The sequence below is a fragment of the Haemaphysalis longicornis genome, unplaced genomic scaffold (assembly GCF_048455015.1).
Source record: "Haemaphysalis longicornis isolate Haplotype H1 unplaced genomic scaffold, Haemaphysalis longicornis Haplotype H1 scaffold_3, whole genome shotgun sequence".
NCBI classification, from domain to species: Eukaryota; Metazoa; Arthropoda; class Arachnida; order Ixodida; family Ixodidae; genus Haemaphysalis; species Haemaphysalis longicornis.
In genome coordinates this window covers 28,531,864-28,816,115 of record NW_027526335.1, presented here as the reverse complement: position 1 = coordinate 28,816,115, position 284,252 = coordinate 28,531,864, and the positions used below count along the sequence as shown (strand labels likewise).

At 49.0% G+C, this 284,252-nt stretch overlaps 12 protein-coding genes across 15 annotated transcripts in view; 7 read left to right on the top strand and 5 right to left on the bottom strand.

Annotated features, from left to right (window-relative positions):
• Mtmr6 (Myotubularin related protein 6) overlaps positions 1-1,647 on the bottom strand; it is a 16,546-nt gene extending 14,899 nt beyond the window's left edge. Inside the window, exons 1-4 of one of the 2 annotated variants that reach the window (XM_077702753.1) lie at positions 1,478-1,647; positions 975-1,091; positions 724-886; positions 417-574 (exon numbers count right to left, since the gene is read on the bottom strand). In XM_077702753.1, coding sequence (XP_077558879.1) covers positions 417-574; positions 724-886; positions 975-1,091; positions 1,478-1,501 — 462 coding nt within the window. In that variant the 5' untranslated portion in view covers positions 1,502-1,647. The remainder of the gene's footprint in view (positions 1-416; positions 575-723; positions 887-974; positions 1,092-1,477) is intronic. The other variant, XM_077702752.1, reaches the window with a different exon arrangement.
• A 4,720-nt stretch (positions 1,648-6,367) lies between these two features.
• On the bottom strand, positions 6,368-16,735 carry LOC144173205 (proton channel OtopLc-like). Its single transcript, XM_077701712.1, has 7 exons — positions 16,653-16,735; positions 14,017-14,342; positions 12,852-12,960; positions 11,764-12,010; positions 9,049-9,215; positions 8,810-8,948; positions 6,368-7,781 (listed from the first exon to the last, which is right to left on the bottom strand). Exons 1-7 carry the CDS (start codon positions 16,668-16,670, stop codon positions 6,862-6,864), a joined length of 1,926 nt encoding a protein of 641 aa, XP_077557838.1. The 5' UTR covers positions 16,671-16,735; the 3' UTR covers positions 6,368-6,861.
• Positions 16,736-35,612: 18,877 nt separating this feature from the next.
• Unc50 (Unc50 RNA binding protein) lies at positions 35,613-46,535 on the top strand. Its single transcript, XM_077702749.1, has 8 exons — positions 35,613-35,767; positions 36,576-36,790; positions 38,146-38,171; positions 38,243-38,308; positions 39,771-39,891; positions 42,807-42,946; positions 43,836-43,928; positions 46,198-46,535. The coding sequence occupies exons 1-8, from the start codon at positions 35,765-35,767 to the stop codon at positions 46,332-46,334; spliced, it is 801 nt and encodes a 266-aa protein (XP_077558875.1). The 5' UTR covers positions 35,613-35,764; the 3' UTR covers positions 46,335-46,535.
• A 5,222-nt stretch (positions 46,536-51,757) lies between these two features.
• LOC144174209 (ER degradation-enhancing alpha-mannosidase-like protein 1) lies at positions 51,758-54,330 on the top strand. The gene has a single exon (XM_077702748.1). The coding sequence runs from the start codon at positions 52,096-52,098 to the stop codon at positions 53,839-53,841; it is 1,746 nt and encodes a 581-aa protein (XP_077558874.1). The 5' UTR covers positions 51,758-52,095; the 3' UTR covers positions 53,842-54,330.
• A 2,229-nt stretch (positions 54,331-56,559) lies between these two features.
• Positions 56,560-81,922, top strand: LOC144174208 (ubiquitin carboxyl-terminal hydrolase 35-like). Of its 2 annotated transcripts, XM_077702747.1 has the most exons (16): positions 56,560-56,797; positions 56,883-57,095; positions 58,901-59,007; positions 61,367-61,544; positions 61,916-62,041; positions 63,003-63,113; positions 65,731-65,958; positions 67,287-67,388; positions 68,213-68,362; positions 70,434-70,642; positions 71,515-71,608; positions 74,750-75,001; positions 75,982-76,214; positions 79,086-79,380; positions 80,182-80,451; positions 81,389-81,922. In XM_077702747.1, exons 2-16 carry the CDS (start codon positions 56,904-56,906, stop codon positions 81,536-81,538), a joined length of 2,697 nt encoding a protein of 898 aa, XP_077558873.1. In that variant the 5' UTR covers positions 56,560-56,797; positions 56,883-56,903; the 3' UTR covers positions 81,539-81,922. The 2 variants fall into 2 exon arrangements, with proteins under 2 accessions (XP_077558873.1, XP_077558872.1); XM_077702746.1 differs by having other exon boundaries at positions 56,560-57,095.
• Positions 81,923-83,210: 1,288 nt separating this feature from the next.
• LOC144174205 (uncharacterized) lies at positions 83,211-194,442 on the top strand. 2 transcript variants are annotated; one of them, XM_077702744.1, is made up of 13 exons: positions 83,211-83,331; positions 143,528-144,194; positions 144,311-144,547; positions 164,847-165,125; positions 166,296-166,619; positions 168,431-168,591; positions 172,214-172,497; positions 173,445-173,566; positions 175,193-175,631; positions 175,845-176,064; positions 180,163-180,430; positions 183,882-184,208; positions 192,089-194,442. In XM_077702744.1, the coding sequence occupies exons 2-13, from the start codon at positions 143,643-143,645 to the stop codon at positions 192,857-192,859; spliced, it is 3,984 nt and encodes a 1,327-aa protein (XP_077558870.1). In that variant the 5' UTR covers positions 83,211-83,331; positions 143,528-143,642; the 3' UTR covers positions 192,860-194,442. The 2 variants fall into 2 exon arrangements, with proteins under 2 accessions (XP_077558870.1, XP_077558869.1); XM_077702743.1 differs by lacking the exon at positions 83,211-83,331 and adding an exon at positions 83,338-83,622.
• Positions 111,811-114,636, top strand: LOC144174204 (uncharacterized). Its single transcript, XM_077702742.1, has 3 exons — positions 111,811-112,473; positions 113,364-113,502; positions 114,220-114,636. Exons 1-3 carry the CDS (start codon positions 112,199-112,201, stop codon positions 114,634-114,636), a joined length of 831 nt encoding a protein of 276 aa, XP_077558868.1. The 5' UTR covers positions 111,811-112,198.
• LOC144174203 (uncharacterized) lies at positions 114,643-116,573 on the bottom strand. Its single transcript, XM_077702741.1, has 2 exons — positions 115,437-116,573; positions 114,643-115,225 (listed from the first exon to the last, which is right to left on the bottom strand). The coding sequence occupies exons 1-2, from the start codon at positions 116,108-116,110 to the stop codon at positions 114,646-114,648; spliced, it is 1,254 nt and encodes a 417-aa protein (XP_077558867.1). The 5' UTR covers positions 116,111-116,573; the 3' UTR covers positions 114,643-114,645.
• Positions 194,443-199,383: 4,941 nt separating the features above from the next.
• Positions 199,384-200,691, bottom strand: Roc1a (Regulator of cullins 1a). The gene is made up of 6 exons (XM_077702745.1): positions 200,425-200,691; positions 200,308-200,335; positions 200,178-200,228; positions 200,016-200,086; positions 199,841-199,926; positions 199,384-199,503 (listed from the first exon to the last, which is right to left on the bottom strand). Exons 1-6 carry the CDS (start codon positions 200,524-200,526, stop codon positions 199,491-199,493), a joined length of 351 nt encoding a protein of 116 aa, XP_077558871.1. The 5' UTR covers positions 200,527-200,691; the 3' UTR covers positions 199,384-199,490.
• A 30,508-nt stretch (positions 200,692-231,199) lies between these two features.
• On the top strand, positions 231,200-248,329 carry LOC144175181 (uncharacterized). Its single transcript, XM_077704286.1, has 8 exons — positions 231,200-231,208; positions 232,326-232,487; positions 238,333-238,442; positions 239,823-240,081; positions 241,161-241,343; positions 243,568-243,802; positions 244,986-245,140; positions 248,213-248,329. Exons 1-8 carry the CDS (start codon positions 231,200-231,202, stop codon positions 248,315-248,317), a joined length of 1,218 nt encoding a protein of 405 aa, XP_077560412.1. The 3' UTR covers positions 248,318-248,329.
• A 1,949-nt stretch (positions 248,330-250,278) lies between these two features.
• Positions 250,279-267,238, top strand: Beag (IC cytokine homolog beag). Its single transcript, XM_077702739.1, has 17 exons — positions 250,279-250,450; positions 250,667-250,727; positions 250,820-250,918; positions 251,640-251,693; positions 251,775-251,844; positions 252,821-252,918; positions 253,013-253,127; positions 253,281-253,348; positions 253,441-253,487; positions 254,062-254,225; positions 257,832-257,986; positions 262,073-262,423; positions 262,630-262,696; positions 262,841-262,929; positions 264,038-264,152; positions 264,228-264,271; positions 266,942-267,238. Exons 1-17 carry the CDS (start codon positions 250,435-250,437, stop codon positions 266,973-266,975), a joined length of 1,647 nt encoding a protein of 548 aa, XP_077558865.1. The 5' UTR covers positions 250,279-250,434; the 3' UTR covers positions 266,976-267,238.
• A 1,572-nt stretch (positions 267,239-268,810) lies between these two features.
• LOC144174202 (uncharacterized) lies at positions 268,811-283,371 on the bottom strand. The gene is made up of 8 exons (XM_077702740.1): positions 283,136-283,371; positions 278,186-278,286; positions 276,955-276,993; positions 273,255-273,278; positions 273,135-273,167; positions 272,263-272,550; positions 271,337-271,378; positions 268,811-269,026 (listed from the first exon to the last, which is right to left on the bottom strand). The coding sequence occupies exons 4-8, from the start codon at positions 273,256-273,258 to the stop codon at positions 268,929-268,931; spliced, it is 465 nt and encodes a 154-aa protein (XP_077558866.1). The 5' UTR covers positions 273,259-273,278; positions 276,955-276,993; positions 278,186-278,286; positions 283,136-283,371; the 3' UTR covers positions 268,811-268,928.
• Between the last annotated feature and the right edge of the window lie 881 nt (positions 283,372-284,252).

Below are 284,252 nucleotides of genomic sequence, written 5' to 3'. Positions count from 1 at the left end.
TAGCAAGTATACCCTAGTTTACGCCTTAACAAGTACCCCAGGGTGTTCTAGGGGGCCTGTGGAGGAGAGAGGAGTGGACAGATGTACAGATTAGATTTTTCTTTACATATTATTATAAAGCATATTCAATTAAGTGACAGAAATAAAGGTTTAGAATGCTACTTGCTCAAAGAAAAAAAAGTACGGCTAGAGCATCAAGTCTAGATTACACAAACATTCTTATGCCTTATTTCGATACGAGATGCATCCAAGACTAAAAAGTTTGATGCGACAGCTTACCTAAAGCAGGAAAATGTACTACAAATTGTTCTATCATAATTTATTTGGTTCCACCACTAAACCCAATGAAGCCTCACACGAGTACAGAGACACACATTTTGACAGCTCGCTCTCATCTACTAAAATACAATGCACACCTCATAATCCTTGTTGATGATTGTTGCAGACCAGTACGTATTCGGGACGCCCATCCGCACATACTCTGCTTGAAAGTCGAACTTGTTCCAACCTGACGATTTTGTTAGGTCCTCGTTGGATGCAGTATAATGGAAGCAGTACAGGTCGTTTATGTGCACTGGAAGATCAATGCAAGACGTTTATCAAAATTCGCAACTTCGCGCAATTGTCATGCCCCGAGACCGAAGACCGCTTTCCACGATATCATGCACATGCAAGAATCCCAAAAGTGAAACGTTTGGAACGATGTGGTCGGTAGGCACTCACAAGGTTGGGAAAGTTGTTGCAGAGAGATAAAGATGTCATGGCAGTCCCTCTCCTTGGGTATCAAAAAGGTAACACACAGAAAGTTCTTGCACCTGATTTGAAGTGGCGTGCCGTTTGCCGATATGGGAAGTTTTGCTATTGATGCAATGTGCATGTGGAGAATCTAAAAAAAAAAAGAAATCGCCATTGATATTTACGCGACAGAAATCACACAGCGACGTAGGAGCAGAATTCACAGCAAAATACGTTACCCATGTTTCCTTTTTGCGGTCTGGGTCGAAAAAAATCAGGTGTGTTGCCGTCAGGTAAAGGGATCCGGTTGAAGATTTGCGGTTGTTGAATCGATCCAGCATGCGGACATTTTCAACCTGCCGGGACACAGAGCGTTCAGTAAGCGATAGCGCCAGCCAAGCGAAACTTCGCGACGCTGCAGAATCCCAGCATGCAAAGATCTGAGCCCATTTCTGTTCCGATTTGCGCTTCCCACAGTTTTCAAGCGCATGCCAACAGCGAAAGTTTATGGAAACGCCTTTAACAGCACAGTACACGCATACTATACTACACGGGGCTACTGCCCCAGCTGCGCTGGTGTGACATTTAAACAGATGTTCCCTGAAGTAACCCGTGCAGTGATGCGACAGCACGGAATTTGAGACGGCGAGAAAAAACCAGCCCACACCGCCGGCCTGGTACCAGATTGCACGCAATCGAAGGGGCTGGGCACGCCAGCAAGCGCGCAGGGCGAGGCACTCACTTTCGGGGTCCGAATTACTTCCATAATATCCAATCAAGACGAAAATAAACTATAAACACATGAGGAACTGCCTCCCCCAAGTACAGAGGAGGGATAAGAGTTTTGTTTACGTCCCCCCTAAAGCCGCACGCAGGCTTGCCAGTTGGCTACATCTCTCTCATTTGTACTTTTGTCGCTGCGTTCTGTCTGGCATAAAATCGGCGACCGCAGCGCCGACAGGCACTGCCGTCGAGCAGAAACGCGCGCATTTCAAATGACACCAGCACTTGCTCTGCTCCAGGTAAGTTTATTCTCTCTCTCTTGCTGAAAGCAGTGCTGAATGATCTGCTTCTCGAATCAAGCAGGTCTGGGAAAGGGGGATCGTGGAGCATGGGGGCTCCCTGGGGAGTTCAAGTTATATTGCACAGTTCGTAGCATGTCGGTCGTGCCTGGATAAGCGTCCGTAGGCAGCCGCAGCGTTCCCGGTGTACACTGAACGCATGGATCGAGCAAACACGACGCTGAGCCTTGTTGACACAGGGGACTTGCTGCTTTTGACGCGCAAGCTGAACGGAAAACCTCGTGCATTTTCTGAATTCTTAAGAATCCCTGGTGGTTTTAAATGATTCCGTAGCCCCCCTCCCACCTACGGCACGTCTCATAGCCCACGCTAAACCGCATATAGTAGCACAATTTTTGTAGGGCCAGATTATACCACTTTCTGAACTTCTGTGCGCAACTTCCATCACGAGATTTGAATCATTCGTCGTCTATAAAAAAAAGGACGCTGAAATTTCCCATAGGTTGGGACTCAGTATTGTCGAGCTTGCCTTCTGGCCGCAAATCAAATCTAACAAGATCAGATCGAAGTTATTTTATTTCATTTGAAAGCTGAAACAACTGTTTTTCCTTCAATACTAAGCACTGTGCGAGCCCCCCCCCCTCTCCCGTTGAATAAAAAAAGGTTCGGTTTTCCTGTATATATATCGCCTGAGTTTGTAACATTATAGCGAGGAAGGCAGCAACGCTTCGTGCGCAGTTACGAAAACCACTGATCACGGATAACAATGATGTTGTGTTGAATAAGCTGTCAGAAATATGTGTTAATGCGACTGTTCAGTGCAAATTGTGCCAACCTATACGAACAGATTTCATTCACTTGCAGATAGATCGAATGTGAATAAACTTTCACATTCAGACGTTTTTTAAGTTTGGGCCCTGTCTTTGTTCCTCAAAACTGGCTTCGCCATGTAAACCGTATTTTGGAGTTGGTAGACAGGCGAACAGCCTTTTTTTAGTATCTGGTATAGAAGCGAACAGTTTTTGCGCAGCCCTCGTTGCATTTGCTGTCTTTCCGTGTTGTTTAGAACTACTTCGGGCGTCAAGGCCCCCTTTTTACTAAGAAATGCATGTAGCCTGTGTTTGCACGCCGACTGACCGGAGACGCGGCTATTACGGGATGAGGAGATCGTCCTGGTCGAGTGTCGCAGGGGATCGGGTATCCGCGTTGTAGAAGATTCCGCACTCCCTGTGGTGTTCGCTCCGGGCTCCGAGCCCTCTCTCTACTTCCAACGGTCGTTCATCATCATCACTGATAGAAGCTGACCCCTCTCTCAGAAAAAGCCTGCATCCGCACCTGTATCCGCGTTGTAGAAGATTCCGCACTCCCTGTGTTCGCTCCGGGCTCCGAGCCCTCTCTCTACTTCCAACGGCCGTTCCGGTTCTTTCTACTCTTTGCTTCCCTGTTTTGTCTCAACTATTTTGTCTACGTCAATAATTCTTTTGCTGGAGAGCGCGTTTTCGGGTTCAAACTTTCTGTCTGTTAGTGTTGGGTTCCTTTGTTGTTGGCGGGACCATGGTTGATTGACTGCGGAAAATGTGCCCAGAATGCGCTTTTCTTTTCAATGACCCGGTCGAAACAAATCAAAGCCCTGTCCGCCGGGTTCACTGGGAGCAGCTGCCGGCGCCGGGGTCTCACTTAACAAACGCTGCCGCCTGTCGTTGGTCCACACCCTCACCATCAGCTATGCTCCGTTTGGTACTTTTGCTCTTGTCGCGAAGCCCCCGTTCAATTTGCTTTTTTCTTCTTTCAACTACTTCTTCGGCCGCCAAGGCCCAGGTTTTCTAAGAAATGCATGCGGAGTGTGTCTTTGCGCGCCGACCGACTGGAAGAAGTGGCTGTTACGGGGAGCATTCGGCCCAGCTTGGGTTACAGCACGGCAGCGGCGTTCCACACCCCCCCGTGGCGTCGGCACTGGCCGGTTTCGGGCTCCGGGCACTCGGTCTTGTTCAAACGACCTTGCTGACTTTTCCACTGTTTACTTTGGTGTGCTTTGTCTGAACTACATTCTTTGCGTCAATAATTCTGCAAGTGCGCGTTTTCCAGTGCAAACTTCATGTCTGCGTGTCATTGGTCCTTTTCTCTTTGGCGGGAACATGGCTATTGGTGTCCATAAGCGTCTCCCGGATTAGCTGCAGAAAGTGGGGCCAGAATTCGCTTTTCTTCCACGGGTCCACTTGAAGTAACTGTAAACACCCGCTCCGCCGGCTGCAAGGGGGCCCTGCACCAGGAAATCATTCGAGAAACGCTTCCGCCCGCCGTCCGGCCCTTTCGCCAGGAGACCGCGGTCCAGTCAGCCATGCCCCGTTAAGTACTCTTGCTCTCTTTAAATAATTGTATTGTTTCAAATTTGTATGTGTTCAAGATCAGACAAGGTCATCAGTAAATTAGATCAGTAAATTAGCGTCTCGACTGCTTCACCGCTCGGCCAACATTGCTGCCGTAGCGGCAGTTATTGGCCAAATTTTGTTTCTACGTGCACTCTCTTGACGATTTTCTCGTTTCATGTAAGTGTATTGTTTGAAATTTGTATGTGTTAATGATCTGCCAATGTTATTAGTATATTGAACCAGTTAACTTAAAAATACTGAAACTTCTCGACTGCTTCCCTGCCGATCACCGTGCTACGGTAGCGGCAGAGAAGGGACAATATTCGTCGTTACATAATAGTCAACTGTACTGCGAAGTTTTTCTCTCTGCATTTTTGTAAAAATAAATGTCACGAGGAGGCTGCACGAGCTTTACTTTTGGCTTTACTTCATCAGTGAAGAAGGCATTCAGGAATGCTTTAATTCTATTTCCTCCACAACCTGATCTCCCATCATTCCTTCCTTCCAATTCTACTTCCAAACCTGGGTCCGGGGCGTCGGGCAACGGCAAAAGGCTTCGCGTATCTTCTTTTTTTATGTGAAGGTGCATCTATTAAATATATTACTCCTGTATAGGTTATGGCGGCTTATTTAATGCTTAATTTTTTCGCGTAAAATAATAAAAACTCGCCTACTCATTATAGTTTTATATATTTTCTGCTTTATGGTTATTTATTTCTATATATTTGTATTACTTACATTTGTCTTTGTATTTGTTCTTTTATATTTTTACATTTATATATTTGTATATTTTATATTTGTTGTCGAAATTTCAACCCCCCCCCCAGACAAAAATCTTGGGTGCGCTAATGGCTGCTGATGAATGGCGAGGTCAGAGCTGACCAGTAAGGTCTCCCATCGCTCGAGCGGGTTGGGGTTAGGGGAGGGGGGAAAGGTGTAGGGGGGTGTCTTGAGTTTTGGGCCCTCCCCAATTATGCGCGAGAGTACCGTCTCCCTTGCAGGACGGACATGCGTTCTCATGTTTTGCCGTGTACATTTTGTGCAGAAGAGCTGGGTGTGCTGGCGACCCTGCCTGTAAACGGCGCAGTATCGTCTCCTGCCGTCTGCTTAGTTGCTTGTGCGGCTTCGGAAGCTTCGTTCTACTTTCTTTGCATAGGCGGACGATCTCCGTATAACTCGTGACGGGGTGCGGTTGCTCTTCCTCGGCCCGGATGGCTAGTTCTCGGGCAAGTGAGCCGGGACCCACACGAGCTCAGTGACTCGTCCCAGTGTTGGGGGATGTTTCTTGAGTATAGTTGCTGCCGCGGAGGACACGACCCCCTTCCGATAGCTTGCGTACGCTTTCTTGGAGTCGGTAACCACCATGCTGACCTCCGGCATGGCTAGGGCCATTGCTATGGCTACCCTCTTCTGCCACGGTCGGGTCCGACAAACATGCGCACCGACACACACTCACTCGGCTACACTTACTTCACCGCGTCCAGGCATCCCTCTCCCACTTTGTCCCCACTGCCTTTTCTCTTCTGCACAGGACCCCCTTTTATGGGACTGCATGCCCCCACCCCCTTCAAATCCTCCACAACTACACATTTACTCCAGAGAGTGGCTGACTGTTGCGACAAGCTCCCAAAAGCATCTGGAACTGCCGAGCCACATCACATCGAGGGCCCTCGTTGCCTGCCTGGACCAAGGCAGCCCGTGCGACACTGCCGTTTCTAAGGCCTTCCGAACTTCGAAGGCCTTCGAACCAGTTGTCTGTCGAGTGCCCTATTGTAAATACGTAGGGCGAACTTTTAAGGGAGCGTTTAACACTGTCAATCGAAAGTTAACGTGCAGCAAAGGCATTACACGCATGCCTCCCATCCGGTGTTCAATTAAGTCCGCTTCCGTCCGTCCGTACGCATCACATACATGCATCACACACATCCCTTTTGTAATTGCTTGTATACAAAAAAATGTTTTTATGGGCTTTTTGTTCAGTACTATCGAACTGAGCTTGTTCTCCCCTCCCTGTGTACAGTTGACTTGTTGACAATATAACGCATCATAATGAATGCTGCACGCACGAGCCCTGCATGCGGTCTTGGGGAAGAAATGCCATGAATAAAGCAAAAGAGAGAGGGCAGAGCGAGCTCCTTGCCGAACTCAATAATATCCCAGTGAACTCCCTTTCCTTTTCATTTCCCTCGAACCATAACTACAACTGATAAAGAAAAAGAGAGGCAGAAAACAAGCCAGAATAGCGAGACACATGCTCGTCAAGTATTCCGTGTTCTTGTTGATGGGTTTTATTAAACGTGCCGCCGAAAGTAACCCGAGCACACAATCTCGAAAGACCTTGTACAAACTGTCTTTGTTTATCGCATGCCGTACGGCACTAGATGCTCAAGGACTTAACAAAGTCAAAACTCATTCGCTATGAAGTTTATTTACTCACTCATGCACTATGACGTCTCCAAAGGAACAACAATAATAGCACAGCTGCTAACAAAATTGCAGACATGAGATAAAAAAAAAAGAAAACGCGACTGTGTGCTCATGTGCAGATATCCCATCACAACGCTCACTCTGCACATGAAATACCTTAGCTCGACTAGTTGACGCCAGCACAGACCGGTGGCATGCAGTAAGCGGTAACTAACATTTGTCCCGGTAACTACGACGTCCCGCTCTGGTCTCATCGGCGGGGCCACCAGCAAAGTTTAGTACACAGCACACGCACAGCTCTCGATGTTTCAGTCTCCACTCTCGTAGGCCGATTTCCAAATGTCCGCCAGGCACACGGAGGCGTGGAAGCGGTAGAAGAGCATCAGGGGAAACGTGGCGTGCTTGACCATGACCCAGGCGTCGTCTCCGAAGCAGAGGCGCACGTACTGGTTCAGGTGGTACTTCTCCATGTTGAACGTGTTGGTGACCCAGATGGTGACGTTGCAGATGACGAGGAAGGTGACCATCTCCCTGCCGGGCTTGGTGAAGCGGTGCCGCCGCGAGTTGCTGCAGCGCCGCAGGCCGTCGCTCAGGAAGAGCGTCTGCACCACCACCTGGGCCACGCTGAGCAGGTGGCTCACGACGCTCGTGAAGTTCCAGTGCCACACGTCCGCCGTGATGGACATGATGTAGTAGACGAAGTAGAAGGGCAGCGGCACGTACAGCAGCACGTCGTCCAGCAGCGTGATGGGGTGCACGTTGAAGTCCAGCTTGGAGATCTCCACGTAGCCCCACACTACGGCCAGCAGGGACACGACCACGAGCACGGTGTCCTGGACGAGGAAGATGATGCTCTCGACGCCGTGGTAGGCCGGCATGCTCAGGGCCACGTGGCCGATGACCAGCGACACGATGGCCGTGAGGAGCAGGAAGATGCCCGCGAAGAGGCCTTTGTTGGCGGCGTGGCAGTCGGCGCTCACCACCAGGTTGCTGTGGTAGCTGGCGTCCTGCTGCTGCTGCTCGGCGACCGACTCGCGGCGTGCCAGCTGCTTTCTCGGCTCGCTGCCCACGTTCTGCCACACGATGAACCACACGCCGGCCAGGATGATGTTGTACTCGATGGTGAACGGGTGCAGGTAGGGCGTGATGGCGATCGTGTCGAACATTGGGCTTGCGCTAACCCTCGACCCGTTACCGTGAAACGCGTACACGGTCTCGTTGTCTATGTCTGTTCGAAGAATAAAAGAAGAGAGACAACGGCTTTATTGGCATGCTAGACATGTTCTTTTGAGGGCGAAACCTCTTTATGGCACTCCACGCAGCTTTCACTGAGCATGCGAAAAACTTTGACGGGGTCCAAAAATAGCACGGCGCGATTTTGGCCGTCCACAGCCCTTCTAAGCAGTATCCCGGGGCCTTTGCTGTTTTGTATAAATGCATCCTATGCTGTAGCGTAGAGATTGTTTTGCGTCACATTTGGAGCGCCTCATTTGCCATCTTATGAGCATAAAACCACATTAAAAATGCCTATTTCTACACGACAAACACATCACTGCGCTAAAGCCTTGCACAATAGACTCATCAGCAGCACTATAGAGTATTTTCCGGAACGGTTCCAAGCAGGCGGCACTGCCCATCCCTCTACCCCGCAGGTTGGGCTTTCTAGTGGGCGAATCGAAGAAGCACCTCACATGCCCTGGGAGAAGCTGACAGGCCAGCCAAGGGCAGCAATAACAACAAGATTTAGGCGCACTCATTTTATTGAGACATGAATGCCTAGCGAAGCTGAGAATTTAATGGATATGATTTCCAATTTTTTATGATATAATCGGTAAGTAATCTGAGAATTATCTGTTGGAACCACAGATTTCTACTCTCTCTCTCTCTCTCTCTCTCTCTCTCTCTCTCTCTCTCTCTCTCTCTCTCTCTCTCTCTCTCTCTCTCTCTCTCTCTCTCTCTTAGTTTATGTGCTAAATTTCCTGGCCGCTGTCCAGTTCTGATGGTTTAAAACGAGTATGGGAAACTAACTTACGATCGTTTTCAGTTTTTGCTGTGGCATACTTCTGATTGAATTACCTTAATTAAATTTGGGAATACACCTTTATACTGGTGAAAAAACGCGGGGCTGTTACAACCCACTTCAGAATACCCTTTCTTGTTCTTATGTGTGTGCTTTTTCTGCGCTGTAGTCTGAGTCATGCTAAACCAACTCGCCCACACTTCAACCTGCAGCTTCACAGCTGGAAGCAAACGTACCTATGCGACCAAGGTCGTCGCTTTGATGGACATTGTGGCGGTACTCCTGGACAATGCTGCTGAACCAAAAGTAGAGACAGGTGCCGATCATGTGCATTAGCCCGAACCTGGCTAGGCCGGTCGAATGGTTTATCACAATCTGAAAAGAAAGATACCGAAATATAGCGACTATTGTTCAGTGTACGCGCATGTATTCGCTGCACAATTAACTGTAGGCGAGGTGTATATGGAACACTTACGTTTGAGTACTTAAAGGCCATGAACAATTGGTAGAAGGAATACGTCGGCCTTTGTATGTGGAAGATAATGTTGAGGATGTCCTTGGTGTTGCATCCGCGCCACAGCAGGGCCTGAATGCTTCTCTGCAGCAGAAGACCCTCGTTCACCAGATGGCAGAAGCAGAAAACTGGGGGGGGGGGGGGGGGGGGAAATAATAATAAAGCATGCAAGAGCGCCTTTTTTCAAACACTTTAGGCCCGCAAGGCAACACAAGCTGTGGCAGTGCTCGGAGCTCGCGGCGGAGAGAAGAACTCATCTTCCGCCGGGCATCAAGGCCTTGGAGGAGTGGGCATCGGTTCCTCTGGGCCAGGTGCTCCCAAAAGAGACTGTCATGTCCCTGTGGACTTATGCAGGTACCACGGGGATACACAAGGAAATGTACACGCCCTCACCCCCTTTATAGCCTTTCCCAGCCCTGACTAGACCGTGAGTCCATGGTGGCGTGGGGGGAGGGTGGGGGGGCGCTTAAAAGAGGCAGGGGGAGGTAGGAATTAAAACAAGGGTTCTTGTGCGTTGTTTTTTCAAGCGAAGCTTGACATAACTAACTACAATGTGCGATCTGTTTATGCTAAACTCTAACAGTAAAGCACACGTTAAGGAGATTAGATGATGATGATGACGATTACCTGAATTCAAGTTCGCAGGTCTATGGGTAGGCATGAGTACCCCGACGTTCGTCAGGTGGAAGTGGACGCCAACAAGAGACGAAGACCTCAGTTACCGTTAGATTCGCGTGTTTTACGTTTTCCTTCAGGAAGGGGGCGAATAATTTTCCATACAGTTATTAAGTATAGCAGAGTACGACTAGAACGTCATCGCGCGGGCATCGAACGGTCAAGAGTGCCAGGGGCTTAGGGGTTCGTGCCTAGGGGTTCGTTTCGGAACCCTTACAATCAAGGTTGCGCACTCTTCTCTCCATTGTTGGCTGTTCCATGCTACAATAACACTCCCGATGACCAACTAACCACCCTTTCTGCTTTGATTAAGCTTTACACTTGTTGTGATCAAATACAAGCTTGGTTGCCTATTATCGGGGCTAACGATAGCGGAATTGGAAGGGAAGATCTGCTAAAGCTGGTGTTTTGTTTGTTTCATGCGAACGAGTTGCGCCCCCGCGATAACCTTCAAATCGCACTCGGCTGTACTTGCGGCATATCCCTATTATACGGGAGTGAAACATGCGAACGTGCGTCTTTGTCCTTAAGTAATCGCCTTTTTTATTTTTCTGTGCTCGCAACGTTACTAAGGGGTACACTCAACGGAGCACATTATTGCACTACTGTTTAGTGCTGACGTTGTTGCACGTTCCTTAAACTTCATTCTAATTCCAGCTGCTTAGTCATGGTTTCAGTAAAACTGCGGTTAGGCAGATACACAATGCTGAATATAACCAAGAGGGTGGCCCAGGTCTCAATGCAATAGGGAAAAAAAAAAAAAAAAAAAGACAAAGCTCCGCAATAAAGATAATTGTACAGTTTGGTTGATATCGAGGCAATAAAAGATGGGCAGAAAGCAATGCTCTCAAAGCAATGCTCTCATACAGCAAACTGCAGTAGTCAGTAGCCGGTAGGCTAATAAACATATCAAGGTTTGGTAGTTGACTGAACAAAATACCATGACATGTTCTGTCATCTTATTACAATTTGTACTATAGTAAAGACAATAAATGACAAAATATAAGACTTAAGTCCAGACCACATGTAAGTATGTCCACATGAAGCTTTTCCTCCTGTTCCGTCGCTTCGCGGCCCTGCTGTTCCGTTAGCGAAACCGCACGGCCGCCTCGATCGGTTCGCAGCGTGTTTCCGGCGCAGCTCAGCGCATTGGGTGCGAAATGCAGCAGGAGTTACTCGGAGCCCGGCCTGGCCCGGCGGTATATGTTTACATGTGCAGCATTTGGAGCGCCCACAGGGATCAGACATTGTCTAAGTCTTAGTTTTACATGAACGAGCATGCATGCAGGTTCCGCTCCTGCAGGCGAGCTTAGGGGGTTCTTTCGGGGCTTCAAACGTGACATAAAAAATTGCGGGCCGAAGGGGGATCGAGGGGGGGGGGGGGGGGAGGGGGCACGTGCACGGTGTCTCCTCTTCCTCCAGTTCCGTTGTGTAGTAATCGCTTGAAAGCTATGGCGTGCAATCACCGATAACTCGGTTTTTAGTATTTCCCCAACTGAGTGACTGCTCACATCCTGTAGCGCGAAATTAAAATAACAAAAAAATATTTTGTATGTTCCTTTTACGAAAAAAAAGTATTTGTGGGCTGCAGTAATTGAGTTAAGCGAGTTACCGAAGGCCAATTATTTCAAATTAAGCAAAGTAGTTGCTTTTTTTAATCTTTATGACCCTTTTTAATTTTACAGGCCAACCTGTACGCGTGTACATGTTTTCCTCCTACCATCTGACCGACACGGCTTCGTCCTCTCCCAATGAAACAGCCCGTACGCCGCGCGTGCGTGTGACCAAATCATGTGGATGCGCTAGCACAAGTATAAAGCAAACCCTTGTTGTAACGAAATCGTTTAATTCAGAAGGTCACCTTATTCAACGTGTTCCACGTAGTTCCCGCTGTAGTGCATAAACAGCACATAATACCCGCCTACAATGAAGTATCGCTTATAACGAAGCTAATTTCCCGTCCCGAGGCCTTCGATGGCGGGATTCTTAGCCAGCACTCACCGACCATGCCGCCCTTGAGGTAGAAGCTGCCGCTGTGTCGGCCGCTGAGGAACCACATGGGCGGCGCGGGCATTCTCCTGGCGCACGTGCTGAACACGCTGGCGGCGCTGTGCACGTACAGGCCGCTCTGCGAAGGACGCACCTTGGAGCGCACCTGGCGGCTGGCCGAGTGCTTGTACCACAGAATGTCCACGTGCAGCAGCGACAGCCAGCCCATGCCCACGGAGCCGATCACGATGCTGAAGATCTGCGCCAGGGAGGCGGAGTCGCCCCGAATGAGGAGGACCAGAGCCGAAGAGGTCAGCGTGTAATTCCCATATCTCTGTGTGCGCGCGGGGCTGCCGTGCGTGTGAGTTTACGTGTGTCTCTGTGCCCGTGTGCGTGTTCCGCGTATAAAAACGCGTAACTATTAAGCCTCAATCATTCAATTCAGTTGTACAACTATATATTCCCGCACAAAATAATAGACAAGCAAAGCATGAATTACGTTTTTTTTTTTTTTCAATAAGTGCTATAGCTGAAAGCACCGAAACATTCATTCATTCATTCATTTAAAATCTCACTGAATTTCAGAGCGCGAACGGCATACCAGAGTATACACGTGGGCTGGATTGAATACGCGCTCGGGATGACGACGGGTTAACATCAGCGTGGGGAAATATACCACCTGAAATTGTGAGAATGGCAATACCTTTGCAGACCAGACAACTTTGCTACTGATCGGTTCAGTTTATTCAGTCAAGTATAGTCGCGCGACTGTGCTTTGCCACAACAAACCTCAATGACCAGTCACTGCCGTGTCCGAAGGAGCGAATTGGACAAGTAACAATGTCCAGTGTACAGTTTGACTCACGAACGTGCCACTGTCATGGTCGCGCAGCGTATGATGCGGCTACCAATTTCTCGAATCGAATCGTGTGTACTGAGACACGTCATTCTCCGACATTGCTCCTTTAGTCGCTGCGACCATATTATTAGAGTGAATTGTGCACGCGGCGAAGAAGATTTACGGTAATGCCTGAGAGCTTATACTACAAGGCAGAACATGCGACGAGCTATGGTGGTGAAAAAGAAGATAGAATTCTTACCTCGGGAGCATGAAACTCGTCTAGAACTCGGTCGGCAACGCAGAAGGTCGATCCCATCGTGAAGACAAATACTCCGTATATGCAGCTAAGCACGAGACTGTTGAATGCTCTGCGAGAAAGAGAAATAAAAAACTAAACATTTTCGCGTTTTTTTTTTTGTGCGCGTGTGTGTGTGTGTGCAGCGGTATATATGAGCAGCACCATCGTTAAACGCTTCAGCTGGTCCTATTTGGTTGAGCGCCTAGCGGTTTTGCATGAAACCATGGGGCGTATTTTTCTTATTTCCCCGTTATTTGCATCAATAAATTGATGAACGTTGAGGAGATTTGATGCCAAGAAATAGAAGGCTTGGTCTGAGACTTAACGCGCTGTTATACTGCTCAAACTTCGGAATTTAAATATCAGGTTTAACCATTCTGAGGCTATCCGCATGCCATAAAGCACGCTGTATACAGTGAAGGGCGGACTAATGTATACCATTAACATGCGCCGAAATTTTGTATACCCGAGCGGCGGGTCGACGGACACTTGCATCAGCGCAAAAAGGCGCACGCAGCAAAATAAAATTAAAAAAAAGTTCGATAGCGTCCAGACCACGCGCCCGGATTTAGATTTTATTTTACATTCATCCCTAAATCAAAATGGAGGAGAATGCAGCTGGAAAAACGCAGCAGGTGCTTTGGAAACACGAGGTTTGACAAAAATTTATGCCACTTCGAAATTGTAGTCATATTTAATAATTAAGTTCTATTTATTTAGCTAAAGGCTATGCCCCCCCCCCCCTTCCCCACTTTCCCCTCCTTGACTCCTGTCCTGCGGTCGTCATGTTGTTACGCCCGACGTGAGACCACAAGGTGTCCCTCCAGGCAGTGGCGCAGCCAGAAATAGCTTTCTTAGGGTGTTTTATACCGCTGCTAAAAACATAAAAAGGAAGAAATTATCCTGCGCCCAAATAGTGCCTTAGTCATTCTTGTTTTCACCATAGCCACCTTAATCTTCGTTCTTTCATTTTGATATATCGATGTGGTGTGTAAATCGCATGTACGAAAAAAAAAAAGTCGAAAGAGGGGAGGTGGGAAAGGAGAGCTGAGAAAATTTCCTGAGGTGTCCTCAAGCCGACTTCTTCCTCTTCCCTGGCTACGCCCCTGCCTCCAGGTATACAAACCTTGGCCTCGCGACGTCCTCTTCTTTCGGACCCCTGGGTGTGGTCTTAACGGCGTGCTCGACCACGCACTCGTCCCACGTGACGCCGGGGGACTTGGGGCTTCGCAGCGGGCTGCCGTTCGCTGTTCGGCAGAACGACCTCTCCTGGCCCTTCGCGAAGCCATGACCGCATTTCCGTTGAGGTTCGGCCTGGATCGACGCCATCGCGACGGACAGCGCCCCGTCGGCCAGGACACCGGCGCTTTTCGACAGCAGGTGACTCTCGTTCTTCGAGTTGTTGTGGCACTCATCGGACTCCACTGCCCGCCCATGAAGTGCCGCGATTCGCTGTAACGCGATCGAAAAACTTTACCATTCCTTCCCGAAGAAAGTTGACAGAAGCGCGAAAGCTTCCTAGCATCAAAAGTGCGTCGAAAGTGCGTCGAAACCTTCAAGTGCGTCCAACCTTGCGTCCAATCGATCGTCAAACGAAAAACGAACCCATAAGACGATTTTTCGCGCACGAAGTAAACGCATCTACAGGCGAACGAGCTAAATGTGTACCGATACGGGGTTTATGAAATATAGGTACACTATTGTACTTCTTATTTGTGATCGATGCGTGTGTTGTGTTAGTATTTAGAACCGTTCCTTCTCGCGATTTTCAAGTATGGAAGCCCGGTTTCATCCACGCACCGTATGTGCAGAGATCTTGTCTGAGCTTTTCGGTCGACCAACGGGTCTATGGGAAAATTCATGAGTTCATTTATTTTGACAGGACGCCATCGGTCCCACTAATAAAGCTTTCGCTTTAAAATGTGGAGGCAAATTAGGCTTCGAGTACGCTGTGATGAAATTCTGGCGGCAACTTGAAATGTGCTGTTGAGAGGGCAGAATTAACGGTTAGGTCGTGCAATAAAGTTGTTCTCAAGGGAGATATCATAAGAGATAAGTTGGGTAACACGTTGGGTAAAAGGTTGGGTAACACGTAGCCATTCTGATTCATCGTCGCCTTATCATTTCTTGGAATCGCAATTCAAATGGAGCTCCTTTGCCTTGCTGGCAGCCCGGAAAGGCGCATTGTGCTACCTGACGTCTTTATAGCGCTTTGTAAATATCAAGTGGTCGGCTGCATTTAAACGCTGCAGGACGTTGAGGCCCGAGAAGACCAGAATCGAGTGTCCGAAATGGTCTCATTAACTGACCACTTTATCGACTAAACCAACAACACGCAGTTTATTATTACACGGTGATAAGGGACGCAGGCGCAAAAATTCGACGCTTTCAGATTTGATTCGATAGGCAAACTCAATACTCGGACATCTTTTCTTATTTTTTTGCTGGGTGTAGCGGGAACATGAGGCAATATCAAGAAACAGCTTTAGGCTACTATATGTGGGATCCCCAAAGAGAGCCGCATAAGTCATCCTGCGCACCCTCGCATATATTCTTAGTAACCAATATTTGGTATTGAACAGCTCTGGCTCTGCGTAGCTTGGCTCTAGGACACGCCGGGAGTCGCTTTCAAAATTGCGGCACGGTGATAAAACATGCAATGCAAAAACAACAGCAATTAGAAAACTAAACATGCTTTTTAAAATCCGAGAGCTCAAAACTGCTTCTTCAGAATGAGCAGCCGGAAGCCCAGGGAATACGCCTATCTTGTGTGAAACATTGCAAGACAACGACAAAACACATACAAGTATGACAAAGAAGCGGCCATTTTTTGCCTTCTGAGGCTTTTCCCAAAACACTGGCCTAATGTTTTGTATTTCGGAGTCAAATACAAAAAAAAAAAAAACCTCTTACGTACCATGTGCTATGTCTCTAGATAAATCACGCTAGTTATTTCCAATTGTCTCCTTTATGTTTAGATTCTAGCAAGTCTGATTAAGTGTTAGAGAAAAACCAAAAACCATTTTCCCTCAAATTTTTCAACACACGAGTCGTACTTTTACTGACAGCGACGTCAACCATTTATTTTCAATAAAGAAAGAAAGACTGCTTCCTTTTTTTTCTTTAACCTAAGCAAAAGCAAGCTTCCAAAGACTTTGTACCCTTAGCGCAGACTCCCCCTCCCTTCCCCCCCTGGCCTTGGGAAGACGGCTACACCACCGTGTTCAGCAGCTCTGCGGAGGAGCTACTGCTTATGTACAGCTAAAGGTTTAAGGAAAGAACCTCCGAGCAGAACCGCTTAAACCATAACAAATTTAGGATGAGAGTGCCTGCCCTAGGCTACCTATTATTTTACTTATTTTAAAGGGCACCAAAGTACATAATAAAACTTTCATTCGGGCATTCGGCCTCATTCGTACTCTTCAGTGTATCTGTGACTAGTCGACTCGGCTTTTAGATACACCCTTTCAAGTTCTTCCTACTGAAGGTAGTGGGCCATACTACTATAATTGGATAACGTCATTTCTCCGCTCCCCATTCCCCTCCTCGCCAAAAGTTTGCATTAAGTACAGATACTTGCGACGCTTCAAATTGGCTCAATGGCTAAGGCACTGGGCTGCTGAGCACAGTGTCGCCGTTCAAATTAGGGGCCACAGACGAGGGACTTCCTAGTGTAAATTGTACACAAATGACGTCAAAAGGGAAGGCGTGAAAATGCTTTCGTCTAAGCAAACCATTAATCTTCCACTGCATGCAATTTACCTCTGGCAGCGAGTCCATAAGTCTGCTGCGCGCTCTCTCTGAGCATGCACCTCGGGAGGTACACCACCGATCAGTCGGCAGGCAGACACGTCTCTGGGCTCCCAGAGGCGCCGGGGCGCCCCTACGCTGCCTGCTGATCGAGCCGGATGGGGAAAGGAGAGCGCATTGCGTCACCGCCTGCGCTGTGACTCGGCCAATGTGCGCCGCGAAGGTTGGCGCCCGTCGTCCCGTCTTCTTCGGAGCTTTCCCATGCGGGAGCATGATCTCACGAACAGGTGTAAACCCAGCTCCGTGCCGGGTACACGCGCAAGACCGTATCACGCGGTCGCATGGTTGTCCGTCAGTCTGGCACGAACGCGTAATTGAATGCCTAATGAATGCGCCACTATGCCGCGTATACCCGTGCCTCGGAGCCCGATGTAGGCATAGACCAACTCCGGTTTCGGCACGATGGAACGCGGAGCAGATACCTGGAAAAACAGAATTAGCCGGGAAAAACAACGTAATGAAAGCTGCGGAAGCCTTGACGTTCTGGACGTGCGCATGAGACCTTGAAGATCTGACAGAGATATCTGACTTTAGCCGGCTTCGAGAATGATGATTGCGCGCTATACGGCTTGCGGTCCATTGTTTGGTAGAGCCGAGGAGCTCATTTCAGCGCGTTTATTTTTTTCCCTCTGTCTGTTTATCGGCACCCCAGCTCTTGCCGAATAGCATTATGCTGCTCCTCCTACATGAACAAAGCGAATAATACAGATTGGTCAGTAGGTGGACGTGGGAATAAGCAAAACAAAACAAAGCAATCTAGACAGACAGACAGACAGACAGACAGACAGACAGACAGACAGACAGACAGACAGACAGACAGACAGAAAAAAGTAGTTAAACCGGCAGCGGAACGTCATGTGGCCAGCAAGTTTATAATCGTTTTCAAGCTTCTTCATGACACAACATTATAAATGTGCGAATTGCTCTCCCTATCTACTTGCAAGCCTTCGTTATTCCCTTTTGCCCAATGCGTGTGCTACCGTGAAAAAAAACTTACGAGACGCAGTATCAGCTATCCATAGCGCCTTTTTCTGGAAGAAAGGTGGTTGAAACGCGAAGCTTTCCCCGATACAAATGCAAAGTCCACAATCCAATCATTAGAAGTCCAAACACCTTCGACAACGCTGAACTGGCCGAATGTCTTTGCATGACTTAGTACCTCTTAGTTAGTGATTGGGCCATCTGAATGGGCTGGTTCGGTTAGCTCAGTGTTGTCGTCGATTTGGGCTTCCCATTGGTTAATTAAGCGTGTTGCATGAGCAACGTGCCATCTGTGGGCCTGTTAGAGAATGCTTTCTTCTTCATCATCATCATCATCATCATCATCATCATCATCATCATCATCATCTCTCAACCGTGTGAGGCTAGACTGCATTCGTCTACCATAAGGGAATCGAATCGCTTATTAAGAGGTGCGCGATTGATGTGCCCTTTGTAGAAGCACAATGTGTAAAGTTGGCTTTCCTGCAGTGCGTATTTTCAGACACCGGCACAAGTAAGACATAACAAGCTTCGCTTTAAAACGGAAGTAGTTTGCGGGAATCGTTGATGGTTCGGCGTGCGTTCTGCGGGTGTGCCTCGTCAATTTTGGGAAGGGTGACCTACACAGAAGACACCGCCGGCATCTTGTCGCCGGTCTCAAAGAAATCGATTTCAATTGCTGATACCACGCCCAGTAAACTATCGTTGCCAACAGTATACATGCTGTTTTCTGGGTCCCTTGAGAATGCATTCCTTCCAAATACCTAGCAACAACCTCTCCGATAACACACGTAGCAGCTGGTTAGAACGAATAAACTTGCGCACTGGCTGGCTTTAGTTGGCCTTTGGCAAGCCTTGAGACGGTAAGAACTGCGAGTAGCAGGAATAAGTCTCTGATCAGGCACCCTTCGTCGTCCGTACCACACACCTACGTGACGCCCGTACGCACGCACGGATAATTTTGTTTCACGGATAATCTAATCTCAGGCACTCGAACCCCTATGCATTCACCGGTCAAACCACGCACAATGCGCCAAGACGCGTCCCGTATATATGTGTTATACGAGTTATTCACACGCGCAATCCGCTCGTCAAGCAGCTTTTGAAATCGATCGGCGTCAACAGTGCCCCAATGTTTTTCGTTCTTTTCTTGCGCGTGGCCCTCCTCCTCACTTCAGCACACTCTCACCCTTTTGACACCTGTTCACCTCCGGCGCTTCCTATTTCAACGTAAGACGACGGATATTTCTCCAGTAAAAATACCTTCCCAGCTACGCGTTTGTGTTTACAAGTTAAGCCGACTTTAGGAAGATAGGTGTAAGCTGCTGATGATGATGTTTGCTAATAGTATCCCCTTTGTAACGGGGAAATTACGTGCCATCTTACCAAAAAAAATTGGCAGTACGTGGCTTAGCTCGGCTATGCCAGGATATACGTAGCGTGAGCTAAGGTTCAGCTGATTATTCTTAGCTTTCCTTGTTGTCCAGGATTGGCTTGATTATCATGCTTACTGCTGCTTCAATGACACACACACACGGTATGCGCATTATGTGACGCGTGTATATTTATCAAACGGCTCCGGCGCAGCGTCACCGATCGCCCCAGAGCTAAGCTGGTTCCACAGACGCACGCCGGTGTTGCTGCGACGCACGATCCATCGGTTCCACACCCGGCCACCCCTCGCATGATCATCAAGGGGACCGGGCCGCCACGTGCGGAACGGAGGTCAGCGATGAAGCCGGGCGCGTGGGGTGTCTGCGAGACGCCGGGCAGCGAGCAACGTTCTGTGCGCCATGCGACGGCACTGCTCCTCGCGCATGCGCAGCACGACTCTCCAAGAGGCACGCGAAACTGCTCAACCTTGGCCAGTGTAGCCCACACTACAAAACCAATAAATCTATGTTTTAATGCATTGGCGGGAAGCGCAAACGAACAGGGGGCATGAGAAGAAAACAAAAACATGCCAATGCGATGTATTACCAACTCGCCCAAGTTTCCACTCTTGCTACGTTTTATACTCTTCGTTTAATTCTAGCACTGTTCTTAGGGCAGGCTCAAAATAGTTTCTTTCTGTCACAGGTGGTAGCTGTGACAGAATATTCCCCTCCCTGCTTCGCCTACCAGTATTTTAATCTTCTCTGTGTCGCCTCGACAGCCTTGAAGTTAGCTCCCTCTGTGCTACCCTTAAATCCTAGAGCTTTGCAAGCTGGCTTTCCCACATTTGGTGTTGCACAGTGAAGCCTACTTAAAAAAGAACAAAAAAATAATCAGCCGTGGCGATCAAGCAGCGGACTCACACCAAGTGTATAAGTGCGATGCCCGTCGGGACCCCGAATTCCGCGGGCGGAAAGCGCAAGGCGTCGGCGTGGCTTCAATCCCGCTGGACGCTCCCCCGGCGCGCTTTGAGCGGGAATTTGTGGCCAACCAGCCACCCACAAACAGCTCCGCTGGTCAGCCGCCTTCACAGAGTGAATTTGTTAAGCGAGTGTTTCTCGATGAGGCTTTCGCAGTAAGTTCCTTGAACCAACAAGCTTCGCTAACCAAAAGTGACTGCATTACTTGGGGCAGGCCGCGAGTTTAACCCGCGCGCAAACTGGAAATTCCTCATAACTTCTGAGCCTCCATACACTCGGAAGTTAAATGGGCGAAATTTTCGAATCGAATTGAACATTAAGAAAAAAACTGTGGTCATCTGTCATAGGAATCGGTAAAACACAAAAGTGAAATGTGCAGCGAAATCTGCAGCTGAGCATGATTGCGGTACGGCGGCTGTCTTGTGCTGTCGGTTGTCGGTGTGCTAGGCGAGCGACGTCCTGCTGGCGGGTCGCTTCAGCAAAGGTGTACTGGCGTCATTTCCTCGACGGATATGACGTCAGTGAAATTTTGGTGTATCCCGGTAAAAAACACTTTCGTGTTAAAATATAAAACTCGAAAACGAACAACCCTACGTATAGCGTCCTCTTTAGTACTAAAGGTTGCTTCCCCGCAAAAAGATCCTGTATGCAGGGGTGCACCCTTTACAGGCCGCTTGCTTCGTCGTACTGGCGTCATTTCCTCGACGGATATGACGTCATTGAAATTTGTGTATCCCGGAATAAAACATTTTCGTGCTAAAAAATGGCGCTGCTTGCGCTATAGTGGAACAAGGCTGGAGAAATGGCAGTGCCGGCGGGAGAGACGCTTTTCTTTTGTCGCCCCATCTGTCCGCTCGTCGGAGACCCGGCTGTTGCAACTCAGATGGACTTCCGAACTTGCCGCTGAAAGTTCTCCATGGCTGGTGGGCCCGGGTCATTTTGCCCTCAGGCTTTCACGCCTCTCCCAAAGTGGCCCGTGTCAGCACGCGTTAGAACCGGCGGCAACTGGCTTCGCGAATTCGGTCTCTGTAGCGCGAGCTGTTCTGTGCTTCCCACTTCAGGAGAACACGCGAGAGATAACGTCATGAACACCGGGCAAAGCGTTCCTGAAGGTCGCAAGACTTGGCTCTACCTCACAGGTCGTGCCGGGCGCAAGAATTTCTTTCTTTGTATTCTTTGTGTGAACGCCAACGGACCAAGCTAAAGCTTAAACGGGTTTGTCGTTAAAACTGAGGTTCGAATATTGAATTGAATAACGAATATTTTAATCCATTCTATTACCTTACTTTTCAAAACACAAAACGCCACTTCCAAGTGTTACTCGGAGTCACAACGAATTCGAACGGGATGATGATGATGATGAACAAACGTTTATTATAGAGCAAAGGGTTGGGGGAAGGGGGTGTGGTCAGCCTCCTACGTCCAGGAGGCCGCGAGAGGACGCCGCCGTCACCGCCCGGCCGACCAGCATAGCTTGACAACAAATTCGAACGAAAAAAAACAAAAACAAACTAGAACGTGTGTTTACATTTCCCAATGGAGGACACTTCGAGAGCGTCATGCACCTCGGGCGATACAAGCTTAAATATTTGTAATACGCCCGATTATTAAGCCGAAATTGAATAGGCGAAGGTATTGAACATCGAGTGCCAGTCGATTAATAAGAACTATTTGATCTGTATTCGACACCCTAAAAATTAATCTTCTACTGATTCAGTAATAATTACATAGAGAAAAGTTCGTGTATTTTTTATTTCTATGCGAAGTTGTACCTTTGTAACTAATGTTTCTCACATCAGCTATTAAAAAAGTACTGCAGGCTTGCATGTTTTACTAGCTATCACTTTCGAGTGGGACATCACTTAAACCGAACTTTATTTGATAAGGTATACTATAACAAAACCTGTTGTTTGGCAAGCTGGATCACGCACTGGTTTAAACATGTGCTACGTAAAATGTAAAAGTGGGACAACAGAAGCGACTAGACGGGCGTATTCTGCCGTCTATTTTATTTCGGTTTAATGAAGTGCATTTAAAAACCATGAGTGCATTTGAAAACCATAACGTGTATCGCGTCCACCGTGTAAAGTCGTCCTCGCCGGGATGAAAACGAAACTTTGTGTGTCCAAAGGAAATTCAAAACAACTAGCTATACCTTCTCGGTTCCGGACACCGGCCTGAGCTTTTTCTCGCTGAAACCCCACTTTGCACAACGTATACGGCGTGTCTTTACAGTTTCTGAACTGAAAAACGCTCAACCGTGCGCGCGAATCCCACATACGTGCGCAAACTAAGCAACAAAAAAGGTAGGGTACTGTGCATACGTCTCTTAGGGATCAGAGGGCTCTTATGATCCGACTTGGCTGCAGTTTAATTACTAGAAGGGCCGTACAAACGCGTCCTCACCGCAGCGCGCGCGAGCAAAATTCCCCGTGGGGGCTTCCCTGTGCGGCTTGGATGTATACACCGCTGGTATCAGGCATCGTTGCGTCGTGGAAAAAAACTCGGAAACATCGCCGTTCTTTTCCACGGAAAAGGGCGGGAACGGCGAACAAGAAAACTATCAACGCAAAATAAAGCGATATGGTAACCGGGCGCGCCCCATCACGGCCAACAACAGACATATCCGTACGGGAGAACAACGCACAAAAGACAAAGCAGCCGGGGCGCACCAGCGGCATGAAGATGAAGTCGTCGCGCGAAGCCCGAGCTGCCAGCGGTCGTGCTGGCGCATAAGTCACGACACGCCGTCGCGGCGACCAGACGGACCCCCAGGACGCCGTTCGCATCGTCACACGGCGAAACAGCTGTGTGTGAATGAACAGCACCGGATTTCATGGACAGAATGTCGTGGAGGTGCAAGTCATCTGCGAAACGGTAGCCCCAGTTTCTGCCGCCTCCTTACGTATGCCACTTCGTCGCCAGATTTGGAAGCCTACGGCATTCTTTTTCAGATGCGAATCAGACGGTTTGTTTGTTTGTTTTGCCTGCTAACGGTGTTAGGGTTGGTTAGGGGAAGCAGGTCGAGTGATTCTTTTGGGCAACAGCTGACAGCCGCTGGGGAAACCGAACAGGGTATCAAGCATGCTGGGGACACGTCTGAACGACATAGATGTTACTTATCAGTGGCGCACATACGAAGGGCTTACACTCCTACTCTGACGTCCGAGAGAGAGAGAGAGAGAGAGAGAGAGAGAGAGAGAGAGAGAGAGAGAGAGAGAGAGAGAGAGAGAGAGAGAAAATTGAAAATTGATTGAAAGGGGAAAATGCTGAAAAGTAGTGGGCCTGATGACTCTGGCCGGGTATTAGTACGTAGGAAGGGGAATAAAGAGCGTGGACAGTGAATGATATAGGATGAAGATTTATGAGAAATTAAAGTATGGCTATATACAAAACATGAGTGCCTATACTTATGGCTTCTAATAAGTTGCGAGTTCGCCGTTAGGATTATGGGGCTGTCAATAGTGAAGGCTGAACAAGACCAAATGAGATGACGGGGGTTGGAGATGGAAATTAGACACAGGGGTGTGGTTTCTTGGTCGTTAATTTAGAAATTATGTCTGGTGTGTCAGAAGCATCCGTATACACCTTGTGAGCAAAGACTTCTCGCCTCCATGATGTCTTCAGAGATTAAAAAAAATTAGTGCCCTTCCGCTCTTTGAAAACGGATTGCGCGAAGCTGCACGCCCTCCACGAAACAAAACACATTTGTTTGTAATTTACGAATGAGCATACTTCCTAGCCAATTACATGACTGAGATTTTGGAAGACCCGAGCTTTATCCTAACGGACAAACGTAGAGCTGTCTCTTTTTCTCCCGCGTCGTAGGCATCTTACTGTTTGTGCAACCAACACCTCCTGGAGGCATTCGTGTAACGCGCCATCCCAATCCACTCGACCCCTGAGGACACCGGACCGATCGAATCGGGCTGCTTGACGGCTCCGTTAAAACCTCCCGCCCGCACAACAGGGATGTCATCAGTCACGGCATGAAACCTTTAGCTGCGCGTGCCCGACCCCCTCCCTACACTCCCAACCCGTGCACGCATAACCCCGCAACCGGTCATGAGCGGGTGCTTAGAAATGTGAAACATGGTTAAGTAGCGCGTTACAGACGGGATAAGAAAGAAGAGATCACACAGGACTAGTGCAGGCCAGCGCTAGTCCTGTGCGTGATCTCCTCTGTTGTCGCCCCTATAATGCACTACTTAGGCCAACTGCACTCGAATTTCACCTCGACCAAATTTATTTTTAATGTTTAGTAAGTAACAATAATCAGCTGGGGCACGAGTGGTAGCCCCGTGAAACACCGCGTTAATAAGTCAGAAGCGTTTAAAAAAGCTCCTCCGCAGATCACGCTGCGCCATGGCCGGACTCGACTCCCTTTCGGATGGAGGAGAGTCGAGTCCGGCCGTGGCTGCACCTGCCGGCGGATCGCGTACAGTCATGACGCGCCTGTGACGCTTCAGTCTTCAGTCCGTGGAGGAAGAAAAAGTTAGGAGGCGGCGCCGTTGTGATGGTGGGACCGTGGGAGATTTAAAGGGGTCCTGAAATACCTTCCGCCGATGCATGGATGTACATGTACCCAAATAAACCAATGTATTTGCAATCTCCTCTCGCAAGAATTTTGTTAAAGCGATGAGTATTAGCTGAGAAATCGTAAATCAAAAACCACGCATTATCGTCGCTACGGTCCCTAGAAATTGTGCTAGTCTGCCGTCCGCGCGCTTTCCCTATGGGAATGCGTGTCCGCGCCGCTGATGCACGCACAGCGCTGCGCAGAGGGCGCTGCGAGCAATCGGAGCGCCCGAGCGGCCGGAGCGAGAGCGGCCGCAGCCGGCCTGTGCCGCGCGCTACTGCCGCGGAGCGCGAGCGCGCATCGGGGTTTGTCGGCCACTTAGAGCGGTGAAATCGAATGGTACGAGGTACACCAGCTCACAATTGAAGGTACGATAGTACTATAAGACCTTTTAGTTTCACGCCCTAAGTTTTTCGCGAATTGGGCTACGGAGCCTCTTTGCGGCCGCTGAATTTCGCCAGTGAGACCGAAGGATGAAACCGCAGCAACCAGCGTAGCCGTTTCACTACCACCGCTTGAACCATTATTAAAGTGAAGCTTTTTATGTTTCACTGATGGCCTATGTCGCCTCGAAAAAGCACTGCAGGAAAGCCAACTGTCTCTGACGACGGTGATGTTTGGGAGTAAAGTGAGAGGGAAAAAAACGCTTCCCGTGGTCAGAATCGAAGCTGGCTCCATCGCGGTTTGAAGCCGACGTCTATCTCAATGCGCAATTCCAACATGGTCAAAGCAGTTTGGATTTGTAGAGGAGTGCAGTCAGAAAAATTATCCACTCCTCCACTCCGCAACGGTGGTTGAATACGAGCTTTCTTCGCGTGAAATCAAACGGCAAATGGTTGATGTCAAATCCGGCGTGATCATAAGTCCAAAATGCGTGCGAGTCAAAGTGAAAGCTCAATGAGTCAAAGTCAAAACTCAGACGACAAGGAATCGCTCACGAGAAAGCTTCGCGTTCAACCATTAATTAATGTTCAGACGGTGAGATCCCGTTCAAAAAGAGCTCCCTGCGGCACCAGAAGCTGCGTTTGTTGCACATCGAAACTACCGGGTCATTCCCGAACGTCATTGACGGGGACAAGCACGCAGCCAGCTGGTAGGCTGACAAGAAGAAAAGCGAAAGCTTGAGTAAAATGTTGTGCCAGCAAAAACTTGTTCCTATATACTTTGGGTAGAGTGCGGGGGGAGGGGGGATAAATCACGGTATATATGGTCATGACAGTATAAATAAACCTCAATATTTTTACTCCTTGGTTTCAAACAGCCGCGATTATATTGATTGGCCATAACACAACTATTCTCCCGTTTTGCTTTCCCCGCGTGCGTCTCGCAATTCCCTCCGAGTGTGTAGGTGATCAAAAAGAACCTGTGCAATTAGGAATGCAAGCGAAGTTACTGATTTGCAGCCAGCCGGGTATTATCAGTTTCACGTACCCAATGCTGGCGAATGTTTCAAATCGTGGCATTCAGAAAAATTACAGGCACGCAAAAGAGGTTTGATAGTACCCAAATTTTTTGAAAATTTCGAGGTAAGCGGAGTGTTGGGTTAAGCGAAATGCGAAAAATGTATGGCCAGTTCACTGGAATAAGAGCTAGTGCTGGTAACAAACGCTCCAATGCACAGGGACGCTTCCGGAATACAGGCAAAATAATTTGCAGAAAAAAAACATTTTTTTTTGGTATTGCCGAAAAAGAACTGCGTGATGCTCGCCTGTTTCGCCTTCGCATCTGGTCCCAAAAAAGTGTTCTCGAGCTTCTCAATGCCGCATCAACTGTTGCTCGCCAACGCTATATTCTATCTTGCTGTGAAGCAGGCAAAGCATGTGCTTTTCTTGTTCCTGCCGTTTTTGGCACTTCTTGAGACACGTCGTCGGCCGCATGATCAGAAGCGTCTTCCCCAGCTATATCAACAATGTAGGCGTCGGACAGCACTCCGCTAACGGGACATCGGCCGCGCACAGTGCGTACCCGCGCAAATTTTCCGTTCGCGATGGTGTTCGGCGCGTAATGGGAGCTAAGCTTTAAGAGAGCTTATCAGCTGCCTGCAGCGGATGTTGCATTGCGTCCTCTTTGTCAAAATTTCGAGATATTCGTGATCCCCGAAAAGACGTTTCGAGACAAAGGGTGGAAAATGTCGCCTATGGCAGGTATATGCACGGCAAAAAAAGATTTCGACTTAACAGGTATTTCGAGATATCCGAGTTCGAGTTATGGAGAAATCACTGTATCTGATGACTGAAGGCGATAAAACTTCGTATGTATGTTCACGCGTCTTGTTTTTTTATTCGGCATTAACATTTAACAGATTCCCAGTTGACTGGACGTAACTGAGGGGGCCGCGAAGACGTGCGCTTAAGGGCCTCCAGATCAACGATGCGAAAAGTCAGAAGGCACCGGTTCGAGCTGCTTTATTTACATACACGTACAGGGGATAACACCTTGGGAAACTTGCAAAGAAAGACGGTTCCAAAGAGCCATACAAAAAAGCGGAGCGCCGACACACTACACACACATTTTCACGCGCTGACTAATCCATCAGTTAACAACGGCGGGGGTATTCACAAAGAACGGTTGTTTGCTAGCTGAAGTCCCGCATGATGTTTCCAAGCTGGAAAACGATGCCGTGCCGGCAGTGTTCCCGAAGCGCCCGAGTATGGGTCGAAATCGAAATAGCGTAGCCACACGATTCCGCGGTTTTTGCAAGGCTACGCGAAACCGTACTCCTGTCACTTCACGCTTCGGTTAAAACTCTTCGTACTGGTAAGAACCAACTTATTTGGCTAATCTGGTTTGTCGACAGAAACGGATAGGGTTCGAAAAGGGGCAGTCAAAATGGGCTGAACCCGCCCCGAAATAGGGCAGAACTACGAAGGCAGCAGCGGCACGGCTGAGCGCCGTTCGCCGCTGCCCATCGCGCCGGCCGGCCACCGCGCTCCGATTGACTACAGCGCCGCCGCTGCATGCATCACGGAGGAGCCCCCTTCGCGGCCGGCGGACGGCAGACTAGCACATATTTCTAGGGACCATATCGTCGCTCCGCGTTTCCTCCTCCTTTCGACTTACTCTCCGCTGTTGACGGCGCGCGAGCTTTGCCTCCCATGATGCTGCGCTCCGCAGCGGTGACGTACTTCCGCTATTGCGCTGCTACGTCGTCTGCTACGGGCAAGCTTTGTTGACACCATGAATCCCACACTTCGCTCAAGGCTGGAAAACCGAACGAAAAATCTGGCCGCATGTGTGCGGCGGCCTGGCCTTGCCCTTTCGCGGTGTTCGGTGGTGCAGTTGCTATCGGTGGAACATGACTTTTTATCGGCGGCGAACTCGCAGCCGTACGGGGAAGATCGTGCGCTCGTTCCCTTTGATGCACCGACACTGTTTATCCAAAAAGTGCCGTATCAGATGTGGCCCCGCTGGTGCCGGGTCTTATTTTGCGGCGGTCATAATTCTTGCTGGCGGCATGTGAAAAAGACATTTTAAATCGATACAGAACCCGTGCACAAAACCCTTCAATCATGTGACCAGTTCAGCTTGGGGCGACGCGTGGTGGAGAGCGGCAACGTTGGCAAAGCATGCTCCACCGCGGCTCTGAGCTTTCTAGCGCTGGAGCGAGCGCCACTTCTTTGAGAATCTCAAACATCGGTTGCCTTGACAACAAGGCACAAACCACTGTAGAACTCAGTTACAGTTGCGTGTTCCCGGTTCAGCTCGGGGCCCCACCTCGCGACATGTGGGCACTGCAGGCGTACCACCCACTCCCATTGGGAAGTGCGAGATGCGTTTGACATTACAGGAGGCGATGGTGTGTGTGTGTTGTGGACGTCTTTGTTTCGCGATGCAATGCGACGTTGTGCTTCTGCGGGTGGATAGTGCTTCCCATGGTCTGGGTTATCTTTCTCGAGCGACGTACGACTCATCTTCGCATGGGGTATGTGCAGTGTGCGTGGGTAAAAGCCATCTCGGCTTGTGCGCCGGAGTTAATTGACTTGCTGTTCGTCCCCGCAAACCGCGCGCGAGGTGAGTGCCGAAGTTACGACGGGCAGGAGGAGGCAACCCATCGTCTTTCAATCGCGGTTCAGACTTGCAACGCATGTTGTGACGTTGTGTTCGTTCGAAACCCATCTCTGGATTGTTTTGAAGTAGAATAAAACGTATGCGTCAAACCCGGGCATTCGGCTCAGGGCGTTCTCTGCGATTGCACGAAAGAAGTGCCACGGGGCTTCAACGCTTTCTTTACGGAACGTACTCAGGTAAGGGAATATCCATGTCGTGTTACGGCCGTGCTGCATTTAATACAAACGGTTAAACGTTTGTTTACACTTGTTTCGTTTGTCGTAAAATGTCCAAGCACTCCGGCACTCCGCCGGCAGATCAGCCGGCGAGCCGACGCTGAGCAGACGACTCATCTCTTTGCCGGAAGTGCGTGAAAAAGCCGCCCAATAGCAGGATGTCTAGCTCATGACGAACATCTGGGAATCGATGATGTAGACATGTGAAGATGGCGGCGTCCAAAAACACGAAGGAAAGGGTGACAAAAAAGCGACAAACTTTGCAACAAAAGTGTGAGCTTTCCGCTGCGCGTAAAAGAGTAATACTTGGCACAGATGACGTTGACGACCCAATCTAACGATTGCGCTAGTTCATTTAGTGTGCTCAAAACGCCTTTCAGGGCCCCTTTAAACGTGGGAGCCTCGTGGATGCGCCCTGTCAGCTATTCTGTGCAATCGAGAGGTTTGGGACTGGGTTGGCGTGTTGGCGTTGCACAGACAATAATATGCCTACGGCTGGGAAGCGAAAGGGAAACCCACGTCCGTGTCCGCTAGAATACAGGTCGATGCCTTCGAGGTGTCAACTCGCTATGAGACGGACGTATGTCGTTCGCTTGGAGGAAGAGTAAAGCCCCAACCACATGGAGCGATTTTGCGAGCGACTTGGGGCGCGACGCGACTAGCGACGAACTACTTTTCGCCGCGCACCAAGTCGCTCATCGAATCGCTCGGTTCTGGGTCGCCAGAAACAGTCGCTCGCCTCCCGGAAGTGGCCTCAGCGACTAGCCAATAGGAGAGCCCCTACGTAAGCACGCAACCTCCGGTTTAAAGAGAACGGGGGGAAGATCCACGCAGACGACGTTTGCGGTGCAGCGGCAAAGAAAGCTTTGCGTGGCAAAGCTTGAGTACACGCTGAAGCAGTAGCAAGAAGGCTCCCGCTCAGACTGGGTGAGACCCGTGTGGGAAAAACGACGTCAAGAAAGCGAATTCTTCACGGCGTTCATGTTGGAGCCGAGAAACGAGGCGCAGAAGGAAAAGCGTGCGCTATCGCTAACCCAAACCAGTTTTAGAGATGCAATGAAGTGCAAAAAGCAAGGTAGAAAGGCGTAATACTTTTTAGTCATGCTTTTTATGACAAATGATAAAAAAAATGTTTGCAAACATCCAGCGTACCAAGCGCGTTACTATGCGCAGTGCGGAAACATTGAAATCGCCATCCTCAGTCGCATGCTCAGTCGCTCGAGCCGTCGCTTTCATGTGGTTGCCTCGGCGAGCGACTTCGGTTCGGCGACTGCGGATCCTAGTCGCGTCGCTCGTCGCGTCGCTGGAAAAATCGCTCCATGTGGTTAGCGCTTAACGCCAGCCCGAACAGAAGCGTGCACTATGTACGGTATCACTCCGCCTAAGCGACGGACCCGGATGTCAACTGGCGCGCGCGTTTTGAAAGGAGACTGCTATGAATGCGTGGTATCATCTGTCTTTCCTCACGTAGTTTGTTTGTCGTCGCTGCACCGGTTTCTGAGCATTATAAATCCAAAAAATAACTAAAATGGCTTTTGCGGCGTTCAAAATTTCTCCAGTAACGCACTACTTGCGCCGCGCGGAGTAACATCCGGCTGCGGTGACGAGGCACAGTGGCAACTTCCGTGATAAATCTATGTCAGGAAAACAGGCTTGTAATAGCAAACACGGAAAGCAAGTGTGACGGACAAATAATGTGGGAAAGCGGTAACAGACAGTCCAGCATAGACTACAGTTTAGTATCCGAGACAGTATACGGAAGGCTGCGGGAAATGAGGATAGATGAAAATGGAACAGACAGCTTAGGAAGCGACCACAAGCGGTTTAGCTTGCACTTTGGAGGCGCAACCCGAACAAATGTAGAATTAGGTACAATACGAGGAACTAATTTGAATAATGAGCAGTTAAAGATCATCGCCGATAGATTGGAAGATGAAATCAATAAATACCCAGGCAAAAATTGGGATTACGACGAAATGATTGCGTTCATAAAGGGTAAGATGAATGAAGCAAAGCAACGAAACCGATGGAAAGGGAAGAGAAAGCCGAGAAGCTGGTGGAATAAGGAAATAAAAGAAACTATTGACCAGCGAAGAAAGGCGTCGAGAGAACATAGAGAAGCAAAAAGAACTGGTATGGAACCGGAGGTAGAGAAATGGGATATCTACCGTGGAAAAAAACTAGAAGTGCAGAAAATGGTGCAAGCAAAGGTCAAGCAGAAAAGCGAGCAATGGATGGCAGAAATACGGAAGAAAGACAAAAGTGCACCCAAGAAGTTTTTGAACCATGTAAAATCACTAAGCTCAAAAAACGATAACCATCAAAAATTACTGATTGATGAGGAGGCAGTGGCGGTCCCAAGGGGGGGGGGGGGGGGGGGGGGCGAAGGGGGCGATCGCCTCCCCCAAACAGGTCTTCAGCTTCCTATTTTTTTTTTTGTTTTTTTAAAGCATTCCACTTGCGCGAGGTTAAATCCCGCTTGTGCGCGGCCGTAAACATGTTGCGATTATCAGAAATGCGGGCTCGAGCCAGCCGTTGCACCGCCTAGCGGGCGCTAGAAAGCACTGTGTCGCCAAGTGATTTGTGCGCAAGTGGGTTACACCGCATACGCGCACATGGCTGCATGTTTATCACTTCCTCCGCCGAATTTGCGCAAAAAGGGCCCCCCCCCCCCCCCCAAAAAAAAAAAAAAAAAAACCATTCGCCCCCCCCCCCCCCCCCCTAAAACCATTTTCTGGGACCGCTACTGTGAGGAGGGGGAACATTTAGAAGGAGAGCACGCGTTGGCGCATATTCATCGAGTGATTAGTGAGAAGTTCAGGACAATAGTGGTAGGAAAACCTGCATCGATAACATCAGCGCCAGAGAAGACTGCGGAAAGGGAAATAAGTTTGAGCAACCTTGATTGGAAAAAAGCAGAGCAAAAAGTTTCCCTTCAGACAGCAATGGGCCCAGACGGAATACCAATGCAACTGATAAACCTGTTTGGACCTAAAAGTAAGGAATCGTTTATGAGGGCAATAGATAAGGTGATAGAAACCAAACAGATACCAGAGGACTGGTTAGAAAGTAGCATGAATTTAATATATAAAGGCTGAGGAGACAAAGCCAGTATTGATTCAAACAGACCACTCACAGTAACGTCAGTGGTGTATAGATTCGTAATGCAGGCGATAAAATCAGAAATTCAAGCATGGATGGAAGAAAATGAAATACTTAGGGAACTGCAGAATGGATTTAGACAAGACAGGCGACTGCGGATGACAATTTGTTCGTGATAACGCAATGCATTGAAATTGCGAAAGCACAGAATAGACCACTATGGATTACGTTCTTGGACATTAAAGGGGCTAATGACAACGTAAACAGAGAACGGCTGTGGAGAACGCTGAAACTCCAGGGATTAGAAGACGAGTTAGTACAGTTCCTTATAGCAATCTATGAAGACAATAGAGTGCACCTTATTGAGAAGGACAGAAATGCGCCCAGCAGGTCAACATCCATCGGGGACTGAAACAGCGATGCCCTTTGAGCCCAATGCTGTTCATGCTTTACATGGCAGGGTTAGAAAATAAACTCTAAGAAAGTCAAGTAGGGTTTAGCCTAACCCATATGGTGCAAGGCGAAGTGGTACAACAGCATATTCCGGGAATGTTATACGCAGACGACATTGTTCTTTTAGCTGATAACCAAACCGGTATGTAGCGGCTCATAAATATTAGCGACCAGGAAGCCACCGACCTCGGGTTAGATTTCAGGGCAGAAAAATCAGGAATAATGGTTTTCAATGACGCTACCACTGATGTAGTGTCTATCCAGCAAGGCGAATTACCTAGAGTGAAGGAATATAAATATTTGGGAGTCTGGATAAACGAAGGGGATAACTACTTAAGAACTCACGAGGAGCAACTTAAGGTTAAGGGAAAGCGAAACGCAGCTATAATGAACCATAGAGCTCTGTGGGGGTATAACAAATATGAAGTAGTGAGAGGAATGTGGAAAGAAGTAATGGTTCCGAGTCTCACGTTTGCGAATGCTGTACTCTGCTTAAAATCAGACGTCCTATCAGGCCTTGAAGTAAACCAGAGAACGGTAGGACGTTTGGCCTTAGGCGCGCATGGAAAAACCACTAACGAAGCAGTTCAGGGAGATATGGGCTGGGCGTCATTTTGAAGTTAGAGAAGCTCAGAGTAAAATATGCTTTGAGATGAGGTTGAGGGCAATGGATCAACGAAGGTGGGCAGCTAAGGTTTTTAGGTACCTATACTTGAAAAGCGTGGACACGCAGCGGCTAAGGAAGACTAGAAGGCTATGAAATAACAGTAGAGAATCCAAAACAGCCAAGGTAACCAAAAAAGAGGCAAGACAGATTGAAACAAATAAATGGAGGGAAAAAATGGAAGCTAAAACGTCGTTAGAGATGTACAGGGCTGAGAAATTGAACATCAGAAAGGAAAATTTGTACGATAATTCCCAGGGCAGTGCTTTGCTTTTTGAGGCTAGAGCAGGGCGCCTGCGAACTAAGAGTTTTGTGGGGAAGTATTCACAAAATGATGGGGTATGCGTGGTCTGCGGAAAAGAAACAGAAACTATGCGGCACATAGTGTGAGAATGTGTGGGTATCCATCCAAATCTACATGGAGGGAATATTGGGCTTCTTAAGGGTATCACAGGGTAAGTTAACTTCAAGGCTGTCGAGGGGACGAAAAGATTAGAATGCTGGTGGACGAAAAGCAGAGAGGGGACAGTTACCACCTGTAACAGGGGAAAAAAAAGTATTTCGTGCCTAATAAGCTTTGTTGCCTGCCCTAAGCCGCGCTAGTATTAAACCATGGTTTAATACTAGCGCGGCTTAGGGCAGGCAACAAAGTTTATTAGGCACGAAACACGAAAGCTTATTAGGCACGAAAAGGACTAATATAACCATGTTTTACACTCTTGCAAGAGTGTAAAACATGGTTATATTAGTCCTTTTTGGTAAGATGACATGTCATCACCCCGCTTCAAAGGGGAAACCAATAGCCATCATCATCATCATCATCGTGATCAGTTTAATCTGAAAAGTAAAGAAAATGGCTTAGATTTTTACGTGTGCTTGCTTACTTTTCGCTAAATTTGGCTGTAAAAGTTTCTTTTCTGATTGGCCTGGTTTACCACGGCGTGGTCCCGTCGCGTTGACGGAACGGAAACGTAGAACTCGGCTTCCCATCACCGTCGCACCGTTTTCGGCGAGAAATCGCCGGAGAAACCGTCGCCCATGACGGAAGACGGCGACGTGACGGGGTGAAAAACGGCTGTGTGAATGAGGGCTTACATTACCGCCACCGTCGCAGACGTGTAACTGCCCCCTCACAGCCGATGCTGCACATGTGGCGTCTTCAGACGTACTCATCTTTCCTCCATGGACGTACTCCTTTACCTTAGAAAAGGAGTACGTCCATTGGCGTGGAGTACGCGTTGGCGTGGCCGGCTCTGGGCAAACGTTAATTTCAAACCATAATCGGAACACATCAAGGAACGTGGCCGATCAGGCACCCTATCTAACAATTGTTACGACATATTTCCTCCCACTCGCGGCGGTGTCGGCCGAATCACGCAGCCGGCGCCGGATGGCGCCGGAGACTACGAAGGTGGCCCGGCTGCGTGATACGGCCGACACAGCCGGGCCACCTTCGTAGTCTCCGGCGCCATCCTACAGATCGTGTGCAACGTGGTATGCCCCTGAGAAAACCGCTGGACTGAACCAAAGAGTCTTTCTTTCTCAGGAGGCTCGAGTAACGCCAGGCTGTCTAATGATGCTATTCGCTGTCGCAACATCATCGTGTTTTGCCTCTCCCTATGTCAAACAGTTGTGCGTTCGCTTCTATAGTCTCTCATCGTAGAGGCGGACTGAACGTGGCTCCAGCAACGACGGTTGGAATCGGCTAGTACTAGTGCATACGTACCCTCACCACTTTTCCTCTTCCAACTGTCCCTTAATTTTGTGCCACGCGCCGCTCTGCATCCCTCGCTCTGCGAATGTCCGCGCGACCCATTAACTAGATATACCCTCCCCCACTCTCTGGGAACAGGTCCTGGGGGTGCTCGGACCGCGACCGCCAAGGACTGGTAACCGGTCGGGCCCTCGACGTCGCGGCGGCCCTCTGGGCCACCGCCACACCCACACCCTAAAACGAGAGAGAGATAATTGTTTATTTATCTTAAAGGAAAAGCAGTAAGAGCGGAAGTGGTCAGCCTCCCAAGTCTAGGAGGCCGCGAGCCCGCGCTGATTCCAGTGCCCGGTCGACCGGAACTTGGTGTTACTCCGCAGCCGAGCTGGTCAGCGCGAACTCCCCCTGCTCAGGTGATGGGTTGGAGAGAGGTTTAGGGTTGTCTGGGCATGAGTGCACGTATTCAAAATAAAAGTGGACTCTCTCTCTCTCTCTCTCTCTCTCTCTCTCTCTCTCTGCTCGGTGATCTGGGTTCAGCCATAGAGACTTCTCTATGGTTCAGCGCATTCAACCACAAAGCTCATGTGAAGAAATGAGCTGTAGTAAAGGCGTATCTGTCACGCCAAAACTGAAACCGAAACCAGTTTTTTAGAAAAACAACAACAAAAAAGACGCTTTTTACGAGCAACAACTGGTGAGATATTGATATTTAACACATATATGTAGCGATGAACATTAATGTGTCATGGCTATATTATTTGTAAATAAATTGCATTTGTAACAAGGTGTTTTATGCTGGATTGGCTTGATCGCAGACGGCTACAAAACGGATTAAAGCTGTAAACAGCCGTAGGTTCTTGTGTCATGTTGGAGTTCGGTGCGTCTACATTTTCTGTCGTTTGCGGATGGAGGTGTTCGCTGTGAAGTCATTTTTCTGATGGTAAGTAGGATGATGTTTGAGCACTGCAGAGAAATTTTCTTGACATAACTTGTCCTGATGCGGCCATTACAGGCCGGCAAATTACTGTTATAATAGCGGCGCAGATGGATGTCGTCCGTCTTAAGTTGGAAGGATTCTCATCGATGTTCGAAGTTCAGTGGGTCCTAAAATGCTTAGGAACTTGTGTATTTCGCTTCTAGACTTGGGGACATAACCCTTATGGTGTTGGATGTCCACGTTGTCATCAGTTCTCTCCCGTAACTCGGCACTGCGTACGCACTGCAGCAATGCGGTAAAGCTTGTGGAGAGTTCCTAAACTTGCCTGCCGGTATTTGCTCGTTCAAGCTCCACATTTTTTCCGCTCTAAGTGCTGTGTTTCAGTGAAGTCTTTTAACCGTGCATTTGCCCCCAGATGGCCGCTGTTGTCTTACGAAATACTAGCTAAGATTGACACAATAAATTGCATGTATAGAATGCTGCTCGTGCTTTGAGACATGCTACTGTACAGTTTGTTGCAGCGATTACACGAAATAAGTAGAAAAGCGCCCATAACGATGGTTTTATTATAACCTTTATGTGGTCTGACAGCAGGCAATAACCGTTACCTAAGCTTTCAGCTTGCCGGGTGGCAACGGGAGTGAATGTTATTAGTAAATGGTTAAGCTCTGACAAATCTGCCTGCGCTCCTTTTGAATTTTGGCAGTCGCAGCATATTTTCCGAACATTCCCATAGGATGCATGTTGCTGCTTGCACTGCTGTCATCGCAGGAACTTTAGCCAGCGTTGAATTGCCTTCTTTCAACTGCAGTACCCGAAGACGACAAGAGAAACCATGGGTGGCTCGTCAACAAGTGGCCGCTACTCGAGCTCACCGCTGCCGTCGCCGACGCCCAACCACCTGGAGAAGCGCAGTGCCAAAGACAAAGGGTCCAAGTTTCTGCGGCGCTTGATCCACGTGCGGCACATGGACTTTCAGTTTGCCATGTGGCAGATGCTCTACCTCTTCATTTCTCCACAGAAAGTGTGAGCATCTAGTTTGGCTGGCGTGGTAGTATACATCATGCGTGTCTTTAATAGGTTGGTAACTATTCATTGGTTTGTGCTTGACACGATGACTTCGAAGCTGTGACTAAGGCAGATGCTAGGCATCTGCTGTAAATGTTTTTGGCTTGACACGTCACACTAATTGCAGCTAGTCTCAGGTTTAATTAAGTGTATGTCTTCAACCTGTGCGTTTAGGACTGGTACAAACCTCTGCTGAAGTACCCGCATTAAACTACACTATATGCTTTCTTATAGATCCGCCCTCTTGCTAAACCATTCGTCTTGCTTTCCTCACCATCTTAGACATATCCTCCAACTTTTATAACTTTCTTAGACCCCATTCGTTACGCCTCCTTTCACATGCCACACGGCAAAAACAACGAAACAACAGCAAGAAGAAATGCAATATAAGCAGCTCGGCCGCATGCCACTTCCTATCTGAAGGCCGAGATCGCAGTTTTGACGTCAAATGTGGCTGAAAGGGGTTAGACTGCAGTTGCGGTTGGAAAGTAAACATTATTTACATTTCAGTTTGGTACATTATTCTGTTTATTCACTAAATTCTTTGTCTTTGCCTGCAACGCCCCCCTCCGATTTGCTGTCCGCACCCTGTTGTGCCGGCTTCTGTCTCAAAAGATTGCCAACCACTGTCTTAGGGCACCGTGTGAAGGGAAGAGCAAGTCTTCATTATCTCAAAGAGTTGTTTGGAGTGTCCATCATTTAAATAAATGAAAAATGCTGACGTAAAGGTATAAACAGCCTGTTGAGCTACAAAAAGTTGGTGATAATAAAATGAACAGTAGGGTTATGCGCCATGAAACTCTGAATTTTACAGTGCTGACAATGGAATCACATAATGGTAAATCTTTGAAGGGGTAACCACATGCAGCGACGGCAACAAGCAACGCGAAAAACATAACTCAATGGGTACAGCAAACATGTAGTTTGGGGGACAGTGACAAGCGAAAAAAATTAACACACTGTTGCCAATACCCTCCGTCATCATCGCTCGTTGCCACCTGCCACATGCCACCTGCATGTGGACTGCTTCTAGCTGGCAAAAAGCAAGTAACGGTAATGGCCCTTCGCCTGCTGCTGTCGCTGCCCACGGCGGCCTGTGCATAAATTTTTTCGCTTGTTGCTGTCGCCCACACTACGTTTGCTGTACCCATTGAGTTATATTTTGTGCGTCGCTCGTTGCCGTCGCTGCATGTAGTTACCCCTTTATGCACAGTTTGTGCCTCTTATGAGAGAAACGGGCAATGTTAGTAATGTTGCAATAGGGCGAGTTTGTGGTAGTTGTACACTTATGGCTTGGCTTTCTTGTATTTCAGATACCGCAACTTTCAGTACAGGAAGCGTGAGTACAGCCCTTTTGCATCCACATTTGTGCACTTTCTGCAAAGTTTACACTGCTTCGAACACTCGCAGAGACCAAGGACCAGTTTGCCAGAGATGACCCTGCGTTTCTCGTATTGCTGGGACTGTGGCTCATAGGTATGGCATGATTGAATGTTTTTTTTCTTTAAACTACTTTTGGTGCATAAATTCCGATCTGAAAAAGTAAGCCGCATGTCAAGGAAATTATAGTTTGGCTATGGTTGTAGTAGAGAGGTGTGACACTGTGTATGAGGGTACTTGGTAAATCAGGCTTTGCTGTCTGACCCATCGTTTGAGACAGTCAATGGCTATTCACTTTGTAATTGAGTCCACTTAAATTTATTTCAGATGCAGCTGAACCTTTCGAACTATGCTTTTTCTTAGCTTCTTTTATTGATACATAAATCCTGTCACTATCAAGGTCTTTGTAAATTTTTAGCTGTAATTTTTTTGTGTGTGTTGCTCTCTGCATATGTTTTTCTCTGCTTCTGTTTTATTTTTTGCTTTGAAATAGGAAAGTTATGGACAGTGGCAAGTGTCTCTACTTAGTAGCTGAATAGAGCTGCAAGGCTTGGATGGTCACTTTTATGTAATAATACGGTGCGCACATGGTAAACTGAAATCATATGTATGGGCAAAAACTTTTTTAAGTCATGAATTCTATTTAATGATGGTTTGTGTGCCTCAGTGGCTCTGAGAAGTGTGAAACAAAAAAATATTATTACATATTTGTTAAATCAAGATTAGATATGAATATGAGAGTTGGACAGGAGCCGTCTGGTTGAGAGCAAGTATGATAACAATTTAAATCGATTCCCAGTAAAATTTAGAGAACAAAAAACTGCACTTCCATACTGGTTGGGAGCATGCACAATGCAATTAAAACCAACAATGACAAAAAAATTTGTAAAATCAAGGGTGCTGCGGCACTCTTACGGGAGCCTTATTCACAAAGCAAACAAACGTCTGTGGTTTCATCAATTTTCATGGTTGTCAACAATTTTAATTGCTATTTCATATTAAATTTTAATTGCTATTAGTAATAGTGCTGAAAGCAATTTTCCTTAAATTAAACTTTGTATACCTGTTTTGAACACGACATGCCTGTCAGTGGTGCAATGCATCGCAGTGCTCAAAGGATGCAGAAAAACCCTCTGCCAGAAATGCAGTTCTAGGGTTTTTTTCTTGGCCAGCACTTCAAACAGTGCAAGCCTAGAAGGAAAAGACCTGTCGATAAGAAATAAAGTGGCCACTCTAGGCCACAGCAATGATGAAATACGAAACTCCATGCAAATGATATTTGGAGCTTTTTAATAATCTGCGTGTTGTTTGGTGTATGACATACCAAATTTTACATCAAAATTCGTACAAGAAGCTTTTGCTGCCCACAAAGCATGTGGCCTTGTGGAGGGGAAAGAAATTGTAAGCCATATTCTGTGACTATTACTACACCCACGCTTAGTAGTGTTTGTGCTCATAGGTGTGTATTGGCAGGGGATGTTGGCTCTTGCTCGGAGTGAAAGTGTACGGGAGACGGGAGGGCGGGCCACTGATTGTGGATCTGTTGTGATTACACCAGCCTCGTCAGTGGGCTTTGTGCTTATCCTGCACATAAACTTCGTGGGATTCCTCAAGTTTCTCCTGTGGGTCATCTTCATCGACTGTGTGGGCATGGGCATTGTTGTGGCCACGACCCTCTGGTGAGTGCTGCTGCTGCTGCTGCTGTCCTCTGGGTGAAGGTAGCCATGTTTAAAAGGGTTCTCTTCTAAGTGCAGAGCACTTTAGGGGCTTGCCTTGTCGTCGTAGCTCACTGTAACGATTCAAACGACTGCCAGAATCAGGTGGTGCCGCGAGATAACGGACCCAAGTAGAGCCCGGCGTTCCATCGTAGGGCGTCCTGCAGAATCTTTGAAAACCAAGCGGTTTAAATAGCCATAACCGTTCGAAACTCGTGAAATGCTGGCACTTGTCATACATCTCCCTATTGTTTAGCGCATTTGACGCAAAATATATGTACAAAACATATGTACATTTGACGCAAAGTATATGTAATTAACCGTTAACCAGCTATACCCGTGTTCAATTAGTTTGGAACGCTCGTTGGGTTTGTTTTTGCTATAGTAAGTGGGAAAAAGTGGCAGTGCAATGATGGCACGTGCGAGAGGAAAAACAAACACAATAAGAACAGAACTCCCACTGGCGCTGTTTCAGGCAGGGGGCGCGCGAGCACTACGGAGGCGGGAAATTTGAATTGCTTTGGGTGGTAGCAGTGAGCGGATAACGGCGCTACAGTGCATTATGGCGAATCACTTTCTCTGCACTTGCGTCACCTTTCATGTTGAGTGGAACGGCTTTAAATTTTTTTTTTTTTTGTATCTTGGTTTGATTTGAAATATTTGAAGCCAACTCGACCACTTGAAACATAGCCATTGCAGCCGTATGCATTTCTTCTTTTATGGCGAGAACAAAAAATCCGCCCATGGGTTCAGCTTTGCAATCATTTGTTTGTCGTCACCAACCATCTTAATTCTGCGGTGGATTGAGTCCGGCACACTGAACGTTGGTGTGGGGGTGCATGTTGCGTAATTATTATTAAGTGTTACTTTTTTTGCGTGAAAGCACAGTGCGATTAGGGAGCATCTCGGGGCTTTCAGCTTAGGTACTTCTGGCGTCTTGTACACTGCTGTGATGCACAAAGCTTTGTGTGCAGCACTGAAACAGCTCTCATCTATTGATGTGTGTGCGCGGACTTAACGGGCTCATTTGGGCTTTTGTACTGGTCATGAGGATGGCCACCACCATCACAGTGGAAAAACTTTTGTGACCCGAAGGCAATCCTTGTATGCCCTTTAGCTGCAAATTTTTCACTTGTTTGGCTTTTTTGCACAGCCTTGGCACTGTATGAGAAGCCGGCACAATGCCACATGCTTGGCCAAGAGGCAGTGCCTCGTAAAAAAGTGGGAAGCCCGTGGGAAACCTTTTCGCATTACTGCTGGCACCTGTTACAGCTGAACCTCGTTATAACAAACGCTGATGCAGCGAAGTATCGGCTGCAGCAAACCAAATAAAAACTTTGGTTGGTCATGCTTCATTTCAATGACACTTTTTCCTCTATAACGAAAGTGAAACTGTGGGAGCCGTGCGCACTATCGGATATAACGAAGGAATATTTGACCAGTAGGTTGAGAAGCTACTAAACTAAACTGCAGAAGTAGAAAAGGCCCCCTTGTTTGTGGACACTCAAAAACTTCGTCCTGCTGAGTGCTGTGAATAGGCACCTGAAAAAGATTGCATCCTTCCCATAAGAACGCAGGCATGTTTTGTCAAATGAACTTAGTCCTGTTGTGATTTCCCGTTTCATGTTCTGGTTCATTGAGCTTGCCATCCCACACGAAGATAAGGGTTACGTTGTTTATAGTAGATAGAAGATTAAATAATGCGTTTTTGTAAGAAGGATTTTTTCGGGAGCCAGGTTACCCATTGGTTTGAACCGATTTTTGGCTCTACTGTTACAACGAATATCGGATATAACGAACTAAATTGCTGTCCCAATAATTCTTCGTTATGACGTGGTTCGGCTGTACTGCAAAGGGAAAGGAGGAATTACTAAGATGAGGACCTCACAAATTCTGCAAATGCATCTGCAGAATACCAAACTTCCTTCGCAATTTGGGAACCACTGCATGTTGGATGGAATGTTGCATCCACTTATCGTGATGCGATGTAAGTGCGTGTATTTTTTATGCCAGATATTTCATTTCATTGCTTTCGAGGCGCCACTGTGGTGGCTGACTACCCAGTGCCTTTCATGGTTGAGCATGCAGTGGCAGTTCCAGTGCGCTGTGTTGCTGACCACATGTTTGTAAATGAGGTGAGTTGGAGGGCGATTGAATGATATGCCCTAGGAAGTGAACTGCTTGAATGAGGCTTGAAAGATGAAGCAGGGAGTGAAATGCCTTTTGTCATGTCGGATGGTTGCTGGGGTTGCCCACCAAGAGTGTCACACTCTTGAGTACCACACTGTGAACAGACAAGATAGATGAAGCAGCACACTAAGAAAAAATTCCGGCCCATCTCCACTAACGTAAAACCTGGGGAGGGGCGAAGCATGCAGTGCATAAGTGTCTTTTCTTGGTGCCTTGGTGTTTTTGCTAACAGAGATAGAGCCATTGGGGGGTACAGGTATATACAGCTTTGCTGTAAAAGTCTCCTGTCTTTGAAGCACGAAGCTCGCTAGCGCGAGGCGTAAATGAGTGTCCCAGTGTTTTTTTAGTACGCGTTACGAATCTCTTCAGTGCGAAGCGTAAACGAGTGTCCCGGTGTTTTTTTAGTACGCGTTACGTTCTAGCGCAAGGTGTAAACAAGTTTCCCGGTGGTTTAGTACCGTGACTACACGAGATGAATGACGATTACGTCAACAGCGCCAGCCCCTAAAATGATTGGCCCATGGCAAGGCTCAGGGCCAGACCTGTCAGGGGTGTGCAGTTTATCTGTGGTCTCATGGTGCTTTCTTCCCCTGCATCCGAGTGAACCTGTCTGTTCTACTTTCGTGGCACACTTGCTGAGGCTTGGAGAGAGAGCGTTCCCTACACCTCGGCTGCCTGTGCCCGTGCAGGGTGGTGAGCAACAAGTACTTGCTGAAGCCCACCTGCCGCACGGAGGACGTCGAGTGGGGCTACGCCTTTGACGTGCACCTCAACGCCTTCTTTCCGCCACTGGTCGTCCTGCACGTCTTCCAGCTCTTCTTCTCACGCCGTGAGTGCGCTGGCAGGCACCTTTCCTCCCCCTCTCCACCTGCTGTTTTTTTATTTCTGTGCAGTGCTGGCCTTATGCCATGGTGAGGCTCCAACAACAAGCCTGGGGCCAGAAATGCTCTCGATGCAAATCCTTCAACTCTATCATGTCAAATTTGCGACTGCTACTCGTGATAAAAGTGGTGATGGCATTGTCTGCCGAGAATATGGTTACTCACATGCACTTTTTACTTTTGTGCCGATTGAGAATACAGCGGCTTTATTTTCTCTCAATAAGCCAAGTCGCTGATAGCATTCCAGTGGTGAAATCATTTGCCAACTGCAAAAAGAAAAAGGTAAATGACGAGGGAACCAAATTTATTCTAAAATTCACATCCCTTTGGATGTAGAGCGAAGCTCAGATTATTAAAACTTTGCCGGTTATTTCCTTGACATAGTGTTTAATGCTATCACAACCTTCAAAAATTTTTATTCTGAAGTGTCCATTTAAAGTAAAAGCTGCTAAATATTTGAAGCACTCATGATTAGAAAAAGTGGCCTGCTTCGACACAGTAGCAAGGTATAGGTGTTCCCATTCAATGCATTTGTTTATGGTGCAGTTACTATGCTGGGCAGTACTGAAAATTCAAATGATATAAAGCTTGTGGGCGATTTCAGGAAATTTTATTGCAGATGTGTAAGAAAGCAGTGGGGTTCGCCAGAAAACTACAAGTGGCAACTATTATAACGAAGGAGGAAAATTGCTTATGCAGCAAGAGCGTAGTTCCCTTGTCCTTATTTCTTCCCACATTTTTTTGCAGTTCTGTCATTATAACGAAGGAGGAAAATTGCTTATGCAGCAAGAGCATAGTTCCCTTGTCCTTCTTATTTCTTCCCACATTTTTTTGCAGTTCTGTCACGTCACATCTCGCTTCTGTTTGGCAACACCCTGTGGCTGATTGCACTGGGTTACTACATTTACATCACGTTCCTTGGCTACAGTGGTAAGACAGAAGCACCTTTTAAGCACCTTCAAGTCTGTTATGACATGCATAGTACAGTTTATGCAGGAAAACGTCACAGCCTGCTGCATTCCCAGTTTCAAGGTTAAGTGGGAGTAGTATTGGCCATACGGAAGTTCAAAACATAGTTTTTGATGATGCTATTTATGCTGTCTGTCAGGGGCAAATAATTTCTGTGCATAGCAGGGAGTTTTGCAAGAGAGTTACCAGCCTTATTGTTTTCCTGAGCAGAAATTACTTTTCATAACACTGATTACACATACTAACACCGGCTTTGTGTCAGAATGGTTTATGCAGTGACAAAGGGTGTCGGAATAGTGGAAACCCACGACCCTGACTTGGTGTTTGCTATAGCCGGTATTCAATGGTGTGGAATGCATGCAGGCAACCAAGTGCGCCGCCATATCTGTAGCCAAGCGTCTGTTGCTAGGCGACGTGCGCACCGCCCGCAGATCAGGCACCCCTCTTCTCCTCCATGCAACCATGCGAGTGCGCCGTCACTCGTTACGTCGGGCTCCGCGGGATGGCGGTACTTGTCCATGCAAAGCACGACTGTAAAACACGTGACTGTGTTTCAGTCATGTGTTTGCAGCCACACCGAACGCAAAGTATTGCCTAGAGTTCAATGTGAGTGGGATTAATAACATCTCTGTTGACGCCACCGTTTAGAATCGGATTGGAACAGAGCAGGTGACGCACGCCGGTGTTTTCTTCGGCGTGCGACCGCAGTGGCCCAAGCCGCGCAGTGTCCGTGGCGCATCGGCCATGTTTGTGGCCGTTTCCAGTGTTGCCAAGCGAAGAAATTGACCGCTAAACCTTTCAACGAATACCGCCTATAGATAGGGCATACTCAGACGTCACGTGCTAGACGTGTCATCTGCTGGCCACGTATGTCCTCCTAGTGCCACTAGATAAGGGTACCGAGTATCTGCACTCTTTCCTCCTATTGTCCCATGCCGTCGCCATGATCATTGGTCAGTTCGCATTTGTTTACACTGGGACGGTTCATGGGCGCCGCCATTTTGTTGTTTATGCGTTTTAGTCGGTCAACTGTGGTAACCTTAGCTTGCGCTCCCTGCTCGCATGACAGGCATCGTTCCGAATGTGAATCAAAGATAACGCGTGTAGCAGCATTTTGATCTGCAGAAGTGTGTCCAAAGATGCCATTTTGCTGCATTATCGGCAGTGTTGTTTACAAACGGCTTCGTCAAAGTTAGCAGTGAGGCCGCAGAAGCGCAATCTGGCAACACTGATAAACTCCTAAATGGCCGCCGTTGCTCACTTGCATGCCTCAGTGACGGTACTCTGTATCTTATCTAGTGACACTATGTCCTCCCGATAGCACCGATCTGTTATCACAGTTTCCACGATTCCCACAAGTGCAGCGTGAAACCATTTTGTGACAGCAGTCCAGCTACTTGCTGCTCCCAGTGGCCACTTTATTGAAAGAGAGAAAGAAACACACAAGCACACGGTGGTTACACTTCGCATCAGTCAAGGCACACCAAAAGGCTCAGCAATGCACAGAGACACTTTCTTTGCATTGGTGTTACTGAAACGGCACAAAAAAAAGTGGGGACGTGTTCACCTCGGTCGATACCCCAGGGCTCCCACATGCAGCTTAGCGATGCAAAGGGAGGGAAGGGGGCATTTTGAAAAAGAAGGCGCCCTGTCTCCCCCATGCCTCTTGTCGCCATCGTGAGTCCGTTTGGTGATGTGCACCATTGAAGGGGTCTCTGTGGCTTGCATCTCCTTTAACAATGGATTGTTCAGTGATGGATGAAGCCTTTAATTCTCCTACCACCTGCCCTTTGACTCCACCCATATTTTGGAGCTTAGTGATATTTGGATTTTTGTGGCAGCTGAGAAAATTAATTTGCGAGTACCAGTTGAAGTTCATGCCTGCAACAGCTTAATAGCTTACCTAATGAAATTTTTCTTTGTTGCCAGTAGCGACGAGCATAGTGGGAGGGTTCCGGGAAAGCAGAAAACATTATGCTGAGCCAATGATTGCAAATGAGCTGTAGGTATTGGCTTTCATGAACTGGAGGAGAGGAAGAACTGTTCCCCAAGTATCACCTTCGTTTTGCCTGCAATCATTTTGCTGGCTTCAGTGCACGCTGAAATATAAAATTTTGATTTTGTGTGGCCATGGGGCTAGTTGTGAATGCACTGTTAATGAATATGCTGCGCTGCTGCCCTCTCTGCCTGGAGAGACAGGTGTCGAAATGCTGGCTGCCTTGTGTTCCAGCCCTGCCCATCCTGAAGAACACGCACATCTTCCTCTACCCTCTGGCCCTGCTGCTCCTCTGCTACATACTGACGCTGGTGTGCAGTGTGAACCTGTGCGAGGCCCTGAATGACTTCTATGTGTACCGGGTGATGTAACGTGTGGTGCTGGGTTGTGAGCTTGGAGGTTCTGTGCATCTGTGGCGCATATGTTGGTTTTCCTGGTGATCATCACAAGAAATAAGGCTGGTGGTGATTCTTTTTCTTCCCGAGTGTCTGGCTGCATACGTGTACTAATGTAAAATATTTCTTTAGCCTCACCCCGCCCCCGTGTACAAATAAATATGTGGCCTTCTTGTATCTGTGGCTGTGTATTGTGCTGGTTTGACCTTTGAATGGGGTGTACTGAAAATGGGTATTCAAGGGCACTTAGTTTACAAATGGATGACGCCAAGTGTTTTCATTAAGTTCATTCTGTCGTTGACAATATTTCCGCTGAATCTTCTTTAATGTTATTCCAAGCTTACAGTGCTGCTTCCGAGCACTGGGAAAGTGATGGCTGGGATTGACTTTTCAGACAATTATTAAAGGGACTCTGTAACACTTTTTGAGCAGTGCAAGTAAACCTGCGCGACGCTTAGCTTACACTACCAGAATTACCTGAGGCAAATATTACACGTGCATGTGAAGCGGTGAGCGCACAAATCGCTGTGAAACACGCAGAAAAACCAACCACGCTCTCTTCAGTTCTCCTCATTATGCACCCCTGGCATGGCCTAAATGACGTCATTGAGGCCATGGCTATCCGATCGGCTGTCACTGGTCAACTTTGCGGCTAATTTCTCCCATTGCTTGTGACGATCCACCATCGTCAGCGCTGTGTACGAACCTCTTCTATACCTGAGCCTGTAGGCACAGTTTTGCCGTTTCTTTTGTGTTTTGAGTGCACGCGGAGTTCGAGTGATTAGCTCAATACTTCCCTTTCAACCAGACCACTCGACAACAAACGTTTGTTGTTTAAAATACACCCTACCAGCCCGAGCGCACGCTTGCGAGCAGGCACCCATGCCTGCTTTTTTGTGCATCACACCGGAAATAGACCCCTCCACGTTGCAGAGAAGGGGAGAAGACTCCCCGGCCTGTGATATACCGAAGGCCGCCGCAGAAGACGCCGTGAGCTGCCCCCATCTCCGGGAGAGAGCGCGCAGCTTTTGTCACGTCCGCAGTCGAGTTGAGAGGGAACGATTATGCGCGATTTCTCATCGCGCGTAGTTTCGGTGGAAGTGAATGGATTTTCATAATTGTTGCGGGAGGGGATTGCTGGGATAATAGACTTTATCCCAAAATACATTCCTAGTGTCAATGGTAAGTGCTGCAGGGCCCCTTTAAGGCTGGTTCTAGAGTCAACAAAATGACACCTTACGAAGCTGTTTTGTTTCTGTTGTGGCAGCATCAACAAAAAGTTCGTTCTTCCAGGTTCATGATTTGGGGATACAGTTGAACCTCATTATAATGAACACTGATATAGTGAATTATTGGCTATAGCAAACTAAACATAAACTATGGTTGGTCATGCTTCACTTCAGTGACACTTATTCTTTTTATAATGAAACTGAAACCGCAGAGCCATGCGCGATGTCGGCTGTAACGCAGAAATATGACCGGACATAACTAGGAGGCTTGGAAAAACTCCTGAAATCCAAAACTGCAGAAGTAGAAAACGGCCTTTCGTGTGCGGACACTGTGGGAAACTTCACCCTGCTGAGTGCTGTGAAAAGCCACCAGACGGAGATCACACCCTTCAACTAATAGCATCCTCGATTAACCGCACCGGTGCACACCGGGGCACACCGGTGCGCCTTTTCATCCTCGATAAACCGCACCGGTGTGCACCGTCCGTCCTCTATAAACCGGGGTGCACCGTCGCGGGGCAATTTTTGGTTGCACCGCCGCGCACCGAGAGAGTCGACGGTGCGCCGGCGTGCAGTCCCGAGATGCATCGCGGACGATGCCGGCGAAGGAGCTTCCTCCGCCGTCTGCTGCAGCGACGGCGCCATCGCCGCACTCGTGTCAAGGCGGACGGAGCTGTGTATTGTTGCTGACAAGGATGGCGTGCTTGTGAATTCATCGGGCAACGATGCGACAGTCTCCTAACGGGCGGTAACAACGGCCAGTGATTGTAAATGAGGACGCGAACTTTGTGTACTTCAAAGGCGGCTGCATGCATTGCCAGAAAGTTGGGGATTGACATTCGTTTCGTTCGATCGAATTATCATGAACTGTTACCGGAGTGCCTAGACAATGAAGACCTACTTGTTTTGCTGTAACGGAAGGGCGGAACAAAACAGGCACTCGCATTACGGCTCAAACGAAGATTAGAAGCAGCTTGTATGTAGCTGTTTAGTGGAAGCGGTGGCGGTACGTTGTTCCGCATGTGTGACGGATTTAAGTTGTGCGTACATATAATCATTGGCCTTCAATAAATACCACTTTCAAATATAGCTGTGTCTCATTACAGTGCTGTATTGTTACTTGTGAACGTTTTTATGAGTTGATTTCTTAGATAAGAGATGGCGCCTGGGTAGAACCGCCCCGTTTGTCCTCGATCAACGCTCCGTGCCGGTACGCACCGTCGTGGGGCACTGTGCACCGCGCCGGTTTTGGGGGCAACACCGGTGCGTGTTTATCGAGGACGCTATAAGTAAGAATGCAGGCCTGTTTAATCAAGCCAACTTTGTTCTGTTGTAACTTCACGTTCTCATGTTCTGGTCCATTTAGTTTAAAATCCCACAAGACGACCGGTAAGAGTTACCTCTTTTTATAGTGGGTTCGAAGCCTTTAGAGTTGTGCGTTTTTGTATGTAAGATTTTCGTGTGCGCCAGATCGCCGATTTCTTGGAGCCAATTTTTACCTCTACTGTTATAACGAATATCGGATGTAATGAACTAATTTGCTACCCTAATACTATTTCGTTATAGCGAGGTTTGACTGTAGTTGAGTCATTATAAGCCATTCTATAATAATCAGTGCATTGAGGATTGTCTGAATGGATGCAAGAGCTGGTGTGGCTGCTGCCTGAAGACAAGTACTAACTGCATAGTCTGTCCCACAGCTATCCAAGCTTCATTTCATTCCCATGGACATTAATGCTACAGCATTTATAGGGCTGAGCAATTTCTGATATTATTTATTTATTTATTTATTTATTTATACAAACTGCAGCCCGATTGGGCTATCGCAGGAGTGGGTTGGTACATAGAATGCAAAACACTTTTCTGCACAGAATAACACATATAAAAACACAACACATTTAAATTCACTTATTCATGAAGTTTAGACATACTAGATAATAAGTACAGCAAGACATTTAAATTCTGCAAGAAGTTTTCCAAAGGCAATGACCTAATTTCGCCTGGTAGTAGGTTCCATTTTTCAATTGTTCGCGGGAAGAAGCTGTACTTAAATAAATTAGTTCGTGGAGAAAAAGTTGCAAGGTTGAGTTTGTGGCTATTTCTGGTAGATTTAGGTTCATCGGGCGACAAATAGCTATTCTGTTGCGAGTAGCGCGGAGTATTCGTAAGAATATGTAAAAGTTTAAGACATTCGCGTTCACGGCACTCGGACAGGAGTTGTAATTCTAGTGTAGCAAGGTGGGATGACGGCGAAAAGCTCCAATCGAAACGGCGGGAAATAAAACGAATGCATTTTTTCTGAACAGATTCAAGTGTGTTAATTTCAGATACTTTATAAGGGTTCCAGATGGTACAGGCGTATTCTAAGATGGGTCGGATAAGCGTTTTATATGTTCGCAATTTCGTTTCGAGTGGAGCTTCCCGCAATGTACGGTTTAGGTAGCCTAACTTTTTTAGAGCTTTGTTGCATGTATAATCAATGTGCCTTGACCGAGACAAGGTAGGTGTGAAGATGACGCCCAGGTACTTATATTCGTTCACCCGCTGCAGGGAAGAGCCGTTGAAAGAATAATTAAACAAAGAAATAGAACTGCGTGTACAGAAAGATAAAGTGACTCTTTTTGTAAAGTTAATATGTGGGTTAATTATGTGGGTGGGTTGGTTCACAGACAATAAAGGGTTTGTTTTATTTCTTAGGTTCTTTTATTTTCTGAACAAAAATTGGGTTGTCCAGGCAGCACACGATAGGGTGTTGTAATTGAGTACACACTACTACTGTTATTGGTGTAGAATGAATTCAGTGGAGAGCTGAGAAGCGGATGTAATTCGGATAAGTGCAAGATGAACGCTGTGGGCAAGGATCAGGAGAGAATGGATGGAGACAGCTGGGGCAGAGGTCTACGAGGCTGGCAGCGTATCGGAGATATGCGTGAATGTGCTTGGAGAACCTACATGAGGAGCGGCTTGGTCTGCGAGCCGCTATCAACCCAAACGATCACTTTGGGTTGATTTGAATACATGAAAGTGCACCGAAAAAGGTTAAGGCCTGCAAGGAAGCTTTTCAGCTCTGCACGCACCTTGCCTCCTTTTGTGGAGACCCCAGTTGGTGCTAGGATTCCAGGTGGTGAGCAAGAAAGTGAGGGGCAGGATCTGGTGGGGGAGGACTGATACGGGCACTTGGGGGAAGACTGAGTGAATTGGATCAAAAAGGGGCCAGGTACAGGGAGTGTTGACAGAAGCAAGACCCATATGGCGCATCGCTGCAAAGGAGACATTACTGGTGCATTTGAGGATTAATCGAAAGTGAAATAAGTTCGTCGCGAGGAATATGAATGAATGAATAAATTTATTATAGAAAGGATGGCACTCTGGTCTATTGTGGAAATAGGGGAAAGGGTTCAGAGTTGGTAAAGTTCAAGTTCTATTGACGAGGTAAGCCTCCTTCACGAAGGCCCACAGTCCAAGCAGCACGTCGTTGGTGTCATTCTTTGGGTGTATCCAATACTGCAGAGATGTGTCGCCAGGGGGCTTGTGTCTTGTTCGGATTCCTTCCAGGACCCTACATGACCACAGCAAGTGGCTGATTGTCGGTCAATGAAGGCGTATAAAAACAGGTGGAATCATAGCTGGGATTTTGAGCGTTGTTGCTGCCAAAAAATGGTTAATGAGTATGTCGGAGTAAAAGTTAAAATTTGCACAATTGTGTTATGTAGGGTACGTGCACAAAAATTTTACCAGGCAATCTGCTCGCAGCATTGCAAAAAATATCGATGAGATATTCATAAATACCTTGATCACCTTGGGTGGCTAGCTATAACTACTCCAAAAAGGCCCTTCTCACAGTGACTTTTTCCTAGTTTTGTAGTTTTTGGATATTCCTAGTGTGTACCATTGAAATTTTATATAAACAGAATTCGGGTAAGACGGGCGCAAACTGGGCAAACGTACGAATTGCTCCTCTGCCTGAAAATTTCTCTCAGTAATTCTCTTTCTTTGAAATTAAGCTTGTGTGACGAGGCCAAAATCATCCACAAGCTTAGTTTCAGAGAATGAGAAATCAAGCTTGTGGATAATTTTGGCCACGTCACGCAAGCTTAATTTTTACGAATTTCAAAAACCGCGCCTGAGTAACGTCAAGGTATGTTCGAATCCAAAACAAGCCAATCTAAATCCAACAGCGACGAGAGTTCGTGGGCGAGGAAGTTGTCGAAGTGGGGCGGGCGTCCACGCGGAAGGGAGAACGGCCCACTCTGTGGGTTCGTTTTGCATAGCGCACAGCCGGTGGCGACAGGAGCAGAAGGTCGGATCAACGCGGGTCCGGACCGCTGTTGCCTGTGGAGCATGTTGAGCCGGCCAGCTCCGCATCCGAACGCCGAGGACGGGCTGACAGCGGCGCGTCGTGTGTTCTACGCTCAGTCGTCCACGTAGCACTCCGGCGGGATGACGACACAGCGGCGGGCCGTCTGTGCTAGGAGACGCGCCGCTGTCAGCGGCTGATCGGAGCCGTCATGATCACGGTACTGCGCAGCGTGATAATCGCCGCCGCCTTCGCAGCCGTGCCGCCCTGGGCGTCCGCTTACGATGTGTTTTTCTACAAACCCGGCTTCTACGACCGCAAGTACGGCAGCTTCCCAGAAAAATTGCGCCTGCAAATGGTCGAGGAGTCCAGGCGTATGTTCCAATTCGGCTACGACAGTTACATGAAGTACGCGTTCCCGAAAGATGAGCTCAACCCAATCTACTGCACCGGCCGGGGCCCCGACTACGAGAACCCGTCGAACATCAACATTAACGACGTCCTCGGCGACTACTCGCTCACCCTGGTCGACTCCCTCGATACGCTGGCCGTGATGGGAAACGCGAGCGAGTTCAAAAACGCCGTCCGACTAATCCTCGAGCACGTCTCGTTCGACAAGGACAACGTCGTGCAGGTCTTCGAGGCCAACATTCGGCTCCTGGGCGCGCTCTTGTCGGCGCACCTGCTCATAACGGACGACGAGCAGCCGTTCGGGGACCTGCGTCCTCCGGGCTACCAGGATGAACTGCTCCAGCTGTCCAAGGACCTCGCGTCGCGCCTGCTGCCGGCCTTCGCCAACACGCGCACGGGCATCCCGTACCCGCGGGTGAACCTGCGCCACGGCGTCCCGCACGCCGTGTCGACGCACACGTGCACGGCGGGCGCGGGGTCGCTCCTGCTCGAGTTCGGCGTCCTCAGTCGTCTGCTGAACGACGGCGCGTACGAAGAGGCCGCCCGGCGAGCCACGCGGGCCCTCTGGGAGCTCAGGGCCAAGGACACTGGGCTCCTGGGCAACATCGTGGACGTCAACACGGGGGAGTGGATCAGCAAGATGAGTGGCATCGGGGCCGGCCTGGACTCCTTCTACGAGTACCTGCTCAAGACGTACATTCTGTTTGGAGACTTGGAGGACTTCCGCATGTTCAACGAGAGCTACACTCTCATCAAGCAGTACATGCGGAAGGGCCGGGTCTCGTGCAACGAGGGCTGTGGCGAGCACCCGCTTTATGTCAACGTCAACATGCAAGATGGCTCGACGTCGACGCTCTGGATCGACTCCCTGCAGGCCTCCTTTTCGGGCATCCAGGTCCTGCTGGGGGACGTTGAGGAGGCCATATGCAGCCACGCCCTGTTCTACGCCATTTGGCGGAGGTTCGGCGCGCTGCCCGAGCGCTTCAACTGGCAGAAGGTTTCTCCCGACCTCTCCTTCTACCCTCTGAGGCCAGAGTTGATAGAGTCGACGTACCTCTTGTACAGGGCAACCAAAAACCCGTACTACCTTCATGTCGGCCGCGACATCCTCCAGAGCCTCAACAACCACACCAAGGCGGCGTGTGGCTACGCCACCATACACAATGTGCAGGACAAGTCTCTGGAAGACCGCATGGAGAGCTTCTTTCTCAGCGAAACCTGCAAGTACCTGTACCTGCTGTTTGACGTCGACAACCCCATAAACAAGCATTTCGCCAAGTATGTGTTCACCACGGAAGGACACATCCTGCCGATCATCCGCCTGCTGCGGTCGACCCCCCCGTCTTCTAGTGAAAACGTGTCCTGCATAGTCAATCCTTTCAGTGACCGTGTGCAGACTGTGGCGACCGTTGCGCACAGTGTAGTCAACCACACAGACCGTCACTGTGAAAAAGTGCCTGAGGAACGGCAGTACTTTTTGCCCCTCAAACATAACTACCTTCAACAGATAAGTCAGTCGTTGGGCCTGGACAAGGACATTGCTTGAACAGTCATGTCCTGATAGCAGCACGAAATTGTACTTCATCAGTGGCTCTGGCTTATGTGCTGCAGAGCAGCCTGCACATTAAGAATCTGTGCCTGGAGCAGGTGGCATGTGATAGACTTGCACAAGGCGTGAATGTGCCTACTATCGCACTACAAGTTTAATGACAAATCTCTCGAGCCCGCACGAAATATGGTGTATTTTTCTTTTCGTGCATTTGAAGTCATATTTTCTGGTGGAAATCATTCCATCAAAAGTGTGTGCAAAGATAGTGTGCTGCGCACAAGGTTCTAAATACCATTGCTCAACTAGAGACTGAAACTGTTAATATGTGAGGTGGGTTAGTGCACAATAGAGCAAATTTGATTCTATGTAATTTAAATCTTATATGTTTGATGCAAGGTTGCCATATTTTATCTACTTGTATGTGCCCAAACAAAAATCTTTTGTGTTGGATGATTACGGGAATAAAGTAAATTCAGCTTTTGGAAATTGTCAAATGAATGTGTGGTAGAAAAGAAAAATCCCGGGCTATCTTAACAAACATGAAACCTGGGGAGGGGCAAAGCATGCAGTGTATAAGTGTATTCTTGGCATTTTTGCCAACGGAGATGCAACCATTGAGGGGTAGAGGTATACAGCTTTGCTGTAAAGTTGTCGTGTCTTTGAAGCACGAAGCTCTCTGGCACGAGATGTAAGCGAGTGTCCCGGTGTTTTTTTAGTATGCGTTACAAAGCACGAGGTGTTAACGGGTGTCCTGTGTTTTTTTAGCATGCGTTTCATTCTAGCGCGAGGCGCAAACTAGTTTCCCGGTGTTTTACTAGTACCATGACTACATGAGACGACTTCGGGAGACTCCTACAGCCCCAGCCCCTAAAGGGCTTCGCCCCTAAAAGCAAAAGCAAAGTCATTGAGGCATGTACGGTTAAACTGAACTTGAACAAATTTTAGTTAGTAGTGGTGTGTTCCACATTCATGGACCTTTTTTTATGGCAGAGCTACACATTCTCCGGCCTGCCAGGAATGCCTAAAAGGAATATAATAGAACATTCACCTGACATTTTTATTCTCTTTGTTCAAGCTACATGATGGGGCTATAGTACTTGGCGGTTTTCAAACCTCCTTCGCCTCTATTCTATGTACAGCTTTTCGTTTTTCTATTTGAGATGCATCAGCATAGAAAAAACTCAGTTTAGCCATGGTGCTAGGTGCCACAATTGCCTATGGGTATCGAGAACTTTCTTGATTTGTAACTTCACCGAGCACAACTTTAAGTACTTTGGTTTGTGCATAGAAAATAATACTAAGCAGCAGGTAATCTTTCTTGAAAAAATTATGGCAAGTATGAAAGATGAAAATGCATTGATGTGACAAGTTGGTGTTCCTGGTATGGATTACTAGGCATTTGTTTTGGCCAACCGTTTGCACGAGTAGTCTATGCTTGTGGTGGTATATGTGTAAAGGCCTGGTGCATTTTGATTTTCTTGACACCAGCTTGTTTTCCAGGTGTATATTGGCCTAAACCGCTGCATAGGTATGGGCCATGTCTGGGCCTTTGCCTTATGCAGCTGCTGCTTGGCAACTGGTGACCCATAAGTTGCTGGTTTCAACTGAAGCAATTTCTACAAATCACAATTTATTCTTCCATTCCCAGATATATAAAAAAAAAGAGACAGGACAGAACATAAGTTTCACCGTTTAGAAGTTCACACTGTGAGTGTCATGGCGGGGCTGGCACTTGGCCACTTGGCGCCATTCATCGTTTAGCAGACTGAGCTCGCGGCAGTGACTAAGCCACGGATTATTAAAAAAATATAATTTGAAAATTCGTGTAATTACTTATTGTACTGGGCATAATTTAATAGGACACATTCTGCTTTGTTTCTGCTCATAATCCAAACCTTCCATTGGCTTTTGAGAGCCTCATACAAGTTTTGAAACCATAACCCTTCTAGCTTATCAGTTCTGATGGGAGAAACACCAAGGTATATATATCTTGGAAACACTTTGGTGTGATGGCGTCAGTGGGTGGTGCCTTGTCTTCCGGGCACTGTGCATGCATTCTGAGCGACAAAATCTCTGCGGACTTCAACCGCGTTGCACAGGACTGTACAAACTTGTAATCTACGTGAGGATAACCATAATTGTCATCATGTTCATCGTTTTTTTTATCCATCTGGCACATCGAGGCTGGCAGCATGCTAGGCTGCTTTGCCAGCCTAACCTGGCCAGATCCATTAAAGACCTGACCTCTCTCCCTCCCGACGGGGACAGATCTAAAACATCACTGCACAGGCACCGCGAGACCGCGATTGCCTTTCTTCTCCAGCTTAGTATCATTGTCAGAGACCCTACTGGCACTCATCCTCCATTCAGCACTCGTCCGATTCCGCCAAGACGCAACGTCGCCCGCCTCTCCAGCCATGTCTCCAGCTTCATCGTTAAATGAGGCTAGTGACGACGTTGGAAATAGTCGGAAATGAACTATTATTATTATAATTACAATTTCTAAACCAGTCGGTTGCGTAACGACTTGGGTCGCTGGGGTGAGAATGTGGATCTCGCTTAATTTCTTGCGACTAACGGATGCGAGATCTGTTACCACTGTATAAATACTAGTCACAAAGTAATAAATTGTGACAGCACATAATGAGCCTATTTGACGTAAACTTACTTTTTTTCCATATCAAACATTTTTAGCCAATGCGTAATGGATTGACCACGCAGTCAAGCAGCCAAGCCAAGCGAAGTATAAAATGGCCGATGTGAGTGGATTGCGTGCTGCTTAGTTGTTTTCTGTTACTTTCAAATAGTTACGATTGTCTAGCTTTGATTAGGCTTCATAAATTTCAATAAAGCTAGCGTAAAAGGTAGGGGCAGCGCCTGTGTATTTGAAGTCTCCACCTACCCTTGAACAGGCCCAAGATGCTCGATTCAAGGCCCTCCTGAAGTTTCAACGGTGATTGTGCAGTTCGTGTTGATTCAAATGAATTTCGTTACTTCTTCGCTGTTAGTACGCATCTTATAGACGTGTTACTGCGTAGGGAGAGACCCCCGGGACGAAGATGCATCAATTTCTTGAATCGATCATCAAGTCTGACCATCCGGAGGAAGTCAAACGAAACTTGATCGAAAACAAGCTAATTCCTTCGGCTTCAAAACCCATGAACTCAAATGACTGTCAACTGCTTCTCGAAACGTCTTGGGAACTTGCAACGAATGGTGGCTCTGGTGTTCTTCAAAAAGGTGGAATTCAGGTGAGTCGTGCTAAACCAAAGCTGCTAGCTGGTTTCGTTTCTGATTGAAAACCCGGTCATCCTGGCGAACGCCAGCGGCTTGCTGGAAATTTAAACAGACATCTGCCGCTGTCATTGCATCATCTGCTCGCGAATTTCTAAAGTATGCCGTTGTCTTCACCACCAAAATGGTTGCGCCTTAATTTTTCTCGTATTGGTCGCGACTGCATGCCGTGTTGCGTAACAGCTAAGTGATATGTAACCTTTCAGTTGACCATTTACTGTCGGCAGATCGCTCCAGCTTTGTGCACCGCTCTAAATTCGTTGCTTAGCGCTGTAGCGTAGATGCTACACCACTTTTAAATTATTGAGTTTTGTCTATCGTTATTAGGACGGTGCCATGAATAGGCGGTTTCAAGTAATTTCAATCTGATAAAACACCACTTGGATTTTGCCTCTTTTTTATGTAGTTGTGATTATAGCTTCAGTACCGCGCAGGATTTTAGCGAGCACAAGAAAACATGCATCGATGAGTGTGACCCAGTTGCGTTCAAATTACGCGCGAAATGCTAGTAAATATTGGTGCATATTGTGCTGTGGAGTTGTAAAACCCTTATCTGTCACGAGCTTCTAATTTTCTCCAAACGAAAAACTAGGTAATTTTTAAGTTAAGGCTGAAAGTTGGGCTAGTTGGTGTTGACTTAGATGCATATTACCAGCGAAAAAACAGACAGGGACGAGGAAAGAAGCAGACGGGACACTAGCGAGTGTCCCGTCTGCTTCTTTCCTTGTCCCTGTCTGTTTTTTCGCTGGTAATATGCATCTAAGTAATTTTTAAGTGAGGCGGAAATTGCCCAACTTGATGTAAAAACAACGTTCGTTCAAAGGACTGCACTGACCACTGATAATGCCTGCAATTTTAACCTAAACTTCCACCAACGTTAGGTTAGGTTGACTTCCACCAACTAAGCTTTAAGCAAAGCAGATGAAACAGTGGCGACTCACCGGCCGCTTTCTTGTCGTTATCATGTTTGTGTGATTGGTTGCAGCCGACTTGCAAAAAATTAGTCCCTTGCCTCACAATTCCCTTATTCTGGCAACCATTGCAAAAATGGATTCTGGTTTTTGTATATTTAATTGCTTTGTGTTGCAAGTTTTTGAGTGTTTCATTTGCAGGACTAATCAGTGCATGCACTCCAGGCTCAGTATACCAGCCTGTGTAAAATTTGGCATAATATAGGGGCCACCACAATTTTAACCAGTTTGGTTAAAATTTTGACTACAGCATTCGTGCTTCGCAATATTTTATTGTGGTTGTAGTTATTGGGCCTAGGAAACTTAGAAAGTAATTGGGCCTCATCGGACCACATTGTGGTATGCAGAACATTGCATGAATTGATGTCGTTACTGCATGTGGCTTTAAGAAGGGCCTGCGTTCGAGCAAGACAGGCTGAAATATATACCAGCAAAAAGACAAGAGATAAGAGTTACAGAAAAAGTTTCAATTATACAGAGTTTACAATAGCGAAATCATTTGCTGCTGTCCTACATGTGTCAGTCACTACGATGACCAGTTCTTTTTCAAGAATGCTGCCTCCTTTTCCAATAGGGCTACCGATGTTGTACCGACACATTCGTACTGTTGTACTGACACATTGAAATGGCTAGTTGCAGTTCAGCTGCCTCTTGTATCTCGCGCGTGCGCTGATCAGAATCGTGAAAAAATATCACAGTGTTTTTTGTGCACTCAAGATGAATGTTATGCATGTGGCTAGTGGCACGTGAAAAAAAAAGGGACAACGGAAGTACTCTTTTGTTTTGTGCAGGTGTTCACAGCATGGTGTGAATATCACAAGGGTGCATTGGCCAAGTTTTTCACGCCCAGTCACTTGACCACAGCATTGACATCATCCGAGATCATTCACAAGGACCGGTACGTCTCAGGATGACTGTTACTATGTGCATGTCATGACTTTGCCCACGCCAGTTGGCAGTCACTGTATATGATGGACTTGGCAGTGGTCGTAGTAGTCCAGGCGGCCTGAAAAATGGCAGACTACCTCGACTCGAGTTTTTGCTATTGTGGGGGTGAAGCCAGTTTAATTCAAGGACTCTGCTCAATACAACATGAAGCGGAAAGAGTATTTTTATCCTCTCTGGTTCCTTCCCATCACAGCTCTTGTTTCGCTTTCAAACAGCCTCTGACTGTCAGGTGGTTTGGAGAGTTTATCATTATTCGGTCACTGGGCACAAACTGATGATAGGCATGCTGAGAATGCCTTACCAATCACTCAGCTGCGCTACGGGTTGTGGGTTCCCAAATATTCTCGTAGCCAATGCTCAGCATAAGGGGAGTGCAGCCTATTTCCAAAAACCGATAAAAATGCTGAACATTTCAGTTTTTATTTGAGCTGCACCCTGTTTGACTCTTTCGTTCTTTCGTTGAACAGGGGGGGGGAGAAGGCATCGATTTTGTGTTACTTTGTGTAGCAGCTGCTCATTGTGATCTTTCTAAAGAGATTTGTAAAGATGTCGTGACTCCTCTCCTTATTCCACGAAGGGCTGGTGGCAGAACTGTGCAGCTTGTAAAACTAACCACCCTTCCTGCTTCTATCTACACTTGGGTGGTTTAGTGGGAAAGGTTGGGTTTCTTGTGTTATGTAAAGATGCCACCTGCAGTTGGGACGTTGACAAGGTTACCTCTTGGCTGCCACTGGGCAAAGAATGCCATAAAGCTAGATAGCTGACCCCACCCGGTGATGTCACATTAAAAGCAGCCCTGAAACATGTTTTAGATACAGCAAATAAACCTGCCAAATGTTGGATTATGAAATAACAAAAAGCTTAATGTGGGCGAGTTGGTACATTATGCTAAAAAAATTACTCGGCGCTAAAACAGGGACGACGAAGAAACATGTAGCACACAACGCTGTGTTAGTACTCCGTCCATATCGATGTCAGATAAAGAAGTAGCCTTTTTAGAAACGTGATGTACTTTGACGTCACTATACTTTTAGTATTTTAGTTTTTGTGTATATAAGCAGCGTCTTTTTTCAATAAAATCTGGTTGGAAGTTTGGCACTGTGTTTTGTGTTACGTGTTTCTTCTTCGTCCCTGTTCTAGCGCTGAGTAGTTTTTTTTTAGATTATGGAGCCAAGAGTATTTGAGCCAGGCTTCACTTTTTCGCATGTAGCAGGCAACGTACAATCCCACTTTAACAATTGTGGCCCTTTTTTCTTATCTTCTTTGAGATTATCTCCATTTCTCTTCTTGCTCATGCCATCACCTACGCACTAGTGTGTGGCAGGCCAAAGAGCCTTTGAATTGAGCTGATTTTCTTTAAATTTCTGTAAAGAGTGAGCAACGTCTACTTGTATTTGGCTGCTGCTGCTGCTGCTTGTGCTGTTTCTGCGATTTTGCCATTGTTTTCACTCATGACGTTTTAGGCTGATAAGGTCACATAACCACCTGTTTTTCCGCTGTTGTGTTTTTTAGACACCCACACACTAATTATTTTCCACCCTTCCAGTAAAGGTTGAGTTGTGGGGTGCTATTTACAAAAACAAAAAAAAGTCATGGAGGCGAAAAGCAAAAACGCCCGCGTGTACGAGATTTCGGCGCACGTTAAAGATCCATAGGTGGTCAAAATTAATCCGTAGCCCTCCACTACGGCGCGCTTCATCGCCTGCGTTGCGTCGGCACGTTCAACCCTACAATCAGAAAAACAAAAAAGTCGCTATTTGTTCTCTTTGGCATGAAATGGAATTTTCTTGCTTTTACTGTGGTACTAAAAAAACTTTTACTTTTCTACTTTGTGTCAGCTAGTTGTTCTGCTGTAGCAGCATGGCACGATAGGATGCTTAGAACTGATTCAAAGTGTAAAAGCTACCACCCCAGAAAATGTGTGAGAACTCACACTCATGTGCAGTCTGAAGACTCACAATTGTTAGGCTACACTTGTGTGCATTCCTTGTGTTCTGCCTTTTGTTGTGCCGTGTACTGTAGCCATCCAGTTTTTTTTTCGTCACCAATATCTGTAGGTTATATTCCGGAGCAAGTAGTGCCCACCACTTTGTGGCCTGCCCAGCCGACCTCGCTTCCATAACCCTGGAACTGACTTGTCTCGGGTTTGGTTCCTGGTCACGGTGGCTGCATTTAGGAGGGTGGTCTCTGCCTGAAGACGTTCGCTACGACACACCTCATAGCCTTACCGTTGCCCCTTTGCGTGACGTGCGAACTCCCTGGGCCTGCGATGCTGCTGGCTGAGGTGCCTCTGTGTCTCCCGGTTGCAGGATGCTGCAGCTGGTGACTGTGGTGCTGTCCCAGATGGAGGAGGAGCCGGGCTTCCCCAAGATGTGCTGCGTGGTGCAGATGCACTGCACGCGCTACCTCCGGGACTGCACCGACTCCCTGCCCGTCACGTGCGCCATGGTGGCGCTGCTCGAGCGCTTTCCCCAGTGCGTGCCCAAGGTGAGAGCCACGCATGCCTTCGAAAAAAATTTGCGCAAGGGGAGGGAAGTCAAACAAGCAATACACTGTTTCTTTTTGGAACTTCTGGCTTGGGATTAAAAACCAGTTTAGTTGACCGCATTTGAACAGACAGCTGCTCTTTGTGAAACCAAATGAAACAAGGCATATACAATTACCAAGTCATAAGGTTGCTAGGAAGTTAGTGGTAGCAGCAGCTGGGGTAATTAAGAAATGGTGGTGGGAAATTCTTTTCTGTCTTGATGTAGACGGAGGGGGGAATTATGATGTGTACCACCCATCTACATTGTCGTCCACTTGGTGGACAGTAACGTGCTCTCATTGCTGGCGCTGCCCTCGGGCGTAAATTGCAGAAGGACCAGCTGGGGTCGCTTTGCTCTGCCCTGACGTACTGCATCGTGGGAGCACCTTGCCCAGCTCAGACACAAGACCTCAAGTCCTATATCAAGGACATCAATAGTGTTTCACTCTTCATCAAGGTCAGTAATGAAAAGTCATGTTTCTGAAATGGCTCAAGTGGCAGCTCCAGAGTAGCCATATTGGAATCCTTCAAGACAATGAAAGCATTTTTAGGAACACAAAGACCTTACTCTTCATTGTAAATTGGCCATCTCATGTCTTTCTGTGTGTGTGTTTGTGTGTGTATTAAACACAACATACAATATTTGCGCCGCCACCATGCAAGTGCACTCTTCTGTTTTTTTTTTTTTCCCCACATAGCACACACCTTGGTGTTGTCTTTTCTGTACGAAAAAGCCACACATACCCATGAAAAATTCATAATAGTGTGTAATCAATGCTTTGGCTTATGATGAATTTCTTCTGACAGTGTATTGCCGCCCGACACCTTATGTCTCAATCTTCTTGAGTCGCCACCATTTTCCTTAGAGTCTGCAACAGACACCTGACATCCCTGATTAAGAGCTACAGGTTTACTGTAAAAGCACATTTTTTTTATTCGCATACCCTAAAAGTCTCTGAGAATTGGTGGAGCATATTACACTTTTGTAGTGCACTTCAGCATAGTGAAGTTACACTTGATGCGTAACCATTTGGCTGGAAAAACTGAAGTGAACAAGCAGGCAAGTTAGATGCAGCTTTTGTGAGCCTTTCACATTACATATATGGCATCACCTTGGCCCCAGTGCATTACGTTCACATGTTGCATCTCAGAATGTCACCAAGCCAGCCTTGTACAGGCCTACCAAATCATCAAAATTAAGAATTCACATGGAGAATGTCAGATTTTGGACGTGGTTGATAATGTACGACTGGGGAGAAGGATTTAAACCAGAGGTAAGTGTCATCTTAAGTAGTGCAACTCGAAGCTGCGTTTGTTTAGAGAACTCATGTACGTGAATGGCAAATGGCAAGTCCTTGCGCGAGAGAAACAGCGGTGCTTGCTTTCAAGGCTGTGTTTGCTCTTCATGTTCCTTGCAGTCCCTTTGGACCCTGTCTGATGTGGCGCTGCACAAAACGCTCGAGGTTGTCTCGGTCATACTCACAAGCCGTGACGAGAAGTTTACCGCTGCCCTGGCCTCGGTCGTGGAGGTGAGGGGCCGCTTTTTCCAAATCCTGTCGCACTCTTGAAGCACTTCAAGGGGCCATGAAGACAAAATACAAGTTTGCTTTATTCGGAAGATTTCGTGTTCTTAGTGCCCCCAGTGCTTGTCCAGAAGCAAAAGATGCTTTATTCCCTGCGAAATTAATCAATTTAAAGGGGCACTGACACAAAAATTTAGCATCTTGTTTTTTTCGTTGCGATAAGTAGCTAGTGACCTACTTATAACCTGTAGAAACCTCATTTGCTTCAGCGTGCGACGGTTGTTTAATTAGAGGGATTTTAAATGCGTCCAGTCGCAGTTTCGGTTTCAGCGAGTGCCGCGAAACGATGAATTTTGTGGATTTTGTGTGAACAAAGCTGACCACGTGACCGTCGGAGGGATATCACAGAGCAGAGCCGCCGTAGCACTGTCGAATCCGCATCGACGGCAGTTTCTTCGAATGCCCCCAACTACTGCCCCCAATTAAAAAGCGACCGTGGATGTGACGCAGGCGCTGCGAGTGCAAATGCTACCGCGGCTAAAGAACGACGCGCGACGCTCGAGACGGTGGGTGGCAAGACGCGCGCTGGGAGCAGCCGGCCGGTCTGCCTACAGGTCCGCCTACAGATGTGTTCGGCTCAGCACTGCGGCGGATATTCGAGTGCCGCTCTCGTAAGCGGTGCAGATGACAATTTTTAATGCAACCCGCCATCGCATCATTAACTCCTTTCTCATTTAAGCCACTATGGTCGGGACTTGGGGACAATTTCGTGCAGCGGTAACAAGCTATCACTCGAGCTACCTGCGCCGGCCTGGGCCACTTCGCGGCCGTGGCCGCCGCCTGCACAGCGACCGTGCGGCTAGCTCAGTGGGCTTTTCGTGCCTCCGGCGCGTTTTCGCATCCAATGGTAATAAACAGATATAGAAACAGAGTGCCTGGAATCGCTGTAGAACTTTGGTCGGGGCCAGCTGCCAGATGAGCTGACGAAATCACGGCGCCTCCGCCACCGCCGCCAATGATCGGGTCGTTCGTTCTCGAGAGCAGAAGCTCCGCCCTCCGGCCCTCCGATTGGAGCGGCGAGCCGGGCGAGCCCGCGTAAAACGCCGGTAGTGCGGAAGCGGCAAACACAAACTCGTGACGTGTTTGGATGTTGTTTATTTACAATTGCGCGTGGTCCTCTGCTGGCTGCTCGGTTGCGTTTCGCACACTTCAAAATTGATTTTAAATATGTTCTAGGCTGTATTCGCCGCTGATATTTTGCAGATGATGTATATGTGTTCCCACCAATCTATCTCCGACGTTATCTCGCCTTCAAAATTTTGTGTCAGTGCCCCTTTAAGCTAAAATTTCGATTCTCGTGCCAAAATGTGTGTTTAAACGACGTTTGCAATGACATCATAAGAACAGGTCTTTCAGCTAAACTTGGTGCCAAGCGGAGACTTGCTTACTGTTAGTCAACCTAGATGGTGCCACCGACCACACCGCGGCAAGCCGTTTTCTGCCTTTGGTTTGTTTGTGACCGTATTGAAACCTGGCTTGTTTTTGTTCATGGAGGAAATTAATCGTTTCGCGAAACATGGTACTTGCTCGACTAATATGGTCACGTTAGACACCGTCGCTTGAGTCAATCGGCCAGTGTTGTCTGAGACATCCCCAAAGCCCCGCAGTGCTGTGCATCTAAACAAAGCATAGTGCGTGCAGTACCAACAGACGCATGGGTACTGCTATGTTTACATGTGCTTTTGTAACTTCCACTGTTTGTCCCACCATTCTTGCTGGTATAAAAAGAGTGTGCTCTAAATTTAAGTGCAAATAGCTTGTTTGGCAAGCTTATAAGTTCTGCCTAATTTGCGTTTGCTTTTGCCGGCCTCCGCCGATTGCAGAGCTGGCTGGTATGACATCATAGGTTCTGTTGGGGGAAATGAGCTAGTGGGTCGCATGACCATTCCCTTTTTTGCTAATTATACAGCTTGTTTGAGCGAAGTTTACGTTAAAAGTCGTGTCAGCACGATTCTAACGAGGCAATCTTTTGAATGAGCCAAACTTGCATTCATGGCCCCTTTAAGCAAGCTTCTCTGGGTATGGTTCCCTCTCCACTTTTCTTCGTTGCTTTTTCTGATGGAGTGGCCTGACTTGAGTCATTTCAGTTGTTTTGACCGCAAGGTTTACTGCTAATGCAAATGCAGCCGACCCACTTGGAGTGTGGGCTGTAGTAAGCTCCTTGAACAGTTTTTGAATAGTGTTGCTCTCGAAAAATGTTTTCCAGGGGCTTTTTAGGTTTTCGACAGAGCTAGTTTGCTGAAAAATAAGAGTAAAAAAAAATCTGGCGATAAGGTCATAGGATTGACTGCAGTCTTTTCTAGCTCGCAACAGCAGGAATGCCATGAGGTTTTGGCTCATGTATCTGTTGGTGGCAGGCCCCGAGCACCCTAGGTCATCCATGTAGCAGGTCAGTATTGTAGGCTCGCATGATATTAGTTTATGTATTACGTATGCATGCTGTCAGTGGTCAGTGGTTTTTGGTAGAAGCAGCATGTTGAAACAAAAAGGTTACCTTTATTATTTCTGGCCCTAGAAAGTGACAAATGTGTGTGTGGGTGGGGTGTCTGGGTGTGGTGCACAGCTCCTGCCGGCGTCCCTGGTGTCCACGGCCACCAGCTCCATGAACCGCAGCCTGAACGGCTCGCGGGACGTCGAGCCCCTGGTGCTGGCCTCGCGGCGCCTGATGCAGTGCCTGGCCTGGCCCGGCATGGGGTCCATGCACCTGTGGGTCATGGCCGCTCTCAGAGGCTTCGTCAGCATGGGTCGCCTGTCAGCCGTGCAGGAGGTCTTCGAGTCCACCGTCGACATGGTGCGCTCCTTCTTCCCCAACTACAGCGGGGCTGGGTGCTTAAAACGAGCCGTGACCGCAAATTTTTTTTAACCCAGTCTGCCAAGAGTAGTACGCTCGACGTGAACTGGAGGCAGGGAGGGAGTTGTAATCCAGACAACTGAAATGCAAACCATGCAGTGGTTGGGAACATTGGTACCGCCGTCATTCATAGTTATGTCACTTGTTGGGTTCGTTGTCATGCCTCTTGCCACCAGCTGTTCTGATTCTTTTATGAACTCTGAACGACTGAAAGAATGCTGCGTATCAGCTAGCACAGCTGATATATGCCACCTGGCAGCAGTCAAGCAACATTTGTTAGCTACCGATGGGTTGAGGTTACACCAGGCATTTCAGCATGGCTGTCGCTTCTGTTTAGGAAACACTTAGAGCAAGTAATTTGAGCTGAGGTTGCTCAATCTGGTTAGCCAGCCTCGCTGCAACTGTTTTGTCTGACGTAAAAGCTGCTTAGATTTTTTTTGTGAAGATTCTGTCAATGTATTTTGTACCCTAGTGCACCCACCATAGTGGTTCAGTGGCGTAAGGGATTGCGATACGGGGCACAACGTCGTGGGTATGTTTCTCATCCACACTGCTGTTTTTTTGATAGAGGCTATGAACAAAAATGTCCACGTGTTGAGGTTTCAGTCAACATAAGAGATCCCCAGGTGGCCTAAATTAGCCTGTAGCCCTCCCATATGGCAGGCATGTTTGATATCAGCAAGTGGATTACAGTATGTTTGTGGATAACCATGCAAAGTGATACTGTAAATATGTCTGCAAGTTGTTCAGAAGATGTTCTTTGTACCCAGTATTGCATTTTGAAAGGAGTTACTCTTTAATGCTTACTATGCCTATTCTTATGCTCTGTCAGTGCATTAGGCACCATTCAGGGCTTCCTGCATCTCCACTACATAAAGTATTCTAAGCTGATTGTATTTGTTCATTTTATGACAAAGTCACTTAGGATTCTTGGTAATTTTACTGTCTGACATTGCACATGTAAATTCTGTTCTAGGCCGACTCCTGTGTGCTGCTATGTTGTGTTTAGTTCTCTTCACTGTATTGGTAACTGTTTGTTGCCTTGTTGAGCACGCATTGGGTCATTTTGTATTTTGAACAGACAAACCACAGGCTGAATGCGATAAAGTTGTGGCACTGTGAATGGGCGCTATCCCCAGTCTCCAATTTTTTGTATGTTGTCTTCCTTCTCGAAGTGCTTTTATGCACCCATTTCTGGATATGATACACACAGCAGCCCTTGGTGATGACGAAATTGTTTGAGGACCCATGCGTTTCTTCCCGTCCAGGTGTTTGTGAAAGCGGTGCAGCCGTTGACACGGAAATGTGCCTTTCCGGTGCTGTCCTTCATGCTCCTCTCGTACCAGCAGTCCCCCAGCCTCTTCCACAGGGTACGTGCCACCACGCCTTTACCACGCCATGCTCATCATTGGGGCGACAGTATCGGGTAGTGCGTTGTGTGTCGACGAGTTGAAATGCTCCGAAGTTGTCATTGAGAACCGCTAGGTTGCGGGCTATGAGGAGCACGTCTGTGGCATTAAAACAGGCTCGTGTGAAAAATGAGTCCATACCATGCATGTATCAGTGGAACATGCTTGGGTCAGGTGAGTAGTGGTTTGGGTGAGTTGGTACATGGCGAAGTTTTAAAGCGCTGCACTAGATGAGGGACAATTACACAAAGGAGACACACTGTGTGTGTGTCTTCCTTTGTGTAGTGTAGCTCTTTAAAACTTCAGCATGCTTGGAAGTCTTTATGAGCAGACTGCCTTTCACATTGTGCATAGAGTTTGCCAGATTGCCCTTGCTGTTTACAAATTCTTATCTGCCCTTTGGGGACATCTGCAATGTGTTGTTGGCGGTTTTCACGTGCTTGAGTAAAAAACAAAAACAGGGTTTGTGGTTCTCCTGCACACAGTGGTACATTGCACCGCATGTCTAATTATGTGTGGAGGAGAATGTTAGCTGCAGTTTCTTTACCAGCCTCTTAAAAGTCGTTGCATGTGCCTTTTATGTCAGGTTGTGGAAGGTAAGGTGCTGATGTGAAGATGGCACTTCAAGCACTTGAAATTGCAAAGTGTCAAGTTTTGGGTGGATTCTTTGTGAGCAAATTCTTTGAATTGAGTGAATTCTTTGTGAGCGAGTCACTCGTGCTTGAAGTTTTCCCACGCCTTTTTTTCCCTACCGTTCCTCTGCTTGACGTGACTGGTGGGAGCAGATACTTCCGCACCTGCCGCTGTTTGTAAAAGCGCTGCGTGATGAGAAGAACGAAGAGGTCCTGCAGGAGCTGTCCGTCCTCTCGTACACCATGATGTACCTCCACTCTGGATTCCCTGACCTCTACGACCCCGTGCTGGACGCACTCAAGGTACACGCTTGCTGCTTGTTCGGCTCTCTCATGCAATCAACACTCGTTACGATTGGATGCCATAATTCACCAGGGAAGGGTCCATTGTATGTGGGGTGTGCAGGATGTGTACTAGGAAGGAGGATGTTTAGACAGTGTGTCCAAACAGCATGCATACTTAATTTTCTCGCTTTAATAAAAGGGTTGCATGATGGCAAGCTTCTGATTAACACATCTATGCTGGTCCTCGAAGACCTCAATGTGGGTGTTTCCCAGGAGCTTGTAAGCTTGTAATTCATGTGCAAATGCATATATGCAAGCTCAGGACATAATCAGAAATGTATTGTCAGCACAAAACGGAAATTGTAAATTTTCTTAGTCAGTTTCATGACATGGCGGCAGTAAATTACTGTACATTTGAGGCCATATTTGTTTATAGTTTAAGCAAACTAAGATGACTTGTCACTTCGGTTCTTTTGAAGTCAGTTTAGTTCTCTGCGAGGTGCAAGTATATGCACTTGACGTACTGTTGTCAAACATCTGGTATATGCAAGGATGACCTCCTTTGATGATTTTTTGATGCAAATGAACTCACGTGGATTAGTAAGGCGCAGAAATATGCTCCACTTGTCTGAGTCCTTTGCAACGAGCATTGACTTTGGCAGAATCTTGGACAGGATGCCAGGGCACACTGTTTTTTGACAAGCCATTCCTTTTTCGGTCATTTGGACAGCAATGCTGCTGTTCTGTTGCCAAAAACAGGTTGGCTTGCTTGTTGCTTGCCTTTCACAGCACATCAATATGGGATGCTGTGGCTTGCTGCAAAATGCTTTCCTCTATTGAATCTACCCACTAGCAAAATGCTGATTGGAACACTTGTAAGCGTCTGGTTTGATCCTTCTCTTCATGGAAGTAGCTCAGGCTCAGGCTTTTTCTGTACAACCGTTTGAGCTGTTTTTATGTGGGGACTTTTTTTTTTTTTTTTCGGAAGTTTTTAATGTGTTTTTGTCTTTTCTTCTAGTTTACTCTTCTTATTGTGCTTGTAGTGGGCCTCTTTTGTTACCAAGTAGACAGTTTGCTACAGAAAATAGAACAATGCACTCTGTAATTACTCAGCAATGCAGCGGGTGGTGCGGTTCCCCATTTTGTTCTTATACCCAGGTACTCACTGTGGTGATAGTGCACCCAAGTTGTAATGGCCAGGACAAACACTGAATGTTCTGTCCTTCAGAGGGGCTATTTGCACACTCCAAGCTCTGAGGCTGTGCATGTAAATGTAAGGAGGCGTAAACTAGTCTGCAGCCAAGAGCTGCAGTGCTCCTTGTAGTTCGTGTGTAGCTTTTGGTGTGTAAAACTGCAGTTTTAATTGCTCTGTAATTTTTACTCTCAGAAAGATGCAGGCTCTTGAACCTACGCAGCCTACGTCTCTAGTGCCTCAGTTCGTGTGCCCTGTTTCGTGTGAAATTTGCATAAGAAAAAAAAACCATAATGGTCAAGATAATCGTAGAGGCAAGGGTAAGGACAGAGGTAAGGTAAAGATGGGTCTTCTGATAAGTGGGTGCATCTTTCCCCCTTCCCAATACACTTCTCACTCAGAGTGTGGAAAGTTGATCTCTTCATCTTATGAATGTGCAGAGCAGGATGACCCATCACTGTTTGTTTGTTATGAGGTGCAGGAAAGTGAATGCACGTGTTTGTTCTGTACATTGGGACAGGGAGGAGCGAATCATACCATTCACCTATACAGTGGTTGCGACTCATTGGGCTGAGCAGTCCAGTGTTGACGGGAACAGGGGAGTCCATTGCCTGTGCTTGCAAAATGCCACCGACAGATGCTCAGAAGCACATGTGCCGGGGCATTGAGTGCCTACGGTCGTGCCAACGACCAAATTTTGAAGGCACGCTTTCCTGCTTTGTGTTTGCCTACACGTCAGCTTTAGCAGCCATTCTGGCCGAAGCAGCAGAAACAGGCAGGGAACAAAGACAGCAGTCCCAAGTACGTAAAATTGTAAAGGAGTGGTGTTTGTGCATAGACAGGAGAGAGGCAGAAGGAGCGAGCGAGATCCCCCCCACTCTTGTGCGGTGCCTGCAGGACGTGCCTGTGGAGGCTCCCCAGAGCGACGACATGCAGCAGCTGCTCACCCAGTACCGGCTGGGGGGAGCCGGGGAGCGCTACGTGGGAGGCATCGTGGGCGAGTCGCCTGCGCTGGTGCGCCGGGAAGCGGAGCTGGTCGGCCTGCAGAACCTGGGCAACACGTGCTACGCCAACAGTGTGCTCCAGGCACTCTACATGACTGCACGGTGAGTCGCCCGCCCACACAGCTCTGCCTGCGATGACAGCACTTGTTCCTTCTGATCCCTCGTCACAGCTTCGTGTCTGCAGGATTAAGAGCTGCCTTTGTACTTGGCCTGTAGCGTGACAAGACTTGTGTCTCAGCCTGGCTGTTGCTTCGTAATGTAGCCACACTTTTTTTTTTTTCGACACAAAATCGCCATGCATGAAGGTGTTTTTCTATGTACCTTTCCTTTCCTTTCCTTTCAGGGAACTTCCTCAGAATTTCTGTTTGTGTATGTGTAAGGGCACCAAGTGACTGCTTCAGATGCATTTGTGTTGGGCCATAATCTTGGCTGCCAAAGTACTCTTGCGGGTGGTTCACTGTGACTGCTTTTTACGCTGTGGGGCGTGCACACAACGAGCAAGAATTTGCCTGATCAAATCAAATCAAATCATGTTTATTCGGCATCGTTCTCCGCGATGTTGGGAGCACGGACAAAAAGCCTTTGCAAGTTCGGCTTGACAGGGTCCACACCCCCTCAGGAAACTAACAATCGTATAAAGTCAACCAAAGTTGACTATGGGGGACAGCGATACATCCATTATACAGTGATAATTATAAAAAAAAGAACACAATAGAAATAAAAAAACAACGAAAAACAGCAACAACAAAGAGCAGCCAGAACTTATACAACAAAATAATTGTACAATCTTTCATCCTTTTTACAATCTTAGATGTTGTTACAATTGATACAGTAAAAAGCAAAGTTGTTTTAACACGAAGGGCAGACACACAGAGTCTGCAGATGGGCCTCTTCAGTGGGGGACGGCCACGCCATTTCGTGACAGCTGCGTTGTCGCATCGTGCCTACATTCCGTGCTGTGGTGTATGGTGCAGGCTGAGGAACCAGCTACTGCAGAGCAATGCAATTCCTCCGGGCACGATCCTGAAGAGCCTGCAGGAGCTATTTGCCTTCCTGGCCCTGTCGCAGGTGGGTCGCCTTCCTAATTGGAAGCAGGGGCACTGCTGGTCAGTGCTCTTAATCACAGCGCTGCCCCCTTGGCAGTACTGCTACCTGTCGGGGCACACTTTTCAAAAATATTTGGAAGAAAGAAGAGTTTTAAAAAAGGGGCTTTCAAAATCAACTTTTTATTTCTTTGTAGATTTTGATGAAAATTGGCACAGCAGCTGGAAATGCTTCTGTGATAACACCATGAAAAATTTTGAAAACTTTTTTATTTGAAAAATTTTCTTTCTGTCCTGCTAGTACCGAGCTTGAGCGGCTTAAAAAACGCGATAAAAAACTTGTTCGAAGTGCTTTGCATTCCCAAATGAATAGACGAGGTCGTGACAGTCTTAGAATTTTTTTTACAATGCAATGTTTTTTCGTTTTCATTTTATTAGAGGTTAATGTACAACAGGCATGTCGACTGTGAACGACTACTTAAATAAAAAAAATCACGAAAATAAATCTGGAAAAGCAAGGGTGTCACGACCTGAACTGTTCCTCGGGGAATGTAATGCAAAAAACGGAATCAAAATAGACCCAGCGGTCACGAAGAAATCCCTGGAACAGGTGACACAGGTGGCAAAAAAAAAAAACTGTTTTGAGAAAACGGCTTTGAGAAACGAATACCACTGAGTGAACAGAAACTTGGCTGAGCGAAGCAGCAAAAATGAACTCAGAAACCCGTACTACGCCGTTCAGGTGGCCGCCATCTTGCGTTGCCGCCGCGACACCCAATCAGGAGGGTTGTTTTAGCGCGCCCCATCCGGAAGGCCAGTAGCGCTTCAGCATCTATTTCTAGCTTTGTTGGTGTGTCGTTTCTTTTCTGCCGTTTGTGCGTTTCTGAATGAATGAAGATAAGAGACGAGTGGAACCGAAAGACGATCGCTTGGCCAACGAAACGATATCAAAATGGCCGCGTCCGGTAGCACTGTTGCGGAGATACAGTGCTCCGAAAATTGCAGTTTTTTTCGCCATTTTGCGCTGATATTTCGTCACCGCGCCTGGCAAAAGTATTTTTATGCCACTTTGCGACGCTTTTCAGCGGAAAAACTTTGCAGCCGCACAGAATAGGAAACATAGAAGCCGAATATGTGGCTTTCAAAAAAACAATGTTTTGGTCATTTTTCCGAAGTTGAAAGCCGCGTCCCCCGTTAAGGGTGCTTGCATGTGTGTGAGCAGCTTAGCGCTGTTGCAAAACAGCGATCCTGTCACTTGTGAAAGGGGACAGCACAGTGCATGGAATTATTTAGCTCTTGTTATCTTTCAGAGTTTTATTTCCTCCGGTCGGCACAAACATCACACCCATGATGTTGCCCGACTCTGTGGCCTTCACGCCAATTAGCTCTTGTAGATGACTAGCAGAAAACAACAGAGAAACGGAAAACAGCTAGTTTAGTACCATGCAAACGCTGCCTTCTTTTTGCTCAGGCCATGGTATCCTTTGTGTGCGCATTTTTTCAGTTCCCTCTATTTGTTTTCTATCTTTTAATTGGTTGTTTGAACAATATTTACTGCTTGCATTGCTGTCCCTTCTGTTTTCCAGTGTGTGTGCCAGCCTGTAGCTGACGTTAGTGTACATGCATAGTTACGGTGTATGCAGTGGTTCAAAAGTTTACTGTACAATAAAACACCATGCAAGTTCCATGCAGAGAGCTCTGCCGAAAAACACAGCCACAATGTTGTCAAAAAAGACTGCTGATCACTTTTTTATTTCCCCTCCAAATTTCTCTGCTCTCATGCAATTGCATAAAGCAGAACCGCTGCAGTGTACATTGGCAGTCCTCTGTATCGTCTACCATGATGTAAGTTTGGACCCACCTGTGGTGACTGAAGGCCTTGGCTACTTAGGGACAAAAAGGTTGGTTTTTGTGTGGCAATACACAGCAAGGCTGAGGTAGCGCTCTCATGACATTGGTACATGACAGCGGGCAGGCATGCATCAGTCATGTGACAATAGCATGGGTGATTGTGGTGGGCGGTACAAAGCGTCAGGCTGGCTGCACAAGAGAAGATGAACCCTGCTTCAACCTGAGTGAGATGATGGGGAGGGTGTGTCGAGAGTTTGTGGGCCTGTCACTTGCCTGCTCAGTCTTTATCGGCATTCTGCCCATAAGAGGACTGTGTGGGATGGTGGCGCTGGTGGTGGCCTGACCGAAACACAAGACAAAATACAACCTGAAGACAAAATATAACCTGGTTTCACATTAAAGAACTAACTTTTGGCAGCTCACTCAGTTCTTTTGCAGTCATGGAAGATGTTTTTTTTAACAAGAAAAAAAGCCTGCACACATTCAAAAGAACTTTGAAATATCTCGCTACAGTCACTTAGTATATATCTCGCTAAATATCTAAATACTAGTAAATATCTCGCTACAGCACTAAAAGTATATGGTTATCAGTGTGGCAACTCCCTGTTAGCATTCAAGTTATAGTTGATCAAATGGAACTAGAGGCCCAACAGCAATCACTCAGCGATGTTCCTTGGTGGTGACTTTGCTCGGCGCCCACCAATCGCACAAACAAGATTCTGTGACGTCATAGCGATGTAGCCGGGAAATGGCTGGGTGGTAACCACTGCTTTAGCTGTTTTCTTCGATATCTAGATTGTGTATCTGAAGTTTTTGATAAAATTGGCGTCATTGTTATTTGGACGAAGCCATTTCTTTGCAAGCCAAGCTTGGGTTCTGCCCTTGTGGCCCCTTTAATTAATTCCCAGGGCCGCACGAGGTGACCACAATAGACAAGGAAAAGATTTCTGTGATTGAAAGTGTGGTGCACATCTGTGCGTGAGAGAGATTGAAATCAGGGGTGGAAATGTTGCTCCAGTTGCACCACACTGCTTAAATCCTCTTTTGTTGCTCCATCCTGCTCCAAAAGGAAGAATTGCGCTGAAACTGCTCCAAAGTGGCGCCGCAAGATGCGAGGCCACTGTGAAGTGATGTTCAATGCCAGTCGCATAGAGCACGGAGCAGTAGGCACTCATTTGTGCAGCTGTCATTCACGACATAGCGCGCCTTGGTGAAGGATTATTATTCCTACTCCCTGAGCTGCTCCAAAAGGCTCAAACCCGCTTTCACTCCTGTGAAGTGCTGCCACTCAAGGGCGTGGTCCCTCGTGATGCAGCGGCCGGCGGTGTGCCCCGAGGACTTCCTGCGCAAGTCGAAGCCGCCGTGGTTCGAACTGGGCGAGCAGCAGGACTGCTCCGAGTTCCTCCGCTACCTGGTCGACTCGTCGCACGAGGAGCAGAAGAGCCGGGGTTTCCGGCTGGGAGGAGGCACTGAGGAGGAAGGGGACTCAACACCCTCGCGCAAAACACTCATCCAGGAGGTGTTCGGGGGAGTGATACGCACCACCTACTACTGCCTGGCCTGCAATGTGAGTGTGACAGGCGTGGAAAAAGCTTCGGGCCGGAGGGCGGGCCACATGGCAGACATCCCTGGTGTACTGTTAGGGGGTGCGTGTTTTGACCAACAATGTCATTGAGCAGCTCCATCTTAGCTGCAGAGTTGAATGAAAAATGGGCTACATTGCTTCGCGACCACAAGCAAATTTTGAATGCAGCATTAGTGGGTGTGACTTGTCCAGAGGACTTTTTTTCACTTTTCAATTTCACTTTTTCTCGCCAGAGCATAACGTCTTGTGTTGGCCCTGTCACTGACTTCACATTTAGAACTTGCCTATGTCACGTCACCAGTGAGCTTTGAATAGGAACATCACCTGGCCGGAGGAGCAGTTGCAACTTCATTCTTCAAAATCGTGCACGAAGCAGTCAAAAAGATGAGAGGAAAACAACATGTTGTGTAACAAATCATTTTTTCACTAAAATGAGTAATCTAACAAGATTCATCTGCCAGTCATACAGTAAATAAATTTCCTTTTAGGTTTCTAAATGATGAATGTTAGGTTACCAGCTAAAATTATCTCCATGTGTTGGTCTGACGGCCTCAAGGTCTCATAGCGTATCCTCATAATGCTACTGCTGTTGTTTAAGAGGTTTACTTAAGGTGTACATCTATGGTTTAGACTGCTGGTAATAATTTCCTTTGCTGTGAACTACTAGTTGAAAATATGCAGGAAGGGGCAGCATAGTTTCAGTGTTCTTGTCGAAACAACATTTGAAAACCTCGCGCTGTGGCATCTAAAGCTTAGTTAGTGCGATATTTAATCCAGCATAGCTTATCAAATCAACTAAGTGTCAGACATTCAGTGACACTTTTTGATTTGTAAGCTATAACAAATGCAGACTGCTTATTGTCCAGATTTCACCTTTCTGCCCAGAGGTGTCGCAAAAGTGGTCTGTGCCGTGAGGATGTCATCCGTGATGCTTTTGTTTTTTTCCCACGTGCACGACCCAGAGTGAAAGCAAGAACGAGGAGGCCATAACGGACCTGCATGTGGCCTTCCCAGAAGGATCGGCTTCCAAGGCCTTCGGCACGCCAGACAGCAAGATGTACCAGACGCGCTCGTCGGCCAAGCCGAGCCCAGCCGAGAACAAGAAGGAGTCCAGCGAGGATGCACTCACGGCCATGCGCCTGGAAGACATGTTGGAGAGCTACTTTACACCGGAGAGCATGGAGGGAGATAACAGGTACACGACTCTCATATGACTCTCATATTACTTTCATATTACGACTCGTATTACTCTCTAGTGCATGACTCTAGTGCACGACTCTCAAATTACTCTTGCTGCAATTTGTCAGTCACACCTTGAGAAGGTTATACAAAGAAAGCTATGTTGAAAATAGTGGTGGTTTGAAGACATTAAAGGGACACTGAAGTGATATGTAAACATTGCGGGATTACTAGCGCAAATTGTAGTCCGGAGTCCCCAGGCCATGTTTCAACCACTCTAGGCGCGTTTACGCGATTTTATTTAGTAGAAAAACTAATTCGAAAACGGTGTCCTCCTCTCTTTACGCTCGCCCATTTTCTGTGGCGTTTTCGTGTGACGTCAGGAGGGGATGAGCTGGCAATTGGCTGCGCCACGGCTGCGCTACTGCACGGCTCCCCGGCCGACAGAGTCAGTCGGCCCAGCGTTTCGTCCGCCGGCCGCCGGCGGGTCGTTGCAATCAAGGAGGTTAAAAAAAAATTGCTTGGTCGCAATTCGTTCGCTTAGTTGAAACGAAGCCAGGACACGTTTGTGAATGGAAGAATGTGCCTTTCTTTACTTGGTTTGTTTGTACACTGTATCTAGCTCCAAGTCAAGGTCGCTTCACACAAGCGCTGCACATGCGACGCTTCGCTGACTGGTACGCCAGTAGGAAAATATAAGGCCTCTTGAAGGTGGGAGAAGAGTCAGCGAAGTCAATATAGGTACTAAGCAAATAAAATCAACTGATATTTTTACCGTACAGCGTAAAACTAGGGCGCGGGAAGCACTTTTTTGCGCTGGGCGAACAAGCACAGCGGTCAGCAGCACGACTACGCATCTGCGAACGCTTTTCCGTCTACGAAATGCAATTGCTAGACGTGAGCTACTGTGGAAACTCGGGCTACGCTTACTGCACGATCGCAGTACAACAAATAGTCACCTAAGCGGCTTGAAATGCCAAAACTAAATAAAAGTGTAAACCGGTTGTACAATATATACCCTATATTAGCAAGGCATTCGCGTCCCGCTCCGTGGCCTAGCGGTCTGGGGCGCTAGGAATTCCCCGCAAATGTTTTGCGAGTCACGAGTTCGAATCCCCGCGGCTACGTGCTTTTTTTTTTGTAAGTTAACTTTTTTGTTTTCCGCCGATGTTTTCTATATTGAGTTCACCTTTTTTTGGGCCGCAACGTTCATGGCTACACGAACTAGTTCACAAAACGCGCGCAGGCTGGCACTGGCGCGCTAGCGAGTTCTCGTTGGCGTGCTGTTGCCATAAGCACCGACTGCTTGCAGGCAGTGGGCACAGGCCAGAATGAACAGACCCTTGGCCTGGTGCGAACACGCTTTTTACGATACAGGCATGAGGGAGGCAAGCTCCAAATATGGGGGAAAAGCGCATGACATTTGGGCGTCTGCGGGTACGCGGAGGGTGTTCATGCACTGCGTAGGTCTCGTCTAGTGAATGCTACGACTACAAGCCGTCCTGGGAGGCTTATCTCGTGCATTTTACAGCCGACAACATGGCAGAAGCGCGGTACGATGATTACTGAGATATTGAGAATGCCCATCCAACAAAGCCATTGGTTATGTTTCCCCGCAAATGTTTTGCGAGTCACGAGTTCGAATCCCCGCGGCTACGTGCTTTTTTTTTTGTAAGTTAACTTTTTTGTTTTCCGCCGATGTTTTCTATATTGAGTTCACCTTTTTTTGGGCCGCAACGTTCATGGCTACACGAACTAGTTCACAAAACGCGCGCAGGCTGGCACTGGCGCGCTAGCGAGTTCTCGTTGGCGTGCTGTTGCCATAAGCACCGACTGCTTGCAGGCAGTGGGCACAGGCCAGAATGAACAGACCCTTGGCCTGGTGCGAACACGCTTTTTACGATACAGGCATGAGGGAGGCAAGCTCCAAATATGGGGGAAAAGCGCATGACATTTGGGCGTCTGCGGGTACGCGGAGGGTGTTCATGCACTGCGTAGGTCTCGTCTAGTGAATGCTACGACTACAAGCCGTCCTGGGAGGCTTATCTCGTGCATTTTACAGCCGACAACATGGCAGAAGCGCGGTACGATGATTACTGAGATATTGAGAATGCCCATCCAACAAAGCCATTGGTTATGTTTTACAGAACCGAAACCGAAACCGAAACTTGTGTGATTGCTAACCTTGGGCATCGTCCAATCACGGCGCCCCTCCTCCCAACGTCACAGCCTTAGTTGGTGCGGCCACCGCAAACCGCGCATGGTAGTTTTTCTTCTTTCGCGCTTTGTAAAATAATTACCGATTTGTCAACCGGATAAACGATGAAAAGTGTGCTAATTTGAGCCAGTCTACGCAGTGCAAGCAAAAACGGGAGCTTGACAAATTCACTTCAGTGTCCCTTTAACGCAAGAATCCACCCACTCTTCTTAGCTTGGTGTTTATTGGGACAGTAGTAATGAAAGCTAGTGTGCAAGATGTTAGGAAGAATCCCTGACCTTTGATAAACTCGAGAAATCTGATGTGCTTGTGTGGGATCATCTACAATATGATTTATTTATTTTTTTTATTTACAAATACTGCAGGCAGCACTGCTGCCTTAGCAGGAGAGGGGTTATTGTAACTGTGTTAGAAGCAATTTTCCAAAACAGTTAACATTAGTACACTGGACAATACATTCAGGTAGCGCGTTTCATTGTTCAGTTGTGCGGGGGAAATACGAAATTAAGGCTAAAGTAAGGGCGTACAACTTTAATGTGATTTAATCTGATCTCTCTACTGTACTCGTAAGTCTGTGTCACCCAAACTGACAGCTGCCGTCTTCTCCTCTGAGCGGCAGAGAGAGGTGTCCACATTGGTGAAGCCATGCCTGCCCTGGTCCCACCGCAGGTACCAGTGCAGCGCGTGCGGCCGACTGCGGGACGCCTGCCGCACGGTGGCCCTGGTGGAGCCCCCCCGCCACCTGGTGCTGACGCTGATGCGCTTCTCCTACGACGGGGCCACGCGCAAGCGCACCAAGATCCTGCGCCAGGTGGCCTTCCCCCAGACCCTCGTGCTGCCCCACAACTGCGGGCTGGCGCCGGGAGACCGGCAGGCCGCCTACGGCCTCTACGCGGTCGTGGTGCACTCGGGATCCTCGGCCGACCGCGGGCACTACTACACCTACGCCCGACACTCGAGCCAGGTGGGTGGGCCTGTTCTTTTTTTTTCTTTTTTCCGGGGGCGTGAGACATATCTCCGCAAAAACTTCACTTGTGTATTAGTGTGTGTGGGCATTGGGGCAACAGCAATGTATTTTCATTAAACAAAGCTGTTGGGCAAGGTGGAGCATTATGATCGAAAAACAGAACGCGACTTAGACAACGACACAAGGAAGAACGACAGGACAAGTGCTTGTCTCGTCGTTCTTGTGTCGTCGTCTAAGTCGCGCTCTATTTTTCGATCAGTATATTTTCCCCACATCCACTGTCCAAAATCAATTAAAGCCCAAAAGGCAGTGTGGACATTTGCGACAAGCTCTGTAAACCAGATGCCTCGTGAGTGGGTGCCTTTGCTCAGCTCCAGGAAGTTTGTGTTGCAGTGGCAGTATCGCAAGTTCTCGGGTGATTGTGTTTGGCAAAAACCACTGTTAGCTGTGAAACCTTTAAGCTGTCTGCATCCAGATGTACAGCCACGATCAGAAGTTTACGGACGAGGGAAGTGGCAATTTTAGGTTATTTCTCTTTCTATAGCAGCCCGACAAACTGTCGAATGCATGCGAGATGTCGTATAAGTACTGAACTAATGAAAACTACTGCACATAGTACTCTGGGCTGCCGTGCGGCATAGAAATAACACAAAACTGCTGCTTTCATGGTTCATAAACTTCTGCTCTTGGGTGTACATGCTCACACCCGCAGATGCACAGAAGTTAGAGCAAGGGTTGTATTGGGAAGATGTCTTTCCTGGTGGCTTGGTTTGACAGGCTTTTGCGTTGGGTGCCCAGGAGTCCCTGTCGCCCCGCAAGTCGGCCTATCGGTCTGGTGCCCCCGACCCGCTGAGCAAGCAGTGGTACCTGTTCAACGACAGCCGGGTGACGGCGGCGTCCTACAACAGCCTGGAGGGACTGACGAGTCGGTTCCCTCGTGACACGGCCTATGTGCTCTTCTACCGCCAAATGGATGCCAGCCTGGCTTACCAGGATGTAGCCCCCGGGGAGCTGCTTCACCCGAGCTTGCAGGACCTGGTCGACATTGACAACGTCAAATACTTTGAGGTGCGCTCGGGTTGGGCTTAAACACACAGCCAGCAGTTTGCTGCTTTCACTTGGTGACAGTCTTACACAGTAGATTTTAAAGGAGTAGTGACACGAAATTTCAAAGCTTAGATAACTATGGAAAATGCTTCCTTTTTACCAGAAGATATCTCCCAGCAAGTTTCAACAGTAACCATTCAGTATAACATGAAGTATAACAAGTGAAAACGGAGCACCTCTTAGCAGTCCACGATGGTGCACCCCTTGAAGTGTGGCTTGTCTAGACACTGGTGCCTGATTTCCCTCCATGTCTTACACAAAACTTTCCCCTATGCTGTCCACTCTTGGTATCTGTTTCTTCTCTCTTTCTCATCTGGTGGAAGCAGAGTCTGCAATGTGCCAAACGTATAAAGGGTTTTTTTATCCAGGAGTGGTTGTAATTGCAATCCAAACGTAGCGAAGCACCAGTGCTAAAATTGTATATATGCATCATAAATGTATGCTAAGTGCAGCTGCACATACCACTGGCTACTACAAAATGCCAGCATTGCAAAACGACTGGGCAGTTATTTTTTTCACCAGACTCCCTATTAAAAAAAAGTGGACCACAAAGAAGAATTGATGAGCCATAGATGACTGTTTCCTTTTATACTTTTTAATATTTTTTGTGAGTGACAGCAATAGTAGTTTGGAAAAGGAGAATGTTTGATTTCGACTGGTTGTAGCACAGGCCACGGTAACATGCCTGGGCACACCTAGTCGACATACTCACCCGTGTGGTCAGACTATGATTGGATGTGAAAGGGGGGGAGGGGGGGAGGTTAAATTTTCACTAAACAAAAATGGTTGCAGTAACAGCATTGTTGTTCCTTCCCCCCTCCCTCCGTCTATACACGCATACCAAACAATACCTGACCATAAGTGCGACAACAGTCACCTGTGCCTTCTCTCCCCACAGGAGCAAGAAGCCAAGAGTAAGCGTGCACGCTGGTCGTACAAGCCGAACAATGGAGACGACTCCTTTGGAGACGGACCTTCGCCTCCAACGGGCGGATGTGGTGGTGGCATGGGCGGAGGCCTTGACAACTTCCCACCTGTTGTTTTCTAGCTGGGATCTCCTTCTCTAGCTTCAGGCTGTTTTTAAAGTGCAGGGAAAGGACTGCAGCACACCTGCACCAGTAGTTGTGTGGTGGCAGAAGTTGTGGCTTTTTAAAAGTACGGGACACAGATCGCTCCCGGGCATTCTGAACTCCTCGTCAGCAGCATCTGAGAGTGGGTGGACACCGGTGCCGTTTGGATGTGATAATTGTGTAAATTATTTGTCTCTGGTTTCTGAATTTGTCGCTTTTTGAAGTTTTGTTGTGTTCTCTAACCTTGTTTTGAATGAGTGTATAGCGAGGCTGATGTGGATCTTTGTAGGTGTAAAAATGAATCATTAATTTGCAGTTGATCAGCCATCCCACAAATGACAATAAAATGCTGAACATGCCGAGTCATTGTGCTTGATTTTAATTTATATTGATCAGTGTAAAGCTTCCCTTACATGCAATCTTGCCACTGGAGCCTAGCAGTAAGGCTTAATAAAGTGGGTAGGTTCAAAGTAGTCCTTCAGAAGGGAAGGGGCGGAAGTGGCAGGGGCGGGGAATACTTTGCAGCATGTCCTGCACACACTGTACTTTGATCACTGCTAGTTTGGCAGATGATTGTTAAGGGAGAAGGGGTGGGGGCAGTCGCTCTTGCCCTTGTGCCTGCCTCTGGTAAGAGCATGCCAGCACTTACCAGAAGTGTTTTAATGGCAAGAGCCATTCTTAAGATGACTTACCAGGTTCAGAAGTTTGTCATTTCTGTAATTGTTGCCTTAAAGGACAAGTGTTCATGCCTGTCAGGGGGTTGCACCAACACTGTTTGAAGAACTTCACATGCCCAGTGGCGATGTGGCGAAAGAAACCCCCAGTCATGCTTCATGTGCAGAAGTTCAGGCGACCTTCAATTCTTAAACTGCCTTGGTGATGTCGGGGTAACAAAATAAGTTCAACTTATCCCTGCCCTCGAATTCGATGAATCACTAAAAAGGCTGCAATGGCAATCCTGGGGCACAGGCAATATGGAAATGTTTTTCTGTCGAAACACTGACTCGCAACACTATATGCTTAGAAACAGTTTGTGTAGTAATGCACCTTCACTTTCAAAAGAGCACAGCAGGGAAGCACTCGAGGCCACCTGTACCATTCATTATGCACGCTTTTTACCATTATAACTGCACTCGTCGTTTGGATTTGCGGCACCTGTAGTGGTTCGTTCAAAATTTTATTTATAGCATTCACATTTAATTCCCTACCTGTGTGCTGATATTATAAGGTTACTCCACAGCAGTTCAATATGATTGGGACCTCATCAGTTTCCTCCATCTCGGTAACAGAAACAGCAGTGATTTTTTACTACACAAAACAGTAAGTACATATAGCCAAAATTGACTTAAGCCATTAAATAACCCTGTATTTAGTTATGATGGGTAAATGTGGCAATAGTGGCATAAGCCTGGCGAACTCGTAACTAAGCTACCTTTCTAAATCAGAAGCTTCATGTGGTGCAGTGCAGTTCGAGAGAAGGCGGCTAAAGTAAGTGAATTAAGCGCACTCAGAGTCACGGGGGAAGCGTTTCATAAATTTTTAACATTAATAGTTATGGGAGAAGTTTTTTCCTAATTAGAGTTTAGCAAGACGCTGGTCGAAAACGACTTATGTCCGAAGTACCTTTAGCGGCATCCATATTTGGCGCCTTAACGGCAGTCTTCGTGACCGATAGCAGATGGCGCCAGTGGTTCCGCAGCTCGCTGTCGGCATCTTTGAGAGCAACGGCGGCGCCCGCGTCGGCTGTGGTCCAGCATCTTCGCGTGTGCCCGTGAGTCGTTTTGTGTGTTTGCGTGCGTGGGCGAAGCAAAAAAAAAAAAAAAGAAGAGCGAGGCGCAATTTCACTGCCAGCTTCTGTCAAATCGGCGGTGTGAGCAGTGACAGAACATCTCCGGATATGGCACGGCGAAAAGTGAGCCCAAAGCGGCGGTGGCCGACGCAGTGACGTACTGTGCGGTTCCGTGCTACATGGCGAAAGCTTGCGGCCCGCGACGGTTTTCTCCGCACCGAAGGCTCCATGCCTCTGCACAGCGTTCTCTATGACCATTCACCGGTATAAAACGTGAGTTCGCGCCTTCCCCGTCCCCTCAGCGCTAGCTGGTGCGTTTCTTGGGCTCTCCGGAGTCTTCTAGGCCCCCCAGCACGAGCATCTTTGCACGCTAATTGACGTTGCTGGGCTGCGACGCCTGCAGCCCATTGTAGTGTGTGCTGCAGCTGCTCGTTCAAAACCAGATCACCCGTCAACGGTGTCTCCGATATCAGTCGCAAGTGATCGTAGCGCTGGGAAGGCGGGTGCTGAAGCCGCTGTGTCACTTTGCAGCGGTACGCGCGTGCGAAGGTTTTTCTCTGTGCATCGGATTATCGAGTACGCGGCGCTCACGAACAAGGAACCAAAGCGTTTGGGCCGTGCACGGACGGACGAATGTGGATCGGGCACCCTCTCTACTCCGGATGCGCGAAGCACGCAGTCGGCGTTTGTAGAGGTATCTTCTGACCCACGGAAGTGCCAGGACTTTGCGCAATGCTTTTTCTGGGAGCTGTTCTGTGTAGTCTAGCGGCGGGTGGTTTCGAGGATTTGGCGATGCCGGACTGATCTCACCGAAATCGACGTTTCTTTAGCCGAAGCGTGGATCTTCACCGTTGAATCCAGTTTGATTGGCATATTTGCCGCAGTTAATCTAGATCATCAGTCATATAGTCACATTTTTTTGTTTACTTTCTCTTTAACCTTCCGCTTCCCGATATGTTGTCGCGATGCCCGTTCATTCAGCGAATTTACTGCATCTGGCACACGTGAATGCATTCGTGGTTCGCTGGAGTGCTTAGCTCTGCGCCAGTGGACGTTTTGGTTGTGAAAAAGAGCTTGTGTAGTGGAACTTCCCAAATTGACCCAGTTGGCTGCCAAGGCCAGAGCGAAGCACACGCCGTCAAAGGCACTTGGTCGGCACGGTTTCTTCGGGTCGCTCTAATCTCTCGCCCTGATCTCTTCTCCAAACCCCTCACATTTGCAAAAAGCGAGCGTTGGAGTCTCCTAAGCTAAGAAAAGCCACACGCGCCCTGTTTTTTTTTTCTTCTGGCATTTCAATTGGGTTGCAATCAGGCAACGCATTTAAAATTTGGGTCTTTTAATGCAGTTGGTTAGTTTCTTTTTTTTGTCGTCTCAGCCAGTCCAATTTGGAAATGTGGAGCACAGCCCATTTAATTCATTAAATTCAGGGAAATTGCTGTGATCATTGATTGGACCTGAGAATTTTTCGATGTGATACAGCCCCCTCCCTCCGTTATTATTTTTCCAATATTGGGGCCTAGACGCCGACTCAATTATAGTCTCCTGTCAGTCAAGGTACTTATGCGTCTTATCTGCGGTAAAAGTGTGGTGAGCTGGGCTTGTTGGTGAGGGGACCCATATATGGGGATGACAGCGCGAAAACGCTAAAGTATCTAGAAATGTTGAGAAAGGTTGTCTCCCGCTAGGGCTTTCCCACATTCGGCCCCAGCTTACATTGCGGAGGTTGTTGATTCTTCTGGATGCTTTCAAGCCATGGAGGATGTTACCGCCCTTCCGGATTTCAGAGTTGATTTGAAATATACCTAAAATTAATACTACCAGCACCAATTCTAGTTTATTTACTGTGAAGGAAAGTTTGACATCCACCTAAATGCAGCCATACGGCTACAAAGGAAAGCTATACAGCTTTCTCAGAAAATTCGCAGTTGAAGAAAAATTCGTCCTGGTCGCCTGGACCAGGACGAACGGTCGCCTGGACCAGAAAAATTCGTCCTGGACCAGGACGAATTTTTCTTCAACTGCGAATTTTCTGAGAAAGCTGTATAGCTTTCCTTTGTAGCCGTATGGCTGCATTTATGTGGATGTCAAACTTTCCTTCACAGAAACTTACTCCACCTTGGGGATTTCCCCTAAATCTGGTCGATTAGTTTATTTACTGTACTATTCCTCCTCTACAAATGTGATACGAATGTACATCTTTTCGGCGTCAGCTGCAGGAAAAAAAAATGTGTTTAAAGCCTTTTATATTTCTTTCGGCACTGTTACAACGCGCGGGCAGCGATTTTTTGTTGTTGTTGCCCATCGGATAATTGGCTCCCGTTTTTCAGTAAATATCGGGGGGCATTTGGCGCCTGAGCTAAGGTATTTAATCCTCCACCACTCTGCTGACTGTTTTTTTTTTTTCATTTACTTTTCCGCGATTACATATCCCCGTGGCCGTGCCTTGCATCCTTATCTCGCTTTTCTTCCATCCTCACGGCCGTCTGCTCGTCTGCTGCTCTCGCAACCTTTTATTTAGCTCGGGATGCGAGCGCGCAAGCGGATCTGCTGCTAGCGCTGCGACCTTGAATGTGGGATCTGCTGCTCTCCCAGTCCAAGGCGAAGGAGAGGCTGTGTCACTGCCGGCGCGGCGCTCTGCGAATGTTTGCGGAAGTGCGAGGGGGCAAAAGGGAGAGGGGCACTAGCTCATTACGGATGCTCGCATCGGCACGGCGAATATCCCTTCTTTCCGCCGAGCCCGAGCGCGCCAGAAGAGGATGTGCTGCTAAGATGTGGCGGCAGGCGCTCGCAGTTCGCCGCAATTAATGACCCTGGAACGAAGTTTAGCTCTGGTCACTTTCTTTGTACACTTATTATTTGATGGAAGAGGACAGCGAGGACGTTGCGACGCAGTCGTGGTGGCGAGCTGGGGAGTGAGGCAGAGAGACGGCACACCGAGGACGTATAATGTCTTAATTAGCAGCCGTCTGCTCAAGTGCCATAGTGCTATGGTTGCTGTGGCAATCCCCTCTCTACCTTTCCTGTCGCCACTGTAACCATATCGCTTAAGATCTCTCAGTCAGTTTTTGTATCAATCATTTTGTACGGTGTTCTAATTGAGGGTCCGATTTTTCGGGTTTTTGGGGCTAATCAGAACTACTGCAAAAACACTCACCTGTGAAGTTTTCGCGGGTTGAAATTTTTCGGGAACACTTGGAGACTGTCTGGCGTAAAAATTAGAGCCCCCTCCGCCCTCTCACTCTTACATTTGGATTGAACCACTTTGTTCCAGGTGTCTCGTATTCCGGTGACCCGACGAACCGGGCACGAAGGCAAAGCCCGCGTTCTCTACGAGTTGGGCAAAAATAACCGCACAGCTTTTACACGACGTACAGTCATGGACAAATGAAACACGGTCGTGAAAATATGGATCAGAACACACGAATAGCGCGGCTTATTTCTATGCGAGGCTAATTGACGCGTGGCGTAATTACAGTATCGAAGTTGGGAAATGTGGCTTTCCAGATATACTAATAACGCCCCATTTTTCATGAACAACATTTTACAATTTTGCGTGTTCTGATTCATATTTTCGTGTTCGCGTTTCGTTTGTTCAGACTGCACATATATCTTGGCGGCAGCAGGGAACACTAGCAGTTTTGCTCGGCCCCGACTAAGGCCATTCAAAGATGCCAAAGTTAGAAAGAACTTGTTCAGGGACCCTTTTTAATACGGCGGTGAAAGGGGGCGTCGGGGTGGGGAGAAAGAAGCGTGCGAGTATTCTGTCAACGGCCTGTCTTCTTAGAGGCGGGTTAAACTTAGAATGCTCGTATTTGTGGAGTTTCGATTTTGAGGCAGCGTTGCACGAGATCACCCCGCTAAGAAGTTCTTGTATCGATGGTGGTGGTAAAATTTTATGATAAATTGTTTTTGCTATTAAGCTGTCAGGCGTGGTTCCCTCCACAAAATACACTACTGAACTCCGGATCGACCCGGAAAATAAGTTACGGAGACGTGGTTGTATGCCCCATGGCTGCCTTGAGGTTCTTGAGCTGGCCTTGTATTTCAAATAAATATTTTGTACGAGCATGGCTATGACATACGGCTGCAGCAACAGACATTCGTTCTCTCCGTCAGAAACGATCAGTGAAGGCGGAAAGTCAACATTGGGCGTATATATAGCTGCGGCCACCCGGAAGAACGGGACTGGTGGCAACCAACCTCCTTGGTGGTGACGTGGGGCTTCGTTTACAACCAGGCTCTCTTGTGTACCCGCGGGTAAACTTTCTTCTGCGACTTTCGGTGTGCTCTTAGGGGTTTATTGTAGTGCGGAAGTCGGCACACCTTGGCATCTTGATCCATTTTAGTTCGCCCTATCTCGGCGACTGTGAAACGAAATATCGCTGCTTTGTTGAGTGGAAGTACACGGGGAGCTTGGTGAGATGTACGACCTGTATCGCCAAGAGTGTGATGCGGTCCCGAAGCGATAACATTGCTGTTGTCGGGCGGTGAGCTCCACGAGGACTATGACTGAGAACAGAAACGCGGCAAAAAGTTACGCCGGTATAGCACGGCTGGGATGTCAGCGAAAAGTGTTATACGAGTAATTGCACGGGAACTGCACGTCTGCCTGCTACGAGATGTTCGATTACAGGTGTGACGAGGTAACGAGGAGTGTGACTTGGGGTCCCGCGAGGAATGGGGCAAGATGAAAATTTTTCGGCCTCAGGGTGTCGTACCGTTGTACTGCGACCTTAACTGCGATGAGTTCAACGGGGAGTATAGCCACGGGAACGACTCCTGAGTTCCGCGAGAAGTTTGAAGGGGAGTGCCACCGGGATTACATTGAGGAGTGTGTTGAGAAGCGTCACGGATAGTTCAGCGAGAGAGGATTTTGACGGCGGAGTACGAGCAGGAGTACAAAGAGGAGCGAAGAACAGGTGTCACAAGTAACAGCATACAAAGCACCGTGTAGGGTGATGAGGAAACAGAGGGACAGAATCGCTGGTGCAGCTTGTGAAGGTTATTAGAGGATACTTTCGTCCTGCAGTGGCCACCTAGCGGATGGGGAGACGGGGATGGTGCAGAAACTGTACTTCAGCGAAGATCAACAAGAGATGGCTTGAACTCGCGGTTACTACAGTTTACGACAGGTGAAAACGAGCAAAAGTGCAGAACGCTAATGTGCCGTTTTATTTAAACTTATTCTTGTTCCCCATCTGTCGCATTCGTCGAGCAAAATCGACGCAGTGGACTTGTCGCTTGAAAGTGCTAACGTGGTCACCAAAGACGCGGAGAGCCGGGAAGACGTAACCAAGTGGCCTTTTTTTTTTTTTGTGCCAGTGCCCAAGGCAACTAATGTTCAGAGAATCCTCATCTTTCGGCTCTAGGGGACGCGTAGGAGTTCTGTGACGTTCTGTCTCCGTGGTGAAAGGACGGAGTCGTTGCACGCCCTTGGCCGCAAGTAACCGAACGCCTGATGCGCAGACGGTTCGTGAACCTCGAACAGCTGTTGACCCCCATACGACGGGCGCCCGAGCGACAAGGTCTGGGACCTCGATAAGATAAAATTGTTCTTCCGGGCGCCTGACTATGTGACGTCAGTCGCACATGGTCGCACCGGGGTGCCAGCTCGCTCATTGAGAAGACGTCCGCAGTTTTGCTTCCGTATTCAGCTTGTAGACATTTAATGAATTGTTTGTGTTGGTTTAATACTGCGTTGTAATGGCAAGCGCTGACCATGAAGACAGAGTACAAGTTTGGTTCATTCACATGACTACTTTATTTCGATAGCAATGACACCAATCATCAGTAACTCCAAATACGTTGTTGTTGTTAACTTTATTAGAAAGGAAGGCCAAATTAGAAGGAAGGGGGGGGGGGGGCAGGGAATGGGGAGAGCGGAGCACAGTCCTTATGACGTCGTCTTCAAGGGGTCTCTTCAGAAGTCGTGCAGACCACTGCTAAATTGCCCGTATTAGGCCGCTTTTTGTGGCATAAATGATGATTTCGAAGAGTGTGTCGTGTGAGAGGGATGTTGGGTCGATGTAAGTTGAGGTGTCGTGGTGAGGGGGAGCGAATGTACGAAAGCGAGAAAACTTGGGGCAGTGCCAGATGAGGTGGTGGAGATCGGCTGCGATGGAGTGGTGGCAGCAGGGACATCGGGGGGCGTGCTGTGGATAATAACCATTGTCGAATGGTCTCTGGTGCCGTACAGGTGTTGGTCAGGGACTTGTTCAAGAAGTTTTCTTGTGCTCTGGTCAGGGTGGGGAGGGAGGTGAGGTGGCCCGAAGGAGTGAGAGCCTCGGGGCATTGTTGTTTCAGTTGTGCGAATCTACGGAGCCTCATTGCGGGATCACCGTCAGGGCAGTTGGGCCAGGGGTGGTCCGAGTAGGGCGGGGTCCATCGGAGGCTGTTGTGAGGAGGGCCTCCTGTGCAGCCACGTGAGCTGCTTGGTTCCCAGGAGCGGCTGGTCCAGTCGATTCGGACTTGGCGGCCTGATGTTTGGAGCGCAGCGATTTGATGAATAATGTGGTGGACAGAAGGGTGGGTGGACCTGGGATGACAAAGTTCTTGGAGAGCTCTATGTGAGTCCGTTAAGTTGCGAAGGTTGGGGGAATGGGGAGATGGTAATCGTACATGAAGAGTAGTCGGGAGAATCGTGGATAGCGATGAGCTCCGCGTCCGTTGAAGTAATATTGGGCTCCCATGATGGAACCGAGGTATAAGAAGAAACATACCCAGCAGTGCCGACTCCCCAGCCACTTTGCGGCTATTCCTCTATGACGTCACAGGATCTTGCACGGCTGCCGACCTAAGCTGTTGCTAAGAGACATGGCTGGGCGGTCGTAGTGGGGCCTCTAGTTGCTTTTGGTCCTGTGGTTAACAAGCTGATCTGTTTTTAGTGCTGGCCAGTATTGCGTCGCTTCTGCCCGTATTACGTCGCTGTAGCGCGAAATTTGAAATGTGGTGGAATGCAATTTGTTGGCCTATTATTATTAAGGGGAGGGGTGTGGGGAGAGGAGGCCCAGACTCCGGCTCAGGGGAATCCGAGTGCCATGGACGTGGCCTCCTCTCTGTCGACCAATAGGAGCTGGCCGTCGAGGGAGCGGCTGACCAGGATAAGCCTCTAATGCTTAGGAAATTTGAAAGGAGGAGGAATAAACATTTATTCAACAGTAAGAGTTCCGTGTAGGAAATTTGAGATTTTTTTTTATTCTTTTGCGCTTGTTCTGTTAAAAAAAGCGCCTTTCGTGGCTGGAATGAAGCTGTGTGACTTACCAAAGCTAGATTCTTTAAAATAAACAACGTTGTATTTCGTTTTCGTGGCTCCGGCCGTTAAAGCGTACTGCTTCGATTCCCGTGTATCTAGCACTGAATAATCCAGGCGCGGAGAGCGACAAGGGAAAAAAAATCATACACGCCTCCGTCTAACGACGACGGTGGTTGTACACGAAGTGTTCTCGCGATGGATTCTTTGGTTGGCCAATCCCGTACTGCGAGTATGTGCAACTCTGGAGGCATGCAACACTTTCCTAGAATACCCGCAGCAGCCGTCGGGTGTGCACTCCGTAGCCCTAACGTTTGGGTTTGGTATGTACGACGCCCATCGGTGGCTGCTGCTTGGCGTTCGCTTCGGCCATATCGAAGTGGAGCAATCGGATAGGCGCCGGCTTTATAACTCGAGGGACCCAGGTAGAGTAAACAACTCTACCCCCGGTTCGATTCCGGCCACGGGAAGCCTTTTTTAGGGGCGAAGCACCTTAGGACCTCGCATTGTACGGGGCTTGGCGTCCGTGTACACTGTGTTGCGCATGCGCGAAGAGCATTGGATTGGATTGCAATGGATTGGATTTAATTGAATTGTACCGGATTGGATTGGATTGGAATTGTATATACTGTACACACGCGCTGTCACTCGTTTACGTGCGCGAGTGAGCAATACCACGGGTGATTTACGGTAAGAACGATTCCCAGTGCTTCGCCCACTCGTCATGATTCGCTTCGTGGAGATGCGTGAATTTTTTCCTTTCACCTCACCGACGATCATTCATCATCGCCGTCAGTGAAAGTTAGCTTTCCTGCTGGGTGTGTTGGCGTACAATGACACCAGTGAGGACACTGAAGCATAGGCTTAAACGCGAACACACTGATAAGGGTGCGCGTGACTGCCGGTGCACTCGCGAGTACTGTATCGCCCTCGCTGGGAAGGCCACACAGCTGGCCCTTTCTGGCTGCCATTTTCCCCGCTGTTTTCTTTGTAAGAAGGCAGGCTGACCCTTGGCCAGGTCGGCGTGACCTACACAGCGCACTAAGGGAACAGCGGGCTGGGCGGGCGGCGCACACACACCCGAGTGCGGAGATCTTGCCTCCAAAGGCCAAGCAAACGTTTCAGAGCGAGGCCTGGTGTGTGGCGTTGAGGAGGCATGACGGCGGAATGTGAGGTTCCCGTGTACCAAAGGGTACTCTTGCATTTACTGTCGGCCTTACTGGAGTGGCTCTGTCATTTTTTTTTTGTACTTTCGTACTCTCGCTCTAGTTATTTTGGCTACAGTACGGAACGAGTGGAGTTTCATTGTATATAATATTCTAAACAAGTGTTTCAGTGCATTTCCAAGGGTACTTCTCTAGTGATTTACTTATTTATAATTTATTACAGGTACTTTCGGAGCCCAACAGAAAGAGGTGAAACAGAAGAGAATGGGCAGTTTTTTACGATGATTCAGGGGCGCATGTGACCGCAAACATGCACTATGAACACTATGGCTAAACAATATGAACAATAGGCGTGATGCTTTGAACAAGGTTGTATCGGTGGTGGATGCGATGATAGCCCATATATCGAGATGCCTTCTATATCGGATTTTCTACCGCCCCGACAGCGCCTGCCCTCTAATTGTAATTTGTAAATTGATATAGCCGTCGTGCGTCTAAACGTAGAATGGGAGCAAGAACTTTGAATCACGAGATTCGCTTACGATCCTTCTTTGCAGTAGCTCCATGCCTCCGGCGTTTCGTGTTTGTGAAGGTTTAAGGGCCGTTCTGTTTTCGGGACTGTGATAGCCGATAAACAGGTCGAAAAGTAAGCCACGGGTTGGCCTATAAACATTGGATATATATAACCGGAATAAGCGCTCCGCGAACAGTGGGCACACGTTGCGGTCGATGTGTATGCACGGAAAGAGAAACAAAAAACAAACAAAACCTAGGTGATGGCGTGCATACAAACGCAGCTTTATTTTGGGGGCAGGAACTGACGAAAAATTCGCGCCAGCGAGAAAGGCGCATCGGGAAGGAGGACGCTACCGAGGTCGTTTCGCGCCGGATAAAGTAAACACGCCGCAGACTGTTCTCTCTCTTTCTTTTTGCCAGTTATTTGCCGCGCCGATTTCGTTCTCCGCGTCGGAAGAATGCGAACCCGTGGGCGCCGCTCATCTTCTCCCGTCTGCCCCGCGGTGGTTTGTGCGCCGTCGGTGGCCGCCGAGCCTGGCTTGACTGATGCCTGCGAGCTCGCTTGACGGCCGGTCACATTCGCAGGGGCGAAAGACGGGGGGCAGAACGCGTTCCTGCGGGGTGCCGCACACATCGGACAGGTGGTGACGCCGCTTCGAGACTCGAGCCGTTCGGAGGTGGCCCCGAGAAGTTATGTGGCACTTTTTTTCCGCCGTTCATTACGTTTGGTCCGCTGTCTCTTCTTCGAGATGGGAGATATTGCGTAATGATTGGTGGGTGGCACTAGGCAGGTATCGGCGCTCGCTCGAGCGATCTCTTGCCATTACTTTTGCTCCTTGGACCATGTCGGATGGGCATTGTTGATTGATTCGCCGATTTTCGCGTTCTGATCTTCCCGTCTGAGGCCCTATGTACAGTGCGAAATTGCGATTAGTATGAAGTCCAATGGCGGTCTTTTTGTCGGATTGCGCAGCACCCAAGGCTTGCGTGTTGCTGGAAAAGTCCGTCGTTTTGTGGTGAACTGCGAGTGCTACAGGTAATCACGTTCAAAAGAAAGAAAAAGAAAAAAACCCACCTCCCCTCGCGGGAACCCCTGTGTAGATGCGACGCATAGGCGGAGCGGCGAAGGGAACGCGTTTTATAGCGCTCATAACGTTGAGGGGACTGCGTAAGCTGGTCCCAGTCGATGACGACGTTGGCGTACTTGTAAAGCGGCGTGGACTCTAGGTGTTTGAGCCAAGCGTGGATGTTGCTTCGCCGGAGAACGGCACACCGGTTATATGCGCAGCGCGCCCGAAGGAGAGGAAACCGCGGAAGAGAGAGTACTGCACATGCGCCGGCCCCAGCGCGTCTGCCGCGGCTATGCGCAACGTGCCGCGGCTATGACGCAACGCAATCCAACACAATCCACTTTAATCCAATCCAATCCAAATCCAATCTAACCGAATCCAAGCCAAGCCAATCAAATCAAATCCAATCCAATGCCCCTCGCGAGAGAGTGTTCGTTATCGGAGAGGAGATGGGGAGAGCGGCGGAGAGCGCAGCTCGCGCGGCGAGGAGAATGGCAGAGGGGTGGACAACGCCGACGACAACAACGACGACGACGCCGGAGGGACAAGGCGAGTGAATCAGATGCTCTGCATCTAAAATTCGTGTTAAAGCCGCTCGTTGCGAATCATCCGGCACCAGGGTCCGACGGAAGAAGGGCTAGAGGTCGATCTGAGGTAGAGACTATTTTCGTAGTTAAGATGGCGGAAAGGCTAATTGAATGTTCGTACGTTTGATATGAACGTTTCTTTCCACCTTTTTTCTTCGTGGAGCATTGATAAATCGGTAGCCATACAAGTAATTTAAACGTATAAATTGCACTCAACCAACCAAAATTTCTTTCTGCCTTTTTTCGTTGTGGAGCTTTGATAAATCGGCAACCGTACAAGTAATTTACATGTTACATCTATAAATTGCACTCAATCAACGAATTTTAGTTGATCAAAATTTTCAGTATGTCGTAACCTAATCTGAATCTGAGATTTGCTAGTGGGTGGTGTGCGGTCGAACCTCAACTGCCCCCCCCGTCCCCCCTCCCCCTCCCCCGTCCCCAAGAGAACGGCATAGCGAAACGTTGCGTTCGCTTGCTTCCACCTTCAAGCTAGACAGCATGCACGGCGCGAAAGGTCTTCTATCTGCAGCTGAGTATGATTTGCGGGTCGGCGGCTGTCTCGTGGGTGGGCTTGGCGAGCGGCGTCCTGTTGGCGGGTCGCTTCTGCAAAGGTGTACTGGCGTCATTTCCGTGACGGATATGACGTCAGTGAAACTTCTGTGTATTCCGGCATAAAACACTCTCGTGTTAAAATATAAAACCCGAAAACGAACAACCCGAACTTTAACGTACTCTTTTGTACTAAAGGTTGCTTCCCCGCAAGAAGACCCTGTGTGCAGGGGTGCACCCTTTACAGGCCGCTTGCTCCGCTGTGCTGGCGTCACTTCCGTGATGGATGTGACGTAAGTGAAATCTTTGTGAATCCCGGAATAAAACATTTTCGTGTTAAAATGGTAGCCTGCGGAGCGTCACGCCGCTGTGGCTCGGTGGCTAAGGCGTTGTAGTAGTGTGAGCCCAAGGACGTGGGTTTGATCCCGGCCGGGGGCGGCCGCTTTGATGGAGGCGAAAAGCGAAAACGCGTACCTGTACAGATTTCGGCGCACGTTGAAGAGCCTCCACGTCGTCAAAATCAATTCGTAGCCCTCCACCGGTACGGCGCGCTTCATTTCCCAGGCTCAGTTTTGGCGCGTAATACCGAAATTTGATTGTACGTGTGCGTGTGTGTAAGCTGCGCTATTTGTAAGAGAAGGACGCGCCAATTGCCAAGTCTACGCCAACTGGGCCAGTGGGACGCTTGCGCGGTACACCTATGGTGTGCACGACGCGAAACTAAGCCTAATCGATTGATCGAGCAGAGCGAGGGCGGCAAGGCTTTACGGCATTGCAATTTTATTGGAACGAGAGGAGGGGGAAGGGGTGTGGCCGAGGCTATACCCGAAGGCTTATATCGACTGAATGGCGCCTCCTCATCGGGGAAGAGGCGAAATTACTATCGACGCCAGCTCGAGCGTCGTTGGACGGGAAAGCTGCCCGGACCCGTTGTTCTTCTGGCCCTGTTATTTTTTTTTGTCGCTCCCACTTTGTCTGAGCACTCCTTCGGGAATCTTAGTGTCGGGATGACATTGCAAACTTCGACGTCTCTGCACCGCAGGACGCAACTTTAGACGACGCGTATTTAGGGTGGATCAGACGAGGCAGGAATGAAACATGAATGTTCGCGTAGACCTATAGGTGCAGCCATAAGCCGAGATAAGAGCGTTCGGTTTTTTTTCTATCTTTTTCATGATAGGCCTTGCGCCGAGAACTACGAGTTTCGTAGTAAAATGATGCTTGGCTCATGATTGTAACTCAGTAACCAATAATCTCTTCTCTCTCTCTCTCTCTCTCTCTCTCTCTCTCTCTCTCTCTCTCTCTCTCTCTCTCTCTCTCTCTCTCTCTATCAACATACACATACATACATACATACATACATACATACATACATACATACATACATACATACATACATACATACAGTGAACTCCCGTTAAGACGAACTCCAAGGGACCGTAAAAATTTGTTCGTATTATCAAAAATTCGTTTTAAGCGGTGATTTTTTGCATTGTTGACGTAACCAAACGGCGCTGCCGTAAGCCGTCGGCTGAAGCCTGGCACAACATGGGAAAATTCTACCTAGGCTTAAAAAGGTTCTGGGACCTTCATATTTCGATACAATACTGGCTACAATGGTCCCGAAAATGCATCTTCTGAGCCATGCGTTCGAGTAACGTGGGGAAGCCGACTATAAGGGGGCTGAGCGTAAAGCTTCTTTTTTTTCTAATTCGAAAGTTTGCCCTGCAGCATAACGGCACACGAGTTCACAGGTACACGAACAAGTTTGCTTCGTGTCTAAATTACAGAGGTTGTCGATGAATCCCCGAACCCAGCGCTGCAGGTCTGGAGGGCGGCCAGGGTGGAGGCCGGTTGCACGAAGGAGCCGTAGTCGGATCTGATGCAGTCCCGGGCAGGTCCGCAGCAGATGCTGCACATTCGCACTCTGTACGGCGGAGTCGCAGATTGTGAATGGGCAGCATCTGCTGTGGACCTTCCCGGGACTGTATCAGATCGTCCGAGTTTGGCGCATTGTGCTGTGCAGGGAAGCCTACTCATAAAAGAAAAATTGGGTTCTCATGCGTTTTGCGACATTATACACTCAGCAGAAATAAACCCAAATACACATAACTCAGAGAGAAGGAATACTCGTGCATTGCCACATTAGAAGAAAAATCTTGGGTGCCCCCGTGGTTTTTCCCGCTTTCCCTTCTGCCCTACTGGTTCGTAGCGGCGGCCCCAGCCTGGGCGCAGACCTTTTTAGTGCGTAGCATTGTGTGTCGAGTACCCCCGCAGCCAGGACCGTGTTGCGCCCTGCATTTCCACAGTAGTGCAGATTTCGCGGAAGTTCCACCTGTAATTGTTGTATTAGCATGAATGCAGATGATTGGTCGGACAGTATTTAGAGAAACAAAAAAAGATTGGCTGTAAAGAACTCACACTCAATACAGGTGGCATAATGACCATTAGTAGAAAATTTTCTGAATTTCTGCAGATGCCTTTTTATTTTGTCTCTTTCTGGGCATTTAAAAAAAACAGTGTATTCTCACAAAAAGGCTCGAATAGTTAAACAGCCAGGAAAGCCTTGCCTGGCTACGTACGGCCAGTGTAACTTCTCTGACATCCAGCCTGAACCTAACTCCTCTCGCTACACGTAGAAAACTGTCCCGTCTGTGCATATTTCAGAAAGTGTATCACAATAACCAAGTACTCAAATCACGCTGGATACAACCCGCACGTTTCATATCAGAACGTCTTGACAATCGTCACAAAGTCCATATACCGCACCAAAACACTGTCACCTACTCCCATTCTTTTTTACCGAAAACGTGCCGTGAGTGGAACCACCTGCCTGCTTCATTAGCTTGCATTACTAACCCTGACCATTTCCGGGAAGCATTGTCAAATTCAAATTTGTTGTAAGTTTTTTTTTCTGTTTTTGTCTTCTACTTCCTAGTAAGGAGTGCTTTTTTCGTTGTGTATTGTTTCTTTATTAGTGTATTATATGCTTGTGTCGATCGGCCATTTCTGTGTTCTTTTACGGCGAATGATGTGCGTTTACCATTTGTTTTTCTTTTGCTCCAAGAGTGATTGCGTTTATGGCTGCGTTTAGTGCATTTGCTTTACTTTTTTTCGCTGTATATTTTTTGTGTGTACAATGGTTAAACACTTGTCGCTGCTTCTGACATCATTTTTGCTCTTTTATGTGAGCCCCTCCCCTCTACAATGCTTGTATGCCCGGAGGGTAAAATAAATAAATAAATAAATAAATAAATAAATAAATAAATAAATAATATGTTTGCCTAGCTAGTTGGTTCGGATACGCTGTAATAAATGGGAAGGCGCCGACGTGGACGTTCACAAGGGTAGGCAGGACTTCGTTGCAGTAGAATATGCTGTTGGGCAAGGTGTACTCGGTTAAACAAGACGTATCCGCGCCGAAATTCGACGAAGATTGACAAGGGCACGGTCAGCGCTTGTCCCGTGTGACATTTGTAAGATCTACCCGCCGCGGTGGCTCAGTGGCTAAGGCGTTGCGCTGCTGAGCACGAGGTCGCGGGTTCGATTCCCGGCCGCGGCGGCCGCTTTTCTGATGGAGGTGAAAAGCAAAAACGCCCGTGTGTACGAGATTTCGGCGCACGTTAAAGATCCCCAGGTGGTCAAAATTAATCCGGAGCCCTCCACTACGGCGCGCCTGATCGCCTGCGTTGCGTCGGCGCGTTAAACCCTACAATCAATCAATCAATCAATCAATCAATCATTTGTAAGATCTTCCCCAGCTTTTTGCGTTGTTACGTCCTGTTTAGGGGATAGGATGGCGCTTGTATTCTCTCTCGTAAATATCGACGTCTGCGTCTTCACCTTTATTACAATGCCTTCATTGGCATTCTTGACTCCTGTATTGCCACGCTGTTTTTATTCAACAGGCCCCTCATTCCCTATTTAATCGATTTACATACATACATACATACATACATACATACATACATACATACATACATACATACACACATACATACATACGCACAGAGAGAGAGCTCTTTATTAGATGAAAGCAGAGAGCTTTGCTGGCATGTTACCGCCTTCATGCTACTCTGCGGGGATAGGGAGAAGGGATTAAAGGCCCTAAAAGAAGTAGGGCAGAAGAAAGGGGAAAAAGAAGAGATTAAAAGAAAAAAAAAACTCCCACCTCCCCTCGCGGGAACCCCTGTGTAGATGCGACGCGTAGGTGGAACGCCGAAGGGACCGCGTTTTATAGCGCGCATAACGTTGAGGGGACTGCGTAAGCCGGTCCCAGTCGATGACGACGTTGGCGTACTTGTAAAGCGGCGTGGACTCTAGGTGTTTGAGCCAAGCGTGGATGTTGCTTCGCCGGAGAACGGCACACCAGTTATATGCGCAGCGTGCTCGAATGAGAGGAAACCGCGGAAGAGAGAGTACTGCACATGCGCCGGCCCCAGCACGTCTGCCGTGGCTATGACGCAACGTGCCGTGGCTATGACGCAACGTGCCGCGGCTACGACGCAACACAATCCACTTTAATCAAATCCAATCCAAATCCAATCCAAGCCAAGCCAAGCCAATCCAATCGAATCCAATCCAATGCCCCTCGCGAGAGAGTGTTCGCTATCGGAGAGGAGAGGGGGTGAGCGGCGGAGAGCGCAGCTGTCGCGGCGAGGAGAATGGGGGAGGAGTGGACAACGCCGACGACAACGACGACGACGACGCCGGAGGGACAAGGCGAGTGAATCAGATGCTCTGCATCTAAAAGTGGCTTCGTGTTCACATACGCACACACAATACATACAGACATACATACACAACACATGCATTCATACGTACGTACGTACATACATATCTACATACATACATACATACATACATACATACATATACATACATACATACATACATACATACATACATACATACACACATACACACATGCATGCATGCATGCATGCATGCATACCATTTACACATTTACCCATTCACACGTTCATGCTGTTTTGTAGGTATAGCGTTCGGGTTAAGAGGCGGACACAGAGGGCAAGCTTACTGGATGCTCATAGATAGCGGCTGAACAACAGGGCTTTTTTTTTTATTGGGGGCGTACACCGACGGGCCCGAGGCCTCTAGCGCAGGACTTCCAGCAGGCGGGATTTTTGAAGAGGGGCGCTCGCTGCGCGCGGATGCCCGGCGTTCCGCGGGAGGCCTGCTGAAACCCGATAGTCCGCCGGATCAACGTCTCCGCTGCGCTGCCATTCCCGTCGTCGTCGTGGTTCAACTCCTTTCTACAAGGGGAGAGGAGAGGGCGCGCCATGGAGGATGAGTAATCTCAAGTAGGATGATCTAAAGCCCATGGAACTAGTTCAAGGGGTTTTATCAGAGTCCGGTTTCGCTCCATGTCTGCCCTTGTGTTCGGTCCTGCGAACGCGTGACACAACGCAAGCCGCCCAGTGAAGTTCTACGTGTACGGGTATACGTTCGGGGCATTGTGATATTCTGAAACCGTAGGCTCTAACGCATTAGCGATGATTTCGTTCTGCATTTTCTCGTGGAAGTTGCTGAGCTGTGGGCATATTTGCATTTTGTTGGTTATCTGTGGTCATTTTAGTATGCAGGCGTACGGATGAGGGAAGGTGTGTGTACAATAGAGCTGCGCAGGGAAACTGCCTGATCACATTGGAGGGGACGGACTGTGTGGCGCGGGTCCAGTGTTTTATTTGGATGTTTCACTGCATGAAGGTCAGTGGAGGAGCGTGCAACTTGTAAGGGAGTAGATAACTCAGGTGAGGGGTGAGGGTTTTGGCGGGCGCAGGCATGCAAAATCAAATGGCCACAAAAAATTTATTTTCGTCTGACATTTTTCGAACGCACTCTTGCGAAATAAAAAATAAGTGGTTCAGAGAGCGGGAGAAACTAGAAGCTTCGTGGTTAGCTGCGCTCCTGCACGGCAGAAAGTATACCGTATACTCGCTCTAGTTTTAAAAAAACGCGGCTGGTCGGCTGGGTTGGTTTCAGGCCTTACATGATAATGAAGGCGCCACGCTGGAAGTACAGTCTGTTCCAGATTATCCTGGGCTTGAGCCAAAACTGCGGCCTCACTGGTCCGACGGGTGCTTAGCATGCGAAACCGGACTGCAACGCTGGCGAACGCGCGCTTCGCTTCGTTTTCGGTCCACTCCGGGGGCGCTTTAACGAGGCCTGAAGCCGACCGCTCGCGCCTAAAACTAACCTCGCTCATTTGTGCTTATATTGCCTAGAGTGTACAGGTTCTAGTTGTTTCCGATCTTACTGCGCAGCTTCTAAGGCGCAAGAGGAAGCCACTTCAACGCGGTGACTTCATCCAAGCTTTTTATTGCTATTATTATTCTGCAAACTTCCGGCCTGGTTTCCTCGCGGACGAATATAGATAAGGACGCCGACGTTGAAGTGCACTCGTCTTTGCGGTCCGGATCCAAGCTGTTTGCGTATACGCATATTTCCAGGCTGAGGTCTGCACGCGCGCGTGTAGCCTTCCCCGTCGGGCAGCAACCTTGGTGTAGATGTTCGCCGCGTGTAGTACATACGTGGCTTATCAGATCTGTCGCTGGCGTTCGCTCCGACCGTGGGGACATTCCTGCGCGCGACATTCCTTAATCGGCGCTCGGGAACGCGCTGCCTTGCTTTTCTGTTGCCGTTCTTACATACATGTCCCCCATGATGCTGAAAAAGGGAGGAAATCCGTGTTGGTTACGGATAATTTTGTTGAGAGAAACAATCAGGGAAAGTGTTTAAATGATTAGGTGAGAATGTTTGTTTTATCACGCATTTTTAAAATTTTACCGATATGGTAGTTCAGTAGCACGTCATTGCACCACGCTCTGGGCAGTCTTATCTCTGCATTGGTGGACAGTTGAGTTAAATCACAGTGCCAGACCCCCATGTTAAAAAAAAAAAAATACATTCAGAGGCCTACCGGAACTTTAGTAGCTAAGGCTGTATAAGTGTAGCAGCGCTGAAGTCCCCGCAGTAAAGTGTTACAAGAACAGTATAATATCGAGCAGAGATTTCTTGTGGGCAACTGCAGTTTCTTCAATTGTTTCGGTTCGTTGAAAAATGGAAGTGGAATTGGCATCTTTCTTTTTTTTTTCCCACTTACAATGTTACGTTTGATATCGTGGAGTATATCTACTGCTACTTTTGAAAAGCATTTCACAACCTTAAGGTAGTAGATAACGTGACAATTTACTCGGATGTCATCACACATTTGCATTCCTACAACTCACTGTGCACCAATTTGACGTCGCAGTAGGGACCTTTGGTCATTTATTAGTTGATTTGATTGTGCTTTCTCCTCTCCGACAGTAGTGGAAGAGCGGGCCGACCAGCTCGCTGCTTGACTGTCAGAAATACTATTATAGTTAGTCGGGCCGAGCAGCGGCGGTAACTTGTGGCCTTCCGAAACGAGAAGATGCCACACTTTTCTTTTTTTAATGTCGGCTGCAATAAATATTTTTACTCATCCCCTTTCTCTGTATGGTGCTTATTTTTTAAGGGGGTTTAATTTTATTCGGCTTGAAAAAATAAGGCGCACTTATACAGTCCACACTTGTATTGCGCGCTAGTAGCTCGACAGGCCATCCTTTTCACTTACTGTTATTTCATAACCTGACGGCCGCCGCTCGCTTGCGGCTTTTCAGTTCTATACGGATTGCCAACTGTTTTACGCGTTTGCTGTTTAACGAAAAAACGAGTCTAGTATACGAGTTTCCTTTTTTTTTTTTTTTTACTTCAGCCTCGTCACGTATTTTACGCCTTCTCTTTTCTTCAAAAGCGCGCTCTCTTTATTTATTGAACCATTTTCAGCTTGGGCAATCTGGTCTGCCCGCTGTGATATTTCCAGTTTGCAAGTAGTCGCGAATCTGCCAATTCTAAGAGCAGTCGACCCGGATCTAACACGTAGTGTTTTCGTGCCAGTTCTTTCCTCACACAAATCACGCACTTCCTGATAACGTACCCGTGGTTCGAACTCGATTTACATTATTCGAAAATTCGTCGTCGTTTCTTAGCTATTCGTGTCGTGCACTTAAACCCGCCGTTCTACGTAGATTTTCCAAGCTGTCGTGCTCCAAAGAGCCTTACGCAAAAACGCGAAAGCTCTAAACGAATAGTGGGAGATATGCCAGCAATTTGAATGCACCTGTAAATGTGGCGTTCAGCATCACTGCTCTTGTCAGTCACGCTCGTGGAGGTGGTTGAGGAAAGGGGGGGACCTGATATGTTAGAGAAAAACTTGGTGACAGAAATACAGGACAAGCAATTCATATGAATGCTTATCCTATATTTCATTACAACTTTACAGGAGTTACGCCCTAGGATATCCTAGGGTATCACTCTTCTGTGAATACGTCAACGACTATTCTTTGACGTATACTCAAAGAAGAGCTACAACTTCTCAGATTTTGCGCCTATATTAAATAACCAACTGGAAGAGGAGGAACAAACGCATATTTTACAAAATTACAGCAGATTGGTGGTTGCCTTAGTACAGGTAGCCGTGAGCTGTCCCTGCTCGGGTGGCCCGCTGGATCAGGTTTTTGCTGGTCCTGCAGGTCCGAGCTGGTCAGCGCGCATTCCCACTGCTCGGGAGTAGGTGAGGGGGAGTGGGGAGGGTGGGTGTGGGCAGAAGAATACGAGGTCGGGGGTTGTGGCTGGGGTGTGGCAGTCACTGGACCTTTTTATTATTATTATTCAGTGCGCGCGAGGTGAAGAGGTGGGGGTGGGGTGGGGGCAGAATAAAATAAAAAAAATGGCTGCGGCTCAGCTCAGCTAACCTTGGATATGCAAAGCAAAAGATTGGCTTAGTCTGGTTGAGTCTTGGTTTCGCCTGGTCAACCTGTGATGTAGCTGCATTGCCGACCACGTCTCAAGGCCGTTTGGTCCCGTGCAACGCTCACAGAATGAGGCCCGGCGAACGCGGCGTTCATTCACTGCGAACGCGCCGTTCCTCTTCGCCGGCCGCGAGACGAGTCACGTGGCCGAGAACCCAGCGGCGCATGCGTGGGAGGCTGCGGGGGTGGTCGGCCGTCGATCAACTGATCGGCAGCAGCGGCGGCGGCGGCGGCCGCCGCCGCTCGTGCTGAAAATGGGGCCTTGTGAGCAGGTCCGAAAACGGTCCCGGCGAATCACGCGATGCGCTTCGACCTCTCTAATCTTTATATACCCCCCCCCCCCCCCCCCCCGCACTGGGTTGTATGCAAGTGAGCCCCCAGCTGGGCTCAGTAATATCCCCAGTGCATCTCCTTTCCTTTTCACTCGAACCACATAGTAGTAGTAGTAGGGGTGTGTCGCCGGGGGGGGTGTCTCCGGTCAAAAGGTGAAATTGGGCATCCGGCGCGAAACCGCTGGACGAAAGTAGTAAAGCTTTGCTTTAAAACTCGTGAAATCGTGTTCTTTGTTTTCGGTTGTCGCTATCGCCTCCCGCCCCTCTTAATATGTCCTGGTTCTTTTGACTAGGAAAAAAAAAAAAAAACTAGATCGAGTGCACGTGTAGCGTTCGTCCTAAAAAGGCGGCGCCCCTCACGTTACATGCAAGCACGTTGATATTTACAAATATATGTGGTCCCATCATTTTACAAGCCCTAGCTAAGCATGTACAGGCGTGGAGTAGCAGTGGCGTAGCAGGCGCTATATCCTTCCGACAGCAAGACGCTTCAATCGTCGGTATTGATTCTTTGCTCGGGGGTTCGATTGCTCAATTCCCAGTGTTCTGATTCACGATGGAGCCTATATATGCCACTGGGAAATTCCAACTTGCATGGGATGAAACACAAACGGTATTAATGCCGGCTGTGTTAGTAAGGTCCAGATGGCCTTATCAGAGCCGGCTTATTGACTCCGCTGCAGCGGAGCCAGATAAACGAGCTGCTGCGGACAAAAAGAAATGCGGCTAATAATCAGCAAGCTTATTGCACAAAGTCTTCTTCGTCTTTTCGTTTTTATTTTGCCGCTCGGTACTCAGCTAGAATCGTTCAATTGTTCGTGAGTTTCGGTTTCGTTATCGCTCATTTATTGTCATCGGAGGAAGAGGCGGATCGAGGGCCCGGCGCAATTTAGTTTTGCACTAACACTAACGCCTTATCAGCAATTATACTTTGAGTAATTAAGTCTCAGAAAATGTTTGTTCGTCCGCTTGGGTGGACTTGGCAAACAACCGTGGTTTCGCGCAGCTACTTGCACATGACGCACGGGTGGTTCGCGAACCTCGCAAGCGTGCAGAAGTCGGGAAAAGGCCCAGCAATTACTACTGGATGCTCATTTTTGTCTCGTTTCTCTGAATATACTCCGAATGCAATCCGCGGGCAGCCAGGTGAAACTGACGGTGGATGCCTTGCTCAAATCAAGACGACGAGCGGGAGAGAAAATGCGCCAGAGTCTGAGGTAGTTAAAGCAAACAAACAAAAGAAGTTCTTTATCTGCGTTAGAAGCTCATTGTTTGTCGAGGCGCCGAAAGAAAGCGAACGGGACTTGCGCCATGATCCGGCATATATTAGCGCAAGGCAGCGGGGGATCGCTACATCGCGGTTGGGTGGCGGTCGCGGTTAATTGTTTGCCAGCGCGCTAACAGGATACAGAGCGCACACCAGCGCACCGGCACCGCGTCAAAAGAAAACCTCGGCGCGTCACCCAGTTGGCAGGGTTTCTTTAACTCTTCATTTTGGCGTACGTGCACTGTATATTGAGGTTTTTGTGCCGCGAGCTCCGGCTTTTGTTGCTCGCATACGAGCTGTTCGGGCAACCTCGCGTAGCGCCACCGAAGGACGCGTGCACGCACGCCGGCTGCCGTGACAGCGGGGCCGGCGTGGCCGCTCTTTGCGGGACGACGCGCGGACACTGCAGGCGAGGGTGACGACGATACAACCTGGGCTTTCCCGGAACGATACTAGAATACCGCGTACAGGAGAAGCGTCACTTTAATCGGCGACCGCCGGCGGTGACTAACTTACCTAACCAGCCCTGTATCGCCGCACAGTTGGTGGAATATAAATGGAAAGCTTGCCGTATGTATTCGAGATGTCGTGAGATATATATATATATATATATATATATATATATATATATATATATATATATATATATATATATATATATATATATATATATATATATATATATATATATATATATATATATATATATATATATATATCTGTTTTCGTTCGAGAAAGCAGGTTTGTTACGCTGGAAATTCTTTGTTCTTATTTAATCCACCCCTCCCCCGTCAAGTTAACTGTCTTGCTCTTCTTTTAGAATCGAAACGGTGTCCTTATTTCACCTTTCTACGAAGTGCTTAGGAAGTGTTCCCACACTCAAATCGGCCACAAGCGGACTTCCGGACTAAACCTCCCTACTCCCGCTGCCCACTGACCCTCTTTTGCCGCCACCACTTCGTAGCCGTCCTGTTACCCTGGTGGCACCCCTGTTGTCACTCCTCTGCATTATATGCCCTGCTGCCCAGCTCCACATCCACCAGGGTTTGCCCGCTAATCCATGACGTTCGCTTCTGGTATCCCTGAACGTCACTCCTGCAATCAGTCCCCAGCTTCTTGCATTGTAAAAAGTCCAAGGGAAGATCCGCAAGAGCTGGGGGCGCTGTAAGTTGCTATGGGGCTGCCATGAGTATACTGGTATTCTTTAGGTCTGGTGGTAGCATTTATTGATCTGTTCTCTGTGAGAGTGGTCCCTTAGTCTGCAGGGATCCGTGAGACAACCGGGCGGTCTTGGTTCTGGGGGCAAAAGTAGGGGAGGCCTCCAATAGACTGCTGGTTGTCAGGTGCTCCGTGTTTTGTTCACAGCCTAGGATGATGGGAGGTGGGGGGGGGGGGGTATGTGGGGAAGACGGGGAGATGCATTCGTCTACGAAATCCAGCCAGGATGCGTTACTTCTCGTTCTTTCTCTCTCTTTTTTTGCAACATTATTTGGCTGTAGGCATTTTGTGACCTCTTTTCTTACGTCTAGACCCGCGCTAACCTTCGTGTGCCCGCGTTACCGTGAGCTCAAGTAATTAAGCACTGCCACCCTCGGAGCATGCGAAGTATACAATTTGATTTTAACACGAAAGTGTTTTATTCCCGGATACACGAAGATTTCGCTGACGTCATATCCGTCACAGAAGTGACGCCTGTACAACGAAGCAAGCGGCCTGTAAAGCGTGCACACCTGCACACTGGGTCTTCTTGCGGGGAAGCAACCTAGTACTAAAGATTACGTTATACTTAGGGTTGTTCGTTTTCGGGTTTTGTATTTCAACACGAGAAAGCTTTATGCCGGGGTACCCCAAGATTTCACTGACGTCATAACAGTCACGGAAAGGACGCCAGTACACCTTTGCCGAAGCGACCCGCCAGCAGGACGTCGCTCGCCGAGCACACCCACAAGACAGCCGCCGACCCGCAAGTCATGCTCAGCGGCAGATTGCGCTGCACATTTCACTGTCGTGTTAACTGATTCATAAGACAGAGGAATCAACCACATGTTTTTAAGAATGTCATCTGCTTTCCCAAATCTCCAAGGGCAGGCGTGGCGCAATGTTTCAGTTTCTCAAGAGCATCTTTCGCCAGTGGCCGACGAACCTGGTTCCTTTGTCCCAGAGATCGGTCCTTCGGGTATTCCGTGGCGAAGCGGTGTCTTCTTTCCTTCCCGTAATTTGCTCGCTTATATTTTGCCAGCGAAGTCTCTAGCCTTTTTTTGTAAATTTATTTATATTGTGTTTTCTGTGCTAATATTGGCCTGGGTGCATGTTTGTGGAGTGCAACGTCTCGCTTGCACGCAGTTGCTTCGGGAGCTTACCCGTTGTGCCATTGGACACTGCAGGTCGCGAGTTCGGTTCCAAGAGCTGCTTGTCCAACAAAAACAACCTCGTGTTTTAGAGATTCTTAGTTAGCAGCAGACTCTTAAAAAGAGCCTGCCTTTTACATACTTACAGTATCACCCCCTTTTTGTATACTAGTCTTGCCAGTGATGAACTGTTTCCTTGCCCTACGGGCGTGCCCTACGACCCGTGCCCTACGACCTAGGTCGTACAACCTCGGGGAACTGATTCAATTTTTCGCGAACATTGTGCGCTTGTGTATGGTATCTATGCGGCACAATCGCAGACGCCGAATTGGTTGCATCTTCTTGAGGCGTGCGTGTGCCTGCCTGACTTTTAAAATACGTGTCCGTGAACGTACTGTCATTGTAATAGGGTGTGATTTTGAAGCTTTTTGGGCTAGTCTTCCGTGCGGTAAAGAAAAAATGTAATCTTCACTATATATATATATATATATATATATATATATATATATATATACACATATATATATATAGGAAATGATCGGCTCGTTGAAAATAACACAGAAAAGAGTTGGCAGCCAAGAAAACCTCGGAAAGCAAAGGGGAGGATGTGGTAGGTCATATAAACAGATAAAGAATTTGGAAAGAAAGAAAGAAAGTGGAGAAAAAATGCCCGCCAGGTGGGATCCGAACCCACGACCTCCAGAATACCGGTCTGGTGCGATAACCACTACGCTACCGGCGCTGCTATTTTACCCTCCACTTTCTGGGGTATTTATGTCAATGTAAGACATAAAATAAATAACAATAACAATGTAATAACATGTAATAACAATAACATAACATAATAATGTAAGACATTGACATAAATACCCCAGAAAGTGGAGGGGAAAAACAGCCCCGCCGGTAGCGTAGTGGTTATCGCACCAGACCGGTATTCTGGAGGTCGTGGGTTCCGATCCCACCTGGCGGGCATTTTTTCTCCAGTTTCTTTCTTTCTTTCCAAATTCTTTATCTGTTTCAATACCTACCACATCCTCCCTTTTGCTTTCCGAGATTTTCTTGGCTGCCAACTCTTATTTCTGCGTTATTTTCAAGGAGCCCCTCATTTCCTATTCTGATTCGCTACATGCATTGCGAGGGCCTCTGTTCTGGCAGTCTTGGTGCCATAGGGAGCTTAAGAGGGTTCAACGCTGGTCGACCACTCTCGACATGCCGTAGACACTCGAGTCACGGCCCGGGGGCTAAAAAGAAGGTCCCCTTCACCCCGAGAAGTCGTAGTGGCGCTGGCTACCACCCCCAAGCACAGGAACAAAATACATTCACATAAATACCCCAGAAAGTCGAGGGGAAAAATAGCCGCGCCGGTAGCGAAGTGGTTATCGCACCAGACCGGTATTCTGGAGGTCGTGGGCTCGGATCCCACCTGGCGGGCATTTTTTCTCCACTTTGTTTCTTTTTTGATTGATTGATTGATTGATTGATTGATTGATTGATTGATTGATTGATTGTAGGGTTTAACGCGCCGACGCAACGCAGGCGATGAGGCGCGCCGTAGTGGAGGGCTCCGGATTAATTTTGACCACCTGGGGATCTTTAACGTGCGCCGAAATCTCGTACACACGGGCGTTTTTGCTTTTCGCCTCCATCAGAAAAGCGGCCGCCGCGGCCGGGAATCGAACCCGCGACCTCCTGCTCAGCAGCGCAACGCCTTTGAGCCACCGCGGCGGGTGCCAACTGTTATTTCTGTGTTATATATATATATATATATATATATATATATATATATATATATATATATATATATATATATATATATATATAGAGAGAGAGAGAGAGAGAGAGAGAGAGAGAAATATGGTTAGGTCATTTGTGCTAGGTCACCACCCTCAAGCGAAGGAAACAATTAATTTAACATACATACCCGAGAAAGTGGAGGGGAGCACAGCCCCGCCAGTAGCGTAGTGGTCATCGCACCAGACGCGATATGCCGTAGACGCTCGAGTCACGGCCCAGGGGTTGACAAGAAGGTCCTTTTCAACCCGGGGACCTTCCAGCCAGGTCGACCTTCCAGGTGATAGCCTGCAGAGTGGCGCTGGCTACCACCCCAAACAATTACCTTAACATAATACCCGAGAAAGTGGAGAGGAGCACAGCCCTGCCGGTAGCGTAGTGGTCATCGCACCAGACACGTATTCTGGAGGTCGTGAGTTCGGATTCCACCCGGGGGGCATTTTTTCTATACTTTCTTTGAAAAATCTGTATCTAATAAAATGACCTACCACACTGTCCCCTTTGCTTTCCTTGGCTTTCTTGACTGCCTACCCTTATATGAGATATATATATATATATATATATATATATATATATATATATATATATATATATATATATATATATATATATATATATATATATATATATATATATATATATATATATATATATATATATATATATATATATATATATATACATACATACATACACATACACACACAGAGAGAGAACCAGGGGCCTCCTAGTTCACATTGTATACTGTATACTTCACTATGAGGGCGTGCTTCGGCGGGTCGTGGAACCCCAGGTTGAATTCATCCCCTGCAACACGTGTTCTAACTGCAACTCGCTGGGGGCGTTGCGCGCTGTGCCACCGCTGCCTCGCGGCGTGGCTGCAGGCGGCCCGGGGTCCCGGACTGCCAAGCTTAGAATCCTGCAATCGGTCACAGATGCCCCCACATGGTGCGGCGGAGCCCGGGCCGCGGACTCTTCCGGGGACGCCCAAAACGGCGCTTCCCGGGTGCATCGGGCGCTCTCGGCGCGCCGGTGTGGTGAAGCGAATGCGTTCATCGTCACACGCAAAACAAGAGGAGCGAACAAAAATGGGGAGGTTGGCCGTGAGTGGGTGCAGGGCCCGGCGTCATCGCCACCGTCGTCACGTCTCAGTGCACAGAGCCCGGCACACGCAATCGCAGCGTAAAAACTAGAACTGTAACCGGTCGCTTGCTTCCTTGACATACCGCCTTTGTGGTTTGAAACGCTACTGCGCACCGGTCGTGTGCCATCGCAGTGACGGTCGTGTGACGGTCGCAGTGACGGTCGCGGCCTTTTAAAGGGACCCTGCAACGCGTTTTGAGCAGTGCAAATAAACCTCCGTGACGTTGAGGTTACGCCGCCAGAAATATGTGAGCCAAATATTACATGTGCACGGTGAGCTCGCAAATCGCTGTGAAAGATGCGGAAAAATCAACCGCGTTCTCTTCAATTTCCCACTTTATATATGTACCGCTGTAATTACGTCATTACAGCGGTGCACCTGTCCTACTGGCTGTTGCTGGTCAGCTTTAGGGTTTATTTCTCGCACTGTGAGGATCCGCCGTCGTCAGCGCTGTGCACCAACTACCTCTGTGTCTGAACCTGTACGAACAGTTTTGGCGTTTCTTGTGTGCTTTGAGTGCGCGCGGAATTTGAGTACTCTTTCAACCAGACCGCTCGAAAACACGTTTATTGCTCCAAAAACACCCTGCCAGCTGAGCGCTTGCTTGCGAGCAGGCACCAATGCCTGCTTTTTAACAGCGAGGCTGTTGAGCAAATCGCTTGTGCATGGTGTCCGCACTTAAAAATACCAAGAAAATGCCGAGCGCCCGTGCGCGCGTGTTTCGAGCGCACGTTCGTCAAGCCAAGCATACCCACTTAGGAAGATCGGCCAACATTGGCCACACACAAAAAAAGCTCGACCGTTCGTCGCGTTACTCGAGCGCACGTTCATCAAGGAAAGCATACCCCCGCTTAAGAGATTAGCCAGCATTGGCAAAAAAAAAAAAAAAACAGCGTTCGTTGTATCGTGGAAACACTTGCTCGGAACGCGAAAGTCACGTCATAGCATACGCTCCTGTTCGTTCGTTCTCGCGTCGTCGTGCGCATGCTCTCTATAGCCGGACGATTGCTTGGACGATATGCTTTGCCCCAAAATACAGTCCGAATAGTCTGTGGTAAGTGCCGCAGGGTTCATTTAAAGCCCGCGTACCTTGCAAACGGGGCTTCATAGGCATGACAGCGAGCGTGGAATGTACTTCAGGGAATCATACGCGGGACATCATATGCATGACGTGTTCGAACATCGCAGCGATACCATGGAGGGAACGTGTTTGTTTTTCTGTGCCGCCACGCTGGGTGTATCGGGTGCATTCCAGTTGCGAACAACGGTTAAGAGATTTCGCAGTGCACAAAAGCTGCTATGAGGATATGCTGCATGTGAAACAACGTCCATCCGGAGCCTCACAAGTTTCAGCGTTGCGCGGTGCCGGTTGTGCTGAATGCGAGGATTTCACGTCCACAAAATTGTCACTCGGGCGGCTCAAGCTAGGGCGCTTGCGTTTGGGGAACGAAAACAGCTTTGGCAGATGATATTGGAGTAATACCCCTGCTACACTGGGGTCTAAATGTCATTTGAACCAAATGTCATTTGACTCAAATGCCAAGTTGTGCTGCTACACTAGGTTTTAAAATGCCATTTGGCTCAAATGTCATTTGAGCCAAATGAGCACCGAGAAAGACATTTAAGATTTCAAATGCCATTTCCAGCACTCTCGGACGCAGCGTCTTCGATCGGCAATAAAAAATATAATACTTCCGTACGTAAAACAAACAAAATATTGTTTTTTGTAGAACTTTTTTCACTGTTTATTTACTTAAAATACGAAATCAACGTATTTAATTTTCATACTCTCAAAACCAGTGGGTCAGTTGCAAAAAAAAAAAAACGCAAGACAGCCATATTTACAATCTTTTGTGTATGTGTGCACGTTTTTTGGACAGTTTTTTTTTTTGCGAGTGTGCGCATTTCCGTAATTATTTTTTCCTGTTAATCCCCTGTAGTATTGTGAAAAACCACTTTTTACTGACAAATGGAAGGTAATTTGGAATCGAATGAGCAACCGGCAAGGCGCAGGAAGCGCGCGGCGGATGAAAATTCGCGACCCCGTCAGCGCAGTCAGCGTTGGGGCGAAGCCGAAACATTTGTGTTGATTGACCTGTGGGAAGGGCGGCTCGCGGACCTGCGGCGACAGAAAAGAAATAGCGTGGTCTACGACGAGATTGCTGAAGGCCTTCGGCAGGCGGGGTTTGAAAGATCCCGGGACCAAGTGCACGCCAAGATAGAAAATCTTGGTAACCTATTCAGGTGAGCACCAACTACTTATAATCACCGAGGTTAATGTTGTGATTCCACTGAAACGCTGTTCATCGCTCCCGAGCCTCTGTAATATTATTGGACGTTACTGTAGCACAAAATTGTCCCGTGGTGCAACCTGTAAATGGCCGGAAAACGCCAATAAACGCTCAGAAAATGCTGTTGCATAATATATTTCGTGGCGTTCGAGGACATCTCGACCGCAAATTAAAAGCGAAGCCTATTGCAAATATGTATGGGCCACTGCCCCTTGCAATGTTGTTGGTAAATCATAAGGTGCATTTAAATACTGTTTCAAGTGGTTGATATCACTGGAGGCTATTTCATAATATTTTATGTTTGCGTGCACTGTAGGCCATTAAGTCAGAGGAGAGAAACGTGCAACAGAAGTAGTACTACATAGAGGCTATTGCACAATGTATTGTTTGTGTGCATCATGGGCCATGAAGTGGGAGCAACCAGTTGAATATTTTAGCAATGTTCAACAGAATACCACGACATACTATGTGAAACAGTGTCATCGAATCCCTTCACTGCATCATTTCTTGCACAGAAATGTGCATTGTTTCCTGTGAGAGGCTGCTCTGCTTTAGCTAATGAATGGAGTGCATACGCAGGAACAAGTGAGCTTGAATGTTAGTCAGTTGTTTTGCCGAACTGTAAAGCCAAACATTGGTAGCTCAGATGGGGAAGCCTTTGCTAGAAAAATGAAGATGTGCTTGAAATGATGTACAACAACACTATGTGTTACATGCTGTTCGAACCAATGTTTATTCAGCCACTGTATCATTCTTCAACCTTGACAACAAGCACTCCTTGCAAGTTTTTGCACAATGCCTTTTCAGTGTGCATTTCATTTTTTTTTACACCATCTATTCCAGAATTTATCAGAAAACACAGACGACAGGAGCTCCTCGCGTTAAATGGCCATTCTTCACCCGGGTAGGCAAGTTCCTTGGCAACCTTCCACGGAACAACCGAGCCTTGGTGCGTGAAAGCGCAGTCCCCAGTGTTGAGCAGGTATGGCAACGTATTGACTTTTATGCTGCACTAATGCTCTTGTTACAAGCACACTTGTCACATAAAAGGTGATCCGACACCATGACATACAATGCAAAAGACGTGTAGTGGCACCAGACAAAAACAATTGCACAACTTGACATAGTATGAGAAACCCAATACCGTCACAAAGCCAAAGATGACGTGGTTGGCTTGAAGGAAAGACAAGTTTATTGGAGCAAACTTGTGCTCGCCTAACAACTCAAAAACTACACAGGCATCAAAGCAGCAGTCAACAAAGTGACGTGCACAAGCGAGTGTCAGTGAATCGAATGCCGCGGGAATATATCTTTTGGCACGGGTGTTTCTTGAACCGTCGAATTACAACGAGAACGCTGTAGATTAAAGAAGACTATTCTAGGCTAGCGGCGTCAGGGTAAAACATTCTCTCTATCAAATGAGATAATCCATGCAGCATAAGAAAGAAAGGCTGGAGCATGCACTGATAACAGCCCGGCGCAGCCGGGTGGCACAAGCAAAAACATAAACAATCAAATCCCATGCATGGTTCGCGGCATTACAATACTATGAAAGGAAGCCAACAAAACACAATGCAAAAAATGTATTAACACCTAAAACCACAACTTTCTGTATACAAGACAAACACATAAAGCAGTGGGATTTTGTATTGCAAGTGTGACGCCTTTTGTTGCCACTGATTTTTCATTCTCTCAACAGATCGTCATTGGAATGGAGAGGGGAGAATCAAGTGAAGTTATTGAAGATGATGTTGCACCCAGCACTTCAAGCGATGGCTTGGAGGCTGAGCCTTGGTACAGCGACTTTGACCATGTCGAGTATGTACCAGATGACAATGGCGTCATACACGTGCCAGCAGTCACCCTGCTGGCTCCACCACAGACAGCTGAGCCGGCCAGGGAACAAACCATTGAGCAGCAGCCTCCACGGCAGAAGCGCAAGTCCACATCTCCTCCAGAACTTGTGGCCCTTCTCGAGGAGCAGAAGCTGATGCGCGAGGACCTCAAAGCAGCTCGAGCCAAGGAGTATGCACTTCGGGAACGGCAGCTCGTCATGCAAGAAAAGCTCTACGGCGCCATGACACAGTACTTCAACACGCATTCAGCTCAAAAATAAAGTGTTCCCTCACTGCCGCCTCTTGTAATAGTCAACAAGGGCTGCCCTCACTTGATGTCCACTTCCTTCAACAGCATCAGTGTGGTGTGCTGGCTGCTCATACGCCACATTGCTGGCCTCAACGTCGGCACACCACTGAGGCAGAACACCATCACCAAAATGTTCGCACACATTGTTGAGGACACAGCATGCATGGATGGCCAGGCGAGCGTTGTCAATGTCGCACTCCATGCGCTTCAAAACGAAGCGAAATCGGGCTTTCATCCTCCCGAATGCGTTCTCCACAATTCGCCTCGACCTTGAGAGGTGGTAATTGTAGGTCTTCTGCTCTTCACTCAGCTGCCCTCGGTGGGGGAAAGGCTTCACCAGGTTTGGCGTAAGCGGGAAGGCTTGGTCGCACAGGATCAGTGGGGGCACTGCTGTGCCACTAATCACAGCTAGGGGGGCACGGAACAAGGGCCCCTCAACGGCTGTCGCCAGCTGGGACCGTTGGTAGACATACGCGTCATGGCACCGGCCGGGTGAGCCGACGTTCACAAAGCGAAATCTGTAGCGGTGATCCACCAAGGCAAGGAGGATCATGCTGTGCCTGCAGAAGTAACAGAAAAACAAGTGATGAAACATTAAGCATGGCACAGATTTTAAAAAATTCATGCATACTGAATAAAGCCAATATAGGCTGAACAGGTGCACCTCAGAGCTCCCACAGCATAGCAATTTAAGTGCGGCATGCTACGTTTTATTTAATTAGTACCTAGAAAGTTTATTTGATGAGATAAGATTGGGCATGATTGGCTTACCATCCTTTGTAGTTGATGTAGTCGCTGGCGTGTTCCTTCGGCGGCGACACAGGAAAGTGGCAGCCGTCCATGGCCCCGACGGCATTGGGGAAGTCACACACTGCTGCAAACTCTCGCATATGGTCTGTCATCCCCTGGGCTGTGGGCAGGCCAATCCACTCGTCTCCCATGACTTCTACTACAGCTTCGCAAAACTCTCGGTAGATGCTGTTCACAGTCGACCTCCCGACAGCAAAAATGATGGCCACTGACCTGTCCTCCGCGGACGAACAGAGCTTATATAGACCAACGGCCACACGCTTTTCCACGGATATTGCCTCGCGCATCCGTGTGTTCATTTTCTCTAGAGCGCCTCTGCACGTTTCCGCAATGAAGCGGAACGTGGCGCGCGACACTCGGAAGTAGGTCTTGAACGCCTGGTCATCCAGTTGGGGAAGCGTGCGCTCAAACCATCCTTCGTTGCGGGGGAGCGCCCAGAACCGTCTTCCCGGTCTTGATGACAAAGAGGCGGCGGCGACGGCAGCAGCGATCACTCCGTTCATTCGGACCATCCTGTCCTCCGCAGCGTCCGCTTCGTATTTCGCTTCTTGCGCCTCTGCCTCCAATTGCATAACCGATGCCATCAGAGCTGCTATGCGTGCGTGACCGTCTCCGCCGGAGTCTTCGTTCTCCATGTCGCAACGGAAATGAAACGCAGCGGCGATGAGAACCTCGAATCCACAGCGAGCATGCGAGTATGGAGGCAGAATAACTTCAAGCAAGCATGGTGGCGAGCGCGAGCGACAAACCAGTGTAGCCAGACAGCACAAAACATGCGGCTAAAGGGATGAAAAAACATAAATTTCAATTCGAAATTACGCTAACAGCCACCGCGTTAGAGTCAAAACTGGTGTCTCTTCTAATTTGATATCATTTTACTCCCTCGGACTGCTCCTAAGTTTGATTGTTGTATTAGTGTACGAAAACAGAACGGAGCAACGACAGCGCCACTACAGCACAGCGAACAATTGTGAAAGCTTTTAAATGCCATCGAAATTGTAGTGTAGCACGGCGGATTCTGAATGGCATTTGAAGCAACCCATTTGAGTCAAATGACATTTGGTTCAAATGACATTTGGACCCCAGTGTAGCAGGGGTATAAGTAAGTATGTTTTGTTTTTAACCGCGACACTTCATCTGTTCTAACATCTCCCTGTTGCTGGGAGAGCTGAATTGGACCCTAAATTCCCCACGCTTATCTTTCCTCGGTGGCTCGCGCTGGCCTACCTGGAATCAGTTCCTCGAGTCCTTTACCCTCACCGAATTTTCAGAAATAAATGTTTACTCTCTCTCTCTCTCTCTCTCTCTCTCTCTCTCTCTCTCTCTCTCTCTCTCTCTCTCTCTCTCTCTCTCTCTCTCTCTCTCTCAGACAGTTACCCAGGAGCTGAAGCGGTGCACCAGTGACGTCATAATTGGAACAAGGATTTGTGAATATGACAAAATATTTGTCTTACTGGCTTTATGACGGCCATTACCGGTTTGCAGGAAGCTTAATTGTTCTATTAGGAGCACTCCTTTAAGCACACCAGTGCAGCCAGGCAGTTTCCGGAAGCAGAAAATCCTGTAAATTTATGACACCGTGTTCTAATTACTTTTGACGGCACATATGTGCATGCACGGTGCGCTGGAACGGACTTCCTTTGGTTACAACGTGGGTCGGTTTTTTTTTTGTGTGTGTGACAAAATGGCAGCATTCAGGCTGATGTGATCGCAATGTGACGCCTTCGTTTGCATGCGCTTGCCCAGCACCTATAACGGCTAGAAGCAATAAATCCCGCCGTACTTCACATACGAGCATTCATCCCGTCTGCCATGTTACTGGAAATGTCTGTGCATAGCAAGCATAGGCATCGTATAAGCACCGCGACTAGTCTGACCCCGTTGGCGTCCAAAAGTTACTCTGCGGTGGTCGGCCTTTGAAGGTGTGGACGAAATTTGGGGGGGAAAGCCCCCGCACAAATTTCCTTGTCGCCAGGGCATACACGAGCTTCACCGGTGTCGGTGTTGCTGCCTGGGCTGAACTCGCCAATGGCCGCGAGCGCCAGCTCTGATGGGAGCGAAGTGCAAGAAGGACCTCCGCGTGCTGGAATGTCAGTGCATGGTAGTGGACGAATCTCGGCTAGTCTGCTCCTCCTTTCTCGAGGCTTGAGTGCCGTTGCTTCGCGCCTTAAAGTGCCATCGAAATTATTGCTCGGCGCACAGCACTGAGAGGCGCCAATCGGTGGACAGGGCGGCGTCTTGGATGTTTGGGTGGTAGTCCTGGATCTGCTAAATGAGCTATTCAGGCCAGTGCTGTATATACCACCGCATCGTACTGCTCTCGAGACGCCATGGGGCCAGGGGTGAATCTGAGGAAGAGGGGCGCAGGGGAGGGGGTCAGCTGGCTGACTCTTGTTTGCAAGCGCGCGTGTATACGGAACTACGAGCTCTTCCTATGTGCGACAAAAACACGGGGTAGCCGAAACCCCGCGTGTTCATCTATTCAGTGAACGTGAACGGTGCTCTTGAACAGATGAGAACATAACGTCACTCGAGTCGTCGGTTTGCTGTCGTATACATTGATGTGAACACTATTGGGAACCATTGAGATTTTGACCGCTCCCTGAGTACTAAGCGGACCGATTCAGCCTTTCTGGACCGATTTGCGGGGTGTAAAGATAGCACCCTTTGTTTTTCCGTCGCCTGCAGTGGGGCTCGGCTCGCCTCAACCGCCCTCACCGTATTGGCAGGGGCACTGGGCAGGGGCTAAAACGAGGGCCAATGACAACAACCGGAAGTTGGAAAAAGAAAATAAACGCCTCCCTCCTTCAGCGGGCTTCCGGTGCCGTGGTAAAATGAGTTACAGCCGAGGCGGAAGCAGTGATCGATGGCCAGCTGATTGATTAGCGGACGGCGTTTACGTGACAGGGCGCGCCATTGCGCGAAAAGCGTCCTTGTAATAGAAAGGACCTGTATAGATAGGGAAACACCGCCGCCATGCAGGCGCGCTGAAGGTTATTGCGCTCTGTCGTCAAATTCGTCGGCGCTTTTGTCGCATTCCTCAGGCAAGTTAAGCTCGGAAGCTTCTCCCGAAATGCAGTTCCAGGCGTGGCGAATGTTGGCCGCAGGCAAGGGGTTGCATCTCGTGCAGCGTGAATCTTGCAACTCAGCTATGTAGTGATCGTGAGGGACGTGCAAAGCTTCGTTTTGATATCGGGGTATGCATGTTGCGTATCACGGCGCGGCGAACTGTGGACGTGGATCGCAGGCGGCAACCGGAATTATTTTTCAGGCGCTGTCGGTTCCACCGCGGCCGTTAGGAAGCAGGAGGGTCGGGAACAATGCACTTCCTCCTGCCCCCGTCCCCTCCCCCCTTTCGGTAGTGCGCCGGGTGCGGGATTGCGCTGCAATTATAGGAACAACGATACTAACCCAAAGCTCTGAACACTGCCGCAAGGTTGATCAACAGCTAAAACGAGCTTGCTATTTTCGACGGCCCAGCGGGTAGCGTCGCGGCGTCTAACGCTTACCGCTAGTGTTCATGTGCTTTTCTGATTTTAGGGATTGTTTTTTATTGAAAAAAAAAAAATGCAGAAATTCAGAGCATTATCCACTAATGCGTTTGTCTTGGGTGTGAGTTCCTCACAGCCAATGTTTTTGGGTTGTCTAAATCGTGTGCGACCAATTATCTACATTTACGCTATTGTAAACATTACAAGTGTTACTTGCACCAAATCTGCGTTTTTTTGTAAATGAAGGGCGTTAAACTGTCCGCCATTTTTCGTTTTTTATACATTTCTTATTACTTTTTCAAAATTTCGTTCGACTAATTGTCTCTGTATGCGCTATTATAACGATTACAGGTGGACCTTCCGCGAAATCTGCATTACTGTGGAAATGCAGAGCGTTACACGGTTCACCATTTTCCGTTATTTTTTTATATTTTTCTTGTTTCTTTTTTGTTTTCACAATTTTGTTCGTCCAATTACCTCTATTTACGCTAGTATAATGATTACAGGTGAAACTTACGCGAAATCTGCATTTTTATGAAATGCAGGGCGTTCTGGCGGTGCTGGCTGTGGATGCTGGCTGTGGGGGGTACTCGGCAAAGAATGCTACGCCTTAAATTATTCCTTAGATCAGTTGTACACATTATTCTTGTAAATAATGGAGGTTTAGTACCTTTTAGGTTAGCTTAGGTGCACGCGGAGGAAGCCTACCACCACGTTTAATGAAAGTCCTGTATCGCTCTGGAACTCAAGTTCCCGGCCTGCACTGTCTTGGAAACGGAATGCCGCGTGCGTACCCTGAAGCGTAGTAAAGAGTAGCACATTTATTATTTATTTGCACAATACTGCAGGCCCAGTGAAGGGCCCAAGCAGGAGAGACATAACTACAAACGATGTACAATGGACAGCAGAAGTTCAAAGAACATGAAATGCGCGAAGATTAAGGACATCATTGAAACAACGCATAAAAAAGAAATTTAACACATTAACAATAGAGGTCAAAATGCAATATGGTCCATTGAGTCAATGCTATTTAAGAATGATGCAGGTAAATGATTCCATTCGGTTTCAGTGCGCGGGAAAAAGGAGAATCTGAAAATGTTAGTTCTAGCATTGAAGGGCGTTAGGGAGTCGGCGTGCCGGTGTCGTGTTCTGCGAGCGGTGAGTGGTTGGATGTATTGGTCTGGTATCATTGACACTGGTCTCATTGACACTGGTCTCATACATGCCCGCATAGCGGTATTAGACAGCGTTTTATCAGGAGGAATGTATGCTGTTTCGCGCGATATTCCGGGGTTGGCGCGGCCAAGCCGTCCCTCCGGTTTTTTTTTTTTTTTTTTTTTTTTTTTCCCTACCGCCGAATTAGTTCTTAGCAAACAATGAACCAGCTTGGCTATAGCCGTGGCGATCTATGTCCCCAAGTCTCTGACGTATTCCGTGAATCGCCGCCGACTCGATGGGCTTTTTCCGGCATCCATGCATCACCGGATCTTAATTTGGCAGCGGGCAATCTAATCTTTTTCCCGGAATTTCCGGCGAGGTCAGAGGCAAAGCGCCCTGATTGCACCCCGCGGCATTCCTAAGCGAGTGATATGGACCCGCCAGCTCCCCCCCCCCCCCCCCCCCCTTCCCCCCCGCTTTTCAGACGGCTGCTATTTCATTGCGCGTAATGTTGCCCCGACTTGTGCCATCAGCGTTCCGGCTTTCGCCATCGCCAAAGCATCAATATCGAATAGGGAATCCGCAGCGGAGCTGAAAATATTGATTTTACGTCCGTATACCTTGTCCCTATATATATTAAGCGATGCGATGATGCGGCGACGTGCCTCTTTCAGTCATCAGTCCTGTGATAAGGGTAGCGTTTTTACTATGGGGCTCCCCTCCGCCTGTTTTACGGTTTACCAATATTGTTGTAGTCGCCCTGTACCGGTTCTTTTTGCTGAAGGCTCTGTGTGTGTGAGTGTGTACGTGCGTGTGCGCGCGTCTGTACACATACATACATACATGCATGCATGCATGCATACATACATACATACATACATACATACATACATACATACATACATACATACAATACATAGACATACATTCATACACGCACGCACGCATATTCATACGTACACGCACTCAGGCGTAAAGAGATTGTTAGGGGGGGACTTACTGCTAAAATTCCACATTCCGGAAAATTTTTGTTTGCTGTATCGGCGTTGCAAAGAGAAGGAAACCTTTCTTCCAAACGTAATAGCATCGGAAAAAAAAAGATCACACAATAATAAACAGATGAGTGACGCAGGTGGTCAGTCGCATTAAAAAAATTTGGAAATAAGCTGAGAAAATGAAATGCTCGTTATTACTTTATCACCCGAAACAAGCCTTTCGTGTTCATAACTTTGCCGATCCCTGATTTACAGCATAAAAGTAACATATGACCGCAATACACGGGATAACTGCAAAGAAGGATCTAACGACTTTTGACTACATCAATCACGCAGCAAAAATAGCTTTAGTTTATGAAGAAAATGAAAAATCTAGACAACAATAAAGCATACTATTTATGCTAGCATACTATTTATGCTAGTCGTTATTTCTTGACACTTGATACAAACCTTGCTCGGGAATTTTTTTCGAAGCGCTAGAAGAGCGAACCGTAGTGCACAATACTGTTTTCATTCTTGCGCATCAGGCTTTCTTTTTTTTTTTTCTTTTTTGTAATGACGAAGACAGTTTTTAGCATCTAGACGTGGATCTCGAGGCCACTACTCCGACATTTGTCGTCGGAGAGGAGGATAGCGCGCTTTCACCGAAGCGGACAGGAGGAATGCTACAATCCGGATTCACGCGTGCGCGCATGCGCTGTTCACGTGTTTGTCAGAGCATCGGGGAGCGCCACTGTTTCGAGGAATGCAGCGTACGGGTCTCACCCTTGGAGCGTGTACACATTAAAAGACTGTCACAACACTAGCGGACGCCTTAAGTTTCTATGCACAAGAAACTCAAAGGCGTCGTGCTGTTGAGTTCGCGTATCGCGTATTTGAGGAAAGCGTTCGCGTATCGATGCCTCCTCGTTTCTAAAATAGCACAGAAGAACGCCATGCCCTCTGTACTGTAGGTAATACTTGGGGTACTGCGTTGCAATGAAACATCTTATCAGAATCTTATCATTATTTTAAGCAATGAAACAGCTTAAAATAATTATCTGCACTCTTAACAAAAAAGCTCGTAAAAGGGAAGTAACGGCTTTATTTACTAACTCATTACGAACTTTACTACCCCCCCAGAACGGTACGTAGGTCCTGCCACTAAGTGTGGAACCATTACTAGACCGCGCACTTAATAACTGCTGCTTGTTGGATATACTAACATTCACTGACAGTAACCAAATCTTATGAATTATTGAATGTAATAACTACAGCACTTTTCTGACTCCAAATCATGATTAAAAAGTTATTTTTTGCAAATCCGCATGCTGACTTGTATGTGCTCACATTAAAATTAAAATGCATGACTCTAAAATTATCGCTACAATATTTCATTGTTGCAACAAGTCAACCAACTCTATCAGATGACTTTCCGCATGGCTATAAAAGCACGGAGAGCAAATGTATTTCTCAGGTAACTGAGTTACACTTGCTCTCCTCGTGCATTCCGTTGGTTTTCTTGCTCAATTGATTTGTTGGTTGTCTAAGTGGGAAATGTATGTGTTGAATGTGTCGACGTCGTGCTGCATGCTCAGCCGATTCACATTGTCACGCGTAGGTTTTTTACTGGGTTATGCGTGGCCAGTTAGTAAAAGCACTAAGTACGTAGTTTACACTGGGACAAGTAACTGGTTAGTGTTCTGTTAGCAAGTGCCACGACCCTTTTTTTAAGAGTGTGCCTATCCATTGGTATTTTGAGCATACTGCAATAACTACATGACGCTGCAAATCCGTGTTATAGGCGCCCCGCGGGCATTTGTCATTGCATTTCTCTCAGGTCTCGCACATGCGGAGCTGCAGGGACACTTAGTAAAGCGTTCTGTTAAACGGTGTGCCGGGTCAACAAAACCAAAATCGAGAGCTGTGGCCGCTTGCGCACGTACGTAGTGCGTCATGGTAAACCTTCGCGACAGCGGTGCCTGAGCCATAGCTTGTCGTGGGCCGACAGGAAAAGCGACTTAGGTAACCATAGCGACGTGGAGGGGGGGAAATGTATTCCTTCATGCACAACGAAAAAAAAAAAAAATGCGGGATACAAAATGGCGCCATTTTCGGAGCCAGGCCTACGTGCCACTCTTTCCTGTGCTCAAGCCGGGGTCACGCTTTGTGCTTTATTCGCAGATTTTGATTTGCGGACTTCAACGCACCTCTTGCGTTCAGCGCACGCACGCTATTAAATGTGTGGCTTTTCAGACGTTTTCTTTTCTTTTTTTTTTCTTTAGTTCTTTTTAGCAGTAGTAGAGAGTTCACGCTGGCCTGCACAATTTCGTAGCCTTGCCTGTATACTTATCCTAATAATGATTTGAGAATTTATTAAAGTCCAACACTACCTTATCTAGTGCTCAGTTTTTAATTTTCGCTTGATGGTGGCCAGTTTTGTTTTTGTTTTTTCCTTGAGGCGGAGTTGATACCTTGCATTGTTCTTAAAAATGCGCTTTCCTCACCTCGATTCATTTTTGTAGCAGACGCAAAGTTTTCTTTATAGAATTCATAAGCAATTTTACAGCAGCTTGTTGCAGCCATTCAGTGACAGCGTCTTCCCATGGCAAACTACCCGATACTACGTCGGGTTTCCTTTGCCCGTCTATCTCGCGCCTGTGGATTTTCGCGTGCGCACATCGCTTCGGCATTGACGACTTTTAGACGGCGTCATGTGGCGCTCCGCCCCATAGTGGGCCTCCTCGATTCACTAGTCCTGGACAGACCGCGGGCAGTCTGAGGACTGCATGCGTTCGGACCGGAAAATCGAGCACCGGATCGCGTCTCGGGCAGTCCGCGGACGCTCCGGGACTGATAATCGAGGGGGCCCAGTGCATAAGTTGTCTCATCGATCGCACGAACCCTCCGTCAAGCTCTTCCGACTCCACCGCTCGCTCGCTCGCTCGCTCAGTTGCCTTTGCACGGCGACATGAAAAGGCAACCTGCTGCGCTGAGACGATCGTGGCGGGTGGAAGCGCACTCCCCACGCTGCCTTCGGCGAGGCATCTGCCATGGTACCTTGAGGACAGTCAATCGAATCTTTGTGGAAGGGGTATGAACTGAGAGTGGCGTGCCGGAACTGGGACGCCGGAACTGCAACCCTCGCCCTTTCCACCCTGCACGTCGGATCACGACGCGGAATCCTAACGCCTATCGTTAACTGTAAATGCTGTCGCGTTGAACAAAACATGCACCTGCCCTTGCGCACGCCCCCACGTGTTTTCGACACAGCCAACGCTGCCTATTTTCTGACGCGTCAGCCGTTTTCCAGTGGGAGCAGTATGGGGGACGCCTCGTGTCCGCCGGCGCGCGCCGCACCACAGATGAGCGGAGAAACTAGGCGTCCCTTGACACGGAGGCGGAGGACCGCCACCCTTTGGAAGTTGTACAAACCCTGTAAATAGTTTTCTTCCGTTAAGCTGCGCTGCCCGGCGGACAGTACTCAGGCCGGCAGTCTGCGGAAAGGCTAACGATGGGTAAAGGGCGTGAGCGAGCAACAGAAACGTACCTGTTTCGCCATTTTAAACTGACGCGGTAGGCAATGTTATACCTATATGTGACGTCACAGCCTTTTCTGGAGGACTACTTTCCGCTTTCATGACGCCTCTCGAGATAACGGCGGCAGATAATTTCACGGCCTTCAACCGTGCAAGCTGTGCTTCAAGATTGCAGCTACAGAGACGTCGGGTACAGCATTCTTCTGGCGTACGTACAGAGCCGCGGTCCTCCGGAAGTCCAGCATGTGTATTTTCATTGCCGAGGGCGGTTTTTCGTCTCGAGCTTGTCCCTTCGGGAAATAGGCCCTGTTGTCTGAGCGGCAGCCCGAATAATTACCCCTGAGCGCCGCTCGCACGTGGCCTTTTGACTGGCCGCGGCAATTGTTGTGGCCGGGAGCTCGCGTTCGCGTGTCTGGAGGTCGGAATCGATGCCGCGCATTGTTCGAGGAGCACGGTCTGCAGGCGGCTGTGGCGTCTGCGTACAAGGCCGCCCCGATAAACACGGGGGCCGCGTGACTAGCGGAAGGGCGGGTGGGATCGCGAGACAACAGCTAACACGTGAGGCTGAGAGCAAGGTAAATATAACTGGTAGCGAAGCTTCCATAGAAGCCCATACGTTCAGAAAATGGCGGCTCTTAAGCTGCTCATGGGGCTTAGCGCCATCTGTGTGAGGAGGGAACACTTCCGGCGGAACAAAAAATAAACAGGATGTGACGCAAGATCCGGTCAGAAAGTGACGTCATTTTGGTGGCATTAGCGGGAAAATTTGACTTAATTAGCGGGAAAATTTGACGCCTTAGCAGGACTCTGATCGCTGAGGGCTCATGTCATTGCCATCTGACGCAAGTTGGCGAGCCCTTGGCGTGCGTGCTTCAAGTCAACGCCAACTTATACTCGTGACTAGAGAAACGCACTTTAGCATACTGTCGTATGATTCGCCTCGGTGTTTATAAAAGCATCTTGCATCTTCTCTGAACCTTTATTCTGTATTCATGCCTTCCACTGCTGTATAAAAGCAATCAGTTGTTTATTTTGATTGCAGCGGGTGGCAAACGTACACCCCCCCCCTTCGACCGGAATTTTTTTCTGCCTTGGGATACAGAGCCCAAAATGACACTTGACCACTCTCCCCGGCCCCCCTTTTATATAAAAAACGTGCCCACTCCTTACCCCGATACCATTTCTACCAACGCCACTGCTAAGTTTAATTGCGTCGCACATACGCAGGTAGGCGTGCGTGCCTTTAGTATAGATCAAGGTTATATAATGCTTGCTCAGTTTGTGTACTTCTGTTCTAAGAGAAGAAATAACGCAAAGTCATGCTATAATCAAGACATTTGAATTTTATTCCAGGATGAACATAAAACAAATTTACCACACTGCACAAAATGAGCACGTATACAATAAGTACAAAATGTTCGTGGGCACACATGCATTATGATTTTCCTTACGCGCCGAAAAATTTACTTTACCCGTAACACATAGCATTATGAGCAATGAAAGCGTCAACAGCAGAACTACTTCCAAACAAGAGAAAAGAACTAGGCACTGCGTCTTGACGTAGAAAACCGGGCCGCAGGAATGCCGATTCACGAAAGTGCAGCGCGCACACTGCAGCTGTCCCGGCGTCTTATCAAGTAGACAAGGGTTTCTACAGAAGTTCACTCAGCATTCACGCCTGCAATTTCCTGGTTGCATTATTAGGCAAGTGTCGCAACAGATAAGTAAAAAGAGGAAAAATGGATCAATGCAAACGAAAGCGACGGCAGTATGTAAAAGCACATAGCAGGAAAGATCTGGCAGCAGCGCAGCACGGAGCAGCACAACACAGTACTGCGATGGAAATAATGCTTGCGCATACAAGTGCGGGAAGCAACGAGCACTACAAGCGTTGTAATGCAATAGAGAAGACACTGAGATAGACAATTAAAGCGACTCGTTTAAATTCGAGTGGTACTACGCCGAGAAGTCCTAGAGTAATTGACACAACTTGCTCTGAGCCAGCCTGAGGTGAAATCAAGAGATAACTGTGACATAACAAAGCTTTAGACCCATTTTTTTCGAAGCACCACCACGTCCCCTTACACAACCCCCGTGCACATATTAACAGTACAACAGTTTCGCGTTACCTGTGGAAATGAGAGGAAAATGGTGCAGTAAAACGCCAGGTGTACGGGAGTTGCTGTTGCAACTTGTACAGCACATCGTTTCCGTAGGTACCGACGAAAGCACTCCGCTCCAACCGTTGGCAGCATCGTCCCGTAGTTCACCGTGCCTGCCGGGCACGGTACTACACGTGTTCACCGACGATACAACGCACCTCGCAACTCCACGCACAGCAAAAATTAAGTGCACACCAAATTAACAAGGAAAAACGAATGCAAATGCGCACCACCAAAACACGCGAGGGGCGTTTCCTAGCAGACGAACTTTAGGAGCGCCTTTCCGATCACTACAAGGACTGCATCACAAAGCAATGACATGTGCCATTCTTCAGAGGGCGCTACAAAAAAGGTTTTTGAGAATGAACGGCATTTTCATAAATTATTTATACACTGTGCCTAAATAAATGTGATTCAGAAATAAATATAGTTCGTAAAATATAATTGTTTTTTTGTTGTTGAACAAAACTTGGTTTTTTGTTACTAGTGTTTGTTCCCTCCTCACCTAGTCGCGCTTCAATCGCCACTCCCATAAGCCCCCATGCTGATGTCGCTGGCAATAGGTTCTGAACCGCTTTTTGCCCGAACCTTCGCTACCATTTATATTTACCTTGCTGAGAGTGGCCAGTCGCTCGGTGAGGAGGGAGCGCTGCTGGTGTTAAGGCGCGTGACACAATTTCTAACGAGGGTTGCGGCGTTATAACCAGGACAACCGGAATCCCAGAGAGCCTATCGACTATAGTCGATAATGCTTTCGCCTGACGTCCCCTCTGGCTTTAATCAACGTGGGTCGAACAATTTCTACCAGTCACGCAAAAATGGCGCTTAACTGTCTCGCAATTTGCATTCCGCATGCTTAAAATCGCCCTGCTCGTAAATTGCCACAGTCGTTTGAAGCGAAGCTGTAAGTTTCTCCTCGATCGGATCTTTCGTGCTTGTTTGTCGGCTTTACAGAAAAAAAATTAAAAGAAGATCAATTCAAGGATGCGGGAGCATGTTATTCATTTCCCCGCGCACTTGAGGCTCGGCCCGATGCGTACGCCTCGCTCCTGATTTAGAAGCCAGCAGTACGGCGTTTCTCGCACGCCTCTCGCATTCCATGCCAACCGGGCTTTGCGTTCTCGCCGTCTCAGGGGCCACGTTTGATGGTTTTAGCAGCGGCATTGGCTGCTTGTCGCTCCTTTTGTTGTTTACCAGTATCAACATGTCGTCGCTGTCAATCTCATTGCGTCCTTTTTTGCCGCCTACTCGGCCTTGCGCTCGCTGCACACTCCATTTGACGCTGGGCGCGAAGGCGGTAAGTGTATACCCTCCGCTTCCCAAGCAAGGCCTCCGCACGCGACGTTGGTTTCTTGGCATACAGTGTCTGTACTCTCCGATCGTGAACACCGGCACCAAGCATCTCCGCCCGTAACCCGATCGGAAATGAAGATGCGGATTGTGTGTGTGTGGGGGGGAGGAGGAGGACCGGGAAGTTCATTTTCCTGTTGCGCCTGGTCCCCTTACACAACAGTCCCTAACTGGATGGAAGATGGAAATTGGGTTGGCCAGGGAGTGTTTTAGGGGCTCAGGCTGTCGGCGTCTCCTGTCGTCGTCGTCTCATATAGTCACGGTACTAAAACTCCAATGCCTCGCTCTTGAACGTGATGCGTACTAAAAGAACGCACCGGGACACTCGTTTTCAAACGCCTCGAGCTAGAACGCTTGTAGCTTCGAAGACGGGAGACTTTTACAGCAAAGCTGTATACCTCTACCCCCCAGTGGTTTCATCTCCGTAGGCAAAAACGACAAGGCGCCAAGAATACACTTATACACTGCATGCTTGGCCCCTCCCAAGGTTTCACGTTAGTGGAAATGGCCCGGCTTTCTCTCTTCCCCCCGCCTCCTCTACCAGGCGCAATCGCTCCACCACGATAACCCATTTTCCTTCTACTATGTAGTGCCAGCGGTGTTAATAGAGGTCGCGCCAATGAGCCCAGTCGCCCGAGGTGGCGTCCTGCAACATCCGTGGCTTCTCCAATGCGCGAGCTCTGCCTGCGTCACGGAGCAACGGTCTTCGTCCTCCCCCCCACTGGCGTGCGTGCGTGGCCGCCGTCTCGCTGCAGATTCCTGGCCGGCTCGGTGATGAGGAACAGTGCTTCTTTCATGCTCGCACGTCTCCATGGTCTTCGGTGCGACTGCAGGCACGCGGCCCCCGAAATAGCTGCCGCCCGTTCCGCGCTGCTGTGTACACTATGTGCTTGCTTGCTCGTGCGTGCGTCGCTTTATATACGGCTGAGACGCCGATCACGCTAGCAGTTTACTCCACGCGCAGCCCGTCACAAAGTGGCGATGCGACGCGTTGCCCAACCACAGGACCGGCGCCAGGACGGAGTCGTCTTTGTTTAAACGCCGAGGCATTCCTTGGACCGTCGTCTTTGGTGGGGCGTCATAGTACTAACCCAGACGCAATCTCAGCGTGGGAGTTAGCGTGTAATACCTGCAGCCTCATTAGCAGAAAGTGTGAAGCGAAGCATTTGTTTGTGACCACCGCCCCACAGCGTGCAGTTCTTTTTTCGCTCCCGGGGTTACTGAAAAGAAGTGCTTCCTCTCTCTCCCTCCTCCGCTCGAGTCTCCAGTCAAGGAGATCCCTGAAAGCAATGCGCGTGTATGTAAAAGCATATCCTCTACTCTACTCAGTTGAGTCGAGGAAACACATGGAGTGAAAGACAGATTACGCCCATTAACCTTATTCGGGACGGTGTAGATCTGCAGAACGAACCCATTCTCCTCCGCAGGGCACTTTCACCATGCTTTGGGAAAATCATTGGCATTAATTTTTGATAATTAGTACCTCCAGATATATAAATTAAACATTTCAGATTTAGCACCGCTTATGGTGTAGCCAAATGTGCGCGGCCATTTTTTTAGCCGTAGGTGCGTTAGCCCTAATTAGACGAGATAAAAACCTGGCGCGTGTTGTGACCGAACTCATTAGACCGTACTGCAGTGACCATACGGCCATTGTTACTGTGCGGACCAAATAATGAAGTTTCAAGGGTTGAACCGTTCGCATGGTGGCGGATTATACCTATAGCTGTTTCGGTTTCGTTAGATTGCAGAAATTAGCGTCGGCGGGGTTTTTTGTCATGAGGGGGGCAAACCCCCTTTTTTTTTCGTGGAGAGAGAGGGCAGAGGAAAGGGGAAATTGTGCTGGTGTGGCTTGTGGGTGGGGCAAGTGCCCCTTGTGCGACCCCCTGCCGACGCCCATGGTTAACGGAACGGAGCAAGAACCAAAGGGCACCTATATAGCCACTGCATGTGGATTGTTAATGCGAAAGCATGAATGTCCAGTTGAACGCCTGAGACGCCTTGCTTCCGCTTCTGGATGTCGAACGGCTTTGATATGTTGCCGCTTGGGACGCATTGCTTTACGATCCGCCCTAACGCTTTTAGAGTGGCTTCAATCTGTCTCCTACCATTTGCGCCGTTGCTCGATGGCGGATCTCGCTGCCTGTCTCTCCTCGGGTTCGGCCGCGTTCTTCGGCTCTCTTCATGTGCGCTGTACTGGCGTGGACGGCACTACGCTCACGCTGCGGAACGCCTACCTCCTCCTTCCCTGCCATGATTTATTTACACGGCTTTGTGAACGCTCGGTGAACGCATGCGGGCCACGCATATAAGGGCTACAAGTGAAAAGCTTCGCTGTAGAAACTCTTGGAACACGCATTTGTGTCTATGTCAATAGATTTTAGTGCGCAGCCCTCTGGCGCCCGCTACTGTGGTTTGGGACGGCGATGTCCTCGTAACCGAGCGACCGAACGGGACACCGAAGGCAGAGAGAAAACGGGGATGAGCGTCTGGCAAAAGTGTGAGGGGGAGGCCAACGCCGCCTGTATAAACAGTGCCTAACGCGTGAGCGAAAAATGGCCAAACAGCCACTCTCCTGTTGCTCTCTCCTACCCTTCCCCGCTCCGTAGCCTTCCAGCGTGCTTTCGTGTCCGCCAGCCAGCGCCGCTTCTCGGAAACTATGCAAAATAGTGGAAAGTTTGTTTAGCGTTCCCGAGGCGGCGCTCCTACGCCTTCTTGTTTTTCACCATGCCTGTCTGTCTTGGTCTGTCACTGATAAAACTTCCTTTGTCACGAAGCGAAATCCCTTGCGCTGCCGCAGGCTGATGCCGGCTTTGCGCGCTTATCTACTCGGATCACAGGCCCTGAAATTTTCTGAGTGGGGCATCCCCCCTCTATCCCCTCCGCATTTAGGTATTGTTTTGACCCCCCTGTTCGCACTCCGCATCGGTACGCACTTCTAAAATTGAGGACTATACTGTAGAAGCGCCCAGACAGCGTGGCGTGATCGCAGCTGCTTATCCTTTTGTTTCCTATAATTTTCTGAAGTTTACAAGCACGTGATATTATTGGAAAGTAATCGTAGAAGTAAGCGCCTGAACAAAAAACGTGCACGCAATTTTTTCTTCTCTAAATACTCCAGAAAGAAAAATAGTAAAATAATGGCTGCCCCATCCGAAAATATCGTTTTTCTGTTAGCTATATGTCTACCCGACAATCAGTATGTTCTTAGACTATTTCAGTCCGCCTCCGTCTTTATCTTTGGAAAAATGCAGCAAGTATGAAGCGAGCGACACGTTGAACGAGATCCCCAGTGCGCCACAGAACTAGCACCCCGTCACGGCTAAAGCCCGTTTTCTTTTGAGTCCGACAGAGCACAACATGGTCCGGCTGGGCCTGTCGTGCTCTGTCGGGGGGGCCCTGTCGGGCCAAGTTGGACGCCGAGGTCGAATTCGCTCGGCGAGCGAATTGTCCGGCTGGAGCCGTCCGGCTGGGCCGTCCGGCTGGAGTTGGCTCCGCCCATCGGCCTTCGGCAACATGGCGGCGGCGAGCTGCGGGGACGGTGTACGTTAGTGTCTCTAAATAAAGGCTTGTGATTGTGATATCAAAAACGACAACGACTTGCAGAAGTTACGACAGACCACCCCGGTCCTGAGTCGGTACTGCGATACGCGTTTATCGTTCGTCTACTTCAAATGGTCGCGCTTTGTGTGGAGCCGAGGCAGAAAAGGCACCAGTACCAGCGTCTGCAGAGTGGTGCGCCGTGTTTTCGTTCTCTATCAAGTGTGTAGAGATACGCTCGTCGCGCTCATCGCTAGCGCGAGACGATTGATAAGTCCAAATTCATCGTGGCCCCGCTCTCGCGCGCTCCAAGCTGTCAAGGTCTGTCTCCGCGCTTGGATCATCGATAACGTTCAAAATATGGTCACTGTGAGTGAAAGCAACGCGCAGTGGTGGTCAGCGCTTGTGTACAGTGCAAGTTTTTCATATAAAGTGTGTACGCCGTGCTGTTATCTGTTTGATGTGTCGAAGTTCGGCTCTCGCGATCAGCCGTGTGTGGTGCGTCGCAGTTCTCCCGGAGTTGAATGTGTGTCTGTGAAGCTGCGGCGCCGCTAGCTCCGATACTGCAAGAAACACATCGCAACCGAGGGGTGCACCTTTTACATAACTTTCCCGTTGTATATCTGCGCAGTTGGTAGCGATGTGTGGCGGTGTTTGTGCGTTTTGAAATGTGAGGGTGTTCCCAGTGCTTTAGTGCCGCTGGTGGACTGCAGCGTTCCCAAACCAGCGTCATGAGTGCTCCGCTAGTTCGCCTATTCTAGTGACCGCGTGATGTGGTGGCAAGTGTGCTTTGTGCAGCAACTGCAGTGTGTGTCCAGGCTGTGCTTTTTTTTTTCGCGTTCAGCACTGCCTGGTTACGTGATGTGTGCTTCATGCGAGATGCTGCTTCCGTTTGGGACTAGTTTTCGTGGTCATTTCACTTGCAGCTGTTGCTTGCTTACGTATGCCGCATATATGCGCTAGGTAAAGCTTCCATGCACCACTATCCGAAAAAGTGCCTTTACTAATGAAGCACATGGTTATTGTAATGTAATCATGCAGTCATGACATATTCCTGTGAGTAGTGTTTACACACCGGGTTCACAAAATGGTTTCTATCATAAACCTTTTCAAATGCCCATTTACGCTTTTGTTATAGTTGTTTGCTTTAAGCCACACCAAAGTTGGCTGTGTTGTGGTCTTCCCTGAACTCTTTATTAAAATGCCAGCACTGTCAATCATCAGTGAACATTCTGAAAGCGGAGTTGGGGGTAATTCGGGTTCCGTGGGCGGCACACGTGACTTCTTTTGAGAATCCCTTTTTGCTCCCAACATATCCAGTATCGTTCAGCTTGATTAAGCTCGTCGGATATGAGGGGTCCCAATTTGCTGCTTTGTTGTTTGGTTCTGGTGATGAACTGAAAAACCCGAGCTGTGACTCTGATTAGCTTTAAGATTTTGCCGTAGTGTTCCAGATCGATCACGCCCGACTCAGTAGGTGGCGATGTTGCCGCTGGCAATGATTTTGTTTTCTTCCTTTCCCCTAGTTCGATTTCATCGTATATCGCTTTCGGAACCACTCATTCCCAATATGCATGCGGGACAAATCCACAGTGCTTTGCTCCGCTACTGTGCGTTTTTGGCCAGCTGCATGGCTGGGATGTCGCGAGCTAGATTTTCTCTTCCCGGATAATGTCTACATACGCACTTGTTCGCGAGGCGTTGAATTTTAGTGACTCAGTTGCGTGTGAACTGCTTCCAGCGACCAACATCTTCATGAATCCAATAGAGTGCTGTTGTTGAATCTGTCCGTAGGTAGATGTTTGATGGCTGTTGCTTGAGGGCTTCCAAAATATAGCCACACAATCGACCAGCGAGCAGGCATGCCATCAGTTTTAGTCTCGCCAGTGTAATTTCCTTGCCTGGTGCAACCCTTTGTTTGCTTACCAGAGTTGTCGATCTTGTACCGTTTTCCCCTCCAGGGTGAGGTAGGCAACTGCCTCATATGGCATTGGACGGGTATCAGCAGAAATGTGAAAGCAGTCCGTCCTCCCTCCATTTGTTTGCGACCTGTAGTACCGGGGTACTTGAACCTCAGGGAGATAGGGAGTCCGTCTAGCTACCTTCCAGGCCGCCGTGCTGTTGGTAGGTAGCGTGTTGAAGTCGATGTTTTTACGCCACACTTCGTGGAACAGGACCTTGGCATGGACAATGAAAAAAGAAAGCCCCCCCTCCCCCTCCCTTCCCAGTGGTTCATGTTGAACCTCAGCGCAAATGACAAGACGCAGTACGATAGCAACAGGACACACGAAGCGCTGCTTTGTCATGTCGTTTACGCTAGGGTTCAACATGCTTACCAACACTTCCAAGTTTTCACGTTGCGCCCTAGTGGGTCACATATCCATGCCGTTGTTTGTAGCATGGGCCAATTTGTGAATGGTTCTATGCCATGAATACAATTCATACATAGAGAGAATGTTAAGTGGTCGGCACACGGGTCCCACGTACGTCGCAAAACCTTCAGCACACCCGACAAATAACCGAGATGCATGGTAGCCCGGGAGTCACGTTGAAATCACTGGAATAGCATTTTACTGCTTCAAACATTTCAGTGGCATTTTTGTACAGCTTCACGGCAGCTTTCTCGCTTCCAGCTCCTGTGAGCACGTCATCCGTGTATGTCTCACAGTTTGAGGGTACTGCTCTTTGTTTAAGTGGTGTTGAAGCATTTCGGGAAGTAGAAATGGGTTAGCCATCACTCTGAAAGGGATGCGGGTCATACAGCAAGTCAAAACTGGTGAAAGTGGTACACCCGGTTTTGGTATTGCTTGAAACCACAGGAAACGCAATGCACCTTTGTCCACCGGTTTTATGCCAACCTTTAATAATGTTTGTTTGATATCCAACCCTTGCGCCACTTGGTGTCTTCGGGAGTTCAGCAATAGGGTGTATGCACTGGGCTTTTGGCCGTGCAGCAATGCTACCTACACGACAGCCCCGGCACCATATCCACAGTTGCATTCTGCCGTGCAGGCAGCATGTTTCCCGATGCAAAACGTGGTTTGCGGCGTGGTGTTGGTAAGAACGTTCGCGTGGGTTTGCGAATGCCTTGTCACAAGGAGTAGTCAGCATTGTTTTTTTTTCGAAATTTCGGACTGTGCTGTGCACACTTCTGCAACCGCAGATCCGAAAGCAGGCTGCACAACAAAAGCAAGCGTTTCGCTTTTTTTTTTTTGTTTTGAAGCAGTAGCTAGAGCAGTGCTTGAAGACGATCTGACTTCAGGCAACGAATTCGCAAAGAAGCTATCGATGATGGGTTTAATCAGTACCGAATCAGGCGTGCCCATTTTATTTGAGGTGGAGACGACGGCCATCAAAGCTTTCACCTCATACCTTGCACATGCTCAAGTAAAAATAAGCACTTGAAAACTATCGGTCGAATCTTTGTCGACGTGGCTGCACCTAATTTTATATACATATGTCGCGATTGCTTCCACCCAGAACCTCTGCGTAATTGCTCACCATCATTGGGAGCTTAGGTAGACGTCAGTCATACGTTCAACACACCAGAACACTGTTGCCAGAGCACCTCACCGTATCTCGCACTCCCCAAGAAGCGCGCAGCATGCCTGGGTGGCTCGGTAAAGCCAGTGCCTCGTCCCGCACGGCGCCACCATATCAAATATTGTTGCAGCTTTGGGTGAAAATTTTCCTAACTCGAGACACGGTCCTTTGAAGCAACCCAAAAATAAGAAAATCAATGCATGGGGATCACACGGAGATAGTGCAAAGTGGACTACGTTATCAGCGCCTGTCCAACGGTTAGACAGGTGCGGACAGCGGTGCAGAGAGCACTGCGCAATGTTTCAAGCATGTGACAAAGTGTGAGGTGAAAGCTTCAAGGCCCGTCGTTTCCACTTGGAACGAAACAGGTGCAACAGATTCAGTACTGATTAGTCCCATTATCGATAACTTCATTGTAAATTTGTAAATTCGTAGCATGAAAGCGGACTGTCGTTAAGCGTTGCTCTATCCTTGGCTCCGAAGCAGCAAAAAAAAAAAAAAAAAGAGCGACATGCTTGCTTTTGCCATGCGGCCTGCTTCGGATCTTCGGTTGTAGCAAGCGTGCACAGCACAGTCTGGAATTTCGACGCAAAAACAATGCTGACTACTACTTGTAACAAGGCATTCGCAAATCCACAAATCGCTCGAAAAAAAAAACGCTGTCCACATGAACGTTCTTGCCAACACCACACTGTGAACCACATTTCACATCAGGAACGCCGCGGCCCATGCGGCAAAATGCAACCGTGCAGATGGCATCGGTGCAGCTAAGCAAATAGCACCACCCCGCATTCGAAAGCCCATTGCATACACCGATAGACTGACTAAATCGGAGGTCAGGTTCAGTCCACTTTCAAAGTTGTTGAAATATTTCGGTGAGTTACTGTGCGATGAAACGTCGAAAACCATCTGAAGCTTGGGAGAGTAACGTGCAACAGCCTAGTGCAGCATGTAGTAAACGGCATCAGCTTCACTCGTACTTTCCGTAAGTTTTGCTATCCCTAGCTGGTCGTAGTTTCTGATCACAGCGTCGGTAGTCCTGACACAATTCTGGGAAGTTTAGAAAGTGCCTTATCAAGTGGTATAGTGACATTGGCTTCCAAGGAAGCTCCTTCTTCTAATGTCCATCCATTTATTTGATGGTCCCGCCAAACACAGAAAAATACAATAGAGGCGTGGAAATTTCTGAAATTTCAAACACTTTGCGAATGCTGTTTGCTATTCGATTTGCAGTGCACTTTTATCATTCAAAGTGCTGAATGTTTTCGAGTATTGAAAATTTGGGAATAATTGAGCAGTAAAAGTTGGCTTTGCCGCATGGCATTCAAATTTTCTAGCTTCACTGCATGGCATGCCCTCTTTCGTTGACTTTTTGCATGGCGCTGAAGTTGCGCAAAAAAGCTTAACACGCGGTCATACTATCACACTTAAAAATAAATGAACAACTGAACAAAGGCGGTGGCGGTCAAGACCATTGCTAATGACATCGAGGTTTTCTTGGCTTTAACACACCATTTGCTCACTTCTCATTTTTCTTCCACTCAGTTTTTATGTGTACCAACTTTCAGCCTTTTGTCCACTTGCCTGAGGGTCTAGCTTCATTCAACAGCAGAAGATCAGAAAATAAACTAAAAAAATCACTCCACAAAGTGAACACCCTCTTCCAAAACGCTTATGCAGAGGCTGGACGGGCTGCATAATGCAGAACGCCCTTACTCTATGAAAGAGAACATGTGTCATCTCTTGTGCTACTGCACGCAGCATGCAACCCAACACGAAACAGCGAAAAGAACTCTTGTGCGATTGCTACGAAAAAACTTTTCAGAACTGAATCACTTTTGTGAACTGTAGCAGTCATGCTGACACTGCGCTAGGACAAAGGCTCTAGATTGGTCGACGTTCTATAACTTAAGATCCTGAGATCTGTTATCCAACTACTGCCATTTTTTCAAATGTTCCTGATTTATTTCATTCTCCCTCTTATTCATTGTTTCTACGTACTCTTTCCACATTTTTTTTTTTTCATTTACTGTGTTCACCCTATCTGACGCAGCAAGCAACGCCATTTGTGGAGCTAATGTCTTCAGTATTAATTTCCCAAATCATTTATCTAACATCACTATCATCATCTGGAAGGCTCCTGCACAATTACAGCTTTCAGCCCCATTTCATGCAGCAATGGCCTCGGTCTGCCTTGCGTGGTTCTTCCACTACACCATCCCTGTTGCACTAACTCATGTGTTTGCGCTTTGTGGGTAAAGTAACCGACAGGTGTCCTGAGCTCGAGAATGCCTAGATTGGGCTGTGTGTCGACCTGCCATTCCAGGTGCAGAAGCACAAATGAACGGGTGTAGCACTTTTGTCTTCTGTCTGGCGCCAAGCGTAGGGAAAAGTGGAAAAGGGCACTATAACGGTCGGAAGCTGACTGTTTTAGCTGTGATTGTAAGAGCGTTTGATTTTATGAGGAGTACTTTGATGGTATTGGCATTATAGTAACTTGCAGCTTTATTGGAAGCGGGCACGTGTTTTTGCAAAAAGATAAAGCAAGGCGCTGCAAATGAACTGTGTTTTCTACCTCTCAACTGGTTACATTGATTTGATTGATTATGGGGTTTAATGCACCAAAGCTACAATTGGACTATGAGGCGCGCCGTATTAAAGTACTCTGGATTAATTTTGACCTCCTGAAGATTTTTAAAATATGCCAAAATCTCGACATGAGAATTTTTGCTTTTTGCCTTTATGGTTGGGTCCCAGTCAGGCTGCACGTGCAATCAAAGCTCTTTTGGAGTTTTGTGATTGAAAATTTTGGCCGCATCAAATGACATCTTTTCGTCTTCACGTTTGTTTTTTTTTTTCTTTTTGTTTTTCTTGTCTCATTTAGTGTAGCAAGCCAGCCCGACGGCTCGGCTAACATCGCTGGTCTCCATTAAAGTTATTCTCTCTCTCTCTAAGCCATTGTATTGGTGTTGAGTGCATAGATTTTTTACTGATTGCAAGAACATAGTGTATGTGATGATGCTCAAGTATCAATTTATATTTAAGGAACCCAGGAGAAGAAAAATATGAATGGTGCAAAATGAAAGGGTTCAACATGCATGGGACTACTTGATCATTACGAGTTGTGTGCCTATCGATGAAATGTCAATAAACCGTGCTGCAGTTTAGCGTCATCTAGTGCTGATCTTTTTTTTTTCCAAGTCTGCATAAACTTAACTTATTGTTGTATGTAGTGTTGTTCACTTAACCTTGTGTGTTTCAAGTCTGTAATACTTAGTACATTTGGTAGCATTAAACAAAGGAACTCTTTTTGCTGTGCCTTTACTTGCCTAACTTTGGCCGAAAAAGGCTTCATTTCAAAACAGAAGACCGCGTTATAAGTGGAAATTACGGAAATGAACTAGATCTTGGTAACTCATTGAGGCATCACTGCTCTTAACAAAACGTAGCCAGCTTTGTTTATAACTAAGGCTTATTAATTCATGTATCTATAAATCTCTGGGGCCTATCTGTTTTTGTGCATAGCTGTCTTGTTTTGAAATAAAATTTGATCGGCGAGTTTTATTTTGTGTGGGGTATACACGTCGTGTTCTGCCGTGAGTCTTCTGCAATTAGTGTGGGGCCAATTTTTCTTCAGCACCTCGAGCTGCCCTTGTCACTAATTTTTTAAATTTTTATTGAAGTGCATACTGCGAACCAGAGGCCCAAGAAGGAGGGGCATAAAGGTGTGAACAAGATCAGAGATACCAGCAGTTCAGGATACTACACGTGGCAGCAATGAGAAAGAACAAAAGGTTAAAATAAACTAAACATTTGCTTCTATTTATTCAAATTAATCAAGACATATGTTCAGGTGTATTTTTCCAGTCGATAATACATGTGGGAAAAAAAAAATTTCGACCGGTGTGTATAACGGGTGAAAGAATGAAAATGGTAATGATGAATATTATTTTGAAGTATGTCGTGGTCTTGTATCTAGGCCAAGTTTGTAGCAAAACAACAACAAAAAATTTAAGGCATTGAGACTTCTTTTTTCCCTAGTGCTTCAATCGCACCAGTTTGCATGAGCTCATTAAGAGAATCCGTGCGACCATAGTTATAATTCTGAACAGTGAAGAAACGTAAGATGCAAAAACTTTCTCCTTGACTAATGTTCGAATCCCATAAGCTTACATGATCTCACAAAGAGAATTTGTGCGATTATATTTAGAATAAATAAAGTCAACAGCCTTTCTTAGAGCCTTTTCAACCAATTCGATATTATTTCCTCTATAGGGGTCTGAGACTGTGCAGGCATACTGAAGTTTCTATCAAATTAAAGTAGGGTACAAAAATAATCTAACTTTTGCTGGAGTATTGGTGAGTTTATGCGTTATTAAACCGACTTCACGACAAGATGAGGAAAGATTGTTTTTTATATGACTTCAGCTCAAGTTGCTAGTTTATACAATAGCTAGACGAGTACATTTCTGAGCTTCGGGCAAGTTTTCCTGAAAAAGGGTAAAAAAGTGTGAGTGGATTCTTTTTGTTGACGATATGAAGGGAGACTGCAGTCATCCGGTTTTAACCCCGTAGCCCACACATGACTCCAGGAGGGGATATTATAAGAAATAGTGAAATTGCCAATATATAGCGAAATCTGTCTAGGCTCATTTACAATGGAAATAATTCATTACAGAAAATTTAAAGGAAAGACCAAGGGCACTACCATGGGGACCATTAGAAGTAGGAGGAAAATGTCAGCTAGTCACTCCAATCCGATGAACAAGCAGTAACCCAGGCTGCAAGAAAAGAGCGGGGAGGGTGGGAGGCAGTATGTGAATTAATTTTTTGAAATTAATTTGGCCAGACGGCTGTTACCCCCCAGTAAGTGCAGGTGGTGGGACTGGCCTGCTCCAGTGAGGGATAAAAAAAAAAACTTCCATTCTGCTGTATGAATCGCTCATGCGTTCTGGTATATGGCCAGCATATGCAGACGTGTATGGACGCCTGTTTTTACAAACCCCGGACCAGGTTCTAACCCTGTGCTAATTTGCAAACAAAATCTGTAGTGTCGGAATCAGCATAATTAACTGTAAACAAATGTACTTGAAACATGCAGCAAAGCCTTAAATGTGCCTAGCTGTGTTTTCTGTGGAAGTTATTTACTAAGTAAAACTGTTGACCTGGATGGGAGCCTTCGTACAGTCGTCCAGAAAAGGTAATCTCGTAGTAGAACACAAAGATCAAAGCCGGCATCGCCATTAAAAAAAAAAACTAAGAAAAGAAAACACCGCGGCGCCGGTCGGTGGAACTATTCCGGTTTTTGCGAGTGACTAAATGCGATCGCTGGCTGCCGTAGTTCCACAGGCGAGTAATCGCAAACTGAGTACGTAAATATGTGTTTAAGAGATGCGGACATGATGTTAAGGTAATACCCCTGTCACACGGGCACTTTCAATCGCGATTGAAGTGAATCGCGATCGAGTTTTCGAGCGCGCTCGAAGCACTGCCGCTGCTACACGGCCCGTTTTAATCGAGATCGAAAAGTTGCACGGGTTGCATTCGTGTACGCCAGATGGCGCTAACAATGTACTTTTGGCCGGCGTCTGGTAACTTCGCGCGGTCGTAGGTATACGTAACTATGTAGATATTACCTCACGCTTATTTGGGTCAAGTTATTTGACACAATTTGTGGCGTTAGATGAAGTTGTCACATTCTGTGCAATTACTGAGCGGGGACGAGAGTATCGCCGCTTTCGTTCGATCGCGCTTGGAAGCCTCGATCGCGCTTGAGAAACCAGGATTGAGTTCGAGCGGGATCGAGCTCGATCGCGATTGAAACTGCCGTGTAGCAGAGGCCCGATCCGGATTGAGCTCGATCCGGATCGACTCAATCGCGATTGAAAGTGCCCGTGTGACAGGGGTATAAGCTGCCGATATTCCCATACCAAAATTTTGTACCCTGCGTCACAGAATTTAAAATACCAGCACTCATTGCAGTTGACGAAAGAAGCGCTAACATTTGCCGCAACGACGCAAATAGACAGCCCGTGCGCACCGTATCAGAATGCGATGCATGCGCTGAACTATCGAGAGCTTGTTTCTGCGTAATCATAGAGCGCTGCTACGTACGTGGACGAATGTTACATCGCTGGGAGAGCGGTTATGCTTCAAAGAACAGTCTTGCCGCATGATATTCGGAAAAACGGGAAGAATATATTTTGCGCCGTCGCCGCTTCATAACCCGAGCCAAGCTGCAGCATCGCCGGGCATGCACGGTTTATAGGAAGCTCTCCATTGCGCTTGCGTCTACGTAAACGTTACGGCTGCTGGCTGATTAAGTCTAGCGAGATCAACATATGCGCCATGCTGAGGGAAATAAACTCAAATTTTCTCAAATTACCACAATAGCTGTTTGAGCGTAAACAAAAAGTACTATAAGGTCGGACGAACCAATCACAATATTCTATTCAAGTGACGTGTTTGGCCCGACACTGCTGGCGGCGTCCGGCTCCCGAATGCAAAAGAAAACGGCCGCCCGACACAGACTCGCGTGTCGGACCGACAAGTCGGACCCGACATGTTGGATCCGACTTGTCGGACTCAAAAGAAAACGGGCTGATGTAAGCGAAACGGCCCTTGAAGCCCAACAGGCAAGCTGACAGACACACGTCGTAGAAGTGGGTGCAGCGTTCGCGACTCGCGAGCAGTGACGTAAGGCGAAGTGTCCGCCGGCACGCGCCACATAGCGGATCAGTGCCTGAACTAAGCGTCCCTACCCTTCCCATTGAAAAGCGCGCGACGCGTCAGGCAATGTTAATACAGGCGGCGTTGGGGAGGCAGTGAGACATGCTGGACCGTGGCGACGGCTCTCAGCGCGTCGGCGTGTCTCACTGCCTCAAGCAACTATGTATTTGATTTAAAATAACTGGTAATATCACTTTTGTATTGGCGTTTTGCCTCAAATAGGCCTAAGACAATGGAACCCCGGTTATATGTCCCCGACTTTTACGACAACCCGGGTTTTACGACGGACTAGTCGAGTTACGGCGAAGTTCCCATAGAAACAATGCATTAAAAACCTCTGTTATCCGACGCGATTTCATGCCTGACCCGTGTTAAGCTACGCGCACACTAGCGTCGCCGCACTGTCGCTCTGCCTTCGGCCGCCAGCGGCGTCGCGCCGCGCCGCCGGCGAAGGCCACACCAACTCGGCAGGCGTCCGCGCTGGCCGTGAAGCAGTGCACGTAGCTCCAGCGACCGCTTTTAACCGCTCGTTCAAATACAGCACGAGGCGCTCATGCGGCTAAGGAGCTTATAATCTGGGCAAGAAGTGCACTATAAGACGTCATTCGCGCCGCTTGTGAAAGCGCCCATCAATTATTTACCGCCTAAACATCGCTGGCAAGCCTAAACATCACTGACGGTGCCGGCCCGCTGCACCGAGGGCCTCGAAGCTCCCGCTATGAGGAACGCGTCTTCGCCGAGTTCATGCCGCCTTGGCAGCTGAGCCCTGTCGCCTGTGACGTGTCTTTCAAGGAAATTTACAAAAACATTCACCCACAGAACTCATCCGACAACACTTCCTGTACTTGCAAAACAAATTCCCATACACTGCTTTTTACACAGATGCCTCCAAAAGTGCCACTGCTGTGGCATGTGCTGCACACGGTCCCAACTTTGCCAGCACAAGGACACGAAATAGAAACACAAGCATATTTATGGCTGAGGCACATGCTATATTAATTACACTAAAACACATAATACGAACAAAGACACAACAATCCATTATATACACAGACTCATTGAGTGTTGTGACAGCATTGCATTATGGAAAACCAAGTAGGAACGTTGTGCTGAGCAGATTAGTTAAAGAGATAATGGCAGCCTACGCTTTAAAACAGTTCATAGTCGTGTGTTGGGTGCCTGGACACAGTGGCATTCCTGGTAATGAACTCGCAGCCCAGAGTGCCGCTGTGGCAGCACTTCGCTGTGGTGTCGACGTTCAGCAGCTTCCCTATCTTGATTGGAAACCATTCATACGAAAGGCAATCCGACAACGCTGGCAGCCAAGCTGGCAGCAACACTGGGACACTCAGACAGATAACAAACTTCCCATTATAAAACCGCAATTAGGCAGCTATTACACAGAAAAACACAACAGAACAACGGAAGTATACATGTGCAGATTACGAATAGGCCATACACACGCTACTCACTCGCACCTTCTGAAGGGCAATGTTTCGCGTGGCAGTGTTTCGCACGCAAATTGTGTGTGCGGGAAGGTGTGACCGGCGCACTGGCGTCTCGCAGGCAGCACGAGGATGAGGGATCGTAGCTGGGCGACCTGCAGAGGCACAACAGCAGCAGCAGCAGCGTCCGCGGGGGGCCTGCAGCTGCGCGGAGCCGCCCTCCTCTTCCTTCTGCCATGAGCTCGCCGCCGCCCGTGCAGCAGAGCCTGGACGATGACGAGGGGGACGACGTGTGCGGCGGCCGCCGGAGGTTCCTGTGCCGCGAGTGGGCCTTCGGCAAGCTGGCCCACTGCCTCGACCAGCGGCCGGGCTCCAAGACTTGCGGGGCGCTCGTGGTCGGCGGGCCGGGCTGCGGCAAGACGGCCTTCTTCCAGGAGATCGTGTGGCCCACGGCGGCCGCTGCCGAGGCGCGCCAGCACACCCTCTGCCGCCGGGTGCTGGCCCACCACTTCTGCCAGGCGCACGACACGCGCACGCTGGCCGTGCCGGGCTTCGTGCTGAGCCTGGTGCGGCAGCTGTGCCGGCGCGAGGAGGACGGCCTGCTCACCGGATACCAGGACCGGCTGCGCGACGGCGAGGCGGCCGCGGCGCTCGAGCCAGCCGCCTGCGCCCGCTGGCCGGACGAGGCGTTCAAGAAGGCCGTGCTCTTTCCCCTGCTCGAGATCGACCCGCCCGGACAGCCCTGCCTGCTGCTCGTCGACTCGGTCGACGAATCGCTCCTCGTGCAGGTAATTGGTGCTGAGCTTTGCCCTCGTGCCGCCCCTGCTCAAGCAGCTGGGCTAACGACCCTGATCTGGCCCGCCTATTACCTGTTCGGTCGAGAGCTGAGTCTGCCTCCTCGCAGGTGAACGGCTCCGGCGGTGCAGGCGGCGGCAGCCACCACCACCATCACCACCACCACCGGCACCACCGCCATGACCAGCAGAAGGAAGGGGGCGGCAGCAAAGGCGGCGGCGGCAGCCGCACCGTGGCCGAGCTGCTGGCTGCCCACCAGCAGCTGTTCCCGCAGTGGCTGCTGCTCGTCTGCTCGGCACGCAAGCAGAGCAAGACCATCACGCGCATGTTCACCGGCTTCCGAAAGGTACCGTCTCTTCGCAAGACTGGCCCACGCGCGCTGCGATGTAAGCAAGGGGGAGGGGAAGAGAAGGTGGTGGGTTCTTTGAAGCCTAGCTCCTTGCTGTCAAGCCTATATATCCCAAAGGCGTTTTTGGCGCTGACTGCCAGAAGTCTCTCTGGGAGCTCCATTCATTGAGACACAGCCGTTAGAGCTCGTGTGGCATAACACTCTGGGTGGCACTTCGGGTAATTCGATTGTTGGCGGGATGTGTTATGAAGCCGCAGCTTCACTTAGGGGGAGAAGTTGCGAGGACCGGGAATCGCGGAGCGCGATTGGTGCAGAGGCGAGCGACGTAGCACAGCGACAGCTCATCAACCGCGAGCGGAGATGGGTGAAATCAAGACGAGACTGCTGCCCCGTCGACCTCCTTACAGTCAGGTAACAGAGCATTACCGCTTCTCCCTCCGCAAGCTTCCCCCCGCCCACTCATCCCTCACTCTGGAGGAGAAACGCCTCTGACGTGAACTCCAAACAGAACCTCTATACCCTGCAAAGCTATCCTGCATCATGTCCACCCCTCGTTCTACCTGTCATCTCTCTTCCACGCTGCGGTGAAAGGGCCACAGACCGGCACCAAATGTGGGCTTGTGCAGAGGAATCATTCCCTCCCATTAATTCCCCTAACCAGTGGATGGAGGCGTTAGGCCGCTCGGACCTCAAGTTCGCGAGTCAGAAGAATGCGATGCCAACACATTCCAAAAGATCCACCTGTGCACCCTCAATTAACTATTTTTATTATCGCGATTCGGCAGTTATTTGCAGTCTTTGGAAATGCATCACTTGGGGAATTTTTTTACCACTATTATATTTTCTTATTCGTTAGTACTGAACTATCTGCGCCAGAAAATGACATTTTCTGAGTTTGCGCGGTACCGCACGCGCAACGCCATTTCCCCGACCAGCGTCGTCTGCACGGTGCGAAAGACTGCTCCGGCCGCGGAAGGATTCGAGAGCGCGAGAAGCAGAAAAAAGGCTGCAAGCCGAAACGAGATGAAGCGCTGTTCGGAGGAGCGGTGGCCACGAAGCGGAACGCGACAATTGCGCGATGTGTCGCGTCGGTGATTGATTCGGAATCCCCTCCCGGTGCGGGCTCGTCGCCGCGGGATGCGGCTCAAGTCAGCCGCAGATGTCACGGTGTCTGCGTCTCGCTGGGGCGCCTGGCGTAGGGGCTTTAGCCTGGCGGCGGCGGCAGCGCCAATGGGCCGAGCAGAAAGCAAACAGTTGTCCCGATAGCAGACGAGCATTGCGGACGGAAGGGCGCAGCATCCCGTACCTGTTGCAGCGCGCGCCCGGTTCGTTGTTCGATTGCTGCCAAAGGTCGCGGCGTCGACCTTTACCTTTAACGAAGGCGGAAATGGCCTCTTTCTTTGCTATTTATTTAGCGGGAACCTGACGGCGCGAGAGGCTTTGGAGATCAAGAAAAACTGCGAGGCGTGCGATTGCGAAATCCAATATGCGTTTGTGCCTGCGGGCGCGCATGCGTGTGAAGTCAGTGTACTCTAATATAGCAGGCTTATCTATTAGCTCAAGTGTAATTAGATAAAATGCGTGTATGGGCTGATAATCTTCATGGCGTGTCATTTGGTCGGTGAGAAAAATGACTGTGAGCGCAAACGTCGTCGTCGAACGATCGTTGTCAGCGCAGGGGTGATAAAAGGTTCTGCGACGGGTGAACTCGGTTTGGAGATGCGAGAGCATGACGCTGCTCAGAACACGATGGCGCTTACTCCGGGTCGCACCCTGCATGTCGGCGGGATGAAAGCTCAATCGTTCGCCGCTTGAAAAGAAACTCAATTAGAACGGCTTCGGCAGTCTGCTGAGCTCACTAATATTACTGCAGATAATTTTTAGTCAATGAGCGCAGTCCTTCCGATCTCCCTTGTTGTTCTCAATTCCATCTGCCTGTATCGCAATAGAAGCTTGATGCACTAATAAAAGCACCATCCCGCTATGTGCTTTCTGTTCTAGTTGTTGTTCAAAGGATGTGGACGCGCGCGCTGGTCTCAGTTGTAACGGCAGCGATGCACTAATAAAAGCACCATCCCGCTATGTGCTTTCTGTTCTAGTTGTTGTTCAAAGGATGTGGACGCGCGCGCTGGTCTCAGTTGTAACGGCAGCCGTCGTTTCATTGCCGAAACCTCGCACATGTTAGTTACTGATATACCCTGCGGTCTTGCGTAAATGGTAAAAGTGTTCTACATCGAGGACGCGAACTGCGTGAATTCCGCGGGACACCATAACCCGTGCGAAATTTAGAAGACATTTGTTAAATTAACGCTGCCGGTGACGTTATTTGATGTGGTAACGACTGGCGTGTGCGGGCTTACGTAAGTTCAAGAATTTGAGACCCATCCGCCGCGATGGCTCAGTGGCTAAGGAGTTGTGCAGCTGAGCACGAGGACGCGCGTTCGATTCCCGGCCGCAGAGGCCGCTTCTCTGACGGAGGCGAAGAGCGAAAACGCCCCCCGTGTATTCCAGATTTCGGCGCACGTCAGAGACGCCAAGTGGTGAAAATTGATCAGGAGCCCTCCACTGGCGTGTGTAGCGGCGGCGCGTTAAGCCTCATAACCAATCAAGAATTTGAGAGCCAGTGTCGACCTTCCCACAGTCGCATTACAGAACAAGTTGCAGTGCTAAGATTCTTAAAAAATAATAATCAGCCAACCGTAACACCCCTGGCCGCAGATCTGTGTTTCTCCCAGCTGCCAGGCATATATCAGCTTGTTTCTTCCGAGTAAACGTACTCTCGCACGATGTTTGTTGCTCAGGTGTTAATTGCACTCTGTCTGTGTTGGTTTGCGTGCCCTAGTGAGGACTGTGTTGCGCAGGTGCGTAGCATGCTTCGCTCTCTCCACGAATTGCGTGTTGTCGTCCCCTCTTACGAGAGAAGGATGGAGTGATTTGTACGTTCCCTCGCCTTTTCCGAAGTGCTCTATCACAGTGCGTTTGCGCGTCGTGCTCTCCCATAGTTTGGCATCCGAGATGTCAATGCCCGCAAAATAATTCCTTGGCGGTGCAATTGAACGCGGCGCACGGTGGTGTGCTCTCTTCACGAACGGCCCCGGCGGGACTGTTCCAGCGACGGACGGCGCGTCGGCGGCAATCTAGCGTGTCCGCGGACGTCCGGCGGCCCTTGGCCAGCCAGCGCGACCTGCGGCGATCCGTTCGTGGGGCTGCAAACCGCGGGTTTATCGTCGCTGCGCGACGGGTCGCCGCAGTTCGCTGCTTCCGGTCCCACGGGCGCCGCCGTGACTCTTCGGTACCGCCGCAACAATGGAGCCGAGTGATAAGGGCATCCTCGTCGAAGCCGGCTCACCTGGGCAAAAAAAGGCAGTTGGATAGCCGCGGCGCACTTATTGCACGGTGTATTACTCAGTGCATGTGCAACTGCAAATAAATGACGAGGAACTGACTCCGTGTGGTCGGCATTAGTGGAAAAAAAAAAAAAAAAAAAGAAGTGACACTGTGAGCGTGAAATGTGAAGTAAAGACTCATCGCCGCGTTTGAAGGCGCGCAAGCGTGAAGGCTGCCGCGTCCGGAAACGCTGGGGCGCCTGGCGTAGGGGCTTTAGCCTGGCGGCGGCGGCAGCGCCAATGGGCCGAGCAGAAAGCAAACAGTTGTCCCGATAGCAGACGAGCATTGCGGACGGAAGGGCGCAGCATCCCGTACCTGTTGCAGCGCGCGCCCGGTTCGTTGTTCGATTGCTGCCAAAGGTCGCGGCGTCGACCTTTACCTTTAACGAAGGCGGAAATGGCCTCTTTCTTTGCTATTTATTTAGCGGGAACCTGACGGCGCGAGAGGCTTTGGAGATCAAGAAAAACTGCGAGGCGTGCGATTGCGAAATCCAATATGCGTTTGTGCCTGCGGGCGCGCATGCGTGTGAAGTCAGTGTACTCTAATATAGCAGGCTTATCTATTAGCTCAAGTGTAATTAGATAAAATGCGTGTATGGGCTGATAATCTTCATGGCGTGTCATTTGGTCGGTGAGAAAAATGACTGTGAGCGCAAACGTCGTCGTCGAACGATCGTTGTCTTGCGCTTGCGCCATGCGTGACTTGAATGCTGTACAAATAGGAACTGAGTCGGCATGACATTTTTGGTGATTTTGTATTGCGTGATCCGCGAAGCGAAATTTATTCCCGCGCAAAAGGCAGCTATACTAGGTTACAACTCAAGAACGGCATCGCCTCCTGTAGTGTATCACTCCGCCAAAGCGCCGGACCCGTGACGTCAGTGCGCGCGCGTTTTGAAAGGGGTTTGCTATGAATGCGTGATATCGTCTGCCTTGTCTCACGCAGTTTGTTTGTCGTCAGTGGAGTCGTTTATAAGCATATTAAGCCCAAAAAAATCACGGAAACGGCTCGCGCCATGTTCAAAATATTCCCAGTAACGCCCTACTTGCGTCGCGCGGAGAAACATCCGGCAACGGTGATAAGGCACAGCGGCAACTTCCGGTGCCGTTCTTAAGTTGGCACCGAGTATAGCTGCTTATGTGCTCCTACCTGCCGGCCTTCTCTCCACATTCGATGTATTCGGCGCGATGTCCGTTTTGATCAATAATTTCACTAGTTGGTGTAGCGTACCGTTCCGAGCCAAAATGGGACTCTGTACGGAGCGGCGATGCAGCGCCTATGATCCTGGACACTGACGAGCTCCGGAGACAGGGTTAGGAAAGGCCGCCTTCTGCGCGCTGCTGCGGGTTTTGTCCAAACTGCACGTTCCTGTGTGCGAAACACGACAAGCGCTGAGGGGCCTGAAGTGTATATTTTGGGAAGGGTAAACCAGCGAAAAAAGACGCAAGCACAAGGAGAGACAAGACAATACAACGCTGGACTAGCGACTGAACGTTTGAATGAAGAAGCCGACACACCCTGTGAACAACCAAGCCAACGCATGCGCCAACACGTTCGCCAACACGTCCTTGTGTTTGCGCCTTTTTTTCGCTGGTTTACCCTTCTGTGAATATGTACCAACTGGCCCAACAAGCTGCACTTCTTCAGTGGGTTTTGGGCCCAGGTCGAACCGTTCGTGTACGCCGCCGTGCTTTGGGATAGCGGCTCCGTTTGGGATGCCACATGGCCCGCAACAGACCGTGACACACGCGGAGATTAGGCCCTATCTCTGAACCCCGCACCCGCGCTGAGTGCTCGCCCCCCTACGTCATGCCGTTGCGCGTGCCGAGCCGACAATACGTGTGCGATTCCATAACACGCCGAAAAGTACGGACTAATCCGTTGAATTGTTGCTCCGACGTTGAAATTCCCAGGGACACTTGTGCGGTTGCCACACACCGTTTCTATCCCCCATTTGTTAATGCGTTTAAGCAGTTGAAGGACGCGCTCCGGTCATTGTTGATACGGGTCTTCGGCGCAGATTAAGCGACTGTTTCCAAATACCGTTCGAGCAGTTCACCAGGGAGATGGGCACGGTAGTTACTGGGTGGCCGTGTGTATAAAGCGGTTTTTGTGCGGAAGCGTCGCTTGGCTCATTGTGCCGAAACCCTGCCGTCAGCAGAAAGCCACGGCGCGCAAGTTTTCCCCATGGACCGAGACACGTTCCGTAGCACCCGCCTCAGAAACAAAACGCAAAGGAAAGCCGCTCAGTGATAGAACTGTTCGGTGGGGACCGAACAGTTCGGTCCCCACTCTGGGCGCGTGTTGTTCTTTCTTTCTTTCATACGTATGTTTAAAGAAATGTTAACTTCACTAACCGTAGTAAAAAAAAAAAAAGCCGAACAATACCTCTATGCCTCCTTTGGCGTTGCAGACTGCCGACCTATCTTTCTGTATTTCCTCAACGTGCCCCTCATTTCCTTACTATATATATATATATATATATCTGCCTTCTGATGGAAAATCGCTGGTTAAGATATTGCTTAAATGCGTAAATCAAACGATCCTCATAATTGGTGGAGCCTACAGCGCAACAGTGTGTGTCACCTGAAGCGCGACCATTCATTTTCGAAAAATTCCCGCAAGATTTATTACTGCAAAAATTTCTTAAATGGGGGCTGAGTAGGTGTGGGCCGTACGCAAGTGAAATAAGAACACGGTGATTTTCTGGCTTGTTCAAACGACGACAAATATTTCATTTCGCTTGCGTACGGCGATTGTGAGAACTGGTAAGTACTACGATGCACCCGCCGCGGTGGCTCAGTGGCTAAGGCGTTGCGCTGCTGAGCACGAGGTCGCGGGTTCGATTCCCGGCCGCGGCGGCCGCTTTTCTGATGGAGGCGAAAAGCAAAAACGCCCGTGTGTACGAGATTTCGGCGCACGTTAAAGATCCCCAGGTGGTCAAAATTAATCCGGAGCCCTCCACTACGGCGCGCCTCATCGCCTGCGTTGCGTCGGCGCGTTAAACCCTACAATCAAGTACTACGATGCCGGTGAGCGCTGAAAAGGCGCGAGAGAGAAGACAGAGCTGTACCTCTAGGGATGACAAGTGTATGATGGATGGGGAAGACGACGCAAGAAGCTAAAGTAAGACGACCTGGCCGTGTTGGTGTTCGTTATTCAAGCTGTAGTGATTCATTTTCGCGCTGCTAAGTAAGGACCAGGTAAACTTCGGCGAATGCCGACAACCTAATGAAAATGTGTTTTTTGTCCACCTGCGTACACGATGTTGCAAAAATTAGTGACCGTCTTTAAATAACCACTGGATTCTTCGTTCTTCGAATGTGTGTTGCATGGATGTCAAATTTTACCTCACAGAGGAAAATTTAACATCCGTCTAAAAATTTAATTCCTCCTTGGAGATTTCCCCTAAACTGGTCGATTAAAGCCACAACAACTAAGAAACCTAAACAAAATCGGTTGCTTGTGTTATCACAGAAAAAAATTTTACCATCTTCCCGTATGAGAACCCTGAGTAGTATGCGAAGCAGCCGTCGACTCAAGTTCCCATTAGTTTTCAGTTCGATCGCGGCGTTGCGGGAGGAGATTGAGGGGAGCGGAGCGCGCGCGCGCGTCATTTATACCGCGGAGCTACAGTGGCGACCCCAGCGGAGTATGCAGCGGCTACCGTCGCGTCTCTAACCATAAGCTGCTTCGCATTATCGCGCGCGGAGCCGCAGGTGTTGCCATTCGTTGCGCAATCCCGGAGAGGAGAGGAGAAATGCCTCGACTCAGGGTTTCCCTACGGGAAGATGACGACGGTGGTTGAACGCGAAGCTATCTCATGATAGATTACTTGGTTGGCCAATCCCTAGGGGCATCCTGCCACAATCATCATCAGCGGTGACTGGCCAGGCATGCGCAGTGGGGGTGTGGACGCCACACAACGGCGCCCACACAACGGCGGAGGGAACAGGCTCGACCATAAGCTGCTTCGCATCTAAAAGAAAAAGGCCACAAAGTACGACCTCCGTGTAAAGTTTCAGCGCAATCAAGCCAACCGTTTGTCTAAATAATATTTTTAACGTTCATTTGTTGTTACAACACGCTGTATGAACAACAAAAACAACATCGTGGAGTGCATCACAATCACAGACCACAATAAAGTGATCACAAATAAAGTGATGTAGACAAGCCTCGCTCACTGGCATTTCGTCTCCGCTCCTCGCCATCGTCAGTGGTAGCGCGGGATGTGTTTCTAGCCAGTGCAATATACTGTTTTATACATTTATTTAAGGTAGGGGGTCTCCCACTCGGAGCCTATACGCCGCGTGAAGACCGCAGGTTCGTAATTACTGACGTTGCTAGTTACAATAAGCGGATCGTCCTCTTCCTCTTTCTTTTTGTTCATCCAACCTGCTACACGTGTCACGCCGACCGGACCCCTTTAGCACGAAACACGAGAAAGAGGGGAGCAGTTGTCCCGTCTGCTGCAAAACATTTCGGCGATGAGGTACTTTTGCGGTCTGGGCCGAAATAATGAGCAGAGTGGAGGAGTTCGTTAAAGGTGTTGTGCCACCAAATTTTAACTCTGTAAAAAGCCTGCTGTAGGCTTCCTCTGCATCCAACGACCCTCAACACGAAGTGCTGGGTACAGCAAGCGCTTAATATATATTTTAATTCGCTTCTAAAAATTACCTAAATGCTCTTCTGGAAATCGGGACCCATCGCTAGCGCCACTAACCATGACGTCAGGGAATTGCCAGCGTAACAAAGTTTGTGACGTCATACAACGTTAGCGACTCGAGCGACGTCAACGTGAACTCCAGTTACCACAGTTTGTTTGGTCGCTTGGTCGTATCAGACACACTATGCCGACACGACGGCGACGACGACGCTACGCCGACGAGTCGCCAAACCATCGGCCAACTGCCGAATATCCAGACCGCGTTGTCACACTACGCCGACGGCGACAGAAACACGTCGGCCGATGGAAAGTCGCGACTGACTCGCCGACCGAAGACGCCAACAAAACCGGTCGCCTGACTGGTCGCCCGACGCGTCGTCGGGAATCGACCGAGAGAAACTGCGCCCCGACAACATTCGTGCCGCAATGAACGCGGCTTTATTTTGTTAGTTTCTGGTGTGTAATAAACTCAGTAAGTTCAATGAAGCCCATACAACTCAACACTAGCGCTAATGCGATCCGTATTTTGGTGTTCGACGCTTCGGCCGTGCTCTTCGGCGACGCCGCTACCCCGGAATGCCTGTGCGATCTGCTCGCCTGCAGAAAATAGTTTCGTGCAGAAGAAGAGTTACGTAGGGTAATTTGGGTAATAAGAGATCAGTATCGGCAAAGGTTTTTAACGTAAAACCAAAGTACGGCAAGCACTATCCCTTTAGTGCAAAATCGCAGTCGCAGCCGGGCACACTTATTTTTGCGAGCGCTTTCGCAAAATAGCAGAGTTGATGGCGATAAGCTGTTGCGGGGGCTTCGCAAAACCTTGCTGCGCAAGCGCTATTTAAGAAATTTGAGTTTACAAGTCAGGAATTCTGTAAACTAGCTAGTAAACACCGACGTGCGACTCCAATGATGGGCCTCCATCTAGTACACCTGCTATATCGCGGTGGCAAGCCGGTTGTTCGGTGGCTGGCTCCCTCCTGTCCGGGGGGACGCTACGCTTGGGCTTCTGTGTGGAACGCCGCCCCAGCACCGCCTTCCAAGGCGGCTCGTCGGAAGCCGCGTTGTCGCCTTCTGTCATGTCGGCGTTGCTCTCGCGTCCACGCTTTCCGCAGGCGCTGCTAGTGAGGTCCTTGCTCGTGTCCATATCGATGGTGTCATCGTCAGACTCCTTCCCACCGTCCGCTTGGTCGGTTTCCAGGATAGCTCCTCCTTGGGCAGCTTGGTTCACTGGTGGCAGTGATAGGTCGTCTGTGTTGAGGCCCGGCCGGTCATTATCTTTTCCCTGGCCCATGCCAGCTTGTACGGCGGGTGACTTGCACGTCGGCAGGTCCTTGAGCTCATGCGTCGGCGCTGGCTCGTCTCCCCCTCCTCCAGCGGCGACTTCTTCCGCTTCAGCTTCATCCATGAGGTGCTCAGATTTGTCGTCACACCCCACTGGTCCGGCGACAGTGGCGTAAGTTTGCACGCACTGTGAGGCCTCGTGGCCAAAACGACGACAACGAGTGCAGCGCGGAACACGACACTCCCGTCGAACGTGTCCAGAACGCTGACACCGCAGACAAAGCGGCAGACGCCCCGGAACGACTACGAGTGCGTTGTCCCCGGCGATTCGGAGCTGGTGGGGCACGTCGTCGGGGGAGACGCCTGCCTTGAGTTTCAGCGACACAAGGCGCGTTGTCGAGCCCTTGTCGCCGCACCCAGACACACGCCATCGGTCTCTTGCGACGTCAGTCACTACGCCGTACGGCGCAAACGCGGCTCGCACCATGTCGTCGGGCACACCATAAAGAACCCAGTGCACTTTCACTCGCAGCACCTGGTTGTTCGGGTCGATGACCATGCAGCGAAGATCTTTTACTCTTACGTCGCGAAAATCAACCAACTTTTTGGCACTTTCGGCGTCCTTGAATGTTACTGCCCACACGTGATTCATTTGGAACGCTCCCAACGCTATCACGTCGGGGAGCAGTTCCAAGCGTGCGAGCGCGTCTCGAAAATCTTCCACTCGATAAGGCCTCGCTTTGACGTCAGCGTGCAAGAATACTGTGTTCAAAACGAACCGACCTGATGGCAGTTGAGGCAGAATTATCGGTAGTCCTGTGCTTCGTTTTCCGTTGTCCTGTTTCCGCGGCCCGAAGCCGCAACGACCGCTCCAACTGGGGAGCTCGACATCTTGCGTCCGCTCGCTAGCGCTACCGAGTGAGCCAGCGTCGGTCATCCTTGTGTCTGAGACTCCAGGCCCGTAATTCAGTAGTGTATTCTGCGCTGCTTTTGAATCCACGCCCCGTACCCGTGGTGCTGTCTGTAGTGTATGGGGGGGCAGTACAACGTAAGGATATTGTCGAGGTCGGAACAGGTGCCATAAATTGGTATGGGGCACATGACAGCTTCTATGTCATTTCGACGGTGCACTTGGCTGACTACAGCGGTTCACTCCTCTTCCTGGCATTAATAAAAGCACCATCCTGTCCACACGCTCATTAATGTAAATGGCAACGAATCTCCTTTCAGCACTTAAGGTGGCAACAATCAACGTCAGGGGCCTGTCGTCAAAAAGGAGACAGTACCAGCTTAACCGCCTTTTTCTGGAAGACGATATCGACATAATCGCCGTTCAAGAGACGAAAATTGAAAGTCAGGAGCAAACGGACCGGATGGTGCAAACTTTCAGAGCACGATATAACGTTTGCGTGTCCCACTCGGTAGGCGCGTCAGCTGGATGTGCGCTTTTTCTGCGTAATTCTGTGGGAATTTTTGAAGAAAGTGTCAGTGTTTGCGAACGCGGTCGCTTTATTGTGTGCGATTTTTTGTACTCGGAAATGGCATGGAGAGTGATTTGTGTATATGCGCCAAATAAGGAAGTGGATCGCCGCCTTTTTTTGAAAGTTTGAAAGTGTATTTAAACTGCAATAGGCACGTAATATTTCTTGGCGATTTCAACTGCGTCTGTTCGAGCGCTGATAGAGCAAAAAAACCGCCGACACATGATTTGAGTGCGATGGTTTTAAATAGCCTAGTGCATGAGTTTGACCTGGAGGACGTCGCGTGTGTTCTGTCGAACATGAATGCACCACAGTACACACATTTTCAACGTGAAAGTCACGCAAGATTGGACAGAGTTTACGTATCACTGGGTCTTGTGCCTCTGTGCGAGGCCTACAACGTGAAACCGCTGTCCTTCAGCGACCACAGCATGGTGACGTTTACAATAGGTCAGAAGCAAAGGAAAACTCGCTTTAGCTGGGATACCTGGAAATTCAATGTAAAACTACTGAATGATGAACCATTCACAACTGGTGTAAAGAAAAGATTAGAGGAGGCAATCGCAACAGAAAGTGGGTCACTTATCACCGTCTGGGAACAGCTAAAAAGTGACGTTAAGATAAGTGCAATAGAAAGATCGTCTGTCATACGCCATAAAGAAAAGGAGGAGGAAACACAACTACAAAGCCAATTGCACTTCTTGCTAGGCATTGAGGCTCAACAGCCTGCAACTTTTACAAAAGAAATAAGAGAAGTTAAAAATAAGTTGGAGGTCATTTACATCGAGAAGTACAGGGGTGCCATAGTGCGCGCACGCGCAGAGCGACTCTGGTTGGGCGAAACGCCAACCAAACGTTCCCTGAGTGACGAAAAGGGTTATGCGCTAAAGAATGAGATTAAAGCTATTCGATACAATAATGTGGTTTCTAGGGACCCTGAAGTCCTGGAGCGCGCGTTTTTTGAACATTATAAGGAACTGCTGGGAACTGAAAAGAAAGGCAGTAAAGATTACGAGCTAACTTTCTTGCCGTCAATGCCAAAGTTAAGTGATGATGACAGAGCAAGCATGGAGGCGCCGATCAGTTTGCAGGAGGTAAATAACGCCATCGACGAATTATCCATAGGGAAGTCACCGGGGCCAGATGGATTGGGAACCGAGTTTTACAAGTTCTTCAAAGAAGATATAGCATTAATTTTGTACAGGGTCATAACGGAAGCGTATGAATCCAAGAGAACACCGCCTTCGTTCCGGAATAGTCATATTGTGTTAATTCCTAAAACTGATGATCCTGAAAAGCTGTTGGCGGTAGAGTCGTATCGGCCAATCAGCTTAACGAATGTTGATTACAAAATCTTCATGAAGGTTTTGGCTAGAAGATTGCAAGGAGTGATAAAAACAATTGTTGGAACCCATCAAACATGTGGAATTCAGGGACGATCTATTTTTACCATTATTCATGTCGCAAGAAGTGTATTAGAGTGTTGCGACGCTCTAGGGGGCCACGTGGCGATGATCCAAATTGATTTGCAGAAGGCCTTTGACCGTGTTGCGCATAACATTCTTTTCTCAGTGTTAGAACACGTTAACGTAGGATCCGTCATCCTCGAGGGTGTAAAGATGTCGTACACTCAGTGCTCAGCTCGTGTTATTGTAAACAAAAAAGTGGGACGAAGTTTTGATATACTGTCGTCGGTGAAGCAGGGGTGCCCCTTGAGTCCCTTGTTGTTTGCAATTTATCTTGAACCCTTTTGTTTAAAGATTCTTCAAAATGAAAATATACACGGATTCCGTTTGCACTGCAGTGAAGTTAAAATTTTGTCATATGCCGATGACATCGCTGTTTTTTGTAGTGATAGGAAAAGTGTGAGGGAGGTGGTGAACGATCTAAAGCGATTTTGCGAGTTGTCTGCCAGTGCAGTTAACTGGAACAAGTGCATAGGATTTTGGCATGGTGACTGGCAAAGTAAGCCAGTATTTTTCGAGAACATGCCTTGGACGACAACTCCGGCCAGGTATCTGGGCATCCCCCTTGAAAACTACCAGGATGCTAGAGAGTACTGGGACGGAGAAACTGATAGAGTTAGAGAGAAATTAACACAATGGGGGGGAAGGGATCTGTCAATGTTTGCCCGTGCATCAGTATGTAATGTGTTTGCTGTTGCCAAGGTATGGTACGTCCTACAGGCGATTTGTATGTCAAGAAGGAACATACAAAAGCTGCACAGAGTGTTTGCGGTGTTTTTGTGGGGCTCAAGTTGGGAGCGCATGAGTCGAACTAATTTGTTTCGCTCGGTGAAAAGTGGTGGATTGGGACTGGCACATTTGTTTATCCGACAAATAGTTTCTAGGTTTATGTTTCTGAGAGATCAGAGAGATGGCTTTCTACGTACTGTGGTACAAGCCCGGCTACGTGATGTCATTCCAGACTATGTAGTTTCAACTTCTGAAATGCGATGTGTACGTGTGCGTGGGTTCTTGCGGGAAGTTGTGGATGCTTTTAGGATTTTAAGGGTTAGGTTTTCCTCGGAGTATTTGAGTAGTGTACCGCGAAAACGTTTGTACAAAGATATGATTGATGTGTGTCTGCCTGTTCCGGTTTATCGTCAGTTATATGCAGTGGGTTCAGGAAAAGATGTTCTAAAAAGAGTGAAACGAATGCCAGTACGTTCATCTGTTAAATCTTTCTTCTTTAAACTTCATAGCGGCACGCTTCCAGTAAAACCCTGGCTGCAGGAAAAAGGACTATATGTACACCCATGGACACTTAACTGTAGACTATGCCAAAAGCTGGAAACAATTGAGCACATCTTTCTGGACTGTTGGGATGCGGTGTTTCACTGGGACATCCTCCAACGAACCCTGAAAAAAGACTTACCATTAACGCCTTATGGCATTCGCTTTTTGCCCGTAAACAACGATGGAGGCGTGCCCTATGATATGTTCATGGCACTTAGTCTGCATTCTATGTGGAAAACTCGCATGGCGGTTCAAAATGCCGAAGAGGATGCTCGCACAGTGCGAGAGTACTTCATTGAAAGCGTTGCTTATATAAGAGAAGTTTATCGAGTGATGCCGGAAGAGCCTGAGTGGTTACCCATTCTGGATGTTCTAGCGCAATTTAAGATGTTTTAAGCCACTCCCTTCAGCCGATTGGCGGCTGGAGCTAGTAATTTGTGTACTGAACAGTGCGTGTTGTGTTGTCGCCAAGCAGGCAATAAAGAAAAAAAAAAAAAAAAGTTCGGTGGCTCAGTGATTTCGCGCGTCGCGCCCGCCCGGTCAACGTTGCGAGTTCGATTCGCCGGGAGGGTAGCTTTTTTTTTTTTGCGTTCTTTTTAGCATTTTTATGGTTTGCATATCCATGGTTTTCATTTGTCTGCATCCGAGGATGCAGACAAAGAATCCGTGTCGGAGCTGTCGCGGCTTGACGTGACGAGTCGGCGTGTTTACTTCCGTGGTGAAACACGTATGTGGGGGAGCAGACGCCGCAGTAAAGTCGCAACGTACCGCAGCGCCGCATGGTAGACACGCGTGGCAGAGCGTCCGCGCAACCATAGCCTCCTATATAACCTACTAAAGGAGGCTATGGCGCAACGCTGTGACGTCACTGCTTGAATCGGCGCCCAGAAACCGAAACCGAATCCTGTTCACATGAATCGTGCGATAATAAATTTTTTACTCAGAATATGTGCATGTGAGAGCATGTATCATGCTTTCTAATGAAATATAAAACGTTTGCAACAAAGAATGCACAAGCAACAAATTTGGTGGCACAACACCTTTAAAGAAGGGGGCTACCTTCTTGGCGTCTCTCCTTGAGGACTCCCTGTGCTACGTAATGAGGCCCTTTCCATGCACCGTCCTCGAGAGGGATTTACATAACTCGGGTCTCGCTACGTCGGCGGGGTGCATGTTCCTCTTCGCTTGTCGAGCAAGGTTCCTCTTCTCTAAGCCCCGTATGATAGCGGCGCACGTAGCCAGGCTAGGCTAAGGCCCCTCCCCCGTCTGGTGAAGGGCATGTTCTGCGTGAGAGAGAGAGAGAGAGAGAGAGTTGGAAAGAGGGGCTGTTCGTGTTCCGCCTTTCTCGAGACCGATCCGGACAGACCAGTGGTTCCTCTGCTGTCACTTGTTTGGGACACAAAAGAGTCTGCTTCTTGACTGCTCGTAAACTGAACGCCAGCAGCAGCCGACTCGGCGGGTTTCCGTGGTTGTGTGACGGCCGTTGCTTCCGGGGTTGCGCGTGGCTCGTTCAAACCCTCAGGGGGACAGCGTCGCTTTCTCTAGAGTCTTTTAGCTTTAATCTCAGAAAGTGAAATCTGCGGGGCCGCTGCCGCAGAACATCTGTTCGTAGTTAGGACTACGTCGCGAAGCCATTGCACCGCAGCGCAATTCCGCTACCCGCAGCGGCGTCGATGTCGAGTCCAGAAAGCATCGAATAATTGATTTTGAATCATTTTAATTGCGCCGGTTTAAGTTACGACGATAAAGAGGTTGACCAACAGCACGGTGTAAGAAATATTCCTACACCGTGACCAAGAGACAGGACGAGTCCCCCTTGCCGTACCAACAGTAACTACTAGCCCTATTCGTCGTCCTTTTGGTCCTGAAGCACGTCTTGAACATCGTAAAATGGTTGTGTGTTACGTTCGGAACGACGCATCTGTTTGGCCGAGCCAAGAGAGAGAGAAAGAGAAATAACTGTATTGGTTATTCTATAGGATAACCAGCTTCTATATGATAACCAGTTATCCTATAGATAACCAGACGATATATCGTCGGCCAAAAGCCCTTGGGCTCTAGCAACGTCCTCGGCCAGCTGGATGACCCAGACTTTTGATACGCTGCGTCGGAGTTGAGCAACACGGTCTCCCATTGCTCCGCCTGAGTTATAAATCACTTTTTCACAGACAGCGGACAGCTTAAAATCATGCTGCAAAGTTTGCCGCCCTTTCTTGCGCTTATTTCGCATCCCTGACGTGTTTGTGCGATGCGAGTTCGGCGGATAGTGATGTTTTTTTCTCTACAATTCCTGGTGGTCCAAATGAGCCTGTAGCGCGCAGCCTCAGCGCGTTGAACTTCAAGGTTGAATCCAGCCGCTCAACCGCGCCACCCCACCACAGTTGCGCTTTGTGGTGTGGCAGGGAGGACGGATGAATCGTAAAAATAGTAAGAGCGAGTTGGAGAGGCGTGACAAGGGTGTCGGAGGGCACCTACTTCTCCCTAAAGGTGTGAAGGCGCACACTGTCGGTGGCCGTCGTCCGTAGGAACCAGCGCTGTTTTACAGCGAAGCTGTCTATGACTAGGGCAAGCCGTTTGCGTGTCTGCAAGCAGAAAACCCCCCAAAGCGTGGAGTGTTCGTGCGCGAAATAAACCGCAGAGGGAAAGGAAACGTCGGGGTCTCTTGAGGCGGCAAGCGGCATGGTCAAGTGTTTGTTTTGTAGTTGGCGAGGGGAAGAGAACACACTCGCAGCACATCGTGCGTGAACGACGCCGCGAGCAGCGGCGGGAATGCGCGAGCGTCAACGTCGCGCCGATCCGGCGGCGCGGAAGGAAGAGTTGGTTCGCGACGCCGAGCGCAAGAAACGGCGTTTAGACGGCGACGAGGCAGCCGTCGCAAAAAATTCGTCTCAAATGTGATGTAACTGTAGTCCGTACTGTCGTACCGTCGTGTCGCCAAGTGGGGTGGCCGATGAATTTGTCAAGCGAAGCTTGTATCGGCTGACTTGCACCGTCGGTCGTGGCGTACGCCAGAACGCCTTGCGCCAAAGTCAACTTTACTTGGCCCTTCGTCGTCTAATGCCTCGGTTTGGCGAACATTCCAAGCAATGGAACGTGGTCACCGCCCTCCAGATCCAGCAGCTAGTGCCCTTCTAGCATCTGGCCAGACACCATCCGCTTTTGCCTCTCTCGCTGCAAGCACCTTCTTTCCCGCCTTTGACACTCCACCAGCTGTCTTTACTATTCCAAACTGCCTACCGGCATTCGCCGGTTCATTGCCCACATGCAACGACATTGAAGGGATTCAGGCCCCCTTTACAATGGCGGAATTCTTAGCAGCCATCGACCATGCCAGGCCGCGCACTGCAACGGGACCTGATGGCATCCCTTATGAGCTATTTAAGAACACAGAAGGCACTACACTTGACGTCATACTTGAAGCCATAAATGCAGCGTGGACTTCAGCCGCGATTCCTGATTCCTGGCGTCACGCGGAAATCGTTGCTATCCCGAAGCCCGGCAAAACACCAGACCGGATTTCTCACCTTCGGCCAATAGCTCTGACATCAACGATTTGTAAGCTGATGGAGCGCATGCTAGCTACACGTCTTACTTGGTGGCTTGAGCGATATTCCTGGTACCATCCCGCCCAAATTGGATTCCGGCCCCAGTTGGGCGTCGAAGACGGACTGCAGCACTTTTCTGATATGATCCTGATCGGAGGATGCTCTCGCCGGATTCGAACCGTCCTTGCAATGGATATTAAAAAGGCCTACGACAATGTCAGCCGCGAAGCCATTGTTCGGATCCTAGAGTGGATTAAACTGCCCAGCCGTGTCTGCACATTTGTGAACGCCTTTCTTCGGGACCGAACCTTCACCCTTCGCTTGGCCGGGAAGGCTACAGGACACTTCACATCGCACCGTGGTGTTCCACAGGGCTCTGTGTTGGCGCCGGTACTGTTCAATATCGCCTTGCTTCCCCTGGCTTGGCGGTTGGCGGGCATACCTGAGGCGTATTATATCATGTATGCTGATGACATTACTGTGTGGTCCGTGCATCCTGACATCTCTGTCCAAGAAAACGCGCTACAAACGGCGTTAAACATGACTGATTCCTGGTGTGCTCAAGTAGGACTTGAACTATCGGAAGAAAAAACGTCATACATGTCAGTGACAAACAAACATGGGCGACGCCGACTTGAGAAACGGCCTGTCCGGTTGTTTATTCATCAACAACCTCTACAGGAGGTCCCAGCTATTCGTGTGCTTGGCCTTGATGTTGCCTCGTCTGGGTCCGCGGCTCCATGGGTGAAGAGTGCGAAGGATCGTGCTGCACGGACAATACACTTGATACGTCGAATGGCGACGAAGGCTGGCGGGTCGCGCACCAGCGTTGCTCGCCTCCTTGTGCGGTCAGTGTTGCAACCCAGAATCGTGTACCAGGCTCAATTCCACCATCTCACGATGAGAGACTGGGATCGCCTCGAAGCCATCAACCGGGATGCCATGCGGGCCATTACTGGACTACCCCGAATGACCCCGATACCAATTCTGCAGGGGGAGGCCCAACTCAATACGATTGATGAGCTGGTGCACCAACGCCGCTCTGCCCGGGTCTGTAAAATCTCGATGACCGGTGCCGCCGCTGCGCTAGCCCGGTACATGGGGTACGTTGTACCAAGTACCACTGTGAAAGGTTCAGACATTCCTCCGTGGAAGCGAGTACAGTTAACAGACAACAAACCAATCGGTCGCCTCTGTCACCCGGTACCTCGCCAGGCCACGGCCCAAGTCTCTCGCCTACATAGCCCAGACGCGGAGACGGCAATTGCATATGTAGACGCCAGCGTCAAAAACGGCATGGTGCACACTGCACTCATCTGCCCCCAGCTACCAGAGGTGGACCAATGTTGCTCTTATGAGGCTAACCCGATGCCACCAGCGTATCTTGCTGAACTAGCAGCAATACACGATGGGATGGCCGCAATACTGCCTATTGTCCAGGCAGGGCCATACTGTCGACTAATAATACGCACAGACTCTACGCAAGCCATCCACGACATCCGCCGCGTAACACAAGCTACAGCGTTCGCAGATGCCATTCACCACTTAGCACGAAGCACTTCACTGCAGATCCGCATAGAATGGGTACCCCGTTCAGCTGTACCCGGCAGTAGGGAGGCAGACACGGCGAGTCGCCCGCATACCTTGATGCGACCACTACCACTTTTTCCCGAAGATCCAAGTGGAAACCTGGCACAACAGAAGGAAATTCTCCGGCGCACCACGCGAGCCCGTGTGGTTCAAACCTCCCTGGTGACTTAACTCGCCGAGAGGAGGTTGCGCTGCGGAGAATACGCGTTGGGATGGCCCTTACGCCGTCTGTGACTGCCTCTTGGCCATCGCAGTACCGCGGCCCATACGACTCTACCTGCCCATTCTGCGACTCCGCCGTACAGAATGTGAATGTGCAGCATCTGCTGTGGACCTGCCCCGGACTGCATCAGATGCGATTACGGCACCTTCGTGCAACCGGCCTCCACCCTGGCCGCCCTCCAGACCTGCAGCGCTGGGTTCATGGACCATTTCATAGGCACCTTCTAGACTTTATACGAGAAGCAAACTTGTTCGTGTACCTGTGAATCGTGCACCGTTATGCCGCAGGGCAAACTTTCGAAAAAAAAAAAAAAAAAATCTACGTACTCTTATGTCAGCGATGATGATGATGGTGTCGTTAAAGTTTTGGCACATACCCACTCGGAGGGAATGGCCAGGGATAGTGTTGACTGTACCCTTGTGTAGCTTATAGATGAGATTGTTAGAGCTCGGCGTTCGCAGCTGAACGTGCGCACGCGTGTTACACTATTGGCCGCCACAATGGGATCCAATCAGGGTTGCCGCTCGCATAACGCCACATCACAGGTGCGGTCGCTCGCTCTCGTCGGGCAGTTCACCTTCTAGCGTGGCATGGGTAGGCCACACGTGGTGCGCTTTGCGGGAGAACGGGTAGCCATTGAAGAATGCAAACATTAACGATAATCGTAGGAGAATTATTTACAACGATGTATACCAAACACTTGCGCTGGGGCAAGCTCAGCGAAATGAAATTGTTTTTGGTCGTCATCGCCTTTTGCTTTTGGTTGTACTGTTTTTGTTTTGCGGTCATCGGGCTTTGATTTTGGTCGCTCTCATCAGGGGTTTATCCAGAATTTCGATTTTGGGGGGTGTCGAAATCCTTCTTTTTTTGGGGGGGGGGGGGGTGCGTGGGGGGGGAGGGAGGTTCGGGGGGTATTGGAGGGATGTATAAATCGCTGGGCAGTGTGCTCCTGGTTGTGGCTTTTTTTTGGAGGGGGGGGGGGGGGTCGAAATCCTTCTGGGGGGTGTTGGGGTGGTGTGTATAAATCCCTGGCTCAATTTCACTGAGGTCCAGCTTCGCATGCACCCCTGTTTTCGGAAAGAAGGGGTTCATTATTGTTCTCTCTATCTTTTTCTTATAAAATGTTACTGATCTAATCGGCGTATGCCCTTTAGTTCCGGTGTGTCGGAGGGTTGTAGGCCGGAAGTGCTGCGTCTGCGCTATCCCCAAGGGCAATTAGTGGAAGCGCGTAATGTCGCGTGTGCAGAGGGACTGGCGCCGGCTTCCGCAGTTGACTTCAGAAGTCTGTCAAGCTCCCGCGGGCCCTGTTACGCGGGTGGGTGGTTGACGAGTGCCCCCCCCCCCCCCCCCCCCCCCCCCCTCTTCTCCCTCCGCCATGGCACCCGCAGATCAGCCTGGACGACCTGCGCAAGGCGTCGGTGGTTCGCGACATGCAGCAGTACATCCTGGCGCGGCTGGACGGCGAAGAAGCGCTGCGGCAGCAGCTGGGCGCGCGCGACACGGCCGAGGCGCTCAACCAGCTGCACATCAAGAGCAACGGCTGCCTGCTCTACCTCGAGCGCCTGCTCGACGGCGTCGCCCAGCGATGGGTCACGCTGCGCGAGATCCGCCACATCCCCGGGACGCTCAACGGGCTCTACCTGTGGCTCTGCCAGAGGCTCTTCCAGGCAAGTGATGGTGATCGATGATGATGATTGGTTTCCTCTTTGTAGCGAGGTGATGACGTGTCATCACCCCGCTGGTTGGGCTGGCTTCTCCGCGCGGCTTCGGCGTCGTGGGGAGAAAGCCAACTTAACCTTGGGGACTGACTGTTGTGCAGAGAAGTCAGCTGTACGGAGCAAAGTGGGCGTAAAACTGATTTCCTTCGCTGTGGCAAGCAGGATGCAGATGAAAACTCCTTCGCGAATTCGCTGTTCGCATGAGCCCGTTGCGGGTATTCAAAGGTTGCCGAACTTTAACCTTTGCTTCATGTCATTTACTTGTAATTACACTACGGGAAAAGAAAACGTAAAATGCAGGAAACAGGCAAAATGCAGTGCTTACATAATGAAATGTATTTTGCTGTAAATTAATGTATTATGTACGAAAATGAAAGGAAACTCTGCTTTTAAAAACGGGAAATGAGCTAATTACTTTTGGGGGTAAAATGCACTTAGGTAAAAAGGATAAGACATGTTTAGTGTGCAAAGAAGCACCCAAAAAGCTTTTCCCAGTATTTCCTTCGGGCTACATTTAGCACCTGTTTCCCGCATAAACAACACCTGCTACCGGGGAAAATAATTCGTGCGCAGAGTGATATCAGTGAGGAAGAGCGAGGGGGTTTTCCCTGGTCAGTGTTTGTTTATTTCAGCTGCAGGAGGCCGTTGTTCATCACTGCATTCAGTGTGTCATGTTGTGCTACTTTGCAGTGTGTCACAATAAGCAGCCTAGGCTGCATCAGGCTGGGACGAATGAAGATCTTCCGTCATTGAGCTTTTCTGCAAGGATAAAAAACAAAAATGCAGGGTGCAGTGAAGGCTGTGCACAAGGTCTGTGTCGAGACCGTCATGTGGTTTATCTCGTCTGAAGTCTGTCTTTGTGCAGCACCCTAAGGGAATAAATCCGACGCATCATTGCCAGGGGCCCGCGACGACGGTTTACCTGCCTCGCAGTGAAGCTCCCTAGTGAAGGACCTCTGTGCTCCAGAGGGGTGCGAGTGTTTGTGCAGACACTGCATGTAGAGCACCGTTTCCAGATTGGCGGGGTTGTACATGAAGCCAACACGTATGCCGTTGTGTGTGCACCATGACTTCAGCGCTGGCCTGAGCCAATGACCATGACAATGGCCGGTTGTGCAGCGGCGGCAGTTCTCGCGGGTGCAGCCCGTGCTGCAAGTGCTGCTGGCCGCGGCGCAGCCGCTCACGGCGGACGAGCTCTTCCTGTGCCTGTGGACACGCAACCAGCTGCTGACGCGCGAGGAGTTTGGCCGTCGGCTGGCACTGCTCGCGCGGCTGCTGGTGGAGCGGGACGACGGCTGCCTGCTGCTCTTCCACCACAGCTTCGCCGAGTGGCTGCTCGACGTCAAGCACTGCACCCAGAAGTACCTCTGCCACGCCTCCGAGGGGCACGCCATGCTGGCCATGATGCAGACCCTGCGGGGGCCCCAGCTGCCCCCAACGCAGGTGCCCGACCTCCTCCCCCTCCTTCTTCTTCTTTGTCCGTCTGCTCCGTTCTGTTTCATGTTCACTTTTTTTATTAATATTGTGAGGTTCGACGTGCCGACGCTTCACAGGCGATGAGGCGCCCCATAGTGGAAGGCTTCGGATTAATTTTGACCACATGGAGATCTTTAACGTGCACCGAAATCTTGAACACATGGGCGTTTTCGCCTTTCGCCTTCATCAGAAAAGCAGCCACTGCGGCCCTCAATCGAACCCGCGGCCTTGGGCTCAGCAGCACAACGCCTCAGCCACTGAGCCGCCGCGGCGGGTCCATTTCATTTTTACGATATGTCCTCCAAAAGAATACACTGTGCTTTTGTTAGGTGCCGGTTGTGACTTTGGTGCTCTTTATTGTCATGGGTTCAGTTGTGTATCATATGTTCGTTATTAAAAAAAATAAACAGTGCATGAACAACGAAACACAGTGCTGTGTCTCTTCGCGCTCTCTTTCTTGTGTTTAGTTGTTTTTGCACTGTTGATTCCTTTTAAAAATGTACCAAATCACCTTATTTTCAATGCTTTATGTATGTTACTGCACCCTACTCTTACAGTGTCAAATACATCAGTTACAATGAGAAATTTTGGTTAATCACCTGCTATTGTAACTTCGGCATCCTTGTTTGGTCATCGCTCGGGTGGTGTTTAAGCAGGAGAATTCTTTGGACTGAAGGCTTAGGTGCAGGGCCTGCTATTCGCGTAAGAGCTCATGTTTACCATGTGGTAATGTTCCCATCAAAACAATACATTTCATTTGCCTTTTTTGTGGTGGTTGTTTTTGGGGGTTGCTGCACTGCACAAGGGAAGGCCCTGTGGGGTCGTGTGGCTGTTGGAATCAAGGAGAGGTGAAATACTGAGCAGTGAAAACCAGAAACACCCAAGCTTGGTGTCATTACCCCTTAGGTAGGTGGAAGATAGTAGAAAGAAGCGGGAGAAGCTAAGATAACAGGTACGTGGTGAAAACTATAAAAGGGTGTTTTGTACACCAGAAAATTTTAAAAATACAATAGAGGGTGAGAAACAATAGGCTTTGAGATGTGAAACCAGCCCAAAATGGGCTTTTTACTGGCGAGATGGTGTCAATGCTGATGTGCTGCACTCCGAAGTCAAACAGTTACCCTCAAAGCATTTATTTTCTATTTGTAGTATGCAGAGAGAAAAAAAAAGATAAAGGCCATTAAGGGCTATTGGTCATGGGGGAGGATTCTGAGGCTGCCATCGTGCACCTTTAAACATATGATGAGGATGGAAAAAGCTTTAGTTATAAATTCTGGACAAGGCGAAAGAAATGGCTACATACAAAACTAAGACTTTCTTCTTTGGAAAGTTGTGGGGTATTTATACTATGTAGAAAGAATTTTCAGGAAAACAGTTTTCCGTGAATATCTACTAATTGTTACTCTCCATGGATCGGACTTTAGTCTATCAGGGAGCTTCATAAATCAGCCATTTGGGCTTTGCTAAATGGTATAGTGAACGAGATAAGGTTGGGATGGAAGGACTACGTGGCATAGGTGCATAAATAGGGGCAAATATTGGTGCTAGTGCCAAACATAGATCACATTCTGTGATAAGATAAGGGGCGGCAACAGGGCACAGACAGTGCATCATGTATTACTGCCATTTGTTGTGGTTATCAGTCATATTGGCCAAGCTCCATCAGCGTTCTCTCTTATCATCTCGCCCCATTCGTATTTACTTCCTGCAAAAAGCACCAGTTCCAGACGTTTAATGAGCTCGTTGCCTCCCCGTCACTCGTAAACTGCCCTGCGTAGGTGCCAGACCTGGCCCACCACTTGCTGCGGCTGCCGCCGTGCGAAGCCACCGAGCCCTTCCACCTGCCCCTGTGGCTGCTCTGCTCGGGGGTGCCCCTGGAACGGGCCTTCTGTCCCACCGTGGGCAGCGTGGTCATACCCAGGGACCCCGCTGTGCTCAGGTAGGGCCACCCGCACTGTGTCACAGAGGATGCGTGCCACTTTGCGCTTGCTTCCGTAAAAACCCCCATTCCGAAAAATCGTTGAGTCCCTGAGTAATTGTGAGAACCTTCGCTTATGAACAGTGCTTTATTTTTTTTTTCTTCGCTTGCTGGCAGTGGTAGCCGTGGGAATTGGCTGTTTTGAAGTGGGTCATGAATGAAGTGTATTATTTCACTCTGACTCCGGTAGTACGCCACCTGAGACCTTATCCACTCTCATGTAAATGCCAGGGAAAGGAAAATATGGCAGTCTAGTTAACAGGATACTTACGAAAAAAGCCAGTGTTTAGAAGCTGCATCTTTGATGTACACGAACCAACCTGTATTTTTTTGCTGGTTGCGGTGCCAATGGAGCAAGCATTCTAGCTGGCTGCAGTTGAAATGGAAGGGTTGAATCAAAACAGATGTATTATGTTTCCCTGCTTCAGAGGTAGCCCCATTTGTTGCCTCGCATCTTCCTGCACACGTGCCATTTAATTTGTTTACTATACTCGGTTACAACTCAAGAATGGCACCACCTCATGTAGTGTATCACTCTGCCAAAGCGCCGGACCCGTGACGTCAGTGCGCAGGCGTTTTGAAAGGGGTTTGCTATGAATGCGTGATATCGTCTGCCTTGTCGCACGCAGTTTGTTTGTCGTTACTGGAGTTGTTTATAAGCATATTAAGTCCAAAAAATCACGAGAACGCAGTGCTGCCACTCCTGCACCAAATGCGCCAATTTGTGCCAAATGAGGTATCCTGCGCCATCCTGATAAAAAACCACGATTTTGCAAGCAAGTGCTCCAAAAGTGCGCCAAAATTTGTGTTGCGCCAATCGCGTGCAGCCTGTTACAAGCACTACTTCACAGTGGTCTCTAGACATGTACTATAACTAAATCGGGTTGATAACTTGAACTCCCTCGCACCCGTAATCGTGTTTTCCGCGGTGAGTTTGGTTGGCGCCGTCACTGTACCGCCGATACAGTGTTTTCGTCTAGCAAATCGTTGCAGCGCTGGCGTACCGCGGTTAAAAACTTTCCTTCTTGTTGTAGTTTCCAATAATTCCTGCTATAAACAATAGGTAGTTTTAGGTGCCGTTTATTGCCGGCCCTCTCCGCTCCGAGAGCCAGCGGGAGCACCGTTTCGCGGCATGCGTGACGTGGTCGGCTGCAAGCTCTCGCTTCGCTTGTTGGGCTCGCGGAGGGGACCGCCGCAAGTGAAGCGGGCCGTGAAAAACAGCCAGTCTCTCTAAAGCACGAACCTCATGGCGCGTTTTCTGCTTGCGAAAACGCGCCGCGTAAGCCCCCGCACTCTGCGCGCGGCGTGGCAACATGGCGGCGGCTTCGGCCGCGAAGTGGTGTGGGGAGCTCGAGCGACAACTTTTAAGCGCTCTCTAAAACACCGCTCAAGGCGCGCACGAAGTTGCTTGTGTGGTAAAGGAGCTTATAATGTGGGCGAAATCGGTACTATAAAACATCATCCGCGTCGCTAGTGAAAACGTCCATGCAATACCTGCCGGGGTAGTAAGCCTAAAAACCGCCGACGGAGCCAGCCGGCCGTGACCGGGCTGTCTTGAGCGCTTCAAAACCGCCGCCATGAGGCACGTGCCTCCCCATTGGTGCAAGTCGCCAGGCTCCTCCCACTGCCGTGCGCGACGCGCGTCATTTTCTGAGCGTGGTAGAAACTGCTGCGTGCGGGCGTGAAAAAATCGCACGCGCAACGCCGACGCGCACGAATCGCATGCAAAAGTGCTCCATGCGCATTTCTCGTGCACATTTCCAGCTAGCTTGAAATGCGCACGGGGACTGATAGCAAGTGCCTGCATCTAATAAAATGAAAAAGTAAAACACGAGGGCTTGCCTCAACAATTAATAAACTAGAAAAGAGGCGCGTTGTTTTTTTGCTAGGCTGGTTTGTCGAAGCATTTCAATATTCATTATCGTGTTGCATGTTGTCTTTTATCCACACCAGAAAGGAACTAAATATCTTGCAAATTATGTTTTCTTGCATTTTTACTATTGCGTGGATACTTGGGGATTTAATTGCATCAAACTTCTGGCGACTTCTAGCGACTGTTTCGAAATAAGTGGGAAAAAAAATCCCATTGCCCCAGGAATGACGGGTCGGGCTGTAAAGAGCCAAATATGGCGACTTTTTCTTGTGGTTGTAGAACTTTTCTTTATTGGCTATTTCGTTATTTTTGGGCTATTAGGAGAGCTGACTGTGAAAGCTATTTTTAATGCATGTTCGAGCCTGCCAACTATGAAGCGTTTTCAGTGACTCCTTGAAAAAGACTTCCCCTAGTAGGGACAAGAAGACCATTATTCTTGAGCTGTGCCGTCCATTTGTGATCGCATGTGGGAAAAGCACCTTGAAGCGCATTCCATGACGACCTACGCATCAATTACTGGACGATACTGGTCAATCTTTAGTGTTGAGAGATGCTTTGGACACATCTAGCAGTTGATGTTTAGTTGCTCCAAGGTGCTCCGAAACTGGCATTTAGGTGCTCCAAACTGCTCCAAAATTAATAATTTGCTGATACAAAAATTGCTCCAAATCACCGTTCATCAGTGGCACCACTGAGAATGGCTCACGCCATGTTCAAAATATTCCCAGTAACGCCCTACTTGCGCCGCGCGGAGAAACATCCGGCTATGGTGATAAGGCACAGCGGCAACTTCCGGTGCCGTTCATAAGTTGTCACCGAGTATAGGTTCTTGTGAACGCAGGCTGAACATTTTTCTCAATGAACCTTCACTCAGGAAATGGGGGGGCGATGGTGCTGTGCATCGGTATGCTGTGACTGGTGATGCTTGAACTGTGGAGGAACAACGGGAATACTTTTGTTGCTACCTGCGAGTGCTGCTGTAAGAGCATTGGGTGTCAGATCATGGTGCGAGATAGCCAATTTGCAGTCTTTTCAAATTGTGATTTGGCTCACTTGCATGCTGGCATTATAAAACTTGGTTAGACTTTGCCTAGTGCACAAATGTACCACAATTTTTTTTAGGTGGTGATGGCTGAGGGGAGGGACTTGCAATAATTAACATTATTAAACTTGGGTATTCCAGAACTTCTTAAAATCAGATTGTCAGCTAACCACTGATCAGAAAGGCATGAAACATGGCACAGTTAATGATTTTTCTTAGCGGGTAGATTAGGGTACAATTAGTTGCAAAGTACTTTTATCATAACTTGAGTTTATAACCATTTTTTATTACGGTACTCTTCCCGTACAAGTTTGTGCATGTCAGTGTTGCAGTCTTCTTCATGCTGATGTAACAGCAAAACTATCGCATCACCATAAAACTTGGCAAACTTCCCCTCACAGAGCTCTTACTGTTGGAGCAGCTTGTTTTATTGTGTAGAGGGAATCTAACTAAATTTTTGATACATGACTTTACTGATCAGATGATCAATTGATCAAGAAAATTTGAAACTTTGATTTTTGATACATGACTTTACTGATCAGATGATCAATTGATCAAGAAAATTTGAAACTTTGTCGTAGCCTGTAGTGTAATGACAAGGCCTTACGGTTCACTACTACAAACACGTCACTTGTGTAAGGGATAAGCAGGGGAAACCTCTCCTCCAGGCTGCTGTTGGAGGCAGGTGCCAGGCTTCCTCCGACAGACAGTGGGTCGGCTAGCATGGCGGGGGGTTCGGATTCCGGGGGCTCACCTGTGCCCTCGGTGCCCCCTGACCCTCTGGACGCCCTGCTGGCCTCGGGGGCGACTGTCGACGATGTGGACGGCAACCAGCGGACTCTGCTGCACACGGCCGCCTACGACGGAGACACGGCACTGGTGGAGCGACTTCTGGAGGCCAAGGCTTCGCTCGAGATGGCCGACCGGAACGGCCAGACACCACTCAACCTGGGTGCGCGCCTCCTCGCATGTCGTACATTTTGAGGGGCGCGTCGGCCAGCAAGGGAAGTGGAAAATATGGAAGAGGCGAAATAGCGACTATTCGCCGTCAGAAACGAGTGGGAACGCCTGATTGCCGCCCCAGCCGTGGTTCATTCAAAAAGTATAGCACAAAAAGGGAGCTGCAGCCAACAGAAATGAAAGGGACAGTGAGAAGAGAATGTAGCCGGAGGTGAAAGAGGGGAGAGGACAGGAATAAAGAGCAAGAGTAGAGAGGGTGAAACATTCTGTTCGTTTAGAGCCGCACCTCTCCCTCTGCTATTGTAAGGGGGAGGACTAAGGCTTTTTTTGCCTGCTCACAACCAAGGCCGCACAACCGCACCAAGACTCCCGCTTCCCGTCTCCATGCCGCGGTCAGCTGCTCGAGGCTTGCGCAGTCGTATCACCTGCACCAGACTGATGATTGTGTACGTCGTCCGAATTTTTTTACAATGCATTTTGGTTGGGGAAATTTGAAAATTCGTATCACAGTGAAATTCGTATAAACCGAATTCGTATCACTGAGATTACACTGTATGTCATTGTGCGAAGCATTCAGGAGGCTCTCTCTAGCAGCAGACGGTAGGTTAACTCTGTCACTAGTGAGAATGGTATGCAGCCAACCTGTGCTTCAGGTGCTTACTTATGACTCTAATAAGCACCTTAACACTGCTAGCCCCACCCGAAATACAGCAGATGCTATTGAACGCGTGTTTGCACATGTGTGCGTGTATACACACGGTCACATTTTTTGAGAGCCTTCCTTGTAAAGCTTTGAGCATTGCATGCTCGCATTGACCAAAAATACACCAAGCCCATGAGTGAAGAAGTGCAGCAGGCGCCCAAGTCCGTGTGACGCTGCCTGCAGGCCAGATGGAAGTGTTGTGCCTTACACGGTGCACTGCTTTGATCCCTGTGCAGCGGCACGCCAGGGCCATGCTGATGTGGTACTCTTGCTGCTCAAGGCTGGAGCTAACCCCGACCACGCTGACAACGAGGGCTGGACACCACTGCGGTCATCAGCCTGGACGGGCCACTTGCAGGTGAGGGTCGCTTGGCCTGTGCACCAACCAGTGTGACCGTCTTGCTGACTGGTTGCCCGGACTCCCATGCTAAAGTTGCATAAGCATCCTCTGGCCTGATCTGCCTGAATGTCCTGTTATTCTTGACACAGTGCTGCTGAAAGCACTGAGGCCACTAGAGTATTCTTGGTTCTGTGGACACTCTGGTGATGAGGATGAATCTAGCAGGTGCAGTGTCATAGCTGGAAAAGGGTATGTTGATACATTGTTCATGTCTGTGAGCAATGGCTGGATTGCTACTTCAGAAAACCAAAACATGCTGTCCTGTCTCCTACACAGTGTTGCAGCATTATTGTGGACTCTTCAAAACCCATGTCTTGTCCAAATTGATTGCTCATAGATTCTGAACTTTGCACACAAATTACTTTGTTTTGTTTAGTTTAACACCAGGATGGTTGCAACACCTGTCTGCTTATTCAGCAAATTATAAAGAACAGCTTTTGTCCACCTTGGCAAACACGCTCACCAGCGGAAGCTGAACAGGCGGCAATCGCGCTTGCCATCTCCTCAACCAAGGCTACTACTGTAGTGACGGACAGCCAAGAGGCCTGCCGGCACTTCCAGGCCGGAACGGTGCACGCTGCGGCCCGCACAGTACTACTACGCCACCCCCCGCAGCGACAGATCCAGATCGTATGGACTCCAGCCCATCTGGGAGTGAGAGGGAATGAGACGGCCTGCGACCTTGCGCGAGAAATGACACGCCGCACGAGGAGTGAAGACGCCGCCTCGGAGAGATTTACTCCACTTCTGGCATACAGAGAAATGACCCAATATCTATGCCTGGCCCGACGCACCCTTGCCCCACCCCACCGACACCTATCTATCGAGCAGGCACACCACTACCGTGTCTTGCAAACGAACACCTTTCCCCACCCAAAAAGAGTCTGCCACTACTCCGAACAAATTACGTCCCCTAGCTGCCCCTTCTGTGGAGCAGACTGCACTCTTTTCCACATGGTTGGTGGATGCCCCTCCCACCCTCTCCACAAACCGAATCCGTACAACTCTCCCGAGCTCTGGAGGCGCGCCCTGTCCAGCTCATGCCTGTCCGACCAGCTTCGACTGGTGGAGCGGGATGTAGCGGCTGGCAAACCATATAAGGTCCTGGACTGAGGACTCCACCTCTTGAAGACGCCATACAAATTTATTACACTATAAAAATGTTTATCCTCCTCCCCCTCCTCCACCTTGGCAGCTTTTACATCATCAGTTTCATCGTCTTTGTTACTCTGCATGGACATGTCACACTCTCTATAGCCACAAATGCAGAATGCATAACTGTGGAAGGGCTTCTGTTGTGAGCTTCGGGCCTTAAATTTGTAGGCATGATGGTGTTTCCTCTTGCTTTCACCTTTGCATACTTGTTCGCTTGGTTTCATGATGTACACATGCAGACAGAGGCAGAGCTTTGCCCATTGAAGTTACATGCCCAAAGTACGCAGGACTCGCACTCCTTTTTTTTCACCCCTTGGCCCCCTCAGGGTGGAGGGGAAAAGCAGCACATTCAGAAAGTTTCAGCAATCCCCGCATTGTAAGTTGATGGTGCAACATTCTGGTCTCTTACTAGAGTGACAATGGGTGCAGGTTGTGGAGGCCCTGCTCGAAGGGGGAGCCCAGGTGGACTTGGCGGATGGCGAACAGCGCACGGCGCTGCGGGCTGCCTCGTGGGGGGGCCACGAGGAAGTGGTGGCCCGCCTGCTGGAGCGGGGGGCCGACGTGAACCGCGCAGACCGCGAGGGACGCACGGCCCTTATTGCCGCCGCCTACATGGGTCACGCCGAGATTGTGGAGCACCTGCTCGACGGAGGGGCCGAGGCCAACCATGCGGACAGCGACGGGCGCACGGCCCTGTCGGTGGCGGCGCTGTGCGTGCCGCGCGGCCCATCCGAGGGACATGCGGGTGTGGTGGCTCTGCTGCTGGAGAGGGGAGCCCACGTGGACCACGTTGACAACGAAGGGATGACGCCCCTCCTGGTCGCAGCTTTCGAAGGCCACAGAGAAGTCTGCGAGCTCCTCTTGGACGGTGCGTTCTGGTCTTTTGCCCTTTGTTTGTGGCGAGCGCTGGCAGTTATTCCATTCAATGCACAGTCAAAATATCCACTCACCTTTAGCATCGGTGGTGCTTGCTGGGTTCATATCCTGCGCTGCTTTCCAGCCATCAGGCAGCACCCCCTTCCCGCGATGGGGAGGCATTCCTCCCTGTGACCAGCTGTGTTGTGCCTGACTTTTGGAACAGCGGAGGCGGACCTGGACCACGCGGACCACAGTGGCCGGACGCCCCTGTTTGCGGCCGCGTCCATGGGCCATGCGGACGTGGTGGGCCTCCTGCTGTTCTGGGGCGCGTACGTGGACAGCATCGACGCCGAGGGCCGCACGGTGCTGTCCATTGCGGCCGCCCAGGGCAGCGTGGAGGTGGTGCAGCAGCTGCTCAACCGAGGCCTGGACGAGCTGCACAGGTGCTGTGTAGTTCCTTTGTTCACCTGAGATGTTTCATGGATGCAGTTTCCGACAGCGTTCTGTATAGACCTCGCTGTGCCTGTCAGGTGGGGAACGGAGCAACTGGCTGCCATAATTATACACTTAAATCTCGTTATAACGAAGTCAAACGGGCGCCGATTTTTTTTCGTTATAACCATTAGTTTGTTATAGCCACTGACTAATTGTAATACTGATTACCGTACGCGACGGCATGCAGTCAAAGGTAGGTCACCGAGAATGCATCCGCTACCGTAGCGGCCGCGGCCGCGCAGTAAAGTGCTGCACGGAAAACAGCAAAAAACTGGAATCAGACACGCAGAAACTGATTTTTATTTACTCGCCGCATACCACGTACCCTTTTACGTAGATGGCGTGAAAAAATCCGTTATGCTGCGCTGATTCATCTTCCTTAACCGAAGGACGGCCCTCTCCGCAGCATCAGCTATGTCGAGGCCGTCTTCGCCGTCTTCGTGCCCGCCGAAGTAGCGGCGCAGCAGATTCACCGCGTCCAGCGCCTGGGAAGATGTCGGCACGTCGTCCGCGCAGGGTGGAGAGTCGTCGTCCTCGACACACTCGTCATCGCTTCCTTCTTGCGGACGAGCAGCGCCAAGCACGTAGTCACTGTCCGCCAGTTCCTCCGTAGCCACAACGTCGGAATCCATGCTCACGTAGTCGCAGAAGGTTTCGCCTCCACGCACGACACCGGAATCAACGAGTGCGCTCCACGACGCCACGGCTTCGTTCGATGCAGAAGTGACATCGGGGGCGCCAACTCGGTCAGCTGACTCGTCGCTGTCAGAACTGCTTTCGCTGGCAGCAAATGCACGGCGAAAACAGTTGGCGATGGTGCTGGCAGTGACGCTCATTCATGCTGCGTGAAGCATTTCCATCGCCATGTACAAGTCGATCTTGGTGTCGCGTTTCAGGCGCATGTTTAGAAGGAGCCGGTCTATAACCCACTTTCTATAACCAGCCTTCAAGGACATGATGACGCCTTGATCGAGAGGCTGTATCACCGCTGTGCAGTTGGGGGGCAAGAACCGAAGTTCGATGTTTTCAAGCGCCACACCTGTGTGATGGGCCGAACAGTTATCTAAGAAAAGGCATATCTTGCGATTCTGCCTCTTCAACTTCTCGTTCCAATCACGCAGCCACCCCGCAAAAACGTCCCGTGTCATCCAGGCCTTCCTGTTAGCAAGGTACTGGAGTTGAAGTCGCCTCTTTCCCTTAAAGCACCTCGGCGATGTGCTTTTCCCTATCACCAAAGGGGGGATCTTCTCTGATCCATCCATGTTCGTGCACAGGAGCACGCTGACGCGGACTTTGCTGTGTTTTCCGCCATGACACAGCTCTCCCTTCAAGGACAGAGTCCTCTGCGGCAACATTTGGTAAAAGAGCGCTGTCTCGTCAGCGTTGAACACGTTTTGTTCTCCGTACTTCCGAACGACGGGTCCAACGTTGGCTTGCACCCATGCCGTAGCCGTCTCTTCATCGACGGATCGGGACTCGCCCGTGACGACTCTGCCAACGATATCGCGGCGTTCCTTAAATCGCTGTAGCCAGCCGTCACTTGCAACAAAGTTGTCGCAGCCCAAAATACAAGCGAAGTCGATCGCTTTTCTCTGGAGGAGTGCCCCACTCACGGGCAAATTCGACGCCCTTGCATCTAAAAACCATTTGAAGAGAGCCTCTTCGACGGCTTCAAAAGCAGGTGACCGCAACTTCTTCCGGCTACCTTTAACGCCGCGTGCGACAGCGCCCGTGATGGCTTCCTTGCTGCCGAGAATGGTGGAGAAGGTGCTCGGCGCGATTCCAAAGTCTTTGGCCACTTGCGTCTTCTTAGTCCCTGCTGCCACCGCTCGAATTATGGCTGCCTTTTGGTCGAGAGCGATAACTTTGCGTTTACGCTTACATCCACTGCTGCTGTCACTCATTGTCCTCCCGTGAAACACACCACACAACTGGATGTAGAAAGCGAACCGGCGGAGCGTCCTACGCCTACACCACCTACACTGCTACCGCTGCTGCTTCCCGTGCGTGCATAAACAAAGCAAGCGAGAGAAGCAGCGCGCCGCGGCGTGCCGTGTGCAACAGACCGTCAATAAGAGCTTGGCTTGGCTTGGAGCGTTGCCGGATGGGGCGGCGCTGCCGCGGGAGGTTTAAAATGCCGCATCGGATGCAAAAAATGGGGCCGCGCTTTTTTAAAAATCGATATGTTTTTCGCAAAGCGGGTGGTTATTGCCAGTTTGGGACAAAAGTTGTTCGTTATATCCCTTGATCAGCAAATTTTTTATTCGTTAAAACGCAGTTTTAAACACATGGGCTTTTATGGTGACTTTCAAGGGGAATTGCAACTATTTCGTTATATCCGTTATTTTGTTATAAACCGCTTCGCTATAACGAGATTTAAGTGTAGTGCAGCAACTGCTGGCTGCTGTCACGTCAGTACTCTTTTTTTTCTTTTTTTCGGCGTCCGGTCTAGTGGCACAAGTCGTGCCCTTTCTGTGGCCTTTAAAACAGAATGAACACAGGTTTGCACAAAGGTAGCAACCGTTTACTGATGGGCCGACGGTGAAGCATAACTGGCACTACCATTGATACCTTGTGGGCATGATGGGACTAAGAGGGCCGATGTGGGATACAGGGGGTTTCACCATGCCCACGAAGTGCCCCAACCAAAATGCCCCAGAGAGGTTTGTGGCATCCGCAAGGTAGACGCTGCTATGGGCTCGACTCACCGACAAAGGCAACGGCAGGCTCCAGTGGGCCAGGACAAACCAGGAGGTTTATTGCCCAAATGGTTCAACGCATATTGATCACCGCAATAGGGCTAAGAACTATACTGCACTGACGTATGTCTCAAGGCCCTGCCCGAACAGGTGGCGAGGTTGCATGTGAGCTGCTCGCAAGGTAGAATAGGCCTACCTTGCGCGTCCGATCAGGGTCAAAAGCAGGCCCCAACCGGACCATGTGGTGGAGAGGGCCGGGCAGCGTCCCGGTTCTCCGTCTCCAATCTCCTCCAGTCTTTCGCAATCCCCCAACCTCCCAGCAGAGCACGTACGGCACACTTATAAGACAAGGGGGAAAGAAGGCAGGCTCCTAAGTGAGGAGGAGTGACGGCAGTGGTGGCTTGTGCCCGCAGGCACATCGGCCCACGAGTCGACGCAAGGCATGACGTAGGCCGTGGGCAAACACACGCGGTGCGCGCAACTAAAGGCCGCGCTTGCGGGAAGAGGAAAAGGGGATCTGAAGGATCCCCACAACCTGGCAGTGCCATTGACGCACACCGACACTTTAAAATACATTTGCTTTATTCGAAAGATTTAGTGTTTTATAGGGCCCTAAGCACTTGTTCGGCAGCGGAGGATGCTTTATTCACTGAGAAATTAAATATTTTGAGTCAAAATTTCAATTCTCCCGCTAAATCGCGTGTTTTCGTGACGTCGACAATGACATATTAAGAGCAGGGCCTTAAACTAAATATAACCTGCTGACCAGAGCTCCTACCATCTCACAGGCACCCGTTTGGTTATCTTGTTTATCACCCACTTTCATAGATGGCACTGCAATACTGCAATGGGCTAAATCTTGGGCGTTCTGAATGCGCTCTGACACCGTGATGGAACAGTGAATCTGTAATCTAACCGGCAAGTGCCAGCAATGCCTGACTCACGGTGCAATTCTCCTGAAGCTCATATGATTTTGAAAGTCAGATAGCATCTGAGCACATCACAAATTCGTGTAGCATTGTTGCTCTAGTTCATTGCAGAGTCCCTAGACAAATGCTGACAAATGCAGCCATAAGTAACAGCTCATCTAGTTTACCCGAGTTCACCAGCAGAGTTTTGTATTGAAGACCCCAACCATGAACATGCTTGCTTCAGTGGTTATTAAAGTTTTCTCTTTTTCCTTTGAATATGTCGAGCTGGCCTTCCTAGTATTCTGACACTGTGCCCCAGCTCTCGTGCTCCCTCTGTTGGCGCTGCATAACTTGTGACAGCAGCCCTCGGTAGTTGCCCCTGCAGTTTAGCCGTTGTGCTGACGTGGCATTGCTGGCTGTTGCGTTGGCTGTGCAGGGACAATGCGGGCTGGACGCCACTGCACTATGCAGCCCTGGAGGGCCACGCAGAGGTGTGCACGCTGCTCATGGAGGCCGGCGCCCAGGCCTCGGAGACGGACAACGAGGGCCGCACACCGCTCATCCTGGCCGCCCAGGAGGGACACTCGGCGGCCGTCCGGGCCATCCTGGACTTCGGGGGCCACCCGCCCTCCCTCGTGGACCACCGGGCACATGATGGCCGCACCGCCTTCCGGGTGGCAGCCCTTGAGGGCCACAGGGACACCGTGAGCACTACTTCTGACCTCTCTGTCTCCCTCTCTGCCTGGCCAAGCCAGTCTATTATGGGCACTTTGCGCTGCTCAGAAGCTTGTTTGCTGCAACTGCTAAGACAGACTGGCCAGTTGCCCGTGTGGTGTAGAGGTACGACAGTCTACGCTAGGGGTGTGCAAATGCCGAATAGTGATTTTCGAATCGAATATTGCATCGAATTCAGAAAAAAGGCGAATATCGAATATCAATTTTGTTTTTACAGGCCTCGATTTTTTATAGGTTTTGGTGCAGAAGCAGAAGCTACTTCGCATGTTCGGGAGACATGACATTCTTTTTCAACCTGGAGAATGCACTTTTCAACTCGCATTGGCGGTACTCCAGGAATCCAGAGCGAGCACAATACGCATTGGGAGTTGCTGCACAGCAACTTGCTCTGGAGTTGCTGTGCTGCAATCATAGGCAACGACTATTCAGAGCCTCGTAACTCAGAAGCGAGCACTTTGCAGGCATGAACAATAGGACATGAAAGCAGTCATTGACCACGATAAGGCACTTCTTCGGAAGCACATCAGCAGCGTGAAGCGTGAATAATATGTAGCGGGAGGAAAGCTCGCGCTACAGTCACCGTGGACAAGCCTGCGCTATCCACTGGGGTCTAAAAAACAAACACGCAGTAGCCATACACCAACTGCATTGAAAACAGCCAGAACCGCTTTTCATTTCAAATTAACGGAAGTGCTGTCAAAACGGGGCGGTCTTCATCAGAAGCTGCCCTAACATGTAAACATCTGGTCACACGATTCAAAATGGTGGCCAGAGTCGACGGCGACGGCTCGAAAAAAAGATCTTATCGACGCAATCGCAGATTACTCCATGCAGCAGAATAAAATTTACGGCCTCTGCAAGGCGCGCTCATCGAAAGCGCGATTAGGATGAAACTGTGTCTAGGCCTGACTCGACCTCCAGGTGCGCATTTCATGTATTCGAAAGCGCTGTTCTTCAATCTCACTGGAGTCGCGTTTATTGGCAGCGGCCTTGTTCTTGACGGTTGAGCAGACTGTCTGCTTAGACAGGCCTGTACTTCTGGCGATGTTGGCCTGTTTTTCACCATGTTCGACAGCATTTATGCTTAATTTATCCAAGAGTGAAATCAGTTACCCTGCTGCTCATGCCACTGGTCGCACAAAAAAGAATAATAAAAAATAAACGGGCCACCGGCACGGGCTTGGCTGTGCTAACGACCCGTTCTACGCTGACAATGTTGCCAGACATAGTACTTTTCTTGCCACAATGAACAAAAAGTGCATACTGGGTGCCCGCACTGCCAGCACAGTTCTGTCCCGCAAACACTGAGAGCTTGCCTTTTACAAATTTACCGCTATGCTGTACGCTCCTGTTTGGACTATGGTTGCATTGTTTATGGCTCGAGGAGGCAGTCCTACTTGAAATGACTTGACCCAGTACATAATTTAGGTTTGCTTCTTGCGTCTGAGGCATACAGGACTCACCCGTAAACAGTCTTTACGTTGAAAGCAATGAACCCTCACTGGCAGACCGAAGAACCATGCTGACATTCTCATATATCCTAAAGGTCTGTTCACTGCTAAAACATATCTTTGTTACAAAATGCCCATCTAGGACACTGTTTATTAACAAACCTCAAGCAATCAGACCATTGCTTCTCCGTTTTGAAGAAAAATGCCAAGAACTAGGCACTTTACCTGAAATTGCTCAAAGATGCGACCGGCTACCACCTTGGTATAGTTTCCCTCCTCAGTAGGACTTGACATTAACATACCTTCAAAAAAAAGAAGACACTGCCTGAACATATACGGGAAGTTTGGGCCCTCAACAAAAACTGGGGCCACAGTAGTGCGAGGGAAATGGGAAAAGGTGATCAGGCTACCACAGTGCACTTCGGTTTACACAGTGGAATGTTATGCCATTACTGTGGCAGTAAAAATGATAATGAAGAATAAAATTAAACACAGCATTATATACACAGACTCTCTCAGCGCAGTCACAGCAGTACATTACAAAAATGCAGCTCAACCTCTAATAGGAGACATAATACACAATTTAGGAACAGTCACAACACAAGGACAGGAAATTAAATTGTGCTGGGTCCCTAGCCATGTTGGAATCAAGGGAAATGAGAGAGCCGATGCGTGTGCCGCACAGCCGGGTAACGGAACAATAGCGCAAGTACAGATTCCTCACAGTGACTGCATGAAATTTATACGGAGTAAACTGAGAGAAACTTGGCAGTGCTCATGGGATAAAGAAACCGACAACAAACTTCACATAGTTAAGCCCATGATGGCAGAGTGGGAATCGAGCAGACATGAAGAACGCTTCGAAGAAGTGATTTTATGTCGTCTCCGCATTGGACACACACATCTTACCCATAACTTTCTTCTTATGAAACAAGACAAACCGCAGTGTGAAGAATGTGACCAAGAACTTACAGTAAACCACATCTTACTCTCATGTGCGAAATTTGAGGCCATAGGGAAAAAAACATTTTAGGCTGTTCTACAATGAGCAAATTCCATTTCACCCCAGCCTACTCCTAGGAGAGGATGCTGTTGTTAAAATTTCCTCTGTTTTTAGTTCTTTAAAAGAAGCAACACTTTTAAACAATAACACAATTGGTTTTTATCTACAAAAAACACCAAACCTTTTGTTTGGCACAAGATAGCCTTAGTTGCTTATGTGCCATAAAACACCACACAATGCATAACATACAGTCAAAACAAAAACAATTTTCGCCTATAATTTAGTCGGTTGTAGCCGATAGTCTGCTATAGCCGGGTCCGTTATGTGCGGAGGGGGCTCCACTTTGAAATGCATGGTGATCGAACAAACCAACAGAAATGGTCTGTTGTAACCGGAAGATCATTGTTGCCGGATCCGCTGTAACGAGCGCAGACCGTACATAGGTGTGCACGCTAGTCACCTGGGCTCATGTCCTAGTCCCAAAGCATTGCACACAAGTCGGCTAGTTGCAGTTTAGGCTGCATTGAACCACTCGATATTCTGAAGAGATCTTAGCACACCTGCATCCTTTAAAAGCCACAGTGTTCATTTCATTTCATTCATACTGCAGGTGAAGATGCTGGTCCATGCAGGAGGGGCAATGCATAACGAGTAAAGTACTAAGAGTGCAACGTACAAGTTGCTATCTATAGCATATTACAAATACGTCTAAATGCTAGCCTTAGTACGACAACCGTAGAAAAGTACAAAGCAGATGAAACCGCAGCGGGGCAAAAAGTCCGTGCCACAACAACAATAGAACACCAAAGGCACAAAAAGATGGGAAATGTTTGTCCAAAGTAAAACTAGTCACAACAGTGGTTTAGTTTACACCGATTCACACTTTACTGTAGTCTCTTGTGAATGCACCTGTGCGCACTGGTCGCAGAGGCGCCGCAACGTCGCCGTGCCCCACCCCCGTTCCAGGTGCACACGCTGCTGAGCTACAATGCGGACGTCAACTACCAGGACGCGGACGGGCGCTCGACGCTGTACGTGCTGGCCCTGGAGGGGCGGGTGGACATGGCGGACTACGTGCTGGCCCGCGGAGCGGACCCCGAGGTCGGGGACCTGGAGGGGCGCACGCCCCTGCACGTGGCCGCCTGGCAGGGCCATGCCCCCCTGGTGGACCTGCTGCTGAGCCGCGGGGCCCTGGTGGACGCCCAGGACGCCGACCAGCGCACCGCCCTGCAGTCGGCCGCCTGGCAGGGACAGGCGCACGTGGTCCGGCTCTTGCTGGAGAGGGGCGCCCAGGTGGGTCCACATTTCAAGTGGGTGAGGGGACGCAGAAGGCACCCTTGCCGTGAGGACGACAGCAAAGACACCTACAGTTAAACCTTGTTGTAACAAAATTGAAGGGGCACCGTGATTTGCTTGTTATAACCAATATTTAGTTATAGCGGTAGTGGGCATTTACTGCAAACATTATGCACTGTGCTAACCCAGAACAAATAGCGGGCAAAATTGCATCGCGCCGCACAGTGGTACACAACAAAATAACCACATTCCAGTTATAAAAACGAAGTCCCGCAGCTACTTTACTTCAGCTCTAAATGCATAACTCGTATTTTAAACAGGCTTGCTGCAAAGAAGTTTGTGATTTGACGCTGATGCATCTTCCCGATGCAAACGGTGGCTCGCCCAGCTTCATGCCTGATGTGACAGGTTTTATCATAGCCACCTTCTGGTCTAGCGTTTTAGTCTTTCTCTCTTTTTTGCTTCCCGCCTGGCGCATTCATGTTTCTTGAATCACACATGCAACACAATGAAAGCTAAAACTGAAGCACTTAAAAAAAAACACGCGTTCAACTTTTACAACGTTGCTCCCACGACGCACGTCAGCAAGTGACAAAGTTCAGTGAGGCACACCGTGGCCAGTGGCCGTGCGTGCCACGTGCATTGGCTGCAAGCCGTGTGCAGCAAGAGGATGGTGGGAAGCATTTCGCGGCCACAGCATGCGCATGGCATGCCGTCCAGCTTTGCGCACGTTGCTGGAGGATGCATGGCGGGAGTTTTGAACTGCTAAATACAGTTGTCGCAGTGCGCACCATCTCCAATCTGCATTGGCACTGTTGTGAAATTAACTCAAAATTTTATTTCCTAACAAAACTTGTTCATTATATCCCGTAATGGGCAAATGTTACCTCGTTAAGAATTGCATTGTACATACATTGGTTTCTATAAGAGCTTCCAAGGGGAATTATGATTTGCTCGTTAGAATCATTACCGTATTTACCCGCATAATGAACCAACTCGCGTAATGTACCCTCCCCCCACTTGTCTTCTTGAGAATTTACTCTTTTGCCACTTTGAATAAAAAATACAGCGGGATACGCGGGAATATGGTTTTATCTCAGCATGGTTGCTGATGCCATAGACCATCGTAGTAACTTGATATGACGCTACAGTACGCACAGAAATGCTAAAAACGCATTCCAAAAACTCCTTTTCCTTTTTTGGTTTCACAATGAGTTTGATTTCTCCGTTCCTACTACGTCTTGGCTCAACAGAGAAATTGGTGAAATGACTTCTAATTTTTTTTTTTTATCTTGTAAGGAAGGTGGGAATGTCAAGTGCATTGAAATGTGCATTGATGGCTGTGGTGTCATTTTCCCTGAATGACAGTTTTCTCATACCGAGCCAGATTTCAAAGCTTGCAAACAAAGAAAAAAACTGGTGAAGGTTGCACCGAGTCGCACAAGGCTTAAGGGGGGACGCGGCTTTCAACTTCGGAAAAATGACCAAAACATCGTTTTTTTGAAACCCGCATATTCGGCTTCTATGTTTCCTATTCTGTGCGTCTGCAAAGTTTTTACGCTGAAAAGCGTCGCAAAGTGGCATAAAAAAATACTTTTGTCAGGCGCGGTGACAAACTATCAGCGCAAAAGGGCGAAAAAACGGCAATTTTCGGAGCGCTCTATCTCCGCAACGGTGCCATCGGGCGCGGCCATTTTGATATGGTTAGATCGGCCGAGCGATCGTTTTTCCGATTCCGCTCGTCTCTCTTATCTTCGTTCATTCACAAACGCACGAACGGCAAAAAAGAAACGACGCACAAACGAAGCTAGAAATAGATGCTGAAGCGCTATTCGTCCTCCGGTCGGGGCGGGCTAAGACGACCCTCCTGATTGGGTGTCGCAGCGCAATGCAAGATGGCGGCCGCCTGAACTGCGTAGCGTGGGCGGTTTGAGTTCATTTTCGCTGCTTCACTCGGCCAAGTTTCTGTTCAGTCTGTGGTATTAAACACGCACGTTATCGCGATGGGAAGGCCTGAGATCGCGAGCCAGATTACGGGAAGTTGTGTGGCTCGAAAGGCGGAGGTCATCGAACGCTTCGTGGTGCGCGTGACTCTACCGTCGCCAGACCCCGGAGGGTGACGCGGTGTGCGCGCTTGCGATAGCGGTTCGTGAAGTGAACTTTTAGTCGGATTTGCGATGTTTACACGCTTAGTTAGTGCTGTGTTTTGACTGTGGGCTCGCTAGCCTTGAGAAAGAAACGGTCGACGCGTCAAACGCTGCGGCGCGCACGGCATAGCCGACGCGCATTGGAGCATCACATGACTGGGCAACCGGTTACGATTGAACGCCAGTAGTTGTAATTAATGCCTGCGACGTTAGTTTTAATCTTAAAAGCGACCTGACCAGCCATATCAGGTATAATCAAAGCTCGATATGTCGCGGTAAGCGTGCGCTGCGATGCGCGCGAGCCATATCGCCTTTCTTGCGCAATGTTTCCCGTGCACTTGTAATTTTCATGCAAACAGGTTTGAGTTAGTAATATAGGAATAAAATATGCTCTCTACGTTAAAAATGTACGTTACTGTGGCAGCATTTAACAGTGATTTTTTTAGGGAAATTATTGATACCATTGCTCAGGGCATACTGGCTGTGCTGCGAGAAATATTGGATGCCTTGATTGTCAAAAGTAGTAAAAAAAAATATGCTCTTGCATTGAAGTTGGGAGTTATGCAGAATACTCTACCAAGCTTCAAAGTAGCTCATTTTCAACCTTGTGGTATGCAAACTTTTGGCAATGAACACCTGTACTATGAGTACTAAGTTGCTGTGCCAGGCAAGATAAAACATGAAAAAAAAAGCCAAAAATGTTCAAATTTAAGTTAAAAAAATGCTTAACTTGTTGCCATGGTGACAACACTGCAAAAGGAGGTTGTCCAGTGCGATACAGCCAACCAACTAACCTACTTTGTATTGAAAGCCCATTGAAACCCATCTCCCCTCCGTTTGGTTTGCAAAGGGGGGTATGTACTCTTCACGGAGGAGCTGAAAATGATGTTTTCTGGAAAGAGAAAGGCTGAAAAGGCACTCCAATTTCAAGGCAAGGCCTTCCAGAAGCCCCATGTTCAAAAGGACATGAAAGGCTACAACCGTGACGACTTTTGATATGTGAAACCTATGTTGCAACTTCGGAAGCCGTTTTCTCAAAACAGTTTTTTTTGCCACCTGTGTCGCTTGTCCCAGGGATTTTTTCGTGACTGCTGGGTCTATTTTGATTCCGTTTCTTGCATTACATTCCTTAATGAACTGTTCAGGTCGTGACACTTTTAGTTTTCCAGATTTGTTTTTTGTGATTTTTTTATTCAAATAATCGTTCACAGTTGACATGCCTGTTGCACATTAACCTCTAAAAAAATGAAAACTAAAAAACATTGTGTTGTAAAAAAAAAATTCTAAAACTGTCACGACCTCGTCCATTCATTTGAGAATGCAAAGCACTTCGAACAAGTTTTCTATCGTGTTTTATAAGCCGCTCAAGCTCGGTACAAGCGGAACAGAAAGAAAATTTCATACATAAAAAAGTTATCAAAATATTAACTTCAAATTTTTATGGTGTTATCACAGAAGCATTTCCAGTTGCTGTGCCAATTTTCATCAAAATCCACAAAGAAATAAAAAAGTTGATTTTGAAAGCCACGTCCCCCCTTAATTTAAACCATAGCGAAGCTGCAGGATTTCTGATTTCTTTCTACATGAGCACTGAAGGGTACAGCACCACTCATTTGTACAAGTTTGAAATTGTTTATTTACATGTTTCATTGCTTTGCAGTGTGCTAGTAGTAGTCATCGTCATATGCATCAATATCGCCATGTTCCTTATGCCAAGCATTACATGCGCGGGAGTGCTTGATTACAGCTCAGAAGCAGCGGCGGCGCGTATGTGCACGACGCATGCGTGGTGTTCCTGGAGTCGTGTCGAGGTTCTCTGGAGCAGATGTTGCGCCAGCTGTGGTGTGTGGTGTTGTTGGTTGCTAGGTAATGCAAAAGCGCTTCCCCCCCCCCTCCTCTTTTTCCTAAAGCCACTGCGCGTCAGGGACACTTGGCAGTCGCTGCGAGACACGCGCTCACAAGCACCCATCATTTCCTTGGTATTTTTAACGCATTACGCACCACACATTACGGCCAGCTACAGCAGCTCCGCTGTTGAAAATTAGGCTAGGCCAAGTCCAGGCAATATGAGGTGTGAGAAATTACCGTATAATTCGGAATATAGGTTGAGATTTTTGTACCATAAAATTTGCCGAAAAGTCACCCCTCGACCCATATACCAGTCATTGACAAGGTGAGCTGTCATCTGGCTACCAGGCAGCCCAGGGGACCCATCCACACTGCAAAGGCACCATTGCCACCGACATCAATTTTTCTTTTACTGTCACTGAGTGTGTGCATTACAGTGAACTAGAATGTCTTGATCCAGTGGCGCGAACGGGAGCGCTTTGCAGCGTTCGGCTGAAGCAAAGCGCGTCTACCGCCGCCAGGGGCGCCACTGCGCCTTCTCCGAAAACGGTACCGCGGTTGCACGGGCCGTTCCTTGGGGCGCTCGCCAGCTATTGCCGCTGCCGTTTTTTACTGTGGTATAGTAATTAACCTTTACGGAAGAAGGATGCTCACTTTTGTTGTCCCTGTACTTTTCTAGGAACGTTTTGGTGCTTATCAGACCCGTTTGAGCCATCGGGCAACGGCTACAAACAAATCGTCTGCTAGCGGCGCAGACGATATGAGCGGATGTGCGATACGTTGGCGGCGCGCGGTCGGACAGACTCTCCTTCTGTTTATGGCCGAGGCCGGCCTTTCATTTTCTGCATGTTTTACGTTTCCGTGATGTTCCCCTACAGAAGCAAGAGGTATGCAATCGTCAGGAATATAGTTATTGCGAGTGCTGTCGAATAGAGGTTGGGCAGGCCGGGTACGCGATGTCAAAACGAAGGACGGACACCTATTGCTTTGCTCCGGGTTGTCACAGTGGTTACCCTGCAGGTGCTCCCAAGGCGTCTTTGTTCGCCGCTCCCCTGGACGATGAACTGTGCAAAAAGTGGGAACAAAATTTGGGAAGACTGGACAAACTCTTGACCATATCTTCAGCCGTTGGTGAGTGCCACTTTGAGCCCGAGTGCTTATTGCGGGATTACATCCACGTAATAAACGGCTGTGAAGTGCAACTTGCACGCGGGAAGCTTTCACTGGCTCCAGGTGCTGTACCTACCATCCTGCCTGACTGTGCGTCGAATTCTGTACGGAGCATGCACGCGGAAGCCGCAAAGGAAAAGGCGGGCAACGACAAGAGTTTCAGTTTCGGCAGCCAGCAAGCCACGACAAAGCTGAAGAGCCGAAAAAGATGAGGTGCACCATCCACACCACGAGGCTTCTCTCTCTCCGCAGTGCTCATCAAATGAAGTCGCAAGTTCTGTGGAATGGGATGCTTTCACAATGAGCCATCTTCAAGAAGTCAAGCTTCTTTCAAAGCTCTGGTGCCGGCTAAATTGTGCCGACGATCGAAACGTTCTTTTCGTTACGACATCGATACGAAGAAAAAAAAAAGCTAGACATTTTTCACGAGAAATATGTGCTCTTCTATCCACATGACGACAAAGTGTCGTCGCAAACATTCTTTTCGTGGTGTGTTATGCGGAAGCGGTGAAATATATTCCCTAGCTGTTGCGAACAGTGTGCTGCAAGAAGCTGACAGCAGTTCGGCCTGCAAAGAGGCCATGACGGCTAGGAGGTTTAGTGATGTATTACACGTGCTAACACCGAAGCTGCGATCTCAAACGACACATTTGGAGACGCTGCCTTCAGCACTAAGTGCCCGGGGAAAGTTTCCTCTGAAGGTAATTTGTTCATTGCAAATTTTGCTGCTGAGAAAATCAGCCGGGTGCTACTGGACGCGTGAATACCGGGTATAATTTGATTTGTAGAGTGAGATTCACAAGTAGGTTCATGCCGGGACTTTATTACAGTAAATATAAAAAAGTAAATCCATTCGTAAAGAATTAAACATAGCAGTTGTCAGCCGGCAGCACATCGAACGCGTACGCTCGCATCGATCGTCTGCGCAGGTAGCAGACGACACCAAACACTCGATTTATAGCCGTTTCCCTACAGCTCAAACGGGCAGATTTGCAACAAAACGTTACGGGGATGCCAAACGCAAGTAGCCTTTTTTTTTTTTTTTGTAAAGGTTAATTACTACCCAACATCGGAACAGCGACAGCCTGCCGAGGCAGCGCCTTTCGAAGATGGCGCAGCAGCGCCACCTGGTGTTTTCTACACAGAAGAGCACGCCCCTTCCTCGCCGTTCGCGCCACTAGATCATTCTAGTTCACTATAGTGTGCATGCTACTCTCTTCTTGCTCAAGAAATGTTCAGGCACGTAGTGCCAGTTCACCACAGCATATAAAAGTGTGGTCATGCAGTATGCCCAAGCCGACAGCGACATGTCCGACTTGCGCGAGTTCGGTGCCACCGAAACGAGTGCACGCTACTGGCGTAATCTGAATGGGAAGCTCTCGGTATGCAACTCTTGGAAAACCTCGTTTTGTGGGTGCTGGGCTGTGCACCTGGAACTGGCGGACAAGGTAGCCACTTTTGTCTGCGAACATTGTGCGACGTCTTTACGAATGGGTGACCAGCGACAACCCCAAGACGGTGGCTGGTCGTCGTGGGGTTGGGGCCGCCTGCACAAACTGGCTCTCGCGACGGTCTGCTGCATGGTCTGCTCCTAAGAAATGCTCCATGAGCAGCTCCCCAGACTGCACCGAGGATGACTTGCTAGTGGGAAACAGCCAGACAGAGGCAGTCATCCGGCAAGATTTCGGACAGCTCTAATGAGTAACCTTAGGCAAAACAAGTGCTTATAGCCTCAATAAAACGATAATATGTACCCTGTTTTTTTTTAATCAATTTTTTGGCCGCAAGGTAAGGAGGTCGACCTATACTCCGGCTAATACGGTAAGTCAAGGGCCAAAATCGTGCAAATTTGCCGTTGTGGCAGTCGGTTTGCGGGACAGTGCATTGTCTTGGTGAAAAAGCACTTTCTCATGTGCCAGTTTTCCACCAGCTCTTGATTGATTGATTATGGGGTTTAATGTGCCGGATACACAGGCGATGAAGTGTGGCATAATGGAGGGCTCTGGATTAATTTTGTCCACCTGGGGATCTTCAACACGCGCCGAAATCTCGAACACATGGACGTTCCCCCCTCCCCGCTTCCGGCTATTCTTTTACATAATCGAATAGCATTGCATGAAACAGTTGAGCCCGCTTTTAACGGCTGTGCTTATAATGAACACTGTTATAAAGGGCGAGCATCGCATGAAACCCCCATTTCAATGTGTGAGGACGTGCAAAAAGATATTGAAAATTGCTAAATGATCTTTTTTCTCTATCATTGTGACTGGCCACGCGCATTGGCAGCTGGCTTTTCTTGCATGTGCAAGTCACGTGTAATGTAAGCAGAGTTGCAGCCCCGCTCAGCAGATGCTGCCGTTTTTTTTATTTTTCTTATGCACTGTAGGAGTTCAATATAAGAAATGGATGTTTTTTATAGCTCAGCACAGTTTATCCTTGTACACATCTGCGAATACTTGTACTACTGGCGAATTGATGGCTGTTGCCAGTCAGTCCTTGAATGAGGTGGATCCAGACTGAGAAGGTGGTGAAGCGATTCCTCAGGGCATAGCCCAGAGGGGGCCGCATGCACTGTAGGTCCGGCTCTGCTCGTGCAGACGGCATTCGAAGCTTGCGGGAGAAAATCGCCTCAGTGCCCTTCTGGGTGCACCACTGTCTCCTCTGCTGCTCACAGCTCGAGCGTAATTGAGAGCCCTTTCACGTGACACGCAGGTTGACCATGTCTGTGTGGAAGGTGCCACAGCTCTGGGTATCGCCTCCCAGGAGGGCCACGAAGAGGTGGTGCGTGCCCTTCTGGAGCACGGGGCCGACCCTTCGCACGTCGACCAGTGCGGCCGATCTCCGCTGCGCGTCGCCGCCAAGGCAGGGCACCTCAACGTGGTGCGACTCCTCGAAGAAAGCCTGGCCCTGGGCCGCTCGGCCGCCGCAGGCTCCACCAGCACAGTCTCGCTCGCTTCCGCCGCTTCCACCGCACCCTGTGCCGCTCCCCTCTTCTGCCCCGAGTCACCGGAATCCACAAGCGACAAGCGCCGCTCCCTCGCGTCCACCCGCTCCGACTCCAAGTCGTCGAGCAACCGAACCGACTCTACGGCGCGCTCCCAGCACAACACTGGCGTCGCCCCGTCGACTGCGGAGCACGGTGCGGGCCTGAGCTTCACGCAGCAGATCCAGCAGTGCACGCGCTCGCGGCACCGCGCCAGCCGGGTGCTCTCCCCCCTGAACAGCGAGGGCCGCTCCCCGTCCTCTCCCCCCGGCTGCACCTGGCAGCCACAGCCGCCGCTGGCACCACGCAGGGGACCCCTGCCGGATCCCCCGGTCATGGTGGTGGACGCGCGGCCGCGACGCAACGGGATCGTCACCAACCCCAACTGCAAGGGCAGCAAGCGACCCACGCCCGACCAGCTGCACAGCAAAGTGGCCAACTACCGGGAGGGAGGAGCGAAGGGGGCCGTGCTTCCCGTCAAGAAAGAGACGCCCTTGTAACAGTGGCCCCGGTGGCTCTAGAAACTCAAAAGCATGCGCGTTGCCTCTTTTGTCTCCTCTTTTTGCACGCTTGCCCACAGGTGCAAGCCAGCTGCTGCAGTGGTTGCAAATCTTGTCAGGCAGGTGGACGCTGAGGACCAGGTTTTAACATCGACAGCTGTCGTCTTACCTCCGACCTCTGGTTCCATCTCAACTATAAGCTGCCTGCCAGTGTGCGGTCAGGTTTCTTCTCATGTGAAAATGCCCACCCAGGCGTGCAAAAAGCGCCGACCACCAAGTGACGGCCACTTTTCGAGGCTGAGCCAAGAGCCGGCAGCTTGTGGTGCAGCCTGCCAGTCATCTTCTCCTGCGTGAAAGTACTCTCTCTCTCTCTGTGCCTTTATTTGGAGGGTTGGTTTGCTTGGGTGCTCTGTGTGCCGTGGTTCCTCGCAGGTCGGGAAGGACCTTGTTTGTGATTGGTTCCCTTGCACGGCTGAGTGTAAGACAGGCTGTGCTCTGTTGCTTCCCTGGAGACTTGTTTGCCATGCACTTCTAGGCGTACGTTGGGTGTATTGAACGTAATGGATATTTCTCTCGCTGTTAGAAGGCTGTCCCAGTGAATTTAGGCTGTTTCGTTGGGGCCTGGTTAACTGCAATTGATCTGGCACCAAGCCATAAAGATGCAAACTCTTGAAGGTGTTGAAGAAGATGATGTGTAAGCGTGAACTGTTGTGTACATTGTCAGCAAAGCAGTTACTTTTTTGTGTGTGTGTGTGGCTACAATTGTAAGCTCTGTGAAAGCAAGCATGATGAAAATTTACTTGCACTTTGCTCCGCTACAATGGTGCACGTAGGGATGAGGTTTGTGTTCAACTCCTGCTTTGAACGGGTTCTTGACTCCAGCTGCATCGTTCTCAAGCACCATGAGAAAAATGTTTTAGCCTTGCAAACTCAGAAAAACTAGTACTAGTACATAAAATAGTTTAGCCATGCCAGCTGCAAGTTCTGAATCGCAAGCAGAAAATTATACACCAGCCCTGAAGAGATTGTGGCTAAACCACAGAGTAGCTCGAAACGTGGGCTGTGCTTGTTTTATAAAAAAGTTAACTTTCCCGCAGATAGAGTTCTCTTTGTGTGCTGGTGAGCAGACATTGACTCATGTCCTTCTGCTGAGAGCCGCTGTATTTCTCCTCTCCCGTAACATGTGATGGCAAGTGGGCTGCAACCACCATATTGTTAGTGAGTTGTTGCTTTTGGAATTGAAAATGAGTAGAATTTGGTACAGCAGATAAAATCTTTGCTCAAAAGCCTCCATTTGCAGAAATCGCAGATTATGAGCTACTGAATACTTCTTCCACCACATTCTTAAGAAACGATGGCTTGTTACAGGCAATGGCAGTCAGCTGGAATTACATAATTTTGTTTTATGTTAAGCAGTAAGTTGGATGCGTTGTACATGGAGGACAATGCAAGTCGAGTCGTAATTGGAGTCATCACCTCATAGGGCAAACTATACAGTGGTGTTTGTGAGCTTGGAGTACAGTTATGCTTTGGTGGCAATTTCTCATTATTGCTTTTCTATGCAACGCAGTAATTCTGAAAATGTGTTAATCTGAACTGCGGCTGAAATGGAAATCTAGCAGGAGCCACTGGTGGATGATAATATGGAAGACTGCTTTTCTGGCTGCATCAAAGTAGCTGTGAAAAAAAAACGTGCAGCCAGTAATTAGTTTTGCATTCATTTTATTCGAATCTGTTCAGGTCGTCCGTACGTCATGGCCCGTTAGTAAATAAGGCGGATGCCGACCATACTTAGTAGCCTTCAGGTGTTGATATTGAATGATGAAACAAGAGTGACAGACCACACTCTTTGGCATCGACAGCTTGTGTAGCAAACTGTGTCCAAGTTTAGGGATGCGTGCACGAAGCTCCAGTCTAGCTTTGTGATCCGCAATTGAGCATTGCGAGCATGTCATGTGCACCACTGGCCCAAACCAGTTATCTCACATCCCAAATATCGATCTTGTTTACGCTTGGCTTGTGCGCATATGCAGCGGCTATTCTGAATACTGCTTAAAAGAGCAAAAGCAGATGAAACTACGCCACATTGCTGACAACTCTGGCGCCTGGCTTTCCAAGACTGCTCATGGCTAGGTATCTGTGCTAGCTGAATGGCCAGCAGCTATTATGTGACTAGATCTCAAGAGAAGTCGTTACCTGCCGCATTTTCATCCCAAAACACCGTGCCCGTTTTCGTTTTTTATTTTTCAAAAACATTTTTTTGTGTGTGTGTGTTTGAGGCACACATTTACTTGTGCTTTTGCGTCCAAAGAATAGAACAATTTCCAAGCATTGCTTTTTGAACGCAGTTTGCTATGTCTAGTCAATCTTGGCCTGCCCTTCCGTAATTTTTGCACAGGGTCAGGCAGGTTATGATGATAAAAGTGGCCGTAACGTCAGGAGCCAACTCGTTCAGAACAAAGCAATAGTAGTTGTTGAGCGTTTGGACCAAATAATGACATTGGGCAATACGCCGAGGGCTTGTACTTGGCAAGCTTCATTGTTTGCAGTGCCGTTGGGAGCAGATTTGGCTACGCTGTTTATTTTCTTCGCAACGTAGACTGTAAACTCATCCTTAGCCGTGTCCTCCGTATCCTCCCCACTCTAAGCCTGACAATCAGAATTTTGAAGAAAACGGCAAGAACAGCAAACCGCGTGGGTAATGGTTAGTCATTCAAATTCAGCATCATCTCTTGAAAAATGCGCCATTGGAGGCATCACAGCGCTCATTTCTTGGCATGGAGAAAACCCTTTTCATGAGGATCCTGGCATGAAAGAGTGTCTGCGTAATCTGTTAGTAGTAAACCTTAGAGTAACAAGAAATATTCCAAGTATCCCCGAGAATGTTTCCTGCAGCAAGACTTCTTAAGGAAGCGACAGGTCAAGTTAGATGCAGGGTCAGATTCCATAGCTCGAAACGTAGACTGTCCTGTAGCGATATCTGCATGGTGCTGCATTAAGACGACACTGGGGCATTGCTACTTAGGTGCCGATGGGCTGAGACACACGCTGCATGGGGCTACTGTAATCCGAGTGGCTACAGGGTTCAGGAACATCCCAAGACTCAATACGATGTGTGATATTTAAGTGGCAGAGTAAAGTTACAGGCAGCAAACCAGGCACTGATGGGGAAAGCAACATATGCCACACTGAAACGCTTGCATACAAAATGCGCTGTTGGTTCCAAAAGCTTTCTGTGCTTTCATTGTTGAAGAGAAGCCTGTCTGTAAGTTAACACAGGCTGCGTTTACATAGAGGCCTAAAAGAAACGACTGAAAAAGATTACGCAAAGTTGCTTGTGCAGCGATTTAGTTTTGACAAATAAAAATGCTTGTAAAAAAAATGTTTCATGGCGTGTTTTTACTGCGACATTTGCAAGTGTATTAGAAGGTAAACAAATTGGAAGTCGTTCCACTAAGGTGAATGGCAGTGCTCAAGCAGTGGGCGCACATGCTTTGTTATTTTTTTAAAGACGATAGTTTTTCTTGGGCTACTTAAACCCAGAAATTTTGGTCTGTCTGTATGTCTGTCTGTCCGTCTGTCTGTGACTCGATTCAGCCACCAGGCCAAAGCAAAACAATGCCTGCGCAATAGTCTTATATAGTCACAGCTAAATATACCCGTCTATGTTCGGTGTAATGTTCATACTTGACAACATTGTTGAAGAACAAGAAGACATTACGCAAATATGAGACAAAAAGTCAATACAGAAGTGATATTTGCAGTGTTCCTTTATAAAAAACTCAAACATGCTTGACTATTGTCAAATTAAATACTTCATCAACTGCAGAAAAAGAATTCACTCCGCCGTCGCCTGCTGTCCCGCGCCACTATAGCTTCTGGCGCCATTTTAAGAAATCAACCGGCACCAGTTACGCAAGGTTCCACTAGATAGGTTAAACGTTCTTCTTGCAACGCACGTGGAGTAGGGAAACGCGGTTCTATAAACGTTGAAGTAGGGCGCCTCGATTAACGCGCGTCTTCGCCGTACGGCAGCGTTCGCATCGAGACACCCGGTTTGGAGCAGTGGAACGCTGGAAATTTAGAATGATTTAAGCAAACCTTTGGCGTCTTTACCTTGGGAGGAGCGCGACGCAAGAGGAACAACATCAGAGGTGAGCGGGAAAGCGAAGGGAGGCATTTGCTTGGCAAAAGTCGATAAAGACTATCGTCTTTTGACGGCATTTGCAACGAAAGGAGCAGATACGCGGCCAATTTTTTGGTACGCTTAGCTCCTGTTTCTGCTGCGTTTGCACATACTTGAGCCACCACTTCATGAGCTTGGCACCATTTGCGCTCTTGTTTACCGTAATGAGCGTAATGCTGAGCGTCAATATCGGCTGAAGTATTTGGTTTGAAGCACGAGGAGATAAGGAGGCCGTGCAAGCCGGAGCCCAGCTATTTATACGCTAACCTCCTCTCCATAGGCACACACTGCATGCTGTGAAGTCCCTGGGGGTTGCCTGGAAACACTGTTCCTTGCTCACAAGGCTTTCAATCTGCGACCTTGACTGACGGGCTTCACACCGTCAGCACAGATGAGATTTTATGTGGTGGGGCGCACCTAGTGCTCTTGTGCTATAACACCAGATTATATCTGGCGTGATACATCAATGTACTGTCTGGAGCAGAATTCTGGATTCTATGTGCACAGCTGCCGAAATGCATTGCAGCACCACCGTGCAAAGTTGTGCCTGCTGCCAAGACACCAGTTGTGGAGCCTATTTCAACTGCAACGCATCTGCGTTGGCTCACTTGAGTTGATACGCTGTTGGTAGGCAGAAGGAACGAGCGATGCCGCTACGCCTGCGCATGTGTTGCACCGTTTAAGTGTTCGAACCGAGCAGGGCTGAATGGTGTAATTTGTGAAGAGTGACGCGTCGAAGGACTTTCATGAACTCGAACAAACAACCCACTTCACTCAAACAAGTACCGAGCAACAAAGAAAAGAACACTAACAGATCCGGGCAATACATGCCCACAGACGGCAATCACAAATTGAGCCACTCATCTGTACCTACGTTTGAAAAGAGCGCAGCGTGTGCAGCCAAAACGACCGTTTGATCTCTCTGTTTACCAACAGCATTATCAACTTACAGGAGCAAATAAGCTTGCACGCAGTTGAAATTGGCCCCGCTGCAAGTATGTTGACATCAGACGTGCTTCCATGGGGTGGCGCTGCAATGCGTTTTGGCCACCGTTCGCATGGAATTCAGAATTTTGCTCCCAACAGTACATACTTCAAAGAATTTCAGGAGAGATTACAACTCGTTGAGCATGTATGCCTACAATTTTAGCATCCCAATTACAAATGGATTTAGTCCACTATGGTTCATTCCCTCGAAGCATACTTGTTTAATGTGATTTCAAGCATTTTCTTTTAAAACAAGTCTCCAAACTAGGCAGTATAAGGAGTACGCTCTGGTTCAAAGTCACTGGGAATGCCTTCATCCTTCACTGAACAGTCCCATGATGGTAATGATATAACCCTTCTGGTGGCTAGTAAGGCAGCATGACCCGTTTGTTGTGTGCAAAATAAGATTCCAAGAAACCACTGCTGCTGAATAATGTAAATTCCAGGAAGCGTTGGAGAACACAACCAAGCCCTCCATACACATAAGTATACAGTAGTTGCTCTAAGATAGGCATGACATTTGCATTCGGCACAAGATGGTTGTGATGATGCTGCAGGTACCATACAGCGTTCCTGTAGTGGAGGGACCAATGTGAAGAACACACTTGTTCCATCCTGTCTTGGCATTGCAAGGAGGCAGCATCAAAAGTTATGCTTGCGACAGGCAGCATAGTTTTCTACTACCCCCCCCAAAGGCGAGTAGGCCCTCAAGTATTGCCATGATCGTACTCGTTGCAGGGACAGTATCAAAGCAGCTGGTTCCTTGGGTGACACTAATTCGCAACAACCTAAACTGTTCCCATTCTTCGTTCGCTAGCGATATGAACTGATAAAATTTTGACAAGTACACCAGTATTGCTTTTAGCGTGCAGAAATTGCCCAGTCAGTGGCATTTGCTACAGCCAACCAAAAGAGATTAACCTTATCGGTACCATCGAGGGGGACCTCAAAGCTTCGCAGGTGACCAAAGCTAACTGTGCAGCAATGCTCACACTGTTGATCACACCAACACACTGAAAGAGTATCTTCACTGTGGCTGGTGGGCTCTAACATCTTGCAGCTCCCAACTTAATGCTGTGCTTGCTCTCGTCTAATCCAGTAAGTTCCAAGGACTCGTTCTCGCAGTTGAACACAGCCAATGGGTCCTCGTAACAGATTCACAACACCAAAAACCTTTGGTGTCTTGGTATAAACGTCTACGTTGACATCAAATGATGTGAACACACGAAAACAAAGTGTAAACACAGAGCCAGTGCAGCAGTACACCCACTTAAAAATAGTTCCTGTGGCAGCAGTCTCCACTGTAAGCTACACCAGAAGCTGCTGATGAAGTTCCAAACAGAAAACTAAGTCAATTTCAAGGTGGCACGATGGACAAATTTCTTTTTTATTAAGGAGTACAAAGCAAACGGGGAAAAAAAAAAAGTTGCTAATTTTGATGCCCGGAAGGCCACCTGTTCAATGTCCGTACCTGCAGATTAGGGAGAAAAAGCAAGCAAGGGAGCACAATTTGAGTCGACAGCTCGCACAAAAGCCGCAGCAAAAAGAAATTTCATAAAAACAACGTCATTTAGTCAAAAAGAGCCCTTATAAAGTGTGTGGATCAGCACTATTGCAGTTTAAGGACGTTCACGTGCTTACCGCTACGTTCATTTAGAGCGTTATCACGGATATGGTCGTACTAGTTACAAAAACAGTAAGCACATCGACTTTATCGTGAAAAGTAAACGCGCTTTCCTTAGGTTTTCCGGCCCGCCGCTAGTTGCAACGTTTGCCAGCGGGTAATTGCAGTAACGCGGAGCACTCACTTCTGGAACTCCCACTCCCTGTTGTCAAGCGGGCAGACTTGGCGCGTCTTCAGCCACCGGGAGATGCAGTGGAAGTGGAACGCGTGCTGCACGCGAGAAATGGGCACGTGAGTTCGCGTTCTTTCGCGACAGCTCAGGCATAACCCTGGAATGCCACGGTGGCTTGCAAACTTACGTTGCACACTCCCCAGGCTACGGTGCATTCCTCGCTGGTAGCCGAGGCTTGGTTAGCCTGGCACTCGATGCCTGAAAACACGAGAGTGAATGAGCGATTTTTTGAGTAAAAATAAATCGCCAGCCCGAAACCCGAAGTGTCCAACGCAACAAAAACACTCACAAAGGTCCATGATGTGGTTCCGGCAGATTGCGCAGTTGTCCACGACAATATCTGAAACAAAAGGAACGCACTCAGAGACTGCGCACGAAGGCTTCGCGTCCTGTCATTCCAGGTAGAGTCGGCGACTTACCCCAGGCCCACAGCGCGACCGCATTCCACTGGAATAATGAAGACGCAACCGTTTAGCGCACTTTATAAGGTTTAGCTGCAAGAGACGGCGCAAATTTCGCGTCAAAGGGCGACTCACTTTTTTAACTTCGAACCTCTTCTTGTCTCCCCTGGCCGAACTAGTGGAGCTCGGCTGCTCGGACTGATCCACGTCCAGATCCTCGTCCACTTCCATGGCCATTTTTGGGGGGGCGTAAACTGGCGGAACTCTGTCAACTAAATGAAAATTTCGAAGCGAATTAGGTCGAGCAACACACAGGCCGCACCACCAAATCGACCAGAGAGATTCTGTTGCGCGGCGATCAAAGAAGCAAGCGCAACACAGTAAGCCAAAGACAAGGCCGCTCGTGGGTCGTTCTCGTAGCCCAATCCGTAGTCACCAATGCTGCTGCTGATGATAGATTTGGTGCAATACATAACGTACAAAAAAAAAAAACGTCTATAGTACCGCATAAATGAGCATTACGCAGCAATTAAGTTAGAAGACCACTCCAGAGCCTTGCACTGCGTGATACGAGCGAAACTAACCACCCGATATTGCAGTATTTTGCAAATTGCAATCGAGAGCAACGTCGCTCTTCGCACGCACGTGCAGCTTTTCCTTCATGCATTTTTGTAACGCCCTCTTCTTGTCGCTTTCTTGACGAGTTCCACCTTTGTGGTTAGGTTAGGTCATTGAGTTTCCTGTCCTCACTCGCGACCCAGCTAGCGCTGGTCGACCGGGCGCAGGCGGCCATGACATCATATGGGCTCCAGTGAATAAGGAACCACTCCCAATTCCGACGCTCAATAAATGTATTCTCTCTCTCTCTCTCTCTCTCACTAGCTATTGAGAAACTCTATGGGTTAGGTTATGTGTAACGATGCCTGCAAATCGGCGGTTTTTACGCGCCGAGACGCGGGCCTGGCCAACGTTATTAGATCGGAACGTTGGGCCTGGCGTCGACATGGCGTCGACCTGGGGTTGCTACTCTATTCTCTGCACAGCGCCAGCGGATCCCGTTGCCGGGTCGCCAGGCTGTTTTTCGAGCGCACCCCGGGCTTTCTGGACGTCCCAAAGTTGAAAATGAATTGGCATATGAATGAAACATGACAGAATATTTATTCCTTCCGTTTTAAAATAAGTTGCTTGGTAGGTTACTTCCGCAACTATGATTGTGGAGTGCGTGCGTGCGAGGCAATGATGCGAGGGTAGTGCAGATATCGACGTTGTGAAAAAAATAAAAGAAATTGCAAAGTATACGAAGTCACTTTTTCATCCAGGTTCAATCTGGCACATCATGTGAATCTAGGTTTTCTTGTGTGTATGATTGTTGAGCCAGTTGGTTTTGGCGTTAATAAACAAAATATGTCATAACCAATTCAGCAAATTACAACAATGACAGTGCGTTATTTCAACCGAGGTGGACTGAGGTGTGCTGGATAGGCCAAGGGCCAATACCGGTCGGCCCACCACACCAACGTATACAGTGGGCGGGAGGGTGATAAGATGAATAAAAATATGTCGAGAAGGAGCCAGGGTTCAGCAGACAGTTGAGATAAGATATGGGAAAACTTTCTGTTTCAGGTATGACGCTGACGCGATGAGTGAGTGAAGACTTTATTAAAATCGCCTGCAGGCGGCCTCCGTTACCGAAGTGCCGTGACGCGGCCCTACGTCTATCCGGCTGGGCTCTTTTCTAGGCAGCTCCCTCGCTACTAGTGTCGAGGTCCTCCGGCCTGCCCGCGCTGGGCGGCCGGGCCCTCTCGGCTTTCGCTCGGGCGATGCTGTTCAAGTGCCGCCAGGATCTGCTGGACGGCCTGCAGATGTACGTCCTTGTCACTGCTCCGCGCCGCGGTCAGGTACCACGGCGGGATCTTTGTCTCCATTGACGCTTCTGTAGGTCTTGCCGAGCAGTCCCACAGGATATGAGCCATCGTAGCCCGCGCACTGCGGCACACTTTGCACGTATCGTCCTCGTATTGCTCTGGGCACACATGCTTCATGATGACCGGGGTCAGTAAGGAACCCGTCTGCAATTGTCTTAGTACCACCGCTTGCTCCCTGGCCAGGCCGGGGTGCGGCGGCGCCTTTTCTCTTCTTCTCATCCTATAGTATGTCGTGATTTCGTTACATGTCCCCATCCTGTCTTTGGTTTCCCCCCACAGTTCTGCAGACGGGTTCGCTCCAGCCGCGCGGCCAGTTAACACTCGCGCGGTAGAGTTCGCCGTCTCAATGTGGTTCACATATTGTTCTGAAACTTCATTCCCCGCATGTGCGGAGAACCACTTCACTGTCAGGTGCCTGTTCGCGAATTCCAGCGAGGCGAGCAACCTCACTGCTCTACTACACACTCTCCCTCTGGCGAAGTTCCGCACGGCCCCTTTAGAGTCGCACAGAATGGTCCTGGTGTGTGGGTCCGCGATGGCTAAGGCTATAGCCACCTCTTCGGCACATCTCGCCTCACGTGCCCGAACACTTGCCGCGGTGACTGTTGAGCCGGTCTTGGCGTCGATGACCACCGCCGCGTACGTCTTCTTGCCTCGATACTCTGCCGCGTCTACATACCTCGTGCCCGGCATCTCAGCGTGCAGCTCGACCATGGCCTTGGCTCGAGCCTTCCGCCGTTCTCCGCTGTGTTCGGGGTCCATGTTCTTTGCAACGGGGTAGACCCACATTCCTCTCCTGATGTTTTCGGGTACGTCTTCTTGTTCGCATAGCTCTTCCTCGCTCGTACCGGGGTCTAGACCCAGTCTAGCGAGGATGGCAGAAATCCACGTCGGCGACACCACGCTCGAAGAGAAGAAGCTCGGCAGCATTGGGACCCCACAGGGCTCGGTGATCTCACCGCTGCTCTTCAACCTGGTGATGATCGGGGTCGGCCGGCGCCTGAAGTCACTGGCGGATGTGCGCCACACCATCTATGCCGATGACATCACGTTGTGGGCCCCGGATGGCAGCAACGGGCACATAGACTCGACACTACAGCAAGCAGTGGAAGCCATCGAGAGCCAACTTGACGAATCAGGACTGGTATGGTCCCCGAGCAAGTCATAACTCTTGGTGTTGCCACCGAAGGGCGCAAGAAGGAAGACGGCGGAAGAGAAAGCCGCGGCAAAAATCAAGATCATCATCCGAACCAGCAACGGACAGGTGATCCAGGAGGTCGGGAAGATCCGAGTGCTGGGCATCTTAATCGAGAAACGTCGCACGAACGGCGAAACCATCAATCGCCTTTCGGCTAAGGTCACCGGCAGATTGCGCCTCATAAAGAGGGTCGCCAACAGAAAGGCTGGCATGCGAGAGGACAGCCTGCTACGGCTAGTTCAATCGTTCGCCATAAGCCACGTGGCGTTCGTCGCCGCCTTCCATAACTGGCGGTTAGACGAACGAAACAAGATGACGCGAGAACTGTTACGCAATGATGATGGCGACGCTGAAACGCACTGCAGAAAGATCAGCTTTACCCAATAGGAGGGCACATGATGACGACGACGACGACGATGATGATGCTGAAACTCAATGCAGGAAATCCAACTTTGAACAATGGGAGGAAATTTGATAATGATGATGATGAAGTCCACAAGCCGCAGTCCAAATCAACGAAAACGCCGAGCTAACCGAATCAGCCCATACAGATGACCAAGTCACGAACTGCGGCTCTGGGCATTCCCGGACAGTCCCGGGCTCACCGCAGATAGTAAGTGGGTAGTCCGAGGATTCCCCACTCCATAGGGTTGTACGGGAAAAACGAATGGCGGACTGCACCTCGGGGAGTCCGCGGTGAGTCGGAGACTTTACAATGTAAATCGAATAGCCTCACTAATAGATATAAGATCAGAATTGTTGATTTGGACCTAGGGTCATTGGATTGTGTACTTTGCATTTGTATCGGAGAAAGCTTTGCGTTTCAACCATCTTTCTTCTAGAAAGAGGCGTTCGATTGATTTTTCTGGTTTGCTATTGTTCTTTACCCTCAGCCCGGTGTTCGCATCGCCGAGGCTTCATACATGTGTGGAAGATTTTCACGAATTCACCTTTCGATGCTTATCTATAATGGTGGTGGTGGTGCCAGTAAAATGGCTCATACCTACTCAGGGGGATTGGCCAGGAAATTGGCACCTTACCGAAATAAATTATGTAATTTTTGTAGGGAAAGAAAAATATTTAAATATAAGAATGGATTAGCAATAGATGACTAGAGAAACAAACAAGGATATTATAGGAAGAAATAAAAAAGGTAAAAACGAACACCATTAGATGAAAATTGGAAGCAAGAATCACGAAGAAAGAATTAATGTACTTCCTTATACGTAAGGGTGTCCTCGGGCTCTGTCTCCAGGCTTTACGGAGGGAACGTCTCCTCATCGGTGGGTGTCAAAACCGCGTATCGGTTAGACGTCGCAACCCCACCATCGGACGCGCCTTGCTGTCTCGATTTGCGGTCGCGAGTATTCTGGCGACGAGCAGCTTCATTAGCCTTGCGCTTAAGGGGGCACTCCTTGGACGTAACATCGTGGTCGTCCTTTTGTTGCTGCTGCTACGCCTGCCTCACTTGCGCCACCGCCATCAGCCAAGCTATCTCCGATCGAGCTCCTCAGTTCGTGGCGCAGCAACTGCAACATCTGTCATCGGTTTTGCTGGCACACCTTCCATCGATGAAATGATTCCGATCGAGGGACTACAAGTGTGTGATGCAGTGGAACTGTAGAGGACTGACAAGCAAGGTGGGGGAGCTTCGCTACCGTATACTTATCGGAAGACTCCCTGCCTGGGCCTTGCTCCTACAAGAAACTAATTCACTTCCTTGTTTGCCTGGATTCAACGCCTATGCTTCACCTAGTATTTTGGATCGTCGGTGCAGTGCTGTGTCTGACCCACCCGGCAAAGCCGCAGTCTATGTCGCAAACTGTTACCCGCAGGCTCAGGTTAACCTGGAACCGTGGTGCAATGACTGGCAGGAAGTAGTGGCCGTGTTAGTGAGCCTTCCTCACACAAAGATAATACTAGTGTCCTGCTACGTGCGCCCGCACAGCGGGAGTTCTCCGGCGTTGCGACTAGGGTGGATTCAGCATCTCCTCCGCGCGCACCCAGGGTGCACTGTGCTGGTCGGCGGAGATTTCAATGCACCGCATCCCACATGGGGATATCCGTACTCTAGTGCCCGAGGAGCGATAGTGTTGGACGCGTTCACGGATGCGCATTTCGCTCTCCTCAATCCTGTGGACACCCAACCCGTCGACAGGAGCATCCGCGGAGCCCTCCATACTCCCCCGACCTTTCGTGGTGGCTTGGAGCGCGGACAGTGTCTTGGGACCGGGAACCGGACTGCTGGGGAAGTGACCACTATCCCATTCGCCTCGGTTTAGCTCCGGATATAAAGCGCTCAAACAGACCCCAGTGCTTTGTCACAGACTGGGACTTGTTTCGGAAGGGCCTGAACACGTCCGTCTGTGAAGAAACCTCGGATCCGCTGCGTGTGCTATGTACCGCCCTTCGGGATGCCACGCGCACATCCTGGGTAGAGGAGAACAAGCCAGCACCAGACCTCCATCTTCTAAACCTGTGGGCAGCTCGACGCAGAGCAGAACTGGCGGCCAATAAACAGCCCACAAATCCGGAATTACGGAATTCGTTGCACAGCCTCACTGCAGCCGCGCGCCGTCAAGAAAAATCGCTATCCCGCCAACGGTGGTTGGACAAGTTGTGTGCCTCACTAGGCCCATCTTCTACCAGCGCGTCTGTATGGCGCACTTTTCGTCGTATGGAGCGTGGTGGCCGCCCCCAAGACGCGGCATCCACGGCCTGCCTTGCCTCTGGACGCACTCCGAGCCAATTTGCTCCAGATGTGGCCAAGCAGTTCTTCCCGAAGTACGACCAAACTCCACCAGCATTTGTCAGCCTACCTACTCTTCCACCGGAGGCTGGGTCGCTCCCAAGCCAGGAAGATCTTGACAGGATACAGGCTCCATTTACCATGGCTGAGTTCCTTGCAGCTATTGATAAGGCTAAACTGCGCACAGCGCCGGGCCCAGATGATGTACTATATGAAGTGTTTAAGAACATGGACGGTCTCGGTCTGCAGTGGTTACTGGACTGGCTCAACAGTGTCTGGGCGTCCGGCGACATTCCACTTACCTTGAAACATGCCGAAGTGATACCTATCCCGAAACCTGGGAAGCCCCCAGACCACTTGAGTAACCTCCGTCCTATCGCACTGACATCCACCCTGTGCAAGCTACTGGAACGGATGCTCGCCACGCGCCTTTCCTGGTGGCTGTAACGATACGGATGGTATCACCCAGCTCAGATTGGGTTTCGTCCACACCTGGGAACAGAAGACGGCGTGGGCCATATGTCATCTAGGGTGCTTTTAGGTGGCAGGTCACGTAATATCCATATGATCTTAGCCATGGACGTTCAAAAGGCGTATGACAACGTGAGCCACTCAGCTATAATCAGCATTCTGCAGAGACTCCGCCTTCCACCAGCAGTATGCCATTTTGTCAAGTCCTTCCTTGACAACCGCTCGTTCTCTATCCGCATAGGTAAGGAACGCGTGGGACACTTTGTTTCGGAGCGAGGCGTGCCTCGGGGCTCCGTATTGTCTCGTGTGCTGTTCAACGTGGCCCTATTAACATTGGCGTGGCAGCTGGATAGCATACCGGACACGTTTTTCCTCGTCTATGCGGACGATATCCCTGTGTGGTTGGTGCACGACATGTTGTCTCGTCAAGAAGCAGGTCTACAGGCTGCCGTGGACATTACGTCACAGTGGTGTTCGCTTATTGACCTGAAGCTGTCTCCGCAAAAAAACCACTTACATGTCTGTCACAAATCGTAGGGGTCGAGAACGGCTGTTGCAGACACCGATATCCCTGTTCTTGAATGGTGAACCCCTTGCCACCACTGATCATATGCGTATACTGGGACTGGAAATCAGTGCAGCTGGGTCGGCATCCTCATGGGTCCGCTGCACCCGAAAAAAGGCCACCAGAATGTTACACTTGTTCCGTCGAATCGGCCAGAAGTCAGGGGGTGCCTGCTCTCGAGTCATGCGTACGCTAGTGCGTGCTATCTTCCAGCCTCGACTCGTTTACCAAGCCCAGTTCAAACACCTCACCTTGCGCGACTGGGATCGCTTAGAAACTGCAAATAGAGAAGCAATGCGAGTTATCACCGGACTCCCTGGCATGACCTCTATACCGACACTTCAAGCCGAAGCGCAACTGAACACGCTGGATGAAATCGTACATCAGCGTCGATCGGCTCGTCGTTTAAAAATTCAATCGATTCCCACCGCGGCAGCACTTGCACACTACTACGATCGTGCTTCGCCTCTGCTACCTCGCTTAGCGGAGCCCCCTCCATGGCAGCGACCTCAAGCTACGGACAACCGGCCTCGAGGGTGCATAAAAAGCATTCACCCCCAAGAGAAGCAGGCCAACCCACCGCTCCCTTTTGACTCGCCAGAGAACCTTCAAGCGCATGTGGACGCAGGGGTAGCCGACGGCATCCTACACACAAGCCTTGTCTGCTCCACTATGCCATCTATCAACCAGACATGCTCGTATTTCACAGAGGCGTCACTTTCTTTTATGTTGGCGGAGCTGGTTGCCATTCGAGATGGCCTGTGTGCTTTAGCTTCTGAGCTCGGCGCTGCCCCACCACCGCGCTTGGTGTTATACACCGATTCCACTCCAGCTGCTCGAGAGCTCCGGCGCGTCAACAGTACACTTGGCATTACATGCGAGGTGCACCAGATACTCCAATCATTTCCGTGCCCTGTTCGCGTCCTCTGGACCCGCCGGAGCACGACCACGCATGCCCTCGCCGACTCGGCCGCTCAGCCGCAGCAAGTGGTGTCATCATCATCATCATCATCACCAGCCTATCTACGCCCACTGCAGGGCAAAGACCTCTCCCATTATTCTCCAATTATATCGGTCCTGTGCCAACTGTGACCAATTTATCCCCGCAAACTTCTTGATCTCATCTGCCCATCTAACTTTCTGCCGGCCCCTGCAACGCTTGCCTTCTCTAGGGATCCACTCTGTTACTCTTAATGACCAGCGGTTATCTTGCCTTCGCATTACATGCCCTGCCCAGTGCCCACGTCCATTTCTTCTTCTTAATTTCTACTAATATGTCTTTAACACCAGTTTGCTCCCTGACCCACTCCGCTCTCTTCTTGTCCCTTAATGTTACACCTATCATTTTCCGCTCCATTGCCCGCTGAGTCGTTCTCAATTTAAGTTGAACCCTCTTAGTGAGCCTCCAAGTTTCTGCCCCGTAGGTGAGTACCGGTAAGATGCAGCTGTCATACACTTTCTTCTTCAGTGACAATGGTAGGCTGCTATTCATTATCTGAGAATGTCTGCCATATGCACCCCACCCCATTCTGATCCTTCTAATTACCTCTGCCTCATGGTTGGGATCTGGGGTCACAACTTGGCCTAAGTAGATATACGTATTCGCTTACCACTTCCACTGCCTCGCCACCTATCTCAAACTGCTGTGCTGTCCCGAGGTTATTGATCATTACTTTAGTTTTCTGCATATTAATTTTCAGGCCCACGGTTCTACTCTGTTCGCCCAGTGCGGAAAGCATGCTTTGCAATTCGTCCCCCGAGTTACTTAGCAAGGCAACGTCATCAGCAAATCTGAGGTTACTGAGGTATTCTCCATTAACGCTTACTCCCACCTGTTCCCAATCCAACTTTCTAAATACTTCTTGTAAGCATGCTGGGAATAGCATTGGAGAGATTGTGTCTCTTGTCTGACACCCTTCCTTATAGGTATTTTACTGCTCTCCCTATGGAGGATGATGGTAGCTGTAGACCCATTGTAGATATCCTCTAGTATTCTTACATAATGCTCATGCAAGTGGTATATCCACTCCCATTTCTGCAGCTCTCACCGGAAGACACCCTACTCATCACGAAAGATATTCTTCGGCGCTCCACGCGTGCTCTTCTCCTTCCGCGTGGGTCTGGCCTTCCTGGCGGCTAAACCCGCCGTGAAGAGGTCGTGCTTCGAAGAATCCGCCTGGGCGTCGCACTGACGCCTGCTGTGCGAGCAACGTGGACTTCTAGTCTTGCAGATCCCTCCCCGACCTACCCCTACTGCCCTGCCCCTGTAGCTGAAGCGACATTGGAACACTTGCTAGGGACGTGTCCAGGGCTTCAATCAACCCGAGCTCGACACACGGGGCCCACAGTACATCGCCCAGGCCAACCTCCCGATATTCATCGGTGGGCGCACGGCTCACTTTACAAGATAGAAGCAACTTTATTGTAGTCGCCTGCAGAGCGACACCATCATTAAATGGCGCCGCGACGCGGGCCCCTACGTCTTCTCAGCGGGTGGTCTTTACTTGACTACGGCGCGTGCTACTCCCGCGTTCGGTCGCCCTTGGGGCAACGTCCCGGCGGTTTCGCTCGGCCTTTGTCTTTCAAGAGCCGCCGAGACCTGCTGGACGGCCCAGGTTTGGATTTCTTGATCGTAGCACTTCGCCGCAGCCGCGAGCCGCGGCGGAATCGTTGTACTTGTCGACGCTTCGTCGGGGAACTTGGTGCAGTCCCGTAGGATGTGCGTCAGGGTGGCCCTCTCCCGCTGGCACACGCGGCACACATCACTCACATACACTTGCGGGTACACATACTTCATCAACACTGGGGTGGGTAAGGACCCAGTCTGCAGTTGTCTGAACAGCACCGCCTCCGCTCGGCTCAGCCCCGGGTGTGGGGGTGGGAGAGTCCTTCGAGCCAAGCGGTAGAACTGGTAGAACTGTGTAAGTTCGTTGAACGTCGTCAAACGGTCCTTGACGCTACACCACAGTGGACGGTCGGTTGCAGCGGCGCGGTTGGTTAGCGCTCGCGCCACTGCGTGTGCCGTCTCGTTGTGGTTGTCGTGCTTGTCCGACGCATCGTTGCCCGCGTGCGCCGGGAACCACTTGATTTTTACACACCTGTTCTCGCGTTGGAGGTCGGCCGAGCACAGAACGCGCACAGCCTCACCGCACACTTTGCCCTTGGCATAATTCCGCACTGCACTCCTCGAATCACATAACACTGTCTGGCACCCGGGGTCGGCAATGGCCAGGGCAATGGCCACCTCCTCCGCCTGGCACGCCTTTCGGACCCGAACGCTCGCCGCCGCCCTCGTCGCGCCGGACGACGCCTCGATGACGGTAGCCACGAATGCCTCGCTCTCTCCCTGGTATTCGGCCGCGTCCACGAACCTTGCGTGCTCGTCCTTGGCGTGCAAGTCGATGAGGGCCTTGGCCCTCGCCGCTCTTCTCTCCTTGTTATACTCCGGATTCATGTTCCTCGGGATGAGGTCTACCCGAATCCGACGCCTTGTCTCGTCCGGGACAGGAGCGTCGCTGCTCTCACTTTACAAGAAACTGTTGGAATTCCTTTCCGAAACTGGACTCTATAGTTTTCTGTAGTGCGCCATTGTGGTAGTGGTGGCCCGAAAAATGGCGCATACCCACTTAGGGGGATTGGCCAAGAATAGTTATGTTACAATCAATTATGCGAGGCAAAATAATGGAGCAGAAGATAGAATTTGGTCTAGGTTAATGGGTGAGAGAGAAAAACACAAAAAAAGAAAACAACAGAGAGAAAAGTCGGATTGGATTGGATTGGAAAAACATTTATTATGCCTGCGGTTGAAGTCCAAGTTAAGACTTCAGACTTGGCCAGTGTCGTCCTCGCTGTCGCCACCAGGGTTAGAGGCCCCCCGCCCGTTACCGGGCTGCGAAGTCTCCTGCCTGGCCAACGCCACGATGACCCGCTGGACGGCCTCGAGTTGGAGGTCTTCGTTGCCAGATCGCTTAGCTTCTTCAAAGGCGGGCGGAAGTCTTCCTGACGTAGAATCTTCTGGGAAGTTCAGACAGTCCCAGAAGATGTGCTCAAGAGTCGCGGGGGCGTTGCGACACACCCTGCACGTACCGTCGGGGTGTGCCTCCTGGAAAATCTTGTGCGTGAAAGCCGGGCTCATGACCGTTCGTGTTTGGAGCTGCCTATACTGCTCCCTGCTCAGCCCTTTACAGGGCGGCGGGAGCGCGCGTCTGGCGAGCCGATAGGCCTTAGTTATCTCGTTGAAGCTGGTCATTCGGTCTCTTGTACTGAACCACAAGTGATCACCGCTTGACCCGGCGCGGTCCGTTAGTTCGCGCGCGCGGGCGTGTGCGGTTTCGTTATGGTTGGCGTTGGTGTCCGACACTTCCCCTGCGTGTGCCGGAAACCACTTTATTCTTGCCCTTTCCCGGTGTCTCGGTATCTCGTTTAAAATCTTCCTCGCAGCAGCAGAGACCCTGCCTCGGGCAAAGTTCCTGATTGCCTGCCGCGAATCGCTGAGTACAGTGCGGCAGCCCGGGTCTTTGATGGCCAGTGCGATGGCCACCTCTTCGGCCTCTTCGGATGTACTGCTCGCCGTACTGGCCGCCGCTCTGATGCTGCCCCAGCATCGATGACAAACACGGCGAATCCTCTTTTGCTCGCATATTCGGCAGCATTCACGTAACGGGCGCCCGCGTCGCCGGCGTGCAGGTCCACCAGCGCCTTGGCTCTCGCCTTGCGTCTGCCTTCATTGTATTCGGAGTGCACGTTGCGCCGGATAGTGTCCACGCGAATTTTGCTCCTGATCTCGTCCGGGACGGGCGTCTTGGCTCCTTGTTGTTCGTGATATCGTATTCCAAGCTTCTCCAGGATTCTCCTAGCGGGCTTGGTCATGGAAAGCCTCTCCAGCTGGGCAATCCTCTGAGCCTCGGCGATTTCGTCGAGGGTGTTGTGGATGCCCAGAGTGTCAACCTCTCCATGCTGGTGGATTCGGGAACTCCGATGGCCATCTTGTATGCCCTTCGGATGACTACGTCGAGCTTGTTCGTTTCGTCCCTCTTCCATTTGTGGAAGGCGGCCACGTATGTGATGTGGCTGAGGACGAAAGAGTGCACGAGCCTCGTGAGGTTCTCCTCGCGAAGTCCCCTCCGTCTGTTCGACACTCTCCTCATTAGTCTGATGGCGTTGGCCGCCTTGCCGAAGACCCGTGTCACTGTTTTCCCGTTGCCTCCGTGCTCGTTAATAAGCATTCCCAGAATACGGATATCTGTGACTCTGGGTATGACGGTACCGTCTTTGGTGTAGACGGAGATTTCCTCGCGGTCGCTTCTCTTTTCAGTGCGGGGACCTTCCCTGGGCCTGTACAGCAGCACCTCGTACTTACTCGGTGAGCATCTGAGGCCGGCGCCCTCGAGGCTTTCCTCGGCCGTCCGTACCGCCCGCTGAAGCGCCTCTTCTACTCGAGCGTCGCTGCCGCCCTCGACCCACAGCGTGATGTCGTCGGCATATATGGTGTGCCCGACGTGCTCCACCTCTGCGAGTCTACTGGCGACCTCGATCATGACTAGGTTGAATAGGAGCGGCGCGATCACCGAGCCTTGAGGGGTGCCTCGGCTGCCGTTCTCTTTGGCGTCGGTTGCGAGATCCCCCGCAACGATTTCTGCCGTTCGGCCCGTGAGAAATATCCCTATGTACTCGTGGGTCCGCTTGCCCATGTTCAACTTAGAGACTTGGCTCAGGATCGCCGAGTGGTTGACATTGTCGAAGGCCCCCTGTAGATCCAGGCCCATGATGGCCCTTGAGTCTCGGGTGTCCCTGTCGACAATGAGGTGCTTCAGTTGTATCATGGCGTCCTGCGTGCACAAGTGCTGCTGGAATCCGATCATACTGTCGGGGTAAAGGTCGTTGTTTTCGAGATATTCTTGCCAGCGCGCTAGTAGGACGCGCTCCAGTACCTTGCCCACGCAGGATGTGAGCGATATTGGACGGAGGTTGTCCGTATTCGGCGGCTTTCCAGGCTTGGGTATCAGGATCATCTTAGAATGTTTTCACTCCTTCGGTACGACTCCCGACCTCCAGCACTCGTTGAAGGATGTGGGGGCCAAGCCCCTCATATCGGGGCGAGGAGGCGCTAGCGACGTCCTCCTCCTTGGTGGGGCGAGGGCGATCCTCGCGCGCTTCCCTCCTCTCCCTACGAGGCGACGGGGGATGCGCGCAGGAGACTCTCCGGGGAGACCGCCCTTGGGACGCGCAGCGATCGCACGGTACGTAAATGCCCTTCGGCCACCTTTGGCCGTTTCTTGCATTGGCCGTTGTTTCCCACTTCTGTGGGTCACGGCACCCACCGTGTCGATTTGCGCATGCCTCGAATTGCGTCAGTGCGTTTATCTTGGATGCCCGGCGAGTCTCCGCGGGCATATTCCACTCATTGGTGGGTTGCCCCCGCGTCCGCGATGTGACGGCTTGCGCCGTCTAAGGTCAGCGGACGAGCGCCGATGCCGCCCGGTCGAGTACAGTGGCTTGAAATGTGTAGCGGCCACAGAGAGCCCCCTTCCCCTACGTCAGCGAGCGTTGCGGCCGGCCAACGCCGGCAGACGCCAACTGCTGCCCGACTACGGTCTGGGCACACGCTGACGGCTGTATGCCCCAGGGGCTAGGTGCGTAGTGCAGTGTAGCGTTTGTATCGTGGTTTCCCGCGTAATAAACCACTGTACTATGAAAGGTATCGCTTCCGTGTGGAGTGACTGACAACGTACACTCGCGGCGAGAGTCGTGGCTCGCTCTCAAACCCGTTGTGGGCAGAGTCTCTCGGCAGGGCAGTTCGGTGCTGCGCGAGAGCAGTGAGAATAATGACGGCGCGTTATTCTATTACTCTATTCTGTTCCTTAATGCTAATGTCAAAGGATAAGATGATGCCCACAAGTATTTCGTGAGGGCTACAATCGAGCGGTCATCGAGGTTCTTGAGTGCTCCGTTCGGCACGCGGTCGGGACCCGGAGCCGATCTGCTGTTAAGCTCTTGCAGAGCCGTCCGCACTTCCTCGACGTCGATGTCTCTGTTCAACCTGTCGTTTGGGCTTCCAAAGTAATCTCTGTGGGTGACTTTCTGCGTGGAGGGGATGTATTTCTCCAGAAGTTTCTTCTTCACCGCATCCTCGCCTCTTTCATTGATTTCCGCGTGTAGGATCTTTGCAAGCCTATCCCTCTGATGAGACTTGGTCTTCGTCTCATCCAGTAGGTGCCGGAACAGGTTCCAGGTCCTGCCGTTGTGGAGTTGGCCGTCAGCAGCGTTGCAGAGCTCGTTCCATTTCTGGTTGTTGAGCGCGTGGCAGTGCTCCTCAATCTTGCGATTCAGACCGATCTTCTTCCGCAGCCCTCTGTTGAGCCTTTGCTTCTTCCATCGCTCTTGTAGAGATCGCTTCGCCTGGATTAGATGGACTAGCCTGCTGTCCATGCTGTCGACTTGAACATCCGTCTCGATTTCTCTCGTGGCCATCTTCACGTCCCTGGTAACGTTTTTCATCCAGGCGGCGATGTCTTGGATGTGTTCGTTTTCGTCTACGGCCTCGTTTCTTTGCTTTCTGAAGGCTCCCCAGTCGACCCATTTGTGCTTTCGTGCCTGAGGTGCGCTGGCTCCACTCAGTCGCACTGTAGTTTCCACAATCATGTGATCACTTCCAAGGTCCAGTCCGGTGTTCTTCCACTCTACGTCCTCCGCCACGATGTTCTTGACAAAGGTGAGATCGGGGGTGGTGTCTCTGGACACTGAGTTACCCGTTCTCGTCGGGTTGGCAGGATCCGTGACGAGGATGTACCCATTGTCAAGCGCATCCTGCGCCAGGTTTCTGCCTTTGGCGTTGCTCTTGACGTAACCCCAGGAGTGGTCCATGGCGTTGAAATCGCCGCATACCAGTAGCTTGGAGCAGCCTGCCTGTGCACTGGCCTTGTGTAGAATCGCCCTGAAGCGCTGCCTGCCTTTACTGGGGTTGCTGTAAACGTTGAGGATATAAATACTTTCCTTTCTTTTCTTGCCTACCACCACTTCCGCAAAGACGTGATTAATTGTAACGTTCGTAAGATTAAGTTCCAGCATTGTGTGCTCGTTCCTGGCCATGACGCATAGTCCCCGGCTGTTGTCGTCGGTATACCATAGCGCTCTGTAGCCATGTAGGGGGCGACGCACTGTTAAAGTTTCTTGGAGTAGGATTATGTCTGGTTTCCGGTCGCTGCTCTCGATGTGTTGCAGTAGAACTGCCCACTTCCTGTCCAGGCCGCGGCAATTCCACTGCCAAACGACTATTGTTGTTTCTGGGGCCATGACTAGTCTGTACCGGTAATGCCGCCCTGCGCCGTCATGCGTGGGTCCTGGTGTTGGGATAAGACCCCATAGCTTAGAGTGTGTTGGATGGCTCCCTCGATCTTCAAGAACCGTTCGTGGTCTATCCTGCTTTTTTCGCCGATGGCCGACTTGAGCGAGTCGATCATTTTTTCTATCCTCGATTCAAACATTCGCTCCATCCTCTTTTCTAGCTTGCTCAACTTGTCCTCTATTCGAGCTTCGTTGCTGCTAATTTCTTTGGTGCCACGTTTTTTTCGTGATCCTCTTCTTTAGTGCCGGTTCTTTGAGTTCCTGGGCATCATCGACAGTTTCCATTGGCTGCCCCTTAGGCAGAGACTCAGACGTGTTGGTCGAAGGGCCCGGGGCGGTGTCGTGGCCCCTAACCTCCGCCAGACATTGTAGGCTCTTCAATTCATCTACCATTCTTCTCAATTCCTTGTTTTCCTCGCGAAGAGCCTCTATCATTTCGTGCTCCTTGCTTTGCGTGTGCTGTTTCTTGGTTGCGTTGCCGCTGGCCTTTCTGGTGCTCTTGGCCGCATCCGCCCAGCTTACGCGGTCCTTTGACGGGGATCTTCCTTTCCGGGAGGTGCTGGGACTCCGACTCTGACGGCGCAAGATGCCGCCGTTGGATGGCGACCGGCTCTTAGAAGTCGAGCGGTTCCTCGAATGGGATCTTGGTTTGCGTATATATATAGTACTGGGAAGTCGCTTTCCGATGGCAGCTGGTTCTCTTCTACCGAAGCGTAACGCCGCTCCCATTGTCTTTTTCTGACGACATATGGCGTCTTGTAGCGTGCCTTGCAGGCCTTATCACCCGTAACGTGGCCGCCGCCGCATAGCTTGCATCTTGGTGAGCATGGATGCTGTTCCTCCGGGTTGAGTTTGCCACATCCCCGGCATCTTCTTTCATTCGGGGTGGGACACACGTCTTTTCGATGACCAACGCGTCCGCACTGGTGACAGACATCCACCTGCTTGCGATAGAGAGAGCATCTTAGCAATGCCGACCCGTACCTCACGTAATTTGGAACCTTCGTGCCCTTGAAAACGACGTTGACCGTTGTCGTTTCGCCGATTCTCTTGGCTCCTAAGGCTAGCGGATTACGCTTGTTGACCACGCGCTCGTCAATGTTGTCGGAGGTCTCGCTGATCGGGATTCCTCTGATGACTCCCTTGACCGTATCGTGCGGCGCAGTTCTGTAGGCCCACACTTCATGCTTCTTTTCCCGTATGGCGATTTCTTTGATCTGGCTGTACCGGGTGGCTCGTTCCTCCTCTGAGGTGCAGATCACAACAATGTTTTGCTGAGCATTTACACAGAGAATGTCCTCGTACTCAGCTTCCTTGGTGGTACCGGCCGCTGCATGTACGGCCGCAGTCAATTCCACTATGCCTAGCTTGGCCAAGTTGATACCTCCTCGAGGTCTCAAGACGATCTTGATGGTATCCCTTGGCAGCGCTGGCATTCTCGCAGCCTTGATCGCCGAAGATCTTGTTTTCTGGGCGCTAGCCGCTGCCTGCTTAGCTGCGGCTGCGTCTTTGCTCGTCCGCGACGGGGTTTCTTGTTGGCGACTTCGAGCGAGACGGACACTCGCCATTTTCCATCCTGCTTCTTGCATTTCCTCGGGTGAGATGTCCTCGCCCTCCACTTGCACACTCATTTTTCCAAAATCCCTGATGGACGGAGTGGACAGCTCCATCTCGGAGTCTAAATTTGCCATCTTGCGGGGTCGAGGTGGCCTCAGCTGATGTAGCGCTGGGCCTACCCTCGGCGACCACGCCTAAGCTTAGTGGCCTCACGCCGGTGAAAAGTCGAAAAGTCCGATAAATCGACTTGCCTTTGATGATGTTGGTATCAATCGATGCCGTGTGCTTTCACGAACACATTGGTGAGCACGAATCAAGGCTTAGAACTAATGGGCATTGCTAATTTGCCATTAGAAACGGAGCCGATGTGAAGCGCGTCCGCTGTTGTTGTTGTTGATCCTGATAATTAATGGCGCATACCCAATCAGGGGATCGGCCAAACAACAGAGGATTGTAAAAATGAATGGTACTCTTATCAATTCACGACACGCCTAGGAAGGATAATTTAGATCAGTTGGTTTTGAGAAGAAGAAAAAAAAAACTGGAAAATTAAAGCGAGGATGACCAATCTCAATCATAAAGAGAATCGTTTAGAATTTTCAATGTAGCGCAGGAGAGCAGTGCATACATCCCGGCGGCAAAACCCCGTTTCGGATGCCCCGAACGATAGCATAGCCGCCCCTGTTAGTGATATCCCCAAACTGCCAAGCGGCACCTCTAGGGACTGACGTCTCAGTCGGGAAAAACGTCGGCATGTCAACAGGTAGTGTTCGACAGACTCGTCTTCGTTGCAATAGCTGCACAGAGCTGTTGGCGCCAGACGAGACCTGTGCAAGTACCTATTTAACTGGGGTACTCGACAACGTAAGGCTGTGATAACCACCTCTAAGTTGCGTGAAGGGCACCATTCAGGTTTCCATGAGAATTTAAGATGATTAAATTCACTTAATGACAGTAAAACCGATTCTTGCTGTTCTCTGAGTTTCAGCATCCAACGGTACCTAGCTGCTGTTATTAAAGGTGTCGGCTCTACGACGTCTACTACAGGACCAGAAAGTGCTATCCTTGCTAGAGAGTCGGCTGTCTCGTTGAATGTGATCCCCGCATGACCAGGAACCCAAAGAAGGTTAATTTCAGTGAAGTGAGGTGGCAGGAGTGACCGAAACGTCCGCAGAAGAGGAGTGTCTTTAGGGGAAGAAAGGGCTAAGCATACAGAAAAAGAATCAGAAATTATGATTGGAGATGTAATTGATACATCCAGCTTACGTAGCGCCAGGACAATTGCCAGGAATTCCGCGAAGAATATCGGGATAAAATCAACCAGACGAACCGAAAAGGACCAGTTAAGGGAAAGGGAAAATATTCCTATACCGGATTTTTCTTCTCGTTGAGAGGCATCTGTATATATTATAGCACCTGGCTGCATGGAGGCCAAATAACCTTCGAGAAGACGATTGAGCAGTCGGGCTGGTAAAAGTTTGGCAGTTTTGGGGAAAATGTTCTGGAAATTGATAGAAAGAGGAGAACTCCTTTCTCTATATGGAATAACCTGATTTATTGCTACACCCAACGGAGAAAGGAGGCTTTGTACCAAAGTGCTTTGTGGACATGAGGACCTGGGCCATTGGTGCACCATAAACGCACCTGGTTCTGCAATAAAGATAAACTGCTCCCTGTTCACCTCAGAGCTATAAGCTCTCAGAAAAGTTTCAACAGTCAGTGTCCGGAACCTATTAAGCAGAGGAGGAACGCGCGCTTCCAAGTAGACTACTGCATTTGCTGCATTCTTAGGCAACCCTAAGCAGCAGCGAAGAGCCTGGCGCTCCAGAATAACCAGACGATGAAGCTTATATGCCGCGGACCCAGCGAATAACACGCACCCAAACTCTAAAATGGGGCGAACGTACATCCTGTATATCATAAGAAGGGTCTCTCTGCGCATTCCCTTCTTTCTATGACTGAGACGTCTTAACATCCCAACAGCACGCGCACCTTTGGCCTCAATGAGGGCAATATGTGGGGTCCAGTCAAGTTCACTGGTGTAAATTATCCCAAGGTACTTTAAGGAAGGAACCTGAGGAATTATGCACTGCCGGTAACTGAGCGTAATGTTAACAGGGCCTGAGATCGGAAAAACTAATAAAGAACATTTGTTGACGTTCAAAGAGAGACAAATACTGTCCAACCAGGAGGCAATGAGGTTCAGATATGACTGCATTAAAGCGTAAAGTGATTGAATGTCAGGTGCTGATGCAAAAAATGCAACATCGTCGGCATATACATATGTGGAGACACCAGAAACCACCGGAATATCGCTTACAAGGATGTTAAAAAGAACAGGGGAAAGGACCGCCCCTTGCGGAACGCCCCTAGACTGTGGCCGCTGTGAGGAAGTAACATTAAATTTAACACAACTGAACTGCCTGTCCTTCAGAAATTCACAAATCCAAGCTATAATGTACCTTGGGAAGTTTAGGACTTGTAACCGGGACAACAACACGGGGTATTCCACGCTATCAAAAGCTTTTGCTACATCTAGGGTAACTAGAGCCGAAAACTGGTTAGTGCGACGGGCTAGTTTAATCCGGCTTTCAAGGTCAATATGCGCACTCCAAATGGAACACCCAGGGCGGAAACCAATTTGTCTCGGGCTAAAGATTCTAGAACTAGACACCAATTGCATTATGCGTTGCTGCAAAATTCGCTCGACTAATTTAACCACGTTCGATGTCAACGCGATAGGCCTGATGTTTTCAATCAAGAGGCCCTGACCAGCATTCTTAAGTACAGGAAGTATTTTGGCGAGACGCCAGACATCGGGGATCCATGCATGTCTAATAGAATAATTGATCATGTTAAGTAAATGATTCGGAGCTTCATCATATAATAATTTCAGCATTTCAGTAGTAATGCCATCTGGGCCAGGAGCTGCCGCAGTCAATTTAGTCATGACATCAGCGAGCTCTGAGAGCGTTACCTCTATGAAGTCGTCTACCACGTCTGGCGGGGAAAATGACACCGCTAAGGAAGATGAAAAACGAGCCTGAAGCCCATCAGCTATCGACTCTAGGGACTCTGAGAGTTCACCTGGAGATAGCACCACAGAGTCTGTATTATCTGGACAGGGTACGGCTTTCCGCGATCGAAGAAATCGAAAAAGCGCACGCTTATTGTTAGGCTTGGAGAGACACAAAGATCTATCTGTGTCATAAGCCTGTTTAGCATTCGAAACTGCGCGTTTGAATACCGCTGAAAAGTATTTGAAGTTGCACCAGTTAAGCGGGGATAAGTTCTGGCAAAGTTTCTTCCAGGCCGCCTTTCTACGTCTAAAGCTGCGCGAACACTCTTCGTCCCACCAGGGACTAGGCGACACTGACTTCTTCGACATCACTTCAAATAATGACGACTGAGCTGAAGTGGAAAAGGCAGAACAAAGGCCTGTCGCACATTCAGCTTCGTTTTGTGTGATCAGAGAGGACAAGGACTCCTTCAGAGAGATTTGAAACCTTTTATAGTTGACAAAAGATCGGCTTTGGCGGTTAATTAAACGGATGGGACACCCGATGTCAAAAACTATTGGGATGTGGTCACTACTCGACCCGCCATCAATGGTCGACCAAGAAGGCACTGAAACACCTCGAGAAGATATAGTTAAATCCAAAACAGATTGCGTTTGTCCCTTAAAGTAGGTTGGAGAATCCGAATTTATGCATGTTAAGTTGTTATCTGTAATCCAATCCAACAGGCGATTACCGCAAGAATCCGTCCGGAAGCCCCAAGTAACGTGGTGGGAATTAAAGTCTCCTGCAAAGATAATTGGAGGTACAGCCGAAGCAATAGCCAAATCAAGGGGTTCAGGATCAACGACGCCACTGGGAAAGTAAACATTGGCTAATGAAAAAGGGAGGCAACCAGGTAGCTTCAATTCCAGCACTAAAATTTCACAGTCAGAACGTTGAAGTTGGAAGGACACCTTCGCGTTGTGAGCAAACTTTGTAGATATCAAACTTAACAGACCGCCACCTCGGGTTGGTCTGTCTAGCCGAAAGGTGCGGTAATTATAAAGACCAAATTCCTGGTTGCTGCTAAGCCAGGTTTCCTGTAGCAAAATTACGTCTGGGGAAAATTGGGAGCACAAACAAAGTAAATCTGCAAAGCCTGCCGAAACAGAGCGGCAATTCCACTGAATAACTTTTAGAACCCCTATGATTCAGAGAGACCGGCTGCAGCAACTGCAGCCTCTAATATCTGACCCTTGGGCTTTGAAACAGATTTAACTTTCTTGGATTTTGCTTTTGGCTGCACTTCCAGGGTTTCGGTACTAGGTGATCCGGAACGCTTACTAGACTGATTTACAGTCTCCATGGGCCAAGTCTGAAGCTCCATGTCCGAGTCTGAAGAGGGCGAAAGGGGGGGGAAATAGTCTGTGTCGGCCGTAGCACCACGAACAGACGAAGTACCAGCCTCAGCGTAAGTAAGATGGTCGGATCCACGCACAGAGGTAGTGGGAGTAGACGAGACTTTAACTGAATCCGAGACAAGATTAGCTGCTGAGAGCAGCGGACCTTCAGGGGCGGTGGAAACTTGTTGGATCACTTGAGGAGAAGAGGTACACGAAAGCGGAGCGGGCTGCAAATATGGCGCCAGCTGAGTCACCACTGTGCGGGACACGCACTCGATTATGCTGGAAGTTAACTGGGTGATAACTGAAGAGACACTTTTCTCAACGGCCGCCGCAACCACGGAAGCAAAAGCTGGGTCAGCGAGGGAAGGCTGTTGGATCTTGGCAACCGCTTTTTCCACCGCGGCAACAATGGTACTGACTACGGCAGCGTCAGCGAGTGATGGAGATTGTTTGGCAGTAACTCCAGCGTACCCATGTGTCCTTTCTTTGACAATGGCAACAGCATCCCCGCGCGAGCAGCGACGCTTACCCATGACCTCAACCACTTGGACTTCATGAGCTCTAGCAGGGCAATTAGAATAGTCAGCTGGATGTGCCGCTCCACACAAACAACATTTGGCATCTTGGGCAGTGCATAGCTCGACAGAATGGCTCTCACCGCATGCGCGACACCGGGGAGACGATTTGCACGCCCTGGATGTGTGGCCAAAACGCCAACAGCTGTGGCACTGAAGTGGCCGAGGAGAGAGAGGTTCCACACGGTAAATGAGTGGCCATACTTTAATCTCCGATGGACATGCGGTCCCTACAAATGTAGCGATGACAGATTCTGTTGGCACCCTGTTTTTCTCTACAGCACGGCTGCAACGGTAAACTGACGTGACTCCCGCTACCGAAAACTGCTCTAGTACCTCCTGAGGTGTCATCTGAACATCAACACCTCGAACGATGCCCTTCACGCAAGCAAGGTGAGGGGGGATAAATGCACTCACCTGAATAGAGGCAAACATTGTACATTTCAAGAGGTCAGCGACACAGGTCTCGTCTGACGATCGGCACAAGACGCCACCTTTGCCAAACGGGCGAACCTCCGTAATGTGCTTGAACTTCTCAGTAGCCGCTCGAAGTGCCGCCTGTACAGCCCGCGGGTTTTTCAGCCGGATGAATCCGCCGCTTACTGGCACCAGGGCCACGGGGATGCTGCCCACCCCACTGCGCTTTAGGGCTTCCAATTGCACGTCCTGCGGACGAATGGAGGCCGCCCAGGGGGAATTCCCCTGGCCAGGCGACTCAAAAGACATCCAGGCGCGGAAACCAGCAACCTGGAAGAAAAGAAGACCAAAAGAATGACGGAAAACAACCGCTAATCTGCCTGAAGGTTGGCCGATCACCTGAACCAGGAAAGCAAAAAACCAAGCGGCTTAGAAGCGTCCGCTCGCGCGTCCGCTCTCGCTATATCTTCGTCTTCCTCTCATCGAGTCGGAAAACTATAGTAAAAGTAAGCCTAATCGGAATGCTTTTAACACTGCAGATGAGCTGTCTCCGAAATGAAGGAGTGGACGGCGTTGCACACGTCCTTATGGCATCGACCCAGCCTAGTCCCCCCTAACGACAAAAGCACCGGTACAGTCAAAGGCAGTCCAAGACGTAGCAGGGGAATCTCCAGCAGCCTTCTCCGATGGTTAGAAAATCGGCGGCAAAAAAGAAAGAAATGCTCTTCGGATTCAATTTCTTGGCAAAAGTGGCACAAGGGGGAGGTTATGAGATTTGCCCTGTATAAATACCGATTAAGTGGCGGCACACCACAACGAAAAGAAGTCAGCAATACTTCGCACAAGCGAGTTTGGCATAAACTTCTCTTCTAGGTATACCTGAGGTGTTCCAGTTCAGGAGAAGTGTTCAGACCATGATCGGAGGCATCTTGATTGAACAGGTATTGGCGTGTCTTTCTTTCTTTCCTTTTTTTTTGCTTTCCTTCTTTGTCGTTCCCCTGTCCTGTTTTTTCTATTGGTTTCCTGTTACCTATACCCTTAGCAAAGTGGCGCAATAAAAAAAAAAGTATTAATGTGTGGTACAGACGAAGCAGGGAGCTAGGCGCACATATACTTGACAGGGGAATCCAGCAGGGCCAAATGATGTCTAACACGGCAGACGGCCTGATTCCAGGATTAATGAGTGCAACCCACGGCAAAGATCCCCGTGGCAGAATCCCAGTTCCTTCGCCCCGAATGGCAAAATCAGTGTAGCAGACATCGGGAGGTTTAGCCGGCTGCATGTGCTTATACATAGCTAGCACTGACGTCACTGTAGCAGCCATCTTGGAGCACCGCTTGCATGGTGGAAGGCCGTGAACTTATCTCACCCTCCGATCTCGAGTAGAACTGGGAAAGCGGAGAGCAGTACTCCGGAAAGGGCTGTGTGGACGTCACATGCAAGCTATGTGGTACCAGTGAAATGGCTCGTACCCACTCAGGGGGATTGGCCAGGAAATGGGCTCCTTACCGAAAGAAATTATGTAATTTTTGTAGGGAAAGAAACATATTTAAATGTTAGAATGGATTAGCAGTAGATGACTAGAGAAATAAAAGTAAGGAGATTAGAGAAATAAATAAATAAGGCAAAAACGAACACTATTGAAGGAAAATTGGAAGTAAGACGAAGAAAGAATGTGGCACAGAGAGAGAGAGAGAGAATAACCTTTATTTCGTTCCAGCATGCGGGATTCCCACCGGCCGCGCAGGGCGCGGGCGAAGCAGTGAGCTCATTGCTACCGATGCCTCGCAAAGTGATGAGAAGGCTGGAGTCGGGATATTCTCCCAGGCCCTCGATTGGTCCTTTTCAATTAGGTTACCTAATTGCACACCAGGTGGAATTATTGGCAATTATTTTGGCTCTTCAAAAACTTCAGCATAGATTTTCGCATGGTATTCTTTCTGACTCCCTCTCTGTGTGTTCCGCATTAACATCCGAAAAAGATTCTTCAGTTATCCGCACATTCCGGTCATTTGTTCCTCATCAGCTTTATGAGGTTAGATTAGTGTGGGTTCCAGGACATGCAGGAATCTCGTACAATGAAGTGGCTGATCAATTAGCCAGATGTCTCTTTGCGGCCCTGTGGTCGTGCAATGTCCAAATGATAGCTTTCTATTGGGGGCGAGATTTAGACGTTTACAACTACTCCAGACTTATCGGCAAGACGCCCTTCTCTCTTCTAGAGATTATAGCCACCTTCGTCATGCATGGAAGCCGATGTTCTGTGACTCAAGGCTATGCGAGGTAGCAATCACTAAACTTCGGTGCAAAATTCCCCCATTAAATTTTTATCTTTATAAAGCTGGTCTGGCCCCATCCCCGCATTGCCCTTTCTGAGACGAGCCGGAAAATATAGAACATTTCTTGTTTAATTGCCGCAGCTTCTCCCCAATGCGACGCGCGCATCTGGAGTCAACCTTTCCTCCACCTTCCGCTAACTACTTCCGAAGTTTTGTCACTAGGCGCTTCCGCCCTTGGAGTCTGCCACAGGGATGTTGTGTCCGCCCTACCCTCCTATGTTGCGGAGACAGGCCGGTTTTCCTGCTAGCCAGCTAAGCGTTCACATTTAATTCATTTTTCTTCCTGACTCTACCTTCATATTATACACATTGAAATTTTCTGTTCTGTATTTCCCTTTCTAAATGTTGAGATCTAAAATAATATAGGTCACATCCTGACTGGCACAAAGCTTCTTGGCCAATCCCCTGCGTGGGTATGTGCCGTAATCTGAGAGAGAGAGAGAGAGAAAACACTTTATTCAAAAGCCCGGTTAAGTGCGTTCGGTGACCGACAGCCGCAGCCTGCCGGTGACCACGGCAGCTCTTTCCGCGAGACTCTTCTGGACGAAGGTATTTAGAAAGCACATGCAGCCGGTTAAACCTCCCGCTGTCTGCTACAGTTATTTTGTCATTCGGGGCGAAGGAACTGGGATTCTGCCACGGGGATCTTTGCCGCGCGTTGCACTCATTCATCCTGGAATCAGGCCGTCTGCCGTGTTAGACATCATTTGGCCCTGCTGGATTCCCCTGCAAGTATGTGCGCGCCTAGCTGGTTGGCTGGTTGCCTCAGATTACGGCTGTCTTATAGACTTTACGAATGAACAATTGCCTCATTCGTAAAGTCTATAAGACAGCCGTAATCTGAGGCAACCAGCCAACCAGCTAGGCGCGCACATACTTGCAGGGGAATCCAGCAGGGCCAAATGATGTCTAACACGGCAGACGGCCTGATTCCAGGATGAATGAGTGCAACGCGCGGCAAAGATCCCCGTGGCAGAATCCCAGTTCCTTCGCCCCGAATGACAAAATAACTGTAGCAGACAGCGGGAGGTTTAACCGGCTGCATGTGCTTTCTAAATACCTTCGTCTTATAGAGGAGAACCGTCGGCAGGAGAAGAAGAAATGGTCGATCGTTTCTGGTTCTCTGCAGAAAGCGCATAGCGGCGACGGGGCCAGATTAAAGTGGTGCAAGTATTAATTTAAATTTGGGACGCGACAGCGAAAGCTGAGGGTGACTTCGCAAGCTCGCGACTGGCTTATGCTGCACTTCCATGAGTACCGTAGGTGCTCGAGCTCCGAGTCTTCGTAAGCTGAATAAGGCATACTTTTAAGTAAGCAAAGCCTAGGAAAGCGAGCCGAAGTTATGAGGGATATATGGGCGGCAGAACCCCCACTACTGGACCACCCAGTGCCATTCCCGCCAGAGCATCCGCCGATTCATTCAGCCAGATACCTGCATGTCCAGGTACCCAGACCAAACGAAGTTCATGAAGGGAGGAAGGCGATAAAGCAGCAAGGGCTCGACGTAGGGGGGATGAAGTTGAGGAAGTAAGGGATGAGCAAACAGAAAATGAATCAGTGAGAATTATTGCCTGTCGTCTCGAGGAACCAAGCTTGCTAAGAGCCAATACTATTGCGAGAAATTCTGCGTGCAAAGACGTAGTAAAGTTTGGCAGCCGGAGGGAAAAGGCCCAATCTAGACCGGGAGAAAAAATACCCACGCCTGCCTTCTCCTGCCGGACAGACGCATCGGTTGCAATAATGGCGTGGAAAGGGAAACCGTTCAGATGATCCTGTAGGGGGCCTGTTAGAAGGTTCAGAGCTCCACAGAGGGAAAAAATTTCGTCAAAAGAAATATCTAAGGGCAACACTCTGTCAAGCACGGAAGCTGACAGGAGGGCCACATTTAATGGGTCAAGCAGAGATTGCACAAAGACCGCCTGTGGTTGTTTGAACCGTGGCCATGGACTGCCGAATTGAACAACGAAGGCCATAACGAAGGCTGTTTGCGGCCTGGATATGGGCGATTCCTTGACTCGTAAAAATGCATCTACGGTGAGAGCATGCATGCCTGAGGCTAATTGAGGAATACGGGCTTCCATGTATAAAATTTTAATTGGAACAAAAGGGGGAAAACCCAGACATAACCGTAGAGCTTGCCTTTGAGCATTATCAACGGGCGAAGTTTGTAGTGGGGACTTCCGGAGAACAGCACACATTCAAATTCTAGAATTGGCCGGACGTCTCCTAATTGCAGGCTTTCAATAAATGTTGTTCTCTCTCTCTCTCTCTCTTACAAAAAATTCCTCCTCCTCCTCCTCCTACCCCTTCTTTCTTTGTCTTTCTTCTTTGGGGTAATGAGCCGTACCTACGGAGGGAACTTGGCCAGCTGGGCCGCTTGTGAATGTTTTTTTTTTTGTGTGTGTGAACCGGCACATTTTATGCGAGTGCCCACGCTACTCGGCTGAAAGAAAAAAGCTGTCGTCGGCTCTGAGGAACCTGGTCTCTCGGCGGCCATTTTCGGAGGAAAAGATTCTGCGCTACTGGCCCTCTCCGTCATCCGCTCAGAAGGCGACTAAGGAACTTTTACGCTTTCTACGGGCGACGAACTTAAACACCAGACTATAGACTGAACGCCTCCAGTGTCTATCAGTGTCAGTGCTTCAGCACTGGGCATACGTGTCTACTCTAGGGAGCCTACATGTCGCCGTCTTTGCTCCCTAGTCTACTCCGACTTCTCTTCATTCTTTCTTTTCTCTTTTTTGCCTATTTTCCCTTTCCCACGTGCAGGATAGCAAACTAGGCTCTAGCCAGGTTAACTTTCCTGCCTTCCTTCTACACCCTTCCTTCCTTCCTTCCTCGATCGATTCCTGTCATAATCATCCTCAGCTTTTCTTCTAGTCCTCGTCGTCGTCGTCATCATCATCATCATCATCATCATCATCATCGGTGCAGAAAAAGGGCTCCATCCTTGTGGCCATAGGCTCTACGAAGCACTCTCCCAACCCTGCTTCATGGCGTGCTGTACAAGAAGCAATCAAACATCCATGCAGAAACTTCTCCGAAATCCAGCGAGCATCTTCAACACTTCAGACAGAGTGTACGTAACTAGAAACCAACGTGCCACTTGTTTCTATATTACACCATAGTTCGGTGCGCCGATTGTCCCACGAATACTTTGTGCTTTATGGTCATGAAAGTGGTTTTGCGTAAATCCAGCTCACATATCTCCGATAAGTACATTTCATCTAATGCTCGGGAGGAAACTTGCATGGACTTTGAAGGTTTATCCTTCGGGCAAATGTTTATTAGCAAATAGCAAATGTTTACTAAACAGGATTCTATTCGTTACCTCAACCTACCGCAATAGTATCTCTTTTTAGTCCTTAATGGGCGTTATCTAATAAGACGTTTCCAATTTCTGGCTGCTATGCCATCTGTATAGGCTGAAGTTCGGGACGCCTCTTCAGGAACTCTGCATCGGCAAGAGGTTACCGGCCAGGCTCAAGGTAAAAACGAAAAATGGGACGATTTGTTGCAAACCTGTGATAGGTGTAAGTACGGACCCGTTTTTGGCATCTCATTGAGAAACCCTGATTTGCTTATTATGCTTGTTTGGGCTCTCCTGAGACACCTTCGTGTGTTTTAGACGCATTAGTTCCGACACGGGAGCTAACGCCCACTACGGCACACGATGTCTTCGATCGCGGCGCTCCCCCGTCCGAGGCCCGCGAGCCAGCGCTCCGCCGCTGACGTCACGCCCCGCTTGGGAGGCTCTGCCTATCGTATCCGACCCATAGATACGGCCGGGTTGAGACTCCTACGCTTACGTATGGAAAAAAAGAGTTCTGTAACTGTAGCCATGCGGTTCAAACTTTGCTGAAGCCCTGCCGCACTATCACAACAGCGGTCGCATACGTGCGTTCCGTGCGCGTAAAACGTAAAGCGTCCGTAGGTATACACTATTTTGAGGACACTTTCTTGCCTGGCGTGCAGGGAAAAAAGAAAACGTAGACTACGCGCATCCAATCTACCGAGGATATACGCAGGCATAGGAAGTACAGTGGTGGCTGTGCGTTTCTTAGCTAGCTAGTCCCAGTCATATAATCCTATGCGGATTGAGGATTCCGAGGAGAAGGAGTGCTGATGTACCGCACCTAACACGCCTTTAGAACGACTACAGTGCATGCCATCCTCCCACTCTCCTGCATGGTCCCCGCCTCCACCGGGAGGACTGGACTGGATAGGACTTTAATGAAACAAGTCCTGCAGTAGGCAGGAGCCGGGTTACGGCTCCACCTCGACGTGGCCTGGCGTCGCGCCTTCTGCGACCCTACTCATCACAAGCCCGTTTTACGGAGCCCGTGCCTTTCGAGCGCGGCGAAGACCTGCTGGATGGCCCATGACTGGTCTGTCTTGCTTGTAGATTCGATGGCTCTATGGAGTTCCTCCAGATACTCTTTGAAGTGCGCGCCGTCTGGGTCGGCGGCACAGTCCCGCATGATGTGCCACCGGTTGGCCGGCCCTTTCTTACACACACTGCCCTGATCACTCGGGTACCCGTCCGGGTACATTCGGTGTAAGAAGGCCGGCGACGTTATCGACGCCGCTTGGAGTCTTCTTAGATGTATCGCCTCCTCGCGGCCCAGTGCCCGGTTGGGCGGCGGGTACGCTCGTCTGGCCAGACGTAGGGTTTTCAGTGTTTCGCCGTACCCCCTGGCTCTGTCCTTAGTTTCCGTCCACCACTCCCACTCGGGACGAGTGCCCACGTTGACGGAGCGCGGTGTCATGGCACGCGCTTCCCTGTGGGCCGTCTCGTTGTGGTTCGGCGCATACGGTGAGCAGTTGCCCGCGTGCGCAGGCATCCATTTGACTTCCACTCGTCTTCCGTCTCGAACTTCCGATCTTTCTATAATTCTTGCCGCCTTGCCGCTCACTCGACCTCTTTCCGGGTTTCGGACGGCCTCTTGCGAGTCGCTCAGGATTGTGTCGCAACCTTCCTCAGACATCGCCAGGGCTATGGCGATCTCCTCGGCCTCGGTGGCGTTCTCGCACTTCGCGCTCGCCGACTTGGAAACCCGTCCGGTGCGTGCATTCACAGTCACCAACGCGTATCTTCCTTGTCCGTACTCCGCCGCTTCAACGTACCTCGTCCGCGGGTCCCCGCCTGTTCGACGAGAAATTTTGCACTCGCCCGTCTTCTCTCTTGTGCTCCGGGTGCACGTTCCTCGGGATGGGGCTCACCCGCACGTTCTCGCGCGCCCTCTCGTCGAGTTCCTGGAAGTGTCTTCCTGTGACCCGGTAGCCATAGCCCAGGGTCTCGTGGATGCTTCTGCCCGTCTTGGTCTCCGCCAGCCGCTCTCGCTGCGCTTCCAGTTGCGCCTCGATGATCTCGTCCACCGTGTTGTGGACGCCCAACTGCAACAGCCTCTCGGTGTTCGTAGACTCGCGCAGTCCCAGTGCCCTCTTGTACATTCGACGGATCATGGCGTCGAATTTATTCTTGTCGGTCTGCGTCCACGTGTGGTACGCCGCCGTGTACGCCATGTGGCTGATCGCGAAGGACTGCACCAGACTTGTGAGCCCTTCTTCACGCATGCCCGCCTTCTTGGTTGACGCTCGCTGGATCAGCCGCAGGGTACTCGCCGTCTTGGTTGCCAGCTTCTTCGGCAGGTTGTCTTTGCTACCGTTGCTGCTGATCAGCATGCCCAGCACTCTGATCTCCAAAACCTCGGGAATTCTCTGGCCCGTCTTCGTGATCAGCTCCATGCGATCACACTCCCTTGGGGGCGGCGGCTGCCACCCCGCCTTGCGAGGCGAGTACACCAAGAGCTCGGACTTGGCTGGCGAACACTGCAGGCCCGTTCCGTTTAGTCGTTCTTCGATGGCCGAGATCGCCCTCTGCAACCTCATCTCTATACCGGCATCCGTGCCGCCGGTCGTCCACAGGGTAAGGTCGTCTGCGTAGATCGTGTATCTCACGCCCTTGACGCTCGACACGGCTTCGGCGACCTGTACCATCACGATGTTGAACAGCAGCGGTGAGGCGTGCCCACGCTGCCGACGTGTCGCTCCAGTAACTTGATCTCCCCCGCGTGCAAGGCGATCTTGTGGTTCGATAGAAAGTTTCGGATGTAGTCGTACCTTCTCTTTCCCATGTTGAGCCGCGACGCCTGCGCCAGGATGGCCGAGTGCTTGTGACCCGGTCGAAGGCGCTCTGAAGGTCGAGGCCCAGGATCACCTTGCTGTCCTTCGTCTCGTTCTCGATGATCTCCTTCTTCAGCTGCAACATCGCGTCTTGAGTGCTCAGGCCCCTCCGGAACCCGATCATCGATTCCGGATAGTCTTTCTTGTTCGAGGTAGGAAGTCAGTCTGAAATCGCCACAATGTGTCTCGTACTGGAAAGAGCTTTTTAGGTGCGGAGTACATTAGGACCGCACAATGACCGTTCGCGTCCGTGCGCATTGCATTAACAATCGCAAAAAATCACACAGGAACCGGCAGGATTCGAGGCTGTGCCTGGTAGACCAGACAGAGTTAGTGTCAGTCGTTTTACCCATTGGGCTACGACGGTGAGTTATTACCCCAGAGTCAAACGGCTTACTCCCTCGCCTGTAACGGTGCGGAGTACCTTAGGACCTCCCAATGTCCGTCCGCGTCCATCCGTGCGCACACCACCATCAACGAAAATCAAGCGAAATTCGATTTGAGCCGTGAGTTGCAGTTTCATTTAGGGAATAATCAAGGTGCAACTCACGGCTCAAATCGAATGGCGGTCGGGGCACAAATCGGATGTCACTCGGGCGCAACTTAGATGTCATTTCGAGTCCCCGTACTCCGCACCTTCGCCATCACCCACGGAGATGGAGATGCTGCCATTTTTTTAAACAGCGGAGCTATTGTTGCTGGACGTAAGTTCGCCGTTGCAGAAAAAAATACCAAGAAAATGCGGAGTGGTCCTGAGCGCATGCCTCGCGGCAACCGCCGAGCGTCCTCGGCACGCGCAGTGGCTTTAGCAAAAAGAGAAAGAAAGCTCCAGCGCTGTCGTCAAGCGCTACCACGAATGTAAAAGAAAAAAAAGAAAACTTCCAGCGCTAATGGTAAAGTTGAAAAGACACCCTGCTTGGTAGAGGACACCGCGGCCACCGCATTCTCTAGAAGCCATTATGGATAATGGGAGACATGGCTACGCCACTCCTTCCCGAGACTACTTTCAAATCCCGCCATCGCTGCCTCGAGTCGATGACGAAGAGTTGGTGGAAGTCTACAATGCTGAGGATGGCTTTGCATCCACCACTCGCCGCGAAGACGACGACGACCGCTTCGATCCATACGACAACGATTACTGGAACCGCAACTATGCAAATAAACAATGATACTGAAACTTCACTATGTGTCCGGCAATGCTCACCTACAACATTGCGAGGATTCAAGTCTTGTGCGAGTGCAAGCTTCCCCGATGTTTTTTTTTTTTTCTTTTTGCGGGCACCCATTGTGATCTTTTCTCCGCAGGACCTGTTGGACGTCCTGTACACGCATGGCTCCGACAGCGTGCACGTGTTCGGCGTGCGCCCCCTGGTATCGGACTGCACAGACCTCAAGTCGAAGCTGGAACAGGGAGAGGCCGTCAACTGGCACGCGTACCCAGTCTACGTCCACGCGGCCGTGTTCCTGGTGCGTGCGCGTGTTTTAACACCCGAGCTGTTTAAGCTTGAGCTTGGTCGGGTGGCGTTAGCAAAAAATACAAATAAAACACTGTGGCTCCTGTAAAGGGTGCACCACCGCATATAGGGTATTATGACGGTGAATTTGGTTTTCGCGCCTTCTAGAGTGTGAGAACAAGGGGCGTATGCGTATGCGCACCCCGTATACTGTGCCATTTTAAAGGTGATTGTTTTTGTTGGGCTAATAAAATTCAAATGAAAAAAAAAAGTTGGTGCAGCTTGCACTGCTTCGCCTAGTTTTGCGCAGAGGCTCCACGCTTTCCTTCTCTAGCTTACCTATCTCTTTTACCACCCTTTCTCCTCTTTCATCCCTTTCTTTCATTCTCATATTTCATCCCTCCTCCTCCTCTCCCCCCGCGCTGGGTTGTATGCAGGTGAGCCCCCAATTGGGCTCAATAATATCCCCAGTGCACTTCCTTTCCTTTTCACCCAAAACACCTAGTGGTAGTAGTAGTAGTAGTAGTAGTAGTAGTAGTAGTAGTAGTAGTAGTAGTAGTAGTAGCAGCGTGCACTAGTGGTGCAAAACTGGAAAAACAGCGGAGCATGGTGGTCGGCCTTCTTCCCTCCTGGGATCCGCTGTCAGTATGGGCAGAGTGGACTCTGGTATGGGGCAGGCGTTTATCCAGAATTATGTTTTTGTTTTTTGGGGGGGTGGGGGTGTTAAAATCCTTCGGGGGAGGGGGACGTGTATAAATCCCTGGGCAGCTAGGGTGCTTGTGGTTGTGGATTCTTTTTTGGGGGCTGTCGAAATCCTTCTGGGCCTTCTGGGGGGGTGTTAGGGGGGTGTTGGCGTGTGTGTATAATCTCTGCCACGACCGACCGGAACGGCCCTGTAAAATCAGGCTAAACTTGGCCTCATCCCTCAACACTTAGCAAGAACAACGCCAAACCTAACAAAATTTAGCAAAGCTATATAGCAAGACGTAGCAAAACCGGAAAAAACTAGGTCGACCCCCAGATCCGGCGTATCACCAAAAAACAGCACGGCCTCAATGAGCAGTATCGTCTACGGCTCGTGCACAGATTTCTCATTAACCGTCTTATGTATCACCTCCCTTACCTTCGTCTCACACCCATCCAACTTAACACACTTGATGCCCTTTTGCGGAAAACCTATCGACACGCACTACTCCTTCCTCTCTACAACCCCAATGACAGACTCCTAGCCCTAGGCATCCACAATACCATCAGAGAGCACCTAGACGCTCACCACACGTCCCAACTCACGCGACTAGCCTCGTCTCCAACAGGGCACTACATCCTACAAGCTATTAACACCACGCCCCCACACTCCCTCCCCCTCCCTCCCCCATACCAGCTCACATCCGCGCTCACATTAAAATCCGCCCTCTCCCTAGACACATGCACCCCACATACCATGCAGCTCGCCGGCATGCCCGAGCAGTCGCCCACTCCCACAAATGCCCCCCAGCGTCACACACCCTCTACACCGACGCCGCTCCGTACCCCAACCACCCCGCGCACTGCGTTGCAGTCATCGGGCATCACTCCCCTCACAGTACAGCCACTGCCACCATTCTAACCACTAACACCACGACGGCGGAGGAGGCGGCTATTGCCCTCGCGCTTTCCCAGCGCCCCACCCCCCCTCTCCGATTCGCAGACAGCCATCCGCCATTTTCTCCGGGGCAACATCTCCCCACAAGCCCTGAAAATTCTGACCACCCATCCCCCAACCGACACTGTGTGCCTGTTGTGGACTCCAGCCCACACAGGCGTAGGCGCTAATGAGGCGGCGAACGTACGTGCTCGTGAACTAATAGACCGGGCCACCGCTTCATCTACGCCTACACGCGGTGCCCCTTTCGGTAGCCCCGCCGGGCTCCTTCATTACAGGGACATCACCCTTCACTACCGCCTCCTCCGCCACCAGTACCCTCCACCACATCCCCAACTCATCCTAGCTCACTGCCTGCGCGTCCTCCAGACCCACACCTTCCCCCACCGCACTCAGTTCATTCACACCCACCCACACCTTTTTGACTCCCCAACATGTCTTGCCTGCGGGGCCCTCGACCAGTAGCGGTCCCAGAAATTGGTTTTAGGGGGGGCGAATGTTTTTTTTTTTTTTTTTTTTTTTGGGGGGGGGGGTCCCTTTTTGCGCAAATTCTGCGGAGGAAGTGATAAACATGCAGGCATGTGCGCGTATGCGGTGTAACCCGCGGTGTAACATGTTTACGGCCGCGCACAAGCGGGATTTAACCTCGCGCAAGTGGAATGCTTAAAAAAAACACAAAGACATAGGAAGCTGATGACCTGTTTGGGGGGGACGATCGCCCCCTTCGCCCCCCCCCCCCCCCCCCTTGGGACCGCCACTGCCCTCGACACGCTCTATCATTCTTTGTGCGAGTGCCCAGTAGACCCCTTTCCCCGTCCCTCTGGGAGCAGGCACGGCGTGACCCGGAGGCATCGAGTCAAGACTTGGTGACCACCCGGGCCCTGGCGGTCGCGGCGGCCCTGTGGACCCCCCCCCCCCCCCCCTCATTTGATCCCTGAGCATAAATAAAGTTCTCTCTCTCTCTCTCTCTCTCTCTCTCTCTCTCTCTCTCTCTCTCTCTCTCTCTCTCTCTCTCTCTCTCTCTCTCTCTCTCTCTCTCTCTCTCTCTCTCTCTCTCTCTCTCCAACCTTGCAGCAGTAGTGCAAGCTGCGCCAATATTTGTTTTGTTTTGTTTTCAAGAACGATCAGACCAGCCAGACGCGGCTCTGACGTTTGACATGTTTCTAACCAATAGTGAGTTATAGCAGAGCAGGTGACCTGCCAGGGTATTGTACAAGGAGGGCTATGGCAGCGTTTGTGCGCACAGGGGGTGAAACCACAGAAGAGTCGAAACTTGAGCTGGCCTTTACATAGCTTTGTACGAAAAGGCAGCGCAACAGATGAGGCGGAACAGACAGGAGACAAACGCTTCTACCAACCACATGATTTTTATTGCATCGGGGCGCCAGCTTTATACGTGCTGCAGGTCAAACACCAAAACAAAAGGAGAAATGAAGGGGGGGGGGGGGGAGGAAAAACTGAAACAACTCATAAAAACGCACAGCAAGGGTGACGGAACACAGGTGTCAAGTTTATAGATGAAGAATATCTTTTCCGAGGCGCGAGACACTCAAGGGGACCCTGCAACACTTCTTTCAACTTTTGCACGAGGTCGCGGGTTCGATTCCCGGCCGCGGCAGCCGCTTTTCTGATGGAGGCGAAAAGCAAAAACGCCCGTGTGTACGAGATTTCGCCGCACGTTAAAGATCCCCAGGTGGTCAAAATTAATCCGGAGCCCTCCACTACGGCGCGCCTCATCTCCTGCGTTGCGTCGGCGCGTTAAACCCTACAATCAATCAATCAATTCTTTCAACTTTTTTCGAAGTCTTAAATCCTTTCAGGACGTAGTCAGCCACCACATCCAGTACTTAGCTTAAGGGGTCGCAAAGTACCTCAGCCAAAAATGACTGCTCTATGCATGGCCATCAGATAACTTAGAAACTTACTCAAAAGATGTTTCTCTCTTTCCCAGTCTTGGCGTTCTTCAAGCCCTGGAATCACGTCGTTACAGCGGTGTAGCGGCTGTTGACCGGCTTTCCTTCAGTTGCAGCAATGAACGCATTCCACTTTGAAAAGAATGTCGCAAAAGCAACTCAGAAACGGAAGGCGTATCTGCTGAGACGCGCGAATCATGCAGTGCCGCTCCATACGAGCGATAACTAAAGCTTTCGCAGTGCTCCCAGACGAGAAGGAAAGAGGGAAAGCGTTTATCAGAAGTGTTACAGAGCCCTTTTAAAGCCCTAGCACGATCTTCACCGTACTGGACAATGCAAAATGCCTCGAAAATCTCGCGTGCCTTTTTCTTCCGATATCGGCCTAATATGCTGCATTTCTTGAACAACGGCGTGGAGCCGCAGCTTTTGCAACGCGCAACAAGGGGACCGCCAACAGACCCGCCGGGTGCATTGGCATGCTCGCGCTGACGGTGATTAATGCAACGGCCCGTCTGGTGGCTACGTGACTTTTCTTTGTTTCTTTTTTTTTTAAGACGATAGTCTTTCTTGGGCTACTTAAACCCAGAAATTTTGGTCTGTCTGTATGTCTGTCTGTCTGTCTGTCCGTCCGTCTGTCTGTCTGTGACCCGATTCAGCCACCCGGCCAAAGCAAAACAATGCCTGCGCAATAGTCTTATATAGTCACAGCTAAATCTACCCGTCTATGTCCGGTGTAATGTTCATACTTGTCAACATTGTTGAAGAAGAACAAGACATTACGCAAATATGAGACAACAAACCAATACAGAAGTGATATTTGCAGTCTTCCTTTATAAAAAAATCAAACACGCTTGACTTTTTCGAAATTAAATACTTCATCAACTGCGGAAAAAGAATTCACTCCGCCGTCGCCTGCTGTCGCCCGCGCCACTATAGCTTCTGGCGCCATTTTAAGAAATCAACCGGCAACAGTTACGCAAGGTTCCACTAGATAGGTTCCATGTTCTGCTTGCAACGCACGTGGAGTAGAGAAACGCGGTTCTATAAACGTTTAAGTAGGGCGCCTCGGTTAACGCGCGTCTTCACCGTATGGCAGCGTTCGCCTCGAGACACCCGGTTTGGAGCAGTGGAACGCGGGAAATTTAAAGTGATTTAAGCAAACCTTTGGCGTCTTTACGTTGGGAGGAGCGCGACGCAAGAGGAACAACATGGAGGTGAACGGAAAAGCGATGGTATGCATTTACTTCACAAAAGCCGATAAAGACTATCGTCTTTTGACGGCATTTGCAACGAAAGGAGCAAATACGCGGCCAATTTTTTTTTTTTTTTTTTTCGCAATTGAGCCTCGTGGGATGCATGCAGTAAACAACTCGAGGCTTGCATTTAACAAATTTCCGGGCATATATATGCTCCTTTTCACGGGTCTCGCAACGCAATTGACGGCCCCAGACAAGCTTGTAAGCTTGTCTGGGGCCGCGAATACACTTCTCTTACATTGTTCAAAACTTTATGTACGTACATAAAGAGTCACAGCCATGGACGTCGCCAGGATTTTGTCTTGAGTGACACATTCATTGTATCGAGGGGAAAGGGGAGTGGGCGAGGGGGCGGGACAACAGTTCTGAGGTGGCTTTGGGGGAAGGGGGGGCGAAGTGCCCCTTTTGCACTCCCCTGCCGACGCCCATGGTCGCAGCCGTGCAACCTAAATCAGGTGTGCGCATGCACAGCTGCGCAGACCGCATCCCAGGTGTCGTACCGGGACTGGTTAATCGCTCTGCTGTAATGCACCGGCCCATCGAAATTAAAATATTTCCAAGCTCCGGCTCGCATCAACGAGGAGCGTCCACAAAACAACTATAACCATTGGCGCGCGCTCGATTCCCATTGGTGGCGACGAGTTCTATAGAGCGTGCACCAGAAGCAAAATAAAACACAAAGAAAAACACATTCGGCGAGCGCTCAAGCCACATTGGCTGGGTAGCGTTCCGTAGGGCGTACATCAGGAAAAACGATACACAAAGAAACAGCATGCGAGTCTTAAATCTCACCCACAGTCTCTGTTGGCCTTTAGCTTCTGTGGGGGTGGATAGGGATTCTGCAACAAGCATGCAGTGAGTTGTAGGCTTAGCGTCGACATCTCGTCGACGAGTTTAGCCAAAAAAAAACACGTTCGCGTTCTCATCTCATAAGAATATGCTTACGCATCCTCTGCAGCGCTTTTAGTTCAATTTCTACGGGAAACCTTGCTCCCTGCGATTACTTCTGGCTGAAATAGTATTTTGCATCCCTTGCACAACGCGCAGAACTTCCTAGAAAGCCTGCCCACCCCTCTGCTTGGACACAAGCAGTATGACGACTGGATGGACGTGGTGGCCTGCAAGAACACGCTGGAGACAAAGGCCAAGATCATGCGGTGAGCTTCTACAGCGCATCAAAAAGCGGTCTTCCTGTATCTGGTACAGTTCCGGAGTCTCGAGTCAGCATGTGTAACGTACAATCATGGACTCAATGTGAAGCGGGGGTACGCTTGGTATAAGACCTTGCCGGGTACTTGCGCGATTCGGCTACCCCCTCTTTGTCGTAGCACATGCGGAGCCTACAAAAGCGACGGCGAGTCTATGCTCAGCTATGTCTGTACTGCACGTGGCGCACTTAGATTCGCACTTGTTTCTTATAAATTCGCAATACCTTGCTGCATGGGCGTCGGCAGGGGGTGCCAAATTGGCACTTGCCCCTCCCCAAGCCACCCCAGCACAACTGCCCCGCCCCATCGCCTTCTACCACTCGCCCTGCAACACAATGGGTTTGCTCCCCCTCTCAAGACAAAGCCGACGCTCATGCCTTGCTGCCATGTGCACGTCCCAGGGCTGATGTTTCAGACACACCCGCGTGAGGACGTTGTCAGGCGAACGTTATTGGTAAGCGTGTGAGGACCCCACGTATGATAGATCCGGAAGGGAAACAAAAGCACACGTGTAAGAAGGACGAAGCTCGCGATATTTTGGCTTCCTCGGCGCGGTATGTTCATTGCATGCCCTTGCAGCACTCAGCTCACTATGCCAGAATAATCTGACATTGGCAAGCTGTCTTCCTGAAATTTCAATTGCGCTGCTGTCGAGGGCTCAATTACGGCGCAGAGTTGGGAGTGTTGCAAAAGCTCGGTGTTCTGGTGCTCACTGTTATAGCTCACTATTTTCGCATGTTACAAAACAAGTGTTCTCAAGGCGTTGCGCAGGCTCTGCTATTCAGTCTTAGTCCCCCCCACCTCCTTCTGCGAAGCTGTATATGCATGGCCCGTGTCCGAGTGCAAAAACTCCCATGCGTGTGATAGATGGAGCAGGTTCTGATAGCAGTCCGCGTCCCACACTCTCTGCGATGATTAATTAATGGGCTGCGCGTCGGAGAAAACTATGGCCGGTTCCCATCGCCGCAGAGGCTTGAAGGGAAGTGCTGACCCTATATCTGGGTAGCGTTGAGTTCGCGTTGTGATGGGGAGGCCGCGTTGTGTCAGGACTTCCGAAGAGCGGGGTACGTACAAGGAGCAACAGCGGCGGGAATGTGAGAAGCGGCCGGCCGCCGGCCAGAACTATATATGACGTGTCGCGGTGAGACAACAGTACGATGCTGCCAAAGCGGAAAACGGAGCGCCCGCGGAATTTAAGAGAGACCGTCTGGACAGGCAATTCGGATTTAGTTGTGGAGTGTATGATCGGTTGAGTCGGTAGCCTTACGCTAAAAGAAATCGGTGTATAATTAAAATGCACACAATTTCAATACACGCGCAACAACTCAGTGTGAGCAAGTCCCTTCCGGAGGCCCACCAGGAGCTCCTGCGGCAGTTGCTGATGGTCCTGCGCAAGCTGTGCCGGGAAGTGCCGCGCAGCCACGTGACGCCCGTGCTGGCGGGGCACTTCGTGGGCCCGTCGCTCCTCTGGAAGCCCGGCTCCAAGTTCGTCGTGTACCCGGACAGCCGGGAGCACGCCTCGCTGGCTGCCCTGGTGCGGTGCCTGGTCCTCTTCCTGGACGACGTGTGGAACGACATCGACGAACAGGCACGCGTGCCCGCCTCCCTTCTATACGGGTCCCCCCGCGCGTGAGAACACGAGGGGATAGCTCCATCACCACGAACGGAATTGTTGGCTTGCTTGCTGCGGCAGTAAGACGTAGTAAGACGTAGTATATATATATACGACAGTATACGGCAGTAAGACGTAGTAGTATAAGACGTATAGTACACTGCTGGTTACGGCAGTAAGACGTAGTATATATACGTTGTAACTCTTCTCGCCCGAGCAGGGGTGGCGTACACTGTTCAGGAATTCTGCGTCCCGGAAGAGAGTGGGCTATGGCAGTGGCACTGTAATTTTGTCACGATTGAGCCAGTACAGGGCGGCTAGCACAGCCCACTCTCACCCGCCGCGGTGGCTCAGTGGCTATGGCGTTGCGCTGCTGAGCACGAGGACGCGGGTTCGATTCCCGGCCACAGCGGCCGCTTTTCTGATGGAGGCGAAAAGCAAAATCGCCCGTGTGTTCGAGATTTCGGCGCAAGTTAAAGATCCCCAGGTGGTCAAAATTAATCCGGAGCCTTCCACTGCGGTGCGCCTCATCGCCTGTGTAGCGTCGGCGCGTTAAACCCCACAATCAATCAATCAATCAATCAATCAATCAATCAATCAATCAATCAATCAATCAATCAATCAATCAATCAATCAAATCAACAGCCCACTTTCTCGGGGTGCAGGTTTCTAAAAGGTCTGGATTATTTGCACGATGTTTTAGCATGTGGGTACGTGTGTGCGCCATTAACCGGGAAGGTATGCCACTTGAATGGCTCATCCGTGAGAGCGCCTAAAGACCACGAACTTAAGTTTGCTATACCGAGTGGAGATCTCTTCAGATATGAATGGCGAACTCTTATTACTGACGACATTATATTCGCAATTTATGACGCCATTAATACTTACCGGCAATATTCTCCGTTTAACTTCAGCCAACAGCCAAGAATACGCAAAGAGCAATGTGCGCGAATTTTCGACCTGCATCTTGCTGTGGCGGTATTCTGCGATATGGCACGTAAGGCACCATAACTCGTGTCCTAGCTGCTGTACAAAGGTACGCGTGTGCCTCGCAGGCGACCTTCTTCTCGCCTCGAAAGCGCAGCACTCGCAAGGACGCCGCAGCAACGTTCGCCGCCGAAGTGACCGACACGTTCGTCCGCTGCAACACGTCCCAGTTTGTCGACAGCCTGGAGAGGGAGTCACGGCAACACGCTGAGATTGAGGGCCTGATTGCGGCTGCGCCGTCCAATCCCCAGGTTACGCATGCTCCAGTTCTGGGGCCTAATTGCGGGTTTGTCCGTTTCAAAAGCGCCAGTTTTAAGACAAATAGGATAGGCAGCACGGCCGCGTTTCGACTTTCTGCATCAGTTTCATACCAGCCATGCACGCATTTCAAGATCTTCAAAGCGAAGGCTTCTACATTCACTCACATCGGAGCTGCGCGAATAAAATTGTTCAAAACGTCATTCACAACCCCAGAAGGGTAGCCAGCGCAAAATCTCCCTTGCATTTCCTATGCTCCACGTGTATACATTGGCAATATGCCTAACGGAAGCAATGCACAGAAAACAACGGGGCCTAAATTTGTCGCACGTACAAAGGAAAGTTTAGATAGCTGGCTTCTGGATACTGCTAAGGTAATATCCCGTCCCGAGGATCTATGACCTGACTATTTTCATATCACACGCTGAATTTCATGCATGGCAATCCGCGCGCGTTCTATGCCGGTGTAAAGTGAATTCGATGCATTCAGACACCGTACGCACACTATACCAATGCGAAAGATCAGACGGCCGCCAGGTATTCTATATTCTGTTCTGAGAGCCACTTCTTGGGTCTTTGCGTGACGGTAACGTCAAAAGTATTCTAATGATGTAAGACCCATTAAACCCGCAGAGTTTTCTAATGTTAATTATAGCTTATGTCGCGGCAAGAGCTATAATGTTAACTGTGGGCTGCAGCTAAAAGTTTTTATACCTGCGCACTTAATTACAAATTGGTGGATCGGGCTGAATAGGCACAAAAGGTATAAGAACTGGCCATTGACAGTAATAGATATCAATGTTACCCACCGCGGTGGCTCGGTGGCGTTGTGCTGCTGAGCTCAAGGACGCGCGCGTTCGATTCCCGGCCGCGATGGCTCCTTTTCTGATGGAGGTGAAAAGCAAAAACTCTCGTGTGTCGCGATTGTGGGGCACGTTAAAGAACTCCACGGGGTAAGGATTAATCCCGAGCCCTCCACAACTACACGCGCCCCATAGCGCCGGTGAAACTTCGGCGCTTAAAGGAGCCATTAAGAGAAAACACAAGTTTGGTTCATTCAAAAGATTGTCTCGTTAGAATCATACTGACACCACTTTTAACGTAAACTTCGCTCAAATAAGCTACATAATTAGGAAAAACGGGAATGGTCATGCGACCCACCAGCTCATTTCCCGCAACAGAACCTATGATGTAACATGAGCTAAGCTCTGCGATTGGCGGAGGCTGGCCGAAGCAGACGCAAATTAGGTAGAGCTTACAAACTAGACGAACGAGCGATTTGCGCTTAAATTTAGGGCACATTCTTTACAAAGCAATAAGAATGATGGGACAAACAGTGGAAGTTACGAAAGCACATGTAAACATAGAAGTACTGATGCGTTCTGCTGTTCGTACTGCGCACAGCGTGCTTGGTTTAGCTGCACAGCACTACGGGGCTTGGGGTTGTCTCAGACGTCACTGGCCGATTGACGTAAGTAACGGTGTCTTACGTGACCCCATTTGTCGGGCGAGCACTGTTTCAGGGAACGAATATTTTCTCCCAGAACAAAAGCAAGCCAGGTTTAAATGCGGGCAAAAACAAACCAAACGCTTGCCACGGTATGGTGGCGCCATCTAGGTTACGGAACGTAAAGAAACGCGGGAACAAACCAACACCGCTGTACAGGGTGGAGACAACCTTTGAACGGTCCCGTGCCGCCGCAATTGGGCCAACGGGCTCAACGCGTTATTCTTTTCGTTTCCCACGAGACCTAGCAACGCGAAACAGACAATATGATTCAAACTTCTTCAGTAAACCGCGTTGCGGCGATAATTTTAGCGCGGTTTTGACACAATGACTTGCTTCGGCGGCGAGCGAGCAACCGAAAATGGCGGCGCCAGCGTATACGTGTCTCTACCCTGTACGGCGGATGCGTGAATGAAGGTATTCTAGGCTGCAGAGCGGTCGGTTCCTGTGATGTCATTTGGGACCACGAAAACGCACGATTGAGCAGGAAAATCAAAATTTTAACCTAAATTGTTTAATTTCTCAGTGAATAAAGCATCGTTTGTATCCGGACAAGCGCTGGGGGCACTATAAAACACGAAATCTTTCGAATAAAACCAACTTGCATTTTCTCTTCATGGCTCCTTTAACACCCGGAATTTGAATATCAGTGTTCCGCTGCTCATCACCGAGTTTTCCCACGTGATCATTTTTTCCAATGCACTCTCAAGGCGACTTCATTCGTGTCTGGCGGCGGAGCTGCGTGCCGACCGCCGTACCGATCTGTGCACACGTGGCCGGGCTACGGCAAGAGGAGGGAGACGGGGCCTGCTTCGGACGTCGGCGCTACCGCTAGGCCTGCAGCGCCATACTCAGCCTCGGAGCGGGCGTCCAAGGTGGCTACATTCCCCCGCTGCTCAAATTCGGACGCCTTCGCCGACTTCGCCGATGACGATGATGTGCCAGGTGCGCCGCCTTCGCATTTGTGCCCGTTGGTAAGCGGTAATAAGTGCCGACGCTGAAAGGATCCTGTACTTGCGGCCAAGCTTGCACTTGGGGGCATTTGTGGGGTTGAGAAGGGTCCAGATATTTCATTTAAACACGAAAGTGTTTCATTCCGGGAATCACGAAGATATCACTTACGTCATATCCGTCACGGAAGTGACGCCAGTAGCGAAGCAAGCGGCCTGTAAAGGGTGCACCCCTGCACACAGGGTCTTCTTGCGGGGAAGCAACCTTTAGTACTAAAGAGTACGCTATACTCCGGGTTGTTCGTTTTCAGGTGTTATATTTTAACACGAGAGTGTTTTATGCCGTGATACACCAAGATTTCACTGACGTCATATCCGTCACGGAAATGACGCCAGTACACCTTTGCCGAAGCGACCCGCCAGCAGGACGTCGCTCGCCAAGCACACCCACAAGACAGCTGCCAACCCGAAAATCATGCTCAGCCGCAGATTTCGCTACACATGCCACTTTCGTGCTTTACCGATTCCAATGACAGAGGAATCGATTCAACCACAGTTTTTTTTTCTCTCTTTCCCAGTCTTGGCGTTCTTCAAGAGCTGGAATTACGTCATTACAGCGGTGTAGCGGCTATTGGCCGGCTTTAATTGAGTTGCAGCAACGCATTCCACTTCGAAAAGAAAGCCACAAAAGCAACGCAGAAACGGAAGGCGCCTCTGCTGCAACGCGCAAATCATGCAGTGCCGCTCCGTGCTGGCGAGCTTTCGCAGTGCTCCCAGAATCGAAGGAAAGAGTGAAAGCGATTATCAGAAGTGTTGCAGAGCCCCTTTAAAGCCCTATAGCACGATCTTCGCCGTACTGGACAATGCAAAATGCCTCGAAAATCTCGCGTGCCTTTTTCTTCCGATATTGGCCTAATATGTTGCATTTCTTGAACAACGGCGTGCAGCCGCAGCTTTTGCAACGCGCAACAAAGGGACCTCCAACAGACCCGTTGGGTGCATTGGCATGCTCGCGCTGACGGTGATTAATGCAACGGCCCGTCTGGCAGCTACGTGACATTTTTTGTAACTGTTACAATCACACATTCCATCACCTGCACACCTTCGTAACGTATACGTTATGTGCTTATCTCAATTGTACGTGTGCCTAATTCCGTGCTCTGCTGGACTGCATGCAGCGTTCCCTTCTTCGCAAGGAGGAGGCGAGGACTACTTGTACCCGGACTGGGCCTTCCAGTACCCCGAGTGGAACCTGCTGGGAACAGAGCTTCCCGGATGGGCGGCCCGTTCCTGCTTCACGCTGGACATGAACAGCCTCGCCGAGCAGACGACGGTACTGCGCATGATCGGGGCCTTAGCACCGCGCGGCTTGCTAGCTTTCTTTGAAGAATACTACACATCTAGGATTCAACAGCCATTAATACTAGCTAAAATGAGAGAGATCGCCCGCTGGTGTCGAGAATTGGGGATCGAGCAGATAATGCAATCTATAGATTACAATTTTTTTTCGTTCCTTTTACGAGGTTACTACACAGTAATACATGAGATGCACGCATGGGGATAGGCTTTTTTGAGGTAAAACACTGTTGAGGGCGTAGTATACAACGATTACGTTCATTTTTAATTAGGCAATTCATTCGGAGTGTCCCCTTTGAGGCATTTTAATTACCGGGATGGTCAATTAGCGGGGATTTGTACACACGCGTAATAAAAGAAAGCACGCAGTTCCCAGCCACGCGGCATTGAGCGCGGATCATGCAAAACACTCCGAATACGCCTGACTTTCTGTAACCATCGCTGTGTACTTTCTCATTCGTGCCTGGAGTTTTTTTAACAGCAGAACTTTTTAAGCTCGAGATTGGTCCGTTGGCGTTCGCAAATAAAAAAAAAAAAAAAAAAAAAAACTCAGGCGCGATGCGCCAGCCTCTCCCAGCCTGGCCTCCCCTAGCTATGACGTCATCGCGCGCTCCGGCACCGCTCGTCCTTCGAGGACACTCTGCCCAGCGTACGTGGCGCTATCTCTCGCGTGATCTTTTCTTCGCCAGTTCACGGGCCTTCGCGCCTGAAGTGGGGAGGGGCGCGAGTTCGCGAAAGCCGGTTTCCGCGGGTTCTAGCGCCTGCTAAAAACGCGGTCCACTTTGGGAGAGGTGTCAAAGCCTGCGGACATCTTGATACTATCCAGGCCTGCTAGTCGTGAAGAGCCCTCAACGGAAACTTCGGAAATCCATGTGAGGTGCAACAGCTGGGTCTCCGACGGAGGGAGAGGGGCCGCCAGCTCTGTTTCTTCCGCCTCGCAACACTAGCTCATGCGCCATTTTTTCCCTTTCGGAAACGTTATTACCCTACATCAACCTGTAATGCCGGGGTCCTAGCACCCGGCCGCGGTTCCTGAGAGAGACACCGAGTCCCCGGAAGCGCGAACCTTTACAGGTTTCTCCGCGCTCTTAACTCAGTACTCAGCTGTCCGCCATGTTCGAAACTAGCTCGTGCCACATCTTCGTAACCCTGCACACGGTGGTGTGGATAGCCACTCGAATTTACCAGAAACCTTAGATTTAAGAGCAGATTCTAGCATTCTGTATGGGCGCGGAAAGATTGTTCAGTAGCGCGCAAGAGAATATTATGGAACTCGTGGCTCTAATTTTAAGACTAAAACGGAAGTTATCTGGAGTGATCGGAAGCACCCTGAAGAGCAGATTTAACGAAGCTGAGAAGGTAGATAAAGTCACCTTCTCCCCCTCTTTTCTTTCTCGTTCGCCTTGCTGGTGGAGGAGCAGATCGATGCTGCTGACACGGCGAATGAAGACGAACTCGTTTTCTGCTGGCACCAATTGAGGTTGAGAAAACTACGACACCGGAGAGAAGAGAATGTTTAATGCGTCTCCTGCTCTATATACAACGTTCTACGAGATATTTTATAGACCTTTTAAATGCAGAGGATTCTCTGCTGCTTAAAAAAAGAATATAACTTTCCCTTTCGGGAACATCTGATAGGCTCCAGTAGAAATGTCCACCCGTGTTTAAAACCCCCTCAAATCCAGGCGATCATTCGTCGCATGCGGTCTCGCGCGGTCCTTGTGTAATTCTTCGTAATTCCGAGGTTCACACCGAGTTGCATGAATGCGCTGCAATGCGGTAGCGCTTTGCCACCGTGGTGCAATCATCGCGCCACACGCGAATGCGCCATAACACACACACCGTACAATGGCACTGTCGTTACGCGGCTTTGCGCAATCCTTTGGAATCTCGAATGCCCACAGCGCACTCGAACGAGTCCCTCGTGGACCGGAAGCAATACATGTGATGCAACAGTCAGCTTGGTTCGGCGATGAGTCACCCTTGCGTATCATGGTCACCGCCGCTTGGTAGAACGGCTGCCGTTACATGTCTTTAGGTACCCAACCGATGATGGGTCAGATATTGTGTAGAAACACGGGGCCTTCTGAGGTAATTAGTTTTATAAAGCGTTGATCTACTTTTGTAATATTACCACTTATTTTTGTTCGTAAACTGAGCCGCTGGGCGATTGTAAGAAGATGAAGTGGAATTGGCGGCAATTTGTTACGGCCAGGTTAAAACCCAAGCAAACACCGGATATCTGTCGGCCGTCCACCGTACGTCCATTCCGACTCTATACGGACGTTCGAAGAACATCCATTTTAGGGCCGATGGACGTAACATATACGTCCGTGGGACGTCCGGATTCAACACCTCCGTACGTCCAGTCGGTCGCCCAAAATTGGCTGTATTTCGGATTCTCAGTAAAAATTTCCAGGTTCACATAACGAGAAGCTTATGTCCCTACAACGAATAGTACACCGCACAAGACTAACGCAGTACCGGGCAGACAGGCATATATGAACACGTACAGTGAACTTGCTTCACATGTTTCGTCAGCGGCTCTCAGTTCTTATATATCCTTCCCCATAGAGATAGATCATCGTTGGAGTTGCTGAGGTGCTTCGAAAAATAAAAAAAGGCTTAAAATTAGAAACATGCAAACGAACCTTGCAATAATACAAGCCAAGGTGTTGATGTACACAATCTTTTCAATTGAAAAGCAAAGTAGCTTTCTGGTTTTTGCTTTCATATATTCCATTCACGCCATTATGTGATGCTTCGTAGTAGCTTTGTACCTCTGGCGGATGCCATTCGGACTTGTACACCCGTTTCTGGATGTCCACTGTACGTCCGCCGTCCAAACTGGGCCTCGGATGTTCGGCTGTATTTAGGACGTCCCACGGACGTCCGTGGTTGCTCGGGATAGGCGTTTGTGTTGGCTTTGTTAGCTGTTAATGATAATAAGTGCGATGAAATTCGAGTCGCTACGGCCGACTTATTTAGGTACGAGAAAGAATGACTAACCTCTGTTCTTTTTTTTCTCCGCATTTCTCTCAATTTACAGCGGAAGTGGATCGCCATTAACACCAGCCTCCACAACCGAACCACCAACGTAACCACATCGGAGACTACACCGGCGCACAACACGCTTTCCGGGACGCGTTTATGAGCGTCAGAGAGACGAAATAAATATTCAAAAAAAAGATTTTTTTTTCCGGGCGAAATGGTGGCACTGAGTCAAGACAAGTTATTTACCTGCATGACGAATGAGTTCCCGCTACCACAGTTTAATTCACTTACATTTTGGTGCAGGAGTTCACAAGGGCTATATGTGTTTGGGCTAGATGGGTTAGACGATAAAATACCAGTGACTGACTGTCACGGACAAAGCGAATGGGCGCCCAAGTGCGAAAGATTTTTTACCAGCGAAGCTGTTTTGTAAATCGCAATTTTTCGTGTCCGAACGCGCGCGCATGAGCGCGGGCCTCGCGGCGACCGGACGGCACTTTCCAAAACCAAGAAAATGCCTAGCGCTCGTGTGTGCGTGCCTCGTTGCGACCGCCCAGCGTCCCCGGCTCACGCTTGTCAAGCGAAGCGTACCCACTTAGGGGATTTGGTCAACATTGGCCAAAAAAACTCCAGCGTTTGCCGTAATCGTGGTAACACTTGCTCGGAACGAGAAATACACGTCACGGCGAGGCCCAATGATCATCACTTCCAAAAAAAAGAAAAACGAAGGAAGCTCACATATTTAGCAACAATGATGGAGTGAAGGTCTTTGCCGCTTCACTGCATTCAAGCCTCACGAGTTAGTGTGAACTTCCTTCAATTTTTTGGATGCGACCGTCTAGTTTTTGAGGATTCCGAAAATTTATTAACGTTCTCGAGCTACTCGCCAATTTATTACCCCTCGCCCACAACTTAACTGAAGGGAGACTGAAACTAGCAGGGACCGGTCCTAAGCGACTCCCAACAAGAAACGACGAGCAAATCGACTCTGTTATCAGTGCCAAACTGCCCTATACGAAATTCTCTATTCTTTTATTTTTCGCGTCCTCGGTCGGTGGTGGTGGTAACACGCATTTATTTTATGTACAAGGGATACAATGACGCCATGTTACGCTTTAGCGAATTTTGGTGTCTAGGGACGAGGGATTAGGTAATGGGAGTTGGGGAAAAAGTAGGATACATCCAATGGTACATCCAAGTGGGTGAGTGCCCGGCAAATAAAAGAGGCCTTCAAAATGCATCACTGTGCGGCTCTGTAAGCGGACTCCAACACGTCCGAGGCAGTTCCGGGAGATTCCAATGTAGATCGACTAGGAAGCATAAAAATAGTTCATCCCAGTACACGGAAAACAAAAACAAAAAAAAAACCAAAGAAAAAACAAAGCAGTTCCATCCAACGTGAAAGCTGTCAAGTGCGGAGCAGTGATTCGCCAAGGGGCTGTACGTGGCGCCCTCTCGACTAGTTTCGGTATCAGCCTGGCGTTGATACCGAAAGTAGTCAAAAGTGGGCGCAGCAGCCCCTGAAAATGACTCTCGTTCATTAGGCAGAAGCACGGAGTATATCTTGCTCCGCGGGCAGAAGAGAAGTGGTTTTTTCTTTTTCTTTTTATACTTTTTCCACTCCACACAAGAAATTAAATGCTATAGAAGCTCAAATCCTGGGGGATCCTGGATCACGGTATATAACGTGATACCGGACGAACCATGACGACAAGCCGGGCCCCTAAAGGGCTTCGTATTAAAAAAAGGAAGCGAAACCCAAGGGCCATATGGGCCATATACATAGCATAAATATCCAAGAAGAGGTAACTGTAAATTAAAACCGCAGTGAATGCAAATATAGCTGTAAATCGAATAAAAATGTATGGAATTCGTATGAACCTGGATACTTGCATTTGCAAAGTAAAAAAAAAACCAACAAAACATCGAAGTTATCATAGTTGAATATTATAATAAATTAAGGGGGAAGCAATAGAACTGCCTTTTGAAAACACAAGAAACTGCATTTTTGTAACGGACCACGAATTCACATACGCGCTTTGGTTCTTATCATTTGCGCACGCAGAGCTCGAAACTGAAACTGAATATTTTTGGCTTCATCAGAGTGCTTCAAGAGCCGAAGGTATCCATAGCGCGTCACTAGTCGCAGCGTCGTCGAAGCAGGCGCAGTTTGTGTTGTCTTCGGTGTTTTCGTTGCTTTAAGCGATTTGTTGCTGTCGCGTTCTATTTTTTCTTTCAGAAAAGTTGTTGCCGGGCTCCGGCGATTCAAGCATCAAAATGCCTGAACGAGAAGGTATGTTCTTCGGCGTTACTGGATGCCTTTTAAGCGATTGGGAACGACTGGACATTTCGGCGAAGTAGCGACGTTGTCGCTAGTCACCGCGGCGCTCTTCTTTTGGAGCCCGTGGGACTCCCTGAAACAAACCACAAGCTTAACAAAATGTCTTGTTCACCTAACCCAAATACTGCTTGCGTATGGCTAATGTCGTTCTTGATTTCCTTACTTCAGGTGGCGATTCATACTCCAACCCGATTGCACCTCCGGGGCTAAATGTTCCTTCAACCGAGGGGTAATAAGCTCATCTTTGATTTATCGAGGCAGTATTTTAGTCTCCTCCTTTGGAAGCCAGTGTTGAACATTTGCTTTGGCTTTTTCTCCCAGCCATCACCCGATGACCAACGATGACTTCCGGAAACTTATAATGACACCCCGAGCAACACCCCAGGCTACGCCGACACCTGCTAAGGAGGAAACATACAGGTGAGGCATCAGCTGTTCGCCTTGAGGCGCCGACGAGTGAGCGCGTCTAAGCTGTATGTGAAAGAGCTGTTTCGTTTGTTAAGCGTAACTTGTGCGAGCATTGCACGTTGAATATTACTGTTTTAAGGACGGTCGCAGGTGCACGCCGTAAGCAAGAGGCAGACCCGGGAGCTCCGCGTCACCAGTTTATTACAAGAGCGAACTGTCCTAGAAATTCTCTCGCGCTGCCCGTTCACGCGCATTGCCCGCAATGTTGCTGCGGATGCCAATCGACATTGGAGGTTGACCATACAACAATTACATGTGGACAAGAGCGTGACCTCCTTTGCGTACGCCTGTTGAATGCAGCTGCCGTGACTGTGTAAAACTAGCTTAGTACTTCCAACTTCGCCGGCGAATGCTTGGAAAGTCGTTAACCGGTTTTACGTGGTTAGCAAACTAGCGCACCTACCACACTGCTGGAACCTGACCTGCCAGTGCAGCTACATTCAAGAGATCTCAGTGCAGCCTCCCACTTCGAAAAAAAAAAAAGTGTAATTCTTAGCTGCTTGGTTTTATTAGGTGACACGCCACATAATTACGGACGCACGCGTGTAGAAAATACCGGATTGCATTACAGGTTACGTGAGACAGGTCCCAGATTCAATAAGGGACAAGGCCCATTGCATTGTTTGTACTGAATGGGGAATGCCTATTGTAGCGAATGACCCGGCTTTTTCAGAAAACCGGCCCCTGAAGATGATGACAAGGGAGACCAGAGGCGCAAGAAAAAAATGTGAGTATTAGGATGATGGGTGTTCACACATTTACTCCTGGGATCGCATTGTGGCCCTGACTGACACTGCTTGCCTTTCAGGTTTTATGCTTCGCTCAAGAAGCAGGAAGAGGACAAGTTGGCAGAGCTTGCTGAAAAGTACAGAGACAGGGTGAGAGGCTAACTGTGTTCACCACTATTGTTTTGGCTAGATAAAGTTGGGGGAGACAGGGCGCAGCAATGCAAACAGCAGAAGTCTTTGCCAGAAATATCAGATGCCAGGACACGTGCCACATCTTTTAACAGTTGGCAGGCAAAGTAACATTATTGCAAGGCAACCGTGCAGACTTAAAGCAGGGACTAACTTTTAAAAAATGAGGGACGCTCATACTAACGCGTATGGCTTGAAAATAGCAAAGCTGTACGCAACCTTCATAACCATCACGAAGGTTTATTGCAGCCGATTTCCTTCTTCGCTGCCGCAACAACTTTCACTCCATCATTGTTGCTGCAAGTGTGAGCGTTCATTTTCTTTCTTTTTAAAGTGATAATTATTAGACATCACCTTGGAGGGTTGTAGGCTATGGCATGTCTTTCTCGTTCCGAGCAAGTGTTTCCACGATTGTGGCGAACAATGGAGTTTTTTTATTGGCCAATCTTGGCCGGTATCTTTAAGTGGGTATGCTTGGCTTGACAAACGTACGCCAGAGGTGCTGGGTGGTTGTCGCAAGGCACGCACACGAGCGCTTGGCATTTTCTTGGTTTTGTTAACTGCCAGGCGGCCACCACGAGGCCCGTGCTCACGCGCATGCGCTCGGCAATTTCTTCGTGTTTTTTTTGTAACTGCGGACACGAAAATTTACAATTTGCTAAGCAGCTTCGCTGTTAAAACACAGCACAGGCTTCGTGTGTTGTGTTTCTTCCACTGGTCCTCATCTTGAGTCTCTGCTGCTCATTTGTGGTGATGCCGTGCAGACTTGTCTAGGCCACAACCTCAAAGTAATGTGCCAGCACACCGACCATTTTTGATCATTTGGCACGACATTGCTGGCATTGGTTAGATAGCATGAGTTGGGTTGCAGCTAACCTACTCATGTGATTGAGCAGGTTTAGGGATCTAAACAAATTCCTATGTGACAAACTTACAGGCTCGTGAAAGAAGAGAGGGAGTCAACCCGGACTACCAGAATGAGGATCCCATTTCATCAACCGCAGGCTACCGAGCGGTCGCACCAGACGCCAAATCGTACGTTCCCTGCTCCAGAATTCCTGTCGCTGTATTAGGAGACATTTACGCGAGGGTCGTAGTTACAACTTTTCATTGTTTTCATTGTGAACAGGGGCATGGACGCTGCCGAGCGTCGTCGTCAGATGATCCAGGAATCCAAGTTCTTGGGTGGTGACATGGAGCACACTCACTTGGTGAAAGGTCTCGATTACGCCCTCCTGCAAAAGGTAAGTTAAGCGTATTTCAGCAGAGCGAATTTGTTTGTGAAAAAAAGCTGGCTGGCCTTGGATCAGTGTGGGTTTGCTATGCTGGAAGCATTACACAGAATATGTTTTTTTGCTCATGCCCATGATGGGTTGCACCACAATTGTCATTTTCAGGTGCGGAGTGAAATCTCCACCAAAGAAAAAGAGGATGAGGAGCTGGAGGAAACCCTGACACGGCATAAGTGAGTGGCAGTTGTATTAACCTAGCTTTCTCCTCCCTTTTTTATATATTTTTGACAGCCGCACAACGGATGTTGTTCCTCTTCTCTTGCAGCAAAGACGAGCCCCAGGAAGAAGAAATCCAGTTCAAGACCGTTATGGGTGAGGGCGTGGCTCATTTTATTGCAGAAATGAATCCAGCGGGTGAGTTGCACAGGAAAATCAAAACATATTTAACCCAGTTGAGTTCTCCCACCAGGTAATGTCATCCTTCCAACTTTTAGTTGCCTTGACAGCTGAAAGGTGCTGCAGGTGATTATGAAGATTGTGCTTTAGAGCACTGCAAAATAACTTCATTCAACCAATACTTTTAAATGTAAGGGCTCAAGCCTGCTGAAAATAGGCAATAGGAAGGAAAGGCTATGCATTGTCACGAAATAGTTGTCAATTTTGTGTGTAAAAACATATTGGGGGGACACTGATGGTGCAGCTGCCTTTCATGACCTGTTTAAAGGCTTGTTTTGCATCAGCTCATTGTTACTGGCACTGTTGGAGGAAGCCATGTCCAAAAAATCATGCCAGGTCCAAAAGCTCATCGAGACTTCTCGCTCGTTCCTGGTAACCTCTTTGCCGCACTGTTTGGTCCCGCTTAGTAGTTTAACTGCCGTAACATTGCTGAGCTGCTTCATTCCTCCCACTAAGGCTGTCAGCCACGTTCCCTGTGTTCCCCCCACAGGCCGCAACATCTACCGTCAGGTGTTCCGTCCCCGAGCAGTGGAACGCAACGATTTGTTCCTACCCAACCGTATGGCCTACATCATTGAGCTGGATGACGAGTATGCCGAGAGTGACATCCCCACCACCCTCATCCGCAGCAAGAAGGACTGCCCAAATTTTGAGGCAAGTCTCGCCCATTGCTGTTCTGTTGGTAGCTCACTGGCTTGAGGCCAAACGAAATGGTCTCCGTTGATACCAGCACAAGTTGGGGCCCGTTGAGAGTTTCCGGTGTGTTTTGTATTCAAGGTGCGGTACCATTTGAGCCAGCCCACACTGTTTTGTGTCTGTTTGCTGCCACATAATGTGATACTGCATCCACATTTACTGTCTTGGTGGTGTTCACCCTAGAAGCTGCAGAGGCCACGGGTGCAAAAGGGCAGTGTCGCAACCCTCCTGCCTCCGTTCAAGCGGCTGTGAAGAGAAAATACAAGTTTGGTGTTTATTAGAACTCTCAGCGCTTGTCCGTCAGCAAACAAAGCTTTATTCACTGAGAAAGTAAACTATTTAAGCCAAAATTTCAATTCTCTCGCTGAATCATATGTTTCATGACGTTGGCAATGACGTATACAGGGCCTGTGCAGAACACAAAATGTAGTACCGTAATTACCCAATTCTAACGCGCACTTTTTTTCCGAAAAAATAGGTCGAAAAATTGCATGCGCGTTAGAATCGGATACGAAGCCGAAACTGCCGAAAAAACAGAAATTTCGTCCCGCCTATCGCCATTGCCATCTCAAGATGGCGCCCAAGCTTTTGGCAACGATTTTTCAGGCGCAGGAAACATAGGCGCCTAGGCTTTTCTATCGGCGTTCACACAAACCGTCAAATCGTTCCACTTGCGCGCTTGATAACAGCAGTGGCAGCAGCGGCTCTCACGCGTTCAAAACGACCGGTCGGCTGAAGTGTGCGCCTCTGGAGAAGCTCCCAGGATGTGCGTGCGAGGCGTGGGTTACGATCCCATCGACCATGGTTGAACGTCCGTTATGAAGTGTGGCATCGCGAACGCGCTTGACGCCACCAAGGACGAGATGTTGTGGTCAGCGTTGAGCGACGAGGAGTGAGATGAGTGAGATTACTTCGAGAAATAAATCGCCCGTTTCTATCGCATTCGTTTTTCTTGCTCACAAAGTTCCATGCGCGTTACAATCGGAGGTGGAAGTTTTTTCGGCGTTTTTGGTGGGAAAATCGCGTGTGCGTTAGAATCGGGGGCGCGTTAGAATCGGGTAATTACGGTATGTTGACTTGGGCGGCCGTTGTCTCACAGAGGTCCCCTTTCGTTACCATGTTTATTGTTTGTGTTCCTAGGTGGCGCAGCAATACCGCTCATAAACCATTGTTCGCTCTCAGCTTACGGTCGATAGTAATCGTATGAGGAAACATCAGGTATGGCTCAACAAACAGGGCCACATAAGTGCCATGCCCGACAGCTGTGTTTCGGCAGTGTTGGCCAGCATAGTGCCCCCACTTAACTGCTTCCTATGCTTACGTGTTCGTTTGTAACTTTCATTGTTTACCCCACCATTCTTACTGCTATAAAAAGAATATGCACTAAATTCAAGTGCAAGCAGCTTGTTCTGCGGGCTTATCGTCCCTGTTTAGTTTTGGTTAGATTTTTCCGCCCTCAGCTAATTGCAGTGAGCTGCCCATACATTACGTTACAAGTTTATTGCGGGAAAGTAGCTGGTGGGTTGCATGCCTATTCACTGCTTTCCTCCTTTTGTAGCCTATTTGAGGAAAGTTTACGTTAAAAGTGGTGCTAGTGTTATTCTCACAAGGCGATCTTTGGAATGAACCTAACTTGCATTTCGTCTTCATGGCCAAGGTTGAGGCTTCAACGAGTTGGTTCATGGTTGCAAAGAGAGGGGAACAGTGTAAAAAATGGACAATGCGCAGGGTGAAGAGGACTACCACAAGTGCTGACTTGCAACTAATTTTTATTTTTCAACAAAAGTCAATTGTAAGGCAGCTCTAGTGAGTGTTCTTTTTCTTCATCTTGCATATCGTCCGTTTTTTTGCACTTCCCCTCTCTTTGCAAACAGAACCTCCCTAAAACGCTGTCCTCGCCTCAGAAGGGTAGTGAGATGTCCCCCTTAAAGGGGCCATGCGGACAAAATACTAGTTGGTTTTATTCGAAATATTTGGTGTCTTATAGTGCCCCAGTGCTTTTCCGGCAGCTAGTGATACTTTATTCACTGAGAAATTGATCACTTTAGGTTAAAATTTTGATTCTTTTATCAAATCGTGTTTTCTGATGTCTGCCATGACATCACATGTATGAGTCCTCAAGCGAACTTCAAGTGTGCAATTCAGTCTGCAGCGGATTGCGGAGCCTTATTTACCATCAGTCTTTCTAGATGGTGCCACCTTATTACTCCGCGCCGTTATTCGCCTTTGCTTCGTTTTTGACCGTATTTGCACCTGGCGTGTTTTTGTTACAGTAGGTAGTAACCGTTTCGTGAAGCATGGGGTATGATCGACAAAAAGGGTCATGTAAGACAGTGGCCATTACGCCAATCGCCCAGTGTCATCCGAGACAACCCCAAAGCACCGCACTGTCGTGCAGCTATGACAAGCATAGTGCACGCAGTACTGACAGCAGTGCGCACTGGTACTTCAATGTGTACGCGCAATTTCGAAACTTCCACTGTTTCACCCACAATTCTTCCTGCTGTAAAATGAAAATGCATTACATTTAAGTGGAAATAGTACGTTCTGCAAGCTTATAAACTTTGCCTAACTTGTGTCGGCATTTTTTTGCCTCAGCCAATCGCACAGCTGGGCAGATTACGTCATAGGTTCTAGTGTAGGAAATGAGCTAGTAAGTCACATCGCCATTGCTTTTTTTGCTAGTTTTAAGGTATCTGTGGGATACACGAATGTGGCATGTGCTTGACGGCAAAGAATAACACTCACATTATCATTAAAAGCATTCATTCTCTTTCATGTGGGCACAAGCCTGCCTGCTCCAAATAAGTTTTATAAGAAAACAGCCTTAGTTGCCACTTTGAAAGCTGCTGCAAAGTGGCTTGAGTAAATGGTGGCACTGCATATGGGAAGGGTGCTTTAGGGCCAACTGCACTCAAAATTTTGACCTCTTGAAAACACTATCTCCGTATAGTCTGCTGAAAAAGTAAGCAAGATGCAAAATACAACAGCTAAAATACGTGTGTGGACGCCGCAAGCGGTCAGCAAATATCGATGACATTGAAACCGAAATCGAGGAGAGCGCGGCCATTAAAATGACGTTGCAGCCGGCCAGCGAGCGGCCGGACGGTCAGCAGTTTGGGAGCAAGCCTGTGCGCAAGCTGTACGCACGCACGGGGCAGCAAATGGGTGAAGCGTTTGCTTCAGAGCTCGACCGGTTCTCCAGCTGCATGGCTGGCCAGAGGAAGAAGCCCCGGACGGCCGGAGTGTCACAGGCACATCATGGCTGTTTACACGATTCGCCAGCAGGTGCAGCGTGGTCTGCGGCGGAGCCTTTTTAAACGCGTCTGACTGATTAAGGAGGCGTTTCACGGGGCTACCACTCGTGTCCCAGCTGATTTGGGGGTACTTGCTACACATTAAAAATAAATTTGGTCGAGCTGAAATTTGAGTGCAGTTGCAGGAAGGAGGAGGAAAATGGCGGGAGTTTTAGTAGACCATGTTATGTAGAGAGCGTGCCTCGCTTCGTTCCCTGCTTGCCGTTAATTGCGTGCCCACGTGGCTCCTTGGACGTTGCCCTTGCAGAGCTCCACCACGCTGACGACCAACGACATCGTGATCAACAAGCTGACCCAGATCCTGTCGTACCTGCGGCAGGGCCTGCACAACCGCAGGGGCAGGAAGAAGGGCAAGGGCGCCGACAAGCAGGCGGGCCCCACCAAGGCGGCCGCAGACGATGCGTAAGGGCCCCCGTCCTTTCTCACCCGTCCCCAGCCAGCCAGCCCTGCACTGTGCGTTCATTTTCAAAGGCATGGGGATGAGCCCTATGTCTGGCAGATTTGCTGGAACCTGCTTTGCCTGAATTTTGCAAAATTAGGTAAACGTGGTCTTAACGTGTGAAGGCAGGAAGGTTTTGGAGCAAACAATTAATGTATTCAACGGATTTGTGTCCACTCGGCTGATGAGGTGTTACTGATGGTATCGGGAGTTTATACCGGGCAATAAACTCTCAAGACTGCAGCTAATCTCGATAGGAACCTTTACATAACCCAGGACTTGGCGTGTAGTACAACGTACAACCAGAAACGCCCCCAACTCCTCCGGGAACCTCACATGCTTGCAGACTGTGTTGTGCTGTGGAGCCAATGGCAAGTGACCACACCATGAGGAGGCCAAGTGTGAAAGCGCTGGTGGATAACACCTCGTGTGCCTTGAAAAGAGTCAGATGGCTTGGTTTCAAAACTTTAGCTTTTAGGCTAAGGACAGTTTTGTTAATTTTGCACTGTAATTGGTCCTGATATGGGGGTGTATAATTGTTCACTGAAATATTTTTGTGTCTGCTTATATTGGGACAAAGTCTTTATAAATTAGGACACACAGAGAGTTGGCGCTTCATTAAAACAATTTTATTTTGCTAAAACAAAACTAAACCTACACTGCCTAATAATGCAGTGTTGGTTTTTATGTGAAATTGCATGCAGTTCTTATATGAAATTCTGCAACTTTTGTAGCTCTTACCTAGCATTTTTTTTGCTTATTTTCATTGCTTATCATTTTTCATGACATATATTCATTCTTGTTTGTCTTGTGCGTGCAGCATAAGGATATCCGTGGAGTAAAACCTTATGATCATATTCACTGACACTCTTGAAGTCAAAAGTTACACAATTTCCTTTGCCCACTCCATTTCAGAATACAAATGTGAGTAATCTTACTTAGTGGCCTCAATTTGTTTTTTCGATGCAATAATTAGTCTTTTCAGGGAGGGAAATAAGAAAGACTACATAAATTTTCAATAATTTTAAAGATTTGTTCGTAAAAAAAACCATGGTCTTAAAGAAAGAAAGTCTGTATGCATTTCATTCCCCAGTAAAGTAAACTGCACGACAGTTAAGGTGATCTTAGCTGTGCCATGCACTTTCAGGCATTACTTTTTTTTTCTGCCAGCACAACTAAACCCTTACAAGTGTTCATTCTTAATTATTTTTACAACCCAAGAAAGGAATTTGTGACATCGACACCATCACTTGTTCTATAGTATCTTTTGTATGCATTTTTTTTTTTCTGCGTCGCTACCACGTATTGCATGTACCACCGTGGGCCACCGTGGGCCTATAAAGTGGCCTGTGCGTATCAGATAGACAGACTGCATGTACTGAAAGCGAAAATGTGAAAGCAAAAGTTAGCCCTGTTTATTGAAGTTATGAGAGGGAGCTTGAGAGAAATATTGCTAATCTGTAAAATGTCTGGTAGAATGGTCAGTAGTCAGTTGGAGTCAGTAAGTAGGAAGATGGCAGAGTTACTATATTCTGTGGCATCAGTACTAGACTGACAGCCAAAGTTCTATCGAAGAATGCCCCGTTTGTATGGCGCATACAAGGGCACCTGATAATTGCTTATAATGTACTGAATGCAAAAGCAGTAGTGTCTGATTGCTGGACATCTCCTATCATCATTGTCACCCATTTTCCCTTACATCCTTTTCTCCTCCCCTGTCACCATGACTGAGAGCTGTGGCCAGTTACACTTGTTAGGCCTGCATCTTGGCTGAATGTTATGTGGCTGTGATGCTGAACCTGGCAACGTGCCAAGCAATCTCTCTCTCTCTCTGTCAAGCTTCGGGTGCCGGTTGATGATGTTAGAACTGAAAGCATAACATCGGGCTGCGTTTGCATCACTCACACGCCATCTGTTTAACACGCTGTGCTAAACACGCTGTGCTGTGTGATCGGAGATTTCAATGCACGTTTCAATGGTCGTTTGATTCATGTGCAAACCCAAATTTACCCAATTTTCTTTTCACCTCAATCACTTTCCTTTGTACTTTTTGCATTGTCAGCCATTGAGTGTGCCACTTCCTGTGTAAAATGCAGGGTGCCAGATTTTGAACCTACCAAGACAAGTAATGCTTTGTTTTATTAAAGTACAAAAAGAAGGGCATGCATAGGCAAAAAAGAAAAGCCTATTGTGAACAATGCTTTTCATGACAGCATGGGAGAACTACGCATGAGCAACGTGTTTTGTGTTTGTTGCCACATTTTATTATTTCAGTCAACTCCCAGCCACGAAGGATCTACGGTATTGCTGATTGAGGCGAAATAGAAGAATGCCCATTTGTAGGTTATTTCATGGCATAGTGACGAGTGGCAAGCAGACTAAATTACTAATGCCTCGCCCTCCATTACAGGGGGCCTGAAAACCCAAATGTAGTCCCTGGGTGTGTTAAGGCTCACAGTTCTTTTTACCACACAGCTGTTTAGCAAATCATAATTTTTCCCGTCTGCAGTTAAAAATACCAAGAAAATTCCGAGTGCTCGGGTGGGCGTGCCTCGCGACAACCGCCCACCGTTCCTGGCGCATGTTTGTCAAGCGAAGCATACCCGCTTAGAGAAATCGATCAAAATTGCCCTTTCCCCCGAAAAAACTCCAGCGTTCGCCATAACCGTGGCAACACGCTTGGAATGAGAAAGACACGTCATAGCGTACACCCCTCTAAGGGGATGTCCAATCATTATCACTTCCTAGAAAGTGAAGGAAGCGCACACTTGTGGCAGCAGTGATGGATTAAAAGTCATTGCGGCGGCGAAGAAGAAGCAAATCGGGTGTAATTGTGGACCTAAGCCATCATGATGGTCATGAAGGTCGCGTACAGCTTCGCTACCTTCAAGTCTTATGTGTTTGTGGGAGACTTTAAATTTTTTTCAAATAGAGGGTTCGGTAAAAGCCTGTCTCATCAGGATGAATCATTACGGTGAAAAAAAAAAAACAAAAGAACACTGACCAAACAAAGCTTTTACAGTAAAGCCCGCTTATATCGAACAACGCGAGGATTGTAAAATAGTTCGATATAGCAAAAATTCGATATAGAAAGTGAAGCAAAAAAAAAACTTATATGAGAGCAATCTTGCCGACGGAGTCACGAGCTAGTGCTGAGCTCTTATCACCCTGCAGTTCACTATTGATACGTCACTTTCTCGGAAAGAAAACATTAATTTATTGGGGCGGAAAAACTGCGGGAATGTAGCCTGCTTCTTGGAGCACAACGCGTTGCTGGTGACTGCTTGCTCCATGGTACATAAACAGTTGGCAAGCACAAGACCGCTGCCCTCAATGGCACTGCAGTATCGCTGTAGCAGGGCCACAGCAGCGACGGCTTCGCTCGTGCTCGGAAGCGGTATGGAGTCCTCGGCATCTTCGACAGAGCGGAGACAAGCATGGATACACGCGAATAACGGTGAACCCAGTGAACCGAGCAAGTGGGGGCAGCGAGGGGCGCGGACTTGAAGTTCGGTGACACCGCAGCCCGCAGCGCCCAATGTGGCGCTTTCGGCTCCAACGCCATGCATGCGTGGAGCTGGTTCACTCTGCCACGGCCGGTTTGGACGCGCCCGAGCTCGCGCGGGACTCTCAAGCAACACCCGCGCCACCGCTGCGCGCTGATGTATTGCGGGAAAGCCTGCCGCATGCCTAAGGAGAGCGAAATATCCTGCGCAGGAGAGTTCGATATATCCATTGTGAGCAAAATCGCGTTCGATATAAAAGATTTTAAAAGCATGTAATTTTTACCAGAATTATACAAGGGTTTGATATAGGCAATAATTCGACATATCCGTGTTCGATATAAGCGGCCTTTACTGTAAAAGTCTAAAATTTTTAACAAGGCTTCGCTATGGAAGCCTTGTTCACAAGCCAAAATACCTTTTATTTGTTTGAGATTTTAAAGTTCCAGAAGTTCTGTTTGGTTGGCATCTGGGCTTTTTTTGCCATATTTTTAAAATTTTCCTGCGATTGTGCAAGACCACACGCCCCTTTTTCCCCCTGTGCAGCATCTTTGAGGACGCGGGTGAGTACGTGCCCGAGGTGAATGCCGAGCGGAACAGCAGCAGCAAGCACGGCAGCAGCAGCCGGCGGGACGGTGCGGGGGAGCACGAGCGAGGGGAGCGCAAGCGCTCCTCCTACTTTGAGAAGCCCAGCCTGGAGGACGAGCGGGCGGCGGCCGCCGCCACGCGCGGCAGTGCCAGCGGGGGCCACCACCGGAGCCACGACACGCGCTGGTCCAACGCCTCCGACGGGCCGACGGCCACCCAGCTGCGCGACGACAGTGGCCGGCTCAAGGCCAAGCTGACGAGCAAGCTGGAGCGGGACCTGCCCGAGAGCTATGCCGAGTGCTACCCAGGGTGAGAGCGGGGGCTCAAGAAGGGTCCCCCTTCCTCTCCTCCTCCTCCTGTTCCTTGTTTTTGTGCGGGCAGAATCACTGCACCTATATTTTGGAAATAGAATGGACGGGAGGGCAGTCAGTAGGGGGTGTAGGAGCTTGGGGTTCTCGCGAATTGAGAGAAATTGTGGTTTATTTATCTCTCTCTTTTGTGCCTGTACCCTGCAGCGCTCCTGAAAATGAGGATGCAGTGGCAGACAGTGATGATGAAGTCGACTACACCAAGATGGATCTTGTGAGTTTTGTCTCTCTCTTGGGGTGTGTCAGGCTTTTGGGGGGCTTGAAAAGCATGCTTGAATTTTTCTTTTCTTTCGTGGTTTCCCCTTCTGTTACCATTGTCGCTTGCTGACAGCCACTTCGGTGCTTCCATTGTGTGCAGGGCAACAAGAAGGGCCCCATAGGACGGTGGGACTTTGACACCCAGGAGGAGTACAGCGAGTACATGAGCCACAAGGAAGCCCTGCCCAAGTGAGCATTTTGTGCTGCACTGCCAACCTTCTGTGTGTGCTTGCACTTTACACTGTGCTACTGTTGGCACAGCGTTGAAACACATTGTCCCCTCTTATCTGTCTGCGATGTTGGAAAAAAATAATGATATGCCCGAAAGCAAATTTTGCTAAAGCCAGGTGAAGGCGCATTTCTTTGGTGCAACCTGTTATTCAGTGTGGCTGACTGAAAACTACGCAAAATGAAAATCTTTTTGTTTGTTTTTTTACCCTTTATCTGCCACTCAATTTTTCCTTTTGTTGGAATCATTTCCATCTCTCTGTGTCATCTAACTTTGTTGTTTGCGATTCCAAACTTCTATGGGGATGTAAGGGCTGGATACTCGAAGCAAGTGTGCAACAGGGTGATGTGCTGCCCATGTGGTAGTACATTATGAGATACTACAAAATTCTTTTGTGAATGTGGTACCACGCATTTACCAAAATTAACATTGGTAGGCAGGCTAAGACGCGTGTTCGACTTTTGGCCGTGGTGGCCGCTTTTTAGATAGAGGCGAAAAGCAAAAATGCCCGTGTGTTCGAGATTTCTGCGCACATTAAGGATCCCCAGGTGGTCAAAATTAATCCGAGCCTTCCACTATGGCACACCTTATCACCTGTGTAGTGTCGGAGCGTTAAACCCCACAATCAATCAATCGATCGATCAATCAAATCAATTGGCAGGCAGACCTATAGCTCCAGTCCTCAGTAAATTGAAAGCTTCCTTATATTTCTTCCGTATAACTCTATCAGTGAAGCCTTACGTATTGGCTCTTATTGCCTGTGTCGGCACGTTAACCCCACAATCAATCAATCAATCAAATCAATTGGCAGGCAGACCTATGGCTTCAGTCCTCAGTAAATTTATGGTTTCCTTATAATCCTTCCGTATAACTCTGTGGAGTGAAGCCTTACGTATTGGCTCCTCGTTATTTCAGAAGGGTCTGTGTGCGTTTGGAATGATAGGCACAATGCACGACTTGCAATGGGGTTCTGACAGCGGGGCTAAATGAGTGACACTTATGGTTGTCGTACAATGGCATTGTGCCTTGAGCCACATCCCTCATGTTGGGCATGCTGTCTCGGTTCAGGGCAGCCTTCCAGTATGGTGTCAAGATGGCTGATGGTCGCAAGACCCGGCGTGCCACCGTCGGAAAGAAAGATGACAAGGCAAAGCTCGACAGGGAGCTGCAGAAGATCAACCAGGTATGCGCCTGCTCTGCCTTACCTTGAGGTGGGTTCTTTGAGCACTCAAGTGCTGACGTGTCGTGTTTCTTGCAGATTATTGCTCGTCGCAAGGCTGAAGGAGACACCTATGTAGGCCTGTACGTATCGCTCATCATTTTCCTACTGTTATGTAGGAGGGTTCGTTCAGTGCTAGTGCTTAAGAGTGTGGGTAGTGGCAGCTGTTTTTACAGAGCTCATATTCCTTAAAGGGGCCGTGCAGACAAAATACAAGTTTGTTTTATTCAAAAGGTTTCATGTTTTTTAGTGCCCCCAGCGCTCGTCTGGCAGAAAACGATGCCGTATTCGCTGAGAAATTAATTTATGTTCCTCCCAGAGGGCGCTACCATAGTCAACTGCCGACCGTTGTCCGCTGTTGCTTTGTTTTTGACCGCAGTTGCTCCTTGCTTGTTTTTGTTACGGTAGAAAATAATCGTTTCGTAAAACATGGGGTATGCTCGCAAATAGGGTCATGTGTGACAGCGTCGCTTATGCCAGTGTCGTGTAAGACAACTCCAAAGTGGTGGACTGCTGTACAGCTAAAAAAGAAGCATAGTGCACCCAGTACCAACACCAGTGCGCATCGGTACTTCTAGCTTTACGTCTACTTTCGTAACTTTCACTGCTTACCCCACCATTCTTACTGCTGTAAGATGAATATGCATTACATTTAAGCGCAAATAGCTCCTTTGGCGAGCCTATAAGGCCTGCCTAATTTGCGTTTGCTTTTGCAGGCCTCAGCCAATCGCTCAGCTGGGCATGCGACATGATAGGTTCTGTTGCGGGGAAACTAGCTAGTGGGTCGCATGGCCATTCCGTTTTTTCCTAATTATATAGCTTATTTGAGCGAAGTGTATGAATGCACCAAACTTGGGTTTTGTTCGCATGGCCCCTTTAACTCTTTTGCTACCGCGCCTATTCAAATTCATTCAAATTGATCGATACTTTGGGAGCGCCTTTTCATAGTGTTCCAGGCGTTGCTCGAACAAGTAAAGCTATTTGGAGTTAGATCAGAAAATGGCCTTTCAAAATCAGTTTTGTTTTTATTTGTGCAACGAAAACGTGATTTTTGACATGCGTTTGAATCACCTGTGTGTGTTAAAGGGGCGTGGTCACCGCGCGTCACTGCTACCAACGAAGAATGCGTGCCACTCGTAATTACTCTGCACCAGCGTTTGTTTTTTGAGGGCATGAATGGTGAACCAGCAAACGATTTTCAATCGTCAGGTTTACACTCTGACAGTAATAATCCCAGAAATCGGCTGAAAATGTCAAGCAGTCCCTGTTTGCAAAGCTACTTTATGATTTTAGGCAGTTTTATTGCATTTGCGCACGTTGTTCTAAGTGGTGTGGTAGTTCTATTTACCCCAGGACCATTCGCGAACAGTTCCCAACAGTTTCGGTTTCGTTTCTGCATCGCGAAATTCATATTTAGCGCTACTACGCAGTTACCCAACTTCAAGGCTACCTGCCATGGCGCCTTGATCGTCCGCGACTGATCCTCGAACAAAGCACGCTGCTCCTGATTTCCCCCCACCCTAACCCGATTTCTGCGACAAGAACTTCAGATGCAAGTCAAAAGGTCACACCCAGTCGCCAGATATCTGTTCCGCCGAGGACAGCGCTTCAAACCAGCCTTACACTGCCAGCTGTTCGCCTTCCAGTTTCGTTTTCATACGAGGGTATCTCCGGGTGTCTAGTGTTGCTGCTTAGTTGAACTGTCTATTCGGACAGAGTCTCCGATAAGTTTTTGTAATGTTTCATTTGAAAAATGTTAGGTGGCGCTGCAATGGAGGAGGCTCATTGTGCTGATCTTTTTTATCAGGCAACTGCTACTCGGCCAAAGATCGCAGGGCACGATTCTAGCGTATCGTACCTTATTTTTGCAAGCGAGGCTACAATTGCAAGTAAGAAGATGATAATAAAGCTCAGCTTTATGTTTTGAGAGATAACTGACCGTGAACGTCAACAAGCATCAACCACGGCGTTTTGTTTTCAACTTCATGCATGTTTTTTTCCGCATCGTGTGCTTGTCCCAAATATTGTGCTCGCTGTAAATGCAAAGTCAGTCATTGACGAGATGTTTTTACGTTATGTGGGGGCAAATTGGTGCTTCTGGTAATGTCAAATCGCCAAATTTATTCCAGGGAACCACCCGAAATTGCACATTTCGAATTGGAGGTTGGGCTTCACCGCATGACACGAGCACCGTGCGTGCTAACATTTTTTGTTTTATATCTGGCAAACTGTTCCGTGCAAGTCGACATTTTTTCTGGGGCGTGTTTTTGGAATGTTTCCCTACAAAATGTATATTCTAATTTTTTTCTACTACCGGTGGTTTGATATACACAACTCCTCTTTTATCATTTTTTCAACAACTTGACAAAACTTTTGATTTTGATTTTTTTTTCACAATTATAATATATAAAAACATTTTAAAAACTGCTGTTAGTGGAAAGGCCGTTAATCTGCATTTTGTGTTCCTGCAATTAGTGCCTAACCAATTTTTTTAGCAGGAAAACGTTTTCTTGGACCCCTTAAAATCGGTCAATTTTCCAGCTGTAGCGAAAGAGTTAAAGAGCATTAGACATAGTTATGCTTAGCTTTTTGCAGGGGGATTTGCAGCAGGGGGGGTTTTATTGCAGTGACCAGCTAGCTTTGAGAGGTGCGAGAGTCAAGCAGGTGATGTCTGAACTCGTGACAACGTAGTGACATAAAAGTTGGTTGCCAGGCTGGATCGCGTTGCTTATATTCAAAATATTCTGTTCCAGTGGCACACCGGAGTACAAAAGGCCGAAGTACTAGAGTGCTGACTGCTGTTCTTCAAGGGGCAAGGTCATGCCTGCTCGTTCGTCAGCACTGCTGTCAAAAATGGAGTTATGTACCAAGTGGCCCCGCCTACAATCCGTGTCGGAGGCACATCCCATGTAAACCTTCATGCTTTGGTCTGTAGCTTTTTACCCAGGTCCCAAAGCTCGTACATCAAGAGGCGCAGCATATTTTACAGCATGTTGCAGCAATGGAATCGGTTCCTGGTTTGTGCAGACAATAAAAGCATGTGAGCTGCCTCTCAGTTTTTAAAGCCTAAGTGATCGAAATTGGTCCATAGCGATCCACTGCAGTGCACGAGTCACAACCCAGCTGTAGCTTGGTGGCGCAAAACCTAAAATTAAAAATCACTTGCCAGCGCTTACATTTGGGTGACACGTCATAAGTGTGTTACCCCTTTTTACGTAGTACAAGTTGTAAAAATACATCAAAATCTTGCGTAAAGGGACAGAGAACTGATTTTCGTCGAGTATATTTTCTTTATCCCAAATGAAAGGGCATCACTTACACCTTAACCTGAAATGGTTTTGCTGATAGTGCCCTGAAACTTTTGAAATCGGAACTTTTAGATCTACCAGCCATACGTGTCCCGCCAAAAGGAATGCTGGCAACCGTGGCAGTGGTCCGTGCGGCAACGCACTTTTAACTGCATGCGAGATTAAAAGAGGTATTTTAACACTTGTCCCCGGCTAAAACAACACTAATGTGAAACCTTTGCTATTCCTGCAGGCGGTTGTTGAATCACGCATTGAAATCATTAGAGCTGTTTGGACACGTGACGTAGTGTCACGTAACACTGTCCTTCATATGAGCTAGACGACACACACTCCACAAAAATCGGTTGTCTGTTCCTTTAAAAGCAAAGCTTGCAACTAGATTCCCTGCTGAGTGTTCTTTGCCTTTGTGTCACGAGATTTACGCCAGTCTAGAATGGTCAGTGCTTAACCTTTTTTTTTTTTTGAGGATATTTGTGGGTATTTACCAAAGCCTTCATGTTTAAACCAAGTCACTTGTGAATAAAGATCTTATCCACCATATTTATGCGGTGCACTTTGATGTGTATTCCCATATTAATTACAAGCTGTCCTATGTAGGTGAACAGAAGGGGCGGTTACTTTTAGCTTTAGTTAAAAGGGGAGACTGGTCTTAGAGCTATTTTATTACTAAACAATTTTAATGAAACTGCACAGCATTGTGGAGTTTTTTGTACTGATTTTAAATCTGCAATTGGATTTTTTGCGAGCTGATTATTTTTTGAGATGACTAATTTCCATTATTTTGAGTCACAATTACAAAATAACCACTCTATACAGAATGGTGATTACCCTGTGACGAGGCATACAATTGACTAAAGAATACAACGGTGGAAGAACTTTTTTGGTGTAGCTATTCTTGATCATTTTACAACACACTAAACTACGCTCCTCCCGCGCTGTGCCAGAAATGGCTTACAGGTGGTGTCAATTGAACACAATAATAATTTTCCAAAGCCTCCATTTGAAAAATTTGTTTCCAGGATTGTATTAGACACATTTAGGTATCAGCAGCAAAAAAATATAGTTGTACCTGCTCTGGGTGGCGAGATATCTGAGGGCGAAATGCTAGCTTTGCATTGCAAGAAAAGTGCCGTTTCACCATCAAATTCTGCGCGAACTGCTCTTTAGAGTGCACTAAAATTTTGACACTGATAAAAAAATGGCCGTGGATACTGAAAATGTCATTTTTCAGAAAAAGATTTTTTGACCGGTTTTCAGCCCCAAGACCCATCTGCCCCCTTAAAGCGTATTAAAGTTTCACTGCAGTCCTAAGCAAGCACCCATCAAAAATTTTTATTGCATAATACAAGTGGAAGCTGAAAAAAAACAAGGCATCGTCACTAGAGGAATATTTGCGTGCCTTTTGTAATCAGAATAAAACTAATTGACAACATCATGATGATCCCTTGTGCGAAGCCGTCCATGCTGTCTTCGTCTCGTTCACTACCGAGTCGTTGAACTCTGCAGGGCTTGGGGCAGCAATTTTCTCCTCTGGAAAAGAAAAAATAGGCGCGTCACAAACTGCCAGAAGGGAAATTACTTATGGTTTAAGCCACCATGTAGGTGGAATTTTACACAAGCTAGGCATCTGCCAGGTCCCGGCAACACGAGCAAAAATGCAGGGCATTATCTGGTAATACTCAAGCATCAGAATTGTACTGCACAGGCATTAAGAACAAATGGTTTTTGTTCCAGCTTTTAAGAAGTAGAAGAAAGTACAGTCGAACAGGTTTTTTTTTCACCAATGTTGACTTCAAAGAAGAGGGAGAAAGCATTCCAAATCTCGTGAATGCCAAAATTCTTGTTTTGAATTCAAACAAACTTGCCGAGATAAAACTTGCACTCTCTCTACAATATGGATGGGTTCAGAACCTGGTGCAAGATACGCCCGTTAGGTGTGAACTGCAAATGCTTGGTTGCAATGCAATGATGTCCCCTGTTGTCATGGGGCACCACTAGATAAGTCGTAGATCATGGGCCTTCCAGACAAGCTCCTCATGCCTTCATAGGAAGCAATCCACCTTTTACGGGTGTTTTTTAAGAGCGAAGAGGTTGAGAAAATCGTTCGTGTATGTTGTCCGCTGTTAAAAATGCCAAGAAAATGCCGAGCATTCGTGCACGCATGCCTCGAGCACACGTTCGTCAAGCTAACCATACCCATTTAAGGAGATTAACCGGCATTGGCCGCAGAAAAACTCCTATGTTCGCTGTATCGTAGCAGCACTTGCTCGGCACAAGAAAGACATGTCGTAGTGTCCGCCCCTCGTTCGTTCGTCCTTGTGTCGTCATGCGCGTGCACTCTGTACCGCAGAAGAGCCGTGACTTGAATGTCGAGGCTGCTGTAGGTGATCACAGGCTAGTTCGCAGGCCGAGGCAGAGGCCGCGCTTTGAGAGGCTCGGCGTGCAAAGCATCCTCAATAGAGACGATAAGCCGCGCTTGCAGAGTGGTGTACGAAAACGTCGACCAACACGATGACCTCCCTCTGGCCTTGATCAACATAAGTTCATTGAAATGCCTTGTCGCCTACGTCAACCATGAACCACTACGATATTAAAACTCAACTTCGTGTCCATCAGTGATCACCTACAACAGCTTCGCCATTCAAGTCTTGCGTGTGGGTGCACAAGCTTCCCTGATTTTTTTTTGCTTGTGCTGCATCCGTTGAACCTTCTTGCTGGGAGTAGTATTGCTGCTAAAGCACATAGTTATTGAGGAATTTAATTCTTAACTGATGGGTGTACACCAGTTTTGTGATCACACAAAAACAACGATATATCCAGTAGTGTGCTAGCTAGCTTTTCAAATCAGGGCAGCCTCGTCATTCTTTAAGTTCATGTTGCAGTCAGTGACCTCACAGCATCTTATTTTCACGTGCCTGTGGACGGCTGCAGATTTTGCGGCCGTCTACAGCAACTCAATGCCATGCCTGAGCTTAACGAGGCTCACTTCTATTGCAAAACTACTTCAAACAGTACGGCAATGTGGTTAGTCAAAAACAGCCCCACTGCAATGCACTGCAATGTATTGCAACTCCATGTTTGTGGTGCGTGTCTGACAACAATGCGCACAACAACCAAGATGGCCGGCACAACTTTTCCTTGCTTTCAGCTTGCAGGCTAAGACTTTTTGGTGTAGCGCATTTAACTGCAGCACTTTATCGAAGCAGAGTGTGTTATTGCTAGCTATAATGCACTGTGCCTCAATGAAACAACAAATCATCTGGATCAGCTTCAAGGGCTGCACCATAACATTGGCACAGTGTTTGTTGGGAGCAGACATCTGTGTAGCTGAGGGTCAAAATGGAAGTCATTTTCAGTAAGCCTGCGGTTGTGAAAGGGATAAAACTTGCACAAGAGTGCGGTTCAAGAGGCAATCACGTGCAGTTGTTTTATGCTTATGCACTGCTTCTGCCATGTAACCTTCACCATACTTCTCCCAACGTGCAGATGGCAAACAAGGCCCCTCCTAAGCTTTCTTTTCTGTGTGTAACTAGACAACAGTTTGATGCACCCAGTAAAATGTCAGGAGCTGGAATTTTTAGAGCCATCAAATAATTGGGCATGCCCACATTTGCAACTAAGCAAAAATTTCGAATTGAAAGGTTATGGTCGGATTCAAGACAATACAGATCCCTAGAGTACTAGTCAATCAGTACTAGTTATTACAGGGTTATTAGGGCAATATCCGCATTACTGCTTCGGTCATTTAGGGTTTTGTTGTAAATTGGTTGTTGCATTATGTTCGGGGTCAAATTGAATTACACGGTATCGTGGGCAGCTAATAACAGCGACCATTCTTACCCGTTGTAGCTTGTTCTGGTGCTGAGGAGCTGCTACTCAATTCTGTAAAAGGAAAGAATGCAACGTGGTGATCCTTATGATGCCTGGGGAACGCAGTTACCAGACTTAAAATTGTTTGAAGGCTGTACTCATGCACTCAGTGCTGTTGGTACACTTGGCCGGCTAACTAGCCAGCAAACCACATTCCCTCCGCATTATGTTAACACTGCTTGTGAAAAGTAATTGCTGATTATGTGTATGGCAGTTAGTATGCTGGCGAAAATGCTTAAATTGTCACGAAGCAAATGTAACAGTTCACTTTTCTCTATCAGAGTGTTCACAGTGTTGAACAAAAAAAAAAAAGGAGCTGTGAAAACTGTTGATGTGTGTGTGTGCAGGTGCGACAAATAAATTGCGGTGAGGTGGAATGGTGCCTGAACACATCGAACATTTGAGCGAGCTTTCACCACATCGCCGTCGCATCCCAAGCTGCATGTTGTGCCACACCCGTGCATATGAAATTACTATGGATGTTCACTTATGTCACAAACTTGTCGTGTTCATGTGAAACTTCGCCACGTTGTATTTTTCTAATATTTCGTTAAGTGGTCGACAATTAAAGCACAAAATCAGCTCGCTTCACATTGTAAGGAAGTATTTATGGAAAGACTCACTTAGAGTAAAGCTTGGTGTCAGGCTAGTTGGTATAGCATTGTTGGGAGGGGTTGTGCTTGAACGTATTACGGAGACAAGCAACACAAAACACCGTACACTTAGATGTGAAGGCGGCGCTGAAGACGTCTTCACATCAAAGTGTACGTTGTTTTGTGTTGCCTGTCTGCGTATTACGTTTCAGCGCAACACCCCAACGATCCACTCCAGGTGCCTTTTGGTTGAGTACATGAGCAGACGGGACAATGGGTGAAAAGGAAGCCGTATGAACGCACCGAAGAGCGCGACGCACTTGGTCTCCTGCCAGAGCGTGCCGGCCATGCAGTCGCAGCGGGGCGGCTTGAGGAACGTGTCGCAGACCATGTTTGTGCGCTTGGGGCAGCGCAGCCGGCCGTCGCACAGGTCGCCCGGCTGGCTGGGGCTCTCGACGCACACGTTTCCCTCCTCGACAAAGCCCGCGTCGCAGAGGCAGACCTTGTCGAAGCCATCCTCCGAGCCACAGATCAGGTTGTTCTCCTCCTGGCAGTCCACGTCCTCCATGCACGCCATCCGCAGCCCCACCCCTGCAGCGCCACACGCAGGTCTGACGCTCACTGGGTCCCTCTTGGAGCACATCCCATGATGGGAGGTGAGATGAATTGGGGAGGTTTTAAAGGGAGTTGGAAGAGCTGTGAAGGACATCCCGGATGTCCATTCGAGCCTAGGCCTCACTAGGCTCATTGCAGATATCTTGACGAAACCATTGCCCATCCTAAGCTAATCTGTACCTTTCATAACACATCGTGAGCAAAAGCAAAGTGACTTTAAAACTACCTTTGTTGCGTTCAGGCATTCAGAAGATGAACGCAGCTTAATGTAAACTGACCATGTACGGTTGTAGTACGTGGTCACTCGCAAACCATCGCAGCCACGTGGTTGTGATGGTTTCTTGAAATTTTGCTAAATGATGATGATAATGATTTTAAAGCGGTTGTGATATTGAGAGCACTGTAGTAGCCATAATACTGTATTACGCAGTCATGGGCAGTCAAAGAACACAGCATGTCACAGAGCAGTGGCAGTGCTGGGGTAATACACGAACTGTTGCATGCATGAAAAACACCTACGCTGTTTCACACGAAATGTTGCATGCGTGAAAAACACCTACGCTGTTTCTCGTAGGGCACCGATATGGGGCTGACTGGAAGAAGTAGGAGAAACAGACACAGGTGAGTACTGTGCACTGCACGGGACATATGGCACTGCATCTATGTAGACGGCAACTTACCCATGGAGTTTTCATCTGTGTATTCTACGAGCAAAAGGAAACAAGTGTGTCGTATATACTGATGCTCGTCGTAAAGACGTGAACCATTCACGCTGCAGGGCTTGTTCATAGGTACACAATTACATTTCATTAACGCAGCTCATGTTGCCATGTCAGCCTGTTGAAACCCTATAAAAGCCTGTAACTTCTGTGTCCCCAAACCGTGAATAACAATACAGTGAATTCCCGTTAAGGTGAGCTCGAAGGGACCATGATAATTTGTTCGTCTTATCATAAGCCCTCAAAAAAAAAAAGAATTAGCAACACGCCCAGGTGCATGCAAATATCTTGCTTCAAGACGGTGAATGAAGTAGACTTACAATGGAAGAAAATGACAAAAACTGCCAAGTGCTCTTGCCTAGTTTTATTCAGTCCAAGCGGTGACGGAGAGCGTACACCTGCTACCTCAAGCAACGACGCAGCACAGGCAGAAAAAGAACTTCTCGGTCTCTTGGCGATGACGCAGTGAGACACGCTAAGCAAACCGACACGAACTGACATGCTCCTTCTAAGAAACAGCATTGGTCAGGAGAGCTGCTACATTCATAAACAGGCAGTCTCCATCGTCGGTTTTTTTTTTTTTTACTTTTTTTAATCCTCCTGGTTTCGCGCCCCTTTCGCCCAGAGCACATCGGCCACAAAACTCGGCCTTGCTCTTTTTTTTTTCTTGTGCTTTGCCTCTGGCTCCACGGGTTGAAGGGTGGTAGAAGAGGTAGCTTTATCTGGATTTTTTTTTCTCACTCACTCCCCCTCCGTGGCGCGAATGCGCTTCGCACTGTTTTATTTTATCCTCCTTTCCCTCTGGTCGCGTGAATGCCCCACTACACCCCCTCCACCAGGATTGCCATGTTTGCTACCCAGTATCAGCAACAGTGGTGGTTACCGCAAAAGTTGTCCGTATTAACCGAAGAGTACGTGCAAGGCTGTTCCTCTTAAGCGTTTTTTTTTTTTTTTTTTGCATTGGGTCTATGGAAAACCAAACAAACGTTCCCACGTTGTTCGGCATAAGTGAGAATTTGTCTTAACTGAGTTCGTCTTAACGCGAGCTCACTGTACATGTACGCAGAGTTTGTAAAAGAGCTAAATGCCGAAATTGTCAACGTGTGGATCACGCATTTCTTAGTTATACTGAGTCGATGCAGCACTAAACGTGGCAAACAGCATGTAGCAACAAACAGGGCGTGCGAAAAGTACGTCAGCATTGGGAATCTTTAAGGGGGGGGGCATTGCTATTAAAAAAAACTTTTTTAATTTTTAAGTAAACTCTGCGAAACTTGTCAGCCTTGCTACTTTTCCACCACTGATTTCAAATATGGCATTATTTTTTTAGTTGGTAAATTAGTTCCCGAGATAATTCAGGGTGTCTAGCGACCGGGAAAACCGGGAAAACCGGGAAAAGTCAGGGAATTTTGCGCCACCGGGAAAAGTCAGGGAATTGTCAGGGAATTTTTCAATCAAGTACTTGATTGAAAAATTCCCTGACAATTCTGGTACTACGTAGTACCAGTCAGGGAAAACCACGTCGGGGCCTGCCCACAGTTTCAGAATAGGGGAAACCAGTGTTGGGGGCCCCCAAGAAGTTACCGAACGCAACACGTTCGCGCGCGACGAAAACGTAAACCGCATGAAACGTTTTCTGGTTTTTCTGCAAGCAAAAACGCGCCGCGCACGCCTGAGGCGCGCTGACGCCGCCGCGAAAACCACCTGCGCGGTGCGCGCCGAGCGGCAGGCGCCGGCAACATGGCGGCTGCACCCTGCACCGGCCGCGGAGTAGTGCGGTAGCTCCAACGACCGCTTCTAACCGCTCTTTAAAATGCTACTCAAGGCACAAACGCACTTGCTTGTGCAGGAAAGGAGCCACGCACGAAATCGTCGACGCGACCGTGAAAATACCCCGCACAATTCGCGCGCAGAAACTCGCCGTGCGGTTCACGCAGCTCACAGCTGGCTTAGGTTGCTGGTTGCACTTGTGCAGAGGGGCGATGTAGGTGGTGCCCAAATCGCACGCACAACGCGCTTTTTTTTTTTTTTCCAGCGAATTTAGTCAGCGCTTTTTTGAAGAGCTAATCTTGAAAGAACTTCATTCTTATGACATCGGAAGCCAGAATTACCTAATCAAAAAGGAACATGAAGTGGTTTTCTGCTCGCGAAAATGCGCCGCGCACGTCACAGACGCTCTGACGCTGCCGCGGAACCGCCTGCACGCTGCGCGCGGTGCCGCCGGCAGCGGAAACATGGCGGCGGCTTCGACCGCGAACTGGTGACGGGAGATCGAGCGACCGCTTCTAAGCGCTCTCTAAAATGCCACACAAGGCACGCACGAAGTTGCTTGTGAAGTAAAGGAGCTTATAATGTGGGCGAAAACGGTACTATGAAACATCATCCGCGCCGTTAGTGTTAGCGCCCATGCAATACCTGCCGGGGTTACGTAAGCCTAAACATCTCTTGCGGGGCCATCCGGCTGTCTTGAGAGCTTCAAAACTGCCACCATGAGGCGTGCGGCTCTCCATTGGCGGAAGTCGGCAGGCTCCTCCCACTTCCTCGCGCGACGCGCGTCATTTTCTGAGCGAGGCAGAAGCTGCCGCGCGCGCGAATCGTCGACGCGGGCGTGAAAAAATCGCACGCGCAACGCCGACGCGCCCGAGTCGCGTGCAAAAACGCACCATGCGGTTCACGTTGCATGTCGAGCCAGGACAATAAAAAAAAAAAGCAAAAGGTGCTCGCTGAAGCGCAACTTGAAGCTTCTATCCCGCAAGATGAAATAAACTCTCTGAAGCCGTAACAGAAGGCAAGCAAACCTCAAACTGAAGTTAATGTGTTTTGTATATGCTTTTTGTATGCTTCATAGACCATTTCCACAGAATGGCGCCTGTTGTATAAGTCAGGGAATTTCGTTTAAAATGGTCATGGAAAACATGGAAAAGTCAGGGAAATTGAATTAGGCAATTTGCTAGACACCCTGTAATTAGAGGTAGTTAACCATTTTTGGAGGAACGATAGAGAAAACAGTGTTGGTCATAAAACTGTAATCTTTACATTTTCCAACACTATGAACCCTGGTGAGTGCAATAAGACAATCAGTTTGTTGATGCAGCGCTTGGAACTAATTTTACAGCTTATTAAACCTTGGTGGCACCAGTGGCAAGGAACCGTTTTGAGTGCCCATTTCAAACACTGATGTTTAATGAGCTGTAAAATTAGTTCCAAGCGCTGCATCAAAAAACTGATTGTCTTATTGCACTCACCAGGGTTCATAGTGTTGGAAAATGTAAAGATTACAGTTTTATGACCAACACTGTTTTCTCTATTGTTCCTCCAAAAATGATTAATTAGCTCTAATTATCTTGGGAAATAATTTACCAACTAAAAAAATAATGCCACTGGAGGCTGATCAGTGGTAAATCAATGCAGAAGTAGAGCTTTTAGTGCCAAACCCGCCACCAAGCCCCTGCGAGCCCTCGGAAAAGTAGGTAATTGCGGTACTTTAGTTATATATGTTACTGAAATGGGCGAGCTGAATTTCATGGTTTTCCTTCCCTCTCACAAGAAGTAAAAAAATGCATGCCTAGCTGTTAAAACATAGCTGCAAAAAAATTATGATCTAGTTATAAGAGAATTTTGTGGTTCAGTTCAGGAATCAAGTAGAAGGTAAACCTCTTACCTGGAGCTGAAGTACCGAATTTTACGAAGGAACGAACAGCTGCAATAAATGATGCAGAAAAACATTTCTTCCATCAATTGAGGTCTTGAAGAAGTCCGTGCTTCTCTGCATTAACGTAACAGGCACTACTTCATTCTTTCTTAATGCTCGACTTTTGAAGATCGTGTAGCCACTATGTACTTCGGACGAATACCCAAGCAGACGGAAAATTCATTTTGTAAAAACCATGGACAGGTGATGGGTTTATTCATAACTTGTTGCCCACAACATGTCACTGTCCCTTTTTAGCGAAGGTGGTAGAATTGCTTGTCAGCCCAAACATTTGGGTTCGGACTCGCACATGAGTTTTAGTCCGAGTGAGCCTGAGAATGCATGAATATGAGTCCATGACCCTGCGCTAGTCTCATTTGAGTTTAGCAAAACTAGCAGTTCAGGTATTTCAGATGAGTTTGTAGGCTGGCACAAAAGCCACGCGCTGGCGCCGGAATTGAAGTTTATGTCTAACCATCGCCTGGATGTTAGGTTGGAATTTTCTGGTCAGAAATTACCTTGGGTGCAAGGTTTTTGTTGCAACTTTGGGAGTGCCATTGCATGCCCAGAAAGAAATGAGCACATCCATGCGACTGAATGTAAGAAACATGCCAGTGCAATCATGGTCAAGAAAACGTGGAACTAATGCCTGAGATGGTTAGAGGGGCTCTGGCAGAGCATTCGATAAACACTCATAGGTAATTCCTATTGCCTCTGGAGGCAGTTACCGCAGCAGAGTCGTCTCGTAGTCTCTGTTTTGCATTTGTTTAGACGTTCTAAGTGTTTATCAAATGTCTTTATTGCTTCAATTGAAAGGAAGTTGCCCAGTGGTGGCTGTATTTCATGACATCACACATACTTGCAAACAATGCGGGATCAAAAAACATCAAAAAAATATTTTTAGCAAGTTTCCAAGAAATGTGATGCACGTAAGGAAGTTCAATTCGACTCGAAAGCATGTCAGATGTCGAATTAAAAAGGATTTTGGTGGCCTTCTAGTAGCTGCATGAAATTGGTGGGTTCAAAAGACAAAGTTGTTGGTAATTGCATTCTTTTGCTGCTTGGCAAGGGTGGTTCAAACCCTTCCACAGCCATCTTTGATGCGGTGCACTGCAGCAAGATGCAGATTTTGCCTGGACAGGTGTCCTCGTTTTTAAGAGTGCACAACAACGAAATATTCAACAAGCGCGCATAGACGTGCCTGGGGACTTCCTGAAGTAAAACAGTATGACGGCGGTGGCGATGGTGAAGGCGACGAAAGCGGTGATGGCGCACAGGAACGTCTTCCAGGACGTCTCGTTGCTGCGTGCACGGGAACAAAGAAAAACATGAATTGCACTCAACGCTACTCAAGTGATTGGACAGCAAAGCTACTGTAATACTGGTGAATGTTGCAGTACAAAATGAACGACAGATCTACCCGGTGCTGTGACCGCATCGGGAATAGAAGCAGTTGGATTAGTGGCCATGCTTAGCACACTGGCTGCTGCACGTGCCAGTGTGGTAGCTGCACGGGGTACAGAGAAGACGGACGACAGCGTGGAGAGGAGTTAAGCCTATTTACTCGATTCTGAGCACCACTCCTTTCCATGATCGCGATGCCCAAAGGGGGGTGCTTAGATTCGAAAAACCTAAGTTAACCCTCCCCCCTCTTCATTTTTAATGTTTTATTCGGCAAACATTCAAAATAAAAATAGGAACAGACAGTGAACCCACCGCTTACGCCTGGCACTCGGTCACCCTCACTTCGAGACCATCGTGCCAGGCCGCCGCTCTCAGTAGCCCCCAACAGGTCGTCTTCTGTTCCGTTGAAGTGGTTTGTAATCGAAAATTTCATAAATGACTTGGCCACAACGTCAATTCGGCCCCGCTTCCACGCGTTGGAAATGCACCTTGCGATGGCTGCTTAGAAAAGGGGGTGATTCGCATGCAAACTTTTTTTCCAAAAGTAGGGGAGGTTGCTTAGAATTTTGGGCGCTTAGAATCGCAAAAATACGGTATATAGTCAGGTTCTAGCTTACACAGATCTATCTCCCTGTGTTTGTGCAACGTATCCTCTATCGAGATAGTTTCAGAGAATGGACAACTGGTATCGACAGATATTGATACTGAGTCTTGCTATCATCAAACTGAATTACATAAACGACGCCAAGCTCAATGTGCACTGATCCTGAAGTTGTGTCTAAGCTAATTAAAAGTAAGAAATGAAAAACGAGGTAACTAAGATTGACCAAGGGGTGGTCTTTGCTCGAGTGACTCCACAAGCAGTCTTTCAATCTTTGCTTCCACTAGGACATATGTACGGGGGAAGAGAAGAGCTTTTGTACCCCGATTCGCGAAAAATCCGGGTCGCGAAATTAAAGCGTCTAATAGTAGTTCTATCGCAGCTTAAATTGTGAGCTGATGTACTTCGAGCCGTCGGATTTCACCGCTCTCACTGGCTGACAAACCCTGTGCGCGCCCGCTCTCATCGGCAGCAGCGCTATGTAGCAGCGCGCGGCGCAGGCCGGCCGGCGGCCGCTCTCGCTCCAACCGCTCCGGCGCTCCGATTGCTCGCAGCGCCCTCTTCGCAGCGCTGTGCGTGCATCAGCGGCGCGGACACGCCTCCCCATAGAGAAGGCGCGGGGGATGCGCAGAGCTATAGCAGAGCGCTGCTGGAAAAAGGTCCATTTCTTCTCTTGGCAACACTGAAACGGCCACGGACGTGGCCGAAGCACCATGGTATAGTGCCTGCATGGAGGAAAGAAACCTTTTCTTTCCTCCATGAGTGCCTGGAATAGTATATTCCAGGCACTATAACCATGGTTATGTCGCGGCTTGTGCCACTGCGCCCGCATGCCGCAGGAACAAAACACTGGGTGCGTTGTCTGCTCCGTCAACCCGATTCTTAAAGGAGCCATGAAGAGAAAATACAACTTCGTTTAATTTGAAAGAACTAGGATTCAGTATCTCACTCAGCTCCATTACAGCCACAAAAGATGTTTTTAACGAGAAAAAAGCAAGAAGTATTTAAAAACTTTCAAAATTTGCGCCACAGTGACGTGTTATGAGCTAGAGTGGCGTCATACGGGCTAACAATAAAACATAATTTTCAGTGCGTTAACTTCATGTTAGCATTCAAGTGATGCGGTCAAATGGAACTAGAGGCCCCATTACAGACGTCCAGCCATGTGTCGTCGCGACAGGTCAGTTAGGCGGCCGCTAATCGCAAAACCAAGGTTCCGTGACGTCATAGAAAAGTTGCGGGAAATTGGCTAGGGGGTCGCGACTGCTTCACACGTTTTCTTTAATATCTCGGTTATTTGTTCGAAGAATGCGATGATATTGGTATCATTGTTATCGGGACTAAGCAGTCCCGATAACCTTTAATGGTGGTGTCAAGAGAGATAATAATAATTGCACTTACATTGGAGTCGGGGCACTACTTTGCGTTTGGTGGCCACCAAACGCAAAGTAGTGCCCCCGTTCGAAACTCTACCCCGGGGTAGAGTTTCGAACACCCAACACACATCATGTGCTTAGCACAGACAAGTACCGCCATCCTGCGGAGCCCGACGTAACCAGTGACAGCGCACTCACATGGTGTCCTGCATGCGTGCCTCTCCAGTGAATACAACCTATTGTCCAGGCTGACCTAATGTTACACTTGGAGGTCTACTAATGCCATAAACTGGCAGCTTGACCGAGTTTAGCATTGCTTGGCACATTGTTAGGCATAATGTTAGAAGCAGGTTAATCTTATGTTAAGCCTAAATATAGGCCTAGCTTGGGCAACTGGACAATGCTCTTAGTAATAATATAAAGAGGAAAAAGAAACACACCCACAAAATCAGAGTGATGATAAGAGTAGTATGGGGGCTCCCAGATCTGGCTGTTTGTTACGGGCCACCAGGAGTCTGCGGCCGAACTGCTATACGTCGACGGCCGCCCGGTGGAGTAAACGTCGGCTTCGTCATTTCAGTGTATGCGTATTGCATATTCTAGGCACTATACTTCGGGGCCGTCAGCCGTCACGACAAATGGTGCAGCCGGTTTTGGCGGTCCCGAAGGGGGCCAGGCGGGAAGCGAGATGCACATGCCGGGTTGAGGGAGCCACCGATTCGGCGCCCTGCGCCTAACTCCACAGTCCCTCCACTAGTACCTCGCCCATGGGCTCAGCAGTCACCAGCGAGCCCTGCCGGGAAAGCGGATTTCAATCGCACGGAAAATTGTGCATGAGTACTTTCGCATTCAGAACTTATAGGAGAGGCCACGCTAGCCATCGGGTGCATTGCGAGAATTCGTGTGGCGGAATTTACACGGCTTTTTCAGGCTGTCAGGTCACTGGCAACGGCGTCGTAGTAACAGCGGCAAAAGGCGGGCACACCAAGGCTTTACGCCACGGTGCGGCCCAACCAGCCGCTTTCCAATGGTGAACAGGCCCAGGCAAAGCAGACGACAGGGTCACAGACAGTGAAAACGGAAAATGAGGAAAGGCGGGGGAGGTGGCAAGTGGGCGCAAAATACACACAAAAAGAGAGAGAGACCTTTTAAAATTGCGTTTCCGGCAGCGCCGGGTGTGTGTCACAGGCCGGCGTCGCGAAACCGGCAAATACATATGGAGCCGATTGTGATCACAATCAGCTCCATGCATTTGCCGGTTTCGCGGAAAATGCATTCCACTGCCCCGAAATTTACTAACAGTGTCTCCGTAAGCAGCGTTTCTTCAGATGGTCATATGTTACGGCTACACACTACGAAGAAAATCGGTTCTGTGCGCTTACTTGAGCGAAGCACTCATACCTGACATCACGCCGGTTACGCTTGCCTATCATATACCTTAATTGACAAGCCAGTGTGGCATGAATTTCACGAACATTCTACGATCTAAAGAGGTACGATGGGTCATGCAAAATAATACTCGCGGGGACCAGAACAGGACAAAAATTAAATGCTGGTACGTTTTTTCATGAGGTGAGCGCCCGCCAACATTAATCTGCTTCATATATCTTCCGCGAGCAGCGCGGGGATGGGCTTACCGAGTAATCTGCGTCCGCGACTAAACGATTCATCAAAACACCGTTATATGACGCAGGGACCCTGCATAATCTAGCACAAACTGAAATCAGAGGGCCTTATCAGATACCACTCTCTTCCAACGACATCTTTTATTGCATGCGAACAGCTGTACTTCAAATAATGCGTCCGCCGAGTGATCAGCTGCTCGTTAAAGTAGAAAAACGAAAGTAAAGTGAACGCTCAACCCAGCTGTGTGCGTCATTCATTCCTTGATTTCGCTCCGTATTTGTAATGGCACGCATGCGGACCATTTATTTTTCCGTGGTTCCGTTAATTTCCTTGGTTCTTGCTATAAGGCGTGAGTGCATGCGCACATATTTAGCGATGCAGAGCCCTGGAATATACGTAACAGTTTCTCGTGGCTTATCCGGAACATTTTTCTACGACATATTCTAAACGAAGCGCGCGCAGACGTCGCTGTTCCAGTACCAGGTCTAAACGCTAGAACTCACTTCTGCCGCCTACCGTATTCGGAGGTGACAGCTGTGATATGCAACTGCCGTCGCTGACGCCGTAACAGCGGCCAAGAAGCGCACAGAACCGCGTCCCCGGATAGCTATTGGCGTTCGAGCACTCTACCAAGCCGCAGCTGTTTTTGAAAGGCCCTAAACGTACTGTCCTATACATGTCACCATAACAAGTTGTTTAGGGCGCGGAAAGGCAAAAAGAAGCGATATAGAACCAAAACACTGCGAGAGATCCTATCAGCCACTGCAGCGCTGATCCCGTAAATTCCGCGGAGAAGCGGCGGCAGGCGGCGCAGCGTTCGCGAAGCTCGAGGCGTTATCGTGATGTCAGGGTCTCTTAGTGATTCGGGCAATGTTATAGACGTTGGACTCGGGCATAGACCTATAGATTTTTTTCCTACATGACTAGACACATCAAAACAAGTGCTTCCTATTCTTGTTACGAGGACGTGACCTCGTATACATATATTTTGTTTTTTTACACGTAGTTGTTTGTCGTAGTTTTTTTATAAACGCCACGCGGAAGGCGTTGGTGCGGATATGGTAATTTTGAAATGGAATTCAAAAAGCTCTGTTAGGCCTCGTGCGAGCGCGGACAGCATGCGGTGAGGAGGCACGGCACTTACTCCGCTTGACGGCTGCCCAGGACAACACCGTCGTTGTGCACGTCTTGGCGGTGCTCTTCGGAGGTGTTCGCCCCCGCACGGCCCTGAGTTCGAAAGGATAAGACCGCGGTATTGTCTTGTAGTCTCGTGCGGCTTTTCTCCTTTTTTTCTCGTTTGCGTTTTCGTACGTAAAAGCATACAACAGCATATGCTGCGCAGACGAGAAATCCGCATTGCCCGCGTCGTTCTGTGCTCCCACCTGCCGCGGCCTGTCATATAACAAAAAAGTAAAACCCAAAACGAGCGCGATCTCCTTTTAGCTCCATATAGCGGAAGCCATCGGTCTGCCTGCTGATGTTCATCAGAACAAGCGGGGTGACTCACACCGCGGCTCGCGACGGGAATTATGCTTGCACGTCGGGTATACCTAGGCTGACCATGAAAAATAGTGCTAAAAACCACGACAGAAAAAAACGAAGAACGACGAGACAGATGCACACATCTGTCTCGTCGTTCTTCGTTTTTTCTGTCGTGGTTTTTAGCGCTTTTTTCCTTTAAACAACATGCACCAACCAGCCCGACAGCATATTTTACTAGGGTGACCACCTGTCTCGTCGTTCTTCGTATTTTCTGTCCTGGTTTTTAGCCCTCTTTTCCTGGAAGTAATATGCACCGACTAGCCCAACAGCATATTTTACTAGGGTGACCAGCTAGACGTCCCGTTTTGACCGGGACAGTACTGTTTTCGAGATCCCCTCCTGCCATCCCGTCTTTTCGTCCTAATAAACAATCATGTCCGGTTTTCTCAGGACTGCGTAAATTGGTGCCAAGCAAGTTAATCAAACCAGAAGTGTGCTGATTCGCTACAGGTGTATTTTACAAATGTGGCCTTAAGTACCGTACAAGACCGTAAAATGTAGACCTATTCTTACCAAAGAATGCTTCTTTGAAGAGGCGTTATTTCCCCAGTGGACCATTGTCAAACAAAGCATTGAAAAGAAACTGCAATTGGAACTCTTCCTGTATTCGGTCTCTGAAGTCTCTGAAAGGCGGGTGCAAGTATTTATCGCGTTGTGCAACTGACTCTGTGTATTCATGGAACCACGGCTCTATAGCGGAGCGCTTTTTTTTTTGTTGT

Excerpts from the sequence above, each read along its gene's own strand:
- LOC144173205 (XM_077701712.1), bottom strand. Across the intron at positions 8,949-9,048 it reads TGGCCTTTAAGTACTCAAAC|ATTGTGATAAACCATTCGAC; the intron begins GTAAGTGTTCCA and ends CTTTCTTTTCAG. Across the intron at positions 7,782-8,809 it reads CGACGACCTTGGTCGCATAG|ACATAGACAACGAGACCGTG; the intron begins GTACGTTTGCTT and ends TTCTTCGAACAG.
- Unc50 (XM_077702749.1), top strand. Across the intron at positions 36,791-38,145 it reads TTCATTTCTCCACAGAAAGT|ATACCGCAACTTTCAGTACA; the intron begins GTGAGCATCTAG and ends CTTGTATTTCAG. Across the intron at positions 42,947-43,835 it reads CCAGCTCTTCTTCTCACGCC|TTCTGTCACGTCACATCTCG; the intron begins GTGAGTGCGCTG and ends ATTTTTTTGCAG.
- LOC144174209 (XM_077702748.1), top strand. The coding sequence starts at position 52,096 with ATGATCACGGTACTGCGCAGCGTGATAATCGCCGCCGCCTTCGCAGCC.
- LOC144174208 (XM_077702747.1), top strand. The coding sequence starts at position 56,904 with ATGCATCAATTTCTTGAATCGATCATCAAGTCTGACCATCCGGAGGAA. Across the intron at positions 65,959-67,286 it reads TCGAGTCCACCGTCGACATG|GTGTTTGTGAAAGCGGTGCA; the intron begins GTGCGCTCCTTC and ends CTTCCCGTCCAG. Across the intron at positions 70,643-71,514 it reads GCACTCTACATGACTGCACG|GCTGAGGAACCAGCTACTGC; the intron begins GTGAGTCGCCCG and ends TGTATGGTGCAG.
- LOC144174204 (XM_077702742.1), top strand. The coding sequence starts at position 112,199 with ATGGAAGGTAATTTGGAATCGAATGAGCAACCGGCAAGGCGCAGGAAG. Across the intron at positions 112,474-113,363 it reads AATCTTGGTAACCTATTCAG|AATTTATCAGAAAACACAGA; the intron begins GTGAGCACCAAC and ends CATCTATTCCAG. Across the intron at positions 113,503-114,219 it reads CAGTCCCCAGTGTTGAGCAG|ATCGTCATTGGAATGGAGAG; the intron begins GTATGGCAACGT and ends TTCTCTCAACAG.
- LOC144174203 (XM_077702741.1), bottom strand. The coding sequence starts at position 116,110 with ATGGAGAACGAAGACTCCGGCGGAGACGGTCACGCACGCATAGCAGCT. Across the intron at positions 115,226-115,436 it reads TACATCAACTACAAAGGATG|GCACAGCATGATCCTCCTTG; the intron begins GTAAGCCAATCA and ends TTACTTCTGCAG.
- LOC144174205 (XM_077702744.1), top strand. The coding sequence starts at position 143,643 with ATGAGCTCGCCGCCGCCCGTGCAGCAGAGCCTGGACGATGACGAGGGG. Across the intron at positions 173,567-175,192 it reads CCTGGACGGGCCACTTGCAG|GTTGTGGAGGCCCTGCTCGA; the intron begins GTGAGGGTCGCT and ends CAATGGGTGCAG. Across the intron at positions 180,431-183,881 it reads TTGAGGGCCACAGGGACACC|GTGCACACGCTGCTGAGCTA; the intron begins GTGAGCACTACT and ends CCCCCGTTCCAG.
- Roc1a (XM_077702745.1), bottom strand. The coding sequence starts at position 200,526 with ATGGCCATGGAAGTGGACGAGGATCTGGACGTGGATCAGTCCGAGCAG. Across the intron at positions 200,336-200,424 it reads AGAGGTTCGAAGTTAAAAAA|TGGAATGCGGTCGCGCTGTG; the intron begins GTGAGTCGCCCT and ends TCATTATTCCAG. Across the intron at positions 199,927-200,015 it reads TAGCCTGGGGAGTGTGCAAC|CACGCGTTCCACTTCCACTG; the intron begins GTAAGTTTGCAA and ends TCTCGCGTGCAG.
- LOC144175181 (XM_077704286.1), top strand. Across the intron at positions 238,443-239,822 it reads ACAAAGGCCAAGATCATGCG|TGTGAGCAAGTCCCTTCCGG; the intron begins GTGAGCTTCTAC and ends GCAACAACTCAG. Across the intron at positions 243,803-244,985 it reads CGATGACGATGATGTGCCAG|CGTTCCCTTCTTCGCAAGGA; the intron begins GTGCGCCGCCTT and ends GACTGCATGCAG.
- Beag (XM_077702739.1), top strand. Across the intron at positions 252,919-253,012 it reads GTCGCACCAGACGCCAAATC|GGGCATGGACGCTGCCGAGC; the intron begins GTACGTTCCCTG and ends CATTGTGAACAG. Across the intron at positions 257,987-262,072 it reads AAGGCGGCCGCAGACGATGC|CATCTTTGAGGACGCGGGTG; the intron begins GTAAGGGCCCCC and ends CCCCCTGTGCAG.
- LOC144174202 (XM_077702740.1), bottom strand. Across the intron at positions 271,379-272,262 it reads CAAGTGCGTCGCGCTCTTCG|AATTGAGTAGCAGCTCCTCA; the intron begins GTGCGTTCATAC and ends TTCCTTTTACAG. Across the intron at positions 269,027-271,336 it reads ACCAGAACAAGCTACAACGG|AGGAGAAAATTGCTGCCCCA; the intron begins GTAAGAATGGTC and ends TTTCTTTTCCAG.